Source organism: Pleurodeles waltl, chromosome 9, assembly GCF_031143425.1.
Source record: "Pleurodeles waltl isolate 20211129_DDA chromosome 9, aPleWal1.hap1.20221129, whole genome shotgun sequence".
NCBI lineage: Eukaryota > Metazoa > Chordata > Amphibia > Caudata > Salamandridae > Pleurodeles > Pleurodeles waltl.
The window spans coordinates 9,216,330-9,503,858 of NC_090448.1; the positions used below are offsets into that span (position 1 = coordinate 9,216,330).

General features: G+C 50.2%; 2 protein-coding genes across 2 annotated transcripts; one reads left to right on the forward strand and one right to left on the reverse strand.

Moving 5' to 3' along the window:
* Nucleotides 1–64,636: 64,636 nt before the first annotated feature.
* On the reverse strand, nucleotides 64,637–189,921 carry POC1A (POC1 centriolar protein A). The gene is made up of 11 exons (XM_069206099.1): nucleotides 189,655–189,921; nucleotides 183,868–183,952; nucleotides 175,207–175,378; nucleotides 153,654–153,833; nucleotides 144,950–145,057; nucleotides 126,843–126,958; nucleotides 117,353–117,486; nucleotides 103,261–103,329; nucleotides 101,838–101,990; nucleotides 89,614–89,805; nucleotides 64,637–66,966 (listed from the first exon to the last, which is right to left on the reverse strand). The coding sequence occupies exons 1-11, from the start codon at nucleotides 189,667–189,669 to the stop codon at nucleotides 66,850–66,852; spliced, it is 1,341 nt and encodes a 446-aa protein (XP_069062200.1). The 5' UTR covers nucleotides 189,670–189,921; the 3' UTR covers nucleotides 64,637–66,849.
* Nucleotides 189,922–221,845: 31,924 nt separating this feature from the next.
* Nucleotides 221,846–223,411, forward strand: LOC138258731 (uncharacterized). Its single transcript, XM_069206005.1, has one exon. The coding sequence runs from the start codon at nucleotides 221,846–221,848 to the stop codon at nucleotides 223,409–223,411; it is 1,566 nt and encodes a 521-aa protein (XP_069062106.1).
* The last annotated feature ends 64,118 nt before the right edge of the window (nucleotides 223,412–287,529 follow it).

Consider the following 287,529-nt stretch of genomic DNA (forward strand, 5'->3'; position numbering starts at 1 on the left):
TTGGCATGAAGGTGACATTTGACTCTCAGAAGGGCATTGACTTGAGTCAATGAAAATCCTTTCAGTCATTTCTAGAAATTAGAATTTAAAAAATTGTTTGGGTCTGCGAATGAAGCAGTTACATTATAGATTATATAATTAGTTGAGTTTAGTTTTCATAGGATTCATAAAGCGCATGGCTACCCGGAGGCCTCCCAGTGTTAGAGCGGGGAAACAACAGACTGTGTGGAAGGCCTAAGCTGTGAACAATAAGGTCTTCACTTTCCTACAGAAAGAGAGTTCTTGGTTAGCTTGACGGAGCTCCAAAGGTAGGGAGTTCCAGAGACTGGCCGCTCTATGTGCCAAGGATCTGCCACCCCATCTTGCTTTCTTGATCTGTGGGACATTAATTAGAGAGGACGTCAAGGATCTAAGTGACCTCGGAGGGATATAAGACATTACAATCTGCCTAAGAAAGGCCGGGCCCTTATTGTGCAGGACAATGTTCAAAGTGCACATGGCTTTCAAGTTGATTCGTTGTTCTACAGGAAGCCAGTGAAGAGAGACTAGGGCAGATTTTGTGGACAGGTGTTTCAGACTATTCATAAGTAGGCGTTCAACTGCATTTTGCACCACTTGCAGTCTCTTTAATACATATCGGGGTGAACTCAGGAAAAGAACATTCCCGTAGTCCAAGTGCGACATTATAAGAGCCTGGGTAATGAGTCTTTTGGCTGAAAATGGAAGTACCTTAAAAACTTTTCTAAGAAGTCTTAATAGACTGAAACAAGTGGTTGCCAGCTTTTTGGATTGGTAATACATAGTGAGACGAGAGTCCAACCAAAAAGCTAAACTCTTTGTGCTCTCTTTTGGCTGGGGTAGGTCCTCCAGTCCTTCCAGGACTAGAAGAGGAAGTCTAGGGAGTGCAGGGTTCCCTACAAGCATTACTTCTGTTTTATTTTTGTTTAGTTTAAGTTTGCGGTTGGCCATCCATCTGGCAACAGATTGGAGGTAGGATGTTAGGCTGGGCTGGTCAGAGTTAGTGTTAGTGGAGAATGAAAAAAAAACGGATTGTCGTCAGCATAGGACACCAGTGATAGACCATGGGGTTCTACAATCTCAGCTAATGGAGACATATAGATATTAAAAAGTGTGGGGCTCAGAGAAGAGCCCTGCGGAACCCCACAGCTGACAGAGAAGCTGTTGGAGAAAAAGGAACGATCAAGGACTTGAAAGGTCCTAGCCTTCAAAAAAGCGAGCCCCTTGATGCCTGCCTGGGAGATTCTTTCGAGCAGCGTGTTGTGATCTACGGTGTTGACTGCTGTGTTCAAATCCAATAGAATAATTGCTGCATACCCCCCTGAATCCAGCTGTCGTCATTTGTTGGACAGCCAGAAGGGCGGTCTCAGTGCCGTGTTGAGATCTAGAGCCCATTTGAGTGTGATGAAGAATCTTGTGGTCTTCGAGAAAGCCTGCCAAATGTGTTAACATGTTTTTTGATCAATTTGGATGCTATGGGGAGGAGAGAAATCGGCCTCTAATTGATCATTAGGGTTGCATCAAGATTAGGCTTTTTACGTAGAGGCTTGACAATCCCATGTTTCTAATGTGGAGGGATTTGGGCTGTTGTTAAGGATTTATTAAGGACATTAGTCAGGACAGGGGCCGTGATGTCTGAACCCAAAGCCAAAATGTAGGGAGGGGCAGGGTCCAGTGGTGATCCAGATTTTATGGTGCTTAAGAGGCTGCTTACTGAGTCCTCCGTAAGCAGTGGATAATCTGAGAATGAGGCTCTGGGACTATGGGCCTCAGCCTGACCAACAAAGTCGCCTTTCTGAACGGCCTGTCAGGAAAAGCTGAGTGAATATTCGGAATCTTCTTTTGGAAGCAGCAGGCAAAATTATTGCTGTGCTCCTTGAAGGCCTCCGTCAGATCAATATGGGATGGCGCCTGGATAATCTCTTTAATTATTGAGAACATTTATTTGGGGGAATTAGCGGACTGCTCTAGTTTGGATGCATAGTATGAAGCCTGCAAGGCTTTAATTTCCGCATGGAAAGTTCTAATAACTTTCCTATATTCAAGATTGGAAGAATCAACATACCGGCACACACCCAGATGTGGGGACCTCCAGGGACTAAAAAATGTGAAAAAGTTCAAATATGAAGGGTCGCTAGTTGGCAGTCGGTTTGCACCCTGTCCAAGTAGGGACCCTCACTCTAGTCAGGATAAGGGAGATACCCGCTCAGATAACCCTTGCTCACTCCCTTGGTAGCTTGGCACGAGCAGTCAGGCTTATCTCAGAAGCAATGTCTAAAGCATTTGCACATAACACACAGTAATACCTGAAAACACTACAAAAGAACACCAAACCAGTTTTAGAAAAATAGCCAATATTTATCTTTATAAAACAAGACCAAATATGATAAACATCCAACATACATTAATAAAAATATGAATTCTGCAAGATTTACTAAAAAATACAGAGCCATATGTACGAAAGCTTTTTCCCATAGACACAGAATGGGTAAAATCCTTTCGTACATCCGGCCCACAGTTCCTTGAAGTCGATAGCTCCACCTGGGGGCTATCACGGTGTTGTGATCAAGAAAACCAACAGTTCAGGATGGACGCAGCGCGGCGGGCCAGCTACGGTGTCAGGGAGACCCACAAACAGTACCTTTGGAATTGCAGGTCATCGTGATCCTCGAAGTGAGCTCCGGAGAGTGGCGTCGCGGTGACGGTTCCGGAGTCTTTGCGGGGGTTGTCGGACCTTTGAAGTCACACGCGTTGCAGATCAAACTCTGGGCTGATGAAGTCAGGAGCGCTGGAGTGGATGGCGTCGGTGCTGCGGTGCAAAGCGGGACCATGCGAAATGCGGTGCCCACAGGTCACGGTGCAGGCAGTGGCTAGGTGACGGCGTCCAGCGGCATCGGTGAAACCAGGGCTGCGGTGTGAAGCAGGGCGGTGCGATGTACGGTGTCGCCAGGTCGCAGTGCAGGCAGCAGCGTCATCGTTGCTGAAGCACTGTTGTCGGTAGGCCCATGCCGGCGGTGCGGGACAGTATGGTGCTTCGTGACCCTGACGAGCGGTGTCCACAGGCCATGGTGCAGGCAGGGTTGCCTGGTGACAACACTGGAGTCGATGGTGCTGGTGGACCGGGGCTGTGGTGCGTGACGGAACGGTTCTTTGTGCTCCTCACAAGCGGTGTCCACAGGCCATGGTGCAGGCAGCGGCGCCGGTGTCAGCAGGAGCGGTGTCATCGGGGCTCTACAGGCTGCGGTGTGAGCAGGTGATGCCAGAGTGCAGGGCCCACAGGTCGCGGTGCGAGCAGCGGCTCGGTGAAGTCATCCTATGATGGCATCGGGGAGACCAGGGTCGCGGTGCGAAGCGGGGCAGAGCGGCTCTGTGCGACGTTAGCAGGTAACGATGCAGGCCAGCGGCGTTGCTGATGGCCTCTCAGTGTTTTTTCTCCTAGAACAACACAAAACACACAGTTCCCAGGGCTGCAGGTCAAGGAAACTGACGTCCTTGGTGTCCCTAAGACTTCCAAGAGGAGGCCAGCTGTACTCCAAGCCCTTGGAGAACTTTCTCAAGCAGGACACACAGAAAAGTTCACCCTTTGCACTCTTTTCTGGCAGAAGCAGCAACTGCAGGTCAGCCCAGCAAAGCAACACAGCAAAGGGACAGGGCAGAGGTTCCTCTTGATTCCAGAAAGATTCTAAAAGTCTGGGGTTTTGGGTCTTCTTCTTATACTTCTTTCTGCCTTTGAAGTTGTCAAACTTCAAAGCAAAGTCACAAGTGTTTGCAAGATCCTTCCTTGTCCAGGCCAGGCCAGGCCAGGACTGTGCCTGCCCTGTGTGAGGGCAGGCACAGTCCTTTCAGGTGTAAGTGACCACTCCTCCCTGCACTCTAGCTTAGATGGCTCATCAAGATATGAAGACTACACCCCAGCTCCCTTTGTGTCACTGTCTAGAGGAGAGATGTGAACAGCCCAAACTGACCCTGATGGGGAATCCATAAACAGGCAGAGTCACAGAATGGTTTAAGCAAGAAAATGCCTACTTTCTAAAAGTGGTATTTTCAAACTCACAATCTAAAAACCAACTTCACTAGAAGATGTATTTTTAAACTGTGAGTTCAGAGACCCCCACCTCCATATTTCTATCTGCTCTCAAAGGGAATCTGCACTTTAAAGTTATTTAAAGGCAGCCCCCATGTAAACCTATGAGGGAGATAAGCCTTGCAACAGTGAAACCCGAATTTGGCAGTATTTCACAGTTAGGACATGTAAAACACACCAGTACATGTCTTACCTTTTAAATACACTGCACCCCGCCCATGGGGCTACCTAAGGCCTACCTTAGGGGTGCCTTACATGTACCAAAAGGGACGGTTTGGGCCTAGCAAGTGGGTACACATGAAAGGTCGAATTGGCAGTTTAAAACTGCACACACAGACACTGCAGTGGCAAGTCTGAGCCATGTTTACAGGGCTACTCATGTGGGTGGCACAACCAGTGCTGCAGGCCCACTCGTAGCATTGGATTTATAGGCCCGGGGCACCTCTAGTGCACTGTACTAGGGACTTACTAGTAAATCAAATATGCCAGCCAAACCTTTTTTGGGATTCACAAATCAACGCAAATTTGTATTTGTGTTGGTTTGTGTAGTAAAGTAACGCAAAGCAGCGCGAAACGCTGCTTTGCGTTGCTTTGTATCAAGGGGGGCATTACATGGGCACCACCCATGCTTCTTGATGCTAAACGCTATTCTGAAACATCAGAAGAAAGGGTTTAGCACCAAAACTTAACACTGCTGAAAAGCAGGCGCTAAACAGAGAAATGTTATTGCTCCCTGCTTTTGCGACTCTGTGTGTGTGCTGCACTGCACAGCGCACACACAAAGAAGGAAACACATTTTCACTGCTCTGGGCACAGTATTTTGCACAGGAACATACCTTCCAGTACAAAACCTATGCTAGACTCACTCTCACACACACACAAACACACCCTCGCACTATGGCACTGTGTGCGTGGCGTACGGCTGCTGAAATCAGCGCTGGAGTCAGGGATAACGGAGGAGAGTTCCGAATCTATGTGAATATGGCGCTCTCCTGCTCTCTCCTTGTCACGCAGCGATTGAGTGCATTGAGTGACAGCTTTCAAAATCTGGGCCCAAGTGCACACCACACAAAACAACCTCAGAATATTTATTCCAGCGACAACATCTAAAAGCTCGTGGTAACTAGTTAATATGACCTGTTAAAGCCACTAAGGAACACAACATTCTTAGGGGTTGACTGGACCTGATTTTACCGACTGGTGATTCTAGCTGGTATCTCCACAGGAGGCTTCGTGTAGCAATTACTTTATTGGTAAAATTAAGAATTGAGAAATAACAGCAAATACAGTGAATGCAAGTCCAGCTTATACGTATATAGAGAAATAAGCGTTAATTACTGTACATGCACTAATAGCAAACAATACTTACATATAATATTGAAGAGACACAGAGAAGAGAGTAGAGGAAAGGAGAGGAGAGGAGAACAAGAGGAGAGGAGAACAAGAGGAGAGGAGAGGAGAGGAGGAGGAGAGTAGAAGAAGAGAGAAAAGGAGAGGAGAGGAGAAGAAGAGAAGAGAGGAGAGGAGAGGAGAAGAAGAGAGGAAAGGAGAGGAGATGAGAGGAAAGGAGAGGAGATGAGAGGGGAGGAGAGGAAGGGAGGGGAGGAGAAGAAGAGGAGAGGAGAGGAGAGGAGAAGAGAAGAGAAGAGAAGAGAAGAGAAGAGAAGAGAAGAGAAGAGAAGAGAAGAGAAGAGAAGAGAAGAGAAGAGAAGAGAAGAGAAGAGGAAAGGAGAAGATGAGAGGAAAGGATAAGATGAGAGGAAAGGAGAAGATGAGAGAAGAGAAGAGAAGAGAAGAGGAGAGGAAAGGAGAAGAGGAGAGGAAAGGAGAAGATGAGAGGAAAGGAGAAGATGAGAGAAGAGAAGAGAAGAGGAGGAGAGGAAAGGAGAAGATGAGAGAAGAGAAAAGGAGGAGAGGAAAGGAGAAGATGAGAGAAGAGAAGAGAAGAGGAGGAGAGGAAAGGAGAAGATGAGAGAAGAGAAGATGAGAAGAGAAGAGAAGATGAGAAGAGGAGAGGGGAGGAGAAGAGAAGAGAAGATGAGAAGAGGAGAGGAGAGGGGAGGAGGAGAGGAGAGAAGAGGAGAAGAGAAGATGAGAAGAGGAGAGGAGAGAAGAGGAGAGAAGAGAAGAGAAGAGAAGAGAAGAGAAGAGGAGAGAAGAGAAGAGGAGAGGAAAGGAGAAGATGAGAGGAAAGGAGAAGATGAGAGAAGAGAAGAGAAGAGAAGAGAAGAGGAGAGGAAAGGAGAAGAGGAGAGGAAAGGAGAAGATGAGAGGAAAGGAGAAGATGAGAGAAGAGAAGAGAAGAGGAGGAGAGGAAAGGAGAAGATGAGAGAAGAGAAGAGAAGAGGAGGAGAGGAAAGGAGAAGATGAGAGAAGAGAAGATGAGAAGAGAAGAGAAGATGAGAAGAGGAGAGGGGAGGAGAAGAGAAGATGAGAAGAGGAGAGGAGAGGGGAGGAGGAGAGGAGAGAAGAGGAGAAGAGAAGATGAGAAGAGGAAAGAAGAGGAGAAGAGAAGAGAAGATGAGAAGAGGAGAGGGGAGGAGAAGAGAAGAGAAGGAGAGAAGAGGAGAGGAGAGGGGAGGAGAAGAGAAGAGGAGAGAAGAGGAGAGGAGAGGGGAGGAGAAGAGAAGAGAAGAAGATGAGCTACAGAAGGAATAAAGTAAAGAGGGTAAGGGAAGAAGCACAGAGAGAATAAGCAGGGAAGAAAGACGGAAAGCACAAAGCAGGGAAGAAAAAGAGGGGAGGGGGGTGAGTACAATGATGGTAACGAGTCTAGTTAACTACACCTAGTTAAACTACAAGAGGCTTCGGATGCATCAGCAGCCACACCGCCTTCTCTACTCCTCCCTGACCTCTGACAGGAGTACTCAGTGCTTCCCCTGCCAGGACTGATCATTCCTGCCCTTCCCCTGCTTCCTTACCCCAGCCCCCCCACCACACACACACACAGAAACCCCTACACACTCTCCCACCTGCTAAGACTGGTGGTAAATGTGTGCTTGGTGCTCCTCTGAAGAAGGAATCCCCTGCAGGACATGGCATGGCATTTCTGTGTTGTCATGGTTATTCCCCATTCTTGAAGGTTTAACTCGTAATGACGAGGCACTAGTGGGAGTACGACTGCCAAGTTTGCACCCGCCTGTGATCAGGGCCAAGGTCACCTATTTCATAGTTTTATGTGTCATTTGATTTGTCACCTCATCTGTAAGATTCTTGATCACATTTGTAATTGCATCGGTCACTTCAAGTGTGAGGATATGAGCATTAGATTAGGCGTGTGAGTTGTGGTTTTCATGGTTGTTGTGTGAGTACTCACTGCCTGGTGCACACTTAGTTAGCATCAGGGTGCCTTTATGCACAAAAGTGGCAGCTTGGACTTCATTAGCCCGTGATTCTTGAAGTGATGAGAACCATGAGTTCATGACTTGTAATAATCCCTAGTCAGAAGGGTACTAGGAGGAAGAACGACTACCATGGGCAGACCTAGTGCTGAAAGAGTCTCAGCTGAACAAAGAGTTGTCTGTGGTGAGTCAACTGAGCTAAGACTTCACCATCTGTTTTGTGCTCTAAAGTATGATACACAAACCAGTCTGCTGACTCCTTTGTTGACGTGTTGACTGATGTGGTCCATGGATCGCGTCATGAGTGACATCACATAAACCACATATGTTGTTGCTGTTCTTCATGATCCTCGCTTTCCTGACCACTGTGCCCATTGCCGCCGGCTGGTGGCCACAGGAGATGGTTCGCGCTGGTGTCCTGAGGTTTTGTCTTAGTACTCTAGCTCCAAACTCAGCCCACGGACACCCGTTCAGCTAGACCCTCAGGTTAGCGGTCTAGCAGCCCAAGGTTCACTCAGGCGGCGGTGTGGGATTAAAGATTTAGGGGCATATTTACAAGCCCCCTGCACCGCCAGTGCATCACTTTTTGTGGCATTCGGCGGCGCAGGCTGCAGACCAGTATCTACGAGGCCACGCAATCCCACTTTGCGTGAATTTTCATGGCCTTGTACATATGGAGTAAGGTAACGCAGAGCAAGTCACTGTTTTGCCGTACTCTGCATCACAGAAGCATTTCATGGGTGTTGCAGTGGTATTCCCACCCAACACCCATGGATTTTGATGGATTCCCAGATTTACAAGGGTTTGTAAACCTGGGAATACGTCAAAAGCCTACGCCTCCCCAGGGGAGAAGCAACGAGGAGAAATCACTTTATTTTGCCTCAATTTTTCCTATTTCTAGGAAAACGTCTCCATTGTTGGTTTTGTGCAGGAAGGTGCTCCTTCTTGAACTAAAGCAATCATTCCTGCAACGCAGACACCCTCGCGCAATGGTTTCCGCCGGTCAGCCTAGTGGGGAAGTCTTAATGGGGCCGGTGGCGACCACCCTGTCGGGATTTTGGTAGACGGGTGCTCCCGTCCGCCAAACTCATAACAGGGCCCTAAATCTGATTTCAAATGTTGCCACATCCCACCCATCAGGAATTGCTTATGCAATGTACGGGCAAAGGTTGGATGGAGCAGCTGGTAAGAATTGTGCCATCATGTCCCAATAAAGCATACAAAAACATGATGGGTGGAATGCTTGAGTTAATCTCAACCACTAATAACAACCTGAGACCATCAATATTTTGCCCACCCTGCCAACTCAGTTTGAACTCAGCCATATGCAAATCAGCCTTGACCCTGCTCCACAGAAACCAGGCCAGGGTGAACTGCCAGCCCAAGTCCTCTCCGAGCCGAAACATAAGCCACCCAGGAATGGTTTCATCCTTATTACGGTTCATCAGTGGGGTATAGCCTTGTTCCAATGGCACAGCATGCACAGGACCCCCTCCTGGGCATCCACATCCCACTTAGGGAGTCAGAGGGAAGTATACAAGAAATTGATGGATGGCATGCTTGAATTAATCCCAGCCACTCATAATTACTCAAGGGCAAGGCCGCATCCCAGCCTACACAACCCTGTTCCAGTGGGAACAGTCCAGCCCTTACTGCCAGACCAAGTCCTCTCCGAGCCAAAACATAAGCACCCCAGGACAGACTTGGCTCTTACTAGGGTTCATCCCAAAGGCCATGGGAGGAGAGGCTGAAGAGACAGCTGGCATTTACTGATCTTAGAGCTAGAATTCTGGAGGAAAAAAATGGTTTACCAAAAGTTTCCATTAGTTTGACTCAGATTCAGGTGAGGTGGTAGGGAAAGCACTGGGATCGAGTCTCCTGGTGGAGGCCTGCACCAGCAGTCACCTCACTGCCATTGGGTGATGAGTAAAGAAGGCAGGATCGCCGGGGTTTAAATCCTGTTGTTTTAGGGAGTGACATTTTTCCTTGTTCACTGGTAACATTTGAAAAGAGGCTGGTCTAAGAGCAAAGACAAGCTCTGGATCCGCATTTGAAGGAGCAAAAAGAACTTACATTAGTGCCTTGACACCCTCAAGAGTGATTTGCTGCGCTTTATAAATCTTGATTGATTAGCATGCACGAGTGGAGCTTACATGTGCAGAGCTGAACAGCGCCACCTGCTGGAGAGCAGGAGAACTGCTCTAAAAGTTTCCAAATAAGGTCTGATGCTTGGGGAGTATTCACAAATTGAGGAATTTGCGGGTAGAAGTATCCATCAGACCCAAGTTCAAAGACCTGAAGTCATGGTTACAAATCTCTCACTATCTCTCATAGACATGGAGGCCACGAGCTGCCACACTTTCAGTATCATGTGACAGCCAAGTGGTCTCTTAGGTTCCAGTCTCTTATGGAGTCGTTGGTGGCTAATACTATTCATTGCGGTATGTGCATTCCAGTGCTTGAGATCTCTCCTTCATCTTTCTCTTTTTCCCCACTACACTGCTTGTGGTATTTCCTTTGAGACCTATTGGCTTTGTCAGTGTTTTTTAGCCATGCTGCAGTGGAACCAAGCTGTACCTGGCTGATGAGCCCTAATAAAGGGCGTAACTGGTCCTGGGTGGCTTCTGTTCTGGTCCCGGGAGGACCTGGCTTGGAAGTTCACACTGGAATGTTACCACGGGGAGCAGGGTCAGCACTGATTTGCATATGGCTCAGACTCTGCTGATGCTGCCTGCTGGGGCAAGGCAGTCATCTGCATCTCCATCCTTTCCTGTAAATGCCTGTTAGTTGGGGGTTAAGGCAAACTTCTGTGCTGACTCTGAGGGGGTTAAGGGCCATACTTACAAGGAGCTTGTGCCCGCGCTGCGTCATTTTTTCTGAGGCAGTGGTGGTGTGTTCAGTGCTCCATATTTACAAAGTGATGCAGTAGGCAAAATGTGTCACTTTTCTCCTGTACATGATTTTTAAACAGAGCTACAACTCTCTGCGTCAGGTAAAGTTAATCTTATGCAAGGTAGGCATTCCCTCTTAAAATCCCAGGCAAAACTGACGCATCCATATTTACGGGGACCATGGCACCTATGATCACATCATCCTCTGCAGAAAGACTATATGACGTTGTGTATTGTTTGCAAGGGACAGGTCATGATTGTCACTTATCTATGGAGGAAGGGGTCACGAAGTCCAGGCCTGCGTACTCCGAAAGGACAACAGGCAAGTACCCACATAAGGTAGGTAATACATGTATTTCCACTTCACATTCCAACATATACTTGTGTTTACTCACATCACACTGTCACTCACTGTGTCACACATACCACATACTCAGGTCCCTACATACACATGAGTACACTATGGCCACTGTAATGTGACACACACACACACATAATGCATGCATACCCTCTTACATACAGGACCAATGTAAAGGTGTAGTGGTGATATTCTATAATTTTACAGTCTTTTACGTTGGTCCTAAAACATTAGGCTACTTCAGTGGTTTCCAACCTGTGGTCCGGGGGACCCCGGGGGGTCTCCAAAACCTCCTCAGGGGGGCAGCGACTGCTTAGAAAATTAAATAACATTATTAGATTAGGTCCCCAGCTTTCAGTAATGAGTTAGTTGGGGTCCCCGGGATTCAAATAATGATTCAGTGGGGGTCCCCCGGTTCCAGTAATAACAAAGTGGGGGTCCACAGAAGTCAAACGGTTGGGAACCACTGGGCTACTTGATTAATTTCAAACGAATGTAACACCTCTAAATGCTGACACATCGCTGAAGTTGCCTCAGTTCTGAGGCAACTTCAGCTTTGGACTGCATTTTGGAAGGAATTGTTATGTCGAAGTTCCCACAGATGCGCCACTTTTTTACTCACCCTAGGTCCTTGCTCCATGGTGCCCCATACTGTAAATATGGCGCATCCATGGCGTTGTAACGAATTCCTGCGCATCTCTACTGTTTTTGACACATTGCTGCTGCATCGTATTGATGCGTAATTTTTTGTATATATGGCCCCTCCTGTCAATGCCTGTATGGGTTAAACCTCCACTCCCTCCTGCTGATACCTGTAAGGGTTAAGCCTCCAGACCCTCCTGCTGATGCCTGTAAGGGGTTAAGCCTCCAGTCACTCCTGCTGATGCCTGTGAGGGGTTAAGCCTCCAGTCACTCCTGCTGATGCCTGTGAGGGGTTAAGCCTCCAGTCCCGCCTGTCGATGCCTGTAAGGGGTTAAGCCTACAGTCCCTCCTGTCGATGCCTGCAATGGGTTAAGCCTCCAGTCCCACCTGTCTATGCCTGTAAGGGGTTAAGCCTCCAGTCCCTCCTGTCGATGCCTGTGAGGGGTTAAGCCTCCAGTCCCTCCTGTCGATGCCTGTGAGGGGTTAAGCCTACAGTCCCGCCTGTCTATGCCTGTAAGGGGTTAAGCCTCCAGTCCCTCCTGCTGATGCCTGTAAGGGGTTAAGCCTCCAGTCCCTCCTGTCGATGCCTGTGAGGGGTTAAGCCTCCAGTCCCGCCTGTCGATGCCTGTAAGGGGTTAAGCCTACAGTCCCTCCTGTCGATGCCTGTAATGGGGTAAGCCTCCAGTCCCTCCTGTCTATGCCTGTAAGGGGTTAAGCCTCCAGTCCCTCCTGTCAATGCCTGTAAAGGGTTAAGCCTCCAGTCCCTCCTGTCAATGCTTGTAAGGGGTTACGCCTCCAGTCCCTCCTGTCGATGCCTGTGTGTAAGGGGTTAAGCCTCCAGTCCCTCCTGCTGATGCCTGTGAGGGGTTAAGCCTCCAGTCCCTCCTGTCGATGCCTGTGTGTAAGGCGTTAAGCCTCCAGTCCCTCCTGCTGATGCCTGTAAGGGGTTAAGCCTCCAGTCCCTCCTACTGACTGTAAGGGGTTTAGCCTCCAGTCCCTCCTGCTGACTGTAAGGGGTTAAGCCTCCAGTCCCTTCTATTGATGCCTGTAAGGGGTTAAGCCTCCAGTCACTCCTGTCGATGCCTGTGAGGGGTTAAGCCTCCAGCCCCTCCTGCTGACTGTAAAGCGTTAAGCCTCCAGTCCCTCCTGCTGATGCCTGTAAGGGGTTAAGCCTCCAGTCCCTCCTGTCGATGCCTGTGAGGGGTTAAGCCTCCAGTCCCTCCTGTCTATGCCTGTGAGGGGTTAAGCCTCCAGTCCCTCCTTCTGACTGTAAGGTGTTAAGCCTCCAGTCCCTCCTGCTGTTGCCTGTAAGGGGTTAAGCCTCCAGTCCCTCCTGTCGATGCCTGTGAGGGGTTAAGCCTCCAGTCCCTCCTGCCGACTGTAAGGCGTTAAGCCACCAGTCCCTCCTGCTGATGCCTGTAAGGGGTTAAGCCTTCAGTCCCTCCTGTCGATGCCTGTGAGGGGTTAAGCCTCCAGTCCCTCCTGCCTATGCCTGTAAGGGGTTAAGCCTACAGTCCCTCCTATTGATGCCTGTAAGGGGTTAAGCCTACAGTCCCTCCTATTGATGCCTGTGAGGGGTTAAGCCTCCAGCCCCTCCTGCTGATGCCTGTAAGGGGTTAAGCCTCCAGTCCCTTCTATTGATGCCTGTAAGGGGTTAAGCCTCCAGTCCCTCCTGTCGATGCCTGTGAGGGGTTAAGCCTCCAGTCCCTCCTGCTGATGCCTGTAAGGGGTTAAGCCTTCAGTCCCTGCTGCTGATGCCTGTAAGGGGTTAAGCCTACAGTCCCTCCTACTGATGCCTGTAAGGGGCTAAGCCTCCAGCCCCTCCTGTCGATGCCTGTGAGGGGTTAAGCCTTCAGTCCCTCCTACTGATGCCTGTAAAGGGTTAAGCCTCCAGTCACTCCTGCTGATGCCTATGAGGGGTTAAATCTCCAGCCCCTCCTGTTGATGCCTGTAAGGGGTTAAGCCTCCAGTCCCTCCTGCTGATGCCGGTAAGGGGTTAAGCCTCCAGTCCCTCCTGTTGATGCCTGTGAGGGGTTAGGCCTCCAGTCCCTCCTGCTGATGCCTGTAAGGGGTTAAGCCTTCAGTCCCTTCAACTGATACCTGTAAGGGGTTAAGCCTCCAGTCCCTCCTGTCGCTGCCTGTGAGGGGTTAAGCCTCCAATCCCTCCTGCTGATGCCTGTGAGGGGTTAAGCCTCCAGTCCCTCCTACTGATGCCTGTGAGGGGTTAAGCCTCCAGTCCCTCCTGTTGATGCCTGTGATGGGTTAAGCCTCCGGTCCCTCCTGTTGATGCCTGTAAGGGGTTAAGCTTACAGTCCCTCCTGCTGATGTCTGTAAGGGGTTACGCCTCCAGTCACTCCTGCTGATGCCTGTGAGGGGTTAAGCCTCCAGTCCCTCCAGCTGATGCCTGTAAGGGGTTAAGCCTCCAGTCCCTCCTGTCGCTGCCTGTGAGGGGTTAAGCCTCCAGTCCCTCCTGCTGATGCCTGTAAGGGGTTAAGCCTCCAGTCCCTCCTTTCGATGCTGTAAGGGGTTAAGCCTCCAGTCCCTCCTGTCAATGCCTGTAATGGGGTTAAGCCTCCAGTCGCTCCTGTCTAAGCCTGTGAGGGGTTAAGCCTCCAGTCCCTCCTGCTGACTGTAAGGCGTTAAGCCTCCAGTCCCTCCTGCTGATGCCTGTAATGGGTTAAGCCTCCAGTCCCTCCTACTGATGCCTGTAAGGGGCTAAGCCTCCAGCCCCTCCTGTCGATGCCTGTGAGGGGCTAAGCCTCCAGTCCCTCCTACTGATGCCTGTAAAGGGTTAAGCCTCCAGCCCCTCCTGTCGATGCCTGTAAGGGGTTAAGCCTCCAGTCCCTCCTGTCGATGCCTGTGAAGGGTTAAGCCTACAGTCCCTCCTGCTGATGCCTGTGGGGGTTAAGCCTTCAGTCCCTTCTATTGATACCTGTAAGGGGTTAAGCTTCCAGTCCCTCCTGTCGCTGTCTGTGAGGGGTTAAGCCTTCAGTCCCTCCTGCTGATGCCTGTAAGGGGATAAGCCTCCAGTCCCTCCTGTCGATGCCTGTGAGGGGTTAAGCCTCCAGTCCCTCCTACTGATGCCTGTAAGGGGCTAAGCCTCCAGCCCCGCCTGTCGATGCCTGTGAGGGGTTAAGCCTCCAGTCCCTCCTGCTGACTGTAAGGTGTTAAGCCTCCAGTCCCTCCTACTGATGCCTGTAAAGGGTTAAGCCTCCAGTCCCTCCTGTCGATGCCTGTAAGGGGTTAAGCCTCCAGCCCCTCCTGCTGATGCCTGTAACAGGTTAAGCCTCCAGTCCCTCCTGTTGATGTCTGTAAGGGTTAAGCCTCCTATGGATGCCTGTGAGGGGTTAAGCCTCGAGTCCATCCTGTTGATGCTTGCAAGGGGTTAAGCCTCCAGTCCCTCCTGTCGATGCTTGTAAGAGGTTAAGCCTCCAGTCCCTCCTGTCGATGCCTGTGACGAGTTAAGCCTCCAGTCCCTCCTGCTGATGCCTGTAAGGGGTTAAGCCTCCAGTCCCTCCTTTCGATTCTGTAAGGGTTTAAGCCTCCAGTCCCTCCTGTCAATGCCTGTAATGGGGTTAAGCCTCCAGTCCCTCCTGTCTGTGCCTGTGAGGGGTTAAGCCTCCAGTCCCTCCTGCTGACTGTAAGGCGTTAAGCCTCCAGTCCCTCCTGCTGATGCCTGTAATGGGTTAAGCCTCCAGTCCCTCCTACTGATGCTTGTAAGGGGCTAAGCCTCCAGCCCCTCCGGTCGATGCCTGTGAGGGGTTAAGCCTCCAGTCCCTCCTACTGATGAATGTAAAGGGTTAAGCCTCCAGTCACTCCTGCTGATGCCTGTGAGGGGTTAAGCCTCCAGCCCCTCCTGTCGATGCCTGTAAGGGGTTAAGCCTCCAGTCCCTCCTGTCGATGCCTGTGAGGGGTTAAGCCTCCAGTACCTCCTGCTGATGCCTGTAAGGGGTTAAGCCTCCAGTCCCTCCTGTCGATGCCTGTGAGGGGTTAAGCCTCCAGTCCCTCCTGCTGATGCCTGTAAGGGGTTAAGCCTTCAGTCCCTGCTGCTGATGCCTGTAAGGGGTTAAGCCTACAGTCCCTCCTACTGATGCCTGTAAGGGGCTAAGCCTCCAGCCCCTCCTGTCGATGCCTGTGAGGGGTTAAGCCTTCAGTCCCTCCTACTGATGCCTGTAAAGGGTTAAGCCTCCAGTCACTCCTGCTGATGCCTATGAGGGGTTAAATCTCCAGCCCCTCCTGTTGATGCCTGTAAGGGGTTAAGCCTCCAGTCCCTCCTGCTGATGCCGGTAAGGGGTTAAGCCTCCAGTCCCTCCTGTTGATGCCTGTGAGGGGTTAGGCCTCCAGTCCCTCCTGCTGATGCCTGTAAGGGGTTAAGCCTTCAGTCCCTTCAACTGATACCTGTAAGGGGTTAAGCCTCCAGTCCCTCCTGTCGCTGCCTGTGAGGGGTTAAGCCTCCAATCCCTCCTGCTGATGCCTGTGAGGGGTTAAGCCTCCATTCCCTCCTACTGATGCCTGTGAGGGGTTAAGCCTCCAGTCCCTCCTGTTGATGCCTGTGATGGGTTAAGCCTCCGGTCCCTCCTGTTGATGCCTGTAAGGGGTTAAGCTTACAGTCCCTCCTGCTGATGTCTGTAAGGGGTTACGCCTCCAGTCACTCCTGCTGATGCCTGTGAGGGGTTAAGCCTCCAGTCCCTCCAGCTGATGCCTGTAAGGGGTTAAGCCTCCAGTCCCTCCTGTCGCTGCCTGTGAGGGGTTAAGCCTCCAGTCCCTCCTGCTGATGCCTGTAAGGGGTTAAGCCTCCAGTCCCTCCTTTCGATGCTGTAAGGGGTTAAGCCTCCAGTCCCTCCTGTCAATGCCTGTAATGGGGTTAAGCCTCCAGTCGCTCCTGTCTAAGCCTGTGAGGGGTTAAGCCTCCAGTCCCTCCTGCTGACTGTAAGGCGTTAAGCCTCCAGTCCCTCCTGCTGATGCCTGTAATGGGTTAAGCCTCCAGTCCCTCCTACTGATGCCTGTAAGGGGCTAAGCCTCCAGCCCCTCCTGTCGATGCCTGTGAGGGGCTAAGCCTCCAGTCCCTCCTACTGATGCCTGTAAAGGGTTAAGCCTCCAGCCCCTCCTGTCGATGCCTGTAAGGGGTTAAGCCTCCAGTCCCTCCTGTCGATGCCTGTGAAGGGTTAAGCCTACAGTCCCTCCTGCTGATGCCTGTGGGGGTTAAGCCTTCAGTCCCTTCTATTGATACCTGTAAGGGGTTAAGCTTCCAGTCCCTCCTGTCGCTGCCTGTGAGGGGTTAAGCCTTCAGTCCCTCCTGCTGATGCCTGTAAGGGGATAAGCCTCCAGTCCCTCCTGTCGATGCCTGTGAGGGGTTAAGCCTCCAGTCCCTCCTACTGATGCCTGTAAGGGGCTAAGCCTCCAGCCCCTCCTGTCGATGCCTGTGAGGGGTTAAGCCTCCAGTCCCTCCTGCTGACTGTAAGGTGTTAAGCCTCCAGTCCCTCCTACTGATGCCTGTAAAGGGTTAAGCCTCCAGTCCCTCCTGTCGATGCCTGTAAGGGGTTAAGCCTCCAGCCCCTCCTGCTGATGCCTGTAACAGGTTAAGCCTCCAGTCCCTCCTGTTGATGTCTGTAAGGGTTAAGCCTCCTATGGATGCCTGTGAGGGGTTAAGCCTCTAGTCCATCCTGTTGATGCTTGCAAGGGGTTAAGCCTCCAGTCCCTCCTGTCGATGCTTGTAAGAGGTTAAGCCTCCAGTCCCTCCTGTCGATGCCTGTGACGAGTTAAGCCTCCAGTCCCTCCTGCTGATGCCTGTAAGGGGTTAAGCCTCCAGTCCCTCCTTTCGATTCTGTAAGGGTTTAAGCCTCCAGTCCCTCCTGTCAATGCCTGTAATGGGGTTAAGCCTCCAGTCCCTCCTGTCTGTGCCTGTGAGGGGTTAAGCCTCCAGTCCCTCCTGCTGACTGTAAGGCGTTAAGCCTCCAGTCCCTCCTGCTGATGCCTGTAATGGGTTAAGCCTCCAGTCCCTCCTACTGATGCTTGTAAGGGGCTAAGCCTCCAGCCCCTCCGGTCGATGCCTGTGAGGGGTTAAGCCTCCAGTCCCTCCTACTGATGAATGTAAAGGGTTAAGCCTCCAGTCACTCCTGCTGATGCCTGTGAGGGGTTAAGCCTCCAGCCCCTCCTGTCGATGCCTGTAAGGGGTTAAGCCTCCAGTCCCTCCTGTCGATGCCTGTGAGGGGTTAAGCCTCCAGTACCTCCTGCTGATGCCTGTAAGGGGTTAAGCCTTCAGTCCCTTCTATTGATACCTGTAAGGGGTTAAGCCTCCAGTCCCTCCTGTCGCTGCCTGTGAGGGGTTAAGCCTCCAGTCCCTCCTGCTGATGCCTGTAAGGGGCTAAGCCTCCAGTCCCTCCTTTCGATGCTGTAAGGGGTTAAGCCTCCAGTCCCTCCTGTCAATGCCTGTAAAGGAGTTAAGCCTCCAGTCCCTTCTATTGATGCCTGTAAGGGGATAAGCTTCCAGTCCCTCCTGTCGATGCCTGTAAGGGGTTAAGCCTCCAGTCCCTCCTGCTGATGCCTGTAAGGGGTTAAGCCTTCAGTCCCTCCTGCTGATGTCTGTAAGGGGATACGCCTACAGTCCCTCCTGTCGATGCCTGTGAGGGGTTAAGCCTCCAGTCCCTCCTACTGATGCCTGTAAGGGGCTAAGCCTCCAGCCCCTCCTGTCGATGCCTGTGAGGGGTTAAGCCTCCAGTCCCTCCTGCTGACTGTAAGGTATTAAGCCTCCAGTCCCTCCTACTGATGCCTGTAAAGGGTTAAGCCTCCAGTCCCTCCTGTCGATGCCTGTGAGGGGTTAAGTCTCCAGCTCCTCCTGTCGATGCCTGTAAGGGGTTAAGTCTCCAGTCCCTCCTGTCGATGCCTGTGAGAGGTTAAGCCTCCAGTCCCTCCTGTCGGTGCCTGTGAGGGGTTAAGTCTCCAGCTCCTATTGTCGATGCTTGTGAGGGGTTAAGTCTCCAGCTCTTCCTGTCGATGCCTGTAAGGGGTTAAGCCTCCAGATTCTCCTCCAGATGAGTGTGAGGGGTTAAGTCTCCAGATCCTCTTGTAGATGCCTGTGAGGAGTTAAGCCTCCAGTCCCTCCTGTTGATGCCTGTGAGGGGTTAAGTCTCCAGCTCCTTCTGTAGATGCCTGTGAGGGGTTAAGCCTCCAGTCCCTCCTGTTGATGCCTGTGAGGGGTTAAGTCTTCAGCTCCTCCTGTGAGGGGTTAAGTCTCCAGCTCCTCCTGTAGATGCCTGTGAGGGGTTAAGTCTCCAGCTCCTTCTGTAGATGCCGGTGAGGGGTTAAGCCTCCAGTCCCTCCTGTTGATGCCTGTAAAGGGTTAAGTCTCCAGCTCCTCCTGCAGATGCCAGTGAGGGGTTAAGTCTGCAGCTCCTCCTGTCGATGTCTGTGAGGGGTTAGGTCTCCAGCTCCTCCTGCAGATGCCGGTGAGGGGTTAAGTCTCCAGCTCCTCCTGCAGATGCTGGTGAGGGGTTAAGCCTCCAGTCCCTCCTGTTGATGCTTGTAATGGGTTAAGACTGCAGCTCCTCCTGTCGATGTCTGTGAGGCGTTAGGACTCCAGCTCCTCCTGCAGATGCCGGTGAGGGGTTAAGTCTCCAGCTCCTCCTGCAGATGCCTGTGAGGGGTTAAGTCTCCAGCTCCTCCTGTAGATGCCTGTGAGGGGTTAAGTCTCCAGCTCCTTCTGTAGATGCCAGTAAGGGGTTAAGCCTTCAGTCCCTCCTGTTGATGCCTGTATTGGGTTAAGTCTCCAGCTCCTCCTGCAGATGCCAGTGAGGGGTTAAGTCTCCAGCTCCTCCTGTCGATGTCTGTGAAGGGTTAAGCCTCCAGCTCCTCCTGTAGATGCCTGTGAGGGGTTAAGCCTCCAGTCCCTCCTGTCTATGCCTGTGAGGGGTTAAGCCTCCAGTCCCTCCTGCTGACTGTAAGGCGTTAAGCCTCCAGTCCCTCCTGCTGATGCCTGTAATGGGTTAAGCCTCCGTCCCTCCTACTGATGCCTGTAAGGGGCTAAGCCTCCAGCCCCTCCTGTCGATGCCTGTGAGGGGTTAAGCCTCCAGTCCCTCCTACTGATGCCTGTAAAGGGTTAAGCCTCCAGCCCCTCCTGTCGATGCCTGTGAGGGGTTAAGCCTCCAGTCCCTCCTGTCGATGCCTGTGAGGGGTTAAGCCTCCAGTCCCTCCTGCTGATGCCTGTAAGGGGTTAAACCTTCAGTCCCTTCTATTGATACCTGTAAGGGGATAAGCTTCCAGTCCCTCCTGTCGCTGCCTGTGAGGGGTTAAGCCTTCAGTCCCTCCTACTGATGCCTGTAAGGGGCTAAGCCTCCAGCCCCTTTTGTCGATGCCTGTGAGGGGTTAAGCCTCCAATCCCTCCTGCTGACTGTAAGGTGTTAAGCCTCCAGTCCCTCCTACTGATGCCTGTAAAGGGTTAAGCCTCCAGTCCCTCCTGTCAATGCCTGTAATGGGGTTAAGCCTCCAGTCCCTCCTGTCTATGCCTGTGAGGGGTTAAGCCTCCAGTCCCTCCTGCTGACTGTAAGGCGTTAAGCCTCCAGTCCCTCCTGCTGATGCCTGTAATGGGTTAAGCCTCCAGTACCTCCTACTGATGCTTGTAAGGGGCTAAGCCTCCAGCCCCTCCGGTCGATGCCTGTGAGGGGTTAAGCCTCCAGTCCCTCCTACTGATGAATGTAAAGGGTTAAGCCTCCAGTCACTCCTGCTGATGCCTGTAAGGGGTTAAGCCTTCAGTCCCACCTGCTGATGCCTGTAAGGGGATAAGCCTACAGTCCCTCCTGTCGATGCCTGTGAGGGGTTAAGCCTCCAGTCCCTCCTACTGATGCCTGTAAGGGGCTAAGCCTCCAGCCCCTCCTGTCGATGCCTGTGAGGGGTTAAGCCTCCAGTCCCTCCTGTCGCTGCCTGTGAGGGGTTAAGCCTCCAGTCCATCCTGCTGATGCCTGTAAGGGGCTAAGCCTCCAGTCCCTCCTTTCGATGCTGTAAGGGGTTAAGCCTCCAGTCCCTCCTGTCAATGCCTGTAAAGGGGTTAAGCCTCCAGTCCCTTCTATTGATGCCTGTAAGGGGATAAGCGTCCAGTCCCTCCTGTCGATGCCTGTAAGGGGTTAAGCCTCCAGTCCCTCCTGCTGATGCCTGTAAGGGGTTAAGCCTTCAGTCCCACCTGCTGATGCCTGTAAGGGGATAAGCCTACAGTCCCTCCTGTCGATGCCTGTGAGGGGTTAAGCCTCCAGTCCCTCCTACTGATGCCTGTAAGGGGCTAAGCCTCCAGCCCCTCCTGTCGATGCCTGTGAGGGGTTAAGCCTCCAGTCCCTCCTGCTGACTGTAAGGTATTAAGCCTGCAGTCCCTCCTACTGATGCCTGTAAAGGGTTAAGCCTCCAGTCCCTCCTGTCGATGCCTGTGAGGGATTAAGTCTCCAGCTCCTCCTGTCGATGCCTGTAAGGGGTTAAGTCTCCAGTCCCTCCTGTCGATGCCTGTGAGAGGTTAACCCTCCAGTCCCTCCTGTCGGTGCCTGTGAGGGGTTAAGTCTCCAGCTCCTATTGTCGATGCTTGTGAGGGGTTAAGTCTCCAGCTCTTCCTGTCGATGCCTGTAAGGGGTTAAGCCTCCAGATTCTCCTCTAGATGTGTGTGAGGGGTTAAGTCTCCAGATCCTCTTGTAGATGCCTGTGAGGGGTTAAGCCTCCAGTCCCTCCTGTTGATGCCTGTGAGGGGCTAAGTCTCCAGCTCCTCCTGTAGATGCCTGTGAGGGGATAAGCCTCCAGTCCCTCCTGTTGATGCCTGTGAGGGGTTAAGTCTTCAGCTCCTCCTGTGAGGGGTTAAGTCTCCAGCTCCTCCTGTAGATGCCTGTGAGGGGTTAAGTCTCCAGCTCCTTCTGTAGATGCCGGTGAGGGGTTAAGCCTCCAGTCCCTCCTGTTGATGCCTGTAAAGGGTTAAGTCTCCAGCTCCTCCTGCAGATGCCAGTGAGGGGTTAAGTCTGCAGCTCCTCCTGTCGATGTCTGTGAGGGGTTAGGTCTCCAGCTCCTCCTGCAGATGCCGGTGAGGGGTTAAGTCTCCAGCTCCTCCTGCAGATGCTGGTGAGGGGTTAAGCCTCCAGTCCCTCCTGTTGATGCTTGTAATGGGTTAAGACTGCAGCTCCTCCTGTCGATGTCTGTGAGGGGTTAGGACTCCAGCTCCTCCTGCAGATGCCGGTGAGGGGTTAAGTCTCCAGCTCCTCCTGCAGATGCCTGTGAGGGGTTAAGTCTCCAGCTCCTCCTGTAGATGCCTGTGAGGGGTTAAGTCTCCAGCTCCTTCTGTAGATGACAGTAAGGGGTTAAGCCTTCAGTCCCTCCTGTTGATGCCTGTAATGGGTTAAGTCTCCAGCTCCTCCTGCAGATGTCAGTGAGGGGTTAAGTCTCCAGCTCCTCCTGTCGATGTCTGTGAAGGGTTAAGCCTCCAGCTCCTCCTGTAGATGCCTGTGAGGGGTTAAGCCTCCAGTCCCTCCTGTCTATGCCTGTGAGGGGTTAAGCCTCCAGTCCCTCCTGCTGACTGTAAGGCGTTAAGCCTCCAGTCCCTCCTGCTGATGCCTGTAATGGGTTAAGCCTCCAGTCCCTCCTACTGATGCCTGTAAGGGGATAAGCCTCCAGCCCCTCCTGTCGATGCCTGTGAGGGGTTAAGCCTCCAGTCCCTCCTACTGATGCCTGTAAAGGGTTAAGCCTCCAGCCCCTCCTGTCGATGCCTGTGGCCCTCATTACAACTTTGACGGGCGGCGGATGCCGCCCGCCAAAGTTGCGCCGCAGGAATACCGCACCGCGGTCTGAAGACCGCGGCCGGCATTCTGAGTTTCCCGCTGGGCGGGCAGCCGCCTTAAGGCCGCCCGCCAGCCCAGCGGGAAACAACCTTCCCACGAGGACGCCGGCTCGGAATCGAGCCGGCGGAGTGGGAAGGTGCGACGGGTGCAGTGCCACCCGTCGCGTATTTCACTGTCTGCAATGCAGACAGTGAAATACAAAGTGGGGCCCTCTTACGGGGGCCCCTGCAGTGCCCATGCCATTGGCATGGGCACTGCAGGGGCCCCCAGGGGCCCCGCGACACCCCCTACCGCCATCCTGTTCCTGGCGGGCGAACCGCCAGGAACAGGATGGCGGTAGGGGGTGTCAGAATCCCCTCGGCGGCGCAGCGAGCTGCGCCGCCTTGGAGGATTCAAAGGGGCAGCGGGAAACTGGCGGGAGACCGCCAGTTTCCCCTTTCTGACCGCGGCCAAACCGCCGCAGTCAGAATGCCCTGCGGGGCACCGCCGGCCTGTCGGCGGTGCCTCCGCGTCCAGCTGCCCTGGCGGTTACAAACCGCCAGGGTCGTAATGAGGGCCTGTAAGGGGTTAAGCCTCCAGTCCCTCCTGTCGATGCCTGTGAGGGGTTAAGCCTCCAGTCCCTCCTGCTGATGCCTGTAAGGGGTTAAACCTTCAGTCCCTTCTATTGATACCTGTAAGGGGTTAAGCTTCCAGTCCCTCCTGTCGCTGCCTGTGAGGGGTTAAGCCTTCAGTCCCTCCTGCTGATGCCTGTAAGGGGATAAGCCTCCAGTCCCTCCTGTCGATGCCTGTGAGGGGTTAAGCCTCCAGTCCCTCCTACTGATGCCTGTAAGGGGCTAAGCCTCCAGCCCCTCCTGTCGATGCCTGTGAGGGGTTAAGCCTCCAGTCCCTCCTGCTGACTGTAAGGTGTTAAGCCTCCAGTCCCTCCTACTGATGCCTGTAAAGGGTTAAGCCTCCAGTCCCTCCTGTTGATGTCTGTAAGGGTTAAGCCTCCTATGGATGCCTGTGAGGGGTTAAGCCTCTAGTCCCTCCTGCTGATGCTTGTAAGGGGTTAAGCCTCCAGTCCCTCCTATCGATGCCTGTGAGGAGTTAAGCCTCCAGTCCCTCCTGTTGATGCCTGTAAGGGGTTAAGCCTCCAGTCCCTCCTTTCGATGCTGTAAGGGGTTAAGCCTCCAGTCCCTCCTGTCAATGCCTGTAATGGGGTTAAGCCTCCAGTCCCTCCTGTCTATGCCTGTGAGGGGTTAAGCCTCCAGTCCCTCCTGCTGACTGTAAGGCGTTAAGCCTCCAGTCCCTCCTGCTGATGCCTGTAATGGGTTAAGCCTCCAGTCCCTCCTACTGATGCTTGTAAGGGGCTAAGCCTCCAGCCCCTCCGGTCGATGCCTGTGAGGGGTTAAGCCTCCAGTCCCTCCTACTGATGAATGTAAAGGGTTAAGCCTCCAGTCACTCCTGCTGATGCCTGTGAGGGGTTAAGCCTCCAGCCCCTCCTGTCGATGCCTGTGAGGGGTTAAGCCTCCAGTCCCTCCTGCTGATGCCTGTAAGGGGTTAAGCCTTCAGTCCCTTCTATTGATAGCTGTAAGGGGTTAAGCCTCCAGTCCCTCCTGTCGCTGCCTGTGAGGGGTTAAGCCTCCAGTCCCTCCTGCTGATGCCTGTAAGGGGCTAAGCCTCCAGTCACTCCTTTCGATGCTGTAAGGGGTTAAGCCTCCAGTCCCTCCTGTCAATGCCTGTAAAGGGGTTAAGCCTCCAGTCCCTTCTATTGATGCCTGTAAGGGGATAAGCTTCCAGTCCCTCCTGTCGATGCCTGTAAGGGGTTAAGCCTCCAGTCCCTCCTGTCGATGCCTGTGAGGGGTTAAGCCTCCAGTCCCTCCTGCTGATGCCTGTAAGGGGTTAAACCTTCAGTCCCTTCTATTGATACCTGTAAGGGGTTAAGCTTCCAGTCCCTCCTGTCGCTGCCTGTGAGGGGTTAAGCCTTCAGTCCCTCCTGCTGATGCCTGTAAGGGGATAAGCCTCCAGTCCCTCCTGTCGATGCCTGTGAGGGGTTAAGCCTCCAGTCCCTCCTACTGATGCCTGTAAGGGGCTAAGCCTCCAGCCCCTCCTGTCGATGCCTGTGAGGGGTTAAGCCTCCAGTCCCTCCTGCTGACTGTAAGGTGTTAAGCCTCCAGTCCCTCCTACTGATGCCTGTAAAGGGTTAAGCCTCCAGTCCCTCCTGTTGATGTCTGTAAGGGTTAAGCCTCCTATGGATGCCTGTGAGGGGTTAAGCCTCTAGTCCCTCCTGCTGATGCTTGTAAGGGGTTAAGCCTCCAGTCCCTCCTATCGATGCCTGTGAGGAGTTAAGCCTCCAGTCCCTCCTGTTGATGCCTGTAAGGGGTTAAGCCTCCAGTCCCTCCTTTCGATGCTGTAAGGGGTTAAGCCTCCAGTCCCTCCTGTCAATGCCTGTAATGGGGTTAAGCCTCCAGTCCCTCCTGTCTATGCCTGTGAGGGGTTAAGCCTCCAGTCCCTCCTGCTGACTGTAAGGCGTTAAGCCTCCAGTCCCTCCTGCTGATGCCTGTAATGGGTTAAGCCTCCAGTCCCTCCTACTGATGCTTGTAAGGGGCTAAGCCTCCAGCCCCTCCGGTCGATGCCTGTGAGGGGTTAAGCCTCCAGTCCCTCCTACTGATGAATGTAAAGGGTTAAGCCTCCAGTCACTCCTGCTGATGCCTGTGAGGGGTTAAGCCTCCAGCCCCTCCTGTCGATGCCTGTGAGGGGTTAAGCCTCCAGTCCCTCCTGCTGATGCCTGTAAGGGGTTAAGCCTTCAGTCCCTTCTATTGATAGCTGTAAGGGGTTAAGCCTCCAGTCCCTCCTGTCGCTGCCTGTGAGGGGTTAAGCCTCCAGTCCCTCCTGCTGATGCCTGTAAGGGGCTAAGCCTCCAGTCACTCCTTTCGATGCTGTAAGGGGTTAAGCCTCCAGTCCCTCCTGTCAATGCCTGTAAAGGGGTTAAGCCTCCAGTCCCTTCTATTGATGCCTGTAAGGGGATAAGCTTCCAGTCCCTCCTGTCGATGCCTGTAAGGGGTTAAGCCTCCAGTCCCTCCTGCTGATGCCTGTAAGGGGTTAAGCCTTCAGTCCCTCCTGCTGATGCCTGTAAGTGGATAAGCCTACAGTCCCTCCTGTCGATGCCTGTGAGGTGTTAAGCCTCCAGTCCCTCCTACTGATGCCTGTAAGGGGCTAAGCCTCCAGCCCCTCCTGTCGATGCCTGTGAGGGGTTAAGCCTCCAGTCCCTCCTGCTGACTGTAAGGTATTAAGCCTCCAGTCCCTCCTACTGATGCCTGTAAAGGGTTAATCCTCCAGTCCCTCCTGTCGATGCCTGTGAGGGGTTAAGTCTCCAGCTCCTCCTGTCGATGCCTGTAAGGGGTTAAGTCTCCAGTCCCTCCTGTCGATGCCTGTGAGAGGTTAAGCCTCCAGTCCCTCCTGTCGGTGCCTGCGAGGGGTTAAGTCTCCAGCTCCTATTGTCGATGCTTGTGAGGGGTTAAGTCTCCAGCTCTTCCTGTCGATGCCTGTAAGGGGTTAAGCCTCCAGATTCTCCTCTAGATGTGTGTGAGGGGTTAAGTCTCCAGATCCTCTTGTAGATGCCTGTGAGGGGTTAAGCCTCCAGTCCCTCCTGTTGATGCCTGTGAGGGGTTAAGTCTCCAGCTCCTCCTGTAGATGCCTGTGAGGGGTTAAGCCTCCAGTCCCTCCTGTTGATGCCTGTGAGGGGTTAAGTCTTCAGCTCCTCCTGTGAGGGGTTAAGTCTCCAGCTCCTCCTGTAGATGCCTGTGAGGGGTTAAGTCTCCAGCTCCTTCTGTAGATGCCGGTGAGGGGTTAAGCCTCCAGTCCCTCCTGTTGATGCCTGTAAAGGGTTAAGTCTCCAAGTCCTCCTGCAGATGCCGGTGAGGGGTTAAGTCTGCAGCTCCTCCTGTCGATGTCTGTGAGGGGTTAGGACTCCAGCTCCTCCTGCAGATGCCGGTGAGGGGTTAAGTCTCCAGCTCCTCCTGCAGATGCCTGTGAGGGGTTAAGTCTCCAGCTCCTCCTGTAGATGCCTGTGAGGGGTTAAGTCTCCAGCTCCTTCTGTAGATGCCAGTAAGGGGTTAGGTCTCCAGCTCCTCCTGCAGATGCTGGTGAGGGGTTAAGCCTCCAGTCCCTTCTATTGATACCTGTAAGGGGTTAAGCCTCCAGTCCCTCCTGTCGCTGCCTGTGAGGGGTTAAGCCTCCAGTCCATCCTGCTGATGCCTGTAAGGGGCTAAGCCTCCAGTCCCTCCTTTCGATGCTGTAAGGGGTTAAGCCTCCAGTCCCTCCTGTCAATGCCTGTAAAGGGGTTAAGCCTCCAGTCCCTTCTATTGATGCCTGTAAGGGGATAAGCGTCCAGTCCCTCCTGTCGATGCCTGTAAGGGGTTAAGCCTCCAGTCCCTCCTGCTGATGCCTGTAAGGGGTTAAGCCTTCAGTCCCACCTGCTGATGCCTGTAAGGGGATAAGCCTACAGTCCCTCCTGTCGATGCCTGTGAGGGGTTAAGCCTCCAGTCCCTCCTACTGATGCCTGTAAGGGGCTAAGCCTCCAGCCCCTCCTGTCGATGCCTGTGAGGGGTTAAGCCTCCAGTCCCTCCTGCTGACTGTAAGGTATTAAGCCTGCAGTCCCTCCTACTGATGCCTGTAAAGGGTTAAGCCTCCAGTCCCTCCTGTCGATGCCTGTGAGGGTTTAAGTCTCCAGCTCCTCCTGTCGATGCCTGTAAGGGGTTAAGTCTCCAGTCCCTCCTGTCGATGCCTGTGAGAGGTTAACCCTCCAGTCCCTCCTGTCGGTGCCTGTGAGGGGTTAAGTCTCCAGCTCCTTCTGTAGATGCCAGTAAGGGGTTAGGTCTCCAGCTCCTCCTGCAGATGCTGGTGAGGGGTTAAGCCTCCAGTCCCTTCTATTGATACCTGTAAGGGGTTAAGCCTCCAGTCCCTCCTGTCGCTGCCTGTGAGGGGTTAAGCCTCCAGTCCATCCTGCTGATGCCTGTAAGGGGCTAAGCCTCCAGTCCCACCTTTCGATGCTGTAAGGGGTTAAGCCTCCAGTCCCTCCTGTCAATGCCTGTAAAGGGGTTAAGCCTCCAGTCCCTTCTATTGATGCCTGTAAGGGGATAAGCGTCCAGTCCCTCCTGTCGATGCCTGTAAGGGGTTAAGCCTCCAGTCCCTCCTGCTGATGCCTGTAAGGGGTTAAGCCTTCAGTCCCACCTGCTGATGCCTGTAAGGGGATAAGCCTACAGTCCCTCCTGTCGATGCCTGTGAGGGGTTAAGCCTCCAGTCCCTCCTACTGATGCCTGTAAGGGGCTAAGCCTCCAGCCCCTCCTGTCGATGCCTGTGAGGGGTTAAGCCTCCAGTCCCTCCTGCTGACTGTAAGGTATTAAGCCTGCAGTCCCTCCTACTGATGCCTGTAAAGGGTTAAGCCTCCAGTCCCTCCTGTCGATGCCTGTGAGGGTTTAAGTCTCCAGCTCCTCCTGTCGATGCCTGTAAGGGGTTAAGTCTCCAGTCCCTCCTGTCGATGCCTGTGAGAGGTTAACCCTCCAGTCCCTCCTGTCGGTGCCTGTGAGGGGTTAAGTCTCCAGCTCCTATTGTCGATGCTTGTGAGGGGTTAAGTCTCCAGCTCTTCCTGTCGATGCCTGTAAGGGGTTAAGCCTCCAGATTCTCCTCTAGATGTGTGTGAGGGGTTAAGTCTCCAGATCCTCTTGTAGATGCCTGTGAGGGGTTAAGCCTCCAGTCCCTCCTGTTGATGCCTGTGAGGGGCTAAGTCTCCAGCTCCTCCTGTAGATGCCTGTGAGGGGATAAGCCTCCAGTCCCTCCTGTTGATGCCTGTGAGGGGTTAAGTCTTCAGCTCCTCCTGTGAGGGGTTAAGTCTCCAGCTCCTCCTGTAGATGCCTGTGAGGGGTTAAGTCTCCAGCTCCTTCTGTAGATGCCGGTGAGGGGTTAAGCCTCCAGTCCCTCCTGTTGATGCCTGTAAAGGGTTAAGTCTCCAGCTCCTCCTGCAGATGCCAGTGAGGGGTTAAGTCTGCAGCTCCTCCTGTCGATGTCTGTGAGGGGTTAGGTTTCCAGCTCCTCCTGCAGATGCCGGTGAGGGGTTAAGTCTCCAGCTCCTCCTGCAGATGCTGGTGAGGGGTTAAGCCTCCAGTCCCTCCTGTTGATGCTTGTAATGGGTTAAGACTGCAGCTCCTCCTGTCGATGTCTGTGAGGGGTTAGGACTCCAGCTCCTCCTGCAGATGCCGGTGAGGGGTTAAGTCTCCAGCTCCTCCTGCAGATGCCTGTGAGGGGTTAAGTCTCCAGCTCCTCCTGTAGATGCCTGTGAGGGGTTAAGTCTCCAGCTCCTTCTGTAGATGACAGTAAGGGGTTAAGCCTTCAGTCCCTCCTGTTGATGCCTGTAATGGGTTAAGTCTCCAGCTCCTCCTGCAGATGTCAGTGAGGGGTTAAGTCTCCAGCTCCTCCTGTCGATGTCTGTGAAGGGTTAAGCCTCCAGCTCCTCCTGTAGATGCCTGTGAGGGGTTAAGCCTCCAGTCCCTCCTGTCTATGCCTGTGAGGGGTTAAGCCTCCAGTCCCTCCTGCTGACTGTAAGGCGTTAAGCCTCCAGTCCCTCCTGCTGATGCCTGTAATGGGTTAAGCCTCCAGTCCCTCCTACTGATGCCTGTAAGGTGATAAGCCTCCAGCCCCTCCTGTCGATGCCTGTGAGGGGTTAAGCCTCCAGTCCCTCCTACTGATGCCTGTAAAGGGTTAAGCCTCCAGCCCCTCCTGTCGATGCCTGTGGCCGTCATTACAACTTTGACGGGCGGCGGATGCCGCCCGCCAAAGTTGCGCCGCAGGAATACCGCACCGCGGTCTGAAGACCGCGGCCGGCATTCTGAGTTTCCCGCTGGGCGGGCAGCCGCCTTAAGGCCGCCCGCCAGCCCAGCGGGAAACAACCTTCCCACGAGGACGCCGGCTCGGAATCGAGCCGGCGGAGTGGGAAGGTGCGACGGGTGCAGTGCCACCCGTCGCGTATTTCACTGTCTGCAATGCAGACAGTGAAATACAAAGTGGGGCCCTCTTACGGGGGCCCCTGCAGTGCCCATGCCATTGGCATGGGCACTGCAGGGGCCCCCAGGGGCCCCGCGACACCCCCTACCGCCATCCTGTTCCTGGCGGGCGAACCGCCAGGAACAGGATGGCGGTAGGGGGTGTCAGAATCCCCTCGGCGGCGCAGCGAGCTGCGCCGCCTTGGAGGATTCAAAGGGGCAGCGGGAAACTGGCGGGAGACCGCCAGTTTCCCCTTTCTGACCGCGGCCAAACCGCCGCAGTCAGAATGCCCTGCGGGGCACCGCCGGCCTGTCGGCGGTGCCTCCGCGTCCAGCGGCCCTGGCGGTTACAAACCGCCAGGGTCGTAATGAGGGCCTGTAAGGGGTTAAGCCTCCAGTCCCTCCTGTCGATGCCTGTGAGGGGTTAAGCCTCCAGTCCCTCCTGCTGATGCCTGTAAGGGGTTAAACCTTCAGTCCCTTCTATTGATACCTGTAAGGGGTTAAGCTTCCAGTCCCTCCTGTCGCTGCCTGTGAGGGGTTAAGCCTTCAGTCCCTCCTGCTGATGCCTGTAAGGGGATAAGCCTCCAGTCCCTCCTGTCGATGCCTGTGAGGGGTTAAGCCTCCAGTCCCTCCTACTGATGCCTGTAAGGGGCTAAGCCTCCAGCCCCTCCTGTCGATGCCTGTGAGGGGTTAAGCCTCCAGTCCCTCCTGCTGACTGTAAGGTGTTAAGCCTCCAGTCCCTCCTACTGATGCCTGTAAAGGGTTAAGCCTCCAGTCCCTCCTGTTGATGTCTGTAAGGGTTAAGCCTCCTATGGATGCCTGTGAGGGGTTAAGCCTCTAGTCCCTCCTGCTGATGCTTGTAAGGGGTTAAGCCTCCAGTCCCTCCTATCGATGCCGGTGAGGAGTTAAGCCTCCAGTCCCTCCTGTTGATGCCTGTAAGGGGTTAAGCCTCCAGTCCCTCCTTTCGATGCTGTAAGGGGTTAAGCCTCCAGTCCCTCCTGTCAATGCCTGTAATGGGGTTAAGCCTCCAGTCCCTCCTGTCTATGCCTGTGAGGGGTTAAGCCTCCAGTCCCTCCTGCTGACTGTAAGGCGTTAAGCCTCCAGTCCCTCCTGCTGATGCCTGTAATGGGTTAAGCCTCCAGTCCCTCCTACTGATGCTTGTAAGGGGCTAAGCCTCCAGCCCCTCCGGTCGATGCCTGTGAGGGGTTAAGCCTCCAGTCCCTCCTACTGATGAATGTAAAGGGTTAAGCCTCCAGTCACTCCTGCTGATGCCTGTGAGGGGTTAAGCCTCCAGCCCCTCCTGTCGATGCCTGTGAGGGGTTAAGCCTCCAGTCCCTCCTGCTGATGCCTGTAAGGGGTTAAGCCTTCAGTCCCTTCTATTGATAGCTGTAAGGGGTTAAGCCTCCAGTCTCTCCTGTCGCTGCCTGTGAGGGGTTAAGCCTCCAGTCCCTCCTGCTGATGCCTGTAAGGGGTTAAGCCTTCAGTCCCTCCTGCTGATGCCTGTAAGTGGATAAGCCTACAGTCCCTCCTGTCGATGCCTGTGAGGTGTTAAGCCTCCAGTCCCTCCTACTGATGCCTGTAAGGGGCTAAGCCTCCAGCCCCTCCTGTCGATGCCTGTGAGGGGTTAAGCCTCCAGTCCCTCCTGTTGATGCCTGTAAGGGGTTAAGCCTTCAGTCCCTCCTGCTGATGCCTGTAAGTGGATAAGCCTACAGTCCCTCCTGTCGATGCCTGTGAGGTGTTAAGCCTCCAGTCCCTCCTACTGATGCCTGTAAGGGGCTAAGCCTCCAGCCCCTCCTGTCGATGCCTGTGAGGGGTTAAGCCTCCAGTCCCTCCTGCTGACTGTAAGGTATTAAGCCTCCAGTCCCTCCTACTGATGCCTGTAAAGGGTTAAGCCTCCAGTCCCTCCTGTCGATGCCTGTGAGGGGTTAAGTCTCCAGCTCCTCCTGTCGATGCCTGTAAGGGGTTAAGTCTCCAGTCCCTCCTGTCGATGCCTGTGAGAGGTTAAGCCTCCAGTACCTCCTGTCGGTGCCTGCGAGGGGTTAAGTCTCCAGCTCCTATTGTCGATGCTTGTGAGGGGTTAAGTCTCCAGCTCTTCCTGTCGATGCCTGTAAGGGGTTAAGCCTCCAGATTCTCCTCTAGATGTGTGTGAGGGGTTAAGTCTCCAGATCCTCTTGTAGATGCCTGTGAGGGGTAAGCCTCCAGTCCCTCCTGTTGATGCCTGTGAGGGGTTAAGTCTCCAGCTCCTCCTGTAGATGCCTGTGAGGGGTTAAGCCTCCAGTCCCTCCTGTTGATGCCTGTGAGGGGTTAAGTCTTCAGCTCCTCCTGTGAGGGGTTAAGTCTCCAGCTCCTCCTGTAGATGCCTGTGAGGGGTTAAGTCTCCAGCTCCTTCTGTAGATGCCGGTGAGGGGTTAAGCCTCCAGTCCCTCCTGTTGATGCCTGTAAAGGGTTAAGTCTCCAAGTCCTCCTGCAGATGCCGGTGAGGGGTTAAGTCTGCAGCTCCTCCTGTCGATGTCTGTGAGGGGTTAGGACTCCAGCTCCTCCTGCAGATGCCGGTGAGGGGTTAAGTCTCCAGCTCCTCCTGCAGATGCCTGTGAGGGGTTAAGTCTCCAGCTCCTCCTGTAGATGCCTGTGAGGGGTTAAGTCTCCAGCTCCTTCTGTAGATGCCAGTAAGGGGTTAGGTCTCCAGCTCCTCCTGCAGATGCTGGTGAGGGGTTAAGCCTCCAGTCCCTCCTGTGGATGCCTGTAATGGGTTAAGTCTGCAGCTCCTCCTGTCAATGTCTGTGAGGGGTTAGGACTCCAGCTCCTCCTGCAGATGCCGGTGAGGGGTTAAGTCTCCAGCTCCTCCTGCAGATGCCGGTGAGGGGTTAAGTCTCCAGCTCCTCCTGCAGATGCTGGTGAGGGGTTAAGCCTCCAGTCCCTCCTGTTGATGCCTGTAATGGGTTAAGTCTGCAGCTCCTCCTGTCGATGTCTGTGAGGGGTTAGGACTCCAGCTCCTCCTGCAGATCCCGGTGAGGGGTTAAGTCTCCAGCTCCTCCTGCAGATGCCTGTGAGGGGTTAAGTCTCCAGCTCCTCCTGTAGATGCCTGTGAGGGGTTAAGTCTCCAGCTCCTTCTGTAGATGCCAGTAAGGGGTTAAGTCTCCAGCTCCTCCTGTCGATGTCTGTGAAGGGTTAAGTCTCCAGCTCCTCCTGTAGATGCCTGTGAGGGGTTAAGTCTCCAGCTCCTCCTGTAGATGCTGTGAGGGGTTAATGATGTCGTCTGGCCTGCAGAAGGGCTGCATTGCTTCACTTCCTGTTCACCCTCCCTCAGAGCCCATACAGTTTGCTGATGTCTGGAAAGATCTCCAGGCTCCCTGCCCCCACCCAGGACCTGTGCAAACAGCACCTGCAGCCCCCACCGGGGTGTGCACAGTGCAATGCACACGCCCCCTCCTAGATTACATAACTAGATCCCTGCTGGCGCCTTTAAACATCGTGTGCTGTGAGGTATTCCTTCTGTAAACTCACATTCAAGTGAGGGAAAGTCTGCGTCACTGCACACACCAGGGAGCGTGCAGTAGTGTAATCCCTGGCCTTCAAGGCAAAACACGAATTACAGCTGTGTGCGAGTGTTTACACGGACTGTGGGTGTGCACAAATTACACGGTCTGTGGGTGTGCACAAATTACACGGTCTGTGGGTGTGCACGCTTACACGGTCTATGGGTGTGCACACTTACACGGTCTGTGGGTGTGCACCCTTACACGGTCTGTGGGTGTGCACCCTTACACGGTCTGTGGGTGTGCACCCTTACACAGTCTGTGGGTGTGCATGCTTACATGGTCTGTGGATGTGCACTATTACACGATCTGTGGATGTGTACACTACATGGTCTGTGGACGTGTACACTTACACAGTCACTGAATGTTTACACGTACAGTCACTGGATGCCCACATTTACACGGTCTGTAGATGTACACTCTTACATGGTCTCCCGATATGCACACATACATGGTCTGTGGATGTGCACCCTTACATGGTCTGTGGATGTGCACGCTTACACGGTCTGTGCATATGCACGCTTACACGGTCTGTGGATGTTTACGCTTACACAGCCTGTGCATGTGCACCCTTACACGGTCTTGTGGATGTGCACACTTACATGGTCTGTGGACGTGCATGCTTACCTGTCTGTGGGTGTGCACACTTACAAGTTCTGTGAATGGGCACAATTACACAGTCTGTGCATGTGCACCCCTACACGGTCTGTGGATGTGCACACTTACATGGTCTATCTATAAGTGTGCACATTTATTTATAATTGTGCACAGTTACACGGTCTGTAGATGTGCACTCTTGCACGGTCTGTGGATGTGCATACGTACCTGTCTGTGGGTGTGCAACTCACATGGTCTGTAGCTGTTCCCCCTTCCACGGTCTGTGGATATGTACACTTTCACAGTCTTTGCACGGTCTGTGAATGTGCACACTTACCTGTCTGTGGTGTACACACTTACACAGTCTGTGGAAGTGCACACTTACACGGTCTGTGGATATGTACACTACACGGTCTGTAGCCGTGTACACTTACACGGTCTCTGAATGTTCACACATACAGTCACTGGATGTCTACACTTGCCCGGTCCGTAGATGTACACCCTTACATGGTCTGTGGATATGCACATTTACACGGTCTGTAAATGTACACATGTGCTGTAATTGGATGTGCACACTTACACGGTCTGTGGATGTGCACTCTTACATGGTCTGCGGCTGTGCATGCTTACACGGTATGAATGTGGATGCTTAAACTGTCTGTAGATCTGCACACTTACACGTCTGTGGAGGTGTGTGCTTACACAAGTCACTGAATGTTCGCACCAACAGTCATTGGATGTCCACACTTACACGGTCTGTAGACATACACCCTTACATGGTCTGTGGATATGCACACTTACACTGTCTGTAAATTTGCACTTGTGCCATCATTGGATGTGCACACTTTCACGGTCTGTTGATGTGCACACTTACGTGGTCTGCGGGTGTGCATGCTTACACGGTCTGGATGTGCATGCTTAAACTGTCTGTGGATGTGCACACTTACACGTCTGTGAAGGTGTGTGCTCACAGTGTCTGGATGTGCATACTCGAATGTACACATTTACTATTTTTTGGGGCAATGCAGTAAGACAACTTGTTGTGCTGTATCAAATGGAGAGACCAGAAATGCGCCATATTGACTAATATATGGCGCATTCCTGTTCTCTTTCTCCGCTGGCGACCAGAGTGCAGCCCAGCGTCAATGCAGCCACCCTTGCACCATGGTGCATGGGTGCCTGCGTGACAGGCAGGATTGTTTTGGTGCATTTTCCACGTTCTACATGTGCTGCAGAATGTAGCACATGTGGAAAGAGGAAATAATGAGTGGAAATAAACATATTTCTATTTGTTACGCCTCTGTTGGGAAGGTGTAGCATTTTGACGCATTCCCAGGTTTACTAGTCTTAGGAAATCTGTGAATAAACCAAAAACCATTGTGGATGCGTGGCAACACACTCACCTCATCCATGGAACGCCTTCCATATGCAGAGTAATGCACAGGCAGCAACTTACACTGCCATGTGTCGCCCTGGATTTACAGACACATGCAGAATCATGCAAGGTGGCTTTGCACGACTTAGTAAATCCACTAAAAGGCTTGAGTTGCCTTTCACCGCCTTTTGTAAAGCAAGGGCAAAACAGGGGCTTAAATGTGGGCCTCAGTTTGCATCAAACTCCTTGACAGGGAAGCCGAGGCCACTGAGAGGGAAAACAATGTGTCCTCGACGCAAAACTTTCGGTCTCTATGGGTTGTTTTGGAATGATCTCCAGATGAGGTGTCCCTACCACCCACGGTCACTAAAGGTGGGTACTTCAATACTGCATCTGGTGCCGCTCCCTGTGCCTCGAGGGGTATACTCCATCATCCCCTCGCCTCCTTGCCCCCAGGTTGTACACCTCCAGCGCCTCTCACTGTCCCCCAGGGGTACACCCCCACCCTCTGCACCTCTCCTCATGTGTACTTTTCTCCAGCCCTAATGCCTCGCCCTGTGCCCTGATGGGTACATTCCACCACCACGCATCTCCTTGCCCTCAGGTGGTACACCTCCAGCCCCAGCGTCTCTCCCTGTCCCCCAGGAGAACACCTCCACTCTCTGCACCTCTCACTGTTCTCCAGGTGTACACCTCCACCCTTTGCGCCTCTCACTATCCCACAGATGTACACCTCCACCAGGGGTGTGGAATTTAGTAAAATATCTACTTGTCCCTGGGACAGGTTGTTTCACAAATCTGGTTGTCCTGGAAAAAAAATCCACTTGTCCCTTTGGTGCTATGTAGTGCAGCGACAAATCATGGCAGCAATCTCATTATATAAATGTTTTGATACTAGCCTCTCTGATTATGCCAGGGTTGACAACATAGTGGGGTTTGAATACTATCAATTCTCTTAGGGGCATATTTGTTTAGAAATCACACAGTACAGCAAGTCACTTTGCTGTGCTGCATGATAGGGAAAGGGCAGAAATGTGCCATATTTAAAACTGTACAGTGCATTCCTGTTTTTTCCATGCACTGACACACAATGTGCTGCCTATCACCAACACAGACACCCCTGCACCTTGGTACAAGAGTGCCTGCAGGGTAAGTAAGATTGTTTTTCTGTAGGAAGGGGCACCAACCTGCAAAAAAACAATCCTGAGAAGCATTTTCCTCTTTCTATGTGTGCTGCAAAATGCAGCACACATAGACATAGTAAGTAACGAGGGGAAATAAATATATTTCTCCTAGTTACGCCTCACCTGGAGGGATGTAGGATTTAGACACATTCTCATGTCTACCAGTAATGGTAAATTTGGGAATGCACCAAAATCCATGGGTGGAAACACCCACCCTCCACCCCTAGAACGCCTTTCCAGGGCAAAGTAACACAACGCTGCAATAAAGTTTTACAAAAACAATGTCAAAACAAGACACGCATTGACAAAACCAAAACGTTGACCACCAATATCAGACCTACTGGCTTTGCCAATGCTTGTTTATTTTCATGTTTCCCATAATCTAGTTGAAACTGGTTACAATGATTTTCCATTATGAATATTTTTGGGAAATATTAGCATGCATCAATAAAATTTACTAGAAATGGTATATAAAATTTCAAAGGAGTTTGGCTGGAAAACTTTTTTTCCTAGTTGCATTTTTTTGTGAACATTTTATTTTGAAAGCAAAGAATAATCAATCTTGCTTTCAAGTGGCTGCAAACATTTGCATCTATCAGAGATCATTTTGGGAGCATTATACGTAGCCTTCTGTTGTTAAACTTTGCAAATGTGTGCACATATTTTTATGCTGAAACCTCTGACAATAGGTCAGTGCAAGCTTACATTTTCTTATAGCACTCACCCTAATAATAAAGACTTTGCGTTAATGAACCATAAATACAAGTTAGAACAGCATTAACATGGACACAAATATTATCTAAACTGGAGTCAATTTCCTTACCTGATCTATAATGTAGTACTGTAAACTGGGCCCACTTGTTCCTAAGGACAAAATAACTTGCCCAGCTATAGGAATTCCACACCCCTGCCTCCACCCCACCAGTGCCCCAGGTGTACGCCTCCCACCTATCCCGCAGGTCCCCCCTTCACTGTCCCAGAGGGGGTACACCTCCACCCTCTGTGCATCACACCGTCACCTGGTGTATTCATCTCCAATGCCTCTCTCCTTGTCCCCAGGAGTACACCCACACCACCAGGTGATGCCTGCTGATTCAATGGGGCAGAATGTTTTTTGGAAATGCCTGTCTAGTGTGCACAGCTACAGCTTCCTGGTGTATGCAGGGGTCAGAGGGACACTCCCCTCCTTGTACTAAAGTCCACACACCTCTCACTTCTGCTGTCTGTTGAGGGGTGTCAGAGACCTCTGTGACCGTGTAAGAGTGCACATGTAAACAGACACCTGCCTTCACCCTACCACAATTACTCTAGTCAGTCTCCCCTCAGGCCTGAGCGGCTGTACATAGATATTGTGCTTTTGTTAGAAATAAAGGGGCATATTTATTAACAAGTTGCGGGGCCCTTGTGCCATGCAAGGGGGCGCACAGACGACGCACCTACTAAGTCAGATTTATCAAGCCACGCAAGGCCACCTTGCGTGGCCCTGCATGGCTTGGTAAATCTAGTGTAACGCAAAGCAGTGCAAATCACTGCGTTGCGTTACTCTGCCCGAGGGAGGCGTTACGTGGATGGAGCGTGGGTGTTCCCACACATCCACCCATGGATTTTGGTGCATTCCCAGGTTTACCATGACTAGTAGACCTGGGAATGTGTCCCCAGTTGAGGCGTATCGAGGAGAAATATCTTCATTTCAACTCGTTTCCCCTCTTTCTATGTGTGCTACATCCTGCAGCACACAGAGGAAAATGAAGCAGAGGGTTGTTTTTTGTGCAGGACAGTACCCCGTTTCTGCACAAAAACTATCCTGTTTTCAACCCAGGCCCGGCGCTAGGCAGCACATTGTCCGCCAGCTCACGGAAAGGAGGGGAAAGTGCCATATAATGTTAAATACAGCGCATTCCTGTCCTCTCGTGCAGCGTAGCAAGGTGGCCTGATGCGCTGCACTGCGTGAAAGTTTGATAAATATACCCCATAGATTATAATTATTTCACTTGCATATGGGCTCAAAGCCCAGCCAGCGGTTTGCCGGTTATTCAAGAATACACAGAAAATGGCGTTTCGCCTTCCTGCACTTCTGCCCATCTGGATGGAGGCTTCATCAGCACAGGTACCAATTCCACCTGAAACAGTCTCAGTGCAGGAGCCTTCTTCAGGGACTACCCCTAGTGCAATGAAAGGTATTAGAACCTGCGGTGTGTGTATTTCAGATCAGAACTAGAGCTGCATGGATCCTTTCTTGGCGCATATGAACACACAGATGTTAACAAGCCGATGTGGTACAGGCCTGTGTGTCATTGAAACCTCTGACTCAGTACGTATGAGCATTTTCAAAGACCTCTCTGGTGGCAGGTGGGATTAATGCGAAAACTTTATGCTACATGTAATGTGTAAAATGTCTGCAAAGTATTTCCACGAGGTATCTTCAATATTATATTCCAGCTTGTTCTAGTAAACCTTCCCATAGCCTTGTAAAGCACCCACTTGAGTTTATCACTTGGCATTTTCCAGGATGATCTATTGACCCTAGTAACCAAGCTGGTCCATTGTTTGTGTTTATTATCGGTACCATAGTGCATGGCAAGGGGTCGCACCCTCCCGCTACTGTCCTTACCACCGCACTGTGTAGCGCCAGCCAGACGTGCACTCACAGGCACATTCTGTCTTGTGGATTCAGGCAGGTTGGTGACTATTCCCACTGCAACATAAGCAACAGTAGGGAAAGTGTTGGGATTTGGAGGGGTCAAACTGACTATCTCCACTCCAGTGTAAGCAACAGTAGGGACTGACTATCTCCACTCCAGTGTAAGCAAAAGTAGGGACTATCTCCCTATCTCCACTCCAGTGTAAGCAACAGTAGGGACTGACTATTGCCACTCCAGTGTAAGCAACAGTAGGGACTGACTATTGCCACTCCAGTGTGAGCAACAGTAGAGATTGACTATCTCCACTCCAGTGTAATCAACAGTGGGGACTGACTATCTTCACTCCAGTGTAAGCAACAGTAGGGACTGACTATCTCCACTCCAGTGTAAGCAACAGTAGGGACTGACTATTGCCACTCCAGTGTGAGCAACAGTAGTGTAAGTAACAGTAGGGACTGACTATCTCCACTCCAGTGTAAGCAACAGTAGGGACTGACTATCTCCACTCCAGTTTAAGCAACAGTAGGGACTAACTATTGCCACTCCAGTGTAAGCAACAGTAGGGAAAGTGTTGGGATTTGGAGGGGTCAAACTGACTATCTCCACTCCAGTGTAAGCAACAGTAGGGACTGACTATCTCCACTCCAGTGTAAGCAACAGTCAACAGTAGGGACTGACTATCTCCACTCCAGTTTAAGCAACAGTACAGACTATCTCCTCTCCAGTGTAAGCAACAGTAGGGACTATCTCCACTCAAGTGTAACCAACAGTAGGGACTGACTATCTCCACTCCAGTGTAAGCAACAGTATGGACTATCTCCCTATCTCCACTCCAGTGTAAGCAACAGTAGGGACTGACTATCGCCACTCCAGTGTAAGCAACAGTAGGGACTGACTATCTCCACTCCAGTGTAAGCAACAGTAGGGACTGACTATCTCCACTCCAGTGTAAGCAACAGTATGGACTGACTATCACCACTCCAGTGTAAGCAACAGTAGGGACTAACTATTGCCACTCCAGTGTAAGCAACAGTAGGGACTGACTATTGCCACTCCAGTGTAAGCAACAGGACTATCTCCACTCCAGTGTAAGCAACAGTGGGGACTATCTCTCTATCTCCACTCCAGTGTAAGCAACAGTAGGGACTGACTATCTCCACTCCAGTGTAAGCAACAGTAGGGACTGACTATCTCCACTCCAGTGTAAGCAACAGGACTATCTCCACTCCAGTGTAAGCAACAGTAGGGACTATCTCTCTATCTCCACTCCAGTGTAAGCAACAGTAGGGACTGACTATCTCCACTCCAGTGTAAGCAACAGTAGGGACTGACTATTGCCACTCCAGTGTAAGCAACAGTAGTGTAAGTAACAGTAGGGACTGACTATCTCCACTCCAGTGTAAGCAACAGTAGGGACTATCTCCACTCCAGTGTAAGCACCAGTAGGGACTATCTCTCTATCTCCACTCCAGTGTAAGCAACAGTAGGGACTGACTATCTCCACTCCAGTGTAAGCCACAGGACTATCTCCACTCAAGTGTAACTAACAGTAGGGACTATCTCCACTCCAGTGTAAGCAACAGTAGGGACTGACTATCACCAGTCCAGTGTAAGCAACAGTAGGGACTATCTCCCTATCTCCACTCTAGTGTAAGCAACAGTAGGGACTGACTATCACCAGTCCAGTGTAAGCAACAGTAGGGACTATCTCCCCATCTCCATTCCAGTGTAAGCAACAGTAGGGACTGACTATCTCCACTCCAGTGTAAGCAACAGTAGGGACTGACTATCTCCACTCCAGTGTAAGCTACAGTAGGGATTGACTATCTCCACTCCAGTGTAAGCAACAGGACTATCGCCACTCAAGTGTAAGCAACAGTGGGGACTGACTATCTCCAGTCCAGTGTAAGCAGCAGTAGGGACCATCTCCACTCCAGTGTAAGGAACTGGACTATCTCCCTATCTCCACTCCAGTGTAATCAACAGTGGGGACTGACTATCTGCAGTCCAGTGTAAGCAGCAGTAGGGACTATCTCCTCTCCAGTGTAAGCAACAGTAGGGACTGACTATCTCCACTCCAGTTGAAGCAACAGTAGGGACTGACTATCTCCACTCCAGTGTAAGCAACAGTAGGGACTGACTATCTCCACTCCAGTGTAAGCAACAGTAGTGGAAGTAACAGTAGGGACGGACTATCTCCACTCCAGTGTAAGGAACTGGACTATCTCCACTCCAGTGTAAGCAACAGTAGGGACTGACTATCTCCACTCCAGTGTAAGGAACTGGACTATCTGCACTCCAGTGTAAGCAACAGTAGGGACTGACTATCGCCACTCCAGTGTAAGCAACAGTAGGGATTGACTATCGCCACTCCAGTGTAAGCAACAGTAGGGACTGACTATCGCCACTCCAGTGTAAGCAACAGTAGGGACTGACTATCTCCACTCCAGTGTAAGCAACAGTAGGGACTGACTATCACCACTCCAGTGTAAGCAACAGTAGGGACTGACTATTGCCACTCCAGTGTAAGCAACAGGACTATCTCCACTCCAGTGTAAGCAACAGTAGGGACTATCTCTCTATCTCCACTCCAGTGTAAGCAACAGTAGGGACTGACTATCTCCACTCCAGTGTAAGCAACAGTAGGGACTGACTATCTCCACTCCAGTGTAAGCAACAGGACTATCTCCACTCCAGTGTAAGCAACAGTAGGGACTATCTCTCTATCTCCACTCCAGTGTAAGCAACAGTAGGGACTGACTATCTCCACTCCAGTGTAAGCAACAGTAGGGACTGACTATTGCCACTCCAGTGTAAGCAACAGTAGTGTAAGTAACAGTAGGGACTGACTATCTCCACTCCAGTGTAAGCAACAGTAGGGACTATCTCCACTCCAGTGTAAGCAACAGTAGGGACTATCTCTCTATCTCCACTCCAGTGTAAGCAACAGTAGGGACTGACTATCTCCACTCCAGTGTAAGCCACAGGACTATCTCCACTCAAGTGTAACTAACAGTAGGGACTATCTCCACTCCAGTGTAAGCAACAGTAGGGACTGACTATCACCAGTCCAGTGTAAGCAACAGTAGGGACTATCTCCCTATCTCCACTCTAGTGTAAGCAACAGTAGGGACTGACTATCACCAGTCCAGTGTAAGCAACAGTAGGGACTATCTCCCCATCTCCATTCCAGTGTAAGCAACAGTAGGGACTGACTATCTCCACTCCAGTGTAAGCAACAGTAGGGACTGACTATCTCCACTCCAGTGTAAGCTACAGTAGGGATTGACTATCTCCACTCCAGTGTAAGCAACAGGACTATCGCCACTCAAGTGTAAGCAACAGTGGGGACTGACTATCTCCAGTCCAGTGTAAGCAGCAGTAGGGACCATCTCCACTCCAGTGTAAGGAACTGGACTATCTCCCTATCTCCACTCCAGTGTAATCAACAGTGGGGACTGACTATCTGCAGTCCAGTGTAAGCAGCAGTAGGGACTATCTCCTCTCCAGTGTAAGCAACAGTAGGGACTGACTATCTCCACTCCAGTTGAAGCAACAGTAGGGACTGACTATCTCCACTCCAGGGTAAGCAACAGTAGGGACTGACTATCTCCACTCCAGTGTAAGCAACAGTAGTGGAAGTAACAGTAGGGACGGACTATCTCCACTCCAGTGTAAGGAACTGGACTATCTCCACTCCAGTGTAAGCAACAGTAGGGACTGACTATCTCCACTCCAGTGTAAGGAACTGGACTATCTCCACTCCAGTGTAAGCAACAGTAGGGACTGACTATCTCCACTCCAGTGTAAGCAACAGTAGGGATTGACTATCGCCACTCCAGTGTAAGCAACAGTAGGGATTGACTATCTCCACTCCAGTGTAAGCAACAGTAGGGACTGACTATCTCCACTCCAGTGTAAGCAACAGGACTATCGCCACTCCAGTGTAACAACAACAAGGAAGGTGTTGGACTTTTTTTTATAATCAATTGCCAATTGAATACTCAGAAATAAATTATTTAATTAACATAGAAAATAAATGTGTAAAAGAACGAACAATATTATAATTTAAATAACTTTCCAGCATATTCCTCTACAAATCCAGCAACCCGGAACTAAAATATAAGTTAGTATTTAAAGTATGCAGAAATATTTGCAGAGATTTCTTAGGGTGCTCAAATTGCCTGGATAAGGTGAGTTGGCTGCCGGAAATGAAATGAACATGGAGCGAATTCGGCTCCCCCTGCTGATGGTCACTCTCGTCCCAGAGGAGTAGGACGGGCGCCTGGGGAATGAACTCCTGCTTGTCAAGCTGAGCCCTTGGTTTCCCTCCCGTGGATGTGGCCAGAGCTGCCCGTTCGTTCCCTCTTCCTGCAGGTTAGATGTGCTACTCCACCTGTAAACGCCTGCAGCACTGATGCTCGCCGAGGGCCTCGGTGATATCAGTCTAAACTGTGTCTGTCGGGTGAGGAAACCACTGAACACTCGTCTTCTGCCCCCGATATATGGAGCCAGGAGACAACGCATTACTCCGCTTTGTAAAATCCTGACTTGTGGCCGAGCTAATGCTGCCAGGATTTGCAAAAGTGATTCACCAACGCGGGCAGCAAGCGCCGTCCTCAATGCCCGGCGGCGGCCTGGTCCATCCCTGTCCAGCACTCGAGGCGCTCGGAGAGGCGCCCAGAGTCCGACTCTACTATTGCGAGCTTTCGCACATGGGCTATTGGCCTCGCCAAAAGCAAGAATGCTTCCCTATTTACATGGCCGAAGATTTAGCCTTTTTTTAATTGAAAATTTGATTGGATTTTAAATATTATAATGTAACGATATGTATTGTGTCCTATGGTCCCAATTTCCATGAGCTGTCTGTACCATGAATTACAGTCTCTTTCATCTAGTTGATCGGACATTCTCTGGTTCTATAAAGAGATGTTCCGTAAGCCCCATTATGGGCCTCATTGCTGCAGATTTCTAGGGCGGCTGCTATTATGAATTAGAGGAGCCATTAATAAAGCACATCGGTTGTATTACATTTCTATTTGATAAGATATATTCTGCATTGTGGTATTTGACATTTTATCTTTCTTTCTTAACTGTGTTCCTGGTTATTATTTTATGTTCTACTATGAGCCTTTATATTTCGATATGTCAATAAAGTTGAAACTACCTCCAATCACAAAAAACACCTTAATAATGAAAATAACAATAATTCCAAAAACAATTACACAATTAATAAATAATGATATATTTAACATATAAAGTAAATGAAAATAAAAACAACAATAATTTATACATTTAAATTATGTCCTTGCCGTTTCTCCCGCAAACCCAACAACCTGCTAGTTAATTCCATCAGCCCACAGGGTTGGTCATCAACAGCTGGTTGGGCATGTCACTCCCAGAGCCCATGGTCCTGGTTTAAGATGTCACCCTCAGAGCCCATGGTCCTGGTTTATAGATGTCACTCTCAGAGCCCATGATCCTGGTTTATAGATGTCACTCTCAGAGCCCACGGTCCCGGTTTGTAGATGTCACTCTCAGAGCCCATGGTCCTGGTTTATAGATGTCACTTTCAGAGCCTACGGTCCTGGTTTACAGATGTCTCTCTCAGAGCCCTTGGTCCTGGCTTATAGATGCCACTGTTAGAACCACCGGTCTTGGTTTATAGATGTCACTCCCAGAGCCCACGGTCCTGGTTTAAGATGTCACCCTCAGAGCCCATGGTCCTGGTTTATAGATGTCACTCTCAGAGCCCACGGTCCCGGTTTGTAGATGTCACTCTCAGAGCCCATGGTCCTGGTTTATAGATGTCACTTTCAGAGCCTACGGTCCTGGTTTACAGATGTCTCTCTCAGAGCCCTTGGTCCTGGCTTATAGATGCCACTGTTAGAACCACCGGTCTTGGTTTATAGATGTCACTCCCAGAGCCCACGGTCCCGGTTTAAGATGTCACCCTCAGAGCCCATGGTCCTGGTTTATACATGTCACTCTCAGAGCCCATGGTCCTGGTTTGTAGATGTCAATCTCTGGTTTACAGATGTCACTCTCAGAGCCCACGGTCCCGGTTTGTAGATGTTAGTCTCAGAGCCCGCGGTCCTGGTTTATAGATGTCACTCTCAGAGCCCATGGTCCTGGTTTATAGATGTCACTTTCAGAGCCTACGGTCCTGGTTTACAGATGTCTCTCTCAGAGCCCTTGGTCCTGGCTTATAGATGCCACTGTTAGAACCAGCGGTCTTGGTTTATAGATGTCACTCCCAGAGCCCACGGTCCTGGTTTAAGATGTCACCCTCAGAACCCATGGTCCTGGTTTGTAGATGTCACTCTCTCTGGTTTACAGATGTCACTCTCAGAGCGCACGGTCCCGGTTTGTAGATGTTCGTCTCAGAGCCCGCGGTCCTGGTTTACAGATGTCACTCTCAGAGCCCATGGTCCTGGCTTATAGATGACACTGTTAGAACCAGCGGTCCTGGTTTACAGATGTCACTCTCAGAGCCCATGGTCCTGGTTTGGAGATGTCACTCTCAGAGCCCATGGTCCTGGTTTGGAGATGTCGCTCTCAGAGCCCACAGTCCTGGTTTGTAGATGTCACTCTCTCTGGTTTACAGATGTCACTCTCAGAGCCCACGGTCCCGGTTTGTAGATGTTAGTCTCAGAGCCCTCGGTCCTGGTTTATAGATGTCACTCTCAGAGCCCATGGTCCTGGTTTGTAGATGTCACTCTCTCTGGTTTACAGATGTCACTCTCAGAGCCCACGGTCCCGGTTTGTAGATGTTAGTCTCAGAGCCCTCGGTCCTGGTTTATAGATGACACTCTCAGAGCCCATGGTCCTGGTTTGTAGATGTCACTCTCTCTGGTTTACAGATGTCACTCTCAGAGCCCACGGTCCCGGTTTGTAGATGTTAGTCTCAGAGCCCTCGGTCCTGGTTTATAGATGACACTCTCAGAGCCCATGGTCCTGGTTTGTAGATGTCACTCTCAGAGCCCACGGTCCCGGTTTGTAGATGTTAGTCTCAGAGCCCTCGGTCCTGGTTTATAGATGTCCCTCTCAGAGCCCATGGTCCTGGTTTGTAGATGTCACTCTCTCTGGTTTACAGATGTCACTCTCAGAGCCCACGGTCCCGGTTTGTAGATGTTAGTCTCAGAGCCCTCGGTCCTGGTTTATAGATGACACTCTCAGAGCCCATGGTCCTGGTTTGAGATGTCGCTCTCAGAGCCCATGGTCCTGGTTTGTAGATGTCACTCTCTCTGGTTTACAGATGTCACTCTCAGAGCGCACGGTCCCGGTTTGTAGATGTTAGTCTCAGAGCCCTCGGGCCTGGTTTACAGATGTCACTCTCAGAGCCCATGGTCCTGGCTTATAGATGACACTGTTAGAACCAGCGGTCCTGGTTTACAGATGTCACTCTCAGAGCCCATGGTCCTGGTTTGTAGATGTCACTCTCAGAGCCCATGGTCCTGGTTTGGAGATGTCGCTCTCAGAGCCCACAGTCCTGGTTTGTAGATGTCACTCTCTCTGGTTTACAGATGTCACTCTCAGAGCCCACGGTCCCGGTTTGTAGATGTTAGTCTCAGAGCCCTCGGGCCTGGTTTACAGATGTCACTCTCAGAGCCCATGGTCCTGGTTTATAGATGTGACACTCACTGTACACTACCTCGTTCGCTGATGCCACATTCCCTGCTTTCTTCACTCATGCCGCATTCTCTGATGTCACATTTCACTGCCTCATTCATTGGTTCCACACTCGCTGCCTCATTCACTGATATCTTCACTGTTCATTGCCTCGTTGACTGATGCCACATTCCTTGCTTATATTCACTGATCAATCATTGGTGCCTCATTCACTGATATATTCACTGCCTCGTTTAGTGATGACACATTCACTGTTCACTGCCTCGTTCACGGATACAACATTCACTGCTGTGTTCACTGATGCCACATTCACTGCTCACTGATGCCGTTGCCAGGTTGTTCACGCTCTGAGGACTGCGTGTCTTCACCCTGCACCAGAAGAACCTAAGGAATCTCCCATGGATCGACCGTGTCACTTCCCTGCTGCAGCAGGCACCTCTCTACCACGACGACCGGTACTCTGGGACTCCTCTCCTGTCGACGAGCTTGATCCCTGAAACACAGGGGGTGGACCGGTATGATCCTGACTGTCCAAAGGTCCAGCTGTCCAAATTTGGTGGAGGTGAGAGCTTTCCTCCCTGTGCATCACGTCCTCTGCAGCTCCTTAGGCTTCTGTGCACTTCTTCCAAAAGTCCTTCCTGCAGAGCATAGCCCACGTCCCCAGCACTCTATCCAGCGACGCTCAGCTCCCTGAGTTGTTCTCCGGCGTCATGGGATCCCTCTGTGTAGTGCTGCTACGACCGCACTTTGCATCTTCTTTTTCCCTGTGTCCTGCGACTCTCGTGGGTGCTGCCTGGTCTTCTGAGGGCTCTCTGAAGTGCTGAGAGCCCCCTCCGTCCCCCCAGGTCCCTCCTGGTTCCAGGCAGCTCCTCTTTGACGCAAAACACGTTCTTGCGTGAACCAAGGCTTGTTGGCAGAATCCAGCGACACAAACAGCCTGCATCCAACAACTCGACGTGGGACATCTCCTGCACCAAGCAGGAACCTGCAGCTATCTTCGTCTGTGTATTTCTGTACTTTTCTTCCAACCAGAGAATCCAGTTTTGCACTTTCTTCCAGGTGGAAAGGGGCTCCTGTTCTTCCTGGACTCTTCACCGTCTTCTGCACTTGGTTTCCTCTCTCCACAGGTCTTCAGGTCCAGGAATCCATCATTGGTGTCTTGCAGTCTTGCTTGGTTCTTGCATAATTCTTCATCACGACTTGTAGTGTGTTCTGAGGAAACTTGCTGTACTTTACTCCTGCTTTCTGGGCTCTGGGGTGGGGTACTTTACTTACCTTTGGTGTTTTCTTACACTCCCAGCGCCCCTCTACACAATACACTTGCCTGGGGGTAATCCGACCTTTGCATTCCACTATTTTAGTATATGGTTTGTGTTGCGCCTAGGCTCATTGCAATCTATAGTGTTTTTTTCTGTTTGCACTATTCTATGACTGTTTACTTACCTGATTTTGGTTACTAGTGTATATATTGTGTATCACACTTACCTCCAGAAGGAGTATTGCCTCTAAGATATTTTTGGACTTGTGTCACTAAAATAAAGTACCTTTATTTTTGGTAACACAGAGTATTGTCTTTTATTGTGCAAAAGTACTGTGACTACGGTTTGCATGTCTCCTAGTTCAGCCTAAGCTGCTCTGCTATAGCTCCCTCTATCAGCCTAAGCTGCTAGGACACTACTACATTCACTAATAAGGGATAACAGGACCTGGTGTAAGGTACCCACTACAAACCAGGCCATCTTCCTACATGGAGTGTCGGTGAGTAAGCTGTGGTGCTTTGCAGTGTCCTCTGCAGTGAGTGCGCTGTGCTGCAGCAGTGTCCTCTCGCTGCAGTGAGTGAGCTGTGGTGCTTTGCAGTGTCCTCTCGCTGCAGTGACTGAGCTGTGGTGCTTTGCAGTGTCCTCTGCTGTGAGTGAGCTGTGCTGCAGCACTGTCCCCTCTCTGCTGTGAGTGAGCTGTGGTGCTTTGCAGTGTCCTCTGCAGTGAGCGCGCTGTGCTGCAGCAGTGTCCCCTCTCTGCTGTGACTGAGCTGTGCTGCAGCAGTGTCCCCTCTCTGCTGTGACTGAGCTGTGCTGCAGCAGTGTCCTCTCGCTGCAGTGAGTGAGCTGTGGTGCTTTGCAGTGTCCTCTGCAGTGAGTGAGCTGTGCTGCAGCAGTGTCCCATCTCTGCTGTGAGTGAGCTGTGGTGCTTTGCAGTGTCCTCTGCAGTGGGTGAGTACTGCTGCTGTGCAGTGAGTGACTTTTGCTGCTGTGCAGTTTCCTCTCTCTCTGAAGATGAGGGTGCAGTGAGTGCACTGTCCTTTCCTCACAGTGAATGAGTGACTTATCCAGTGTCCTCTCCGTGCAGTAAGTGATCAGTGCAGTGCTGTGAATGACTTTTGCAGTGTACTCTCTGCTCTGCGGTGGGTGTGATCTGTGCTGTGGCTCCTCTCCGAAGTCAGTGCGAAGGGCTTGGTGACAGCTGTAGTGCTGAAGACCAACCAGTCCCTCCCTAGCAGTCTATGGCCTTGTCAGTCAATCCTCTTCAGTCTCTGGGCTCATCAGCCCCTCCCCAGCAGACTCAGGACTCATCACTCACTGCCTCCACACCATCAGTCCCTCCCCAGCAGTCTGTGGCCTCACCAGTTGTAAGGAAATGCCTCCTTGGCATGGTTACCTCCTGACTGTTTGCCTTTGCTGATGCCAAGTTATGATTTGAAAGTGTGCTGAGGCCTGCTAACCAGGCCCCAGCACCAATGTTCTTTCCCTAACCTGTACCTTTGTTTCCACAATTGGCACACCCTGGCATCCAGGTAAGTCCCTTGTAACTGGTACCCCTGGTACCAAGGGCCCTGATGCCAGGGAAGGTCTCTAAGGGCTGTAGCATGTCTTATGCCACCCTGGGGACCCCTCACTCAGCACAGACACACTGCTTGCCAGCTTGTGTGTGCTAGTGGGGATAAAATGACTAAGTCGACATGGCACTCCCCTCAGGGTGCCATGCCAACCTCACACTGCCTATGGCATAGATAAGTCACCCCTCTAGCAGGCCTTACAGCCCTAAGGCAGGGTGCACTATACCATAGGTGAGGGCATAGGTGCATGAGCATTATGCCCCTACAGTGTCTAAGCAAAACCTTAGACATTGTAAGTGCAGGGTAGCCATAATAGTATATGGTCTGGGAGTCTGTCAAACACAAACTCCACAGCACCATAATGGCTAAACTGAAAACTGGGAAGTTTGGTATCAAACTTCTCAGCACAATAAATGCACACTGATACCAGTGTACATTTTATTCTTATATATCTTAGAGATGCCCCCTGAAAACATTCCAGTGTGGGCTGACTAGTTTTACCAGCCTGCCACACACCACACATGTTGCTGGCCACATGGGGAGAGGGCCTTTGTCACTCTGTGGCCAGGAACAAAGCCTGTACTGGGTAGAGGTGCTTCTCACCTCCCCCTGCAGGAACTGTAACACCTGGTGGTTAGCCTCAAAGGCTCACCCCCTTTGTTACAGCACCACAGGGCATCCCAGCTAGTGGAGATGCCCGCCCCTCCGGCCACAGTCCCCACTTTTGGCGGCAAGGCCGGAGGAGATAATGAGAAAAACAAGGAGTCGTCACTGGCCAGTCAGGACAACCCCTAAGGTGTCCTGAGCTGAGGTGACTGACTTTTAGAAATCCTCCATCTTGCCGATGGAGAATTCCCCCAATAGGATTAGGGATGTAATCCCCTCCCCTCCGGGAGGAGGCAAAAAGAGGGTGTAGCCACCCTCAGGGCTAGTAGCCATTGGCTACTATCCTCCCGGACCTAAACACACCCCTAAATCAAGTATTTAGAGGCCCCCAGAACCTAGGAAGATAGATTCCTGCAACCTGAAGACGAAGAAGGACTGCTGACCAGAAGCCCTGCAGAGAAGACGGAGACACCAACTGCTTTGGCCCCAGCCCTACCGGCCTGTATCCACATTTTGAGAAAAACTGTAACAGCAACGCGTCCCCCAGGGTCCAGCGACCTCTGAAGCCTCAGAGGACTACCCTGCATCTAAAAGGACCAAGAGCTCCCGAGGACAGCAGCCCTATTCCAAAGAAACTCCAAACTTGCAACAAAGAAACAACTTTTAAAGACCACACGTTTCCCGCCGGAAGCGTGAGACTTTCCACTCTGCACCCGACGCCCCCGGCTTGACCTGTGGAAAACCAACACTACAGGGAGGACTCCCCAGCTACTGCGAGTCCGTGAGTAGCCAGAGTTGACCCCCCTGAGCCCCAACAGCAACGCCTGCAGAGGGAATCCAGAGGCTCCCCCTGACCGCGACTGCCTGCTTCAAAGAACCCGACGCCTGGGAAACACACTGCACTTGCAGCCCCCAGGACCTGAAGGATCCGACCTCCAGTGCAGGAGCGACCCCCAGGCGGCCCTCTTCCTATCCCAGGTGGTGGCTACCCCGAGGAGCACCCCCCCTTGCCTGCATCGCTGAAGAGGCCCCTGGGTCTCCCTATGAAACCTATTGTGAACCCAACGCCTGTTGGCACTCTGCACCCGGCCGCCCCTGTGCCGCTGAGGGTGTACTTTCTGTGCTGACTTGTGTCCCCCCCCCCCCCCCCCCCCCGGTGCCCTACAAAACCCCCCTGGTCTGCCCTCCGAAGTCGCGGGTACTTACCTGCTGGCATACTAGAACCGGGGCACCCCTATCTCCATTGAGGCTTATGCGTTTTGGGCACCACTTTTAAAACAGCTTATTGCCATTTTTGCCACAACTGTACATGCTATTGCGATGATTCAAAGTTCCTAAGATACCTGAGTGAAATACCTTTCATTTAAAGTATTGTTTGTAAATCTTGAACCTGTGGCTCTTAAAATAAACTAAGAAAATATATGTTTCTATATAAAAACCTATTGGCCTGGAATTGTCTTTGAGTGTGTGTTCCTCATTTATTGCCTGTGTGTGTACAACAAATGCTTAACACTACCCTCTGATAAGCCTACTGCTCGACCACACTACCACAAAATAGAGCATTAGCATTATCTCTTTTTGCCACTATCTTACCTCTAAGGGGAACCCTTGGACTCTGTGCATGCTATTTCTCACTTTGAAATAGTACATACAGAGCCAACTTCCTACACCAGTCCTCCCCCAAAAGTGTCAATATTCATCAGTCCCTCCCAGGAGCCTTAGGACTCATCAGCTTCGCAATCTCACATGCCTCCCCAGCAGCCTCAAAACTCAACAAGTCTGCAGGCTCCACAGCTTCACATGCCTCCCCTGCAGCTTCAGGGGGTCATCAGTCCCTCCCCAGTAGTTACTGGCCTCGTCAGATCCCTCCCCAGCAGCCTCAGGACTCATCAGCTTCTCGTCAGCAGCCTCTGGACTCATCAGCTGTGCAGCCTTTCGTAGCCCCACAGGCCTTCTCAGCAGCCTCAGGACTCATCAACCCGCTGCCTCCACAGCCTCAGATCCCTCCCCGTGCCTTCACCTCCACAGCTCGTTGGTCTAGGGGTATGATTCTTGCTTTGGGTGCGAGCGGTCCCAGGTTTAAATCCCGAACAAGCCCTCTCTTTCACTTTTGAACATTAGTATTTATAATTAAATGATATACTAAATAAATACAACAATTTAATTAAAAACAAAAATGATAAAAAAAGGTGCATTTTCAAAAAATAAAATACAATTGAAAAAACACACCTGGGTCTCGTCAGGGATTTTAACCCATGACCTCTCCCACCCTAAGCGAGAATCAAAGCCCTGGACCGAGGAGCCGCGGACGCAGGGGGCCGAGGGGGCTTTAAACCGGTGGAAGGTGTCCCTGCAGCAGGGGGCAGGACAGGCTCGATCTACTCGATCCCTGGTGATTGGGCCAGTGCACTCGACCCAGAGGGAGCTCACCTGGTCCGGACCCTGCGCGCCAGCTGATCGGGGGAATCGGTGCCTGGTGAGCTGCTCCCGATCCGCTGGGACCGAGTGATTTGTTCGGGGGATCCGAGTGTGTCCTTGTGATCAGCAGCAGTAATCCATTAACAAGCACAAGCAAATTCAACCATGGTGACATTCACAGTGGGGAGGGGGGGGAAGACTGGCGAGAGGTCAGGGACGCAAAACATTCTGCATCATCTGTGGCTTCCCTACAGGTAACATCATATACACAATATAATGCACACATCTTAGAAGAAAGTGCACAAGTACAGAGTCCAACGCACATAGCTTGGATGAAAAGTGCACAAGTTCACATAGAATCCAACGCACACAGCTTGGATGAAAAGTGCACAAGTTCACATAGAGTATAACGCACTAGCCTTAGACGAAAAGTGCACAAGTTCACATAGAGTCCAACGCACACAGCTTGGATGAAAAGTGCACAAGTTCACATAGAGTCCAACGCACACAGCTTGGATGAAAAGTGCACAAGTTCACATAGAGTCCAACGCACACAGCTTGGATGAAAAGTGCACAAGTTCACATAGAGTATAACGCACACAGCTTGGATGAAAAGTGCACAAGTTCACAGAGTACAACGCACACGCCTTAGACGAAAAGTGCACAAGTTCACATAGAGAATAACACACAAGCCTTGGATGAAAAGTGCACAAGTTCACATCACACACAGCTTAGATGAAAAGTGCACAAGTTCGCACGGAGTATAATGCACACACCTGGGATGAAAAGTGCACAAGTTCACAGAGTACAACGCACACGCCTTAGACGAAAAGTGCACAAGTTCACATAGAGAATAACACACAAGCCTTGGATGAAAAGTGCACAAGTTCACATCACACACAGCTTAGATGAAAAGTGCACAAGTTCGCACGGAGTATAATGCACACACCTGGGATGAAAAGTGCACAAGTTCACATATAGTACAATGCACACACCTTAGATGAGAAGTGTTTTTTTAACAAAAACTATGGAAACGCGGTAAAATTAAACAAGCATAGGCAGCCTCCTAGGCGCTTTACTAGATGTGAGCAATCCTGTGTCTTCTGTCATTTAAATCCATTTCTTAAACGAGGAAAAACTTACAAGGAACATTTGCCGAAGCAATACAGATCTGTTACTTGAATGTCAAAAGCGATATTAAAAACACCCGAAAGTTCCTCAAGAGAGTTCCCAAATCTCTTCTGATGGTGAATGCGAGCAGGACAGCTGCCTCATCCTGGATGGAGACTCCAATCAATCAATACATTTGTAGAGCGTGCTACTCTCCTGCGAGGGTCTCAAGGCGCTTGAGGGGGTGGGCGAGCTGCTACTGCTCGATCAGCCAGGTCTTGAGGTGTCTCCTGAAGGTCAGCAGGTCCTTGCTCTGCCGTAAGTGGATGGGGAGGGTGTTCCAGGTCTTGGCGGCGAGGTAGGAGAATGATCTGCCACGGGTTGTTGTCCTGTGGATGCATGGAACGGTGGCAAGGTCGGCGGAGCGGAGCTGTCGGTTCGGGGTTTAGAAGGTGAGTCGTTCATTGAGGTATGCTGGTCCGGCGTTGTGGAGTGCTTTGTGGGCATGAGTGAAAATCTTGAAGGTGATCCTCTTTTGACGGGGAGCCAGTGTAGGTCTCTCAGGTGGGCTGTGATGTGGCTGTGGTGGGATATGTCGAGGATGAGACATGCAGAGGCGTTCTGTATGCATTGCAGTCTTTTCTGGTTCCCGCGTAGAGCGCATTGCCGTAGTCCAGTCTGCTGCTGACGAGGGCCTGGGTGGCCGTCCTTCTGATTTCAGTGGGGATCCACTTGTGGAGCATGCGGCGAGTGCTGAAGCAGGAGGATGAGACGGCGCTGACTTGTTGGGTCATGGAGAGCGATGAGTCTAGGATGAAACCCAGGTTACGTGCGTGGTTGGTAGGCATTGGTGCGGCTTCCAGTGTGGTCGGCCACCAGGAGTCGTCCCAGGTGGGGATGGGGGAGATGGGACCGAGGATGAGGACCTCTGTCTTGTCCAAGTTCAGTGTTAGGTGACTGGTCTCCATCCAGTTGGCGACGGCCTTCATTCCTTCGTGGAGGTTGGTTTTGGCGGTGGCAAGGTCCTTGGTGAAGGAGAGGATCAGCTGGGTGTCGTCGGCGTAAGAGACGATGTTGAGGTTGTGAGATCGGACAATGTTGGCGAGCGGTGCCATGTAGACGTTGAAGAGGGTCGGGCTGAGGGAAGTTCCTTGGGGTACACACTGCAGATGGTCTTGGTGACTTTAGATCGGAAGGGAGGGAGGCTGACTCTCTGAGTTCTGCCGGTGAGGAAAGAGGTGATCCAGTCCAGGGTTTTGTCGCGGATCCCTGCATCGTGGAGGCGTGTGCGTAGGGTGTGGTGGCAGACGGTGTCAAAGGCAGCCGAGTGGTCCAGGAGGTTGAGGGCTGCGGTCTCGCCTTTGTCCAGCAGGGCCCTGATGTCGTTGGTGGTACCCATGAGGGCGGTCTTGGTGCTGTGGTTGCTGCAAAAACTTGATTGGGACGGGTCCAGAGTGTTGTTTTCCTCAAGGAGGTGGGTCAGTTGCCTGTTGACGATCTTCTCGATGACCTTCGCCAGGAATGGGAGCAGGGAGATGACCTGGTAGTTTTTGAGGTGCGTTGGGTCCGCCTTGGGTTTCTTGAGTAAGGCGTTGATCTCGGCGCGCTTCCAGCTTTCCAGGAAGGTGGCGGTCTCGAAGGATCCAGAATGCCTCCTGTTGAAGTAAATGTCGGGCTTACTACCCACCCCCACCTCGGTTCAATTATTTCCAAAGGTATCGTTTTGAGATTAAGTTGGTCCTTGTTAAAGAATCAACCCATTGTTGACTTGGTACAAGCTGCCCTGATGTTACTTTTATGTTCATTTAGATGTAATTTCAATTTCTGTTCTTTCCTCACCAAAATAATTCTCACAACAAGAACATTTTCAAAAATGCAGACACAAAAACTCATGTCACACACACAGAACTGGATATAGTCTCCCATATATGAACAAAGTGCTTTATTCCATTCAATGGCACCTTAAAATTAGTAAAACTCAGACAGGAGAAGGCACCTCTTGGGTTCAGTGTAATCAGAGTTTAATGGACATTACTTTTCCAGCCCAAAAAAAAATAATAAAAAAAAATAAACACGTGTTCATGTTTGCCTTCGGGAACATCGACCATACTATCAGCAGTCAGGATATTGGACGCTCTACTTTGGGAAATAGCTTTTGGATGAATTTTAAAGGTGTCCAGCAGACATTTAATAGGTCAGATTGTTTCATGAATATCTGAGATTTGTAGCCTCTTCTGGAAGCCCTAGATCCAGTCAGAGTTGCAGGAGAGACACTGCAGAAACTATTCTGGAGTTTTCGTCATCATGCAACTCTTGAGAACTGGATGGATGCAGTGTTTAGTCTTTCCTCTGGGATGTCACTGGTGCTATCCTTTCATCAAGTCCTCCAGGCAATCTTTGTATTCAGAATTTGTGATATAAAGATCTTGCTGGGATCCAATCGTGAGAAGGTTCAACGGGTCCTGTTAGCCAGAATCTTAGGGTCTTGAAACAACATGGTGCCCTTTTTTGTTCAAGGGTTTTACGGTGGATAAAGGTTATTGTGAAAGGAATCTGGAGATTGTGCGAACAATCAACTGGGATGGGGGTGGTCAGTAGAAAACATCTGATGATCAGTTCAAGAGCTGAGCCTTTAGAGTGAGTAGGACTTAGGCAGTGTTGGAGGACATTGTCATCACAAAGGAACACGGAGAAGACGTGTCGCTGGCATCCTCTAAATGCGGAATGGAATTACCAAGAACATGCTGGCCTCAGATATGATAAATTGGTCAATGGTTGGGCCTGGTCTTCTCTGCAGGGTCACCCCGGATTTCTGCCTTCTTTTCTGAACAGGTTTTTGTTGGTTTATAGGACTGTGCACTTTACTCCCGGCAATCAGTGGTAAAGTGCTCACGCTATCCTTTGAAAAATGGTAAAATTGGACTACACCAGATTGGTCCACTTAATTTACTTTTATGTACATAGCATATGGTAAGACATGTATCGAGGGCCTGTAAATTAAGTGCAGCTAGTGGGCAGCAGCACTCATTCTGCCAGCCACTAAAGTAGCACTTTAAAGCATGCCTCCGACCTGCCACAGCAAACTGTAGTGCAGTTTTAAATTGCCATTTCGATCTGCGAAAATAAACCTTTTGCCATGCCTAAAATTTCCTTGTTTATTCTTAAGTCAACCCTAAGTTTGGCTCCAACCACTATTAGGACAGGGAGCATGGTATTTAAAAAGCAGGACATGTGTACTTAGGGTTTACATGTCCCGACAGTGAAAAACTCCTAAACATATTGTTCACCAATGTGAAGCTCTCTGTCCCATAGACTATCATTGGGTCCCATTACTATTGTACAACTACGTGATAACTTCAGTTTAGGACCAGATAAAGAAATGCTGTTTCCACTCAAAATTGTAATTTAAGATTCTCTTTAAAGGTAAAGTCGGATTTTAAGTTACTCTTCTGAAAAGGACACTTTTAGAATGTTGACATTTTTCTGCATTAACCAAATGAGCCTTTCTGCAAGTATCCTGGGTCACAGGACTGTGAATGTCTCGACTGGTCCAGATTGTGAATTCTTTCCAGACACATGGAGAAAAAAAGGTCTGGGTGTGAGGCGAAATGGTGTTCCTGACAAGATGGCTGGGGAGCAGTTGTGCCCTGTCCTGATTACACTTTAAAGGACTCTGCCTGCAGCACACACAACAGAACATGACAAGGCCTGCCCTTGCCTTTGTCACCCTACCCAGATTTGGGTCAGGACCAGGGGAAGGGGAAGAACTGGCCAGAATACATTTTCAGGGGAGGCCAGGAAATTCACCCACACAAATTGTAATTGTAATAGTATTAATGTGGTGCTTACTACCCCTGACGAGGCGAAGCGCTTTTCAGCAAGTAGTATGCTACTCCGCAACCCGAGGGGAATTAGTGGAGTGTAGGGAAATATGAGTATTGTATTAAAATGCTGGCCTCAGGTATAAAAGAGCCACTTTCAGAACGACTCCGCAAAACACTCCTGGACGTTTGCGAGATTCAGAAGAAGGCCTGCCATGCTTTCTGAAGAAAGAAGACTGGACCTGCTTGCCTTGATTTCAGGCTCTCCAGAGTGACTCCCAGGGTCAGTTAGCTGACTTCCTGTTTGACCTACAGGGACACAATAATCTTCCAGAGGCCTGTCCTGCAAGTGCCCAGCACCAACTGGACCTGCCTGAGTCCTACTGCCGGCCTCTGCTGGGGTGAGCTTTCTGACACCACTCTCTAGAACTGCTCACTCGTTCTTTGGCATCTCTCCCTAAAAGCCCTCACTCGTTCTTCCTCATCACTTCTTGGAAGCCCTCACTTGTTCTTCCTCACCACTCCCTACCAACGCTCACTCATTCTCTGTCACCATTCCCTAGAAGCCCTCACTCGTTCTTCGTCACCACTTCCTACAAATGCTCATTTGTTCCGTCACATCACTCCCTAGAAGCCCTCAATCATTCCTTATCATCACTCCCTCTAAACCCTCACTCATACTTTGTTATCACTCCTGTGGGCCTTTTTTTCCTTTTGCAGAGGGTCATCTCCAGTCTTTTTGCCTCCTTCCTCCTATTTTTTCTGACCTGTTCTTGTTGGCTTTAGGACTCTGGGCAATATACCACTGCTAACCATTGCCTAAGTGCATAAGCTCTCTGTGTAAATTGTATAGTTGATTACCTTTTTATGATTGCCATATTTGATTTACTAGTAAGTCCCTAGTACAGTGCACTAGAGGTGCCCAGGGCCTGTAAATCAAATGCCACTAGTGGGCCTGCAGCACTGGTTGTGCCACCCACATTAGTAGCCCTGTAATCACGTCTCAGAGCTGCCACTGCAGTTCTAAACTGCCAATTCGACTTGGCAAGTTTACCCACTTGCCAGGCCTAAACCTTCCCTTTTTATACATGTAAGGCACCCCTAAGGTAGGCCCTAGGAAGCCCCATGGGCAGGGTGCAGTGTATGTTAAAGGTGGGATATGTACTTATGTGTTTTACATGTCCCGACAGTGAAATACTGCCCAATTCGTTTTTCACTGTTGCAAGGCCTGTCTCTGTCATAGGTTAGCATTGGGGCTGCCTTTAAATATTATTAAAGCGCAAATTCCCTTTGGGAGCAGATAGGCATGTGGAGTTTGGGGTCTCTGAACTCACAATTTAAAATACATCTTTTAGTGAAGTTGGTTCTTAGATTGTGTGTTTGAAAATACCACTTTTAGAAAGCAGGCAATTTATTGCTTAAACCATTCTGTGACTGCTTGTTTGTGGATTCCATGTCTGGGTCAGTTTGACAGTTGGGCTGTTTGCACCTCTCTCTAGACAGTGACACAAAGGGAGCTGGGGTGTAGCCTGCATATCCGGATGGGCCACCTGGCTGAGGGAGAAGTGGTCACTTACATCTGAAAGGGCTGTGCCTGCCCTCACACAATGCAGTCTCCAAACCCTCTAGTGTATGCCCGGGGCCTGGGCTGGGCAAGGCAGGATCTTGAAAACAACAGAGACATCTCTTTGAAGTAGGCCTACTTCAAAGGCACAAAGGGGTATAAGAAGAGCCCCCAAAACCGCTGAAAATCAGATCACTTCTGGATTCAAGAGGAACCTCTGCGGAGTAGAAGAGCTGAAGAGAAGTGCTGTCCCTGCCTGTGACTGTGTTTTGTTGGGCTATCCAGCAAAGGGGGCAAAGACTGGACTTTGCTGTGCATTCCTGCTTGAAGAAGACTCTCCAAGGGCTTGAACTCAGCTTGCCTACTGTTGCTGAAGTCTCAGGGCCATCAAAGACTTCTCCTGCCAGCACCTGGACTCTCTGCTGAGACTCCTGCCCTGCCAAGTGGTGCCCTATCCAGTCCCTGGGTCCTTGAGAGGTGAAGCTGGCAGCCAAGAACTGAAAATCCACACACAGATCGCCACGTCGGGAAATTTGACGCATCTTCTGTGCCGTGGCTGATAAACGATGTGCCACCAGCTTTGCGGCTGAAATCAACGCTCCACCTACATCGTGGCTGGAAGTACAATGCAACACGGCTGGAGAAAGGATGTGCAGCACCTGCTAACGAAGGCTGATAACGCAAACCCCACACAGTGCGGTTTTGTGATACTGTGCGACCAGATTTCGACGCACCATCACTGGGAGCGGAAAATCTATGCAAAGCCTGCCCGGACCAGACGTCCCCGTCTGGATCTACACATCGCTCTCTTGCAGGAGAGAAAAGACGCATGCTTACCCGACCGGAGGAGGAATGATGCACACTCTCACTTGAGAGTGAGAAATCAATGCATCGCTGGCCTTTTCTGCCACACACTCGCCAGTGCGGCTTAATTTTGGCGCTACCCAGGTACTTTTATGCGCTAACAGCGTTCTCGCTCTTTTCTAAAGAATTTAAGACTCTTGCTTTTTAAATTCATAATTTGACTTGTGTATATTGGATTTTTATAGTTTTGGTTTTGTTTATATAAATATTACCCAATTTCAAAACCTCTGTTGTGTCATTTTGTAGTGTTTTCACTAAGTTGCTGTGTGTGTTGGTACAAATACTTTACACATTGCTTCCGCAGTTAAGCCTGCCTGATTGTGCCAAGCTAGCAAGGGGGTGAGCGGGGGTTAACTGAGGGTGATTCACCTTTACCCTGACTAGAGTGAGGGTCCTTGCTTGGACAGGGGGGAACCTGACTGCCAACCAAAAACCCCATTTCTAACAACTCCCTAGAAGCCCTCGCTTGTTCTTTGTCATTGCTTTCTAGATGCCCTCACTCATCCTGTGTCGGCAGACCCTAGAAGACCTTGCTCATTCTTTGTAATTACTCCTCAGAAGCCCTCGTTCTTTCTTTGTCACCACTCCCTAGAAGTCCTCGCTTACACTTTGTCATTACTCCCTAGAAGCCCTTGCTAGTTCTTCATCATCACTCCCTAGAAGCCCTCACTCATTCTTTGTCATCACTCCTTAGAAACCCTCCCTCATTCTTTGTCATCATTCCCTAGAAGCCCTCACTCGTTATTTCTTATAACTCCCTAGAATCCCTCAGTCGTTCTTTGTCATCACTCCTTAGAAGCCCTTACTTGCTGTGTCAACACTCCATGGAAACCTTTGCTTATTCTTTGTCATCACTCCCTAGAAGCCCTCACTCATTCGTTGTCACCACTCCCTGGAAAGCCTCACTTATTCTTTGTCATTACTCCCTAGAAGCCCTCGCTCATTCTTTGTCATCACTCCTTAGAAACCTTCCCTCATTCCCTTGAATCCCTCACTCGTTCTTTGTCACTTCCCAGAAGCCCTCACCCATTCTCTGTTTCCATTCCGTAGCAGCCCTGACTCATTCTTTGTTACCATTCCCTAGAAGCCCTCACTCGTTATTTCTTTTAACTCCTTGAAGCCCTCACTCATTCTCTGATACCACTTCCAAGAAGCCCTTGCCTGCTTGATCACCATTAATCCAGTCCAGTAAGTGATGTAGGGATCAGCTCACTTGGGCCTGGCGTGCTAGGCTTGACCACGCCTGATGCGCGTGAGCATTAATGAGCTCCTCGGAGGCTTTTCTTTGCTGTGGTCCAGTGATGACCACTGATCTAGTGTGCCTTTTTAAGTGCATGCTTCCAGAGATTTGCCATTTCCACGTCCAGCAGTAAGTCCTCATTTCCTGAGTAGGCTCCAGATAGTCTTGTTTCCTGGTTTCTTGATGCAACGCTGTGGAGCAGTGTACTCCATCAAAAGCGATCAATGTTCATCACTGACTCTTCCTCCAAAAGCCACCACTGTTTACAGCACTCCAATGATTGGCCTTCCACTGCTGTCAGTGGATTTCAGCTTCTCAGCCCATGCTTCCTTGGTTCCAGCTTCCTACTCCTGGCCTATCCATGATGGGTATGAACTTGCCCACACTACGCTGCAACAGTTTTCCAAGTGCCTGTGTGATGGCCAGGATTCATGAGCAGAGCTGCCAGCCCAGGTTTTGAGTTCACTGTGACTACTGTCTTTGTTGTCTCGCATAACATTGCTGATATTAGCAGCCCCACAGGCCCTGCCCTTGAATGTATGTCCCATGTGGGGATATTCTGTAAAGAATGACTTTCAACACTGCTGATATTAGCAGCCCCCAGGGCCAGCCCTTAAATATATGCCCCGTATGTGGATATTCTGCTGACTCTGTCTTTCATAACATTGCTGGTGTTAGCAGCCCCACAGGCCCTGCCCTTGAATTTATGTCCCATGTGCAGATAATTTGTAGACTCTGGGCCAGCCCCAGAACATATGTTCTTATGTGGATATTCTGCTGACTCTCTCATAACATTGCTGATTTTAGAAGCCACACAGGGCCAGCCCTGGAATGTATGTTCTATATGTGGATATTCTGCTGACTCTCTCATAACATTGCTGATGTTAGCAGCCACACAGGGCCAGCCCTGGAAAGTATGTCCCAGATGTGGATATTCCGTACTCTTGAATGAATGTCCCAGATGTGGATATTCCGTAGACTCTTGAATGTATGTCCCAGATGTGGATATTCCGTACTCTTGAATGTATGTCCCAGATGTGGATATTCCGTACTCTTGAATGAATGTCCCAAATGTGGATATTCCGTACTCTTGAATGTACGTCCCAGATGTGGATATTCCGTAGACTCTTGAATGTACGTCCCAGATGTGGATATTCCGTCGACTCTTGAATGTACGTCCCAGATGTGGATATTCCGTAGACTCTTGAATGCATGTCCCAGATGTGGATGTTCCGTAGACTCTTGAATGCATGTCCCAGATGTGGATGTTCCGTAGACTCTTGAATGCATGTCCCAGATGTGGATGTTCCGTAGACTCTTGAATGCATGTCCCAGATGTGGATGTTCCGTAGACTCTTGAATGCATATCCCAGATGTGGATGTTCCGTAGACTCTTGAATGCATGTCCCAGATGTGGATGTTCCGTAGACTCTTGAATGTATGTCCCAGATGTGGATATTCCGTAGACTCTTGAATGTATGTCCCAGATGTGGATATTCCGTAGACTCTTGAATGTATGTCCCAGATGTGGATATTCTGTAGACTGCCTGTGGCAGCAGCTGTGATCAAGGACCCTCCTGTGTTCAGTTGGACAGTGTGGTGCTCCAGAGTGTTTAACCCCACATACGCTTCTGTTTCCTCTTCTAGTTGGCTTCGTTGCATGCCTTGCATGTTATCCTCTATGTTGAGTTGCCTCTCGCGCTGCTTTGGAGGAGCATTGACTTTGTTACCTTAACTTTTGTATTAGCCTCCTTTGGCACAGGCCCCTGAGAGACAAGATACCCATCACCAGTGGCATGTCGTGGGTTCTACAAGTCTCCCCTATGGCCTGCCCCCTCTCTGGACAGACTCCCAGAGCACAAAGTTGGTCTGAGTGGACCTCTTACATTCACCTATACAGACTCCGTCACCTTCCACTTCTGGGGCTTTTACGGGTCTCACTGACCTTCTGGTCAGGTAGAACTTCCCTCATCTGGGAACTACCAGGGTGCCTTTTCCCTTTCTCCTAATCTGCCTCACTAGAAGAGTCTCGCAATCCAGTTTTACTTCCAGCTGGTGCTTTGCTTAGGCCTGGGCTAAGCTTTACTTCTCAGGTGAGCTCCAGTGAGAAGAACACCCACCAAAAGCTGCTTTTACACACTGCAGGTGGGCTTGGGTGGCATGTGACCAATCCAAAAGATGTACCATCTTTGTGGAATCTGGAATATCTGCCATTAGTACATTTCACTAATCCAATCCTTAAACACTTATCAGCTACCAAAATACGGCGATTGTCACCCAGAATGGCTTCTCTTCAAATATGAACTCCTCCGAGATCCTCCACCCTCAGTTTATGATTATACAAGTCTAGAGGTGAGGACACAGGAGCCGTAGATCTCACTGAAAGACACTCCATTTAGAACCATTGCTCTCATCACGTCACACAAAATACGTTACTTGCATGTAGCTAATACCGAGGTATTTCCGCCCTCTTCAAGTCTGTCATTATCACATACCAGTCAAATACAAAAAAATGCTGGCAACTCTTAGCGTTGAACAATCAGGAACTTGTTCATTTTACCACTTCAGTGTATTTTTATTTATTTTTCTTCTTTTTTTTTTACAAAACTGCGTAACATACTCAATACACAATGACTACACTTGGTGGGTTGGTCTGAAGGCTAAGAATAGTGTATGTTCTAGGATTGGAGTGGGTCCTTCTTGACCCAACTTGGACAAGTCCTCATCACCACCAGCTGCCGGTACACACAAGGCGCTAGAGTGGAACACGCACAGTGCCAGGGTGGCATACGCACCGCGCCGGATTGGACCATGCACTGCGCCGGGGTGGCACCCGCTCTGCTCCAAGGTGGAACACGCACTGTGCTGCGCTGCCAAATGCAGTGCCCCAGGATGGCACACACACTGCTCCACGTTGGCAGTCACATCGCACCAGAGTAGCAGATTCACTCATCTGAGGTGGCACACGTACTGCACCGAGGATTCACATGCACTGTGTTAAGGTGGCACATGCACTGCACCGGGGACAACCACAAACTGCACCAGGAGGGCACAAGCAAAGAGCCAGGGTGGCACACGCACTGCGCCAGGGTGGCACACACTAACATGGTGGCACATGCACAGAGGCAGGGTGGCACATGCACAGAGGCAGGGTGGCACATGCACAGAGCCAGGGTGGCGCACACACACTGCACCAGGGTGGCACATGCACTGCAGAACGTGCACCGTCAAACACCATTTGATTTGTTAACTGACACTGACATTTATTTTATTTGATTTACATTAGAAATACAAACAAGAGTTCATCACAAAAACAAACACAAAAATATGTACATTTTTACAATAACACAAATGATCTAATTTTCATACTCCATGGGGCAGAGTACAAACTCAAGTTTTGCAGAGGAGTTCGTATAAAAGGCTTTCCTGTGTAAACAAAAACAAAAAAAGGTGTATTTTAAGGCAGAAAGGCACTTGTGTGTCGTGGAAGACATGGGATGCGAAGGGCTCGTTGTGGACTATTCACACAAGTGTAGCAGAGCAGCAGAGCAAGCAATCATGAGCCTGGGCCTTTCTAGACCCTGGATGTCATGTCAGAGGGGTAGCTGTGCAGTTCCAGCCTCCCAGCGACCTCACGAGTATAGAGTGATCTTAGGTAACCCACCTCCCTATCCCAGAGGCTGCAACACTCACAGGTCAGGACTGCGGTGGTGAATCAAACATCTTGTTCCTTCTCATTTCAGAGCCCCTCTGTGGCTGTAGGTGTGAAGAATCCAGCTTAAATCTCTTCATGTTGGTCACCTGTAGGTCTTGTACTTACTGTGCAAGGAGAAGTTCTTATACTAGTGTAACAGGTCTTCTGTGATTGGCTTCCCATTGGCTCCCAACTGTGCCTGTTCAGGAGAGTCCAGAGAGGTGCTCAGGCCTTCTCTATCCAAGCTGTGGGACTCTAGCACACACCGTGTGTGACATCCACACGCTTCTTTCGCCTCTGATTGGCCCTCAAACATGCCTGTTCCAGCAGCAGCATCTCTAACTTGTCGATAAAAGATGATATATCTACAATTTAGGAAGTTATTTTTTATTTTTAAGGGGGTCGCAGAGTTTTTTTTTTTTTTTTTTTAAAAGGGGGCCCCCCCATTACTTTCAGGTGTGAGTAGTAAAGTTATATCAGCTATCTTTAGCTGCTACAGAAATGAGACGCACGGCAAGCATCAATGCACACCATAGTAAATCTGAATTCTGAAATTTTCAAAGAATGGGTACATTTCGTTCGTAGGGACCGTGTCCTGTCCTGCTACTAAATACCAAACACACTCCATCCCACGGAGATGTTAAAAAAAAATCCTCTCATCCCAAAGTAATGTCCGTCATGCAGCAGTCAAAACAGAGACTCTTAAGAGACATCCATTAGGACTTCCATAGACCTCCAGATGAATGGAATGGTGGCCTGGTGCCTTGAGAAAGGTGGTGGTGGAAGGGCCGACTTCTCAAGACCACCACAACAGGTGGCGGCAGAAGGGCCGACTTCTCAAGACCACCACAGGTGGAGGCGTAAGGGGATGACTTCTGTAGAGCACCACTGGGACTCCACTGGCCTCCATAGACATCCACATGGATGGAATGGTGGCCTGTTGCTTTAGACTGGTAGCGGTGGAAGAGGCCAACTTCTGAAGACCACCACAGGTGGCAGCAGAAGGGGCCGACTTCTGAATGCCACCACTGGCCTCCACAGACCTCCACATGGATGAATGGTGGCCTCTTGCTTTAGACAGGTGGTGGTGGAAAGGGCTGACTTCTGAAGACCACCACATGTGGAGGCGTAAGGGGATGACTTCTGTAGAGCCCCACTGGGACTCCTCTGGCCTCCATAGACGTCCACATGGATAGAATGCTGGTCTGGTACCGTGAGACAGATGGCACTGGAAGGGACTGACTTCTGTAGACCACCACAGGTGGCAGCAGAAGGAGCTGACTTCTGAACACCACCACTGGCCTCCACAGACCTCCACATGGATGGAATGGTGGCCTCTTGCTTTAGACAGGTGGCGGTGGAAGGGGATGACTTCTGTAGAGCACCAGTGGGACTCCTCTAGGGTATCAATGCCCCTCACTAGTGCCTCAGTCACCAGACTCCAATGGTACAAAGAGCCATAAGGTGCATCATTAGGAGGGTAACAGCTTTGGGCAGCCAGCCCATCACCTGCACAGTCACAGATGGGAAACATCAGAGCTCCAGGGACCATCACCAGTGCGCACAGCAGTGAAGATCTGTACACATCTCAACAGCATGTCTTCCAACACGGGACGTGCAGGTCTAAGATATTTCTAAACATCTGCAGCGCCACGTAAAAGCTTTCAAAAGATGAATTTAGGATCTTGACCTAGGAATTCTATACTTAACTCAGCTCTGACACTTGGTGTTGAAAGAAGGTGATTTTTGCCATTTTTAGGTTCTGTTTTTCACACAAGGTTTTGTTTCTTACAGGTTCATTACTCAAAGGTGCTTCTACAACAACACGTCAGGCGGTGTTACCAATATGTCCTGAGGAAAGTACACATCCTTTCCTTCCCAAGGAACCCAACCCTATAAGGCACAAGTGAACATTGGAAGGTGCCGGTGAGATTAGAGATGGACCACAAGGAAAGCTCCCGTGACCTGCGCAGCGACGGTGGCCAGGCTGGTCACAGCCATCCCCTGCACTCAGAAGGAAGGCGCACCTCAGAGCCAAGCCCAGAGAACCCCCGCTACTTAATGGAGGCAATACTGGGTCAAGAGACAAAGGAAAGACACTGAGGTAGCAATGACGCAGCCTTTGAAAACAATCCTTTGGGGAAAATCAACATCAACAGAGTATTGGGTATTAGCATGCACAGCAAGGTTTCGGAATTATGTCACAGGACGTTTAAATATATAGAGGGTGTGTTATACAGACTGAGGAAGCCAAGGGCAGGCAGTCCATAGCATCATTCAGGCATCAAAGAGAAGCTGAACAAGAGCCATGAGGTGGAAGCAGAAACAAGAGAGGATGGAGATCTAAAAACACTCTTCCTTGAAGAAGATCCAGAAGGAACATCAAGCAGGTCCAGAAGGAACATCAAGCAGGGCCCCAGGATGTTTTAGTGAAAGTCACAGCACCATCAACCGCTTCATAAAAGGCACTTCACTGTCCAGCAGCCACAGGATTAAAAGATTACAGAAATAAAATTCACTGCATAAAATGCGAGTAGAAAAAAGTTCTTAGAAAAATATCATCAGATAGTCACAGAACAGAAGCCCCTCATTTCTCTTGGCCATCAGTTCGCCTTATTTGGAAAGTCATTCGCTGCTGATTGTCCAGGCACTCTCTCAGCTTGTCCTCAGTTAGGGTCAGTCTTTGCTCCAAGATGGCCACGGTCTGTAAAAAGAAAGAAAAGATTATGCATATCTATATCTATATCTCGCCTCGAGAATGGTAGCTGCATGTGATGAGATTATTGGGTCTTAGACAAACAGTAATGCCATTTCTTGTAGACTCTATATACCAGCAGATCCTACATCTTATGAATTTTCTCCAGGCGCCAGACTGGATCTGGAAACTTTAGAACAATTCCCTCACGCATCAGTAGGTGACACCGTGCAGCTCTGGGTCAGCTTAGTCCTGCCTCTAGTATAACATCGGGCCCCTATATATGAACCACCTCCCCGTGATCTGATGTCAGTTTCTTTCGAATCTACGTTTTTGCCATCAAACAAACCATGGAAATTAGATTGTGCAGTGTCCAGGACATTTATATTTGGCATCTTAAAAGTATTTGAGTCCATTCCACGGAACAGGGCGAAGGATGGATCGGTGAGGAATCTCCGGTTGGATGGAGTCTGTAAGGAAATGCCTCCTTGGCATGGAAAGTGTGCTGAGGTCTGCTAACCAGGCCCCAGCACCAGTGTTCTTTCCCTAACCTGTACCTTTGTCTCCACAATTGGCACACCCTGGCATCCAGGTAAAGTCTATTGTAACTGGTACCCCTGGTACCAAGGGCCCTGATGCCAGGGAAGGTCTCTAAGGGCTGCCGCATGTCTTATGCCACCCTAGGGACCCCTCACTCAGCACATACACACTGCTTGCCAGCTTGTGTGTGCTGGTGGGGAGAAAATGACTAAGTCAACATGGCACTCCCCTCAGGGTGCCATGCCAACCTCACACTGCCTATGGTATAGTTAAGTCACCCCTCTAGCAGGCCTTACAGCCCTAAGGCAGGGTGCACTATACCACAGGTGAGGGCATAGGTGCATGAGCACTATGCCCCTACAGTGTCTAAGCAAAACCTTAGACATTGTGAGTGCAGGGTAGCCATAAGAGTATATGATCTGGGAGTTTGTCATACACGAACTCCACAGCACCATAATGGCTACACTGAAAACTGGGAAGTTTGGTATCAAACTTTTCAGCACAATAAATGCACACTGATGCCAGTGTACATTTTATTGTGAAATACACCCAGAGGGAATCTTAGAGATGCCCCCTGAAAACATACCCGACTTCCAGTGTGGGCTGACTAGTTTTGCCAGCCTGCCACACACCAGACATGTTGCTGGCCACATGGGGAGAGTGCCTTTGTCACTCTGTGGCTAGTAACAAAGCCTGTACTGGGTGGAGGTGCTTCTCACCTCCCCTGCAGGAACTGTAACACCTGGCGGTGAGCCTTAAACGCTCACCCCCTTTGTTACAGCGCCACAGGGCATCCCAGCTAGTGGAGATGCCTGCCCCCTCTAGCCACGGGCCCACTTTTGGCGGCAAGGCTGGAGGAGATAATGAGAAAAACACGGAGGAGTCACTGGCCAGTCAGGACAACCCCTAAGGTGTATGGAGCTGGTATTGCAGATAGAGGATTCCCCCAATAGGATTAGGGATGTGCCCCCCTCCCCTCAGGGAGGAGGCGCAAAGAGGGTGTAGGCACCCTCAGGGCTAGTAGCCATGGCTACTAGCCCCCCAGGCCTAAACACCCTCCTAAATTGAGTATTTAGAGGCCACCCGAACCAAGAAAGATAGATTCCTGCAACCTGAAGACGAAGAAGGACTGCTGACCTGAATCCCTGCAGAGAAGACGGAGACACCAACTGCTTTGGCCCCAGCCCTACCGGCCTCTCTCCCCACTTCAAGAAAAACTGCAACAGTGACGCGTCCCCCAGGGTCCAGCGACCTCTGAAGCCTCAGAGGACTACCCTGCATCTAAAAGGCCCTAGAAACTCCTGAGGACAGCGGCCCTGTTCAACCAACTTGCAACTTTGCCACAAAGAAACAACTTTTAAAGACCACACGTTTCCCGCCGGAAGCGTGAGACTTTCCACTCTGCACCAGACAGCCCCGGCTCGACCTGCGTAAAACTAACTCTACAGGGAGGACTCCCCGGCGACTGCGAGCCCGTGAGTAGCCCGAGTTGACCCCCCTGATACCCCACAGCGATGCCTGCAGCGGGAATCCAGAGGCTCCCCCGACCGCGACTGCCTGCTTCAAGGAACCCGGCGCCTGGAAAACACACCGCACCCGCAGCCCCCAGGACCTGAAGGAACCGAACTCCAGTGCAGGAGCGACCCCCAGGCGGCCCTATTCCTAGCCCAGGTGGTGGCTACCCCGAAGAGCCCCCCCCCTTTACCTGCCTGCATCGTTGAAGAGACCCCCCGGGTCTCCCCATTGAGTCCTATTGCAAACCCAACACCTGTTTGCACTCTGCACCCGGCCGCCCCTGTGCCGCTGAGGGTGTACGTTCTGTGCCTGCTTGTGTCCCCCCCCCCCGGCCCCCCCGGTGCCCTACAAAACCCCCCAGGTCTGCCCTCTGAAGTCACGGGTACTTACCTGCTGGCAGACTGGAACCGGGGCACCCCTATTTCCATTTAAGCCTATGAGTTTTGGGCACCACTTTGACCTCTGCACCTGACCAGTCCTGAGCTGCTGGTGTGGTAACTTTGGGGTTGCCCTGAACCCCCAACGGTGGGCTACCTTGGACCCAACTTTGAACCCTGTAAGTGCTTTACTTACCTGAAAAACTAACAAATACTTACCTCCCCCAGGAACTGTCGAATTTTGCACCGTCTAGTTGTAAAATAGCTTATTGCCATTTTTGCCAAAACTGTACATGCTATTGTGATAATTCAAAGTTCCTAAGATACCTGAGTGAAATACCTTTCATTTAAAGTATTGTTTGTAAATCTTGAACCTGTGGTTCTTAAAATAAACTAAGAAAATATATTTTTCTATATAAAAACCTATTGGCCTGGAATTGTCTTTTGAGTGTGTGTTCCTCATTTATTGCCTGTGTGTGTACAACAAATGCTTAACACTACCCTCTGATACGCCTACTGCTCAACCACACTACCACAAAATAGAGCATTAGAAGTATCTCTTTTTGCCACTATCTTACCTCTAAGGGGAACCGTTGGACTCTGTGCATGCTATTTCTTACTTTGAAATAGTACATACAGAGCCAACTTCCTACAGAGTTTCTACTAGAAAAAGCATTAACAAAGGTAAGTTCTGATAAGGATTTCTAACCGCAGATTCCTCACATTGTGAATAGATACAAAAGCAGTACAACCCCTCTGTGGGTGGGTCTGTTGAACCGCTCAGACCTGGAAATCCTGCAGGACAGACTGAGTGCCCGCCCCACCGGTCCTGGATATCCAGGTAGTAATGCTTCATGAGGAGGGACGCCCATGTAGCAGCCTGGCAGATGTCTAAGGCAGGCACACTACGTACCGGTGCAGAGAGCGCAGTCTTCGCTCTGGTGTAATGCATGTGTATGACTTCTGCACAGTATAATCAGTCTGGAGATGGTTGGTCCACTTTTGCACTGCTTTGTCTTCGCCCCAGAGAAACCAACGAAAAGTTGGTTGACCCGTCCTAATCTCTGGTCCCGTCCACACAGATGCCAAGCGCCATTTAGGGTCAGGGCTAGTAAACCATTCTTCCTCCTTGGAGGGGTGGGCGGTGCACAGAAAGCCGGCAAGGTGATGAATTGGTCTGCGCGGAAGGGTGAGCTACCTTAGGTAGGAATGTTGCTTTTATCCAGAGGACTAATTTGTGCGGGCAGAAAAAAAGCATATGGCGGAACCACGCACAATGCCTGAAACTCGCTCACTCCTCTTGCAATGTCACGGTGATCAGGAATGCAGTCTTGATATTAAGGAGTCTAACAGAACAACCATGCATTGGTTCAAGGGGACTGCGCACAGCACATAGGTGAGTACCAAATTAAGGTCCCACACTGCAGTGTGACAAAAAAGTATAGGTGGGAACATTTGCACCCGCCCCTTCAAAAAAACACATAACAACAGATGACTTGAGGAGGGATGGCTGCTCAGGTAAAAGCAAAAAGCCAGAAAGGGCCAAAAGGTAACCTTTAAGGTTGCAATAGCATGGCCTTGCTGGGCCAATGACAAACCAAACAAGAGGACATCTGATTACTGTACATTCAGGGGTTGTAGGTGTCAGGAGGAATGGCAAGCAACAAACTTCACCCATTATCCTGCGAGATCAATTTGGTTGATAGACCCCTGGCTGCTAAGAGAACACAGATTATTTCGGAAGGAAGACTGAAAGCCATCACTGAGGCTGCGCAGTCTCCACGAATGGAGACAGAGTGCGCAGGCTCGATTGCAAGACTCGACTCCGCAACTGCGACAGGACGTTCTCCCAAAGGGTTAGCTGGATTGAAGAACATATGCTTACAGCCAGAAGCTCTGGATACCACACTCTCCTTGCCCAGTCTAACACCACTGGGGTTACTTGTGCCTGGTCTCTAAATCTTCTTGAGTATTACTAGCAGGAGAGGGAGTGGCAGGAAGATGTACAGGAGTCCCAACCCCTAATGTTGTAGAAAGGCACCCCTGAGGGAGTGCCGTTTTTGGAACTCAAATGTGCATAAGTTTCAACATTGTGCATTCTCTGCGGTGGTAAAGAGATCAAGCCAAGGTTCTTCGTATTGCTGGAAGATGTCCTGTGCCACGTCCGAGTGTAACCGCCATTCGTGAACCAGTAAGCAACACCGGCTGAGTTCGTCTGCCCTGGTGTTTAAAGATCCCCTACCAGGTGCTGGGCGATCAGGAAGATGCCCTAAGCGTTCAGCCACTTCCATAGGTGCAGAGTCTCCGGGACAAAATTCACAATCCAATGCTGCCCGCTTGTTGCAATACCACATGGTGGTTGTGCTGTCCATGAGTACCTGCACCCGTTCCCCTTTGATGATCAGGAGGAAGACGTTTAGTGTTGAGTCGCTCGCAACTCCACCATGTTATGTGAGACGAGACTCTGTGAAAGGCCAAAAGCCTTTGATCACCATCTCTCCCAGATGCCCCCTCTCCATTCCCCCCAACTCACAAGCTTTAGTTCTGGATGGAGTGGGAAAAGGGGTCTGCTGTTGATCCAATTGCGATTCAGCAGCCACCACTGCAGCTCTTTCATAGTCTCCTTCGACACTTGAATGGGGTCTGAGAGGTTGCCTTGGTGCTGAGCCCACGGAGACTTCAGATCCCACTGCAGAGCCTGCATGAGCCAACCGGCGTGGTCCACAATCAGGATGCAGGAGGCCAAGAGCCCCAGAAGCTTAAGAGCTGCTCTCACCGATACCCAGGTCAGAGCTTGAAAAACAGAGATTATAGCCCGAATGTCCTGGACCCCTTGAGGTGGAAGTATAGCTCGAACAGTTCCAATGAAGGGAAGTTTTGTGAAGGAGTCAGGTGGGATGTAGTTGATGGAGAGACCCAACGATGCCAGCAGGTCAGACGTTGTCTAGAGGTAGCTCACAACTGTGAGACAAGCTCGCTTTCTGTACCCAGTTATCAAGGTACGGAAAGTCTGGCATTCCCCCCCCCTCTGCAGATGAGCTGCAACCACCACCATCACTTTTGTGAACAGGAGAGAAACACTGGGAATGTCTAAGGGGAGCACAAAGAATTGAAAGTGCTCGTGGCCTACCTGCAACTGCATGTAATGTATGCGGGACTTCAGGACTGGTAATGGAAATAAACATCCTGCACGTCCGGTTCCACCATCGAGCCTCTTGGATCTAGGGCAGGCAGAACCTGGGCCTGGGTGGGCATTTTGAACTTGTTCTTCATGAAGAGGAGATTCAGAGGGTAAAGATCCAGAGATGGGATGAAGGCCTTGGGTCTTTGGCACCATAAAATAATGGGAGTAACAACCAGTCCTGAACTCTGCAGCCATCACAAGCGTCTCATGGAGAACTGACAAGCGGTCCTCCAGGAGGTTTTGTGGTATGGATGGCATGTCCCGGGAATAGGATAGGAAGGGTAAAGAATATACCCATTGACCCGACATGTTGTCATCCATCCGGGGAGGTTAAAGGTGACATGGCCTACTATCAGGTGACTGTGCGCCCCAAGGATGTTTTACAGTGGTTTTGTGCCTAAGGGCGGGAATGCGGTAGGGTGCCGCACCCGAGTCCCAAACGCTGTCTGCTAGCTTCCTGGCCTCACCCTCCATAGGCTTGGGAGCCCTGTTGCTGCTGAGGCCTGTATTAGCACTGCCTCTGCAAGTATTCGCTACTGAAGCCTAGAATGGGGCATACTTGTTGGAGGAGCTGCTGAACAGGCTGAGCTATGCCTAGAGAGCAAGCAGTAGCTTTGCTTTCTTTATAAATCTCAAAGGCCGAGTCAGCCTTTTTCTCCGAAACATTTAATTGCTGGACGTCCAATAATATTGTTGAGCAAACCAAACAGTGGCCCTTAACCATCACGCTGGTCTCAACTTCCGTAACCAAGCAGTCAGCTGTGTCAATGGAAGTGTTAATAAAACTACTGGACTTGAATCCACCATTGGTGCTGGTGTGGAGGTTCGGTCCTGTAATGTCAAACGTTGTGCTGGACTCATGAGTGGGGAGGAGAGGGTAAGAGGTAAGGTGGTGGAGTCAACCTTGGGTGGAGGACGAGTGGTACCGCTGGGGATGGATCTGCAACAGGCCTTGGGGCTCGAAGGAGCGCCTGAGGGTTTCGCTGTGGTAACAAAAATGATTGCTACGGCCTCCTTCAGGCATTGCATGTCTGCTGTGGTTGTTCGCTGAGGCAGGTCATGCGGAAGCACTTCTGGAGTTCGCTCCGAGGCGGAGAGGTACATGGGCCGTCGCACGACTCCAAACGAAGTGAGTGGCGGGACGTGGGTGACTCATGTTTGGATTCTTGCACAATTTACGTGAGTTATGTCATTTATTTGATCTTGAGGAGGATCCGTCCAGAGATCGGTCTCTGGATCGAGAGCACTCAATCTCGACCAGGACCGTGACCACTGCCACAAATTCTTCAGGAGTTCAGCAACAGGTTTAAATTAATTTCAAAATAATTTTTGCACAGTAACAGCATGACTGTGTTGCGTGAGGTTCAGAGATATCCGAGGCAGACGTCATGGGTGTCCATCACCAACATATGTTGGGGACACTCACGACACGCTTGAAACCTGCAGTTTTGTTTTCCAGACAAGTGTGGCTTTGGTCCATAGCTCTTCCACCCTGTAGCTGGTCAAATGACTAATGGAATTCACTGTCCCTTCCAAGGAATAATAAATACTCTTCACCTCCGCATACCTCACAATAGATCGCTTTCCATGTGGCAGAGCATGGAGGGTCTGGTCTTTTTGTTCCAGTAGCCGCATGGACCTACTAAGTTTTCACTTTACAGTGATAATAAAGATCCCTCGTTGCCACAAGAACCAAACAAACTTTCCCACATTCATTCATAACGCTATTTGCAAAGCAAGAGAATGGCAAGGAAATTGACCTCAGTTTGACGTGGGCATGTAAATAGCAATGTTTACACAGAGAGGTGCCCTCGGATGAGGCTGTTGCATAAGGGTATAAATGTAGACGCATCTTTTTCAGAACAAGAGCATAAGTTCTCAGAAGAGGCAACAGTATGATAGCTTGAGTTACCAGACTCATGTTTGGGAGAAGGTCCTGTAGCCAGAAAAACAAATCAAATATCCAAGTATCCAAACATACACCCACCAAAGACCATCTGAAAGTCCTTACAAGCCGGCAGAAACCAGTAGCATGACATTTGTTGCTACCACACGGCGGTAGCAATGCTGCGCTCTCCTCACTATTTGGTTCTTCCAAAGCGGTGCCAACACCTGTCCACTGAAGGGCAGTGTTCAATGCTGATAATGGAGAGAAACTCATTGAAAGCACAAGAAAGTAACAAAAAATTGTAAGAAATAATAGATATTATAGATATTGAAAAGGCAATTTTGGTCATGTGGTGGAAAATGGCAGTAAATTTCTGCCACCACCGGTGGCCCAAAGCGCTGACTGAGCACATTCTGAGGTCTGTGATCAGTTTTATGGATTTTGATGACGGGAAAGGAATACACTGATCTCTCTGGGCCCGCAAGTAGTAAGGATTTACCTTATTTAGCAGATCTATTACCATGTGAATATTGCTCAAACCAGAATGAGGGGACTGAAGAAGCAAACTAGCCATAATAATGATGTCACAAGTCAACATAGCACACTACGCCGGGGCAGGAATAATATTGGCTCAGTGGAGGCATGCTTTTACAAGTCGTGTGATGCTCTGCGCATTAGGTAATGCACTTTGTACGAGGGACGGAAGGACATTACCCAATGCCCAGTATATTTGTTTTTCCATAAACCCAGCTGGGAGGATTTATTTCATGCCATGTGTTTATGGGGCTGCCCTTGGTCTAGAGGCTATAAAAGGCCTTTTTATTTAAGTAATTGAGTGTGAGAGAAGTCTGCATGGAAACAGACGAGTCATCGGAAAAGACTCTAAAGTAATGTTGTGGTCCTAGGCCTCGGGCCAGGTCTGTGTAAGAGGCAAATGTGCAGGTAAGGAGGACTGTAGCCAGGTGTTGGAGGTGGGGCAGCTCCACATGCACCAGATTAAACTGCTGGTCTGAGGGTGTGAGAGGAAATGAACTTTTCTAAAGAAAATTATCAAATGCAAACCACCTTTTGATGGAGTTTACAGAGAATTACAAAACAGTGAGATGTGGTAATAATGTCTGAAGTATCAAGAGGAGAACAGCAGTAGGTCACAGGCCCTGAGCAATAACTAATAATGATAATCCCATATTTAGAGGTTAACTATTTCACTGACAGGGTGGTTATGCAGCTCCGTCTCAGAGCTTTGTTTTTTTAAACAAAATCAGCACTGGGTTGTTGCAACACGTACTTCTTTGGGGTCTCTGTGCACCACTACAAACTACTTTTATTCTGGCACATTCAGAGCTACGTATTACTGAAAAATCTGCATCAGTGACAAGCCCGCTTGAAGAGCTAGCGAAAAATGTGGAGATATGTTCATTATTTTAACAAATTTGCTCAATAATTATTTGTATCCCTCAAATGGACAAACAAATGCTGGAACGCTAAAAAAAAAAAAAATATTGGCCTGAATGTCTGGAGCCCAGCAACAGCAATCAAATGTGTAGCTTTTCTTAGGAAAAGTGGTCTGTGCAATCAATTATGTAATATTAGCAGTAATCACTAAATTGTTGCAGAATCAATGTTTATGGTGCGCTGTTCATCTGATGACAGATACCATACTCACACACACACATATATATATACACATATACATACATACATGAGTAAGGCTGTTGTCGAAACGCGTTGGATTTTGTGCTGAAATAAATAGAATTTTCATATTGGAGGTGTCCTGGCTCTCCTGGTATTTAAGGGAGTGTTTAAGGTTACATATATATATATATCTCTATATATACATACATATCTCTCTCTCTCTCTATCTATATCTATATATAGATATATAGAGATATATATATAGATATCTATACCTATATAGATAACAAAAGAAGAAAAAAAACTAATGGCGGTCGCCAGTTTTAGTTCTGCTGTTTCATAAAGCGACTTCTGCTCACTGAATACCTTTGTCCCCGTCTAAGAAATCTTCACAAAACCTTCAAAAAATAAATAAAATAAAAAAGTTCACCACCTCAGCTCCTTCCTGGAAAGTTTTGGGGTGATCCTTCAACCAGGGGCTCAGGAAAAAGGGGTGTCCCAAAGCGTAAAAACCCCATGCATTATCCATTAACTAAAGACGGGCTACAGCAAAAACGTCTTGATGGAATAACAAGAACATTCGGGAGAAAGCTAGACCTTGGTCCACAGATTGTGATTTTTGTGATTTGGTGTAAATCCGTTCAGTACTTTTTGCGAAATTAAGGGTCACAAAATTGTATATTTGGACGGTTGGGCTTGCAAGAGTCCGACGAGACTCCTGTGCGAGCACAAATTCTGGTTGGATGTGCATACGTCCTTTGTCTTATCTACATAATCAAAGACATCTACGCAAGTCCAAATCATGCTCCGATCTTCCTGCTGTTGAAGATGGGTTTCGAAAGAAAGATCTAACAATGACGGGTTCATTTAGATTAAAGTCAGCGGGAACCTTTGGAATGAATTCGGTTCGGGGACTTACCCTGTCCTCCGTGAACTGGACAAAAGGTTCCCTGATGGTGGATGCTTGAATCTCTCCCACTCTTATGGGGGACGTTAGCACTAGGAGAAGGGCTGTTTTGCAAAAAACAAATTTTAAAAGTCTGCTCTATGTATAGGCTCAAGAAGAGTCGACATGAGCTGCCTGAGGACTGGATTAAGCTGCCATGGAACCAGAGGATGTCGAAGAAGTGGAAATGCTCTAAAGAGCCCTTTCAAAAGCTGTTTAATGCTATGGGAAAACAGAGTCGATGCTGATGTATCGGTTCTTGTAAATCTCGAGACTGCAGCAAGATGGACCCGCACCAATGAACATTTGAGTCTATTTGGCTAACAAAATATGGAAGGATCTGAATAGGTTTTCACTAGAAGCGGATGAGGACCACTTCCTGCACCAGACAAACGCTTCCATTCAGCATTGTAAGTCTTACTAATCGCAGGTGCGCGAGCCTGCGCCGCGGTATGTTTACATTCTTGTGGTAGATCTAGATGGTCTAGTCCTAGGTGGTCAGGTACCATGCTGTCATCTTCGGCAACGGGTGCTCGTAGTGGACAATCTCTCCATGATGTCTGGAAAGTATTTTGGGGTGCACTGTCAGAGGAACGGATGGATGTGCAGATAACTGCAGCAGTTCGCTGTACTAACACACGTGAGGCCATACTGGTACAGCAAGTTGTGGGAGGCAATGAGAATCTAGTGCGATGGTCCATCTTCACCTTCAACAACCTGGGGATCGGGGGAAAAGGAAGAAAGGAATAGGAAAATATCTTCAACTAACTGATCGAAAGGGCATTGCCCAAAGTCCACAGATGCTAGAAACCTACGAAACAGGCATTTCTCCTTGTTCGGAGTAGCAAACAGATCGATTGGGGACTGACCACAGCGATTGAAAATGTAATCCATCTTGCTAGTTCACATTCATGACAATTCGACATTTGTCGATTGAGTGCATACGCCCGATCTTTTGGGCAGATGTTCCAAAGCAATGTATATCCAGTTCCACAGCATCTGATCCTCTTCTGAAAGGATCTTGGACCGTTGTCTGTTCTGACAAGGACTGGTTGACCTGCCAATCTGGAGAGGCATGCTTGTAAACCTAGTCATATGGTGCGGAGTTCCACACATTGATGGGGAGCCTCTTCTCTGCATCTGACCAGAGGCCAGTGGTTGAAAGTTCATGCGGGTAATCTCATTCATCCATGGACACATCCGTAGTGAGTATCAACCTTCTGTTATCAGCAGAAAAGAAAGACTAACATTTAGTTTTGCTTCAAGCTCCTTGTGACATGGACAGTATCTTCCATTGACCGTTCTGTTTCCATTCCAAATCAAGTCCTTGTTGGGCAGGTCTCATATGGAGCCTGCAAAACGGAATGAGGCCTGTTCATGATGCCATCAGGCCCAACAAGTACATGCATTGCCTCACTGAGATTGTTTTCCAAGAAAAGGCTTTGCCACTGTCTGCAACTTCCTCACCCTTTCCGCCGACTGAAAAGCTTTTCCCAACTGTGTGTTTCAACAACGATTTTTCTCTGTTCAAATTCTGGAAGAGAATGATGCAGGCATTCGAAGAAGCTTTTGCTCCTTCTCTGGATGGTGCTTTGAGTAGCCAATCGCCCAGGAAAGGGAACACCTGGTGACTTTCTCGCCTGAGAAAAGCAGCATCTGGGGCGAGACATTTGGTGAATATTCAAGGCGCTGATTTAAGTTCAAAAGGGAGCGCCTTGAACTGGTAGTGTGGCCCGCTATGGAGAATCAAAGGCACTTTCTTTGTTTTTCGATGAATGGGTATGTGGGATTATGCATCCCAAATGCCAAGGGAGGTCATAAAATCCCCTTTCTACATCATCAAAAGGATTTCTTGTAAAGTAATCATCTGGAATGACAGTTTCTTTAGAAACTAGTCCAGGTGTCTCTGATCCAGTACTGGTCTCCAGTGACCTGTGTTTTTCTTGATTAGGAAGAACCTGGAACAAAATCCTTGGTTCCTTTGTGATTTGGGGACAATTTCTATGGCTCCTTTGAAGAGAAGCACATGAACTTCCATTTGAAGCTCCTTCAAATGAAGATGATATTCCTTTCTTGATGGAGAAACTGGGGGTCTCTGGATGAACTCCAATGTATGCCCTGATTGAACATCTGATGTTATCTTATTCCATGCGGAAGCAAAATGTGAAATTCTCCCTGCCAGCTTTTGAGAACCATATGGAAAAGGGGGTCTAAGCTGCGAGTCAAGCTCTTTTCTGAATGTCCTTGTTTCGTGCTTAAGCACCTTTCTTTTTTCCTGAAGACCTCCCGTAACACGGTCTTTTGGTTTCGACTGAAGTAGTATCCTCAATTGTATCCAGACTGAGGATTATATTGATTATCCCTGACTTTCATATTGAATGAATCCTCCTCTGAAATTGTCATCTTCTTGAGTTATAAATACTAGACATCCCAAATCTTCGATACAATGCAAAAGCATTAGGATTTTTGCAGTAAGTTTTAAGACCTTGCAAGGCCTCATAAGCCTGCCAAAAAGAGTGAGGCCATGAACATGCACATCCAGAATCTTGGACTGGATGTCAGTACGGAAGGCTGCAGACTTTAATCAGCCTGGTCTTCTTAGTACTCCTGCCAGCTGGCAAAAACTTGTGCTCAAGACATCTATTACTGCCTCATTAATGAAGGGAGAAGTAAGCTCCTCTTCCTTTACAATAGCTCCTGCAGCTCCCCTCTGGTCTTCAGGAATAAGCTCCAGCGATGGAGCAATGTTATGCCACATCTGGCAATCATCACTCAGGATTGCCAGGGCATTGGCTGTCTTGAAGTTGCTGCCATAGGCTAAGTTCTTTGGCCCATATGATCAAAGTGTTTGCCATCCTTGTCTGGTGTACCAGAGGATGGAGTTAATGGGGTCTTGATTCTTCATTGAGCTGCTGAAGAACGACTGAATGCGGAGCCTTATACCTTTTTCTCCAGATGATGCATCACCGCTGGAACTTCCGACCAGATCTAATCGAGAAAGGGTATGGAGTTAACAGACTTCCGAGGTTGCTCTTTAAAGCCCTAAAGAAAACATGGCTGATCTACAGAGGTCATTGATAGGTTACATTTCTTGAAGTTTCCTTCTATTAATGAATGAAACTTGGAGTTATCATTTGAAGAATCCTGTGGCTTGGTCCATCACCTTCTCCACTACTGCAATTAATTATCCTCTGCTATAATCTTGTCCTCCATCGTTTTGTGGAGTTTACCCTCCTCTCAACCTATATCCGAATATACCGAACCATTGCAGCTAACAATCCACGTCCTCTGTGTGAGCAGATCTAGAAGATGGTTCCCTTGGCGGTGGAAGGGGAGGTAGTAGAAATGGTTCCTAAGGAAGTGAAACTGGCAAAGGAGCAGATAGAGGGGGTGCCAGAATGGGTGTAGGATTTTTGGATGGTTGCTGTGGTAAAAACGTAGAGAAAGTCTCCATCATCTGTTGCAACGCTGATAAAGAGGACATTGGCAGTTGAACCACATCTGTTTTTTTAAAGTATTCTGTCGGTTTCTTTCTGAGAATAATTCAAGTAGTTTGAGACTTACAATTGCTGATAAACAAATTTGTTGTCCCCTCCATTTCTTCTCCACAACCTAGGACATATTTTACATCTAATTGAGTTGAGCTGTAAGCAGTCATGGAGGCATAATCACCATCCTCCTCCTCTTAGTCTGATAGCATTATTTGAGCCAGAGATAAGCTTGACACCTTCAAAGGTGAAAAAACATCTCTTAAATTCACTGTTGACTGTAGTTGTCAAAGGTGATTTCGCTGTCAACAGTATGACAGTTGTCAATGACGGAAGAGTCATCGTTGACGGAACAGTTGCCATCGACGGAATGGTCACTGACGGTCTTGTTGATGAGGTACTCATCGTCGACGACAGTGTAGAAGTCGTCACTGACGGTCTTGTCATCAATAATGCATTTGAAGATAAATCTTTTGAAGATTTCTTCTTCACTACTGGGTGATCACCTCTATAGTGCCTTGAAGTATGGTTATCCTGGGAATTACCAGAAGAGGTGGCTGCAAGCGCTGTACCACATAAATCTCCTCTTGTGCGATGTCTTTGTGGAAGTGCTTTGAGGGGCACTTTTCAAACAATCCTGCCCAAAAGAGGGGGCATCTTCTTTAGAGGAGGAAAATTCTCGTGGTCCATAAAGAATAAAGGCAACCTACTTTCTCTGTTCTTAAGAGTTGTAGTTGAAAAAGTCTTGCACGTATCACAACCCTGACACCTTCTGAAGTGGGTAAATGCCATAAATACACTGAGAATGTGGATCATCTGTGTAAATCTTCTTGTTACCACAAGATAAACAAGGCTTACACAGAGACTTCTTTTCTCAGCCAGTCATGGTTACAGTTGCCCGTCAGGACAAAAGGTCTCTGGTCTAGGAATGAAAATGTCACTTACCCAGTGTACATCTGTTCGTGGCATCAGTCGCTGTAGATTCGCATGTTTTGCATAGCTCGCCATCTGGTGTTGGGTCGGAGTGTTACAAGTTGTTTTTCTTCGAAGAAGTCTTTCTAGTCACGGGACCGAGTGACTCCTCCTTTTGTCTCCATTGCGCATGGGCGTCGACTCCATCTTCGATTGTTTTTCCCCGCAGAGGGTGAGGTAGGAGTTGTATTGTAGTAATAGTGCCCATGCAATGGAGTGACTAAGTATGTACCTATTTAAGGTTAAAATAATATATACAAATAGTTGAAGGTACCTTCCGAACTGCTACAGGCTCCCGGGGAGGCGGGTGGGCACATGCGAATCTACAGCGACTGATGCCACGAACAGATGTACACTGGGTAAGTGACATTTTCAGTTCGATGGCATCTGTCGCTGTAGATACGCATGTTTTGCATAGACTAGTAAGCAGTTATCTCCCCAAAGCGGTGGCTCAGCCTGTAGGAGTGGGAGTAGTCTGAAACAATGTTCTTAATACGGCTTGACCTACTGTGGCTTGTTGTGCGGATAACACGTCTACACAGTAGTGCTTGGTGAATGTGTGAGGCGTAGACCATGTGGCTGCCTTACATATTTCTTGCATTGGGATGTTTCCTAGAAAGGCCATGGTAGCACCTTTCTTTCTGGTTGAGTGTGCCCTTGGTGTAATGGGCAGTTGTCGTTTAGCTTTAAGGTAGCAGATTTGGATGCATTTAACTATCCATCTGGCTATACCTTGTTTTGATATTGGGTTTCCTGCATGAGGTTTTTGGAATGCAATAAATAGCTGTTTAGTTTTCCTGATGCTCTTTGTTCTGTCAATGTAATACATTAATGCTCTTTTGACATCTAATGTATGTAGTGCCCTCTCAGCTACGGAATCTGGCTGTGGGAAGAACACTGGAAGTTCCACTGTTTGATTTAGATGGAACGGTGAAATAACTTTTGGTAGAAATTTAGGATTAGTCCTTAGGACGACCTTATTTTTGTGTAGTTGTATAAAAGGTTCTTGTATTGTAAACGCCTGAATCTCGCTTACTCTTCTTAGGGAAGTAATGGCGATGAGAAATGCAACCTTCCAGGTGAGGAACTGTATTTCGCAAGAGTGCATGGGTTCAAAAGGTGGACCCATAAGTCTAGTTAAGACAACATTTAGGTTCCATGAAGGAACAGGTGGTGTTCTTGGTGGAATAATTCTTTTAAGGCCCTCCATGAATGCTTTAATGACTGGTATCCTATATAGGGAAGTTGAATAGGTAGGCTGCAGGTATGCAGATATTGCTGCAAGGTGTATTTTAATGGAAGAGAAAGCTAGGTTAGATTTTTGTAAGTGAAGCAAGTAACCCACTACATGTTTTGGGGTTGCGTGTAATGGTTGGATTTGATTAATATGGCAGTAGCAAACAAACCTCTTCCATTTACTGGCATAGCAGTGCCTAGTGGACGGCCTTCTGGCTTGCTTTAGGACTTCCATACATTCTTGGGTAAGTTGTAAGTGTCCGAATTCTAGGATTTCAGGAGACAGATTGCTAGATTCAGCGATGCTGGATCTGGGTGTCTGATCGTTTGGTTGTGTTGTGTCAACAGATCCGGCCTGTTGGGCAGTTTGATGTGGGGTACTACTGATAGGTCTAGCAGCGTTGTGTACCAGGGTTGCCTTGCCCAAGTTGGTGCTATTAATATGAGTTTGAGTTTGTTTTGACTGAGTTTGTTTACCAGATAAGGAAGGAGAGGGAGAGGAGTAAAAGCGTAGGCAAATATCCCTGACCAGTTGATCCATAGGGCATAGCCGTGGGACTGCCTGTGTGGGTATCTGGATGCGAAGTTTTGGCATTTTGCGTTCTCTTTTGTCGCAAACAAGTCTATTTGAGGTGTTCCCCAGAGCGTGAAGTAAGTGTTCAGAATTTGGGGGTGAATTTCCCATTCGTGGACCTGTTGGTGATCTCTAGAGAGATTGTCTGCGAGTTGATTCTGAATTCCTGGGATAAATTGTGCTATTAGGCGAATTTGGTTGTGAATTGCCCAACGCCATATCTTTTGTGCCAGCAGGCTCAATTGCGTTGAGTGCGTCCCCCCTTGTTTGTTTAGATAATACATTGTTGTCATGTTGTCTGTTTTGACGAGAATGTATTTGTGAACTATTATTGGTTGAAAAGCCTTTAGTGCTTGAAAAACTGCTAGCAGTTCTAGGTGATTTATATGCAGTTTTGTTTGATGTACGTTCCATTGTCCTTGTATGCTGTGTTGATCGAGGTGTGCTCCCCACCCTGTCATGGAAGCATCTGTCGTTATTACGTATTGTGGCACTGGGTCTTGGAAAGGCCGCCCTTTGTTTAAATTTATATTGTTCCACCATAGAAGCGAGAGGTAAGTTTGGCGGTCTATTAACACCAGATCTGTAAGGTGACCCTGTGCTTGTGACCACTGTGATGCTAGGCACTGTTGTAAGGGCCTCATGTGCAGTCTTGCGTTTGGGACAATGGCTATGCATGAAGACATCACGCCTAGGAGTTGTAATATCATCTTTGCTTGTATTTTCTGTGTTGAATACATGCGTTGTATGATGTTGTTGAAATTTTGAATTCTTTGTGGACTTGGAGTGGCTACTCCTATTGTTGTGTTTATTATGGCTCCTAGGTATTGTTGTACCTTGCGCGGCAGAATGTTGGATTTTGCGAAGTTGACTGTGAACCCTAGTTTGTAGAGGGTTTGTATGATTTGATTTGTGTGGTGTGAGCAAGTTATTAACGAATGGGTCTTGATTAGCCAGTCGTCTAGATACGGGAATACATGTATTTGCTGCCTTCTGATGTGTGCAGCGACTACTGCTAGACATTTGGTAAAGACTCTTGGTGCGGTTGTTAAACCGAAAGGCAGTACCTTGAATTGGTAGTGTATTCCTTTGAATACAAACCTTAGGTATTTCCTGTGCGATGGATGTATTGGTATATGGAAATACGCGTCTTTGAGGTCTAATGTTGTCATGTAGTCGTGTAGTTTCAGCAATGGTAACACTTCTTGTAGTGTGACCATGTAAAAGTGGTCTGATTTGATGTATGTGTTTAGTATTCTTAGGTCTAGGATTGGTCTTAGCGTTTTGTCCTTCTTTGGTATTAAGAAGTACAGTGAATAAACTCCTGTGTTTATTTGTGTGTTTGGTTCTAACTCGATTGCGTTCTTTTGCAATAGTGCTTGAACTTCTATCTCCAGGAGCTCGGAATGATGTTTTGATAAATTTTGTGCTCTTGGTGGTATGTTTGGAGGGAATTGTAGAAATTCTATGCAATAACCATTTTGGATAATTGCTAGAACCCAAGTGTCTGTAGTGATTTCCTCCCATGCTTTGTAATAATGACCTATTCTTCCCCCCACTGGTGTTGTGTGGAGGGGGTGAGTGACATGTGAGTCACTGCTTAGTTGTAGGGTTTTTGGGGCTTTGAAATTTTCCCCTATTCCTAGGGAATTGCCCTCCTCTATATTGGCCCCGAAAGCCTCCCCTGTACTGTCCCTGGTAACTGGATGGTGTTGCCTGTGAGGTGCTGGCTTGTGTGGCCTGACCCTGAAACCCCCCTCTAAAGGGTGTTTTGCGGAAGGTGCTGTAATTTCCTCTGCTCTGCGGGGAGTAGAGTGCGCCCATGGCTTTAGCAGTGTCCGTGTCCTTTTTAAGTTTCTCAATCGGCGTGTCCACTTCTGGACCGAACAGTTCTTTTTCGTTGAATGGCATATTGAGAACTGCCTGCTGAATCTCTGGTTTAAACCCAGACGTTCGTAGCCATGCATGCCTTCTGATGGTCACAGATGTATTTATTGTTCTTGCAGCTGTGTCTGCTGCGTCCATGGAGGAGCGTATCTGGTTGTTTGAAATGTTTTGTCCTTCAACCACTTGCTTTGCCCTCTTTTGTACGTCTTTGGGTAGATGTTCAATGAGATGTTGCATCTCATCCCAATGGGCTCTGTCATAGCGCGCAAGAAGTGCCTGTGAGTTAGCGATGCGCCACTGGTTTGCAGCTTGTGCTGCGACTCTCTTTCCAGCTGCATCGAACTTGCGGCTTTCCTTATCTGGGGGTGGTGCGTCCCCAGATGTGTGGAAGTTGGCCCTTTTCCTAGCTGCTCCTACAACGACAGAATCTGGTGGCAGCTGCGAAGTTATGAAAATAGGGTCTGTAGGAGGCGCTTTATACTTTTTTTCCACCCTTGGTGTGAAAGCCCTACTTTTGACCGGCTCCTTAAAGATGTCTTTTGCGTGCCGAAGCATACCAGGGAGCATAGGCAGGCTTTGGTAGGAGCTGTGGGTGGCAGAGAGGGTGTTGAATAGAAAGTCATCCTCGACCTGTTCTGAGTGGAGGCTTACATTGTGGAATTGTGCTGCTCTAGCCACCACCTGAGAATATGCAGTACTGTCCTCTGGTGGTAATGGCTTTGTAGGGTATGCCTCCGGACTGTTATCTGACACAGGGGCGTCGTATAAGTCCCATGCGTCCTGATCCTGGTCACCTTGGCTCATGGTGGTGTGAGCCGGGGAATGTGATGGAGTTTGTGCTGGCGAGACGTGAATTATAGGTGGAGGAGAGGGTGGCGGAGTAACCCTTTTCACCATTTTTGTTTGTGGTGTTTGGTCAGTTTGAAATTCCAGTCTTCTCTTTCTCCTAATAGGGGGAAGGGTGCTTATCTTTCCTGTCCCCTGCTGTATAAAAATAAGTTTCGGCGTATGGTCTACATCGGTGGATTGCAGGTCTTCCTCAAACCTATGCTTTCGCATTTGGGAGGTCATTGATTGCTCTTCGGTATAAGAGCCTGAAACTGGGTCGGTTGCAGGTTGTTTCGGCACCGAAACCCTGTCTGCATCTTTTTTCGGCTCCGAGGTGGCTTTTTTCTTTTTCGGAGTCGAAACATCTCGGCGTCGATCTTCATCGGTGCCGCTGTCTCGGCATCGAGCCGTGTCTACACCGCTATCTCGGTGTCGATGTATGTCTCCAGCACTTTCTCGGTCCCGAGAAGGCTGCGTGCCGGTGTCTCGACCGGAGTCGGACGGTCTCGGCACTGATTGGGCCTTTTTCGGTGCCGACGGTTGGTCACCGAATTTATGGGTGGAGCCATGGCCTGGTGGCAGTGGCGTCCCCTGGGCCTTGACAATCTTCTTATGAGTGCTTTTCGACGTCTTACTCACGGTTCTTGGATCGTCGAGTTCCTCGGAGTCCGATTCGTGTATCGAAAAGGTTTCTTCCTCTTCCTGTACCTCGACCTCTCAGTGCGCTGTCGGCGTGGACGCCATTTGAAGTCTTCTTGCTCGACGGTCTCACAAGTGTCTTCACTGTGCTCAGGTGATAGGCACAGGTTACAGACCAAGTGTTGGTCTGAATAGGGGTATTTTTTGTGGCATTTGAGACAGAAACGAAACGGGGTCCGTTCCATCGGCGGTCTTCTACACGCGGTCGGGCCGAGCAGGCCCCGACGGGGATCGAAAACTACCCCGAAGGGCTCCGGAGCTCTTCGATCTTCGATGCGGTGTTGATTCTGACTACGCCGATCCCGAACGCAACAATACCGACGAAAATCTTCAGAAATTTAGCTGTTTTTCCGTTCCGAAACTCGGAGCGACAGGAACACGTCCGAACCCGATGGCGGAAAAAAAACAATCGAAGATGGAGTCGACGCCCATGCGCAATGGAGACAAAAGGAGGAGTCACTCGGTCCCGTGACTCGAAAGACTTCTTCGAAGAAAAACAACTTGTAACACTCCGACCCAACACCAGATGGCGAGCTATGCAAAACATGCGTATCTACAGCGACAGATGCCATCGAACACTGTATTTTTCCCTAAAAACGAGACACAGTACTTCAGCGATGAAGATAGGGCTAGTTCAAACCCACGGCACACCAAATAACAATTTCTGGTACAGTGAACAGTAAAAGCAGAGCTCCGCCAGAGGACTCCCTCACACATGACGTGCAGAAGAAACCTAGCTGTGGTGGCCTATAGGCAAGTAGGAGAGCTGAAGCTTCCATTCCACCTCGCTGGCAGAAGTTTGGGTTCTTTCAAATGAGTTGGATGTGCTACGAAAGATGCTATGTTGTTTCAGGCCTATGGACGTTTTGCATTGTACACTGTATGCCATAGATGTTTTACACCGTTTACTGCTTTATTATTGTAGCAGGGATCGTCAGCCAGACGACGGGGAATAATTCAAGCTTGAGACGATATAAAAGATCTAATGTTGGAGAAATTTAATTTATATATGTTTCCCACCAGAACCACCCCCTCTCCAGGATAGTGCCTTTTCTACATTGTTCCCGGTGGAGGATTTGGGGCAGGAGGGGAAAACTCATCCTGCCTCTTTGGAGGGAACAGTGAGCTTGCTGGGGGGAGCAGCCTTTACTACCACTCAAGGTAAGTAAAGGTAAGTATGTATATATACCGTACACAGTCTGGTTACCTCACTCGCCACACAACATTAACTATAAGTCGAGCCTTCTCTATGAACTGATTATACCCTTGCATATTACATAACTTATAGCATGTGAAATCCTAGCATCCATAACAGTTATGACATTTGAAACAGCATGTGTGAGAGCACATTGCACGGTAAACTGACAAGTTATAGTTAAATGTAGAGTGGCGAGGGAGATCACCAGAATGTGTACGGAGGTGTGCGACATAGTAATCTGAAGGCGGTGTGTAAATTATAAATGTAAGATACATATGTAATAAAGGCGCTGCCCTGGCAAACTCACTACCACCTCCAGAGCAAGAGGACGAGTTTGCTATCTGCTACCCACATCAACATCTCATCCATCAAATCAACACCTTCCCCGAAGACTGGAAGTGTGGTGCACAAAGACATGGACTCTTGGAGGAAGGAAAGAAAGTTGGAGACCAATGTATATTTCATCCCCAAATACCCAAGGATTTCTACCTCAATGAGCTGATGTAATGACATCCATCCTAATGACAACTCTATCAAGTTCTACACTGATGAAACAACTTCTTCAGAAAGGCAATTTCCTGCGCCTATCAAGTTCTGTTGCACGAAGGGAGGAAGACACCTCAAGGACGCTATCAGCGCTATTGGTGGCCCACTGCGCAGGGGAGATGCTACCACCGGTTTGTACGGCTGTTCAACGAAGAATCGCCACACACTGACACACAATTACTACACGGATGCTGCAGAAAAAACTGTGGTGGGAAAAGGGTCCTTCAACATCAATTTCTGTAAGGTGTGCCTGGTTTTAATTTTTCTCCCCATCCACTCTTTTGAGCATTAATCATTATTATTAAATGTGGAATAGCGATTGCTATTTTGACTCACGGGAACCTACTAAAGATCCATTACTGTGCCTGTAGTACAGTTCTCCAAGCACTGGTATCTTTCATGGATTTACAGGCAGCCTACCAGCCTCTCCAGGCTAATGGCCCCAGCCAATAATTGTTTTCACTTGTTGCTCTCTGCTACTAAAGTTGTATTCTTTGCAGACTTGCAGATTCACTTACATCTCATACTGGTTTCAAAGGGTTGTGGGTGAATGGGAAACATCAATGGTTACTCATCGTAACTCTGGGTCTACCTGAATGCACAAACACCAACCCTTTTTTTTTTTTTTTAAACACTTTTTAGAAGGGGCGCTCCTTAAGAAGTGTGTAGTGGTTATCCTAACTCATGTGATTTAGAGCCGGTATGGGGAATAACCTTCACATTGCAAACGCCGTCCTAGGACGATCCGTACACGGTACAGATCAGCAGTCCGTGACACGGGGCACAGCCTACGGTGCGACTATAACACACCAAAGAGAAGAGATGGGCGGACTTTAAAACTGCCTTTTGCATGTGGCAGTGGTGCCACCTCGTCCGGACTAACCTGTTCATCTTGGTACAAACACTTCCTTTTTCACACAACTCTTTGGAACCAGAGGATGTCACCAGGCAGCTTAACAGGTGAAGCTGCAAAGGTGGCTTCTGCATATGTGAGCAGCCATCTCCTGGTACACGTTTCATGACGGTAACGCAAAGTCCAGACGGCGGGCTTCGTATACCATGGACATAACCACCATCATGGACAATTGGGCCAAGGTATGGAAACAGATGTAAAGGGATCATCGGGAGTCACAGCGCACTCACCTGAGTCAGTACGTCGAGCTGCCCCACAATGTGCTCCAAGGTGTTGGTCAGCATCGGTGGGAGGCCGGGCTGTGCAGGGTGCTGCTGCGGAGCTTCAGGAGGCGCTGCGGACTGCGGCCACTGCACTTGCGTGGTCGGGGTTTTACTTTTATTCTCCATATCAACGGGGAGTTCAGCAAAATGAACCTCTGGCTGTGAAAGCACAAATGATTGGTTAGCCGCAGAGTACAAGTGGTGCAGGTGTTCAATGTACAAGTTTAATAGAAGTTGGCACTCAGCTGCTCTTTACCAGGAGCTTGCAGGAAAACACTACATTATACCCACAGTATACAGCCATCGAGCCAGTCTCTGTATGGAACAAATACCAGACGTAGATTGTGGACTCTGAAGAGCATCCTCAGAGTACCTTTCTAACAGTCTGGATTTCATTGCTGCTGCTCTCTTGTCCTGCACAGTTAATAATACAGAGGACCTTTGATTCTTTGCTCCGCCAAAAGTATACATGACACATTTCTGACACACAATAATATATCACAACATATGTTATCTCTTTTGGAGTAGTACATAATCCTAGAATATTAATCACAAAGCTGGAAGGCCAATACCATGTATTATACTAGTATAGATGCACTGCAGACAAGGGAGATGTAGACAGACATTTCAGTTTGTTTTGATTCCTGATGTTTTTGCGGTGCCCTACGGTAATGATATGTTGAGGACAGTGGACATTGCGACCTCACAAACTGTTGAAGACAATTTTGCTGGACACTTGTTGTCTTTGCCCAGGAGTATCCTGGCCTTTGTGGCCCACGAAGAACTAGGTCTTGGTTCTACTTCCAATTCAATCACACTACATCCCTTAATCAGATGGCTTTCGATATGGTCTAATGATGATCTTGTGTTAAACAAGGACATATTGGAGGATTGTCTGAATCGTGAAGGTGTATTTAGGATAAAAACGGTTGCATTATGTCAAGTCTACTTTTTAGGTTGTGTCTAGGCAGCGCGCATGCGCTGTCTTCAAGACCTGCTGTATTCAGTAAAAGGACTTTGATCCCGCCTGCTGCTTACAATAGGTTAACTCCAGTGTCGCTCTTCTTTGCTGCCTCCTAACTGGTTTGCGCAGCCAATGTCACTTCCCTACTTAGTGGAGGACCACTGGGGAAGTACTATATTTTTACACTTCAGGAGTTCTTTTCAGGGACTACTTTTTTTTCTTGGCTGCTCGCGTTACACTCTGGGTGAGTGTTCACAGACGCTAGTGATTTTTCTATTTTACTGTGTGGAAAGGAACTTTGTTTCTTTTCTTTTTTTTTTTTTTTTTTTAAAAACAACCAAAGCAGATCCCTCCCACGCCCAGTTGCGTCCACAGCCCACTTTAATCACTTAAAAATAATGCAGTGTGCGAGGAATACGAGGCTCTTAACAGAAGGTTGCTATTCCACCAGTTTTGTCCCACTGTGTGCACTTTTGTGTGTGTAAAAGGTCGCGTATAAAATATTTTTGTTGCTTAAAAAAAAGAATTGAAAAACATTCATACCCTCCGATTGAGTGCACAATGAACAGCCCCCGGGGCCAAAGCAGGCATCCACTTCTATGCTTCCACGTTGTTTCATCTTGCTGCTACTCTTATGGATCCCCGGCAGCGGTACGCTCATAACCTTTCATGCCGCTTTAATACACGCCCACATTGAATAGCGCCTGGGTTTTGTTCGCAAGTTCACATGTAATCACTTAAACTCTGGTCTTCTGCAAGAATTGCACTGGTTTCTCCATTTTTAAGTCGAGCGTGGAAGCGCTTCCGACCTGTGTATTATTGTGGGCTTTTAACCAGCCCACCTCATGCCCGTGACTTTCACTCATTCATGGGTTTGCCTTTCAATAATCCCTTGATATCATTGGTAAATGCTTTAGGTTCATGCTGCCTTGAGGCTGCTTTGTTACCGCCTTTGGGACTGACCAGGTCTTTTGACTGTCCTTCGTGCTCATGGCAGCCATAGCACTTTGAAGTTTCATGAAGCGCAAATAGCTACCCAGGCATGGAATTTCTATGGAAAGTATTAAATACAGAACTATAATCTGTCTCCAAACTTTTAAGTGTCAGTACATATGTGGCATAGCATACGTTTGTGTCTCGGAGCAAAGCATACTCTGTTGGCGTGAATGAAGAATGAATGAGCCTTGTAGCCCCACTTGCTGAAGGACTGAGAAGGATAGGTCAGTAGTATTCCACGTGCGGTGGGCAGTTTTGGGGTGGGAAATTTCAAATGCTGGGTACCTGCAGTCCCAGGGTCTGTCCTGCGGCACAGCGAGTTAGCAGCTGTTTAGGTTCGGCGTGGAGAGAACTGTCTAGCTGCGTAAATGTTGCCCTGGCAGACCAGAGGGCGAATTAGCCACAGGAGTTGCAAGAAATGGACCGATGCGGCTTTGCACCCCAGATGACACCTATTCATTCATTTCAGAAGGATGCTTGATTCTATACTTGGAAGTATAAGTGTATGGATTGTTACAATTGAGAAATTTTGATATTTTTCATGAAAAAGCCGTAACGGTAGTTTTTATATCTTGATAAGGTAGGTCATGCAATAACTTCAGCAGGCTCGGATCGCTTAAACCCAAAAAGAGTGAATCAAAAACCAGGCTGAAAGGTCAGCTGATGTGGCAGACCAGACCGTTCCAAAGGGGAAGTGATAACACAGTTTGCCCAGCCATCTTCACGCTAAGTCCCATCGTCATATGGAGTACCCCACCGCATCTAGAAACCCTCTTCCGTATGATCTGGTTCAGTTTGTATCTCCCCCACCTTGTGTTCCTTGAATGTAATTAGATTACCTGTGCCCAGATTGTGTTTTTCTTCTTATTTTAGTTCCAGAGAGAAGTTTTAACTTGATTCCAGAGTGTGAAAAACACAGCAATAGTGCAACACACCATTTCTGCGCATCATTTCTCTAGAATGTGAGCCTCTGTACTTCAAATGCTTCTACGCTTGGGCTCACCATGCAGGTGTTTCATATTTCAGGGCTGTACGTACACCTTCTGTTGATGAACAAGCCCACTGTTTGATTTTGGCTTCTATTGGTGGGTGCGGTGATTTTGAAAGGGCTCTTCACAATGTTAAAAGCTTCTCTGGCGCGACGCAAACGAGTTTTACAATGCTATTTATATCTGGAAAAGTAGGTATGTCCCAGTTTTTGGTCTGAATTTGCTACAGGGTAGGTTGTTTGGTCATGTTACCTGTGCTGCTGCTTCTTGGGATACATTTAAAGACACCTAGGACTCACTGTTTTATCTACAGTTCCCATCCCTAAAGGTAACCCTTGTTTCTATGCATCAGTTTGTTCATAGGAATTGAGATAAACTTTCTGATAGAAATACTTTACATAGTAACAAGTTGGAAGACAAGGTCAGTTTGTGTAGTGCTCTCCTGCCACGTGTACGGTCTCGTAGCACATATACTCAAGAAAAAGGCCTGCGACAAGTTGTTTTGCTTCAGATGTGTTGCTTGAATGCTAAACGCCAACGGATCCCTTGCGGACAATGGAAACCCATGCACAGTGCAACACTTGCAGCCTCCCCACAGTGCGCATGTTGACTACATGAACAATGGAATCCATGATGTCCTTGGGGATTGCTGTACACTGCGCCAGTGGTATCCCTATCCTCCAGGGGAATGCTGTGCCAGTTAAATACGCTGATGCTTGAGACGGCTTGGCACAGCCCTTTGATACATGTTCTGTTAGGAATGTCCAGAAATTCATACATACGTGATGGTTAACTTTTCAGTGATATTTTCTGAAACACTGTAACCATCACCCCTGTTCTCAGCTGTGGAGTAGACTTGTACAGCCAACAGTCCCCTGAATACCAATGAGAATAAGGGACGCATTCCTAATGTAACACTATCACCAGAAGGCCGGCTAAAAAAAAGTGTCAGTTCTTAATTTTGAGGAGGTTGATATAAATCACATTGTTCCATTGAACATCACCATGACTACTTGCAAGGTGCGCTCATAATGCTTCGTGTTAGCCAGCGTCTCTGATTGTGGGGGGTGAAAGTGGTATTCTAGTGGAATCAGCACGGCAGATTTAAATCAGGATGCTAAATGGCAACATTTTCATTTTTGGCTGCAGATAGAGGAAGAAGGAAAATGGAAGTGCCTTGGTTATATGCAGGGCCACTGGAATTATGTGGTAGGAATAGACCAAATTATGAGGCAGGGTTGACCAATTTATGTGGCAAGAAAAGTCCAGTTATGAAATTACAACGCCAATTCTCTTAACTCAAGCAAATGCGAGACCCGCTGCATTGCAGATGCTTGTTTAGTGTTCTTGTAATCACCAAGAACGACTTCAATCTCGAGATGCCTTTCCCGTTGTACCTCTGGTCAGTAAATAAACCTATTTAGTGATGGAGAGCACGGCAACGGCATGCACAGGATATTTAGTACCGCTTTGATAAACAACATGCAACGAAGGGCATCCGTGTTCTGCTCAGGCGTTCACATGGGATCATTCAGACTTAGGACTTCGGTAAAAATCACACTGGTTTCTACTTCTCGAGTTTGCATCTGGGAATTACGGCACTTTGCTGCGTGTTTTGAAACACAAAATCGAGTAACACTTTAATGAAGTCTGCGGATTTATACATGTAGTCTGTATGTTATTTGAATGAGATGGCGCAAATACTAGGCCGCGGCTCCATGCAAGACTCACTCTACTGTTATCTACCAGTGGTTTCAGACTTATGACTCTCTTGTAGGGGCCAAGGGAATGGAGTCTGCTCATCACCTGCACCTGCCTACAGGTTTATTTTATTTTTTAAAGTCAGTTTTTCCTGGATATGTGTCAAGGTCTTTCATGCACAAAAATATTGTAGTAACCCTGATTCTATCAGTAAAGCAGACATGAAGAGAGCTGAATGAATTGTTTTTCGTGCTTCGTAGGAACAGGCGTAAATCACTAGAACTGGTGAAGTCTTCTGCTAGGAATCACTTATGACAAAAAACACCCAGTGCATGAAACCCTATTTGACGTGGGTGAGAAAAGAAAATCACTGGTATCTCTTAACTAGGTTTAGGCTCAATCTTGCTCACTGCGTTTTAGCCGATCCAGCTGGCTGGAACCTGGTTAAAAACGTGGATCCCTCTGGATGTGCTGAAGACACAGTGCACTTTATCCAATTCTGTGAGTTTTATGCCCCATTGCATATTGTTTGTTCTTTCTGTGCTTAAGACTATGAATTGTGAGCAACCTCGGCCAGCTCTGTTATACTTGCAATCTCTACCTTCTGACCATGTCTGTTCTGCAAATGCCTCTTTTACGTGGGGCTTCTCAGGGGATGCGGAGGATGACATTTTACAGCCCTTTTATTATCTTCTATATGTTCTATTGGTATCACCTTGGTTTTTATCTTAAATATTTCAGAGGAATATCCAGACTGTTTAGGTTGTATAAATGTTTTTAGTGATGAGAGTGATCACCTGGAGCTCTTTGGAAGGGTCTTCAAGAAAAGTGGGGCTAGAAGGTTGAAAGCCTAGAATCTGAATGAGCGACAGTGGTGAGGAGATAGTTAGGGGGCGGCTGTCATGCAGTGTTGGGGGAGGGGCAGCTGGGAAACTTTCCATCTGTTCTGTTTGCCTCCTTTACTGATATGGGCTCTGTACTCCAATCACAGATAACTGCGCTAGGTGAACTCAAATTAGTCAAAACTCTAAAAATGCAAGCCCCAACAAAAGAGTCTGTCATGCCAACATACTTGTGCACTCGAGATGGGGATAAGGATATGATAAAAAGATAGAAGTTTGATTTGTCATAAAGGGGACACCTCCATCTATCTCCAAAAAACAAAGCAATTTGATCAGGACCTACTCCTTTTCACTTTCAAAGAGTGCACCAAACCCCATCCGTGTGCCAGTATCTACTCACCTTAACAGCTACATCCACACAATTTGCTTCACTTGAATGTGATGCAAGTTTGGGCCATAGGAGACAAGGATTAAATACTGAACTTCCAGGTCGCCGCATCAGCATGGAAGGCGACCATAAAGTCCACTAGATAGAACCTTGGTGGGCTAGTATTGCGCCGGTCACAATCTGAATCTATGCGTGGGGTCCAGTGATAATTCATGGGTACAGAATCAGGAATGACTTCTCTGTCATCCGGTTTGTGCTTCAAAAGAACAATCCAATTCAGGACAGCCTATTCCCCAAGGACACTGTTTGGAAGTAAGGGTGAATGTATAGAGGGCTTCTCCCTTGCACATTCCTTTTTGGGACCATTATTTTTTGCTAATTGCTCTCTGGGTCTCTTATGGTGATGTGTGAAAAGGATAATTATTTTTTTACTTGTCTGAATATTTTTGTTTCTTTTGGCTACACCAGCAGTTCTTAACCTGTGGTCAGGGGATCTCTGGCGGTCTGTTAACACCTACTCAGTGGGTCCGTGATTGCTTAAAAAATAATATTAATAGACTAATAACATGTATATGAATAAAGAACCAGGAAGTAAAAATAAAAAGTTGTAAACATTCTGTAAATGTGAAGGAATTTAAACTTGGAGGCTAAACTTTAGGGTGGTCTCCTCAGACTGATTAGTGGGAGCAGTGCAAGGGCATCAAACCGATTACAGAATGGGCAACGGGTGGTGTCCGTAGAATTTACAGAAGTGTCACCTTTCCCACAAAAATGTTTATAGTTGTTTTATATTCGTTTGTGAATTAAGTAAACTATTTTAACATTTGTGTATTTATTTGATGAATGCTTGTTTCTTTGTTTTTATGAATTGTTTTGTGGTTCAAATCATCGAATGTTCTCACGCCGGAGTCCCCGGATTCCAGTAATGACTCAGTGGGGTCCCCAGATTCCAGTAATGACACAGTGGGGTCCCCAGATTCCAGTAATGACACAGTGGGGTCCCCAGATTCCAGTAATGACACAGTGGGGTCCCCAGATTCCAGTAATGACACAGTGGGGTCCCCAGATTCCAGTAATGACACAGTGGGGTCCCCTGATTCCAGTAATGACACAGTGGGGTCCCCTGATTCCAGTAATGACACAGTGGGGTCCCCGGCTTCCAGTAATGACTCAGTGGGGTCCCCGGCTTCCAGTAATGACACAGTGGGGTCCCCGGCTTCCAGTAATGACACAGTGGGGTCCCCGGCTTCCAGTAATGACACAGTGGGGTCCCCGGATTCCAGTAATGACACAGTGGGGTCCCCGGATTCCAGTAATGACACAGTGGGGTCCCCGGATTCCAGTAATGACACAGTGGGGTCCCCGGATTCCAGTAATGACACAGTGGGGTCCCCGGATTCCAGTAACGAGACAGTGGGGTCCCCGGATTCCAGTAACGAGACAGTGGGGTCCCCGGATTCCAGTAACGAGACAGTGGGGTCCCCGGATTCCAGTAATGATTAAGGGGGAGCACAGAACCTAAAGGCTAAGAACCCCTGGGTTACCCCGAGTAGCACCCGACGGAGGAGCCAGGTCACCATTCTCTGAGCTCAGATAAGTATGAGCTCCTCTGCCGACGACTCAAAGGGCGCGAGTCCTTGTTTGAGGATTTACAGGAAGGTGAAGTCAATACAGTCCAGATGGACTTACAGGCAGAAAGCTACCGAGGCATCATGGAACAGCACTTGGAGTGTTCAATATTCAACTTAATGCAAAAACAATCGTGACAATGACGTTTAGAGATCGCCTGTTATTGGGGTCTCCGACTTGGTCCTGTCATGGGGAGAGGGAGGAGGGGGAAGTAGCCCCATTATCCCCGCTGGAAAAAAGGACATTTTAGAACAAGTTAGGTAACCTTGGTAAAAGTTTTCAGGTAGATCCTCAATTGAACTGCAGCTTCTTCACCTTGTGAATCTCCTCCAGATAGAATGATCCAGAAAACACTAAAGCAGTGCTACTGCGCGCCGGGAGGTGGTCCCCTGCGACTGTCGATGGCGTGGAAGATACGAACGGAGGACACGTATCGTGCCGACCATGTGCGCGGACATCGGTTCCTTTCTTTCTGCACCTTCAGACACGGATCTGGAGCTCTGATCCTTCTTTTCTCACCTAGAAAAGATTTTCTTCCACAATATCTTTCCACTGTGCAAGTGATGTCACCCTTTAAAATGACGGTATTCAAACCCTGTAGTGACTGGTGCACACAGATGTCCGTAACAGGCGCACGAGATGCGCCTCTGGTGCTTACGTTCTTCACATCATTCCAAGGCCTCAAATGAATGAGCCCAGATGAACCCTAAGGCCACCGGGAGCTTGAGGCGAAGCTCTACGTGGGGAAACGAGTGAAGGCTCTTGACTACTCAAGGTCCCTCAGGAAGTCTTATTTTGCTACAGTCCTCTGAACGGTAGCTAAGGACTTCACCTCCCGACTAGGGAGGGAAAAACAAATGTATTGACTGAGGTTCTTGAACCTGGCCAGGCACCGACTGAACCGCAGTTGCCTTGCAATGATGCTCTCATGGACATACTACTAGGCACTTCTGCTAAACCATGTTCTGGTCCCCCAGTCAACCAACAGGTCACCTGCCGCCACAGACCTGCTGCAGGAGGTCCTGATTTCCTAACAGCATCCAGCACCTGAAAGCGTGGTGGTACAGGTGTCGCCGGCAGAGATAACTCTAATGCCTTTCCAGCCGCGCCCATGACTGACTCAAAACGACGGGAAACTTCTGGAAAGGGAGTGTTTCCATCAGGCAGCCCTGCCTTCAGGTCTGCTGTAGTCATAAAAAGTAGCAATGATGTATAGAGTGCTTTCCCAGGCTCCCTGCTGGCAAGGGCAAATGCAGGCAGGCGAATGTTTTTGATGGTCAGAGAATTTATGGAATCCGGGTACCGCTATCAGAGCGTTCGACTACAGAGTACCGTCCAACAAATCAAATACAGGGGGCCGTGATTGTGAAAAAAGCATTCTGCTAATAACGGGGCTTTGTTTTAAGCTTAAAAAATGTGCAGCAGTAAACAGCTCAGTACTGGGACATCACTAACACGTGTTATTTATATTCAAGCTGGATGTGTGTGTCAAAAGGGACAGGACTCCAAGCACTCTTCAAAACCCCCACCTCCACTTCTAATACTCAGACTGTGGACACTTCTGCACATTAGTAAGGCCTGCCTGACCACAATAGTATGCTCCACATCATGTATTCGATTGTATTTTCAAAATAGTAACAGAACCTAACTGCAATGTTTAAGTAAGTGTAGACATTCTTAAACATTGTCAATTTATTAGAATAATTGTGAAAAATTAGGAAGTGGAGGTCAAAATTACTTTCTCACAGGGGGAGGGGGGCAACATTAAAAAAGTTTGAAGACCACTGCCCTAGGGTATGCTCAAGACAAGGTGAGGCAATCCATTCTGCACCACCTGGAGGCTTCTAAACCTGCTCTGCGGCAGGCCGAGATACAAGCAAATTTGAATAGTTCTACCTAAATGTTATCAACCCATTCGTTTCCCTAGAGGTAACAAGTCAGAAAATGTCCTAATTGACCAGAGCATGCCAAAAAAGGTGCTCGTCATGACAGAATTTGAGAGTGCAGGGATAACTTATCATCTACCATAACACATATGAGGGGAGGGAAATCCCCCTGGACAACTGTTTGTCCAATGACCTCTGATGTTCCTGAACACCAAGATCTCTATTTCATCAGCATTGCATTGTAGGTGACTCATGCATCAAATGCAAAACATCCTTCAGGTAAGCAAGAAAGGATGAAGCCTTATCTGTAGCCGAACTGAAAAAGGTGAGGAGCAGCTGAGTACCAGTAGCACATGAGAAGGTCACCAAATCATCCAATTCAATAGGTTTGGCCAAGGGGGCCATATAGAAATAAAATGAGGCTCAAAGGAGAGCCATGTGGCACTCCACATGCAAGCCTCTTCCTGGACGTGGAATGGGGTGAGAGGCGGATCTCGTTTACCTTATTCAAGAAAGGACTTAAACCAGCGCCAAGCAGAGCCACCAATACCCAGCTCACCCACCCGATGCAACAGGACAGAGTGGGGCATGGAATCGAAGGCTGCAGATAGATTTAGCAGACAGATTTATCTTCACCCAAAACAAATTTAAAAGGGCAGTTTTGGTGCTGTGCTGCGGGCGAAAGCCGACTGAGTACGGTGGGTGAAGGAGATTCTACCTTTTATGAATATCAGAGAGAATTCCTCGATGGACAGCCCAGGGGGCAGTTATCGCGAGCCATTCTCCTTCACGAACTCCACCGGCCTCCTTCTGGACCTCCGAGGGCCACGTTTACTCCAATATGGCCACACAATTATTCATGTGTGCCGAGACACTGTGTGCTCTTGTACTTGGAAACCAAAACCCTAATCAGTGAGTGCTCAGACCCTTCCACTGATGTACCTAGTGCAGGATCACCGCTCATCCAGTGCCTGGGGCAGTGTTATCCTGCTAGGAGAGCCCTTGCACATCCAACCATCATCTCACCTCTGTCTCAAAGCCTGGAACCTCTGCCGGGGTTAGATAGGAAGGGATTTCCATGAGACTACTGACGATATATCATCTGAAAAGATTTACATGTAATTTTACTTCCAAGCGTTTATTGACAGGAGTGGGTAGAGGGTAATGGTCCAGTTCAGGGGCCAAAGGGAGACAGTGCAGAGATCCTCACAAGAGGAAGCCTCCAGCACCAGAGTTTCATCCACACTGAACTGAAGCCTATTCCTTTCCATTCAATCCATAAACTCCAATATCCAGCACCAGTGGGGTGGGATCGAAGCCGCGTTTCATTGGAGAAACTGTAGAATTGGAAGATACTTGACCAGGTGAAGCACATAAGAAGCTCAAGGTGAAAGTTAAACAGATAATTGACACATGGAGTCCTGGAGAGCTCCACCGATGATGGTGGAAGTAAAGATGCAAGCATCACTCTTGGATGAGCCACGTGTCTGCCCAAGGTGTAACTCAAGAGGCAGTGGTCACCAGAAGCAGATGAGATGCCAGAAAAGCACATGGCACGGACACTGCTCCAGCCAGCATCCACTTGAAGGTCACCGACGGCTGCTGCCACCACCACCTCTGTGATACAAGGAAGCCACCCGGAGCCTCGTCACGAAAACTGTTGGGTTCGAGAAAGGAGCGGAGCTATAGAGCCGTACGATGCTCTAGAGGGCGAGACAGGCCTATACTGGAAGAGGGAGAAAGAATAAAGGACAATCTTATGCACTTGAATGATAGAACCCACACATAAGAACCCAACTTCCAATTGCATCTGGCTTTTCCTTCCACCGCTGCTGCCACCTAGATGAGACAGTGGTGATCTGTGCTCCCCACCATCATCAGCTCTAACTCCGCTCTATGCTGGTGTAGAGTAATGTCTCTTCGCAGAAAGGTCATCCCTGTGGCTGTGATGCTTCTTCTGGTCTAGTCGAGTTTCCTAGGTAAAATGTCCCAGATCCGATCATCTGGAGCTCGGCTAGCGTCCTCTGCGCAGAGACCAGCGCGGCTCCACGCTCCCAGGATCCAGCCAGCTGCGTACCCCTTCACTTCATTATTGACAATGGTGTGACAGCGTGGGTACCAATTAAGGGGAGGAGGCTTGGATGAAGACACTGTGCCAAGACACGGGTGTGTCAAGCAAAGTGGCAACATCAAAAGTGGAGTAAGGTTCTCGCCTGGACCGTTCCACTGGACCCAAGACTGAATCTTTGGCACATCACAGGCCCTTCTAGTCCTGGGACCAACTGTAGTAAAAAAAGATACAGTAAAGGCAGGAAGGGCGGATCGTGCCCCCTCCCTCGCAGTGTGGAAACAGGGATTGGACCATCACAGGGGCAAGAACCGGCAGTGTTTCAGCCAAGGGGATCCCCCCAGAATCACCCTAAAATCTGATAGAGGTGGGCAGACTATAGGGGCATCGCTTTAGAAACTGTCCGTACTCGCATTTCTTGTGTGGAAGATGAGGTTTGTGCTTATGGGACCTCCTGTCATTGATATACCGCAATCCTTATATTCTTTAGGACTGAGATTTCTGGAACTGGGCATTGGGCGGGGGTTGGAGGGTGGAGTTTCATATGCGTCTATTTTTTGTTCTTTTTATGCATTACGTCTTTGTCAGCCTTCCACTCATAGCCGTGTCATTTCTGCAAAACATAAATTGTGGTAAAAGAAAGCAAAAAAAACAAAAACAATTGCAGAGGGAAAAAGCAAACTGTAGCAATGCTTGTTGGATTCATGCCTCTTCACAATATTCCTTACCTCAACACCACGTCCTTTTGCCATACTATGCTGTGAAAGTCTTGCACGAGCATCCACAGTGGGCTCCAACCCACACACACTGGTAGATCTCTGCTGGGTCCTCAGCACCTCCCCGTAGTCGGTGGCATCGAAGTTAGTCTTCCAGACCATGACCTGTTGGATGACAGAGGCGCACGGTCACTCGTGCAGCAGACTCGATGCACTGCAGGCTAGGGTGATACATCTTGTGAAGATCTGACTGTTGGATAACACAGGTACATGGTGACTCGTGGAGCAGACCCAATGCACTAATGCTAGGGTGATACACCTTGAGAAGATCTGACTGTTGGATGACAGAGACACATGGTGACTCGTGGAGCAGTCCTAATGCACTGCATGCTAGGGTGACACACCTTGTGAAGATCTGATTGTTGGATAACACAGGTACATGGTCACTCGTGGAGCAGACCTAATGCACTGCATGCCAGGGTGAGACACCTTGTGAAGATCTGACTGTTGGATGACAGAGGCACATGGTCACTCGTGGAGCAGACCCAATGCACTGCAGGCTAGGGTGATACATCTTGTGAAGATCTGACTGTTGGATAACAGAGGCACATGGTCACTCATGGTGCAGACCCAATGCACTAATGCTAGGGTGATACACCTTGTGAAGATCTGACTGTTGGATAACACAGGTACATGGTCACTCGTGGAGCAGACCCAATGCACTGCAGGCTAGGGTGATACACCTTGTGAAGATCTGACTGTTGGATAAGAGAGGTACATGGTGACTCGTGGAGCAGACCCAATGCACTAATGCTAGGGTGACACACCTTGTGAAGACCTGACTGTTGGATAACACAGGTACATGGTCGCTCATGGAGCAGACCCAATGCACTGCATGCTAGGGTGATACACCTTGTGAAGATCAGACTGTTGGAAAACAGAAGTACATGGTCATTTGTGGAGCAGACCCAATGCACTAATGCTAGGGTGATACACCTTGTGAAGATCTGACTGTTGGATAACAGAGGTACATGGTCACTCGTGGAGCAGACCCAATGCACTGCAGGCTAGGGTGATACATCTTGTGAAGATCTGACTGTTGGATAAGAGAGGTACATGGTCACTCGTGGAGCAGACCCAATGCACTGCATGCTAGGGTGATACACCTTGTGAAGATCTGACTGTTGGATAACACAGGTACATGGTCACTCGTGGAGCAGACCCAATGCACTGCATGCTAGGGTGATACACCTTGTGAAGATCTGACTGTTGGATAACACAGGTACATGGTCACTCGTGGAGCAGACCCAATGCACTGCATGCTATGGTGATACACCTTGTGAAGATCTGACTGCCGCCTTCCCCACATCCTGAGTGCTGGTGGCTCCTGTGACACAGCTCTCTCACTTCCCTCCTTCAAGCAGAGCACACTCACCTGTTCATCAGAGCCACCAGAAGCAAAGAAATCCCCCGCTCTTGAGAAGGCAACGCAAGTGGCTGGTCCCTGCAACACACAAAGAGTTCAAAGTTTGTCAAGGCAGTATGTTCACCTACCTAGATTGATACATAATGTATTTTATACACAGTGTGTCACTGTCAGAGCAGCTTCTGCACATCATCAGACAACTTTCACTCATCACCAGCACACGCTCCCCTAAAATGTATGTTTACCCAGAGATTTATGCAAAGCACCACTCAGTCTTTCTTTAGATGTTACAGCCTCTTCTGATCTCCGCTGCTCTCAATCACCATCAGAGCAAGAAAAACAACCAGAAGTAGTTGCGGCTCACTCATTCCAAGCTGCGAGGAATTGTAATTCCTCATGTTTATTGCTGAATTACCACCCTGTATCCTTACAGGTTTTACTGGCAGGAACTTGCATCCTATTCAAACCAGAACTAGAAGCAGCAGGAGAATGACTGTGTAAGAGGACCTGGAATCTGGATTAGCACACAGCAAAGGGCCTGGAGATCCTAGTAGCAGCATAGCGGTCCACATTCAAGGCCAAAAGTTCATGATTGCCGGTCACTGGAGTGGCAAACGCACCAGGCACGTATGACCATCCCGTGTTACTTGGCATCGTGTGCCCATGGCCTGTGAGTGCCATGTTTCTTCTACTTGCCACCATACTGGCTTGATATTATCAGTGAAGTTACCAAAGATGTCCTGAGTGCCATAATTTGTGGGGTAATTAGCAGTGCATGGCAAGGGCACGAGTTATAGTTACCTTAGGGCAAGAGTTGTAGGTACTCGAGGGAACTCTATAACTGCTGAATCTTTATGGTTTTACCTAACTAGAACATCCCTGTAACATTTTTTTTTTTAAGGGAATTTCTATGTTTTTTTAAATTCTATTACCTAACTACAACGTCCCAGTCACCTTTGCTTTTTTTCAGTGAATTTCTAGGTTTTTTCTAATGTAAAGTCATTTTCATTACTATAAGTTAATCCAACCACCGCTGCGCTCGGGGCAGCGGTTGGCCGCAGGGCCCGACCAGTGGCCAGACCCTGCGGGTAAACCCCCTAACCATCCATCCCCACACTACGCATGCCCCTTTGGCCCTGCTCAGCAGGAGTTGGACGCAGCCTGTCTCTCTGGGTGTGACAACAGGTGTGAGAGGGTGTATCGAGGCTGAGAGTGGCTGTAAGAGTGTCTGCCTGGGTGTGAGAGTGCGTGCATCAATGCCTTAGTGGGTACGTCAGTTTCTGTGAGAAGGTGCATGAGTGTATGAGTGGGTGCATGCGGGTGTGAGTGGGTCTGTGAGTGGGTTTGTGAGGGTGCCTAAGGGTCTGAGTGTGAGAAAGATTGAAAAAGAGAAATTGAGAGAAAGTTAGAAGGAGAGAGAGAGAGAGAGATATTTTTTCGCATTTGGTGAATAATATACTTAGAATGAGATATTTCTAAACATATTGAAAATAAAAATGTATTTGTCAATTAAAGAGTGAGCTGGGGATTTGGGGGCACGGTTCCTGCTCAGTTTATAATTATAGCCCCAGGGAGTTGGTGGTCCCTGGGGATATGTGGGGAGGGGGGATGGGAGAGAGACTTGGCCCACTCCGAGGCTTGCGAATGATGCGCGCCTCCATAACCCCCCCAAATTCTGCAAGAGCAGCAGATCCCCTGCGACTCACTTTTTTTTTTTTTTTTAAATGCTTTTTTGCTCTGCTCAGTCCCAATGGCACCCCAGCACCAGAGCTAGGGGGTCAGGGTGTCCGTACCCTGGCCCCTTTTCTTTCTACCTTTTTTCTGGGACTCGGCTGAGTCCCAACATAGCTGCCAACACTTCCTTGTTGATGTGTTAGCAGTCAATCAGATCTCAGCACAGGATGGGAAGAGGTCGCCAATTTTTTGGGGTCCCTATATATTCAAGTTTGGACTTTAATCAATTTTTCAAAAACTTCTGAATGGATTTACACCAAATGACAAAGAGGCCTCTTTCCGGACCAAGAGCTACGTTTCTGCCAAACTTGGTGTAATTCCGCCTAGTGGTTGATGCTAACGCTGCTCAAAATCCCTATGGAAAAATGAATGCGGAAAATGCGTTTTGGGACCCCTCCATCCTTTTTTCCCCTCCGCCCCCACTCGACTGAGCACCCTAAACCTTTCCAGATAGCAGCTGAAGTGAGCACTGTTTTTTGGAAAATTTTGTGAGGATTCATCAAACGGTGACAAAGTTATTAGCAAAACAAAAATGCTTTTTCTATAGAAACCGGGTCCTAACTATCACATCAGTAGATGCTATGTGGGGCACAGTAATGCTTAGTGTTATGGGTAACACGCTACTCTGTGCATGGTTGGAAGGGTGTGGTCGGGGGGGTCATGCGTGCATGTGTAGTATTTCTATAGTGAGAACCTTAGAAAAAAGGCAGCTGACCAATGTACTTTGTCAAAAGACAACTGATGGATTATTTTTGTTGGAAAGGGAGCCTTGTGATGGATCAGTATTGGTTTTACTTAGATCATGCTGCTGCCTAAAGGGGTACACAAGTACTGATTTTGTTTCTGGTGGTGCTGCTGCCCAGAGGGGTACTGATTTTATTTCTGGGGGTGCTGCTGACTAGAGGGATACATGAGTACTGATTTTGTTTCTGGGCTATCCTGCACCATAAAGGGGTACAAGAGTACTGATTTTGTTTCTGGGGGTGCTGCTGCCTAGAGGGGTAGATGAGTATTTATTTTGTTTCTGGGGCTTTGTAGGAAGTTGGCTCTGTATATAATATTTCAAAGTAAGAAATAGTGTGCACAGAGTCCAAGGTTCCCCATAGAGGTATGATAGTGGCAAAAAGAGATAATTCTAATGCTCTATTTTGTGGTAGTGTGGTCGAGCAGTAGGCTTATCAGAGGTAGTGTTAAGCATTTGTTGTACACACACAGGCAATAAATGAGGAACACACACTCAAAGACAAATTCCTGGCCAATAGATTTTTATATAGAAAAATATATTTTCTTAGTTTATTTTAAGAACCACAGGTTCAAGATTTACAAACAATACTTTAAATGAAAGGTATTTCACACAGGTATTCTAGGAACTTTGAATTATCACAATAGCATGTACAGTTTTGACCAAAATGGCAATATTCTATTTTAAAAGTGGACACTGCAAAAATCAAGTTCCTGGGGGAGGTAAGTAATTGTTAAGTTCACAAGTAAAACACTTAGAGTTTAAAGTTGAGTCCAAGGTACCCCACCGTTGGGGGTTCAAGGCAACCCCAAAGTTACCACACCAGCAGCTCAGGGCCGGTCAGGTGCAGAGGTCAAAGTGGTGCCCAAACACATAGGCTTCAATAGAAATAGGGGTGCCTCGGTTCCAGTCTGCCAGCAGGTAAGTACCAGCGACTTCGGAGGGCAGACCAGGGGGGGTTTTGTAGGGCACTGGGGTCGGGGGGGAAGGGGGTGGGTGGAGGGGACAAGCAGGCACAGAAAGTACACCCTCCACGACACAGGGGCGGCCAGGTGCAGAGTGCAAACAGGCATCGGGTTTTCAATAGCAATCAATGGGGAGACCCAGGGGTCTCTTCAATGATGCAGGCAGGCACAGGGGGGGAGGGGGGCCTCGGGGTAGCCACCACCTGGGCTAGGCAGAGGGTCGCTCCTGCACTGGAGTTCGGTTCCTTCAGGTCCTGGGGGCTGCGGGTGCAGTATGGTTTCCAGGCGTCAGGTTCCTTGAAGCAGGCAGTCGCGGTCAGGGGGAGCCTCTGGATTTCCTCTGCAGGTATCGCTGTGGGGGCTCAGGGGGGTCAACTCTGGCTACTTACGGGCTCGCAGTCGCCGGGGAGTCCTCCCTGTAGTGTTTGTTTTCTGCAGGTCGAGCCGGGGGCGTTGGGTGCAGAGTGGAAAGTCTCACACTTCCAGCGGGAAACGTGTGGTCTTTAAAAGTTGCTTCTTTGTTTCAAGAAGTTGCAGTTTCTTGAACAGGGCCGCTGTTCTCAGGAGCTTCTTGGTCCTTTAGATGCAGGGTAGTCCTCGGAGGCTTCAGAGGTCGCTGGACCCTGTTGGATGCGTCGCTGTTGCAGTTTTCTTCGAAGTAGGGAGACAGGCCGGTGGGGCTGGGGCCAAATCAGTTGTCGTCTTAGTCTTCACTGCAGGGCTTCAGGTCAGCAGTCCTTCTTCTTCTTTAGGTTGCAGGAATCTATCTTCCTCGGTTCTGGGAGTCCCTAAATACTCAATTTAGGGGTGTGTTTAGGTCTGGAAGGGCAGTAGCCAATGGCTACTGGCCCTAAGGGTGGCTACACCCTCTTTGTGCCTCCTCCCTGTGGGGAGGGGGGCACATCCCTAATCCTATTGGGGGAATCTTCCATCTGCACGATGGAGGATTTCTAAAAGTAAGAGTCACCTCAGCTCAGGACACCTTAGGGGCTGTCCTGACTGGGGAGTGGTGCCTCCTTGTTTTCCCTCATTATCTCCTCCAGCCTTGCCACCAAAAGTGGGGGCAGTGGACAGAGGGGCGGGCATCTCCACTAGCTGAGATGCCCTGTGGCGCTGTGATAAAGGGGGTGAGCCTTTGAGGCTCGCCGCCAGGTTTTACAGTTCCTGCAGAGGGAGGGGAGAGGCACCTCCACTCAGTACAGGCTTTGTTCCTGGCCAGAGTGACAAAGGAACTCTCCCCATGTGGCCAGCAACATGTCTGGTGTGTGGCAGGCTGGCAAAAACTAGTCAGCCCACACTGGAAGTCGGGTATGTTTTCAGGGGGCATCTCTAAGATGCCCTCTGGATGTATTCCACAATAAAATGTACACTGGCATCAGTGTACATTTATTGTGCTGAGAAGTTTGATACCAAACTTCCCAGTTTTCAGTGTAGCCATTATGGTGCTGTGGAGTTCGTGTTTGACAGACTCCCAGACCATATACTATTATGGCTACCCTGCACTTACAATGTCTAAGGTTTTGCTTAGACACTGTAGGGGCATAGTGCTCATGCACCTATGCCCTCACCTGTGGTATAGTGCACCCTGCCTTAGGGCTGTAAGGCCTGCTAGAGGGGTGACTTATCTATGCCATAGGCAGTGTGAGGTTGGCATGGCACTCTGAGGGGAGTGCCATGTCGACTTAGTCATTTTCTCCCCACCAGCACACACAAGCTGGCAAGCAGTGTGTATGTGCTGAGTGAGGGGTCCACATGGTGGCATAAGACATGCTGCAGCCCTTAGAGACCTTCCCTGGCATCAGGGCCCTTGGTACCAAGGGTACCAGTTACAAAGGACTTACCTGGATGCCAGGGTGTGCCAATTGTGGAGACAAAGGTACCGTTTAGGGAAAGAACACTGGTGCTGGTGCCTGGTTAGCAGGCCTCAGCACACTTTCAAATCATAACTTGGCATCAGCAAAGGCAAAAAGTCAGGGGGTCACCATGCCAAGGACTCATTTCCTTACAGGCTTCCTGCAGCGTAGAGGGGTACAAGAGTATTGTTTTTGTTTACTGGGGGTACTGCAGCCAACAGGGGTACAAGAGCACTGATTTTGTTTCTGGGGCGTCCTGCAGCCTAGGGATGGAGGGTGCGGTACACAAGAGCTGATTTAGTTTCTGGGGTGTTGCTGCCTAAAGGGGTACACAAGTTCTGATTTTGTTTCTAAGGTGCTGCTGCCTAGAGCAGAGGTTCGCAGCCTTTTAACTTCAGTGGAACCCCCACTTTTTCATTACTGGAACCCGGGGACCTCCACAGAATCATTACTGGAATCCGGTGACCTCCTACCTAGTCATTACTGTAAGCTTGGGACCTAATCTGTTAATATTTCATTTTCTAAGCAGTCGCGGACCCCCTGAGGAGGATTTGCGGACCCCCAGGGGTCCCTGGACCACAGGTTGGGGACCACTGGCCTACACCTGTAGAAGATTACAGATTATATTTCTGGGGTGCTGATGCCTACAGGGGTAGAGGAGTATTGATTTTGTTTCTGGGGTGCTGTTGCCTAGGAGGATTTAAGAGTAGTGATTTTGTTTTGGGGTGCCTTGCTGCCCGGAGGGGCACATGAGTATTGATTTTGTTTCTGGGAGTGCAACTGCCTAGAGGGCTACATGAGTACTAATTTTGTTTCTGGGGGTGCTGCTGCTTAGATGCGTACATTAGTACTGGTTTTTCTTGGGGTGCTGCTCCTTAGAGGGGCACCTCCACGCCTTTCCTTCAGTCCTGTGGCTTTTACAGAGAGTGACAGGGCTCATTGGGCTCGAGAGACCCCCCAGGTCAAGGGGATTACACACATCTGTGCACACACTCCTCCCAGAGCAGAGCCACCGTCCATTCCCTCTTCTTACAGGAGAGGTGTGCTCACTCACTCCTCCTAGGTGACCTCCCAAGTCCATCCCGCAGCAGTACCTCTGGTCACTCACTCCTCCCAGAGCAGAGCCACCGTCCATTCCCTCTTCTTACAGGAGAAGTGTGCTCACTCACTCCTCCTAGGTGACCTCCCAAGTCCATCCCGCAGCAGTACCTCTGGTCACTCACTCCTCCCAGAGCAGAGCCACCGTCCATTCCCTCTTCTTACAGGAGAAGTGTGCTCACTCACTCCTAGGTGACCTCCACAGTCCATCCCGCAGCAGCACCTGTGATCACTCACTCCTACGGGAACTGATCCATCAACTCATTCCTCCTGCTGGAGCTCATACGCCCAAGCACTTCCCTTACTCAAGTAATACACTCAGCATAGTGAGCCTTCTCTGCCTCTCCACTCACTCCCAGTGCAGCTCCTCGGTCTACTCATTCACTCCCAGTGCAGCTCCTCTTTCCACTCCCTCATTCATTAATGAGATATCTGTGCGTGGAAGAGTAAAGCGCCCCTCGAGCCCACGTGCCAGAGTGCATGGGCACCGGGCACCCAGCAGTGATGCTCACCTGGCTCAGAGGACGTGACGGGACAGCGAGGCACCCCCAGAAGGAAGGGGCCACCTCCGCCGGCCGTGCGTCATGGCGCGCCGGGGTGGCCACTCCGTTCCAGGACACTGGACTCGAGCAATGTAAACTTGGCTCTACCTCTGGGGTGAGCTGAGGGCGTGTGCTGCAGGCCGCCACCAGGAGCATGAGGCCGTACCCCCTCCTCACCCCGGAAGCAGCCGCCCAGGAATCCCACAAAAACAAGCCCGCCAGGTGACGCATTCCGCAGGCTTGGCAGGACGCCAGCACATTCCTATTTTTTTTTTATTTTAACAATCTGAACAGTCAGTAAACTCGACCTGGTGCAAAGCAAGGAGCGTCTTGCTATGTCCTTGACTCGAGCCGGATAACCCTGCAGGCGACCTGGCACCCACCACTAGTCACGGCTGCAGTAACCACCCAGTTTCAAAGCCCTAGAATCGGCAACTGCCTCCTGCGGTCGGGACCTAGAGCCGGCACAGTCCTCGGGGGCCTTGTCCAAGCCTCAGCAACCCCTACCTCAGGGACAAGGGCCTCGTGCAACAAGAACTAGCACTCGCCCATTGAGGCCTTATCAGAGAAGCTGTCAGGCCTTAGCTCAGGACCAAGGGCCTTGCCAATAAGAACCAGCAACCTTCCACTGATGCAACCATTTCCCGTGGTCAAGACCTAGAAGCCCTAACCTCTTAGTAAGGCCTTCTCCGAACACCTGCAACCGCTAACTCGGGTCATGAGCTTGAACCAACAGCCTCCTAGTGAGCCCTGCTCAGGTCCCAGCAACCGCCTAGAGCGGCCTCATCATAGGACCAGTGAGACCTTGTCCAAGAAGTACCAACCGCCCATTCTGGTCATGACCTAGAAGTAGTAGGGCCTTGTCCAAATGCAACCCACCTCCTACTCAGGTCATGACCTAATATCGGCACCTTGCTAGTGAGGCCTTGTCTAGGAACCGGCAACTGCCTCCTCTGATCAGGGCCTAGACCAGCTATGGCCTCGAGGTCCCTTGTCTTAGAACCAGAGAGCCCTTCTCCAAGGAAATCTTCATCGCCATAAAAATACCCCTCTGCTCCTTCTGTCACCTCCAGCAACAACATCCGATCACAAGAGCTTTGCAAAAAGCTCTTAGAATTCTTCTGTAACAAAATCACCTCCATATACTGCAGCTTTGATCATCAACTGGACTGTCACCCTTGCAACTTCTCATCCCAGCTGAAAAGCAAACCCTGAAGTTGTGGCCCACTGTCACCACTGTGGAAATCACTGCTCCCATTATGAAAATCATCCACCCAGGGGTATCATCGGACCCTACCACACCTTCATCAAAGGACTTCTACCCATCAGCGAAGTGCTAACACCCATCTTCAACACCTCCATCCACTCAGCCACATTCCTGAACACCTGGAAACATGCCACATCATGCCCCTGCTCAAGAAACCATCCGCTAACCCAGCCAGGCTTTCCAACTACAGACTAATCTCTCTTCTACCAAACCCAGCAAAAATCTTAAACAAACTTATCAGACACCTCACTCATGGACTCAGCAACAACCAGCTCCTTGACGCCAAGCAGTCTGGATTCAGGCCTAACTACAGTACAAAAACAGCACTCATCGCCGCCACAAACATCCACATGATCCTTGACAAAAGAGACAGCAGCCATCATTCTCTGGGACTCTCTGCAACATTTCACATGGTCTCACACTCCCTCCTAATCAGGCGTCCGCATGAGACGAATATCAAAGGATCCACTTTCCGCTGGATCGGTTCCTTTCTAACAGATAGAACACAAGCTGTCAGCCTGGCACATGTTGTCTCGGACGTCCAAACTCATCTGCGGAGTTGCCTCCACGTCCAACGCTCAGCCCTACTTGCTTCAACGTATACATCGTCCCTCTGACCAACGTCATCAGAAAACCCTCCCCCACACCAACACACAACTCATACTTCCCTTTCGTACAAGACACCCTTCTGACACTGTAGCCACCAGCAAGTTTGTCTACAGGCACATCCTTAATGCTGGGCTCACCAAGCAACTCACTAGAAGAGTGCACACCATCCAGAACTCGACAAGCAGACTCATCCCCAACCTCCCACACAGAACTCACATCACACCTCAGAGACCTCCACTGGCTCCCGATACACAAGCACGCTCTCTTCAAACTCCTCTCACACTGCAAGCACTATGCAGCTTAGGCCCCACCCTCCTGAACAGTCGCATTTCCTTCCAGTAACCACGCAGACACTTCCGCTGTGCAGGACTCCTACTCACACATCCCACGCATAAACAACCAAGTAAGGAGGATGGACGTTTACTTAAATTGCTTCTAAAGTGTGGAACGGCCTCCAGTTCCACATCAGAGCCTCCTCTCCTCTTCTTGATTTCAACAACATACCTGGCTTTCCAAATAACTATCCTACCATAGGCAGGGCCAGGCGCACACACCTTCCTGGCACTAGCATATCCTCACGGATGATACTGCGCTCTACAAATAAACAGAACAAGAACCGGCATATCGCACTTTGGTTAATTATTTCGCCCACCATTAATAGATTGCATAGACCTCAGCCTTAAATTCAGTAACATTTTCTCAGTACTTCTATATACACAATTCACTCATGCAGACTTTCCAGTTTGTGGAAAACATGAGTAAATCGTGCACAGTTCTCAATTAAACAATTGTTCTCTCTCCAAAAAGAAAATATTTTCCCTGGAGGAAAAGGCCTTTCCCTACCCTTCCAATAGGTATAGGATTGTCCCATTCCCACCAGAAAGGAACTTACCTCTGTCTATCATTGAAGTAAATCTGGGATCATTTCCTGGGTGAAAACTGCCTGCAAGCAATACATAGACACGCATGTGCATATGTTTGAGGATATTCACCTATATGTACGGGTAGGCCACACTGAAATCTCACAAATCCTGCCTGTAACGTACATTTACAACATTGCAAAATCTGTCACCTGGACAGAAATTGCATCTATGCGCACTTTACCATTGGAAAACCCCATAAGTAATTCCCGATATTTATATTTAGAAATTACTATTGTTGCACACACCAAACCAACTGGTAGGACAAAAATATTTTTGAAGGTAGTGTGGAGCTCAGAAACCTGAAGGGGCAGCATGTGAACAGAAATGGCAGGGAGCAGAGAGGACTGTGTACTTTCAGAGGGAGCACTGTGTGATGAGTGAGGGCAGTGCGTGAAAAGAAGGGCAGAGAGTGTATGAACAGAGGAGGCACTGAGTGAACAGAAGAGGAAGGGAGAACAGACGACCCTGAGTTTTCAGAGGGGGCAGATCGTGGGCAGAGGGCACAATGAGCAGAAGGGCAGAGAATGAAGTGTATGAACAGAGGAGGCACTGAGTGAATAGAAGGGGAAGAGCGCAGAGATCAGAGGGTCAGTGTGGGAGCAGAGAGGGTAGGAAGCAGAGGATCAATGTCTGAGCAGAGGGGGTAGGGAGCATAGGGTCAGCGTGTGAGCTGAGGGGTGGAGTGAATCTTTGTGTGACGGGGTAAGGAGCATAGGGCCAGTGTGTGAGCAGAGGGGGCAGGAAGCAGTATGTCAGCGTGTGAGCAGAGTCAGTGGGAGCCGAGGGTCAGTGCGGGAGCAGAAGGCGGCAGAGGGTCAGTGCGGGAGCAGAAGGCAGCATGGTTTGAACAAAAAGGCAGAGAAGGAAGTATATGAACAGAGAAGGCATTGAGTGAATAGAAGGGGTACAGGGCAGGGATCAGAAGGATCAGAAGGAGCAGAGGGTCAGCATGGGAGCAGCGGGTCAGCAGAGGGTCAGCATGGGAGCAGAGGAGGCAGCATGGGAGCAGAGGAGGCAGCATGGGAGCAGAGGAGGCAGCATGGGAGCAGAGGAGGCAGCATGGGAGCAGAGGAGGCAGCATGGGAGCAGAGGAGGCAGCATGGGAGCAGAGGAGGCAGCATGGGAGCAGAGGAGGCAGCATGGGAGCAGAGGAGGCAGCATGGGAGCAGAGGAGGCAGCATGGGAGCAGAGGAGGCAGCATGGGAGCAGAGGAGGCAGCATGGGAGCAGAGGAGGCAGCATGGGAGCAGAGGAGGCAGCATGGGAGCAGAGGAGGCAGCATGGGAGCAGAGGAGGCAGCATGGGAGCAGAGGAGGCAGCATGGGAGCAGAGGAGGCAGCATGGGAGCAGAGGAGGCAGCATGTGAGCAGAGGAGGCAGCATGTGAGTAGAGGAGGCAGCATGTGAGTAGAGGAGGCAGGGAGCAGTGTGTTAGTGTGTGAACAAAAAGCACAAGGAGCAAAGAGTCAGTATGGGAACAGAGGGGGGCAAGAGAAGAGGGTCTGCGCGATGGGGGTAAGGAGCAGTGGGTCAGTGTGTGAGCAGAGAGGGGAGAAGATGGTCAGTGTGCGAAGGGGTACGGAACAGAGGGTCAGTGTGCGAAGGGGTACGGAACAGAGGGTCAGTGTGCAAGCAGTGAGTAAGAGGCAGGAGCAGAGAGAAGGGAGTGTTCATTGTTGCAGAGTGGGCAGGGAGGAGTGGTGTGTGAGGAGCAGAGAGTCCATGTGTGAACAGAGCAGACCTGGGTAGATGGTGGAAAAGGTTTGAAGACCACTGCCTTAGAGGACCAAAATCACGGTGCTAAGTACTACACCAATGAAGAAGTTAACTACTTTCAATAACTACCATTCTGCCAGATGCGCCATCTGCCTGCATAGTTCCCACCTCTTGACCACCCCCAGGTGCCAGACTGGATCTGGGAAAAATTGTAATAGGTCCCGGTGCGGTCTCGCCATCGGGTACCTCCCCAGACGTTACATTACTTCAGCCCAAAAAGTGCCACCTAATGACTTGACATCAGGTCCCCGTTTCCGCGCTTTCGATCCACATCCAGAGCAGCTCTCGGTGGAAATGTCTCACAGAAGTTTGCTTTTGGAAGTGCCATGCGAAATGTCTCCACCTAGAACGTCAGGCTTCAAGGTTCTGCCAGTGACAAATGTTGAATTTCGGACACTTGCAAGGTTGGTTTGTGGTGCGTGGGGCCTGAGCACTGACCGAGAAAGGTGCAGGTAGAAGTATCCACCAGAAGCTCGCATCTGCATCATATGCAGAGCGTCATCACACTATACGCTCTTCCGCTGCTGCACAAAGAAAGGACTACGACATCAGGTAAGGTACTGGACAAAATACAATCTACACGAGTGAAGCTACGCCCAAAACAGACTCCGATCAACACTAACATATGTATATGAATGACTACGACCTCTGCCACTCAATGATATTTAAACTGGGAGAGAGCAATGAAGACAGCAAAGTGAGATCAAAATGAATTGTCACAGAATGTGGCCCACTCATAAGACAACATACTTCACTAACACAAGTATTATTCTATGCTTAAGAAGTCTCATATAACACAGTTCAGACTGAAAATACCAAGCTCAGAAAACCGGAAGTAGTTCCAGAGAGAAGGCCACAGGCCTCACCTCTTGGATAACCCCCATAGTCATGACCATCAAACTGAAGCAAATAGAGGCAGTCAGGATCTGTGCTGATATGCGCTCGCCCAACTTGGCAATCAAGAGAGACTGTAACCTGACCCTGGCTGAATCTGGTAGTGGACCAAAGGCAGCCAGATGTGAAATGATGGGTATCATCAACTGCAAGAAGCCAGCAGGTGCATCACCACTGTCTCTATAACTGCCTAATTGCTGACACTTTTAGTTATTATCCCTTTTCCAATTGAACTTTGTTGGAATACTTGTAAACCATTCTTTTTGGTAGCAATATGTTTCTTCTGTTGATTTTTTATGAATTTTGAATGTGATGACTAGTAACCACCTAATGTCCTGTGAGGTTTATTTTCTTTTTATCATAACGTTTTGATACAAAGGAAACAAATGAAATATTCACTCAATGAATTATGTTCCTAAGACTACCACATGCTTAAGTATCTCCAACATTATATTATTTCAAATCATGATTTTTTTATTTTTTATAAAATATGTGGGTAGCTGGTTTATGATGGTTCTCTTCAGTTAAATAAATACCATGTTTAGAAGTCCAGGAAGACCTGCAATACAAAAAGACAAAATGGAAGATAGTTGTCTACCACCTAATTAGGGCAACCAGTGGTACGCCATCCTTATGGTGTGGTAAAGCCGGCTTACTTTTTGAAATAGATAAAATATTTAGAAACCAACAAAGAACATCAGGATAAACCAATCGAGCATGAGATAACACAAAGGACGCCATTCCAGGGCAGCGGCATGGGCTACCTCTAGTCTCCCATATGCGGTTGTGGAGACATGCGTTCCATTTTGTCCATTTCTGGACTGCAGACATTGAGTTGGAGAGTGAACAAGAGTGTGTACCTCTTCCCCTCATGTTTACAACTGCCAGTCTGTTCCTACTGGGTTAAAATCTTTCACAACCCCAGACACCAGTTGGGATGTCCTTCTGAAGTAAATCCTGAGGCACAACGAAGTAGGTCAGCTAAAGTTTGGTGATATAGCTTAAAAGGAGGCCAACCATGAAGTTGCAAGCACACACCCTGTCTTTTTTATAAGAATGAATATTTTAGCAAAATAAAAGAGGCCTTACATTCTCTTTTTAGGAACTGGTTTACATTTTGGAGCGCCCGAGTGAATAATAACTGAATTTGCTCCCTCTACAAGGTTAGAAAATAGTGGGAGTTAAAGTTCTTGCTATTTGGGGTTGTTGAAGCGTCCCTTTACCCCCGGGCATGCAGAGCTGCTTGCCTACCTTACTGATACAGAGGTAGATGTCCCCTTGTCAATTAATTTACGCTTTGAGGAGTAGTGAGTTTGTGTGGATTGGAACGAAGGGCCCATACTTTCTCATTTCTAGAGCACGTTTGTCTGACACCATCTTAGTTGCAGGGGACTGATCACTTTCAAGTAGGCCCTTGCATTTACAGACTGACAGCAAATGGAACAGAGTAATAGCTGCAAGGCTGCACTGATTTAGAGGGTGGGTTAAATGAACTCTGCTACCACTTGACAATACATCTCCTAGGACCTACTGGAAAAGATGATGGAAGAAGAAACAGGGATGCCAGCCATGTACCTGTTACCTTCTCGATAAAAGTGAAGGTTGAGAAGGAACCACAATAGTCAAGCAGATCTCCTTTGAGAAGACGCCACACAACAAACTAGTAGGCTGCAAAATAAACAAAACTTCATTCTATTCACCTGATGGCCATGAAGAGTGTACAGCAACCTTCCCTCCAATAAGTCCAGTATTTTCAGAGTTGAGTCATTGGAAGCAGTGATGAGGTAATTCCCAGAAGGATGGAAAGACAAGCCGTTCACTGCCGCACTGTGCACTAAAGAGAGGAAATGAATCTTTGTTAAACTTGTGTCAGCACGATCGCCTTCCATCAGTTTGTTCCGTTGGTCATTTGAAACCTCCAAGCATAGCTGGTCATCGACACACATAGGGAGGATTGCAAAGGAACCTGGAACTATGTGGTCTAAACATCTCATAGCTACACATCGCAGGAGGACACAAATGTCAACTGCTACTGGGTACATGGGCAGAGTTCCTAAAGCATGTGTCGCCTTGATTCAGTGTCTACTCAACGAGGAGGTACACTGTGGAAGGAGTAACCCAAACCCACCCAGAAAAAAACTGCAAAAAGAAAATGAAGGCACTCAAGAAAATTCTAATCAAGGGAATAAGCACATGAGTGTCTAGAGCAGGTGTCTCCAAATAGTCGACCGCGAGCTACCAGCAGCTCGTAGAAAGCTTCATAGAAGCTCACAACCTTGAGTTTGTTTTTAACTATGAACTGCAATAAATAAGTACAGTGTTTTAAAAAAGCTATGTTTATTTGGCATTATAATCAGGCTGCAGATAGCAGAGCCTAATAATGAGCAGTGCTTCTCTCGGATTTATGAGCCAGGCTGGGTAACAGAGGTTCAGAACTGAAACACTGAGGTATTTACCTCTAAACTAAAAGCTGCTGTCAAGTCAATATTGGAGCAGGAGAACAAAAAGATGTTTGGGAATGCTTTTAAATGACAGAAAATTAAAATAAAGAGTTAACTTAATCATTAAGTTAACTCTTTATTTTAATTTCCACTCTTTTTAAAGTGTCACACCTACAAACAGCAGGCCTCTCTCTCTCAGTGGCTGGTAGAAACAGTGCCATATTTATAACTGAAAAACATTGTCATTTTCTTTTAAGTGGAGAAATTTAAAGTAAAGAAAAATGTTTTTCTACACTCGTGGTGCAAATCCCGCAGAGAGCACAACAGACACGTTCATTTGGCAGACTCCTTAGAGAGCCGGAGTGACATGCTGATACTGCAGATTTCTTAGAATGCAGACATCTTAGCACCTATACAGCCAGGTCCTCTCACTGCTCTCTCCAACTACAACTTTACCCACTGTTCCCAAACCAAGTACAGTAGTAATGTAAATGACCAGTCTAGATGTGGGGTCACACTTATGTACTACTCCTACGGACAGTTCAATGGGCACCAATGTTCAATCCAGCTGGGTCGCCTGGGGGTGGGAGTAATGGGGGGGGGGGGTTCAGGGGGTGTCAGGCAGCAGCCACCAGCCCCTCATTACTCAGGTTTCTAGCTGGCATTTCGGCTTAACGTAGCCTTGTTTTTATTTGGCCTCCTTTCCATATGAACAACTGGGTCACTTCTCCATGCATAGCCAGGTTCACTCAGCAGGACATTTCTCATTCGGATCCAGCAGTCCTGTCCGACTCATTGGGCTGGACAATCTACCCAGGTGCACGTATTCTCGTGGTGGTGGTGGGTGTGTTTGGGGGTGGGGAGAGGAGAAAGCGGAGGGGGACTTGTCAGGGTTTGTACCAGATTGGCCAAATCAATGGCCTGGAAGAACCGACTTAAAATGACTAATTAAGCTTAGATTGAGAAAGTAAATATATTTCAGTCCATGTTCAAGAAGAACGAGTTACTTACCTTCGGTAACGACTTTTCTGGTGGATACATTAGCTACCTGTGGATTCCTCACCTAATGAATACTCCCATGGCGCCAGCATTCGACGGAAATCTTCTTACTAGTCTCTGCACGTCGACGAGGACGTCACTCTAGCCCACGCGACGCCGTCTGACGTCATACAGGCAATAAGAGGTCCTCGCCGACGTGCCGATGACAGTACCAACATTTTTTACGTGCATGAGAATAATAATAACCCAATGTAATGAAAGAGCAAAGCAACATCTCTTAATATTGTAAATCACACAACATTGCAATAAAATAGCTGTAGATTTAATATAACTTTTTTTTTTTTTTTTTTTTTAAACAAATAAATATATTTATACATACGAATCATGTATATACACAATATATATAGATTTATATATAAATATACACATATATACAAATATCATATATGCAAAATGTATTGCAACTTTGAAGACCAAAAGGAGCACACTCAAGGATTGCTTGGAGAGACCAAAAAGGCAACGGGGAGGCGGGTGGGACCGTGAGGAATCCACAGGTAGCTAATGTATCCACCAGAAAAGTCGTTACCGAAGGTAAGTAACTCGTTCTTCTGATGGATACAACTACCTGTGGATTCCTCACCTAATGAATAGAGTCCCAAAGCAGTACCACGCCCGGCGGTGGGTGCCTAAATGGTCAAACCAAGAAATCCTGCAGCACTGACCGTGCAAAATGACCGTCCCTTCTGACCTCAGAGTCCAAACAGTAATGTTTCACAAAAGTGTGAAGGGACGACAAAGTTGCGGCCTTGCAGATGTCGACCACAGGAACACCCCTGGCCAAGGCCGAAGAGGCAGACTTAGCTCTGGTGGAGTGAGCTCTAATGCCCTCAGGCGGATCCTTCTTTGCCAAAGAGTAACAGATTTTAATGCAAAGAACAACCCACCTGGAGAGTGTTCTCTTGTGGACTGCCTTTCCTCTCCTCTTGCCCACGTATCCGACAAACAGCTGATCCTCCAGCCTGATATCCTTCATTCTGTCGATATAGAAGCTCAACGCCCTTTTTGGGTCCAGGCGATGTAGTCTTTCCTCCTCCTTTGAAGGATGAGGCGGAGGATAAAACGTGGACAAAGTGATTGTCTGAGCCAAATGGAAGGGTGAAACAACCTTCGGAAGGAAAGCAGCCTTGGTCCTCAACACCACCTTATCCCCATAAAACGTTATATAAGGGGGTTTAACCGATAAGGCCTGCAACTCACTCACTCTCCTTGCAGATGTTATAGCTACCAGGAATACTGTTTTAATAACCAAATACCTTAAGGGGCAAGAATGCATAGGCTCAAAAGGGGACCCCATAAGGAAAGTCAGGACCAAGGACAAATCCCATTGAGGCATAACGAATGGTTTTGGAGGATATTGATTCAGAAGACCTTTCAAGAATCTGAGAATAGGGGATTTAAATAACGATGGTTGGTCTGGAAGACAAATGAAGGCTGACAAGGCCGACAAATAACCCTTAATGGTAGCCACTGCACAACCTTTCTGCGCTAGAGAGTGCAAAAGACAAAACATGTGACAGATGAGCATGTAAGGGATCAATCTGTCTCTCTCCACACCACATAACAAATTTAGACCACCTATTAGCGTAGATAGATTTAGTGGAGTGTCGCCTGGCCGCTAAGATAACATCCACTACATCAGGCGGGAGAGAGAAGGAACTCAGGTTGCCCCGTTCAATCTCCAAGCATGTAGGTGCAGACTCTGGAGGTTGGGGTGTAAAACCTGCCCCTGCGACTGCGAGAGGAGGTCTGCCCTGAGAGGGAGACGGAGCGGAGGGCACAGTGAGAGTTGGAGAAGGTCGGAGTACCATACCCTCCTTGGCCAATCCGGAGCTATTAAGATGACTTGGGCCCGGTCTTGGCGAATTTTCCTCAACACTCGAGGAATCAAGGGTATGGGGGGAAACGCGTAAAGCAACTGGTCGCACCAGGTTATCTGAAACGCGTCCCCCAACGCTCCCTGCATCGGATACTGGAGGCTGCAGAATAACGTGCAATGCGCGTTCTCCCGAGTGGCAAACAGATCTATCCGAGGAAACCCCCACATCTGGAAGATTAAACAGACTTGATCTGGATGGAGACGCCACTCGTGGTCTGCCGAGAATTGGCGACTGAGACTGTCCGCACGTACATTCAAGACCCCGGCCAGATGATTTGCCACCAAGCAAATCTGATGGTCCTTTGCCCAGGACCATAGCCGAAGAGCTTCTCTGCAGAGAAGGTACGACCCTACTCCTCCCTGTTTGTTTATGTACCACATCGTGGTAGAATTGTCCGTCAGGACCTGTACAGACTGACCACGAAGGGATGGGAGGAAGGCCTTGAGAGCCAGACGTACAGCCCGTAACTCCAACAGATTGATATGAAACACCTGTTCCTCTGGAGACCAAAGGCCTTTGATCTCCAGATCCCCCAGATGAGCTCCCCATCCTAGGGTGGAAGCATCCGTTATGACCGTGGCCACTGGTGGCGACTGCGCGAACGGCTTTCCCTGTGAAAGATAGTTGCCCGCAATCCACCACTTCAATTCCACAGCAGCATCTCTGGAGATCTTGAACGTACCTTCTAAATCTCCCTTGTGTTGAGACCACTGCCTTCGGAGGCACCACTGAAGAGCCCTCATGTGCCAGCGAGCATGCGTGACCAACAGAATGCAGGAGGCGAACAGACCGAGCAGACGAAGGACCTTGAGGACTGGAACTACCGCTCCATTTCGAAACATTGGAACCAATTCCTGAATATCTTGAATCCGCTGAGGCGGAGGAAAGGCTCGACTCAATGTTGTATCCAGTACTGCCCCTATGAACAGGAGGTGCTGAGAGGGCTCCAGGTGAGATTTGGGCACGTTCACCGAAAAGCCCAGGTCGAACAACAACTGGGTTGTTGACTGCAGATGATGCGACACAAGCTCCGGGGACTTGGCTTTGATCAACCAGTCGTCCAAGTAAGGGAATACTGCTATCCCCTTCCTTCTGAGCTCCGCCGCAACCACGGACATCACCTTTGTGAAGACTCGAGGTGCTGAAGTAAGACCAAACGGGAGGACCGCAAACTGATAGTGCTGCGACCCTACCACAAACCGGAGATACTTCCTGTGCGACTTGAGTATCGGGATATGAAAGTAAGCATCCTGCAAGTCGACAGACACCATCCAATCTTCCTTGTTCAACGCCAAAAGCACCTGTGCTAGGGTCAGCATCTTGAACTTTTCCTGTTTGAGGAACCAATTCAAGATCCTCAGATCCAGGATTGGTCTCAACTGACCATCCTTTTTGGGAATCAGGAAGTATCTTGAGTAACAACCTCGACCCTTTTCCTGCTCTGGGACCAACTCTACCGCGCCCTTTGAAAGGAGGACTTGAACCTCCTGTTCTAGCAACAGGAGGTGTTCTTCTGAACAATAAGATGGGCGGGGCGGGATGAGGGGCGGGAACTCCCGAAAGGGAAGGGCGTAGCCTTTCCCCACAATGCCGAGAACCCAAGTGTCCGTTGTGATAGACTTCCACTTGTGGAGAAAATGCTGTAATCTTCCCCCTACAGGAGAGGAGTGAGTGGGAAACGGTGGAAGCCTAAGGCTGCTTCCCCTGCTGCACCCCTCCAGAGGACGAGGAAGAGGCAGAGTGCTGTTGAGAGGCTCCTCTGGTACGGGCCCCACCCCTCCCCCTCCCTCTAAATGACCTATAGGGGAGGGAAGAGGCGGGTTGCTGGAACCTCCCCCGAAAGGAAGAGGAAGAAGAGCCACGCCCAAATCCCCGAAACCTCCTGAAAAATCTAGAAGAGGCAGAGGAAGAAGGAGCTTGCAGTCCTAACGATTTGGCTGTGGCTCTGCTCTCCTTAAATCGTTCCAAGGCCGAATCTGCCTTGGCTCCAAACAGTCTGTCCCCATCAAACGGGAGGTCCAGCAGGGTCGACTGCACATCCGCAGAAAACCCTGAGTTTCGGAGCCAGGCCTGTCTTCTTGCCACCACAGCCGTGCCCATCGCCCTGGCCACAGAGTCGGTCGTGTCCAGCCCAGACTGGATAATCTGGGTCGCGGCAGCCTGGGCGTCCGAGACCACATCCAAGAGACCCTGGGGGAGCTCCGTAAATGAAGATGAAATATCATCCATCAGAGCATGGATGTACCTCCCCAGAATGCACGTTGCGTTGGTGGCCTTCAACGCCAAACTGCATGACGAAAATATTTTCTTGGACTGCGCATCCAGTTTCTTGGAGTCTCTGTCTCCAGGCACCGTCGGGAAGGAACCAGGCGCTGACTTTGAGGAACAGGAGGCTTGCACCACCAAGCTTTCCGGCGTAGGGTGTCTAGAGAGAAAGCCAGGGTCAGATGGTGCAGCTCGATACCTCCTGGCCACAGCCCTATGAACGGCCGAGGAAGACACCGGCTTCTTCCACACCTCCAACACCGGATCCAGCAAAGCCTCATTAAATGGCAAGAGAGGCTCAGCTGCAGCAGAGGCCGGATGCAATACGTCTGTCAGCAAATTCTGCTTCGCCTCTGCCACCGGCAAAGGCAGGTCCAAAAAGCTTGCTGCCTTCCTCACCACAGCATGAAAGGAAGCAGCCTCCTCCGTATATTCCCCTGGAGATGAAAGGTCCCACTCAGGGGAAGTGTCCAGCCCACTGGCTGTATCCAGACCATGTAGTCCGTCTCCAGAGTCCTCAATCTCTCCCTCCTCTAAGACTCGCTGGTACTCCTGCTCTTCTAAAAGACGGAGAGCACGCCTCCTCGAATGAAGTCTCTCCTCGATACGCGGAGTCGACATGGCCTCCGCCGACGTCGAAGAACGGCACCGATCTCCAGAAGCATCTGACGCCACGTCCGGCGCCACAGGCAGCTTCGGCGCCGAGGCAGGAGCCGGAGGACGAGGTCTTGGAGCCGATGGACCAACCGGAGTCACAGGGCAAAATCCTGACTTCGATGGAAGGGCAACCTCCGGGGCCGAAACATCCGAAGCAGCAACCGACGCCGGCACCGGCGCCGAGCCCACATTCCCAAAAGGGAGAAAGGGCATAAAGGGTGCCGGCCGAAGAGGCGCAGGATCACCCAACGAAAAGGCCAAGGGCCCCGAAGGACCAGCCGGAGCAGCTCCTGGAGCCATCTGCTGAAAGATGGTATATATCGCATTAAGAAACGCGGTACTATCGGCTCCAGGAGTGGGAAAAGCCGGATACTGGGGTGCCTGGATCGAGGGCGACCCCGACGCCGGCCTCGACGTCTGCGACGCCGGAGAAAACACAAGAGGCTGCACCACCTCAATCACCGACGCCTGACCAGGCGAAGTCGGTGACGCCGGAGAGGGCAACGGCGTCGATGGATGCGGCGTGACCGTGGGGCTGACCTCCCAAGTCCTCCGACGCCGAGCCGAAGGTGACCTCGAACGAGACTCCTTGCTGGAATGACGTCGTGAGTCTCTACGGCGCCGGGAGTCTCGATGACGCCGGTGAGACCTTGGCGAAGAAGACTTCTTATGATGTTTCTCCTTCTTCTTTGACTTTGCCATGAATAACTTGGCCTCACGCTCTTTCAGGGCCTTCGGATTCATGTGTTGACATGAATCGCAAGTCGAGACGTCGTGGTCGGAGCTCAAACACCATAGACAGTCGGAGTGAGGATCTGTAACTGACATCTTGCCCCCACACTCTCGACAGGGCTTGAAACACGACTTCCTCTGAGACATTATTACCGCAGAGAAGACTACGCAGCAGACAATACACTGTAACCACGAAGGTAACAGTAGCTCCCTCGAAGATAACCGTTTCGAATGCACGGAAAAAAGGGAACTGTCATCGGCACGTCGGCGAGGACCTCTTATTGCCTGTATGACGTCAGACGGCGTCGCGTGGGCTAGAGTGACGTCCTCGTCGACGTGCAGAGACTAGTAAGAAGATTTCCGTCGAATGCTGGCGCCATGGGAGTATTCATTAGGTGAGGAATCCACAGGTAGTTGTATCCATCAGAAGTTTCCTTTTAGCAGCCTCAAACATTTAACACTTGTGCTAGACTAGCCGCATGTCGTCTGGGAAAAGCTCAATCCTGTGCACTCATATTGCAGCTCATTTCAAGTTTGTGCCACGTGTGGTATTGAGTCTCTAAAGTAAAAAATTCTGGTGACCACAGCTCATGGGGAACTGGAATGGGAAGGAGTGCGGGGCATACCAGGTCTAGATGGAAGCACCGGAGCCTTGTGTGGTCTCTCAGTCAGGTCTACTTTCATGGCTTCCAGAGCCACGGTTTCAAGAACAGTTTCATAAGCGGTGGCCCACCCAGATAGTCCCAAAAAACGCCCATACCTCACCCACAACTCCACGGCTTGGGTAGCCTCTTTCAGTTTAATGGGGGCAGTACAATTTCTGTCACTTCCGCTGTCCTCTCGTGCCACCTTCCTTTGGTCTCCGGTCAGAGTCATTTCAACTGTCAACAAGTCCACTTTGTCTTCTAGAGCAGCTGGCTTTCAAGACGTGGCAGCGATGGAGAGGTTCCTTAGCCCTGTTAGTCCCAGGACATACGGGAGTGATCTACGGCTCTTTCTGCTGTTCCTACAGAGTCTTGTGGAATCTTATTTGCCTGCATTGGCGGGGTGGCTCAACTTTCACCATATTCTGACTGTCACCATATTCTCACAGGTGCCTGGTGGTTGGTAGGTCAGTTTTGCATATAGTGATGACCCAGGTACCTCCAGGTATAACATCCACCGCTGAGTTCAGCCCCCTTGTGGGACAGTCCCCTCTGCGCCACTTGCAGTCACCTTGAGAGCTTCCAGACCTACCTACAGGAGCCTCAGACAATTCCCACTATGCACAGACCTCAATGCCAACAGTCTCCAGTACGCCACAAAAACGTCCTCAAGTGCCACCATAGATAGTCAAGGTAGAAACCTGTGAACTACAACTCTGTACTTACGCAGTGAGCAAGATCTCCCGTTTGGGCTGGAAGAACAGAACAACTATTCTGAAGCTCTATGGTGAGAAGAAGACCAGGTCTACTGCTGAAAAAACACTCCTTAGATGAGGACATCAGGAGACAGAATGTTGCTTCTAGTCGAACAGTCAAATCAGTGCTTCGTAGTCACTCCAGTCACATAGCAAGGCTAACCAAGGGACAACAAAGACCACTTCTTCTCGTCCACCCCCTAATACACAGAACTGATGCAAGCCAGGTTCATAAGCATTTGTTTTAGAACTCAGGCTTTTAGTGTTTCAAATGTCTGTAGCATCCTCTCAGCCAACCACCATCGATACGCATCAGGAAATTACATTTCCGTTCCACCATTTCTAGCAAACAAGCCACTAGTAGCAAATGTCTGTGTAAACTGGCACTGCTCAAGTGAAATATTCATTGACTCTAGCCCAAGAGGAGTGATAGGACTAGAATGCAAGTAGAGCTAAAGGTTTGTTGAAATAACACTTAAGTGTGATGCAAAAACTGCCCTCAGTGATGGCTTTCATGCTCCATGGAACACATTTCGTAGAAACATTTGCGCTAGAGAAACCTTGGACAATTGATTTTACCCTTTGCTGCACATGCAGGTGCTGTTCATTAATACAGAACACACCTCAGTAGCACAGGACTTTTACTTAAACAGAACCACTATGTATGCTCGGTGTCTAATGTCAACACAATTTAGATTTGCAAGATGAAAATAATGTGCACCCGTTTGCGGAGGGTATAGAGACAGGATTTGCATCTCACCTTGATAATGCTGAAGCAGTTTGTTCATTCGGACATCCCACACCTTGACCGTATTGTCCGTGCCTGCGGAGGCGATGCAGGTCCCACTCGGGTGGAAATCCACATAATTTACAAATCTAAAAATATAACAAGATATAAATGAAAACAGTTATTGTCTCACTCTTTTAGAAGGTGTGCTGCTTTTCCATTATCATTCGGATTGAAAAAAAGAGTGAAGAGAGAGGAGTTTCAGTCCCGAACAGGGCGTGGGTCTTTATGTTACATCCACGTTTGTTATGGTGTGAGGAGGATTTACATTTTCTGGGGTTGTCTACTTTGTAAATCTCTGTGGTTTTCTTTTCCGCGCTGGACTCAAATTCACAGGCAAATTAATTAGGTAACTGTCAGCAGGCATGTATTCTTTTTCATAAGTCCTGTGCACATAGTCAAGTGAAAAATTGACAAGCTTTCCCTTAAAGAGTGTAATATAATAAGTTGGCAAACCCTTCGAGCCACCATGTACCAATGGAATGGTGGCCTTCCAGATTCCACACCGTTACCCCTTAGGGGTATCCTGTAGGAGGCAGCATGTCTCTTCCAGGGCCTGAAGAAATATGATCACAACACCCTTATCTAGAGGCAAATCCATTGGCTCCTCTTACCAGCCCAAACCATCTTCAAAACCAGGAGCATCATTTACAAAGCTATCACGACCAGCACTCCCGCTTATATTCTAGACAAGCATGTCATCTCTGGTTCTCGGCAAACACGCAACCAGAACACCATCAGACTAGGAAGTGTAAAAAAGAAAAAAAAACAAAGGAGCAGGCCATTTCCATCTATGCACCCAGGATCCCTGCATCCCTCAGGACAGCCCAAGCACTGGTCCAATGTGAGAAAGAGTTGAAGACGGACTCTTTAAAGGACACTACATCACAATGCATTAACAGTTCACAAACCACGTAACTCTCCGACCACTCGTTGACTTTATGATTGTCTTTGACCACGTACAGTGCTCTGCTGCCCTTTGGCTAGGTGCCCGGTATAGAAACATCATATACATACATTTGTACATAGATACAGGCATATAACAAACACTGCAGCAGAATAGCTGTGAGGATAGATTATTTTACTCTACATCACAAAAACACACTCAGAAAAGGTGGCATATTCTGGCTTCATATAAAACCAAATCTAAATCCCAAATGAGAAGGGAGAGGTTTGAGAGAGGCAACAGAAAGGACAGTAGAAACAAATAAAAGAAGCTACGGGAATCCTTGCGCCCGAAACATTTGAGTGAGAGGAAGGGGTCTTTATACATAAACTATGAACCACAGCTAGTGTGAGCCATACACTTAGCGTTAAGTGTGGGTTGAACTTCAGTCAACAGGAAGCATTTCCACAAGTAAGCAGAGCATTTATGAAAACCCAAGAAGAAGAATGGTGGTGTGGTTTGTAAAGGAAAGGATGAGAAAGGTAGACCCTCTGACCCGGGTACAAACAGTGCAGACGTCAGCAAAATGACAACGGTAGAACATTTAGGAGCAGCGACCACAGCACGATTACATTCAGAATACACATAAAGACCGAAAGGAATGTTGGTAGGTAAAGAAGGGAACATAAATAAATATGGCACGGAAAGAGGCTTTTTAAATATAAATATTTAGATACAAAACATGATGCATCGAAAATTGCTGAAGAGAATTTACCCTAAGGAGATGCAAGAGATTTCTGAATGACCAAACATTCAGATGCAGTGGATTCAGAGGCAGGAGCACTTAAGTGCAGATTAAACTGAAAGAGTCAGGCAATGCAGTTGTTTTTGGGACTAACAGACTAAAGGCAGAGATTTCTAACTCTAGGGATGAAGAATAATGGTTTTCTTACTTGTTGAACTGAGGCAGATTTGACTTTTTGAAATCTGAGCTCGTAAAACGCCTTTATTTCTCCCAGTGATTACCTGGTGCAGTAAATTCTGCGCCTGTTGTAATTACAATCAGTGCGTAAAGAGGTGTTTCTGTATGGCTCATGACACACCAGGGCACACCTAATCAGGCCTAGTATAGTAATGTTATAATAAAAAGATGGCACAGTGCTCCAAAGGTCCTTCCTCTTTGGGGGTCTAGGGAAGTTGTATGGATGCTCGAAATGGGTTATGACCCCAGTAACGCGTACAATCCTCCAAGGAGGGCGAGTTAGGCCGCTGAGGACCTCACTGTTAGAGGTTCTTCATCATTTGTTCTGCTTGCTCAAGGTCTGCTAGGGTGCTGCTATGAGCAATATCCTAGCAGGAGCGGATTGTTGGGGAACCCCGTCCCCAAGACCTCACTCATGTAAAACAGAAGTGAGAAATTGGGAATAATAATAATAATGTGATGAAATGCCTCCTCAGCATGGTTACCCCCTGACTTTTCGCCTTTGCTGATGCTAAGTTTTGATTTGAAAGTGCGCTGGGACCCTGCTAACCAGGCCCCAGCACCAGTGTTCTTTCCCTAACCTGTACTTTTGTTTCCACAATTGGCACCCAGGTAAGTCCCTTGTAACTGGTACCCCTGGTACCAAGGGCCCTGATGCCAGGGAAGGTCTCTAAGGGCTGCAGCATGTCTTATGCCACCCTGGGGATCCCTCACTCAGCACAGACACACTGCTTGCCAGCTTGTGTGTGCTAGTGGGGAAAAAAATGACTAAGTCGACATGGCACTCCCTTCAGGGTGCCATGCCAACCTCACACTGCCTATGCAGTATAGATAAGTCACCCCTCTAGCAGGCCTTACAGCACTATGCCCCTACAGTGTCTAAGCAAAACCTTAGACATTGTAAGTGCAGGGTAACCATAAAGAGTATATGGTCTGGGAGTCTGTCATACACGAACTCCACAGCACCATAATGGCTACACTGAAAACTGGGATGTTTGGTATCAACCTTCTCAGCACAATAAATGGACACTGATGCCAGTGTACATTTTATTGTGAAATACACCCAGAGGGCATCTTAGAGATGCCCCCTGAAAACATACCTGACTTCCAGTGTGGGCTGACTAGTTTTGCTAGCCTGCCACACACCAGACATGTTGCTGGCCACATGGGGAGAGTGCCTTTGTCACTCTGTGGCTAGCAACAAAGCCTGTACTGGGCGGAGGTGCTTCTCACCTGCCCCTGCAGGAACTGTAACACCTGGCGGTGAGCCTCAAAGGCTCACCCCCTTTGTTACAGCGCCACAGGGCATCCCAGCTAGTGGAGATGCCCGCCCCCTCTGGCCACGGCCCCACTTTTGGCAGCAAGGCCGGAGGAGATAATGAGAAAAACCAGGAGGAGTCCCTGGACAGTCAGGACAACCCCTAAGGTGTCCTGAGCTGAGGTGACTCTGACTTTTAGAAATACTCCATCTTGCAGATGGAGGATTCCCCCAATAGGATTAGGGATGTGCCCCCCTCCCCTCAGGGAGGAGGCACAAAGAGGGTGTAGCCACCCTCAGGGCTAGTAGCCATTGGCTACTAACCCCACAGACCTAAATACCCCCCTAAATTGAGTATTTAGGGGCTCCCAGAACCTAGGAAGATAGATTCTTGCAACCTGAAGACGAAGGACTGCTGACCTGAAGCCCTGCAGAGAAGACGGCAACGTTAATAGTCATGAAAACCTTGCAGGATCTTCCCTTGCAGGATCTTTCCTGGCAACTGCTTTGTCCCCAGCCCTACCGGCTGGTCTCGCCACTTCAAGAAAAACTGCAACAGCGACGCGTCCCCCAGGGTCCAGCGACCTCTGAAGCCTCAGAGGACTACCCTGCATCTAAAAGGACCAAGAACTCCAGAGGACAGCTGCCCTGCTCCAAAGAAACTGCAACTTTGCAACAAAGAAGCAACTTTTAAAGACCACACATTTCCCGCCGGAAGCGTGAGACTTACCACTCTGCACCAGACGCCCCCGGCTCAACCTGCGGAAAACCAACACTACAGGGGGGACTCCCCGGTGACTGCGAGCCCATGAGTAGCCAGAGTTGACCCTTCTGAGCCCCAACAGCGACGCCTGCAGAGAGAACCCAGAGGCTCCCCCTGACCGTGACTGCCTGCTTCAAAGAACCCGACGCCTGGTAAACCCACTGCACCCGCAGCCCCCAGGACCTGAAGGATCCGACCTCCAGTGTAGGAGCGACCCCCAGGCGGCCCTCTTCCTAACCCAGGTGGTGGCTACCCCGAGGAGCCCACCCTTGCCTGCATCGCTGAAGAGACCCCTGGGTCTCTCATTGAAACCTATTGCAAACCCGATGCCTGTTTGCACTCTGCAATCGGCCACCCATGTGCCGCTGAGGGTCTACTTTCTGTGCTAACTTGTGTCCCCCCCCGGGTGCCCTACAAAACCCCCCTGGTCTGCCCTCCGAAGTCGCAGGTACTTAGCTGCTGGCAGACAGGAACCGGGGCACCCCTATTTCCATTGAAGCCTATGCGTTTTGGGCACCACTTTGACCTCTGCACCTGACCGGCCCTGAGCTGCTAGTGTGGTAACTTTGGGGTTGCCCTGAACCCCCAACGGTGGGCTACCTTGGACCCAACTTTGAACCCCGTAAGTGCTTTACTTACCTGTAGGAAGTTGGCTCTGTATGTGCTATTTCAAAGTAAGGAATAGCATGCACAGAGTCCAAGGGTTCCCCTTAGAGGTAAAATAGTGGTAAAAATAGATAATACTAATGCTCTATTTTGTGGTAGTGTGGTCGAGCAGTAGGCTTATCCAAGGAGTAGTGTTAAGCATTTGTTGTACATACACATAGACAATAAATGAGGTACACACACTCAGAGACAAATCCAGCCAATAGGTTTTGTTATAGAAAAATATCTTTTCTTAGTTTATTTTAAGAACCACAGGTTCAAATTTAACATGTAATATCTTGTTTGAAAGGTATTGCAGGTAAGTACATTAGGAACTTTGAATCATTTCAATTGCATGTATACTTTTCAAGTTATTCACAAATAGCTATTTCAAAAGTGGACACAGTGCAATTTTCACAGTTCCTGGGGGAGGTAAGTTTTTGTTAGTTTTACCAGGTAAGTAAGACACTTACAGGGTTCAGTTCTTGGTCCAAGGTAGCCCACCGTTGGGGGTTCAGAGCAACCCCAAAGTCACCACACCAGCAGCTCAGGGCCGGTCAGGTGCAGAGTTCAAAGTGGTGCCCAAAACGCATAGGCTAGAATGGAGAGAAGGGGGTGCCCCGGTTCCGGTCTGCTTGCAGGTAAGTACCCGCGTCTTCGGAGGGCAGACCAGGGGGGTTTTGTAGGGCACCGGGGGGGACACAAGCCCACACAGAAATTTCACCCTCAGCAGCGCGGGGGCGGCCGGGTGCAGTGTAGAAACAAGCGTCGGGTTCGCAATGTTAGTCTATGGGAGATCAACGGATCTCTTCAGCGCTGCAGGCAGGCAAGGGGGGGCTTCCTCGGGGAAACCTCCACTTGGGCAAGGGAGAGGGACTCCTGGGGGTCACTTCTCCAGTGAAAGTCCGGTCCTTCAGTTCCTGGGGGCTGCGGGTGCAGGGTCCTTTCCAGGCGTCGGGACTTAGGTTTCAGAGATTCGCGGTCAGGGGAAGCCTCGGCGCTGTGGGGGCTCAGGGGGGACAGGTTTTGGTACTCACAGTCGGAGAGTAGTCCGGGGGTCCTCCCTGAGGTGTAGGTTCTCCACCAGCCGAGTCGGGGTCGCCGGGTGCAGTGTTGCAAGTCTCACGCTTCTTGCGGGGAGATTGCAGGGTCTTTAAAGCTGCTCCTCGAAACAAAGTTGCAGTCTTTTTGGAGCAGGTCCGCTGTCCTCGGGAGTTTCTTGTCTTTTTCGAAGCAGGGCAGTCCTCAGAGGATTCAGATGTCGCTGGTCCCTTGGAAGGCGTCGCTGGGGCAGAGTTCTTTGGAAGGCAGGAGACAGGCCGGTGAGTTTCTGGAGCCAAGGCAGTTGTCGTCTTCTGGTCTTCCTCTGCAGGGGTTTTCAGCTAGGCAGTCCTTCTTCTTGTAGTTTGCAGGAATCTAATTTTCTAGGGTTCAGGGTAGCCCTTAAATACTAAATTTAAGGGCGTGTTTAGGTCTGGGGGGTTAGTAGCCAATGGCTACTAGCCCTGAGGGTGGGTACACCCTCTTTGTGCCTCCTCCCAAGGGGAGGGGGTCACGATCCTAACCCTATTGGGGGAATCCTCCATCTGCAAGATGGAGGATTTCTAAAAGTTAGAGTCACCTCAGCTCAGGACACCTTAGGGGCTGTCCTGACTGGCCAGTGACTCCTCCTTGTTATTCTCATTATTTTCTCCGGCCTTGCCGCCAAAAGTGGGGGGCCGGGCCGGAGGGGGCGGGCAACTCCACTAGCTGGAGTGTCCTGCGGTGCTGTGACAAAGGGGTGAGCCTTTGAGGCTCACCGCCAGGTGTTACAGCTCCTGCCTGGGGGAGGTGTTAGCATCTCCACCCAGTGCAGGCTTTGTTACTGGCCTCAGAGTGACAAAGGCACTCTCCCCATGGGGCCAGCAACATGTCTCTAGTGTGGCAGGCTGCTGGAACCAGTCAGCCTACACAGATAGTTGGTTAAGTTTCAGGGGGCACCTCTAAGGTGCCCTCTGTGGTGTATTTTACAATAAAATGTACACTGGCATCAGTGTGCATTTATTGTGCTGAGAAGTTTGATACCAAACTTCCCAGTTTTCAGTGTAGCCATTATGGTGCTGTGGAGTTCGTGTAAAACAGACTCCCAGACCATATACTCTTATGGCTACCCTGCACTTACAATGTCTAAGGTTTTGCTTAGACATTGTAGGGGCACAGTGCTCATGCACTGGTACCCTCACCTATGGTATAGTGCACCCTGCCTTAGGGCTGTAAGGCCTGCTAGAGGGGTGTCTTACCTATACTGCATAGGCAGTGAGAGGCTGGCATGGCACCCTGAGGGGAGTGCCATGTCGACTTACTTATTTTGTTCTCACTAGCACACACAGGCTTGTAAGCAGTGTGTCTGTGCTGAGTGAGGGGTCTCTAGGGTGGCATAATACATGCTGCAGCCCTTAGAGACCTTCCCTGGCATCAGGGCCCTTGGTTCCAGAGGTACCAGTTACAAGGGACTTATCTGGATGCCAGGGTGTGCCAATTGTGGGATCAATGGTACATTTTAGGTGAAAGAACACTGGTGCTGGGGCCTGGTTAGCAGGGTCCCAGCACACTTCTCAGTCAAGTCAGCATCAGTATCAGGCAAAAAGTGGGGGGGTAACTGCAACAGGGAGCCATTTCTTTACATTACCTGTGAAACTAACAAATACTTACCACAGGAACTGTTGAATTTTGCACTAAGTGTCCGATTTTAAAATAGCTTATTGCCATTTTTGCCAAAACTGTACATGTTATTGTGAGGATTCAAAGTTCCTAAGATACCCGAGTGAAATACCTTTCATTTAAAGTATTGTTTGTAAATCTTGAACCTGTAGTTCTTAAAATAAAATATATTTTTCTATACAAAAACCTATTGGCCTGGAATTGTCTCTGAGTGTGTGTTCCTCATTTATTGCCTGTGTGTGTACAACAAATGCTTAACACTACCCTCTGATAAGCCTACTGCTCGACCACACTACCACAAAATAGAGCATTAGTATTATCTCTTTTTGCCACTATCTTACCTCTAAGGGGAACCCTTGGACTCTGTGCATTCTATTTCTTAGTTTGAAATAGTGCATACAGAGCCAACATAATAATAATAATAATAATAATAATAATAATAATAATAATAATAATAATAATAATAATAATAATAATAATAATAATAATAATAATAATAATAATAATAATAATAATAATAATAATAAGCTACTTGACCGTCTTCATCCGCCAGAGCAAGTTGTTAAACTGGACACATCCCATTTGCAGGGTAAACCCATGGTAGTCACCCAACGTACAGGGTGTTGGTGAAAGTGATCTGGCCTTCTGCTGGGTATCTCTTCCACACAGCAATCGGACAAGGACCACAACTATAAAAACACTACGGCCTTATGTAGAGCAAAGTTTGCCACCAGAAATAAGGAGACCTTAGATTCAGTGTGGTTGGAGTATGCTGCCCACATGAGAAGAACAGATTCTTCCAGAGTCTTCCTCAGAGCTTCAGCAAGCAGATATTAACAGTGTCTTAACCAGTCTGCACGACAGATATTAAGTGTCTTAACCAGTCTGCACGACAGATATTAAGTGTCTTAACCAGTCTGTAGAACAGATATTAATATTATCTTAACCAGTCTGCAGGACAGATATTAACAGTGTCTTAACCAGTCTGCACGACAGATATTAACAGTGTCTTAACCAGTCTGCACAACAGATATTAACAGTGTCTTAACCAGCCTGCACAACAGATATGAACAGTGTCTTCACCAGCCTGCACATCAGATATGAACAGTGTCTTCACCAGTCTGCACGACAGATATGAACAGTGTCTTCACCAGTCTGCACGACATATATGAACAGTGTCTTCACCAGTCTGCACGACATATATGAACAGTGTCTTCACCAGTCTGCACGACAGATATGAACAGTGTCTTCACCAGTCTGCACGACAGATATGAACAGTGTCTTCACCAGTCTGCACGACAGATATGAACAGTGTCTTCACCAGTCTGCACGACAGATATGAACAGTGTCTTCACCAGTCTGCACGACAGATATGAACAGTGTCTTCACCAGTCTGCACGACAGATATGAACAGTGTCTTCACCAGTCTGCACGACAGATATGAACAGTGTCTTCACCAGTCTGCACGACAGATATGAACAGTGTCTTCACCAGTCTGCACGACAGATATGAACAGTGTCTTCACCAGTCTGCACGACAGATATTAACAGTGTCTTCACCAGTCTGCACGACAGATATTAACAGTGTCTTCACCAGTCTGCACGACAGATATTAACAGTCTTCACCAGTCTGCACGACAGATATTAACAGTGTCTTCACCAGTCTGCACAACAGCAATGGTTCTATACACTTCACTACTGTTTTGAAAAACACCTTTCCCTTGAGATAAAGTGATGAGCGGTGGGAGATGCACTGAGCGCTTAAAGAGAACAAAGTGATGATAATGATAGATGTAGATCCTTTGTACAGGACTACTGTGTGTTGGTTTTATTGTACGCTACTAGTACTGTATGTTATAATAACTTTGATGGAATCTAAAGAATTGCATCTTGATACTGATGGATGCACACCTAGTGTATTGGGACTATTGTCTGTTGTCTTTATTGTACGTGATTGGTATTGTATCTTACATGTGTAATAGGGTTGCCGTAATGTTCACGTGATATTGTTAAACTAAGTAAAACACAATCACTGGATAAGGAAAAAGGTACTGAGGCTGTAACCATCTGTAGCTTGTAATGCTGTAGATTTACATGCTCTGCATACTCCTGCCATCTAGTGTCCAGCAGGGGCACTTGCAAGTTCTCTTTGGTCTCAAGATATCTTGTGACTCCTCCCTAATCCCACAATGCACCACAAGAAAGACTCCGCCTCAGATTGTTTCTCCCCAGCATGTGAGCAGTCCAGAGTGTGTTGCAGGGAAGCAAGAAAACATGTCTACAGTGCACTGCAACCTAAAAAGGTAATAAACATCTCAGATTGCTGCTCGCTTCTGGGGAGGAGGGAGGTACACGTGGAGCTACAGTAGTACAAGCCACAAACAGATAGTTATGTGCTTGTTGTTTCACCACTGGAAAGTAAACTTCATTCTGGGCACTATCCATACTAAATCCCACCACTGACCCTCTGCTAGTGGCCACTAGCTCACTATACTACTGGAGTCGATGCATGTTCAACCTTGCGTGTGGCACCATGGCTGTGCACAAGCCATCATCCCCAGCAGTTTCATTACCTTCTGCACCATAAGGGGACACAGGATCTGAGGAAAAGATGGCGAAGGCACATTTTCTGACAGACTACTCAGCCTTTGATGTGGGTGCAATGATCTTGGTCTGAGCGGGGAGCCCAATTTCCATCAAGTCCATGATCCTAAACCCTCAGGGTAGATTTGTCTAGGGGTAGGAGTTTACTGGGTGGAATTCCCCTAGTTTTGGGCAGTATATATAACCAAAACTCTGACCAACCTGCATTCTAGTCTCAGCTATCGGGTTTCTTTGCTACGTAGGCCCACCTCAGCTCGGAGTTTGGTGGAGACTCTTATGCGGTATTAGACACAATCTCTGGAAAGATCTTATTCCCCATTACCATATGGACCCGCATCTGGCAATGCCAGATTCCAACTAAACTGGCTCCCAGACTGGTCCCTAGTAAATGTTTGGAGACTACGCAACCCAGAGCTTTGACTATATTGCTATTTTTTGCCCCCGACATAACTGACCACACCCCTCCAGTGAGGTAGGGCGGTCCCTCCGATTCTCATTTGGCACATTCAGGGCACATAATGCTCCACCTAGGAGATCTGTCACGTCCTGCATCCTCGATTATTCTGAAGTTAATGAGAAATCTACCTCATCGCGCTCCACAGAACGGAACACTCTCAAGTGGTCGTTTGAGGTCACTGTATACCAGAGGCAGCACGCTTCACCAAGACAATTGAGTACTGGTCTGGAGTGGTGGAAGCTCTCAGCGATATAGAACAACAGATCGACGAGGATCCTGGTCTGCGAGATACTATGCACGCCGCCCACAACTGTGGGCCCACCCACTTCAGAATCTTGGGAGTCTGGAATATTTTAAGTACATTTTCAGCACATATGAAGGAAGTGAACAAGTGGGTATGGTACTGGCTGGGATGACCTCCAGAGATATGTCGGAAGTCCCAATTACCGAGCTTTTAAACCAAGCTGATACTCTGGTGTACATGCAGGGGAAGATCCTGCAAGGTTTTCATGACTATTACCGTTGTCTTTACCAAGAATGAACCAGTGAGCCCCTCACCCAAAATAACGGAGCTCCTTAGGCACCTCCCCTTGCCCTAGGTTCTCCCCCAGGACAGGGAAGAAATTGATGCAGTAATTAGGCCCCAAGAGATTAAAGCAGCCATTTGTGGTGTCATCGCTGCAAAGATGCCAAAGTCTTCCCCTGGACTTTTATCAAGCATACCTAGACCATCCCCGCCCGGGTGGCCAAAAATTACAGGAAGCCATTGCAAGATGGTGTTCTGCAGTTGCTTAGAGATGCGCGCCTGGACCCCTTTCTTATACCGGGGTGTTCTCTCAGCGACCCGGGCTCTTATAGAGCAACTGCCATTCTTAACTCGGACTATAAGATCTTGGGAAAGTACCTGACCTCCCGTATCCTTGCCAAGCTACATCTCCCAGCTGAGGCGGGTGGTCTGGGAGCCCCCTCGGTTATATTAACTTGCTGCCTCATCACAAATGGTTGAGCCCATGGCTTGCAGGAATCTCACTCAATAAGACATACCTAGAAACTCACTCTCTGCAAAAGGATGAGTCAAATCTCCTGGCAGCTAAAACCCGCCGTCTCCGTTCTCATCCTCAACTCCTTTGAGTCGCACTATGGAGGTACTATTGCGCAGGTCGCCTTACCAAATGGGTGATTCCATAAGCCCCAGCCATTTCCCTTGTGGACCCTGGGGACCACATAGACCCCCTCTGGCAGGTTACTGGTGTGCCTCAAATCTCACAACACAGGGGTTTTAAGAGCACAAGCTCCTCTCACTTGAGAAGTAACAGAATTAGCCAGCAGCAGCTCTGGTCCACAGTCACCAGCGAGCCAGAGACATTCTTTTATTCAAGCCTCTATACAATGGGGCTGGGTCATAGGCACATCACCTGTCACACACTTCACTTTTGGCATCACTGCTGCAAACCAATGGGAGGCAGCGGGATTCTCAAGAAGGAACGCTCAGAAGCCTCTGCTGTAACCATCAATGCCAAATTCAAACTGGGCTAATACTTTACATTGCATGAGGCTCATCTCTTGCCCGCTTTTGTCAATGATTAGCAGAAACCGCAGATTGCGTGGGTTCTGGGCATGAACTTCCCTAGCAGTTTTCTGGACCAAAATAAAAGACCTAATGTACACTATCAGTGAAAACTCTCCCTCTCGGCTGGGTTTGAGTAGCTCCCAGAATTTACAAGCACCAAAAACAAACTAAGTGGCATCTCGGTTTACAAATCTCACCCTTGGTATTGCAAAATGTACCATTACACACTGGAAGGCCAAGCCCCTCCCTCCCTGAAGGGAAGTGCAAGGCTCTATTGAAGTGGGCGGCAGCTGAAAGTAACGCACTGCACAGGGAGGAGGCCAGAGGTCTCTGCAGACCTCCCTACACCAAGGACTTGGGAAAATATCCTGGAGAACGTGAAAAGGACGCTGGCCGAGACTTCCGCCCCCCAATAGTTTCCGCTCATTTAGATCACTCTATAAAATAGGTGTTCCATTTTAATTAATTGTGTTCCATTTTAGGAGATCCCTCCCTGACTGATGCAAGTTAACACCAAAACATCAAACTATATAATGCCCTCATGATATTCTCCTCAGGTACCTACTCCACCAGCAATCCTAAAACTTCCAGCTCATCTGTTTGAGCGAAGTCCAAAGGCTGGAACCCTCCTCACTGGAACCCTTAGTGTTACGAGCCTGTTACTACCCGACGTCAGATTGGCGTGAGAACCGATGAGAATTTGTCGTTGGATGATGCTTGCAATATTGCAAGCCCAGGGTAAGCTTAAAATCCGGCCATTGCTCTCCAATGAGAAGAAATGTATATTTTGTCCTAGAACCACACTCTGGCACATTGATAATCTCATCCGTGAAGTAAAAGAACGTATACTGTCATCTGCCAATCAACAATGTTATGTCATAGGAAAAATTCAAAAATGCCAATAAAGTTTGCATTAAAAAGGGACACCGTATTTGGTCAAAAAAAATACAGGCGGCAGGGTTCGGGATGCCATTACCCTCTCTGGGATGAGGTAGGCATTTCCTGTGACCGAGTGTAAAACAGTTCCCCAGAAAGAGTTGGACCCACTGTTGCTTGAGACGCAACATGTTTTGCATAGACGACAAATTCTAGTGTGTGTAACAAAGACCCTACACTCTAGTGTGTGATGGGGCTGGTTGTTGCCTGCTGCTCTTTCAACCACTTGCCCAGATACAGGAAGACATGCCGGGCACTTTTCCACAGATGTGCGGCTACAACCTTCAGATATTTGGTGAACGCCCTCAGGATGCTGTAACCTCAAGAGAAGGTGAAATTGGTAAAGTTGTCCACTTATTACAAAAGCGGGCAGCACTGATGTGCAGGGTGTATAGCGATGTGGAAATAGGCCCCTCTGATGTGGACAGTCGCCATGTGGTCTCTTGGGCAGAGCAGCGGGATGAAGGTCTGAGGGTTGGCACTTTTAAAAGCTCAAACAAGGTGCTGCGATTAAGCGGCCAAAGGTGAATGATGGGCTGTTCCATAAGATGAGGAGTAGGTGGGAACTCTGGGTAACAGTAAGACATCATCTGATGCAACTTACTGCTTAGATTCGCCAGGACCTTCATCACAGGCTAGTTGCCAACCTGCGCCTCCTCACAATTATCTCATGAGCGGTTATAACAAGAATGACCATATCCGCACGGTGATTCACCCTTATAATACCTTCTAGTTGTCATTCTTGAAGCACTTTTTGCCCATATTGTGCCTTCTCCTCCTCATCCGTCCTCCTGGCATTCCACATGGCACCTAATTTGGCTAACAGAGGCTCAAACAGACCCTCGTCCTGCAAATCCTCTTCCAAATCAAAACATTTCTTTGGTGAAGATGTCAAAACCTTGTTCTGAGATGTAAGGTTCTAAGCACATATGTTCCTGAGCAGATATGAACTGGGGCTTCCTTTCACACGCCCTGGGCTTGAAAAACCGAGGTATCGTGGCCTTCGGGGAAAGGCAACCCGAGTGCCTTCACCTAGCTTGGAATGGTTTACACGGATGTGAAAGGCTTACTTCAACAAATGTACTTCTAAGGAAACTTGGCCTTATTGATATAATTACGTCTCCAAACCACACCATTTCAGCTTCAAGAATCCAGGTCTGATTTAAAAAGAACGGGCAGCACAACTAGACTCCAAAGCAATTACATTTATTTCATAACCTTCTCCAGTGCAAGAACACCACGAGTGGCGACATGTTTCGGCCGGAGCCTTGAACTGGCTATATATTTGCAGTTTTATATAGTGCGAACTCAACCCGAAGGTACTGAAGCGCTTTACATGAGTACCAGTTACGTTACACAAGGACACGTACATTTTTGGTAGCACGGAGAGATGAAGTAATTTGCCCAGAATCACAGGATGCTGAGACTCCGAGGTCTACAACAGAAAAAGATTCAAGCATGTGGATCTACAAAAGATTGGCGAGTCAGTCTGTTGCTGTGTTTGGATAATGAGAGGCAGCAGATTTGATACAAATTAATCATCATAGAAACACCCAAAGGCCAGTTAAGAACTGCAACTGCTTTAGGAAGCATTTCATGGTCTGTTAACAAATTGAGGGCTTGATTTAGGTTCTGACACACAGTGAACTCTGTGGCAAAGGCAACAGGGTTCCCTCTCCCCCAAACTGAATTTCTGCCTGCCTCATTTAGAATCAGGCAGAACCGAACTATGTCACTGTTGGAGACTACTATGTCTCTGCTGATGACAAACAACTCCAACGGACAACCAGACAGAGTAAGTGTTCTGGGAGGTTTGGCCATTTGACCACCTGCCCAATTTAGAGTGGGCAGTCAAATGCCCAGTTTTCACTCTCCAAATGGGAGGGGCAATAAACACTTGCAAATTACTCCCCCAAATGATGGGAGAAATCTCCCATGCTGAGGGGGTTATTGCTTTTATTTTCAAAGCGAATCTCCTGCAATGGGAGTTTCTCTTTGAAAATACTCAATGTTTGCCATATGGATCCGTCATGGAGACGGAGCCGTACGTCAAACTTTCAATGCACTGACACAAACCACCATGAAGGTGGTTTCTGCCAATCCAAGCAATGTCCATTGGGCCTGTGGACATCTCAAATTTCGGTGGGCAGTGTGAGGAAATACCTTTTTTGTATGGTCACCCCCATGTTTTTTTAATTATGCTGCTGGTTTTTCAACTCTAATAGTGCACTGAGATCTGCTAATCAGACCTAAGAGCCACAGCCCCGACCCTATATATGATGTAAAATTGTCTATGTCCAATTAGAAATGGCTAACTTACCTTTAGGTCCCTAGTAAATGGTACCTTCGTACCCAGGGCATGTAAGTGGGAGGGGTACCAGAGGGCTTGCAGCACTGACTGTGCCACCCTGGAGGCACCCCAACTAAAACAAGTTCCCCAGTGCACCATGGCAGACTGTCAGTGCAGTCGTGCACTGCTAGGCTGGCATTGAAGGCAAAGTGACCACTTCCCTTGGACATGTGTGTAAGTCACCCTTCTGGCAGGCCTACCAAGCCCAAAAGCCAGGGTGCAGCATATGACACAGGAAGGACATGCACTTTACATGCCCTGACAGTAAAACACACAAAACAATCTTTTTTACTGTGGAAAGACCTGGTCACCCGATTGGCGGGTACAGGGTTACACGCCGAACCCCTCAGCTGTGCTAACTCTGGAAAGGCGCAATCAAAGTGGGTACTCCAAGTCAACAAACAACTTGTTACATTAAGCCTGACTTGTATCTATAGTAGAATTAATATAACTAGTTGCACAGTGCAGCTTCAGCAAAGCTACCACTTTGTTGCCTTTAAAACTCCGGTGCCTTCCTGGGCACACACGGAGCCTGCCCCACACGACAGCGTTCTGCTTCTTGGAGACGTGCCAATGACTCTCACAAAGGAGAGCAACGAGGAATTGCAGGCCAGGGAGGCATCCCCTCTCTCCCACAGGAAACCACTGGGGAGTTAGCCCCAGAAGGCAGGTTTCAAAGGTGAAGTCATCTTTGAAGGGCAGTTGTGTGGCATGATGTGCCAGGGCTGCCCCACTGCTGAGGTAGCCAGGCTGGCATTGGAGACAGAGTGGAAACCCATTGCCAAAACTATGTCCCCTGGGGTGTGTAGCCCTGAGGGAGCCACACCCCAGGGGTGGGCTAGGGAGGTCTGAAGCCTGAGAGAGGGGTCTCGCCATCTAGAGAGTGGGCAGAATGGTGCCCCCTGGGATAGCCAGATGCCACACTCCCCAGGAAGTGGTAATTAGGTGGGACCACCAACCGCATCCTGCCCAGAGGACACTTGCAGAGTTTAAAGAGGGGACCCCTGGCACCCAGAACTCAGATCTTGGCCGACCTAGAAGAAGGAGCAAAGACTGACTGCCTCGCTGCACTGAGGGACCAGCAAAGAGAGGCTGCACTGTCGAAGACTGCACCTGGGGGCCAGCGAAGAGAGGGACTGTGCCCACCATGTCCTGTTCACGAAGACATGGTCTCCAGAGCCCAGCCAAGCGAGCCCAGCTGACTGGCTTCCTGTTTACAGCCCAGGGACACAACACCTGAAGAAGCATGCTGGGGCAAGTTGGTGGACGAAAGACTAAGCCACTACCAGCGCCGCTGTGCAGCATTGAGGACCAAGATCCGATGCACAGAGCTGCACCTGAGTTTAATGAGCCCGGCAGTGCTTTCGGAGAGTTGCTGGGACCCTCAGAAGGACAATTATTGACTCAAGATGGATTGGCCAGTTACTGTGACAACGGGTAACTGGTAGTCCAGTGGTGAGAGGATTTCAGTCAGCCCACAGAGGACTTCATGGGACGTTGACCCTGAAGCAGGACCCCCTCAACATATTCCTGCCCTGAAGAATCCCGGCAGAAAGACTGCATCACATCCACAGCATCCCTGGAGCATCTCCAGCATTATTTTATGCCTTGCATCAGGACCACCCCATAGGAATACACTGCAACATGGACAAAGTGCCCACAACTGCTTCTTCTGAGAAGGTAACTGTTCTTGAAGACTTTGCTGGTCCCCCCGGACTAGCTTCCTGCTGGAGTTGGCCACCTCAACTGCTTGTAAATGACCACATTGACACTCACGTAAGTTTCCACTGAAAAAGTGTCTAAGTATCCAATTCGTTGACTTTGCCAAGGCTTGTTCATGGTTGAATGAAATTGCTTCCATTTATTTTTGCTTGCAAAATAAACATCTCTGGACCCCTCAGTAGACCTTTTCCATTCTAGTGACTAAGTTCCTATAAAAATACAGTGTATTTTTTATAAAACGTTGTCAGATTTCTTGAGTGTTGATTTCTTCTTCAATTGGTTTGGTGCGGCTTAAAGGATTTCACTTGCTTCTCTGTGAAAATCTTGCTTCCCAGTACCACAGCTAGCCAGGGTTGAGGTGAGGGTTTTCCAGATGAAACCTACTGAACCTAAAAGGGTTAGTAAGTGTATTACACGATGAAGTCCCACAACCACGCCATATAATACACCCAGTTTCCTCACACACAGTAACTCCCACAGGGCAAGAGAGTACTTGTTCTTGTTGCCTTGACAGAGCAATTCCCATCCGCAAACTCAAAATCGCACCCTTAGGGAAGAACCGCACAGAAGTCAGAGCTACGAGTTAGGGCGACTTAGAGACCGTACGCTTTTAGGAAAGTTAAGCCAAAATAATACTACACGAAATAATTCAAATATTATATAACTGCACTATGCTGATTTATGAACAAGGCACCACACACAATGCAGAATTATTATCTGTAGCTCGCGGAGGTCATTTAATTATATATGTTTGAAATGCCACCGAGGCGTAAAGCGCTTCACAAACGTGCACGCATCTGGCTACATTTTCTGGCCTCCATCTCAGCATGCTGTGAACCGACATCAGTTTGCGGTATTTCAGGACTATCTCCAGTGCTTCGAGGCGCTAGAGGGCATCTGCTCTGGAGCACATCGGAGGACGGCTGCTCGGAAGAGATGCTGGGACAGGCGAGGTGGGTTTACAACAGGGAGGGCCCTGAGCTCCGGAATGTTAGATTTACTCAAATAAATGCAAGTTGTGATGTTGGCGCTCTGTGAGTAACCAGGCGCACGTTAACACGGATCACAAAAAGCTACAGATAAATGTTAACTTTTTCATATTGCAAACTTTTCATGGAAAAATCCCATCCTAGGGTTCTGTCTCAATGTCGGGGGGAACATTTTCTGAACATTCACTCGGACTAAAAACACAACACTGGTTCACTTACCCTCCGTGTTCGCAAAATGTATGGATGCACTCCCTGCTCGTTTTGTCCCACAGCTTGATGGTTTTATCATCACTGGCAGACACGATTAACCTTCCATCGGGAGAGAATCTGCAAGAGAAGTTTCATTATTCATACAAGTAAGTACAGTCTATGCCAACGCGCTACAGACGTGACCGTAGGATTTGAGTAATTAGAGCGCAGGATTCCTGTTCCCATGTGCGCCTCTCAAGACATCTTGGGCGACCTCCTAAAATTATATCGGGGGTTAAACTTGTGGTCAAACTCTCTCTCTTCAAACTGAGTCTATTCAAGCCAATTCTCTAACCCTGGTCTGCCACCGTCCGTTCAGTAACTGAGTTATTTGGTGAATTCTAGGCTTCAGCAGGGAAACTCGCTGCACGCAGACTTCGTGATCTGTTTTTCCTTATTTGAAAAGACTGAAATCCTACTTTGCCTGCCACGGCACGTAAAAAATAAGAAACATATGATCTAATTAACGCTGTACCCCCTCCCCCCCAGGTCTCCAGCAAGACCCGGGAAACGTTTGAAAGTGCCTGGAGCCATTGTGAATACGGTGGGCAGTCAGTCTTTGTGCGAGCTCAGTCAAAGCCTCGGCCTCTTCTGACAAGCAGGACCGTCCACCATACTTCGAGATCATCGCTAGGCTCAGGCATGATTTAAATTACGCAGGCGTAATTTCGTATTATGCAAGATTCCAGATATTACGTCTGGTTGCGTAATTACTGTAGTTTGCAGCACAATGAAAGCACATGACCACCACCAATGACCAGAACGAAGCAGGCAGCTGTTCAGAGCATTTGTGCTGGAAATGCATCCGCATGTCGCACTAAACTATGCCTGTAAATGCTAGATTTGCATTTTATGTCATTTCAGTGGGTTTCCTAACAGTGCGTAATTATGCAAGAACAACCCCCATCCCTCAGCCGCTTGGCAGGGTCTCAGTGCTCCAAATGCAGCACTGAATGCTAGGCGGGTACCAAGGGTATTGGGCACAGTCGCATTCTTTTTTTGACCTGCTGAAACAAATGTACGAGGGTTCCTCTCTGTACGTCGTTGGCATGGCTTATTTTTCATGTTTAGGTCCCACCAGGGCAAACAATGCCAGCTGTGGTCACCTCACCAGGGCCACCTCCGCCGTGGCCAGATGTTCCAGCTGTGGACAGGCCCAGCAGTCCTCACCTCTACACGAGAATGAAGAACCACAGGTTGGCTGGGGTGAGAGAGCCCACAACGTGGCCTCCATTTCATGCATGAAGCCTTAAACCATTAACTATCGCACAATAGATTCCCTTTCACAACCTTTACTTTTGTGCTGGAAATCTGCCAAGACCCAGAGCAGTGAACCTGCAGAGGAAGATGCCTGCACATCTGTGTGACGTGGCTGCACTTGCAGGGCTCGGGTATTAAACTCGGATCTCCAGGTCCTGAAAGCACCGAGCACGGTGATGCCCTCTGACTGTCCTTGTGCTCATACCCGGGAAGACGCTTGTGGATCGCCCTGTGCGCGGAGCGGTGAAGGGCCTCTTAGGCTGCACTGTGGCAAGGGCAGAGAAGAGACTTCTGGGACCACTGAGTTCAGGGCAAAGAGGGGTCTGACCTGCACTGAGCCCAGGGCGGCGAGGGGCCTTCCGGCCTGCGTGTGTTTCAGGGCAGTGGAGGGGCTTCAGGCTCGCCTTGGGCACAGGGCAGTGGAGGGGCTTCAGGCTCGCCTTGGGCACAGGGCAGTGGAGGGGCTTCAGGCTCGCCTTTGGGCACAGGGCAGTGGAGGGGCTTCAGGCTCGCCTTTGGGCACAGGGCAGTAGAGGGGCTTCTGGCTCGCCTTTGGGCACAGGGCAGTAGAGGGGCTTCTGGCTCGCCTTTGGGCACAGGGCAGTAGAGGGGCTTCTGGCTCGCCTTTGGGCACAGGGCAGTAGAGGGGCTTCTGGCTCGCCTTTGGGCACAGGGCAGTAGAGGGGCTTCTGGCTCGCCTTTGGGCACAGGGCAGTAGAGGGGCTTCTGGCTCGCCTTTGGGCACAGGGCAGTAGAGGGGCTTCTGGCTCGCCTTTGGGCACAGGGCAGTAGAGGGGCTTCTGACTCGCCTTTGGGCACAGGGCAGTAGAGGGGCTTCTGGTGTGCACTGCCGTTGGGCACAGGGCAGTGGAGGGGCTTCAGGCTCGCCTGGTGCTGTAGCAGGGAGGGGCTTCTGGTGTGCACTGCCTTTGGGCACAGGGCAGTGGAGGGGCTTCTGGCTTGCCTGGTGCTGGAGCAGGGAGAGGCCTTCTGGTGTGCACTGCCTTTGGGCACAGGGCAGTGGAGGGGCTTCTGGCTCACCTTGGGCACAGGGTAGTGGAGGGGCTTCAGGCTCGCCTTGGGCACAGGGCAGTGGAGGGTATTCTGTCTCGCCTGGTGCTGGAGCAGGGGGAGGCCTTCTGGTGTGCACTGCCCTGGGGCACAGGGTAGTGGAGGGGCTTCTGGCGCGCCTTGGGCACAGGGCAGTGGAGGGGATTCTGTCTCGCCTGGTGCTGGAGCAGGGGGAGGCCTTCTGGTGTGCACTGCCCTGGGGCACAGGGCAGTGGAGGGGCTTCTGGCTCGCCTTGGGCACAGGGCAGTGGAGGGGCTTCTGGCTCGCCTTTGGGCACTGGGCAGTAGAGGGGCTTCTGGCTCGCCTTTGGGCACTGGGCAGTAGAGGGGCTTCTGGCTCGCCTTTGGGCACAGGGCAGTAGAGGGGCTTCTGGTGTGCACTGCCGTTGGGCACAGGGCAGTGGAGGGGCTTCAGGCTCGCCTGGTGCTGTAGCAGGGAGGGGCTTCTGGTGTGCACTGCCTTTGGGCACAGGGCAGTGGAGGGGCTGCTGGCTTGCCTGGTGCTGGAGCAGGGAGAGGCCTTCTGGTGTGCACTGCCTTTGGGCACAGGGCAGTGGAGGGGCTTCTGGCTCACCTTGGGCACAGGGCAGTGGAGGGGCTTCAGGCTCGCCTTGGGCACAGGGCAGTGGAGGGGCTGCTGGCTCGCCTTGGGCACAGGGCAGTGGAGGGGCTGCTGGCTCGCCTTGGGCACAGGGCAGTGGAGGGGCTGCTGGCTCGCCTTGGGCACAGGGCAGTGGAGGGGCTGCTGGCTCGCCTTGGGCACAGGGCAGTGGAGGGGCTGCTGGCTCGCCTTGGGCACAGGGCAGTGGAGGGGCTGCTGGCTCGCCTTGGGCACAGGGCAGTGGAGGGGCTGCTGGCTCGCCTTGGGCACAGGGCAGTGGAGGGGCTGCTGGCTCGCCTTGGGCACAGGGCAGTGGAGGGGCTGCTGGCTCGCCTTGGGCACAGGGCAGTGGAGGGGCTGCTGGCTCGCCTGGTGCTGGAGCAGGGGGAGGCCTTCTGGTGTGCACTGCCCTGGGGCACAGGGTAGTGGAGGGGCTTCTGGCGCGCCTTGGGCACAGGGCAGTGGAGGGGCTTCAGGCTCGCCTGGTGCTGGAGCAGGGGGAGGCCTTCTGGTGTGCACTGCCCTGGGGCACAGGGTAGTGGAGGGGCTTCTGGCGCGCCTTGGGCACAGGGCAGTGGAGGGGATTCTGTCTCGCCTTGGGCACAGGGCAGTGGAGGGTATTCTGTCTCGCCTGGTGCTGGAGCAGGGGGAGGCCTTCTGGTGTGCACTGCCCTAGGGCACAGGGCAGTGGAGGGGCTTCTGGCTCGCCTTGGGCACAGGGCAGTGGAGGGGCTTCTGGCGCGCCTTGGGCACAGGGCAGTGGAGGGGCTTCTGTCTCGCCTTGTGCTGGAGCAGGGGGAGGCCTTCTGGTGTGCACTGCCCTGGGGCACAGGGTAGTGGAGGGGCTTCTGGCGCGCCTTGGGCACAGGGCAGTGGAGGGGATTCTGTCTCGCCTGGTGCTGGAGCAGGGGGAGGCCTTCTGGTGTGCACTGCCTTTGGGCTGGGTTTGCACTGTGCAAGTACCACAAAGGTACAACAGTGTTAGAGTTGGTCAGTGCTAACAAATCGGTAAGTCAAGCACAATACATTCAAGATTTGGCAGAGGGGTTTGCTTTAGTTTCATAACTTTTGGGGAGGGGGTAGTCCAAGTGTGGACCCCCCCACCCGAGCTATTAGATTCAGAGAAAAGTACAATCTCACAACAAGACACGAGGTGTTGGAGAAACAGAAGGTGCTGCAGCCGCTCCCACTGTGAAGGTTTCTTCCTCGGGGAGTCTGCTCCAGGTCTGGGAAACTTGACTTTTGTCTGATGCATCTATTTATGTTGAGTGCACGACGCAGATTTCATGGGCGACCTCATGGATTTCTTCAACTGCATCACATTAGGTTTCCAACAAGTGACAATCCTGGTGTCTGAGCTGCTCCGGTGGAGTAACCTAGTCACCAGAAAAGGTCAAGTTAGAGGTGATCTTCTCTTCTTAAACCATCACTCTAAAGTTGCGCCCCCTAATCTGGGTAGAGAATCAAGACCTCTGGCTTCTCTAGATACTTGTGGGGTGACTCCGAAAAGAATAAGGAAGCAATCCACAGCACATGAGCTGCTGTTCCCCAGTCACTGCCCACGTCTTCTGTAACACGCAACCCGAGATCCTTTCCTCATCCTGCGTGGAGGGGTTACCGCCCCGCAGCCTAGGGACGGAATATAAACTTAACGGGGGTTGTGGCAAGAGAGCTCACCCAAGAGCATCTTAGAATTGTTAATGTCACCCAACAGGGCTTCATGTCCACAATTATACGAGACTCAAGAGCTCTTCACCGCCATCCCAGGACAAGGCACCTAAATGAAATGGAACCGTTCGGAAAACGCTCCTACACAACCAAGGCTCTGAGCCCACATCCCTCTGAGAAGGTTCCCTTCCATCAAGGGGAGAAGTGGGCACGTTACAGGAAGCAGGTAAGGGCACCCACCTGCCCTAGGCCTGGGAGAAGGTTCCCTACCGTCAAGGGGAGAAGTGGGCACGTTACAGGAAGCAGGTAAGGGCACCCACCTGCCCTAGGCCTTGGAGAAGGTTCCCTTCCGTCAAGGGGAGAAGTGGGCACGTTACAGGAAGCAGGTAAGGGCACCCACCTGCCCTAGGCCTGGGAGAAGGTTCCCTTCCGTCAAGGGGAGAAGTGGGCACGTTACAGGAAGCAGGTAAGGGCACCCACCTGCCCTAGGCCTGGGAGAAGGTTCCCTTCCGTCAAGGGGAGAAGTGGGCACGTTACAGGAAGCAGGTAAGGGCACCCACCTGCCCTAGGCCTGGGAGAAGGTTCCCTTCCGTCAAGGGGAGAAGTGGGCACGTTACAGGAAGCAGGTAAGGGCACCCACCTGCCCTAGGCCTGGGAGAAGGTTCCCTTCCGTCAAAGGGAGAAGTGGGCACGTTACAGGAAGGAGGTAAGGGCACCCACCTGCCCTAGGTCTGGGAGAAGGTTCCCTTCCGTCAAAGGGAGAAGTGGGCACGTTACAGGAAGCAGGTAAGGGCACCCACCTGCCCTAGGCCTTGGAGAAGGTTCCCTTCCGTCAAGGGGAGAAGTGGGCACGTTACAGGAAGCAGGTAAGGGCACCCACCTGCCCTAGGTCTGGGAGAAGGTTCCCTTCCGTCAAAGGGAGAAGTGGGCACGTTACAGGAAGCAGGTAAGGGCACCCACCTGCCCTAGGCCTTGGAGAAGGTTCCCTTCCGTCAAGGGGAGAAGTGGGCACGTTACAAGAAGCAGGTAAGGGCACCCACGTGCCCTAGGAGAAGGTTCCCTTCCATGAAGGGGAGAAGTGGGCACGTTACAGGAAGCAGGTAAGGGCACCCACCTGCCCTAGGTCTGGGAGAAGGTTCCCTTCCGTCAAGGGGAGAAGTGGGCACGTTACAGGAAGGAGGTAAGGGCACCCACCTGCCCTAGGTCTGGGAGAAGGTTCCCTTCCGTCAAAGGGAGAAGTGGGCACGTTACAGGAAGCAGGTAAGGGCACCCACCTGCCCTAGGCCTTGGAGAAGGTTCCCTTCCGTCAAGGGGAGAAGTGGGCACGTTACAGGAAGCAGGTAAGGGCACCCACCTGCCCTAGGTCTGGGAGAAGGTTCCCTTCCATGAAGGGGAGAAGTGGGCACGTTATAGGAAGGAGGTAAGGGCAACCACCTGTCCTAGGTCTGGGAGAAGGTTCCCTTCCATCAAGGGGAGAAGTGGGCACGTTACAAGAAGCAGGTAAGGGCACCCACGAGATCACGAAAGGGAAACTCATGCTCTCCTTTAGTGCCATCTATGGACAGCCGTCGAGAAGCTCCCCCACACCTCCACCTTTCTACTGAAGGTAAAGACCTTGGAAGATTAATTCAGCACATTAGGCTGCAATGAACTCCAGACTGGATGATGGAATGCGCTGGGGACTGGAGTGTTTGCCCAACATTCAGACTGTGGCAATTCACCTTGAAACTGGCCTTTGGCCTGGTTTGTTGTGGAGGTGAAGATACAATTCAAGGTCGACTGACAGTTTTCATTGTTTGGAGAGAGATAGAATAGCCATCTGTTGTTAGGCCTGCCTACTTCTAGTAGCCCGAAGTCGCTTCCGTCGCTCTTCTTTTGAGGCTGAAGGCAGCCACTGAGGAGTGAAACAATGAATCGCCTCCCAGCAGACAATCAAAACAAGTTAGAGAAACTCGAGGACTGACATCCCAACTGTCCCGTTTCAGTTCTAGCACCACAGCTCCCTGAGGCTTCTCGGATGACCAGGGCCTACAGGGTAGAGTTCTGTGCACTTCACAGATGTCCTTGTCGATGGCGTTTATTTACTGGCTGCCTGGCCCATCTAACAAGGTCCCCAAGGTCTAGCTCGGCGTCTGCACGGATGGGCAGCGTGGTTTCCGCTCAAAGAGGACAACTTGAAATGATTGTGGGAGAACAGACAACTAGGGGCGGGGGAAGGGGACAGTGAATCAGGCAATGTTCCTCGAGTACTTGCATATTGCAGTGGTTATTATGAAACCAGCTGTAAAGTATCTGGAACAAACGCTTTGCCATGAAGTGTTTTACGTGGATCTAGATGTACTAACCTCGCTTGGTGGCTGCCTCGGATTGTGGGGAGTAATCCGAGCACGACAAACAAGTGAAACATTGCATCTGTGGCAATACCATACCACGTTGCCCTGGCTGTGGTCTTTATATGTGTTGAAAGGCAGAAGAGACCAGAATGGCCACATATCTGAGGCTGCGTCAAGCACTGGTCGGGTCACAACGCAAGACCACCTTGGGAGTTAAGCTTAGATGAGAAGGACGACTTCAACAGGCGCTTTCCCAAATCACTACTGTAAAAATAGTTTCTATTTAGACATTTAACCTTACACTTTGACACACTGCCCCCCCTGAGAGACCGAGATATGTCAATCAACAGAACAGGAACCAAACCCTTGAAGACCAGTGCACTTTACAAGAAAGCCACGGGCCCCGGAGGGAGCAGAGAACAGAGGCCCCTGCAGCCCTACCAGGTGTGCAAGGCCTGTCACCGTCTCTCGAGGCCCTCGGATTAGCTGACAAACGCTGTGCTGTGTTTCATCACAGGGACTGAGGGCAAGCATGGACTGTTGCCATCAGTTATCCACTCTCCTGTGAGGTTTTTTTTTTTTAAAGATGTCTGTTGTATTTTTCAGCTCATACAAAACTATGTATCTTCTATCTTCTGCCAGTGAACAGTGTTTAGAGGGTTCTGGAGTTTCATGTTTTGAGAATTTACAATATTCTTTAGTCTGTTGCTTGTTGGCGTGTTCAACTTCTGTTGGCGTATGTTTCAAGCAGCAGTAAAACCACATGAGCACAATACTGCCAAAAAGAAATAATACAGAGATCCATTTGTGAATGGTTTTGGGGCCTTTTTAGAAGTCGGATTAGTGTTTAAGGAAAGAGCTGCGTTTCACATTTTCAGAGCCTGTGTGAACCGCTGCCTTGTGCTGAGGTCTGATGGAGATGGGTGGGTTTTTGCTTATTTCTGGACGGTTCTATTTGATGAGCGCCTGCTGCCACCTGTTAAGAGGAGGTGAAGGGAGGCGCTGCGAGGCAGACATTTAACTGCTTTTTCTTCAAAGGGACCAGCTGGATTTGTGAAAGTTGGGAAGTAAATACCATTAGGACCAGCTCTACTCGGAGAAGTGACCACTGAGTAAGTGATGGATGTTTAGGGCCTGAAGATAATTCAGCAGCTAGTGGGCTTGGTTGTGGGTTTATATTTGCACCAGCCGTGAGCGTTCTGGTGGGTCGAGGTGTCTAATCGGGTAAGAGTGATCTTCCCCCGCCCCAGGATGTGCAGATAATCGGTGGCGCTCTAGAAGTCGGGTACAACGCTTACCATTACTTGGGTCACCTTTACATCGTAAGCTTGACGTATGTGGCACACGTTGGAGGGTAAGCGGTGACTTGTCTGCAGCAGCAACCCTTGTGGTCGGCATGGATGCATCGCTCAGCAGAGTACTAATGAGTATGAAGGGTTCCAGTGAGTGATGCTCAGGGGATCGCTGAGGACTGAGGCCTGCCCGGAGAGGGGATACACCGCTAGCACTGTGGGGGGTTAAGCGACTAGGATTAGGGCAGGCAGAGGTGGCAGACAGTGGTAAGGTGCAGTGGGCACTGCTGGGGATGTGTAGTTTAATACCGAGTCAGTGTGTCTGTGTGTACAACCTCAGGCTCTGTGGCACCCATGTCTTCTTGAGGAATCTCTCAGCTCCGGGGTGTTACTCACGCATGCTGGCACTACAGGTTTCGGTAAAGGCTGCAGATCTAAACTCTACTCACTTGGCACATCGCACCCAGTTTATGTGCTGGCTCAGGGAGAAGAGGAACTTCTGCCGGTGGACGGCCCACACTTTGATTGTCTTGTCATCAGAGGCTGTGACCAAGGACTGGCCATCGCCGGAGAAGCACACACTCCGGACTGTCCCTGTGTGCGCCTTGAAGACGGTGGACTCCCCCTTCCTGCAACGACATGGTCAACACATCAGCGAAGCACACAGTGCCCTGAAACTCTTTACACACAATCCAGATCTCAGGACACCCCCAGCACGTCCTCCTGACAGACATGTTTATGGTGAAGTCATTGCTTTAGGAAACATTCTGGTAAAACCCTGGCTTTGCAGCAAGGACTCTGTACACACAACGCAGTGCAGAGCGGAAAAATACCACCCGCTTGTTTAAAATCTATTTTTACAATATGCTATTCACTGTCATTGCTTGGCAGTACGGTTGCTATAGAAACAACCTCAAAGTCGTACACAGTGTAATCTAGCTGTTCCTGTGTGTAATGTGCCTATTAGCACTGAAGTAGTTTACAGGAAGGACTTCACTGGTCCGCAGGCTCCAGGTCTCCAAGTCTCCAAAACCCCGGCCTTGCACCCACTCTCCGCTCTCCTCATATTGTAAGAAACGGAGACTGATCAATTATCTTGACTGAGCTTCTGATCTTTACTTCAATCTGTGCAGTAAGAAGGAACCATGTCCCTGGCCCCCTTAGAATATGTCCCAACCCCAGCAAACCCTTCAAAAGGGAATGTTGCACCTGCCCGGTGCCCAGGCACCCTCTACATCAGCACACGATACCCTACACCGATCGGACACTCAGTCCTTCACTGGAAGACAAACTCAGAGATGTTTCTCCAAACTTAGTACGTGAGACGCATCAGTGACTACACCCTTTGTCCCCCAGTGGTGGTCAGTTTAGCCTTCACCGAAGCAAGGGGGTCTTGCAGTGGAACCAGAACTCCCGGGCATGACAGACAACCCTACAAAGGGGAGGAAATCGGCGCAGGAAACTGAAAGGTTAGAGACAACTTAAACATTATGAAACCACAATTTGGATCACAATGTAATTTATTAAGTTTAATTACGCAAAGCTGTCCATTACAAATAAATGTAATATATAAAAAACCGAAAAAAAAAAAAAAAAACGTATTGAGCAAATTCACAAAGAGTTTTGAGAGTGCATGTTCAACATAGAGTCGCAAATGGTTTGATTGACAGGTGCATGGAATTCACACAAAGTGGCACTACAGTCCTAAGTTAATTAACTCCTGGCGAGTATTATCCAAGCATGGTGTCAATATTAAGGGTGAATAAATCCGCCACAGGGGGATGGGGGGGATCTTCTGAGGTAAGGAAACCCTGGAATGTATGAGGACCCAAAAAAAACTTGAGGACTTGCAGGAACTTACAAGGTTTACAACCCACTCCCACGCTGCCAAACCTCTAGATTTGATGCCCCAGTCAACAGCAGCTCCGGGCTGCCGTTTACTTGACTCGGCACCAACATTTAAAAAGATACTAAAACAGGAAAACTTATACTGAAGTAAAGGGAAACTAGAAAATAAGGCGTCTTCCACCAAGTAACTTCAGAAGCATCTCCATCTGAAAGACACCTTGCAAGAAACGTGTAAATATATGGTCAAGTCTTTTCAAAATTCAAAAAGTACATTTCATTATTGTGCGGAAGCATTTCACGTTAGTACATCAGAATAGTCATGCGTTTTGAGGTCATATTATATTTGATAATAAAGTAAAGGAGGTGAAGAGAAATAAAATAGTTGCCTAGGATCACACTGTTTGCTCAAGTGGGGAAGCCGGGATTGATCCCAGGTTTTCTGGTTTCACATTATTCAATTCAGCCACTAGATGTATGCGCTTTGCTTCCCCTACGCCCACCTTACACCCAGCCCAGACCACCACCATGCGGCCCGCAGGTACAACCCAGACCATACTTCTTGACTTCTGTGGAGATGTTGGGGAGTCCCATGACTGAGACTGTTGGCTTGCTGTGTGTGCTGCATCCTTCATACTCCTGCAGCAATGCACTGGACTGGCGGCTGTGGAGCACCAGCCACCCCCCCCCCCCGGATGGATTCTACTGCTCTCCCATAGACTCAATGCCTTCAAAATGTTGCAGATCTATGGCCCTTCACCGCTCTATGGCCACAACCTGCTTGGCTCGTGGCCTATCAAACAAATTTCTTAACTGCACTACTCACCCGGTAGGGTCTCAAGGCGCTCGGGTGGGGGGAGGGAGTTAAGGGGAGTTTTTGCTCGAAGAGCCATGTTTTGAGGTGCTTTCTGAAGCTTAGGAGGCCCTGGGTCTTGCGTAGGTTGGTGGGGAGGGAGTTCCAGGTCTTGGCGGCGAGGTGGGAGAAGGATCTGCTGCCGGGAGTGGTGCGTTGGATGCGGGGGACTTTTGCGATGGCGAGGTCGGCGGAGCAGAGCTGTCGAGTTGGTTTGTGGAAGTTGATTCGTTCGTTGAGGTAGGCATCTGGGACCGTGGAGGGCTTTGTGAGTGTGGGCAAGGATTTTGAAAATGATCCTTTTGTTGATGGGCAGCCAGTGTAGGGATCTGAGGTGGGTGGAGATTTGTTTGTGGCGAGGGCGGTTGAGGATGAGAATTGCGGCTGCGTTCTGGATGCGCTGGAGTTCTCTGAAGCTTGACTGTGGTCCCTGCGTAGAGGGCGTTGCTGTAGTCCAGTCTGCTGCTTAGGAGGGCGTGGGTGACCGTCGTTCTTGTTTCTAAAGGAATCCATTTGAAAGTCTTGCGTAGCATGCAAAGGGTGTTGAAGCAGGAGGATGATATGGCGTTGATTGGCTGAGTCATGGAGAGAGAGGAGCTCAGTATGATGCAGAGATTGCGTGCATGGGTGGTGGATGTAGGGGGTGGTCCAAGGGTGGAGTGTTCTTCCACTGGTAGAGTACTGACAGTGAAGAGACGGTGACCCGGGTGTGCAGTGTTCTTCCAGTGGTAGAGTACTGACCGTGAAGAATTGGTGACCCGGGTGTGCTGTGTTCTTCCACTGGTAGAGTACTGACAGCGAAGAGATGGTGATCCGGGTGTGCAATGTTCTACCAGTGGTAGAGTACTGACCGTGAAGAGATGGTGACCCGGGTGTGCAGTGTTCTTCCAGTGGTAGAGTACTGACCGTGAAGAGATGGTGACCCGGGTGTGCAGTGTTCTTCCAGTGGTAGAGTACTGACAACGAAGAGACGGTGACCCGGGTGTGCAGTGTTCTTCCACTGGTAGAGTACTGACAACGGAGAGATGGTGATCCGGGTGTGCAGTGTTCTTCCTCTGGTAGAGTACTGACAGCGGAGAGATGGTGATCCGGGTGTGCAGTGTTCTTTCACTAGTAGAGTACTGACAGCAAAGAGATGGTGATCCGGGTGTGCAGTGTTCTTCCACTGGTAGAGTACTGACAGCGAAGAGATGGTGATCCGGGTGTGCAGTGATCTTCCACTGGTAGAGTACTGACAGCGAAGAGACGGTGACCCGGGTGTGCAGTGTTCTTCCACTGGTAGAGTACTGACCGTGAAGAGATGGTGATCCGGGTGTGAAGTGTTCTTCCAGTGGTAGAGTATTGACAGTGAAGAGACGGTGATCCAGGTGTGTAGTGTTCTTCCAGTGGTAGAGTACTGACAGCGAAGAGACGGTGATCCGGGTGTGCAGTGTTCTTCCTCTGGTAGAGTACTGACAGCGGAGAGACGGTGATCCGGGTGTGCAGTGTTCTTCCTCTGGTAGAGTACTGACAGCGGAGAGACGGTGATCCGGGTGTGCAGTGATCTTCCACTGGTAGAGTACTGACAGCGGAGAGACGGTGATCCGGGTGTGTAGTGTTCTTCCTCTGGTAGAGTACTGACAGCGAAGAGATGGTGGCCCGGGTGTGCAGTGTTCTTCCACTGGTAGAGTACTGACCGTGAAGAGATGGTGACCCGGGTGTGCAGTGTTCTTCGACTGGTAGAGTACTGACCGTGAAGAGATGGTGACCCGGGTGTGCTGTGTTCTTCCACTGGTAGAGTACTGACCGTGAAGAGATGGTGACCCGGGTGTGCTGTGTTCTTCCACTGGTAGAGTACTGACAGCGAAGAGATGGTGATCCGGGTGTGCAATGTTCTACCAGTGGTAGAGTACTGACCGTGAAGAGATGGTGACCCGGGTGTGCAGTGTTCTTCCAGTGGTAGAGTACTGACCGTGAAGAGATGGTGACCCGGGTGTGCAGTGTTCTTCCAGTGGTAGAGTACTGACAGCGAAGAGACGGTGACCCGGGTGTGCAGTGTTCTTCCACTGGTAGAGTACTGACAACGGAGAGATGGTGATCCGGGTGTGCAGTGTTCTTCCTCTGGTAGAGTACTGACAGCGGAGAGATGGTGATCCGGGTGTGCAGTGTTCTTCCACTAGTAGAGTACTGACAGCGAAGAGATGGTGATCCGGGTGTACAGTGTTCTTCCTCTGGTAGAGTACTGACAGCGGAGAGATGGTGATCCGGGTGTGCAGTGTTCTTCCACTGGTAGAGTACTGACAGCAAAGAGATGGTGATCCGGGTGTGCAGTGTTCTTCCACTGGTAGAGTACTGACAGCGAAGAGATGGTGATCCGGGTGTGCAGTGATCTTCCACTGGTAGAGTACTGACAGCGAAGAGACGGTGACCCGGGTGTGCAGTGTTCTTCCACTGGTAGAGTACTGACCGTGAAGAGATGGTGATCCGGGTGTGAAGTGTTCTTCCAGTGGTAGAGTATTGACAGTGAAGAGACGGTGATCCAGGTGTGTAGTGTTCTTCCAGTGGTAGAGTACTGACAGCGAAGAGACGGTGATCCGGGTGTGCAGTGTTCTTCCTCTGGTAGAGTACTGACAGCGGAGAGACGGTGATCCGGGTGTGCAGTGTTCTTCCTCTGGTAGAGTACTGACAGCGGAGAGACGGTGATCCGGGTGTGCAGTGATCTTCCACTGGTAGAGTACTGACAGCGGAGAGACGGTGATCCGGGTGTGCAGTGTTCTTCCTCTGGTAGAGTACTGACAGCGAAGAGATGGTGGCCCGGGTGTGCAGTGTTCTTCCACTGGTATAGTACGGACCGTGAAGAGATGGTGACCCGGGTGTGCAGTGTTCTTCGACTGGTAGAGTACTGACCGTGAAGAGATGGTGATCCGGGTGTGAAGTGTTCTTCCAGTGGTAGAGTATTGACAGTGAAGAGATGGTGATCCAGGTGTGCAGTGTTCTTCCAGTGGTAGAGTACTGACAGCAAAGAGATGGTGATCCGGGTGTGCAGTGTTCTTCCACTGGTAGAGTACTGACAGCGAAGAGATGGTGATCCGGGTGTGCAGTGATCTTCCACTGGTAGAGTACTGACAGCGAAGAGACGGTGACCCGGGTGTGCAGTGTTCTTCCACTGGTAGAGTACTGACAACGGAGAGATGGTGATCCGGGTGTGCAGTGTTCTTCCTCTGGTAGAGTACTGACCGTGAAGAGATGGTGATCCGGGTGTGCAGTGTTCTTCCAGTAGTAGAGTATTGACAGTGAAGAGATGGTGATCCGGGTGTGCAGTGTTCTTCCACTGGTAGAGTACTGACAACGGAGAGATGGTGATCCGGGTGTGCAGTGTTCTTCCTCTGGTAGAGTACTGACCGTGAAGAGATGGTGATCCGGGTGTGCAGTGTTCTTCCACTGGTAGAGTTTAAGAGTTGGTGATTTCCCTCCTTCACAAAGTTTTCTGGAGATTGAAATAGTGCATACAGAGCCAACTTCCTACACTTACAAAGTAAGAAATAGCATGCACAGAGTCCAAGGGTTCCCCTTAGAGGTAAGATAGTGGCAAAAAGAGATAATTCTAATGCTCTATTTTATGGTAGTGTGGTCGAGCAGTAGGCTTATCAAAGGAGTAGTGTGAAGCATTTGTTGTACATACACAGGCAATAAATGAGGAACACACACTCAAAGACAATTCCAGGCCAATAGGTTTTTATATAGAAAAATATATTTTCTTAGTTTATTTTAAGAACCACAGGTTCAAGATTTACAAACAATACTTTACATGATAGGTATTTCACTTAGGAATTTTAGGAACTTTGAATTAGCAAAATAGCATATACAGTTTTCACACAAATGGCAATAAGCTATTTTAAAACTGGACACTGCAATTTTCAACAGTTCCTGGGGGAGGTAATTATTTGTTAGTTTTGCAGGTAAGTAAACCACCTACAGGGTTCAAAGTTGGGTCCAAGGTAGCCACCCGTTGGGGGTTCAGAGCAACCCCAAAGTTACCACACAAGCAGCTAAGGGCCGGTCAGGTGCAGAGGTCAAAGTGGTGACCAAAACACATAGGCTTCAATGGAGAAGGGGGTGCCCCGGTTCCAGTCTGCCAGCAGGTAAGTACCCGTGACTTCGGAGGGCAGACCAGGGGGGTTTTGTAGGGCACCGGGGGGGGGGGGGGGGGGGGGGGGGGACACAAGTCAGCACAAAAAGTACACCCTCAGTGGCACGGGGGCGGCCGGGTGCAGAGTGCAAACAGGCGTCGGGTTTGCAATGAAGTTCAATGGGAGACCCAGGGGTCTCTTCAGCGAAGCTGGCAGGCAAGGGGGGGGGGCTCGGGGTAGCCACCACCTGGGCAAGGGAGAGGGCCACCTGGGGGGTCGCTTCTGCACTGGAGGTCGGATCCTTCAGGTCCTGGAGGCTGCGGGTGCAGTGTCCTTACTAGGCGTCCGGTTCTTAGAAGCAGGCAGTCGCGGACAGGGGGAGCCTCTGGATTCCCTCTGCAGGCATCGCTGTGGGGGCTCAGGGGGGCCAACTCTGGCTACTCACGGCTCGCAGTCGCTGGGGAGTCCTCCCTGTAGTGTTGTTTCTCCACAAGTCGAGCCGGGGGCGTCGGGTGCAGAGTGCAAAGTCTCATGCTTCCGTCGGGAAACGTGTTGTCTTTAAAAGTTGCTTCTTTGTTGTAAAGAGGTTTCTTCTTTGGAGCAGAGCCGCTGTCCTCGGGAGTTCTTGGTCCTTTCCGACCCTGTGGAACGAGTCGCTGTTGCAGTTTTTCTTGATGTGGGGAGACAGGCCGGTAGAGCTGGGGCCAAAGCAGTTGGTGTTTCAGTCTTCTCTGCAGGGCTTTCAGGTCAGCAGTCCTTCGTCTTAGGTTGCAGGAATCTATCTTGCTAGGTTCTAGGAGCCCCTAAATACTCAATTTAGGGGTGTGTTTAGGTGTGGGGGGTTAGTAGCCAATGGCTACTAGCCCGGAGGGTGGCTACACCCTCTTTGTGCCTCCTCTCTGAGGGGAGGGGGGCACATCCCTAATCCTATTGGGGGAATCCTCCATCTGCAAGATGGAGGATTTCTAAAAGTCAGAGTCACCTCAGTTAAGGACACCTTAGGGGCTGTCCTGACTGGCCAGTGACTCCTCCTTGTTTTTCTCATTATCTCCTCTGGCCTTGCCGCCAAAAGTGGGGCCGTGGCCGGAGGGGGCAGGCTACTCCACTAGCTGGATTGCCCTGGGGTGCTGTAACAAAGGGGGTGAGCCTTTGAGGCTCACCGCCAGGTGTTACAGTTCCTGCAGGGGGAGGTGTGAAGCACCTCCACCCAGTACAGGCTTTGTTACTAGCCACAGAGTGACAAAGGCACTCTCCCCATGTGGCCAGCAACATGTCTGGTGTGTGGCAGGCTGCTAAAACTAGTCAGCCTACACTGGAAGTCGGGTATGGTTTCAGGGGGCATCTCTAAGATGCCCTCTGGGGTGTATTTTACAATAATATGTACACTGTCATCAGTGTGCATTTATTGTGCTGAGAAGTTTGATACCAAACTTCCCAGTTTTCAGTGTAGCCATTATGGTGCTGTGGAGTTCGTGCATGACAGACTCCCAGACCATATACTCTTATGGCTACCCTGCACTTACAATGTCTAAGGTTTTGCTTAGACACTGTAGGGGCATAGTGTTCATGCACTTATGCCCTCACCTATGGTATAGTGCTCCCTGCCTTAGGGCTGTAAGGCCTGCTAGAGGGGTGACTTATCTATGCCATGGGCAGTGTGAGGTTGGCATGGCACCCTGAGGGGAGTGCCATGTCAACTTAGTCGTTTTATCCCCACTAGCACACACAAGCTGGCAAGCAGTGTGTCTGTGCTGAGTGAGGGGTCCCCAGGGTGGCATAAGACACGTTGCAGCCCTTAGAGACCTTCCCTGGCATCAGGGCCCTTGGTACCAGGGGTACCAGTTACAAGGGACTTACCTGGATGCCAGGGTGTGCCAATTGTGGAAACAAAAGTACAGGTTAGGGAAAGAACACTGGTGCTGGGGCCTGGTTAGCAGGGTCCCAGCACACTTTCAAATCATAACTTGGCATCAGCAAAGGCAAAAAGTCAGGGGGTGACCATGCCAAGGAGGCATTTTCTTACAGTAAGACTGAGACGGAGAACGTATGCAGACGTTTTTCTAAAAACTTGACATTTTTTAGTTTTCTATGACCTTTGATATGCATACAAAAGAATTCTTTGTAAGTTTAACTTTTGAAAATAAATTGTCACGTGTCCTGATTTTCAAGTAAACGTGAAAAAGCAAAAAAAAAAAAAAACACAAACACAACAACCTTTGAAACCTTCTGCAAGTTACCAGGATTTGCAGAGAAGCTGACAGATACCCACTTCAGTATGGCATGATCATTATGACTTTTCAAATTATTCCCCTTCTCGACTGACATGTGAATATGTGCGAGTTAAGAATGCACATTTAGTTTGGTATTTCTGTGAGTAACATGATCGTCACGTTTGCAGATATTTTCCAAAAGCTGACTGTTCTAGGTCAATGACTATTGGTTTGTGAAGTTTAATAACTACCCGTCTCGGTGTTCAAAGGAACGGTCTCCCAGGATGGAAAGCAGCGAGGGCGCTTCAGGCCACTGTCGGTTGTGTATTCTGAGAGTTTTGATAATAATGAAATAATAATGTTTAAAAGCGGACTACATGAAGTGAGAGGTTAGAGAAGGCGTCAGGCCGCACACAAGTAATCACTCCTTCTTACTGAAGGCTCCCGGGGAGGGAGTGCTCGGCGTTCACCTGAGGAGTGAATGGCAGGCTCTGATCCCACCGGACCCGCGCCTCATCCTCAGACAGGTGCAGGTGGGAACCAGTTTTCAAACTCAGATGAGGCTCCCGAATTTCTGCTGCACTCCAATGAGCTTTGTGCCAAGAAATAGCAAAATGAAGATGGATGCTATAAAAACCTACAGCAATCATATTGGAGTTTTTCTGGGTATTTAAACTTTTGCTAAAGTTGCTGCTGCCAGTGTTTGTTTTTGCTGCTACAATGTATCCCTCGTTTCCTAGGAATTTTCGAGTAGATCCTCCCTGGATGATCGTTTCCACCAACTAGCCCAGAAAGGTCTCTGACTGGATTGTTACCTGAAATACATCTCACTGAAGTACTGCTCAGCGAGTTGTGGGGTGGTTGCAGTTCAGTTGGCTTTCAGTCTTGGGCCTGCCCATTGACTGAGTCCTGGCGTCAAGGGGTCGTGAAAAGTGAACGGCGCGTTCTAGAGGCCGAATCATGTGGCACCGGCCACAGCGCACACATGTCCCACCTCTTGGAATAATTTGACACTTAAGAAACTGAAGGGAGGTCTGTGCGAGAAGAACACAGCAGGCCAGGCGAGCTCTAAAGGCTTCTCAGGGAGGGTTTGGGAGGATGGGATAAGAGCTTGGAAGTGAAGAACCAGCCAAGAGGCACAATGACATTGCCAGCACAGTGCACATCTTTTAGACACAAAAAAACGTACATTCACCTCACAGCGAAACAAAATAGTAACCAGGCCAACGAGACTTAAGATGCAGGAGTGTAAGGTCATCTGCACCCCCTCCGGTGGCCTCTGCTTGCTGTAGGCGGGTGCTGATGTCTCCGGTCCCTGGTGTATGGACGGGGCACGGGCAGTAGTTAGGCGCAGGGCTGGGTCTTTCTGGATTACCCAAGGGCTGGGCATGCTTCGTTTATAGCCAGGCCTCGCTTCTACCCGCTGGTGGAGCTGTGGCACCGGGGCCACTGGCAGGGCGGCTGGTGGAGCTGTGGCGCGGGTGCCACTGGCAGGAGGCGGCTGGTGGAGCTGTGGCACCGGGGCCACTGGCAGGAGGCGGCTGGTGGAGCTGTGGCACCGGGGCCACTGGCAGGAGGCGGCTGGTGGAGCTGTGGCACCGGGGCCACTGGCAGGAGGCGGCTGGTGGAGCTGTGGCACCGGGGCCACTGGCAGGAGGCGGCTGGTGGAGCTGTGGCGCGGGTGCCACTGGCAGGAGGCGGCTGGTGGAGCTGTGGCGCGGGTGCCACTGGCAGGAGGCGGCTGGTGGAGCTGTGGCGCGGGTGCCACTGGCAGGAGGCGGCTGGTGGAGCTGTGGCGCGGGTGCCACTGGCAGGAGGCGGCTGGTGGAGCTGTGGCGCGGGTGCCACTGGCAGGAGGCGGCTGGTGGAGCTGTGGCGCGGGTGCCACTGGCAGGAGGCGGCTGGTGGAGCTGTGGCCCGGGTGCCACTGGCAGGGCGGCTGGGGGAGCTGTGACGCAGGGTGCCACTGGCAGGGCGGCTGGGGGAGCTGTGACGCCGGGTGCCACTGGCAGGGCGGCTGGGGGAGCTGTGACGCCGGGTGCCACTGGCAGGGCGGCTGGCGGAGCTGTGGCGCGGGTGCCACTGGCAGGGCGGCTGGCGGAGCTGTGGCGCGGGTGCCACTGGCAGGGCGGCTGGCGGAGCTGTGGCGCGGGTGCCACTGGCAGGGCGGCTGGCGGAGCTGTGGCGCGGGTGCCACTGGCAGGGCGGCTGGTGGAGCTGTGGCGCGGGTGCCACTGGCAGGCGCCCTCCGCGTACTCACTCCTGCTACAGCAGCAGCGCTCTCAGTGTACACACTGGTCGGTGGGTTAGAGGGGCAGGTCTGCAAGGTTTGCGCTGGTTTTGGTCACTGCGGCCTCCCGTGCCAAATGAAGACAGGCGCTCAGGCACTGCAGCATGGTTCACCAGCGGGCGCAGATCCTTGGCAGCGGGCGCAGATCCTTGGCAGCGGGCGCAGATCCCTGGCAGCGGGCGCAGATCCCTGGCAGCTGCAGACCGGCCCTGATAACAGCTTCCGCAGCAACAAGGGATCTTCAGCTCCGACGCTGGGAGGCGGCAGCACCAGTTTCTCAGATGCACCACAGGATGGCAGAATGCACGAGGATGGGGCTTTGAAAGTCGAGAGACTGGGAGACCTTCCACAGCACAGATCACTCCTGGCTTTGTTCCCTCTCTGTCAGCTTCGTCTGGGTTTTTGCTGTGGCAGGAGTAAGGCATGCAGCCCTTCCAGCAATAAGTGCAGACATCAGGTGATGCTCTCTGCCACGCAGACACCAGCCCTGGTCACACAGCAGTCCCTAGAGTTCTCTGCAGGGCACTGGCTTCCCTGGTCATGAAGAATATGGAACTAGAACACACTGGAGCTCTTTGGATCCCACATTCATATCATTTTTCAAACAGGAGATGCAGATCTGCTATCTAAGGTTTTAGAACCGTTCTGAGTCTCTTTCTTTTCTAATGTAATTTTCTGACTGCAGCGCAGACACAGCCTTGTTGAAGGTGATCAGTCCAGCAGGACAACTCAAAACAAGGGCCCACTGAGGTGTCAGACCTCTGCCCCTGGCTGGCGACTGCCTTTCTGAAACAGTAATTCGGACAGGACCGATCTAGAGCCTTCCAGAGGCCACCCCGCGCCCCCTACCACGACGCAGTGTTCAGGAAGAACTAATCAGGGGCCCTCTGCTAACAAGGACCTGAATAAATATCTAAGAGTTACCCTACAGCCAATCTCGCCACATCAGTGTCTGGGGGTTCACCCCCCAGCCATAAGCAAGCAGTCAATACACTCTCGCTGTCCAGGGGAACTGCACCCGCCCCCCAGCTTGTGCAAGGCTAAACCAGGGTCCATCCAAAATAAATACCAGTGGTCTCAGTACTGACACACAAGTGCAACACAACCACTGCACATACACGCGCTTAATACACACTCTGAAGGCCTGAAAGGATCGGAGGCTCAGGAAAAAACAGGACTTCACAGAAGAGAAGTCACTAGACCACAGTCGTCTTTTACACAGAAAAAAAGTTTTGATTATAGTAATAACTCTCAAAACGGTGTATGGGACCACCCTAAAACATGGATAGCTGTCTCACGCTGTCCATGAGGGCTCCCCTGGTGTGCTCCCTCTAGGTACCTGACTTCACTTTAAAATCACAGAGTGAGACGACAAGGGCAAAACACAACATGACATCCCATGTAAATATAAAACAATATTGCACAATGAATGCGACAACTGTAAGTGGTAATGACCTTAGAAATTACCAAAAGACATCCCTAGAAAAGGAAGCCTCGCCCACCCTTGTGGCATGCTTCACTGTCAGTGGCCTTACCCATTCCTTGTACATAGGCTACCAGGATGTGCTGAACCTCTTTCTGTGGGAGTTCTTTGTAAGAAGCTACTGGATTATGGGAAGGGATCCAGGGTACTAAGATTACCTCAAGGTAGAGCCAAATACATTTATTTTTATTTAGTGTACCACAAGTAAGTTAAAAAAATGACAAAAGGGGTGAGTGACGAGTGCTTATGACTGATACATCCATGAAGGTGCAAACATGTTTCAGCCTGTGATAATGTCCAGACAGGACAAAGGCCTTCACCAGGGACAATCAAGATCTCCATCTAATTACTACATGTATGCACTCATACGTATCGATTCTAAAGGAAAGGCGGATTAATACCTTATTAAGTCGAATGGAAAACCAGAGCGGGTGCATAAAACGCGTTAGAAATAGGACATTGTGGTAGAATGTCAACAATAGAGTGTGAGGGATTTCTGGACCTCATTTCTAGTACTGATGTCATCTTTGACATCAGAGTAGAGTGTTGGGGCAGAGGATTCAGAGGGAGCTGTTGAATAGCTGGCTGTCCTGTGTTGTCTCCTTTTCCTGTGGATAAGATACTCCTATTAAAGAACCTACATCTTGAAACATCGCATCTATCGTCATTATTACAAGTGGCAACGAGACACAGGAGATGAAGGGGCAGATTTAAATGAGTTCGAGATATGTTTGAAAAAAATGGACCTACATTTTTTACCTAAAGTTGGTACTATTTTAGAACGGTACCATTTTGGTATGAGAACAACAACAACCTGGGGAAAGTATTGAAGACTATATTACAGCTTTGAGAAAGTTAGCATCTACATGTAAATTTGGAGTCACCATTGAGGAACGAATCAGAGACCAATTCATGTTAAGATGTTCAAGTGATAAAATTCGTCAGGAATTATGGAGCAAAGATGATCCTTCTTTACATGAAGTAATAGTGTTAGCTAAGGGAGTGGAACACACTTTAGCCTGTGTGGAAGAGTTAGAAAGAGGAAATCACTTTTCAGTCAACAAAGTCGTTAAAAAAAAAAAGAAGACCTAAGTAAAGAAGGTTCTAGTGTGAAGGAAGAAGATAAAGTGACTCAAGGACAGTGGTTTAAATCGAAGGACTTAAAGTGTTTCCAATGTGGGAATGTTGGTCATTTTGCTTCATATAAGAAATGTCCAGCGGCCAATATCATCTGCAGGTTGTGCAATAAAAGGGGTTACTTTGCCAAATGTTGTAAGGCAAGTAAAAGTCAAGCGTCTGTGAACGTGGTGGAGGATTGTATTTTGACAATCTCAGCAAACACTCAGAAAAGGAGTCATCCAAGAGACATTGTTTCCATTTTAAACAAAGACACAGAAGTGTTATTTGACTCTGGAGCATGGCTGACGTTATCTAATGAGTTTTTTGACAAGCATTTGAGTGACAAAGTTCATTTAAAGGATCCAGATGTTATTCCGGGAGCATATGGTGGTCAAACTATTCAGCTAAGGGGATATTTTGAGTCGGAAATTTCATTTAGGAAGAACACTATTTTTGGGAAAATGTAAGTGCCGGTCAAAGGAGATAGTGTTTTGAGTTGGCCACACCAACGGGATTTGAATGTCATTCTGGATCCCAACTCTGCTACACCCGTAATGATTAGAGAAGAATTTATTGAGAACGTGCAAAATGTGTCTGAGTTCTCTGTGCAAGGAATCAATGAAGATACCTTACCAAGTTTTGTCAATGATTATGAGGATGTATTCAGCAACAAACTGGGTTGTCTTAAGAAGTACGTTCATCGTATAAGAGTTAAAAAAGGATCGGTTCCGGTAGTATCTAAGGTGCGTCCCATTCCTATTGCAATGAAAGATGACGTGGAGAAAGAAATACAGAGACTATGCAAGGATGGAATAATCGAGCCAGTGGAATCGTCGGAATGGGTGTCACCAATAGAAGTCGCATGTAAACAGTCTGGCGACATTAGACTGTGTGTGGATTTGAGGAATCTTAACAAATGTGTAGTGAGTGATCAATTTCCGGTACCCAACATAACGGAAATGGTCACACTGCTACATGGGTCCAAGTATTTCAGCAAATTGGACCTAACATCAGCATATCATCAGGTCATTTTACCTGAAGATTCAAGGGACTACACCACGTTCATAACACCTTTTGGAACTTTCAGGTTCAGAAGGATGCCTTTTGGCCTAGTGTCTGCAGCAGCTGTGTTTCAGCGTTTAATGTACAATTTGTTTGGCTCAGAACCAGGGGTCAAATGCTTCCAAGACGCCATCCTAATTCACGCACAGACTGAAGAGGAGCATGATACAAGAGTCAGGAGGGTGTTAGCAATTTTAAGAGAGCATGGGTTGACTCTTAAAATTAAAAAATGTTTTTTCTGTAGGTCTGAGGTAGAGTATTTAGGTCATAGGATAACTTCAAAAGGGGTGTGTCCTAAGGAGGATCTTGTGATGAACATTTTAAGGTTACGTGAACCAGAGAAGAGGGAGGAATCGTTATCCTTTTTGGGAATGGTTGAGTTTCATGCTAAATGTTTGCCAAATTTAGCATCGAAAACGACCAATATGCGAGAACTGTTGAAGAAAGGGAGAGAATTTGTGTGGGATGATGAGTGCAAAAAATAATTTGAAAGTATAAAGAGAGAATTGACATCAGTTGGAAGTTTAAGTTCATTTGATCCCAGTAAGGTGTGTGTAATTATGACTGATGCCAGTGTAAAGGGACTTGGGGCAGTACGTTTACAGGATGTAGGTGAGCACAATCTGAAACCAGTTGTGTACTGCTCTAGGACTTTGCGAGGAGCGGAGGCAAATTACTCTACGATTGAGAAGGAAGCCTTGAGTGTGTTTTGGGCGGTTAATAAATTGAAAAATTTTGTGTGGGGAAAAGAATTTCAAATTTTCACTGACCACAAACCTCTAGTGGAAGTTTTTATGAAAAAAGGACTGGATTTGATCTCTGGAAGGATTAGTAGGTGGATAGTGGGATTACAAGATTTTGCATTCAAAATGCTTTATGTTCCAGGTCCTAGTAATAAGGTTGCGGATTGCTTGTCAGACTGAGTACGGAAGTAGAGAGTAGTTCGGGAGAGAACCAAGAGGATGTTATTAGTGTTTGTAATGTGACAAGAGGTATTGTCGAACAAGATGAGTGGTTGAGAGCATTTTTGGAGGATGCTGTGTTACGACGAGTATGTAAAGAACACAGCAGTGGATGGAATTCATATGTGAAGGGGGATGAAGAGCTGGGAGGATTTTGGAAGGTGAGAGATGAATTGTCTGTAGAGAATGGAATTTTGTTGCGTGGGTTCAGATTAGTTGTCCCAGTTTCTTTGAGAGGATCATTGAATTAGGACATGAAGGACATCAATGCATGAGCAAAACAAAAGCAAGGATTTGCCTTAACTATTGGTGGCCAGGCATGGATCTTATGATTGAAAGAAAAGTGAGAGATTGTCATGATTGCTGCAATAGCGATAACGTATACAAAACAAGAATACCACCAATGTGCACTCGAGAAGTTTCTATCAAACCATGGGATGTTGTGGCAGTTGATGTGGTAGGACCAATCTATGGGAAAGGAGTAGGTAACTATGTTTTAGTTCTGGTGGACCAGTTTTCGAGATGGGCCGAGATAACCATCAGTGGTAGTATGGAAGCCAAGAAAGTGATTGATTTCTTTAATGAGATTTTTAGTCGTGAGGGTTTACCCAATACTATTCTTACTGACAATGGACCCCAGTTTGTGTCAAATGAAATGGAAGAGTATTTCAAGTCCAGAGGTATTACACACAGAAAGTGTTCTTTGTATCATCCCGAAGGCAATGGTACAGTGGAAAGGTTTAATAAATGCATAAAGGAGTGTATACAATTGGAGGTTGCTGCTGGCAGGAATTGGAGGGATGGTCTTAAGAATTTTCTTCATGCATACAGACTATCACCTCACACCACAACGGGTAAAGTGCAGTTTGAAGTCTTCAGGGGCCGGAAGGCTAACACACGTCTGGCTCCAGGTTGGGTGTGTTGGGGCAAGAATGAGTGTGTAACATGGTGTGACAAGAGTAAGGAAGAAAAAAGAAAAGGAAGAAAATGCTTGGAAAAAAGGAGGGAAAGCTATGATAAGAGAAAGAATGCATGCAAAATTGAGGTAAAGGTTGGGGACAAGGTTCTAATTAGGAATCCTAGGTTAGGTAGGTATGTAAGTAAGTTTAAGGGTCCATTTGAGGTTATCAAGCTTTTCAGAAATGCGGTGAAAATTAAAGATGGAAGGGTGTGAAATCTCAACCGTGTGGTCATCTCAAAGAAAGTGTACATTTCTCAAATATTTGTGGGTGGTATAAGGATTTTCATGTTAGTGAATTTTCTTCTGTATATAGTTTCATTATTGTTTTTTTATGTATTTGTATTTTCGTTTTTTTTTTTTTTTTTTTAATTGGTTCATTTTTTTTTAATGCCTTTTGTCACAGGGGTTGTAATTGTTTAGAAGGGGAAGGTGTGTGGTAGAATGTCAAAAATAGAGTGTGAGGGATTTCTGGACCTCATTTCTAGTACTGATGTCATCTTTGACATCAGAGTAGAGTGTTGGGGCAGAGGATTCCGAGGGACCTGTTGAAGAGCTGGCTGTCCTGTGTCGTCTCCTTTTCCTGTGGATAAGATACTCCTATTAAAGAACCTACATCTTGAAACATCGCATCTATCGTCATTATTACAGACATCTTACTTTTACACACACACACACACAACTTGCATACTGGTAAAAACAAAGTGAAACGAGGGTACGAACTGAAAATCAACAGCACACGTGGCTTGGGTGGGCCAGACGTACTCATTTGTTGTCAACTTTCCTTAACTAAGAGATATCACAACCACATGGATGTGACAGGGAAAGACACCCTCGGGCAGTCGTGCGTGCGTGCGCACACACACACACACACACACACACACACACACACACACGGGATAGAAACAGCATTGATCTGTTCTGCATCAGAGACTTTAATCACAATGTCAGGTCATGTCAGCATTGCCATTACACAGTGGACAGGCACACACGCCAGATGAGCACGATTGCAAGAGCAAACATAGTGCGGATACCAGTCACACATGCAGTCGGGCACACAGGGGTGGATGCACCCCTGCTTACCATGCAGAGGCACCACAGCTGGGTTTGCTCATCTTCTGCACCCCTAGTTAGGGGTTCAGGACCCAGGGCATGCATTGGAGCGTGGAGATCAGGGTAAAAGAACTGCTGTGTTTAATGTGCACGTTGTGACACCGACCTCAACGGAGGATGAAACACCCAAGGCCTAGTCCACCTGGAATGGGAGAGGCTGGAAGAGGAGCCCATGCAGGGAAGCAGAGCCCAGGGCCTGGTTTGTAAGTCTAATAAGGAAAGGAAGAGCCAAGGTTGACACCTGTACAGCGCAGGTAGATGATGAACCCACCTCACTGGAGACAGGAATCTGCTGCCATGGTGATGGCTCAAAGTCTGTGGAGGACACATTCAACTTAGGGTAGTGGCTGGAACAACAGACTGCAGCTTGGTGAATACACAACCATTATCTGCCTTTAATTAGAAGCTGCAACACCAATACCGTTCGCAAGAAGAAAAAGTGGCTTACCCGAAACACCAGATCCCTACAAGGTTACCTACATTAAATCCACAAAACACTGGATATGTTCGCCCACATGCAGGACCCCAAAACACAAATGAGAAAAAAACGTCCTAAGTGAAATAAAATAATAAGCCCATTAAACAATTCTGATTCTGTTATTTGTAATCTTTTAAAAGGTAAAAAATAACAAATCACACTATGTAGTAAAACCTGGCAGAAAAATGCAGCAGCGAGGTAGTTTCAAAAACGTCATTCTTTTTTTGTATACATTCTCTGTGCAAAGCGTGCGTTTCAGTCTTAAGGGGAAGCTGCAACAATCCTGTGGAGAGGTGAGACCTCCTGTGGTTAACCGCAGATTTACAGCCTGTTGAACCAGAACACCAAGGCTCAAGGTAGTGCTTTGAAAATAAACTTACTCTCTTGTACCTTAGTTGTATACAGTAAAAGACGGCTACACTTGGGATGCTGTGGGCCTTTGACCCCCTGGACCTTGGTACATCTCCATCTGCTCCTCTGAGGAACCTATGCATCTCTTCATAGGCTGAAATGATGCTGGTAATGCAATGTATCCTGGACACGGAAACACAGATGGACTCATCCTCCTCTCCGCAGCATTTGACACCGTGTCCCACGCCACCCTCTTCTCCAGACGCCGGCACCCGCGATGAAGCAGTGGAATGGATCAGTTCCTTCCTCACCAGGACACGGAGTGTCAGACAACCACAGTTCACACTGGAACCCAAAGAAACCTGCTGCAGAGTATCCCAAGGATCCCCACTCAGCCCGACGATCTTCAACATTTACATGGCCCCGCTCACCAAAATCAAACAGGACCTAAACATCGTCTCCTATTCCGACAACACCCGACTGATCCCCTCCCTGACCAGCGACCCAGCAAAAGCCAAGAGAAATTTTCACAACTGAATGAGAGCAGTCACCGGCTAGATGGAAGCCAGCTCCCTCAAACTCAACTCAGACAAGACAAGGATGCTTGTAATGGGCTCCACCCCCTATGCTTGGAATGACTCATGGTGGCCATCTGCCCAGGGAAACACCCCCCACTCCCACCAACCACGCACGCAATCTGGGCATCACCCTGGACTCATCTCTGACCATGACCCGCCAAATCAAAGCGGTCATGCTTCTACACCCATTGACTTCTTTCAAAGATCTTCAAGTGGATCCCCACCAACAACACACTCTGTGCCGGAATCATAAAGAAACTGCAATCAAGACTACTAAGAATCCAGAATGCAGCAGCCAGGCTCATTCTGGACATCCCCCGACTCAGCCACATCTCCTCCCACCTCAAAGACCTACACTGGCTCACGGTTAACAAACGCATCACATACAAGCTTCTGACACACACCTACAAGGCACTGTACAACACAGGACCAGCCTACCTCAACCACTGCCTGACCTTGTACACACCCAGACAACTCCACTTCCCAGCTTGTCCTCGCAGCCATTCCCAGAATCCGAAAAACCACAGCAAGGGGAAGATCCTTCTACCTCGCAGCCCAGAAACAGAACACACTACCTCTCAAACTCAGACAGACCGCATCACTGAAACAGTTCAGGAAGGACCTCAAGATCTGACTATTCGATTGAGCAGCACGCTCACAATAGTGCCTTGAGCCCCCGCAGGTGTAAGCCGCGCTACAGAAGTACAGATTAATTGATCTTGTGCTCCCAGAGACCTACACGGGAATTGTTTTTCACCAGTCCAGAGCTACGTCAGTGATAATGCTGAAGCCCAGACAATGGAGCATGCAGGGGACAAGAATGCATACTATGTGATAAGTACATCAGGATACGCTGTGAACCACAGGTGGACACAAGTCCTTTGAATACCCCAGCCAGACACACACACAGCCTTCAGCCTGTCCATGGACAGCATGAACCCAAGATGTAAAATGCTGGTTACTGATGTGTGGAGTCATTGCACACATGTGTTCTGGCTTCATATTCTTCTGCAAAACAGAAACTATAATGTGATTTCTCTGCTCCTGTAGGCCGTTAACACTACTAGACGTCTGTGTGTACGTATGTATGAGTGTGTGTTTTGTAAAGCTCTTGACACTGCAAGAATGACTCGATCAAGGCTGTAAACACCTCCTTGTGCAGCCCGTAGAGTGGAACAAGTGGGGGGCGACAGGCTCTAAGGTGACTCCACCTGTGTGTTGGTCTTCAGTGGACGATGCAAACACATCGAACACTTTCTTCTACTGTGTGGTTCTGCTCCACAGCTCAGTCTCTGGAGCACTTGCTTCACGTAGTACAAACATGAAACGAGTAATGCTAATAAAGCTCATCCGCGTGCTCGTGCAAAGACCTGCACTCTCTGAAGGAGACCTGGCCACCAAGGAGCCAAATGCAGCGGAGAGGTTGATAAAGCTTGAAGTGCAGAGCTACTGGTCCACCATGGGATGGAGACTCCTGCGAGGAGATCGCTGCAGTCGCTGTGCTCTGCTGAGGCCACATGGACTAAGGCATGGGAGGCTGATGCCTTCTGCTAGGTATGAGGACTCAGCTAAAGGAGACACTGGGAGATAGCCAGGGATGTCCAGGACAGCCATCTTTAAAGGAGTGAAACCAGGCTTCCATGGGTGCAGGGTGCCCTCAAGCTACCATGGACCCTTCAACTCGGTCACTATGGCAGCCATCTTCAAGGGAGTGAGACCCAGATCCATAGGTGCAGGGTGCCTACAAAAGCAAGCACGAGTTATGGTGCGGGTCTGACTTAATAGTCTGGGGTTTTACCTGGGCGAACAGTAGAGTGAGGTGGGCGGCAGGTCACTTGAGTGAAAAATCCAAGTGCCCCCAAATGATCCGCTGCTTCCTCAGGGCGGAGTCTGTAACCTACTCTGGGCACTCGCTTTAATCCACAAAGTGTAGCTATAGCTTTACAAAATCAAGGGTACACACCACATCTTTATAACATAACATACCATGAGCCGTAGACACAAACACTTATCAGGACGGTCTTATCCCAGCTCAACTCCCCAAAACCACCCAAAAAAAAAAAACATTTTGGACAGCATAAAACAAAGTACTATTGGCGCAAAAGGGCATTTATACGAGGAAGAGTCTAACAAGCCATGAAGGATGAACACACGTAGTAACTTAAGATAACGGGACACAACACTTTTGAAAACAAATGTTTCCCAGACCTCCAGGGACGTGGGTGAGGTCAAGAGTACAGATTTGCCAGTACGACACTGGGTAATGCCCAAATATTGCCAGCAAATCAATAGCTAAATATTTTTAAATTCCCTCGGGAGGAGGCTTCCAAAGATGAACATCAACACGAAGAGTGGATGTAGAAAGAGAGATTCTGTTTATTTAAAGCTTCTGAAGAGCCCAATATCAATAAAGTATTAGTTCGGCCCCCATGGCAACCACTGCAGCTACTTTTAGGGGTTAGAGCTTTGAGCCAAATCTTCCCCATTGCTCATCTCTCTCGAAGGAACCTCCTTTCAAACACTGAGAAGAGATGTTACAGCACAGTGGGCGGTTCGACATCTGTTGTAAGGCTTTTTCGGTCCATACTTACACGCTTGGCACCCACAAACGGACAGTTTTATCTCTAGATGCAGAAGCCACCAGGTGACCAGATGGTGAAAACTGGACGGATAGAATGGCATCTTTGTGACCCACAAAGCGATAGCCCCTCATCTGTGGTTTCATATTCCAGATCATCAAGCAGGAGTCCATGGAGCCACTGGCTGAAGGAAAGAAAAACAGAGTTCAGGGCTCAGGAGGCCTTTCCAGAGTGAGACAGTTAAGCAAAGGAGTAGATGTTTGGGAGAACCTAGAGCAGGAACTTACAGAATCTAAAAATAATTGAGAAAAGCACAAATCTGCCATCCTGGATGCAAAATAAAAAAAATATATAAAAAAATATATAATAATAATAATAATAATAATAATAATAATAATAATAATAATAATAATAATAATAATAATAATAATAATAATAATAATAATAATAATAATAATAATAATAATAATAATAATAATAATAATAATAATAATAATAATAATAATAATAATAATAATAATAATAATAATAATAATAATAATAATAATAATAATAAAAACGATTCTTTAACCAAGATCAGAAAGCCTGCTGACACTGAGGAAATTATTCAGGATTTGAAGGACTGCCGCTGACCAGTTACTGTGAGTGAACACTCGAGGAGGGAGAACAAAATGGTGTGAGAAACACTAGTGTTTCTTTGGAAAGAAAACTATCAATCTGAGAGAAATACTTCACACAAATAACCTAGCAGTTCTTCTGAAAGGCAACAAAAAGCCACGGTTAGCAGTAACCTGGTTACTGAAGTCGCTGAAGGCCAAGGTGATGTCTGCCTTTCAAAGGCGGTTTAACAACATTTCTACATCTCTGACCCTGTCTTGGTGGAGACAGTCTTTGTTACACAGGAGAATATGGGGCACCATCAGAATACCAAAGATAATGTTGATTCAGATGAGAGAAAGCGCTATGGCCCAGTCTTGAGGGATCAGGAGAAAGGCGTCAGCAAATCAGTTACAGAAGCGCCCAGAAAGTGACAACGTCTTGAAAAAGTGGCAGTCAGGATTTTGCCTCAACTTGGCAGCTAAAAATGGCATTCCATATCTGTAAACAAATGTTTTTGATAATCGGGATGCAGTAAATTCCACAGCTAGGATGTTACTAAAGCTGATGGCCCAAACACACACCCATGATGACTTAATCCTACCTGACGCCTCCTCTCATGGGGTGTCCGGTAGAAGGGGCGTTGAGTACACAGGGTCAGTCACTGTCCCTCACAGGAGGTCCTTTCATGGGGTGTCAGGTAGAAGGGGCGCTGAGCACACAGGGTCACTCACTGTCCCTCACAGGAGGTCCTTTCATGGGGTGTCAGGTAGAAGGGGCGCTGAGCACACAGGGTCACTCACTGTCCCTCACAGGAGGTCCTTTCATGGGGTGTCAGGTAGAAGGGGCGCTGAGCACACAGGGTCACTCACTGTCCCTCACAGGAGGTCCTTTCATGGGGTGTCAGGTAGAAGGGGCGTTGAGTACACAGGGACAGTCAATGTCCCTCACAGGGGGTCTTTTCATAACTATGTTGACGACACCCGAGCAACATTCTCGACTATCCAGAGAATGTATCAATAACCAAGACCACAGAGAGGAGTTTGTGCTCCGATCTAATCCTGGATGGGGTCTAAGTGACTCAGCCTCCATGAGGCAAGAAACTACTTTCATGTATCAGGAACAACTCACCCCATAAAAAACATAATAAAAGTAACTACCCTATTTCGGGATTGACAAAAATTATGCTGAAGGAGAAAGTGAAAACCCCAGTTTTCACATTCGAACAGATAACTCTAACATCACAATATCTCCCTCTGATTAACACCGGAAATTACCAAGATTAAATAAACTATTCGAGGAAGCTGAAAGCGTAACAAGAGCTAAGTCTGACTGCGAAAAACCACTCGCGACTACAACCAAGCTAGGGGCCCTGTAAAATGCAGCAACATTGGTGGTTACAGAAACATCAGCGAAAATAAAACACCGGTTATTTTAGTGCCAGGACACCCACAGATGAGTGTGAACTTTACAAATATATGTTGTTATGTAAATATGATACAACTCCAATCCTAGAGACATGCCATGGCTTCAAGGTAGGACAAGAACCAAGGTAAACACATTAACACTGGATCACAGATCTATTTTTATTAACACACGAGGCTGCCCCACTACAAGGGACCTGGGCTAAGATCTGTGGAGCTTCTGAAACAGAAGCTTATTATCCGCCTGCGAGAACAGGGGGTCTCCAGACTCAAACGCGCCTCCCCTGGGTGGGACACCAGAGAGTGAGCTACCTGAGAAACACCTACAAAGGCCCCTTGCTTGAATCCAAAGAGTCTTGCTGGCTTCTGATCTCAGCAGCCTTAGGATGCACTGGGCCTGGGAGCTGCCTTCTCAAACAGTTTTATTCAGAGAGAGAGAATCCCCCACAATTCCCTTTCCCCACCCACCTCCCAGTCTCTCTGCTCAAACTATTTAAACACTGAATTCACATCCAATTACAATGTCCGGTCCTGATAGTGAATGGAGCATCACCAAACCAATGGAGAAGTTTAGCCCCAGTAAGTGCCCACAACAGGAGCAAGAACAGGGACTTGGCACTAGCTTTCTCGTCCGAAGATGCTGATAATTCAGGCAGCTGCTCCACATAGGACCAGAAGGTGAAAGCTGTACGCACTTCTTGGGTTGGCACGCCTAAGGGCAGGACGGAGAAGCTGAGGCGGCAATAACTCATAAATGGCTCCTTACGCTGCACTGCCCACCTGGATATCAGTGCTAGTAAAACTTTCAGAATCAAGGACCCCAAAGGCTACATCTCCTGGAGAAGACATTTTCTAATTGATAAATACCCTCTTCTAAAACCGCTCCACAAGGACATCTTTCCTCCCGAATTCCAATAAATAAGAGTCAAGTCGTGCAACAGAGGGAGGTTTCCCAAGTGCGATAGTAAAGTTGGTTTTCCAGGGGAAAGACACAAGACTATGTGGGAAACCAAGTGAATATCTGTGTGGAGGGAAAGGACAACCTACAAATACCGTAAAGGCCCCTAGCTCCTGCCCCCGCCTAGATAGAGAATTTAGCTTGGGAATAACAAGGATTTCAACAGCCTCCTGGAAGTAGATGGCCCCAAAGGAGCAAGGCTGGAGATGCAAGAACATGCCATGCACATTCACCAGTGGGGACCACCACATTTATGTCCAGGTACAGGGACCACAGGGGATCTCCAAGGGAGCAAGGCTGGAGATACAAGAACATGCCATGCACGTTCACATGGACCACAGGGTCTCCAGGGAAGCAAGGCTGGAGATACATGAACATGCCATGCACATTCAGTGACCACAGGGTCTCCAGGGAAGCAAGGCTGGAGACACAAGAGCATGCCATGCACGTTCACAGGGACCACCCATGGTCTCCAGGGAAGCAAGGGGGAGATACAAGAACATGACATGCACGTTCACCAGCGAGGACCTCCACATTCATGTCCAGGGATCCCAGGGGGTCTCCAAGGGAGCAAGGCTGGAGATGAAAGACCATGCCATGCACATTCACCAGCGAGGACTTCCACATTCATGTCTGGGGACAACAAGGGGTCTCTCCAAGGAAGCACGTCTGGAGACACAAGAACATGCCATGCACATTCACCAGTGAGGACTTCCACATTCATATCCAGGTACAGGGACCACAGGGGGTCTCCAGGGAAGCAAGGCTGGTGATACAAGAACATGCCATGCACATTCACAGGGACCACATAGGGTCTCTAGGGAAGCAAGGCTGGAGATACAAGAACATGCCATGCACATTCACCAGCAAGGACTTCTACATTCATGTCCGGGGACAACAAGGGGTCTCTCCAAGGAAGCACATCTGGAGACACAAGAACATGCCGTGCACGTACACAGGGTCTCCAGGGAAGCAAGGCTGGAGATACAAGAACATGCCATGCACATTCACCAGTGAGGACTCCCACATTCATATTTAGATACAGGGACCACAGGGGGTCTCAAAGAGAGCAAGGCTGGTGATGTAAGAACACGCCGTGCACGTTCACAGGGACCACAGGGTCTCAAGGGAAGCAAGGCTGGCGATACAAGAACATGCCATGCACGTTCACAGGGACCACACAGGGTCTCCAGGGAAGCAAGGCTGGAGATGCAAGAACATGCCATGCACGTTCACAGGGACCACACAGGGTCTCCAGGGAAGCAAGGCTGGAGATGCAAGAACATGCCATGCACGTTCACAGGGACCACACAGGGTCTCCAGGGAAGCAAGGCTGGAGATGCAAGAACATGCCATGCACGTTCACAGGGACCACACAGGGTCTCCAGGGAAGCAAGGCTGGAGATGCAAGAACATGCCATGCACATTCACCAGTGAGGACTTCCACATTCATGTCCAGGTACAGGGACCACAGGGGGGTCTCCAAGGGAGCAAGGCTGGAGATGCAAGAACATGCCGTGCACGTTCACCAGTGAGGACTTCCACATTCATATCCAGGTACAGGGACAACAAGGGGTCTCCTGGGAAGCAAGGCTGGAGATGCAGTAACATGCCATGCACATTCACAGGGACCACACAGGTTCTCCAGGGAAGCAACGCTGGAGATACAAGAACATGCCATGCACATTCACCAGCGAGGACTTCCACATTCATGTCCAGGGACAACAGGGGTTCTCCAAGGAAGCAAGGCTAGAGATACAATAGCATGCCATGCACAATCACCAGTGAGGACTTCCACATTCATGCCCAAGGACAACAGGGAGTCTACAAGGGAGCAAGGCTGGAGATACAAGAACACACCATGCACATTCACCAGTAAAGACTTCCACAATGGTGAAGTCCAGGAACAGGGACCACACAAGTGCATAGTGCTCTGATGCTGGTGGCTGTGAAAGTGGCACATTTGTTTCTTAAGGGTTAGTCTAGGCAGGCTGTTGGTGACATATAGGGCATGTCTGCAGTGGGGTAACAGACTGCTTTACTTCAGGGGAGGGTTGGCAGATCATTCAAGAGTACACATCGGGTAAGAACTGTATTAATTTGTAACCCAAACTGCACTAGGTCTTCTACTGAATGTTTTTCGCTTTAAAGGCAAACAGATGTGCAGAGAGCAGCTGCCAGACTGTGGCCACAGGTGCTGTGGGAGACACAGCCAGTACTGGGCCTGAAGTCAAAGCTGGCAATAACAACGCTGAAAATAAACAACTGTCATTTTTATTTTTTCAACAGAAATCTAAAATAACTACCAGTTAGCCTACCTACAGGCAGTCAAGTACAAACAAAATATCTTGTCAAATTCAAGATTTGCTGTATGGTCCGTCATTGAAGAGGATTTGATGATCTCCTCGCACAAGTGTTTACCAGCCATCTGGGTGACCAGGCATCAAAATATGACCGGAAGTTGTTGTTCTGGGTAAAGCAGTAAATTTTTATGTGCCTCAAATAGCAAACGTGCTTCTGTAATATTTGTCTAACATATGTCTAATAGCAAAACTACTGACTAAAATAAGTACAGCTCCATTGCATGTTTTCAGCTCCCTCACTATCATATCCCCATTAGTAACCTGGTTTTACTCAAAGCACTGGGACACCATACTGTTTTACATAAAGCACAAAATGTTTGAGATGCTCCTGCTGACATAAAAACGTTATTCAAAGCACACTGCTACTGTTTGTCAATACAGCAAGTACATGTAGGAAAGTACAATCTTCCTAGCATTGTTACCCCCACTTTTTGCCTGATGTCAATGTGTTTAGACTGTCGTTCACTGGGATCCTGCTAACCAGGACCCTGCGGCTGTGCTCTGGCCTCTAAGTTTCGTTGCTGGTAAAGGTTTTATACCCACAATCTGCATCTTTGTGCGCCTATGTAAGTCCCTGCTATATGGTACTTAGGTACCCAGGGCATTGTTTCCCCCCCTCCATGAACTGCAGCATGTACTGTGCCCCCCCAGGAGAGCCCTTTGCAAACTGTGTCTGCAGGCCTGCGTGAATCGGTGCATGCATTCCTTAAGGCTTGCCTTTCATACTGGTCACTGCACTTAGACACTATAAGTCACCTCTCTGGTGGGCCCTTCATCCTGAGGGCAGGGTGCATGTCCCCAGGTGTGAGGGTACCCTTGCATGAGCAGGGTACCCTTTCAAACCCCAGACTCCACTACCTGGGCTTTGTAAGAGCGGGGAAGCCATCTTAAGGAATGTAGTGGACACTGGTAGACACAGTGGCCCAACAACATTATGGCTTCTCCGAGCCTAGGCATGTTTGGTATCAAACATGCTGGAATCATGCAACTACACCAATTCTAGTGCTAGTTGCAAGATCCCCTATACTCTGGGGGTTCCTTAAGAGGATCCCCTAGTTCTGCCTATGCGGCCTTATTGGGTCTGGCTGCCAGCCCACGCTGCTGCCAACCCCATACCCCACTGTTCTACCCTCATGCTGAGGAGTCTGGCTCAGGCAGAACAAAGGATTTCCTCCAGGGGAGGGGTGTGACCACCTCTCCCTGTGTATTAGGTGTTTAAGGGCTGGGGTGGGGTGGGGTGGCCTCTGAGCGCCATCAAACTGCTTTGAATAGCACATTTCGTGCCCTCCTTGCATAATCCAGTTTGCACCAGTTCAGAAACCCCTGGTTCCCGCTCTGGGGTGAAACTGCACAAAGGACAGGGGAGTGACCAGCCCAGTGTCCAGCTCCTCCCTTTGGGAGGTGCACAGAGCTCTGGCAGGTGGCCACTTGATTCTGCCATCTTGGAAATTAGATGGGCAGAGGCTCCTGACTGGTTAGGGCAGGTAGAGGATGTCCCTGACACCACTGATAGGTGGGTCACTTCAGAGAGTAACCAACCCACTTTTAGGGTTAAGTGCTCCCCCGAGGGTGGGTTCCCCAGATTTGTCGAGCATGACTCTACAAGGAACTCTCTGCCAGAGATCTTCTGCTCCTGGCCTCTGCAACCGCTGCTGGTTTGCTCTGGAACCGAACAAGGCTGCTTCTGGTGAGAAGGTTGTCATTGCAACATTGCTTTTCTGGATCCTGCAAGAATTCTGAAACATCCAAGGCTGTGCATCCTTCATGGTCTCAAAGACTGCATCTGGAAGCACGAAGGAATCTCCCTTGGAGTGAAGGAGTCCCTCCCCTGCATTCACAGGCACCTCAAAACAATGTTGACCGCTTGGTGGGGTCTGCTGTCCCACGGACATCGAAAGGCTCTGCATCACAGGTGGTGGGTCTGTGGTTTCCTCTGGGTCCTGTGTGTCTTCTAACCAACTGTGGAGACTGTGGGTCCATGCTCCTGTCACCGGACTGGAACCCCTGTGCACTGCGACTGTTGCTCTTGCAAAGGCTTGTTTACTCTTCCTCTGGATCATATTCAGGCGCCAAGAGGCCCTGGTCTCCAGCACTCTGCAACTCCCAGATCAACCCCTTTGACGTTGGACTTCTGTTTTGTTGTGCTGTTGAGGCCCCCTTGTGACTCCCTGTGTCCATCACCTGCGGGGGCTCCAATGGCTTCTCCTGGCCTTCCTCTGTCCTGAGGGCCAGCCCTGACACTCCCTCTAGGGTAGAGTCTCCCTGCTTGCGTTTGCCAGTGCTTGTTGGTGACCACGCTGGTCACCAACCCTCCTGCAATCTAGCGACCATCAAAGGACTGCTCGTAGGCAACTCCTAGGATCTTCTGCAGCCCATGGACCCCGCAGCTGGAATTCTTCCTCCACCGGCTTGCAGGAACTTCATGTCTGAGAGGGTGGGCATTGCAACCTGCACCACCTGGGCACCTCAGATGGTGCTGGATGCTGTCCCCTTCCTTTTCAGGTCCTCCACGTCCGGAATCCGTCCCTGGGTTCCATCGGCCTGGTGCACGGGTCATGACAGCAGCTAGACAATCTGATGCTTCCACTGACTTCAGAGAGTCCCTTCTCCCCTCTGCATCCGGGGCCCCTAATCTAGGTACTACTGTCTTCTGGGGTGTGGGCACTCTCCAACCTTCCACTTGTCTGCTGGCTTCCCCGAGGTCCGCTGGGAAGGGTCCTGAGACACACAAACTCCAACCACTACTCCCCTGTGTTAGCCTATGGGACGACTGGGTGAGTAACCCTCTGCACCTGGGCACGCCTGCTGTACTTACTCTGGTGTTTTCATCTTTCCCCAGTTCCTAGCTAACTACCATACTCACCTTGGTTGGGTTCACTATTTCCCATTCCACTTACTTTGTATATGGTTTGCCCCCCCACCCAGGGCCCTGTATATTTTATGCTTGTTATTTTGTGTTTATATTGTGTGCAGATACACCAATGCTAGTCTAGTAGTAGTGCTGTAAAAAAGAATCCTTTATTTTTACAACACTTGAGTGGTTCTTTCTCGTGAGTGAGTTATTGTCTGACTGCTGTGGTATTGCAAGTGCTTTACATTCCTTCTGGACAAGCTTCAGCTGTTCGACTCAGCTACCCCTAGAGAGCTTCAGCTATCTGGACACCTATTTCTGTCACTAAGGGTTGACTTGACTCAGTATAGGGTGCCACACCATAGGTGTACACCAGACACTGGGCCAGCCTCCTACAGGGCCCACATCACAGGTGTACACCAGACAGTGAGCCAGCCTCCTACAGTACAGAGAATTACAATAAAAGATGGACTACTTTACCCAGCTGTTTCATGTTGGGATTGAAATCCACACTAGTGACGGTGTCGCGATGGCCTTTAAAATGTCGCTCCAATGAAGGGTCTTCCTGTAAATAGAAGCAGAATGGATATACAGTAAGCTCAGTACATCAAGGTCTCACCTAGTTTATAAACCACCCAAGTGAGTCACATCACACCAACAGCAAGTAATATAGAAGAACCTGGGGGTCACAGGGTCCGACCAATGCCCTCCACAGGCCCAAGGAAGCCAGTCACTGAATGCAGGTGTTGCCTACCTCACACCTCCCCAACCGAACCTCAGTTTACTGCCAGTTCTGTGTCTGGTGCCTCTGTTAACAAACTCATCCATTCTTAATGTCCATGCAGAAGCCTGTCTACCAGACAGGAGAGCTTCTTCCCTCCTCTTTCAGGAGGTGAATGAATGAAACCAGCTTACAGAGACTGCAGCACCCTCAAAAAGTATTTAGGCACTTGGGGGGGTGGGGTGGGGGGAATATAACCAGAGAGGGGTTTGAACAGAGGGAGTAAATAGTTATGTTTTTCTTGATTTACATAAGGTTTGGATGATTAGACAGATAGAAAGGATCCAAAAGTACGATTCACAGCTCAATACTAACAAGAACTGCCACCGGCCTGGTTCTGTGCCCCCTGGGACAGCTGGTAGATCGGACTGAGAAGAGCACAGCCCCGTGGGAGCGGAGGGGACCGGAAGTGTGGAAGCATGGGACAGACATTTTGTTACATCCTATGAATAGAGGCCTATGAATGACCCCCCCGTGTACCAGAAGCCGGTGTCCTATGACGAATAAAGGCCTATGAATGACCCCCCCTGTGTACCGCAAGCCAGTGTCCTATGACGGATAGAGGCCAATGAATGACCCCCCCCTGTGTACCCGAAGCCAGTGTCCTATGACGAAGAGAGGCCTATGAATGAACCCCCTTGTGTACCGGAAGCCAGTGTCCTATGACAGATAGAGGCCAATGAATGACCCCCCCTGTGTACCGGAAGCCAGTGTCCTATGACGAATAGAGGCCTATGAATGACCCCCCCCCCCCCCCCTTGTGTACCGGAGGCCAGTGTCCTATGACGAATAGAGGCCAATGAATGACCCCCCTGTGCACCGGAAGCCAGTGTCGTATGACGAATAGAGGCCTATGACTGACCCCTCCTGTGTACCGGAAGCCAGTGTCCTATGATGAATAGAGGCCAATGAATGACCCCCCCTGTGTACCGGAAGCCAGTGTCCTATGACGAATAGAGGCCTATGAATGACCCCCCCCCTTGTGTACCGGAAGCCAGTGTCCTATGACGAATAGAGGCCTATGAATGACCCCCCCCCCCTTGTGTACCGGAGGCCAGTGTCCTATGACGAATAGAGGCCTATGAATGACCCCCCCTGTGTACCGCAAGCCAGTGTCCTATGACGGATAGAGGCCAATGAATGACCCCCCTGTGTACCGGAAACCAGTGTCCTATGACGAATAGAGGCCTATGAATGACCCCCCCTTGTGCACCAGAAACCAGTGTCCTATGACGAATAGAGGCCTATGACTGACCCCTCCTGTGTACCGGAAGCCAGTGTCCTATGACGAATAGAGGCCTATGACTGACCCCTCCTGTGTACCGGAAGCCGGTATCCTATGACGAATAGAGGCCTATGAATGACCCCCCCTGTGTACCGCAAGCCAGTGTCCTATGACGAATAGAGGCCTATGAATGACCCCCCCCTTGTGTACCGGAGGCCAGTGTCCTATGACGAATAGAGGCCTATGAATGACCCCCCCTGTGTACCGCAAGCCAGTGTCCTATGACGGATAGAGGTCAATGAATGACACCCCTGTGTACCGGAAGCCAGTGTCCTATGACGAATAGAGGCCTATGAATGACCCCCCCCTTTGTGCACCAGAAACCAGTGTCCTATGACGAATAGAGGCCTATGACTGACCCCTCCTGTGTACCGGAAGCCAGTGTCCTATGACGAATAGAGGCCTATGACTGACCCCTCCTGTGTACCGGAAGCCGGTATCCTATGACGAATAGAGGCCTATGAATGACCCCCCCTGTGTACCGGAAGCCAGTGTCCTATGACGAATAGAGGCCAATGAATGACCCCCCCCCCTTGTGTACCGGAAGCCAGTGTCCTATGACGAATAGAGGCCAATGAATGACCCCCCTGTGTACCGGAAGCCAGTGTCCTATGACGAATAGAGGCCAATGAATGACCCCCCCCCCCTTGTGTACAGGAAGCCAGTGTCCTATGACGAATAGAGGCCAATGACTGACCCCTCCTGTGTACCGGAAGCCAGTGTCCTATGACGAATAGAGGCCTATGACTGACCCCTCCTGTGTACCGGAAGCCAGTGTCCTATGACGAATAGAGGCCTGTGAATGACCCCCGCCTTGTGCACCAGAAAACAGTGTCCTATGACGAATAGAAGCCTGTGAATGACCCCCCCCTTGTGCACCAGAAACCAGTGTCCTATGACGAATAGAGGCCTATGACTGACCCCCCTGTGTACCGGAAGCCAGTGTCCTATGACGAATAGAGGCCAATGAATGACCCCCCCCCTTGTGTACCGGAAGCCAGTGTCCTATGACGAATAGAGGCCAATGAATGACCCCCCTGTGTACCGGAAGCCAGTGTCCTATGACGAATAGAGGCCAATGAATGACCCCCCCCCCCCCCTTGTGTACAGGAAGCCAGTGTCCTATGACGAATAGAGGCCAATGACTGACCCCTCCTGTGTACCGGAAGCCAGTGTCCTATGACGAATAGAGGCCTATGACTGACCCCTCCTGTGTACCGGAAGCCAGTGTCCTATGACGAATAGAGGCCTGTGAATGACCCCCGCCTTGTGCACCAGAAACCAGTGTCCTATGACGAATAGAAGCCTGTGAATGACCCCCCCCTTGTGCACCAGAAACCAGTGTCCTATGACGAATAGAGGCCTATGACTGACCCCCCTGTGCACCGGAAGCCAATAGAGGCCTATGACTGAACCCTCCTGTGTACCGGAAGCCAGTGTAAAAAGAGGTCAGATCATCAGAATTGTAAGCTCTGCAAGAAAGGCCGGAAACAAAAGTTGTTAGGCTGAACACGGTAGGTTGTGTAGACATATTTGGATCTTGAGACAGTAACTTCTTGGGCGACTACCTTCCTGCATCTAAGGCAAGTAATGGAAATATCGTTTGTAGTCACTCCTAGTGGGAAACCAAGAGGCCTCTTCCTTCGTGAGTTCGAGCAGCGACATTAATGTCCAGCTCAGTACACTATATAACCTTCCTTTTCAGAGACTTTCTGTGAACTTGCAGACTCACAGGCCCACGCCCCTCCATCGAAGGGTGCAGCCCTAAGCAACACATTCTTAGTGACTCCCCAGTAGTTTAGTCCGCTGGTGACCTGGTTGATGATGTTCTGTTAGTGCTCCCGGACTTTAGGGTTTCCTTTCTGAACTTAGTGGGCACCAGGCGACATGCAGCCTTACAAATAACTTCATGAACAAAGAAATATCTAAAATTCAACAAGTAGAGCCCAGCACAGCACGCAGAACCTCCTCCTGCCGTTCCTTCACTTGTTCTCACAAACCACCCTTTGAGCAAATGTCAGTCTCGACCCCAGGGTGAGGGGGGGGGGGCGGCACAGGTCCCCGGGGTGAGGGGGGGGGGGCGGCACAGGTCCCCGGGGTGAGGGGGGGGGGGCGGCACAGGTCCCCGGGGTGAGGGGGGGGGGGCGGCACAGGTCCCCGGGGTGAGGGGGGGGGGGCGGCACAGGTCCCCGGGGTGAGGGGGGGGGGGCGGCACAGGTCCCCGGGGTGAGGGGGGGGGGGGCGGCACAGGTCCCCGGGGTGAGGGGGGGGGGGGGCGGCACAGGTCCCCGGGGTGAGGGGGGGGGGGGGCGGCACAGGTCCCCGGGGTGAGGGGGGGGGGCGGCACAGGTCCCCGGGGTGAGGGGGGGGGGCGGCACAGGTCCCCGGGGTGAGGGGGGGGGGCGGCACAGGTCCCCGGGGTGAGGGGGGGGGGCGGCACAGGTCCCCGGGGTGAGGGGGGGGGGCGGCACAGGTCCCCGGGGTGAGGGGGGGGGGGCACAGGTCCCCGGGGTGAGGGGGGGGGGCACAGGTCCCCGGGGTGAGGGGGGGGGGCACAGGTCCCCGGGGTGAGGGGGGGGGGCACAGGTCCCCAGGGTGAGGGGGGGGGGCGGCACAGGTCCCCAGGGTGAGGGGGGGGGGCGGCACAGGTCCCATGGTGAGGGGGGGGCGCACAGGTCCCATGGTGAGGGGGGGGCGCACAGGTCCCAGGGGTGAGGGGGGGGCACAGGTCCCAGGGTGAGGGGGGGCACAGGTCCCAGGGTGAGGGGGGGCACAGGTCCCCAGGGTGAGGGGGGGGGGGCGGCACAGGTCCCCAGGGTGAGGGGGGGGGGGCGGCACAGGTCCCCGGGGTGAGGGGGGGGGGGGGCGGCACAGGTCCCCGGGGTGAGGGGGGGGGGGCGGCACAGGTCCCCGGGGTGAGGGGGGGGGGGCGGCACAGGTCCCCGGGGTGAGGGGGGGGGGGCGGCACAGGTCCCCGGGGTGAGGGGGGGGGGCGGCACAGGTCCCCGGGGTGAGGGGGGGGGGCGGCACAGGTCCCCGGGGTGAGGGGGGGGGGCGGCACAGGTCCCCGGGGTGAGGGGGGGGGGCGGCACAGGTCCCCGGGGTGAGGGGGGGGGGGCACAGGTCCCCGGGGTGAGGGGGGGGGGGCACAGGTCCCCGGGGTGAGGGGGGGGGGGCACAGGTCCCCGGGGTGAGGGGGGGGGGCGGCACAGGTCCCCAGGGTGAGGGGGGGGGGCGGCACAGGTCCCCAGGGTGAGGGGGGGGGGCGGCACAGGTCCCCAGGGTGAGGGGGGGGGCGGCACAGGTCCCATGGTGAGGGGGGGGCGCACAGGTCCCAGGGGTGAGGGGGGGGCGCACAGGTCCCAGGGGTGAGGGGGGGGGGCGGCACAGGTCCCCAGGGTGAGGGGGGGGGGCGGCACAGGTCCCATGGTGAGGGGGGGGGGCGCACAGGTCCCAGGGGTGAGGGGGGGCACAGGTCCCAGGGTGAGGGGGGGCACAGGTCCCAGGGTGAGGGGGGGCACAGGTCCCAGGGTGAGGGGGGCACAGGTCCCCGGGGTGAGGGGGGGCACAGGTCCCCGGGGTGAAGGGGGGGGCACAGGTTCCATGGTGGGGCGGCAGGCGGCACAGGTCCCCAGGGTGAGGGGGGGGGGGCGGCACAGGTCCCCAGGGTGAGGGGGGGGGGGCGGCACAGGTCCCCAGGGTGAGGGGGGGGGGGCGGCACAGGTCCCCAGGGTGAGGGGGGGGGCACAGGTCCCATGGTGAGGGGGGGGGGGGGGGCACAGGTCCCCAGGGTGAGGGGGGGGGGGGCGGCACAGGTCCCCAGGGTGAGGGGGGGGCACAGGTCCCATGGTGAGGGGGGGGGGGCACAGGTCCCCAGGGTGAGCGGGGGGGGGCACAGGTCCCAGGGGTGAGGGGGGGGGGCACAGGTCCCATGGTGGGGGGGGGGGGGGCACAGGTCCCAGGGTGAGGGGGGGGGGGGCACAGGTCCCAGGGTGAGGGGGGGGGGGGGGGGCACAGGTCCCCAGGGTGAGGGGGGGGGGGGGCACAGGTCCCCGGGGTGAGGGGGGGGGGGACACAGGTCCCCGGGGTGAGGGGGGGGGGGGGACACAGGTCCCCGGGGTGAGGGGGGGGGGGCACAGGTCCCAGGGGTGAGGGGGGGGGCACAGGTTCCATGGTGGGGGGGGGGGGGGGGTGAACCTACCAGCAGGGAGGCCATGGTGGGGGCAGCACCCCCGGTCTGCAGCAGCGGTCCCGGGGTCTCCTGGTCTGGGGGTGCAACCGTGATCCGGGGGGGCCTTCTCGCCTCTTCCGGGGGCTGCTGTCACTCCGCTCCCGGGCTCCCCGCTCCGCTCCCGGCTCCGTCCCCTCCGCTCCCGGGCTCCCCGTCCTCCAGCGCCGCTTCCAACTTCAAGTTTCCGCGCTTCGCGGGGCCCTAGCAACGGCTTCAGGGAGGGGCGGGGCCGGAAGCGGGGACCGGAAGAGGCGGAGCCTCGCGGTGTCAGCGAGAGGAGGGAGCGGGAGGAGGCCCCCGGGGCGAGAAGAGCCGAGTCCGAGCCGCCCGACACCGCAGCGGCCGCTCACACTTCTAAACAGCCATACGCCTCATTTACTGCGGGAACAGAAAAAAAGTGCAACGTTAACACAGTAATTGTGGCTGCAGGTGACTGTTCATCTGTTAAATGTTCTAGACTGAGATCACTGACTGCGGTGCGCGGCTCGCCCTCCCCGGGGTAGCGCCTCGTGAAACGGCCCCGAACTGCAGCTTCTCCAAGGTGGCGCCTGCGCCGCAAACTTCCAAACCGTCATCGTGTCCGTCTTCTCTTTTCATTCTCTCCCGTCCCTCTATGTGATGCGCGAATCTGAAACTGAAACGCGGCCTCTGATGGCGGCCATCTTGGGTCAGTCAAGCAGCAATGGAGAGACACACACTCTGAGGATGAAAACAGCCATAACTAACGCACAATTCGTTCTTTATATGAGAAAACAGAATAAAATATACTACTACACAAAGCTTAGGGTTATCCTCAAAATCATGGCAAAAAATGGGCTTAGTGTACACCTTTTCTTTTCACAGAAATCATGAGTGTACCCTCCTGTGGGGAGGAGAGCAGTGTACATAGGAGAGCAGTGTAAGATGCAGAGCAGTATATGTAGGAGTGCAGTGTACACAGGAGAGCAGTGTATGCAGGAGAACAATGTACGCAGTAGAGCACTGTACATTGGAGAGCAGCATACGAAGGAGAGCCGTGTACACAGGAGAACAGTTTAAGCAGGAGAGAAGTGTACGTGTCAGGCGCAATACACGCATATTGGTGGGGGGCCCCTTTAAGCTGGAGTGCGTAGCCTTCAAGTCTACGAGCTGCACCATGATGACTGCTCGTCATCAGCTCCCCCCGTATTTACCTGTGTTCAGGCTCCATCCTCCTCTCTTTGCGTTTCTTCCCTAGGTCTTACCGTCTCCTCTTCCCGTCTGGTCACCGGGTCCCCTGCTTCAGCTCACCGTCTAGGGCTCAGCGTCTCCGTGCAGCGGTTCCTCTTCCCGTCTGGTCTCCGGGTTCCCTGCTTCAGCTCACTGTCTAGGGCTCAGCGTCTTCGTGTGGCGGTTCAGCTCACTGTCTAGGGCTCAGCGTCTTCGTGTGGCGGTTCCTCTTCCCGTCTGGTTGCTGGGTCCCCTGCTTCAGCTCACTGTCTAGGGCTCAGCGTCTTCGTGTGGCGGTTCCTCTTTCCGTCTGGTGGCCGGGTTCCCTGCTTCAGCTCACTGTCTAGGGCTCAGCGTCTTCGTGTGGCGGTTCAGCTCACTGTCTAGGGCTCAGCGTCTTCGTGTGGCGGTTCCTCTTCCCGTCTGGTCGCTGGGTTCCCTGCTTCAGCTCACCGTCTAGGGCTCAGCGTCTTCGTGTGGCGGTTCCTCTTTCCGTCTGGTTGCTGGGTTCCCTGCTTCAGCTCACCGTCTAGGGCTCAGCGTCTTCGTGTGGCAGTTCCTCTTTCCGTCTGGTTGCTGGGTTCCCTGCTTCAGCTCACTGTCTAGGGCTCAGCGTCTTCGTGTGGCGGTTCAGCTCACTGTCTAGGGCTTAGCGTCTTCGTGTGGCGGTTCCTCTTCCCGTCTGGTTGCTGGGTCCCCTGCTTCAGCTCACTGTCTAGGGCTCAGCGTCTTCGTGTGGTGGTTCCTCTTTCCGTCTGGTGGCCGGGTTCCCTGCTTCAGCTCACTGTCTAGGGCTCAGCGTCTTCGTGTGGCGGTTCAGCTCACTGTCTAGGGCTCAGCGTCTTCGTGTGGCGGTTCCTCTTTCCGTCTGGTTGCTGGGTTCCCTGCTTCAGCTCACCGTCTAGGGCTCAGCGTCTTCGTGTGGCGGTTCCTCTTTCCGTCTGGTGGCCGGGTTCCCTGCTTCAGCTCACTGTCTAGGGCTCAGCGTCTTCGTGTGGCGGTTCAGCTCACTGTCTAGGGCTCAGCGTCTTCGTGTGGCGGTTCCTCTTTCCGTCTGCTTGCTGGGTTCCCTGCTTCAGCTCGCTGTCTAGGGCTCAGCGTCTTCGTGTGGCGGTTCCTCTTTCCGTCTGGTTGCTGGGTTCCCTGCTTCAGCTCACCGTCTAGGGCTCAGCGTCTTCGTGTGGCGGTTCCTCTTTCCGTCTGGTTGCTGGGTTCCCTGCTTCCGTTCACTGTCTAGGGCTCAGCGTCTTCATGTGGCGGTTCCTCTTCCCATCTGGTGGCCGGGTTCCCTGCTTCAGCTCACTGTCTAGGGCTCAGCGTCTTCGTGTGGCAGTTCCTCTTCCCGTCTGGTCACCGGGTCCCCTGCTTCAGCTCACCGTCTAGGGCTCAGCGTCTTCGTGTGGCGGTTCCTCTTCCCGTCTGGTTGCTGGGTTCCCTGCTTCAGCTCACTGTCTAGGGCTCAGCGTCTTCGTGTGGCGGTTCAGCTCACTGTCTAGGGCTCAGCGTCTTCGTGTGGCGGTTCCTCTTTCCGTCTGGTTGCTGGGTTCCCTGCTTCAGCTCACTGTCTAGGGCTCAGCGTCTTCGTGTGGCGGTTCCTCTTCCCGTCTGGTCACCGGGTCCCCTGCTTCAGCTCACCGTCTAGGGCTCAGCGTCTTCGTGTGGCGGTTCCTCTTCCCATCTGGTGGCCGGGTTCCCTGCTTCAGCTCACTGTCTAGGGCTCAGCGTCTTCGTGTGGCGGTTCCTCTTCCCGTCTGGTCACCGGGTCCCCTGCTTCAGCTCACCGTCTAGGGCTCAGCATCTTCGTGTGGCGGTTCCTCTTCCCGTCTGGTTGCTGGGTTCCCTGCTTCAGCTCACTGTCTAGGGCTCAGCGTCTTCGTGTGGCGGTTCCTCTTCCCATCTGGTCGCTGGGTTCCCTGCTTCAGCTCACTGTCTAGGGCTCAGCGTCTTCGTGTGGCGGTTCGTCTTGCCGTCTGGTTGCTGGGTTCCCTGCTTCAGCTCACTGTCTAGGGCTCAACGTCTTCGTGTGGCGGTTCCTCTTTCCGTCTGGTTGCTGGGTTCCCTGCTTCAGCTCACTGTCTAGGGCTCAGCGTCTCCGTGCAGCGGTCCCTCTTCCCATCTGGTGGCCGGGTTCCCTGCTTCCGTTCATCTAGGGCTCAGCGTCTTCGTGTGGCGGTTCCTCTTTCCGTCTGGTGGCCGGGTTCCCTGCTTCAGCTCACTGTCTAGGGCTCAGCGTCTTCGTGTGGCGGTTCCTCTTCCCGTCTGGTCACCGGGTCCCCTGCTTCAGCTCACCATCTAGAGCTCAGCATCTTCGTGTGGCGGTTCCTCTTCCCGTCTGGTTGCTGGGTTCCCTGCTTCAGCTCACTGTCTAGGGCTCAGCGTCTTCGTGTGGCGGTTCAGCTCACTGTCTAGGGCTCAGCGTCTTCGTGTGGCGGTTCCTCTTTCCGTCTGGTTGCTGGGTTCCCTGCTTCAGCTCACTGTCTAGGACTCAGCGTCTTCGTGTGGCGTTTCCTCTTCCCGTCTGGTCACCGGGTCCCCTGCTTCAGCTCACCGTCTAGGGCTCAGCGTCTTCGTGTGGCGGTTCCTCTTCCCATCTGGTGGCCGGGTTCCCTGCTTCAGCTCACTGTCTAGGGCTCAGCGTCTTCGTGTGGCGGTTCCTCTTCCCGTCTGGTCACCGGGTCCCCTGCTTCAGCTCACCGTCTAGGGCTCAGCGTCTTCGTGTGGCGGTTCCTCTTCCCGTCTGGTTGCTGGGTTCCCTGCTTCAGCTCACTGTCTAGGGCTCAGCGTCTTCGTGTGGCGGTTCCTCTTCCCATCTGGTCGCTGGGTTCCCTGCTTCAGCTCACTGTCTAGGGCTCAGCGTCTTCGTGTGGCGGTTCCTCTTGCCGTCTGGTTGCTGGGTTCCCTGCTTCAGCTCACTGTCTAGGGCTCAGCGTCTTCGTGTGGCGGTTCCTCTTTCAGTCTGGTTGCTGGGTTCCCTGCTTCAGCTCACTGTCTAGGGCTCAGCGTCTCCGTGCAGCGGTCCCTCTTCCCATCTGGTGGCCGGGTTCCCTGCTTCCGTTCATCTAGGGCTCAGCGTCTTCGTGTGGCGGTTCCTCTTTCCGTCTGGTGGCCGGGTTCCCTGCTTCAGCTCACTGTCTAGGGCTCAGCGTCTTCGTGTGGCGGTTCAGCTCACTGTCTAGGGCTCAGCGTCTTCGTGTGGCGGTTCAGCTCACTGTCTAGGGCTCAGCGTCTTCGTGTGGCGGTTCCTCTTCCCGTCTGGTCACCGGGCTCCCTGCTTCAGCTCACCGTCTAGGGCTCAGCATCTTCGTGTGGCGGTTCCTCTTCCCGTCTGGTTGCTGGGTTCCCTGCTTCAGCTCACTGTCTAGGGCTCAGCGTCTTCGTGTGGCGGTTCCTCTTCCCATCTGGTCGCTGGGTTCCCTGCTTCAGCTCACTGTCTAGGGCTCAGCGTCTTCGTGTGGCGGTTCCTCTTCCCATCTGGTCGCTGGGTTCCCTGCTTCAGCTCACTGTCTAGGGCTCAGCGTCTTCGTGTGGCGGTTCCTCTTCCCGTCTGGTCACCGGGTCCCCTGCTTCAGCTCACCGTCTAGGGCTCAGCGTCTTCGTGTGGCGGTTCCTCTTCCCGTCTGGTTGCTGGGTTCCCTGCTTCAGCTCACTGTCTAGGGCTCAGCGTCTTCGTGTGGCGGTTCCTCTTCCCATCTGGTCGCTGGGTTCCCTGCTTCAGCTCACTATCTAGGGCTCAGCGTCTTCGTGTGGCGGTTCCTCTTGCCGTCTGGTTGCTGGGTTCCCTGCTTCAGCTCACTGTCTAGGGCTCAGCGTCTTCGTGTGGCGGTTCCTCTTTCAGTCTGGTTGCTGGGTTCCCTGCTTCAGCTTACTGTCTAGGGCTCAGCGTCTCCGTGCAGCGGTCCCTCTTCCCATCTGGTGGCCGGGTTCCCTGCTTCCGTTCATCTAGGGCTCAGCGTCTTCGTGTGGCGGTTCCTCTTTCCGTCTGGTGGCCGGGTTCCCTGCTTCAGCTCACTGTCTAGGGCTCAGCGTCTTCGTGTGGCGGTTCAGCTCACTGTCTAGGGCTCAGCGTCTTCGTGTGGCGGTTCAGCTCACTGTCTAGGGCTCAGCGTCTTCGTGTGGCGGTTCCTCTTCCCGTCTGGTCACCGGGCTCCCTGCTTCAGCTCACCGTCTAGGGCTCAGCATCTTCGTGTGGCGGTTCCTCTTCTCGTCTGGTTGCTGGGTTCCCTGCTTCAGCTCACTGTCTAGGGCTCAGCGTCTTCGTGTGGCGGTTCCTCTTCCCATCTGGTCGCTGGGTTCCCTGCTTCAGCTCACTGTCTAGGGCTCAGCGTCTTCGTGTGGCGGTTCCTCTTCCCATCTGGTCGCTGGGTTCCCTGCTTCAGCTCACTGTCTAGGGCTCAGCGTCTTCGTGTGGCGGTTCCTCTTCCCGTCTGGTCACCGGGTTCCCTGCTTCAGCTCACTGTCTAGGGCTCAGCGTCTTCGTGTGGCGGTTCCTCTTCCCGTCTGGTTGCTGGGTTCCCTGCTTCAGCTCACTGTCTAGGGCTCAGCGTCTTCGTGTGGCGGTTCCTCTTCCCGTCTGGTCACTGGGTTCCTGCTTCAGCTCACTGTCTAGGGCTCAGCGTCTTCGTGTGGCGGTTCCTCTTCCCGTCTGGTCACCGGGTCCCCTGCTTCAGCTCACCATCTAGAGCTCAGCATCTTCGTGTGGCGGTTCCTCTTCCCGTCTGGTTGCTGGGTTCCCTGCTTCAGCTCACTGTCTAGGGCTCAGCGTCTTCGTGTGGCGGTTCAGCTCACTGTATAGGGCTCAGCGTCTTCGTGTGGCGGTTCCTCTTTCCGTCTGGTTGCTGGGTTCCCTGCTTCAGCTCACTGTCTAGGGCTCAGCGTCTTCGTGTGGCGGTTCCTCTTCCCGTCTGGTCACCGGGTCCCCTGCTTCAGCTCACCGTCTAGGGCTCAGCGTCTTCGTGTGGCGGTTCCTCGTCCCATCTGGTGGCCGGGTTCCCTGCTTCAGCTCACTGTCTAGGGCTCAGCGTCTTCGTGTGGCGGTTCCTCTTCCCGTCTGGTCACCGGGTCCCCTGCTTCAGCTCACCGTCTAGGGCTCAGCGTCTTCGTGTGGCGGTTCCTCTTCCCGTCTGGTTGCTGGGTTCCCTGCTTCAGCTCACTGTCTAGGGCTCAGCGTCTTCGTGTGGCGGTTCCTCTTCCCATCTGGTCGCTGGGTTCCCTGCTTCAGCTCACTGTCTAGGGCTCAGCGTCTTCGTGTGGCGGTTCCTCTTGCCGTCTGGTTGCTGGGTTCCCTGCTTCAGCTCACTGTCTAGGGCTCAGCGTCTTCGTGTGGCGGTTCCTCTTTCAGTCTGGTTGCTGGGTTCCCTGCTTCAGCTCACTGTCTAGGGCTCAGCGTCTCCGTGCAGCGGTCCCTCTTCCCATCTGGTGGCCGGGTTCCCTGCTTCCGTTCATCTAGGGCTCAGCGTCTTCGTGTGGCGGTTCCTCTTTCCGTCTGGTGGCCGGGTTCCCTGCTTCAGCTCACTGTCTAGGGCTCAGCGTCTTCGTGTGGCGGTTCAGCTCACTGTCTAGGGCTCAGCGTCTTCGTGTGGCGGTTCAGCTCACTGTCTAGGGCTCAGCGTCTTCGTGTGGCGGTTCCTCTTCCCGTCTGGTCACCGGGCTCCCTGCTTCAGCTCACCGTCTAGGGCTCAGCGTCTTCGTGTGGCGGTTCCTCTTCCCGTCTGGTTGCTGGGTTCCCTGCTTCAGCTCACTGTCTAGGGCTCAGCGTCTTCGTGTGGCGGTTCCTCTTCCCGTCTGGTCACCGGGTTCCCTGCTTCAGCTCACCATCTAGAGCTCAGCATCTTCGTGTGGTGGTTCCTCTTTCCGTCTGGTTGCTGGGTTCCCTGCTTCAGCTCACTGTCTAGGGCTCAGCGTCTTCGTGTGGCGGTTCCTCTTCCCGTCTGGTCACCGGGTCCCCTGCTTCAGCTCACCGTCTAGGGCTCAGCGTCTTCGTGTGGCGGTTCCTCTTCCCATCTGGTGGCCGGGTTCCCTGCTTCAGCTCACTGTCTAGGGCTCAGCGTCTTCGTGTGGCGGTTCCTCTTCCCGTCTGGTCACCGGGTCCCCTGCTTCAGCTCACCGTCTAGGGCTCAGCGTCTTCGTGTGGCGGTTCCTCTTCCCATCTGGTGGCCGGGTTCCCTGCTTCAGCTCACTGTCTAGGGCTCAGCATCTTCGTGTGGCGGTTCCTCTTCCCGTCTGGTCACTGGGTTCCTGCTTCAGGTCACCATCTAGGGCTCAGTATCTTCGTGCAGCGGTTTCTCTTCCCGTCTGGTCACCGGGTTCCCTGCTTCCGTTCACCATCTAGAGCTCAGCATCTTCGTGTGGTGGTTCCTCTTTCCGTCTGGTCTCCGGGTTCCCTGCTTCAGCTCACTGTCTAGGGCTCAGCGTCTTCGTGTGGCGGTTCCTCTTTCCGTCTGGTTGCTGGGTTCCCTGCTTCAGCTCGCCGTCTAGGGCTCAGCGTCTTCGTGTGGCGGTTCCTCTTCCCGTCTGGTCACCGGGTCCCCTGCTTCAGCTCACCGTCTAGGGCTCAGCGTCTTCGTGTGGCGGTTCCTCTTCCCGTCTGGTTGCTGGGTTCCCTGCTTCAGCTCACTGTCTAGGGCTCAGCGTCTTCGTGTGGCGGTTCCTCTTCCCATCTGGTCGCTGGGTTCCCTGCTTCAGCTCACTGTCTAGGGCTCAGCGTCTTCGTGTGGCGGTTCCTCTTGCCGTCTGGTTGCTGGGTTCCCTGCTTCAGCTCACTGTCTAGGGCTCAGCGTCTTCGTGTGGCGGTTCCTCTTTCAGTCTGGTTGCTGGGTTCCCTGCTTCAGCTCACTGTCTAGGGCTCAGCGTCTCCGTGCAGCGGTCCCTCTTCCCATCTGGTGGCCGGGTTCCCTGCTTCCGTTCATCTAGGGCTCAGCGTCTTCGTGTGGCGGTTCCTCTTTCCGTCTGGTGGCCGGGTTCCCTGCTTCAGCTCACTGTCTAGGGCTCAGCGTCTTCGTGTGGCGGTTCAGCTCACTGTCTAGGGCTCAGCGTATTCGTGTGGCGGTTCAGCTCACTGTCTAGGGCTCAGCGTCTTCGTGTGGCGGTTCCTCTTCCCGTCTGGTCACCGGGCTCCCTGCTTCAGCTCACCGTCTAGGGCTCAGCGTCTTCGTGTGGCGGTTCCTCTTCCCGTCTGGTTGCTGGGTTCCCTGCTTCAGCTCACTGTCTAGGGCTCAGCGTCTTCGTGTGGCGGTTCCTCTTCCCGTCTGGTCACCGGGTTCCCTGCTTCAGCTCACCATCTAGAGCTCAGCATCTTCGTGTGGTGGTTCCTCTTTCAGTCTGGTTGCTGGGTTCCCTGCTTCAGCTCACTGTCTAGGGCTCAGCGTCTTCGTGTGGCGGTTCCTCTTCCCGTCTGGTCACCGGGTCCCCTGCTTCAGCTCACCGTCTAGGGCTCAGCGTCTTCGTGTGGCGGTTCCTCTTCCCATCTGGTGGCCGGGTTCCCTGCTTCAGCTCACTGTCTAGGGCTCAGCGTCTTCGTGTGGCGGTTCCTCTTGCCGTCTGGTTGCTGGGTTCCCTGCTTCAGCTCACTGTCTAGGGCTCAGCGTCTTCGTGTGGCGGTTCAGCTCACTGTCTAGGGCTCAGCGTCTTCGTGTGGCGGTTCAGCTCACTGTCTAGGGCTCAGCGTCTTCGTGTGGCGGTTCCTCTTCCCGTCTGGTCACCGGGCTCCCTGCTTCAGCTCACCGTCTAGGGCTCAGCGTCTTCGTGTGGTGGTTCCTCTTCCCGTCTGGTTGCTGGGTTCCCTGCTTCAGCTCACTGTCTAGGGCTCAGCGTCTTCGTGTGGCGGTTCCTCTTCCCGTCTGGTCACCGGGTTCCCTGCTTCAGCTCACCATCTAGAGCTCAGCATCTTCGTGTGGTGGTTCCTCTTTCCGTCTGGTTGCTGGGTTCCCTGCTTCAGCTCACTGTCTAGGGCTCAGCGTCTTCGTGTGGCGGTTCCTCTTCCCGTCTGGTCACCGGGTCCCCTGCTTCAGCTCACCGTCTAGGGCTCAGCGTCTTCGTGTGGCGGTTCCTCTTCCCATCTGGTGGCCGGGTTCCCTGCTTCAGCTCACTGTCTAGGGCTCAGCATCTTCGTGTGGCGGTTCCTCTTTCCGTCTGGTCACCGGGTTCCCTGCTTCCGTTCACCATCTAGGGCTCAGTATCTTCGTGCAGCGGTTTCTCTTCCCGTCTGGTCACCGGGTTCCCTGCTTCCGTTCACCATCTAGAGCTCAGCATCTTCGTGTGGTGGTTCCTCTTTCCGTCTGTTCTCCGGGTTCCCTGCTTCAGCTCACTGTCTAGGGCTCAGCGTCTTCGTGTGGCGGTTCCTCTTCCCGTCTGGTCACCGGGCTCCCTGCTTCAGCTCACCGTCTAGGGCTCAGCGTCTTCGTGTGGCGGTTCCTCTTCCCGTCTGGTTGCTGGGTTCCCTGCTTCAGCTCACTGTCTAGGGCTCAGCGTCTTCGTGTGGCGGTTCCTCTTCCCGTCTAGTCACCGGGTTCCCTGCTTCAGCTCACCATCTAGAGCTCAGCATCTTCGTGTGGTGGTTCCTCTTTCCGTCTGGTTGCTGGGTTCCCTGCTTCAGCTCACTGTCTAGGGCTCAGCGTCTTCGTGTGGCGGTTCCTCTTCCCGTCTGGTCACCGGGTCCCCTGCTTCAGCTCACCGTCTAGGGCTCAGCGTCTTCGTGTGGCGGTTCCTCTTCCCATCTGGTGGCCGGGTTCCCTGCTTCCGTTCACCATCTAGGGCTCAGTATCTTCGTGCAGCGGTTTCTCTTCCCGTCTGGTCACCGGGTTCCCTGCTTCCGTTCACCATCTAGAGCTCAGCATCTTCGTGTGGTGGTTCCTCTTTCCGTCTGTTCTCCGGGTTCCCTGCTTCAGCTCACTGTCTAGGGCTCAGCGTCTTCGTGTGGCGGTTCCTCTTTCCGTCTGGTTGCTGGGTTCCCTGCTTCAGCTCGCCGTCTAGGGCTCAGCGTCTTCGTGTGGCGGTTCCTCTTCCCGTCTGGTCACCGGGTCCCCTGCTTCAGCTCACCGTCTAGGGCTCAGCGTCTTCGTGTGGCGGTTCCTCTTCCCGTCTGGTTGCTGGGTTCCCTGCTTCAGCTCACTGTCTAGGGCTCAGCGTCTTCGTGTGACGGTTCCTCTTCCCATCTGGTCGCTGGGTTCCCTGCTTCAGCTCACTGTCTAGGGCTCAGCGTCTTCGTGTGGCGGTTCAGCTCACTGTCTAGGGCTCAGCGTCTTCGTGTGGCGGTTCCTCTTCCCATCTGGTCGCTGGGTTCCCTGCTTCAGCTCGCCGTCTAGGGCTCAGCGTCTTCGTGTGGCAGTTCCTCTTCCTGTCTGGTAACCGGGTTCCCTGCTTCAGCTCACCATCTGAGTTACCCCCAAGTGTGGCAGATGTTCCCTTTCGTGGGTTTCCTAGCTTGCTGAAACATATCAAGTCTTATTTGTGTTGCTCTACAGAGGGGATGTGTCCAGCAGTTTGATCTTGACAATTGCTTTTATGGTCGGGTTAGGACAGATTTGTGTTTGGTTGTTCCCCATTTTGTAAAGACAGTGCTAAACATAAATTTGGACTGACTTGTGGTCTAGAATAATTTAGTGGAGGTAAAACCAAGCATCCCACCGATCACTTTTAAGGTTTGACTTCTAATGGCCATTGTACCGTTCATGGCAAACATATTGTATTCTGTACATACTCTAAGACGCTTTGGTTCCATCTCCTTCAGCCTTTGGCTTCTTTGGCTCACGAACCTTCAGCAATTTGCTTGAGAGATTGTCAGTCACATCTTGGATTAGTCAAAATGAAGTATTTTAGTCACACCCTCTTTTTATTAGTGTTTTACCTAATTGTTTACCTCTGTTGTAATGCATGAGGGGTCATTTTACAAATTAATAATACACATTTATTTATTTTTTCTCATCCATGCATCGTATACACCAAGCAATCATGTTTCTATTTGTTTTATACTGCAGTAGGCATTCGTTATTGGTCTTTTCAGTGCTCAAATGCAAGCATCAAATGTGATGGTTTTCCCTATGCTTATTTCTTTGTGCACTCAAAGTAAGACAAGGTTTCTAACCAAGTGGCTTTTTGACCAAAGACTCAAGCTCTGTGGCAATCCGCTTCAAATTAGAAAGAATCTAGTTGGCCAGTGGCAGGCAGATTGGAATGGAGCACCCCGCAGAAGAAAATAAATATACATCATATATACAGATAGTCATGAAATTATTGCTGACAAACACTTTCGCAGATTCTATAGAAGACAAGACCGGAAAAAGAGAGTGACCGGATTATTTTGAGGCGTGGATGGGAGCTGAGAGGCTCCAAACCGATGCTGCTGAAGAACAACTAAATACAGTCTTTTCTAAATTAGAAATCTTCCCCTAACTTAGAGGAAGTGTATCTTGGTGCTTGCCCCTTTCCCAGGCTTTGCAGGCTGACTAGCAGAAGTGAAGCCTGTCAGAAGATGCTATGAGATTCTAGCACATAGTCTAAGCTAAGTTTTCTTAGTTGCTAGGCAATCTCGGTACAATAGAAGAAAATGTAGTAAGTTAGGCTTCGGTGAGGTGGAGGGAAACCTGCTTATCTGAGCAGAAATGGTGATTCCCTCACAGGCCTACCACCAGTTACAGTTTTGGGTGGAGATCCACAGAACAAAGTACTTTCAGATTTTGTTGTCTGTAGATCCTGGAGACAACCTGGAGTGGAACCAGCCGTTTTGGGCAGACACCCAAACACCACCCTCTCGCATATTGTTTCCCAGCCTCGCACATGGCTGGTTGATGACACTCCACACGCAACATTCAATGATCGCGTACGGAAAGAGCCCCAGCTATCCAAGACTACTTGCATTTAACACTGGAGAAAGAAAACAAGTTCTCTCCCTCACAGGGGTTCAGATACGAAGACCTGCGCCAGTGACTATATTGGCCACCACCAACCTCCAGTCACTTCGTAGACCTGTATTACTGGTGGGGAAAGAGGCCACCCTGGACTATGGGTGTGGGAGGAACACTTTGGTTGCATTCCTCAATCTTTTACAGCACAAGCTCTACCACTGGATATCATAGAATATCGAGTATTTGCCAGTTGGAAGTCCAATGTGAGGTAAACAATGCATGTCACAGCAAGCATTGGCAAATACACTAGGTATCGTATTTCAATGGTATTACCAATGATTTCTCCCAATGCTGTTCGACAACAGCAAAAATAAAAAATATTTGCAGATGTGAAGCCGTATCGTAAAGAAAACCTGCCATACCGTGATGACACATACACATGCTTGCACCATCACACATGCACAAGCATATAACATGACGCTGTAACATGTGTATGTTACATTCATGATGTATGTAACATAACATCACATAACTTTTAAATTACCATTCTAGGATGCCTGATCTTGAAGTGGTAAATTAAGAGAAAAACATTAATTGAAGTGCATTTAAGAGAGAGGAGTGGTATGGTAATTATTTGCAGCTGCCAGGCCCCCAAAGAAGAAATAAAAATTATTAGAAAAGATGACAGAAGTGGAGGAGCGTAGAAGGAGGGCATGAGACACCAGGGTGCTCTGAGTAGAGTGAGGAGAGACTACAGAGCAGTAGTGGAATTTGGGAGCTTGAAAAGAGATGTAAAAATAAAGCTGAGCCTTGGACCGAGAGGGGTGTGAAAAGCAATAAGCAAGCTGGTGCAGGGCAGGCAAAACGGAGCGTGCTGAGTTGGCACTCGTATTTGAGGGCATAAGTAGCACGTGGTGGCGGGAGCAAGAGTACACAGGCTCTTCCGTGGATCACTGAGAGTAGGGGAAAAAGTAGTTCCCAGACCGTAAGAGTCAAAGGAGTGAAAGGATAGAAGTCATCCAATCAAAAGGATGGTACACAAGATTGACACGCCATTGGACGTATTGGCATCGGGTACAATGGGGTAACCGATGTCGGTAAGAAGTGTGACTAGGTCATGGAGACACTGCTTTCCCAAGCCGTCCCTAGATTTTGGTCATAGAGTTTGAAACTCTACGTGCACTTGATAGAGATAATTAGAACTCACTCGTGCCATTCAATGACGGGACGTTGGTCATGAAACTACGCACATATTTGCAGAAGAGACATTATAAATAGATGTTACTGATGGTTGTGGCACAAAAAAATAAAGCGTGCTAGACCTTTACTAGGATTCTTACAAAAATCAATTCAGCTATGTTGCCCCATTTTCACTGTGCTCCTGGGAAGTGCATAGATGGTCTGAGATGGATATTTTGATGTTTGTTTGGTTTCTATTTCTGAGATAACATTTTCAAGTTGCTGTGACTTGCCTCAATCACCCACAAAAGGCACTGCCAACAAAGTGATGTATCATGTCATGATTCCAATCCTTGACTGGTAAAATCCTGATCTTCTGTTAGAAGGATGCAAGATACACTTGATGAGGAAAGCTCCTGGTAATAAAAAGAAAGACTTTGCATCTCTGTGGTCCTCAGAGATCTATTAAAAAGAAACCCTGTTGCCACATTTTCACTATCAATCATACCAATGAATGCTGTATAGATCAATAAAGAACATCTTTTGAAAAGTTAACACTGGTCTTAAGGAATTCTTCTTTATAGCATCGGACCTATTGCAGCCCGTTACATCTGATGTGTAAGAAAACTACAACTGATAATAGTTGCATAGTCAGCAGCTCAAGAGAAAGGACCATTTGTTATCAGGTTCAAGTTTATTTAATGATTTGGAACTCTGAAGAGGTCCACCTTATAAATTTAAACATAAAATATACAAAAGCATCAAATTTCATGAAATATTTACATGCGTAATACAATTTAAAAATGCTACAATAGATCATTTAAATAAATTAATATAAATGTTTTAAAAAGGCTTTAAAAAAGTTAAAAATCAGATAGCTGAACATTCCATTAGGGAGGTTATTTGCTAAATGAATCACCTCCCCTGATGTTTTTGCATTACATTTCAGAAAGAGTTGTTTTAGCCATTTTTTACAGAGTAGCAGCAGATCTGCTGGACAAACAAGTAAAACATGTTTTACATCTTGAATATCTAATTGACAAAAGCCGCACACATTTGTGGTGCTGTACAATTATGAGGTAAAAATCTTTAATAGAAGAATATCTAATCTTAATAGTAAAAAAAGACGCCTCACCCCGTGAGGCAAGTCCCACCCTAAATAAGGTGGCGCTTTTTTAATCTCAGCAGAGTTGATCAACACTTCATATCTTCTCTTTTGATTGCATAGATTTAAGTCCAACTGATAACTTTTGCTTGTGGAAACCTGTTTTAAACACATTCCCAACTGTGCGGGTGATAAAGAATATATTACACTTAAGCCCAACTCCAGGTACTTTAAAGCAGATTTCAGGTTTCTAAAAAACAGTGATTTCGCTCTCATCGTTATAAAACCTCTTTATACATAAGATGCCTTGATAAAGATTCCCCACTGTGGGTCAAACAGTGGGCCCATCTGATAACCCCATCCGGACCCTGTACAAAGGAGTTCTTAATCTCAAATTCAAACCATAGGGCAGCAATTGGTGCTAAGGTGTTACAAGAGGTCAGACTTGAAATTTGCACATCGGTTTTATCCAGGAAACCCCAGGCTGCTATATCTGTCAGTTCTACTGCATATAACAATGAAGCAGGAATCTTGGCTTGAAAGACTGCCACAAGACGACAGAAATGCCGCCCACCTATTGCCTTGTAGAAGGCACTAGCCCACATGCTTGGGATAGAGCCGTCCCTACATTATTTGAAATATGTTCTGAATCACTGAGGGAGCTAGACATGATTTCCCCCCAAAAACCGTAAGATTTAACTCGCTCTAATTTCTGTGCTCCCTAGTGCCACAAATAATTAACCTTCTTGTAAACTTTTTTTACCCAAAAAACAAAGTACTTGGAATTTAGAAGAATTGATCTTCAAAGAATGTTAATCGGCGTAGTCTAGAAGGGACGCTAAACGATTATTTAGACCTTATGGGGTCAAATTGAGAATTACTATATCATCTGCATAAAGTAGACATACCAGAGGGCACCCCCCGATACTGTGTGCAAAACCATGACTCTTAGATAAGGCTTCAGGAAGATCATGGATATATAGCAAGAACAATAGAGGAGCCAATAAACAGCCTTGCTTCAAACTGTTTTTAATAGGGAATTCTGCCAATAAGCCGTGGTCACCACCCATCAAAACTTTGCACCAGGTTGAAGTATGCAGTGCTTTTAAATGCAGAAGATTAGCCTGAACCCCAGGCTTGGCTAACCTCTTCCACAGGGTGGAGCGGTCAATCTTATCAAAGGCTGTGGAGAAATCTATGAAAGATGCATAGACCGGAGCACCCCTTCTTGTTACATATCTTTTGGTTATTAGCTGTGATGCTTCCAAAATGGAAATACTCACATGTGGCGACTGGAAAAATTATGACCCTCTGTGCGCCTGGCCTGACGATCTTGGACCACCTCCTCAAGTATCCAATGGAGTTAAAAGCCTTGGAATCACCATGGATTCCAAGCTAACTATGAATGCCCAAGTAGACAAATTAGCACGCACAAGCTTCATCACCTTGAAGACTCTACGACGCATCTTCCCGCACCTCGGATTTCCACACAAGGTGCAAGCTACTATCTCACTTGTATTATCCAAACTAGATTATGACAATGGCCTCTACCATGGATCATCTCTATTATGAAAAAACTACAATGTATTCAGAATTCTGCTGCCAGGCGACTATTACATGTAAAGCCCACATCTCCCCTGCCTTGAGAGCACTACACTGGTTACCCGTTGCCAGAAGATGCACCCTCAAGTTCCTTTGTATCACCCACAAAGCTACACATGGAACAGGACCGCTTTTCATCAGAAACAAAATAACCAAATACATTCAACAAAGAAACCTCCGCTCAAGCTTGGCACCCGCCTTAGAACACCACCATACAAGAAAAAGACAATAGGTGGTACATCCTTCTCCATTCAAGCAGCCAAACTATGGAATTCATTACCCCCAAATATAAGATCCATGGTTGACTATCTTGCCTTCAGAAGACTACTGAAGAGTTGCCTCTTTCCTTCATAACCACATATTCAAACAGCAATGGACTGCATATGATGATGGTGTTGATAAAGATTTTTAATCTGAATATGTGTATATTCTAGATATGTATATTTCTTTAAGAACTATGCATAGTTACTGTTTCATAATAATAAATTATACACATACTCTTTAAGCTTGTGTGTAAATATATATATATAATAAATAAAAATAACATCAATTTACTCTCTTGTAAGCTTTACGCTCTCTCCCCATCACCCTATGTCTCGATCAATCTATCCTCCATCCCCCGTCTGACTCATCCCAAGCCCATTCTACTACTTTCATCTCCAAAATAACCTGCCTGAGCTCTTCCCTACTCTACCGCTCCTCGCTCACCCCACACGCTCCTCGCTCTCCCCACACCTCAATTTACTACTGTGATCGCCCAAACAACCCGACTTTACTCTCCCTCATTTATCTCACCCTTGACTCATCCAAAACTGCTCCTGCTACTACGATCTCCCTAACCCTTTCCACAGACTCTTCCCTCCTCCATCCCTCCTTTACTCACCCCAAGCCTCATCCGATTACTATAAACCCCTAATTAACACTTCTGGATTCTACCCTCCTCTGTCCCGCCATTACTCCATGAACCCAGCTAACAAACTCACAAATCCGCGGCTCAAATTAACTCATAATAATACTAATAATGAACTCATATTTCCCTATACTAATCCACCACTAATTCCTCTTGGGTTCCAGAGCAACGTGCTAGTCGTCGAAAAGAGCTTTGACGCCTCGTCAGGGGTAGTAAGCGCTATATAAATACAATTACAATTTCGGTTGTGGCTGACTTCATGCCACTTAATAAATCAGTGCTTAATTTGTAAAAGAATAGGGGTCTGATGTAGATATTGGTGGACGGGTTACTTTGTCACAACGGTGATGGGTATCCATCCTTCTAAATCTACATTCCGTTATACCCTATGGGGTTTAGATTTCAGTGGATGGGCTATCAGTCACCGTTGACAGAGTACCCCGTCCTCCGAAATCTAAATCAGGCCCTAAGTGTTGCTCAGAAGCCCGTGGCCTGCGCTATCGAAGGTCAAGGTGCTGAATACCAAGCTGCCTAGTCTTCAATCCACCTCAAGCCGCTTTAATCAACCACAGACACTCCCTGCCCCTTTATCTCACTGTCGAAGGTTCCTGCTTTCGCCTTTAATCACAGTTTTTCTGTATTTCTCTTACTCAATCTTTCCCCTTTCTGTGTTTGTCTCTCTCTCTTCCTCTGCATCAAAGTCTCTGGAGACAAAAAACTGCTGGTACCCAAAAATGGGTACGGATGGGACCGACCTACAAACACTAGTTCAAATTAAGCGCTGGGTACTATGAGGCGCTGTACCCCTTCAGTCACAAGCTATGGAGTGTCCTCAGATGCTTCCTGGCTGGTATTGCATTTTTCAAGTATCTAAGCTACAGTTTGTGACTTGGCCACAAGGTGGTGCAAGGCTCCTACACAGTGACTCCATACAGAGACTGTAAAAAGTAACTATATTTATCTGGATTTTTTTCAATCAGGTCTGATCCCAACCAGACAAATATAAAGGCCAATATTTATAATTTTTGATGTAAAACTGCGCAAACGCAGTTTTGCGTCAAATAGTATAGCTCCGGCTTGCGTCATTCCAGAGCGCCACCTGGGTGCCATATTTATGGAATCCTGCAAGCCTGCGCAAAGGGTGGGCTAATGTCTGGGAAAGTGGTGGCGGTATTGGGAAAGGGGGTTTTACACCAAAAAATGACATTAGGCTGGTTAGAGGCTAGAAAATGCCTCTAACCAGCCTAGCATAATTTCCTGATGCAACAACATCCATACCACATGACTCCTGTCTTGTAAAAAACAGGAGTCATGCCCACCACACCAGTGGCCAGCACAAGGGGCAAGGGTCCCCTGGGCCTGACCATTGCACCAAGTGCCATGTAGAAGGGGCCATTTTAGGGCCCCCAGTAGCACTTAAAATGTTTGTTTTAATACTTACCTATACTTATCCTACTTACCTGGGATGGGGGTCCCCCATCCTGTGGTGTCCCTCTGGTGTGGGTATTCCTGGGACTTGGGGTGGGCAATACATGGTGTTTGACCATGGAAATGGGCCCACAGGTCCCCTAACGCCTGCCCTGACCCAGGTATTAAATAATGGCGCTTAGCACCATTATTAGGCCCGCCTATCCCCCTGTGCACCTTTTTTGCACTGGAAGATAACTAAGGCGCTAGAGTCATTGTTTGGACGGGAACGCCAATCTTGCATTGCATTGACTGAAGGTGGTTTCACACATCCAAAAAATGACTTTAACTCCAACATTTTGGCGCTAGACAGGTCTAGGGTCAAAATATTAGTATTGAGTTAAGTTTGCGCTCAATTAGCATTAATAAAAAGATGCTAATTCAGTGTAAACAGAGTATAAATATGGGCCAAAGTGTCTGAGAACCTTACAATAAATGCAGTGCGGGTGGCGCTCAGCACCCGCGCAAGTAAGTTCTAGGGTCCCTGATAAAGTGATCTGTCTTTCACAGCTGTCTTTTTCTGTATCTGAGCCTCTCTTCCCTCTCACCACTCCCTGGCTCTCTCTCCCCCTCTCACCACTCCCTGCCTCTCTCTCACCCTCCCACCACTCTCTGCCTCTCTCCCCGTCTCACCACTCCCTGCCTCTCTCCCCCCTCACCACTCCCTGCCTCTCTCCCCCTCTCACCACTCCCTGCCTCTCTCCCCCTCTCACCACTCCCTGCCTCTCTCTCCCCCTCTCACCACTCCCTGCCTCTCTCTCACCCTCCCACCACTCTCTGCCTCTCTCCCCCTCTCACCACTCCCTGCCTCTCTCCCCCCTCACCACTCCCTGCCTCTCTCCCCCTCTCACCACTCCCTGCCTCTCTCTCCCCCTCCCACCACTCTCTGCCTCTCTACCCCTCTCACCACTCCCTGCCTCTCTCCCCCCTCACCACTCCCTGCCTCTCTCCCCCTCTCACCACTCCCTGCCTCTCTCCCCCTCTCCCACCACTCCCTGCCTCTCTCTCCCCCTCCCACCACTCTCTGCCTCTCTCCCCCTCTCACCACTCCCTGCCTCTCTCCCCCCTCACCACTCCCTGCTTCTCTCTCTCCCCTCTTACCACTCCCTGCCTCTCTCCCCCTCTCACCACTCCCTGCCTCTCTCTCCCCCTCCCACCACTCCCTGCCTCTCACTCCCCCTCTCACCACTCCCTGTCTCACCTCTCTCTGCCTCATCTCCTCCTACCTTACTGTCTCCCACCTCTGACGTAATCTCTAGCTCCCCCTCTTTCGGCACCCGTGTGCTTCTCCTTCACCTCTTGTCTCGCTTCTCCCTTCTCCCCGGGTGCGCCCTCTCTCTACCTCACTAGTCTCTGCACCTGACCTGTCTGCAGTTCTCACCTCTCTTCTCCCCTCATCTCACTGCCTTTACCAGCTTACCCCACAGATATCTGCCCTTCCTGGTGACCCCATCCTCTCCCTCCGTCTATCTTCAGCTGTGACCCCTCTCTCTGCCGTGCCTTGCTGTCTCTGGTGTGGTGTCCACTGGACATAGTCTGGTGTTTGCCACACAGCCACCCCCTGAGGGCAGCACCCTGTACCCACCCCACCGAGGCACCGCCGGTCAGGTGACCCTGCTAACAAAAGAGCCCGAGTGCACGTGCCCGAGGCCAGCTGACGAACCTAATAAGTGTCAGTGTCGTCTCTATGACAGTATGTGTGCCTGGGCCCGTGACACAACACTGGCGACGAGGGGTCCGACCCACGCTTTGCCACCTAGGAGGTGACCTCCCACGATGAAGGGGGTGACCTCCCATGATGACGGAGGTGACCTCCCATGATGAAGGGGGTGACCTCACATGATGAAGGAGGTGACCTCCAATGATGAGGGGGGTGACCTCCCATGATGACCCATGATGAAGGGGGTCACGACCCATGATGAAGGGGGTGACCTCCCATGAAGGGGGTGACACCTCCCATGATGAAGGGGGTGACCTCCAATGATGAGGGGGGTGACCTCCCATGATGACCCATGATGAAGGGGGTGACCTCCCATGATGAAGGGGGTGACACCTGCCATGATGAAGGGGGTGACCTCACATGATGAAGGAGGTGACCTCCAACGATGAGGGGGGTGACCTCCCATGATGACCCATGATGAAGGGGGTGACACCTCCCATGATGAAGGGGGTGACCTCCGATGATGAAGGGGTGACACCTCCCATGACGAAGGGGGTGACCTGATGAAGGAGGTGACCTCCCATGATGAAGGGGGTGACCTCCCATGATGAAGGAGGTGGCCTCAGGGGGTGACCTCCCATGATGAAGGGGGTGACTTCAGGGGCTGACCTCCCATGATGAAGGAGGTGACCTCCTAAGATGAAGGGGGTGACCTCCCATGATGAAGGGGGTGACCTCCCATGATGAAGGATGTGACCTCCCATGATGAAGGATGTGACCTCCCACGATGAAGGAGGCGACCTCCCACGATGAAGGAGGTGACCTCCCACGATGAAGGAGGTGACCTCCCATGATGAGGGGGGTGACCTCCCATGATGAAGGGGGTGACCTCCCATGAGGAAGGAGGTGACCTCCCATGATGAGGGGGGTGACCTCCCATGATGAAGGGGGTGACCTCCCATGATGAAGGAGGTGACCTCCCATGATGAAGGAAGTGACCTCCCATGATGAGGGGGGTGACCTCCCATGATGAAGGGGGTTACCTCCCATGATGAAGGATGTGACCTCCCATGATGAAGGAGGCGACCTCCCACGATGAAGGAGGTGACCTCCCATGATGAAGGAGGTGACCTCAGGAGGTGACCTCCCATGATGAAGGGGGTGACCTCCAATTATGAAGGGGGTGACCTCCCATGATGAAGGGGGTGACCTCCCATGATGAAGGGGGTGACCTCCCATGAGGAAGGAGGTGGCCTCCCATGATGTAGGGGGTGATCGGGGGCTGTGTTGCTGCCACAGCCCCACCTGAGCAGACAGGGACCCTCGACACTGCCAGAAAGAAGAGAGGACGCACACCATCCGTCTCCAACGCGCTGCTGTGTCCCTGTGATGTGAGAGTGAGGCGGGCAGCGCAGAGAAGCAGAGAGCAGCGCTACTGGCGCGCACCAGGTGAGGACGCGCGCCCAGGTATGGCAGCGATGAAGTCAGCCAAGCATCACTGAAAACATTCCCCCCGCACCTGACTCCCCGGCGCTGGTGTCCCGCAGCATCCCGCAGCATCCCACAGCATCCCACAGCTGCCGCGGCCTCGGTAAGTGACCGCAGCTCCGCTTGGCAGGTGCTCGCTTCATGGCACTACCAACCAGACCACTGCAACCAGAGTCCGTGCTCATGAGGAGCCCCTGAGAGCCCGGAGCAGTGAAGCGAGACCAGCCCGCACCAGCCCGCTGCCCACAGCCGGGGCCCCCTCATCCTGTGGTCATGAACCTGAGAAGGGCCCCCCTGAGAGCTGCGTGCACTCACAAGAGGAGCTGAGCCTTTGCACTGCTGGCCAGCAGGGCCGTCTGTTCCCAGAGCGCCAGAGCCAACAAGATGGCCTGAAAGCAGAAGTCAGTGCTCGCATCCCTGAAGAACCCGCTGCAATACTAGCAAACGCAGCCGGAGGGCACCAGATCCACATGCATCACAGCACCACCCCAGCACATCAAACCAAATAAAGCAACCCTTGGCAATACCTGCATAATGGGGGAGGGCAGGGGCACATGCCCAGTGCAGAGAGCAAACCACAGCCCCAAGAGCAAGCAAGCGAGCCACAAAGAAGAGCACCAGCTCCCTAACCTCCATGCAACGGAGGACCCCGCAAAGGACACCCTGAGCACAAGGTGCAGCCCACCCGGCACCCCTCAAGAGAGACTCATGCTGCAGACCACTATGGTTATGCTGCCAGGGTGCCAAGTGACACTGTATGGTTGCACGAGAGAGGCCTATCAGTCGGCCACCGCAGCACCTGATGGCCACCATTGGCCCGCAGAGAATGTCAAATGTAGTAGCCAACCCTGCACGAACCGAAGCAGGACTAGCGGCGCAGCGGCACTACCCGGAGGCGCAAGCACCACCCCCTCAGTCGAAGAGAAGCGGAAAAGGAGGGACCCGCCATCGCTGCCTCGCAGTGGGCCAGAGACTGTTCAAGGAGTGTCCTCCCTCAGACCGCCTCAAGGTGCACTCGACAGTGACTCACAGCAGGCGAGAGGAGAGTCGCACACCCTAAGTGGCAAGCCTCCACCACTGCACCATGGAGAACTCATCTAGTCCTCGGACACGACTGCACCTGCGAGAGGCTTGCGCAGAAGGAAGACATGTGGCTGGACGCAGCATCATGGCAAACAGGATGAGAGAGTCGTATGATGTCATGCCATGACAAAGGATTGGAAGCTAAGAGAGAACATCATGTGACTGACCTGTCACACTGGAAGACCTGGTGACCACGGACGCACAGGACCCAAAGATCCCAGAGTGGCGAGATGGAGGACTCGTGCCAAAACTGGAGAGTTCACCTACAGACAAGCCAGCCACGGGGTGCACTGACGTCACTGGAGACAGCTCAATGGGAGTACTGACCGTAAGCTGCCTGCATGCACGAACCGTGTACTGGCCCCACGATTCACAGTGCAACCGTCTAGCCACCGGTCACCGGCCGGCATCACTGCTGGCATCTGCACATAAGAAAAAGAAAGACTGCGCTAGCCATACTGAAGTCCCTCCAGGCACTGTCACTACAGCAACATTAACACCTGTCGTCCAGGTCACGTACCAGCAAACACTGGCCATGTGCATCACTTCATCCAACAAAGGAGCATCATAACATCAGAGTGGAATCGTAATTCTGCAAAATATCAAAAGACCAATGAGGCACTCCTGGTTACGTGTGAGACCAAATGCCCAGAGACTATCTGAGAGCCCACCTGCACTTGGGCCCTGTTGGTAAGCGCCTTGACCGCATGTCATCCACCCTTGTGGTTGCGAGAGTGATTTGGCCGCAGCTCCTGTCAGTGAACCTGCAGCGGCCCGCAGATGGCCCAGACGCAGCTCAGCACAGTCCGTGCAGTCCCAGGGTGACCCATCAAAAGGGCCTCAAGGAATTTCCTGAGAGAGGAATCTGTAAACAAGAGGTGGTCTGCAAGCTGCTCCACAGGACATGCCAGGGCTTCAGAGGAGGACTTCACATCACCGCAGACACCTTCCTAGTCTAAAAGGGATTGGCCGTCATGAAGTCAGGATGTCTCATGAAGTATCTTTGCAGTGGACTCCACCAACGCTCCTGATGCACCAAGTTTGAACAAGCTTGAACTGTTCACACAAACAGCCTCACCACGAGTGCCCACAGGACTGATGCCCAGTGCGTGAGTGGAATCTGAACCAACCAACTGGCTGTCACCGAGTCTGAACTCCGTCCACGCAGTGTTCGTGCCCAGCAGTAGCTGGGTAAACCATGGACTTGTGCACAGATGTCCGGGCGCTCCCAGCTGCTCCTGACCACTGTTATCCAGCGTCTGACTCTCAAGGCCGAGAGACTGATGTTGGTGTTTTAGTTATTTTGTTTTTTTACAGGTTGGACTTGTTTTTTTGTTTTTTAATAAAATTTGGGAGGGATGTAGTGTCCTGCTGGACACAGTCTAGTGTTTTGCTACACAACCACTCCCTGAGGGCTGAACATTGTACCCACCCCATACAGGCGTCACTGGTCAGGTGTGCCTGCTAATAAAAAAGCCCGAGTGCACGTGCTTGAGGCCAGTTGATGAACCTAAAAGGTAGTGTCTGTGTTGTTCTTTATGACAGCATGTGGGCCTAGGGCCCATGACATAACATGTGTCACCCCACTGTGTACCCCAATCTCTCTACATTTCATCCTCCTACCTGTAGGCAATGGCACTGGAATTATGGTGCAAAGGAACACCAAATTATGCAGCAGAGTGGATGAAATCGTTGCAAGAAAAGGCAAATTATGTGGCATAATGGGGCACATTTTGTGATAGTATTATTCCACTGTTCTGTTGTTTTTACACAGGCTAACACTGTCTGGGCAAAGGTTTCAACTCATTAATAGGACAGTGTGGAATTTGAGTAATTTGGTTTCATGTAATTATGTGTAATTCGACAAAATAAAAGAATGTCATTCTGTGCTTGAAAGTACTGCAAAAACAAAAGCACAGCAAAAACAGCCTCTTACATTCTATTGTTCGTGTTCATTAATGATGAATTTAGAGGCACTAGAAGTATGGGTGTGAGGGCTGTAGGGGTACTGCAGCACCCCTAAAATAACCATGCTGGATTTCAGAAGGTTAATAAGCATTAAAGATGCCTTTACATGTTGGGTAATGCTGCCACATTTCTGTGCTTCAAAAACAAATCAAATCAAATCATTAACATTTATAAAGCGCGCTACTCACCCGTGCGGGTCTCAAGGCGCTTGGGGGGAAAGGGGGGGTTATCGCTGCTCGAACAGCCAAGTCTTTAGGAGTCTCCGGAAAGCGGAGTGGTCCTGGGTGGTCCTGAGGCTGGTGGGGAGGGAGTTCCAGGTCTTGGCCGCCAGGAAGGAGAAAGATCTCCCACCCGCCGTGGAGCGGCGGGTGCGAGGGACGTCAGCAAGTGCGAGGCCAGCGGAGCGGAGGGGGCGGGTGGGGACGTAGAAGCTGAGGCGTCTGTTGAGGTATTCCGGTCCCTTGTTGTGGAGGGCTTTGTGTGCGTGGGTGAGAAGACGGAAGGTGATCCTTTTGCTGACTGGGAGCCAATGCAGGTGTCTCAGGTGTGCGGAGATGGGGCTGTTGCGGGGTACGTCGAGGATGAGGCGGGCCGAGGCGTTTTGGATGCGTTGCAGGCGGTTTTGGAGTTTGGCGGTGGTCCCGGCGTAGAGGGTGTTGCCGTAGTCCAGGCGACTCGTGACAAGGGCGTGGGTCACGGTTTTTCTGGTGTCGGCGGGGATCCAGCGGAAGATCTTGCGGAGCATGCGGAGAGTGAGGAAGCAGGCGGAGGACACGGCGTTGACTTGCTTGGTCATGGTGAGAAGAGGGTCCAAGATGAAGCCGAGGTTGCGGGCGTGGTCTGCGGGGGTCGGTGCGGTGCCGAGGGCCGTGGGCCACCAGGAGTCGTCCCAGGCGGACGGGGTGTTGCCGAGGATGAGGACTTCCGTTTTTTCAGAGTTCAGCTTTAGGCGGCTGAGCCTCATCCAATCTGCGACGTCCTTCATACCCTCTTGTAGGTTGGTCTTGGTGCTGGCGGGGTCCTTGGTGAGGGAGAGTACAAGTTGGGTGTCGTCGGCGTAGGAGGTGATGATGATGTCGTGCTTGCGTACGATGTCGGCGAGGGGGCTCATGTAGACATTGAAGAGTGTCGGGCTGAGCGATGAGCCTTGAGGTACGCCGCAGATGATCTTGGTGGGTTCTGAGCGAAACGGAGGGAGGTAAACTCTTTGGGAGCGGTTAGCGAGGAAGGAGGCGATCCAGTCCAGGGCCTGGCCTTGGATCCCGGTGGAGCGTAGGCGGGTGATTAGGGTGCGGTGACAGACGGTGTCAAAGGCAGCCGAGAGGTAGAGGAGAATGAGGGCGACTGTTTCACCGTTGTCCATCAGGGTTCTGATGTCGTCTGTGACTGAGATGAGGGCGGTTTCCGTGCTGTGGTTGGTTCGGAATCCGGTTTGTGAAGGGTCGAGCAGGTTGTTGTCTTCCAGGAAGGTGGTCAGCTGTTTGTTGACGGTCTTTTCTATTACCTTGGCTGGGAAAGGTAGAAGAGAGATGGGGCGGAAGTTTTTCAGGTCGCTTGGGTCAGCCGTAGGTTTCTTTAGTAGGGCGTTGACTTCAGCGTGCTTCCAGCATTCGGGGAAGGTAGCAGAAGAAAAAGAAGAGTTGATGACGGTCTGGAGGTGCGGGGCGATGATGTCGTCGGCTTTGTTAAAGATGAAGTGCGGGCAGGGGTCCGAAGGGGCGCCGGAGTGGATAGAGTTCATGATGGATTTGGTTTCTTCCGTGTTGATGTGGGTCCAGTTGTTGAGGGTGATGTCCGGGGAAGCGGGTTCAGTGGTGTATGGTTGGGTCTGGTGTCCGAAGCTGTCGTGGAGGTCGCTGATCTTGCGATGGAAGAAAGTGGCGAGGGATTCACACAAATCCTGTGAGGGCGTGACGGCGTTGGCGCTGGCGCTGGGGTTGGAGAACTCTTTGACGATGCTGAAGAGTTCTCTGCTGTTGTGGCTGTTTTTGTCTAGTCTGTCGGTGAAAAAGTTCCTTTTGGCAGTGCGGATCAGGTGGTGGTGTTCGCGTGTAGCGTTCTTGAGGGCGGTCATGTTGTCAGCGGTGTGGTCCTTGCGCCAGGCCTTCTCAAGGGCACGACAAGTTTTCTTTGATTCTTTGAGGGTGTCAGAGAACCAGAGAGGTTTTTTGGTGTTGATCTGTCGATGCGTGCGTTTGAGGGGAGCAAGGTTGTCAGCGCAGTTGGAGATCCAGTTTGTGAGGTTGAGAGCTGCGTCGTTGGGGTCGGTGGTGAGGGTGGGTTGGTTGGCGGCGAGAGCGGAGAAGAGTTGCTCTTCAGGGATCTTGTTCCACTGTCGACGAGGGATGGGTTGAGTGCGGAGGTGGGAGGTCTCGCGTCGGAATGTGAAGTGGACGCAGCTGTGGTCGGTCCAGTGTAGGGCAGAGGTGTGGCTGAAGAAGACGTGTTTGCTGGCGGAGAAGATAGGGTCGAGCGTGTGTCCGGCGATGTGGGTGGCGGTGTTCACCAGTTGTTTGAGGCCGAGGTTGGCGAGGTTGTCGAGCAGGGTGGTGGTGTTGGGGTCGTTGTTTTGTTCCAGATGGAAGTTGAGGTCGCCTAGGAGTATGTAGTCCGGTGAGGCGAGGGCGTGCGGGGAGATGAAGTCGGCGATGGCGTCGCTGAAAGAGGCGCGAGGTCCGGGAGGACGGTAGACGAGGGATCCTCTGAGGGTGGTCCTTGGGTCGGTGCGAATCTGAAAATGCAGGTGTTCAGCGGCGAGGGGGGGGTCTTCGGTGGAGGTGGTGACGCTGATGGAGTCTTTGAAGATGACTCCTCTTCTGACAAATTCCTGCGTTTAAAGCGAATTATGTGACAATCTTGCTGGGGCACAGGGAGTGTCAAAGGAAAGGCTGTAAGATGTCACACAACAATATTTAAATACCTGTACATGAACTGTACAAATATTTTAGAATATATCAGCAGTTAGGAAAGCACAATTGGAACACATTTTTTGTAAATTTGATGATCGAAGCAAAGATTTTTATAAGATTTAAAACAAATCCAGAGATTATACTTGGCAATGCACAAATGATGAATAGTCACTGAAACCTAATTTTCAGACATTATAGTTTGTGGTATATTTTGTTTTATCAGTAAAACTGTATAACTGTGCAAATTTAGAGGCCATTTCAATGGAAAATGTGCTCTCTGTAAATGACAGTGTCCTGCCACACTACGCTTAAGTAATATATTTACGACAGTGTGCTCCAAAATACACCACCAGGTACATACTACACCATAGCCACTGCCATACTGAATATAATTGATACACTTGTTCTTTGTGTGATGCTTCAATATTTCACAATCACTATGACGTTAGTGATATTATGTGGTTGGCAGCACTGTTTTTGGCAACACTGGGTATTTTTTTTATCACAATGGTGCATTTGCAGTCAATTTTTACCTCAAATGGCATGTAATAACATGATGTGGCATAAGTGTGTCAGTCTGGAAATTGTACTAGCATAATTCAAATTTCATCCAGGCCCACTAACCAGCAGGTGTGGGTAAAGCTTGCGGAATTTCACTTTGCAGAATTCTGCAGAGTTACGTAAACACTGTGCAAGATTCTGCTGAGTTCAAATAATGGGCAGAAAATGTGCATATCATGCTGTTCGTGCTGCAATATAGCTTGAGCAGCACTGAAAGATCAGCGTGACTGGCCCGATGACATCCGCAAGTGCCTATACCCATTCGAGTTGAATTTGTTGCTTCTTAGGTAGAAAATCTATTCAAGTGGCAGTAAATCTACTCGAGAGGCAGCCCCCTGACCACGACCGCGTGTATTAACAATTCACAGTAGGCGATGGCAACACTCAACAAATTTCTGGAGTTTTGCAGGAAAAATGTTCTGCCATGTGGCGGCTGGCGGAATTAGGCCCAAACGCGGTGTTACTAGAGTAGCGCAGAGTCCCCAAATTCTGCCACTTCCATGGGAGGAATGAACGTTCCGCCCACCCCTACTAACTAGAACCAATTCACCTCCCAAATACAGCAACTGAAAGGTGATCAGTCAACCTTTGCGATGGGCCTTCAACTTCACGCAACACGTTGTGGGTTTTTAGTCACTTTTTATCCTTTGAGGTAGAAACAATTCTTTTTCTTAAAACCTGCAGACTATGCAGCAAATCAGGCAAATCCATAATGATGTGGCTACTGGGGCCATGGCAGAATCCCTTCATTCCAGTGGCTCTGTTTATGGCTCTCTGTGCTCACTCCTAGTGCTCTAACTCTCTTTCCTCAAGCTCTTCCTCTTTCTTCTGGATGCTCCCTCTCTCTTCCTTTGCATTATCTCTCCTCCTCCCCATCTCTCGACCACAGACACTGATTACACTTCCCTTCGGAAAGAGGACCTCTGCACCGCATCTGCCTGTGGGCGTCTCGTGAGCTTCCTCTCTGATCCTCTAGGTTTATAAATAAAGACTTTCAGCCCAGCAGGAGGGAGGGTAAACTTACACCTTCCTTACTTCAGAACCATGCACCTGTAGTGTGAAGCTGCTGGTCCCCTGTGCACGCGCACAGGGTCGGAGGTCAGCGTGGTTCTGTCACGTGCACTTCTCTTTTGAATTGCTATTGTATTTTTATAGCGCTCCCTTCCGCCGACGAGGCGCTGGAGTACATGTATCACAGGTAGGTGCTCCATGAGATGGTTGTGCATGGGAGAGTTTGTGTTTGTAAGGCTGCCCATGTTTGAGTATATCTCTACTGGGGCCCTGAACTCTGTGCTCACTGCAGAGTTTACAGTGTTAATTGTCCTGCACCCAGTGCTTTAAATGGGCCGGTACTCACCGGTACTGAGTACCGGCACTTTTTTTTTTCCTCCCAAGAGTACCGGAACTTCTCCGTTACAAAGGAGAGTACCGGTACTCACTGTAACAGGCCCGCATTTAAAGGGACAAATAGTCATCATGTGAGAATGCACCACATTTCTACAATGCGGCGCATGCTCTCATGATGGCCATTTCACATTGGTGGTGACGAGTCACGGCAGAGCAGCGTGTGACGTCACCCGCCAGGTAGCTGTGTGGCGGGAAGAAAAGAAAGCCCTTTAAAAAGCGCAATTTTCGCTGGCTTTCACTTTCTTCTTTGCCAGCACAGGAACAGCAGACGGAAAAAGCCATCATCAGACAAGGGGCAGAGGAGAGCAGCTACAAGCAGGTTTGCTGCCAGATTGAGGACCCAGCCAGGAGTCGTCAAGCAGGACAGGACTCTGTGCGATTATCGAGCGACATCGAGTTTCAGCAACTGGACCCTCGTGCCATCCAGAAACAGATTGCTGCAATGAAAATTCTTGAGGTCTTTTAATGTTTGTCAGTAGCCCGCCCCAAGCCCCGCCTCTAGCCCCACCTCCTTGCCACGCCCCCAACCAAAGCTCAATATGATGAGTACCTGCACTTTTTTTTTTCCATTTAAAGCACTGCCTGCACCAATGCACTCACAAATGCAGACTCCAAGGGAAGCCACTGGACTCATTAGAGATAATTATAATGTTCCAAACCAGAGCCCCCACTTTCAAGATTTCAAGAGTGGCCTTCGCGTGCGTAAGGGCAGTCAGACTGTCCATCCCCATGGGTAGTTAGGGAGAGAACTGACCAGGCCAGAGCCCCAAAGAGGAGCCGTGCATTGCATGAGCATTTTCAAGGACTTTACAGAGAGTGTGCATAAGTGAAACTGAGTGCAAGGGAGTGAGTCAGGGAGTGCGAGAGTGTTAGAACCAGTGATTGATTAGAGGTTCTGCCAGGGAGTGAGTCAGGGAGTGCGAGAGTGTTAGAACCAGTGATTGATTAGAGGTTCTGCGAGGGAGTGAGTCAGGGAGTGCGAGAGTGTTAGAACCAGTGATTGATTAGAGGTTCTGCGAGGGAGTGAGTCAGGGAGTGCAAGAGTGTTAGAACCAGTGATTGATTAGAGGTTCTGCGAGGGAGTGAGTCAGGGATTGCGAGAGTTTTAGAACAAGTGATTGATTAGAGGTTGTGCCAGGGAGTGAGTCAGGGAGTGTGAGAGTGTTAGAACCAGTGATTGATTAGAGGTTGTGCCGGTGAGTGGAGATGAGCCAGGAGTGTAGCTACCAATGGTGCAGCATGTTTAGTTGCACCAAGGCCCAGAATCCGTGAGTGTGCGTAAGTGTGTCAGTCAATAATAATGAGAACCAGTGAGCGTTAGAACTTTTGTGTGTAACAGTGATTCGGAGCGAGTATGAGTGAGACTGTGACAGTATAAGTGAGGGAAGAGTGAGTAAATGTTTGAGGGAGTGAGTATGAGTGAGGCATTTAAAAAAAAAATATGGGGTGAACTCCTGGCCAATATTACGTCCCAACACTTTCAAAGATCACCAGCCACCACTATTCTTCACATCTTTCACTCTGCCGTTCTCATCACCACTCTGTCCATTACCTATCTCCAGCCCTCACTCTTTTCTCTTACTCTGCGGAGCCCGTGGTCACAGAGCCCGTGGTCACAGAGCAAGTGGTCACAGAGCCAGTGGTCACAGAGCCAGTGGCCACGGAGGGAGCCCGTGGTCACAGAGCTAGTGGTCACAGAGCCCGTGGTCACAGAGCCCGTGGTCACGGAGCCAGTGGTCACAGAGCCCGTGGTTACAGAGCCCGTGGTTACAGAGCCCGTGGTTACAGAGCCCCTGGTTACAGAGCCCGTGGTCACAGAGCCAGTGGTCACAGAGCCCATGGTCACCAGAGCTCGTGGTCACAGAGCCCGTGGTCACAGAGCCCGTGGTCACCAGAGCCCGTGGTCACCAGAGCCCGTGGTCACCAGAGCCAGTGGTCACAGAGCCCGTGGTCACCAGAGCCCGTGGTCACCAGAGCCCGTGGTCACGGAGCCCGTAGTCACCAGAGCCCGTAGTCACCAGAGCCCGTAGTCACAGAGCCAGTGGTCACAGAGCCCGTGGTCACCAGAGCCCGTGGTCACAGAGCCAGTGGTTACAGAGCCAGTGATTACAGAGCCTGTGGTCACAGAGCCGGTAGTCACAGAGTCCGTGGTCACAGAGCCAGTGGTCACAGAGCCCATGGTCACCAGAGCTCGTGGTCACAGAGCCCGTGGTCACAGAGCCCATGGTCACCAGAGTCGGTGGTCACAGAGCCCGTGGTCACAGAGCCAGTGGTCACAGAGCCAGTGGTTGCAGAGCCCGTGGTCATAGAGCCTGTGGTCACAGGGCCGGTGGTCACAGAGGTGGTGGTTACAGAGCCCGTGGTCATAGAGCCTGTGGTCACAGAGCCAGTGGTTACAGAGCCCGTGGTCACCAGAGCCCGTGGTCACGGAGCCCATAGTCACCAGAGCCCGTAGTCACAGAGCCCGTAGTCACAGAGCCAGTGGTCGCAGAGCCCGTGGTCATAGAGCCTGTGGTCACAGAGCCAGTGGTCACAGAGGTGGTGGTTACAGAGCCCGTGGTCATAGAGCCTGTGGTCACAGAGCCAGTGGTTACAGAGCCCGTGGTCACAGAGCCCGTGGTCACAGAGCTGGTAGTCACGGAGCCTGTGGTCACGGAGCCAGTGGTTACAGAGCCAGTGGTTACAGAGCCCGTGGTCATAGAGCCAGTGGTCACAGAGGTGGTGGTTACAGAGCCCGTGGTCATAGAGCCTGTGGTCATAGAGCCTGTGGTCACAGAGCCAGTGGTTACAGAGCCCATGGTCACAGAGCCCGTGGTCACAGAGCCTGTGGTCACAGAGCCTGTGGTCACGGAGCCAGTTGTCACAGAGCCAGTGGTTACAGAGCCAGTGGTTACAGAGTCCGTGGTCATAGAGCCTGTGGTCACAGAGGTGGTGGTTACAGAGCCCGTGGTCATAGAGCCTGTGGTCACAGAGCCAGTGGTTACAAAGCCAGTGGTTACAGAGCCCGTGGTCACAGAGGCCGTGGTCACAGAGCCGGTAGTCACGGAGCCTGTGGTCACGGAGCCAGTGGTCACGGAGCCTGTGGTCACAGAGCCCGTGGTCACAGAGCCCGTGGTCACAGAGCCGGTAGTCACAGAGCCTGTGGTCACGGAGCCAGTTGTCACAGAGCCAGTGGTTACAGAGCCCGTGGTCATAGAGCCTGTGGTCATAGAGCCTGTGGTTACAGAGCCAGTGGTCACAGAGGTGGTGGTTACAGAGCCCGTGGTCATAGAGCCCGTGGTCACGGAGCCAGTGGTTACAGAGCCAGTGGTCACAGAGCCCGTGGTCATAGAGCCCGTGGTCATAGAGCCTGTGGTCACAGAGCCAGTGGTCACAGAGGTGGTGGTTACAGAGCCCGTGGTCATAGAGCCCGTGGTCACAGAGCCAGTGGTTACAGAGCCCGTGGTCATAGGGCCCGTGGTCACAGAGCCGGTAGTCACGGAGCCTGTGGTCACGGAGCCAGTGGTTACAGAGCCAGTGGTTACAGAGCCCGTGGTCATAGAGCCTGTGGTCACAGAGCCAGTGGTCACAGAGGTGGTGGTTACAGAGCCCGTGGTCATAGAGCCTGTGGTCACAGAGCCAATGGTTACAGAGCCCGTGGTCACAGAGCCCGTGGTCACAGAGCTGGTAGTCACGGAGCCTGTGGTCACGGAGCCAGTGGTTACAGAGCCAGTGGTTACAGAGGCCGTGGTCATAGAGCCAGTGGTCACAGAGGTGGTGGTTACAGAGCCTGTGGTCACAGAGCCAGTGGTTACAGAGCCCGTGGTCACAGAGCCCGTGGTCACAGAGCCTGTGGTCACAGAGCCTGTGGTCACGGAGCCAGTTGTCACAGAGCCAGTGGTTACAGAGCCAGTGGTTACAGAGTCCGTGGTCATAGAGCCTGTGGTCACAGAGGTGGTGGTTACAGAGTCCGTGGTCATAGAGCCTGTGGTCACAGAGCCAGTGGTCACAGAGGTGGTGGTTACAGAGCCTGTGGTCACAGAGCCAGTGGTTACAGAGCCAGTGGTTACAGAGCCAGTGGTTACAGAGCCAGTGGTCACAGAGCCCGTGGTCACTGTCTACGGACAGATGTATGCACGGAGCGCAAGGAGAGACGAGACAAGGCAGAGAAGACAATCGAGGACAGAAATCACTATTCACTGGTCCCAACCCCCCCCACTCCTGCATCGCTCTTGCCTTCTCCTTGCTTTTCCTTCATTTTCACTGCTTTCTCCTTGCTTTTCCTTTGCCACTCCTGAACGCCGCCTGTTATTTCCCGCCTCCCACCCACCTAGCCCCGCCCACCGTCTCCCACAACCCCCCCTCCTTCTGGGACCTACTTAACTGAGGCTGCAGCACAACCCAAGGAGCAGGTCCCAGCCACCTCTCCCCGTTGCTGCATCGCTCTCGCTCATGTCTTCTCCCTGCTCTTCAGTGCCCTGAGATCCTCACCGCTGATTTGTTGCACTTTCCGTGATTGAGTGTAGTCCACTGTGATGGGTTCTTTATCCCGGGTTGAAGGGATATTGGATTAAGGCGACAGACGCGTACTCAAGGGTTTAAGGAGTTTATTTCGGTCCGGGTCTAGGGTGAATTCATCATCTTCACCAAATGACAGGGTTGATATAGTCTTTCAACAAAATTTAATAAGAGTCCCCTTTTTGTTTTATCTTCTCTTTTAGGCTTCTGATAAGGTTCGGGTGGTGTCTGGTCCAGCTTTAAGGAGTTCCGATCTTCCCGTATGTCAGCGGCCCAGGCTCCCCAAAATAAAGAAGAAAAGAATACAGGTAAGTGGAGATTAAATATTTGTAAAGGGTTGTTTAGGTTTAGTAGGTTGGTGAGGGTCGGCGGGAGTGTAGGAGTGAGGGGTCTACTTTATTCGTGCCTTCTCTATTGCGAGGTACGCTTGTGAAGTCCCTTTTCCTCTACCTGTCAGCGGTAATTAGGTATGGGGTTCGGTGCTGTTAGAGGTTGTATTATCTCCCGTTTTACACTATTTCCCCTCCCTTAGGGGAAATGAGCCCTTTTCCCTTATTTCCCCAAAACCCCAAGAACCACCCGGCACCCCTCTCCCATTTACGGGGTGATCGTACCTCGGGAGGCCACGCCCCTCCTGGGACGCGGCCGGCTTCCTGGTAGTCTCCCGACTTTGCTGGATCAGGGGCGGGAGGCTCCCTCAGTGTCTCTCTTCGTCGGCGGGGCTCGCCCGTTTGTTGAGAACGTGCTTCGTTCGGGTACGCGTCTTCCCGTTCGTCTCCTTCCCGTGAGGTGTTCCCCAGGATTCTCTCCGTCGCGTCTCTCGCGCCTCGGTCGGCGTTTCTGTCGGCGTCCTCCTTGGCGTTTTTTTCTCTCTCCCTGTGGGCGGTTTTTCTTCCGGTTTCCTCTCTGACGTACATGACGTTTGACGTCATAACGTCCAGAGATCCTCGGGCGGCCCCGGGGTATTCCTTGTCAGTTTCCGCGTCTTCCTGAAAACCGGCGTCGGGAGACGACCGGTTACACATCCCCTCACTTGAATGGGGCTGGTCGAGTCCCACAGGTCCCGGGAATCGCGATAAATAGTCGGCTTGACCCATAAGATCACCAGGGAGGTGGCAAACCTGAAAGGAGAAAGGTTGAAGCTCGATAAACCATCTCAGAATACGATTGTTGGTGTTTTTATACCTCGAGAGCCAGGTAAGGGGAGCATGATCCGTATACAGTAGGAAGGACCTTCCCAGAAGGTAATATTGTAGGCTCTCGATTGCCCATTTAATGGCAAGACACTCACGCTCGACAATGGGATATCGCTGTTCTCTGGGAAACAATTTACGGCTAATAAAGACCACGGGATGATTTACTTCGGCTTCATCTTTCTGAAAAAGTACGGCCCCCAATCCTACGTCGGAGGCATCCGTTTGAAGATGGAAGGGTTTATTGAACTCAGGACATTTCAAGATTGGTTGAGTAGTGAGGCATCTCTGTAGGGTTCGATAACTATGATATTGCCCCGGGGTTAGTCTAGTAATGGTTTTGGGTTGTCCTTTTCTCAGAAGGTCGGTCAGGGGGGCGGCCAAGGTGGAATAATGGGGTATAAACCGTCGGTAGTATCCTACCAGGCCTAAAAAGGAACGGACCTCCTTTTTCGAGGTGGGAGCATTGATGCGTAGAATGGCTTCAATTTTATTCATTTGGGGCCTTAGTACACCTTTCCCTATGTGATAGCCCAGGTAAGAAATATCATTAAAGGCCAGTCGACTCTTAGATGGATTGGCTGTCAGACCAGTCTTTCGTAATACGGTAAAGATTCTACCTATGTGTGTTAAATGGTCTTCCCATGTCTCACTAAATATGACGATGTCATCCAGATATGCGGCAGCATAACTGGTATGAGGTCGTAGAATTGTGTCAATTAGGCGTTGGAAGGTGGCGGGTGCCCCATGCAACCCAAAAGGGAGAACATTAAAATGATACAGTCCGGAGGGGGTAACAAAGGCCGTTTTTTCTCTATCTTCTGGGGCGAGGGGGATCTGCCAGTAGCCTTTTGTTAAATCGAGAGTAGACATGTATTTGGCCTTCCCCAATTTCTCTAAAAGTTCGTCTACTCTTGGAAGCGGATATGTATCAAACTGGGAGATGGAATTGACTTGTCTAAAGTCAATACAAAAACGTATAGACCCATCCGGTTTGGGCACCAATACCACAGGTGAACACCAGGGGCTTTGAGAGGGTTCTATAATATCTAGGTCTAGCATTTTCTTTATTTCACTTTCTACTAGGGTCTTCCTAGCTTCGGGGATACGATAAGGTCGTAACCGCACTATTTTGCCCGGAGGGGTTATGATCTGATGGTGTACCAGCTTGGTTCTTCCGGGTACCAGAGAGAATATCTGTGAATGTTCATAGAGGAGTTTGTTTAACTGCTCATGCTGTTGAACCAAGAGGTCTGTATTGATGACCGGTACCTCGTGCCCGCTAGGAATGTCAGTCGGACACCACCCTATTTCCAATTCCTTGACGGTGTTGACCAGACATCCTGGGACTGGGTCAGCCACCGGTTCTTCCCATTTTTTTAAAAGATTAATGTGAAAAATCTGTGACCTAGTGGGGCCACCGGTGAGCTGGAGTTTATAGGTCACTGGTGTTATTATTCCTGTCACTCTATATGGCCCCTGCCACTTTGCTAACAGCTTGTTGTCCGAACTGGGGAGAAGTACTAAGACTTTATCCCCTATGGAAAAAGACCTCAACTGGGCATTTCTATCATAATACCTTTTCTGTTTTTCTTGAGCTTCCTCCATGTTTCTTCTCACGTTTTCCCACACCGTGTGTAGGTGGTTTTTTAATTCTTGGGTATATTTCAGAAGGGGTTTTTCCCCATCCTCCTCCTCCCATAACTCCGCCGCCATGTCTAACAAGGTCCGGGGTTGTCGCCCGAATAACAGTTCAAACGGACTGTGGCCCGTAGACGCTTGTTCATGGGTTCTGACCGCGTACAATACTAAGGGGAGTTTCCTGTCCCAGTCCCTCCCTGTCTCAGAGATAGATTTTTTTAGAAGATTTTTCAGTGTTCGGTTGTACCTTTCCACCAGGCCATCAGTCTGTGGATGATAAACCGACGTTCGCAATTGTTTGATCCCCAAAAGTTGACATATTTGGGTCATCAAAGAGGACATGAATTGGGTGCCTTGGTCCGTTAAGATTTCCCGGGGAAACCCGACTCGGGAGAAGAACCCTATCATGGCGTGGGCAACACTCTTGGTGTTAATACTACTAAGAGGGATGGCCTCGGGGTACCTAGTAGCGTAATCTACCAACACTAATATGTAACGGTACCCTCGGGAAGAGGGTAGGAGAGGACCAACAATGTCCATTCCTATTCGTGAGAAGGGAATATCTATGATAGGAAGTGGTTGCAACGGGGCTCTTCTTCTTGTACCAGGATCAATCATTTGGCATTTGGGACATTGTTGACAGAATTTCCTAATTTGAGAAAAGACACCCGGCCAATAGAACCTCCTCAACAGATATTCTTCCGTCTTTTCCCTCCCATAGTGACCACCCCCTGGCTGACTGTGAGCTAAGTGTAGAACTTGTTGTCTATAGGGTTCGGGGACTAATAATTGTCTCTTCTCTTCTCGGTCATTGCTAGTGACTCGATATAATAGGTTTTTGACTATTGTGAACGATGGCGCTTTATCTTGGCGGGTCCGGGGCCTTGCATTTTTCCAGGCATGAGTCAAACTTGGATCCTCTCTTTGGCAATTCCGAAAAGGGGGTAGGTTAGTAAGGGTAAGAACCGGTGAAATTACCTTCCCGGGACTCGTGTTTTCCTTTGCGTATGCCTTTCTGGTTGCTCTTTTTTCGCTTCGGGAGGGTTTGTACCGGTCCAATGGAGAAGGTATAGGTATATCATAGAAGGGAGCACTTTTCCACCAGGTATTACATTTTTCAAAATGTCGGGTACTATCCAGGAGCTCCGAAAATTTTGAGAAATCCGTTCCAATTATAGCTTCTTCCACTAGCTGTTCCACTACCCCCATCCTTATGGGATTTTCCTTTCCTTCCCACGATAGAGTCGTCCATCTTAGAGGATATTCCTTGGTTTCGCCATGAATACAGCAGATGGACACCATAAGACCTGTAGGAAAGGTAAGGTTGTCAAGTAAGTCAGCCCGGATTACGGACTGACTACATCCTGAATCAATGAGGGCTAGGGTGGGCCTTCCATTAATAACAAGTTTCTTTTTATAGGGGGTGTCCCTTCCCCCGGTATAAAAGACTCTTCCCCTAGTAATTCCTATCTCCATTGGTTCGGGTTTATCTGTTTTTAAGGGACAAACCCGGGCTATGTGTCCCCATTCACCACAACTAAAACACTGTGGTTGTTGAACATATGGCTTCTCCAATCCTCGCATCTTCCCCACATCATCGTTGGACCTTCGACCCACCGATAAGGATGAACCGGGACTCGGACGAACGGGGCTAGGCGTTGACCTAGGGGGGGGGGGTTTGAACTCGAGGGAGCGGTGAAAGGCACAGGCTAGCTCGATGGTGGTGTTAGTGTCTGGATTTGGATGTTGTTTGATCCAGTGACGTGTGTTGGGGGGTAGGGCGTCCAGGTATTGTTCCAAAAGGACGACCTCAATGATGTCTTCCCTATTGCTTCCAATGGGACCTAACCATTTGAGGCCCAAATCTTTGATCCGGAAGTATAGGGCTCGGGGGTTCTCGGAAGGCCCCCACTTGGCTTTTCTAAACCGAACTCTGTAATGTTCTGAATCAAACCCCACCCGTTCTAGGATGCTCTTTTTAATGTCCGGATAGGGAGTGATTCCGCCGGGGTTCACGGCTTGATAAGCCGCTTGTAGGGTTCCTGTTAATAATGGGGTAACATATTGACCCCATCGTTCTTGGGGCCAGGTAGCGGAAGTGGCAACTCGCTCGAAATTGGTGAAGAAGGCATCCGGGTCTTCACCTTCCTGGTACCGTTGTAAGACCGAACTGGGCACGTTCGGATGTACCCGGGTAGCAGCAATGGTATCCGTGAGGTTTTTGATGGCAGTCTCATGAACCAATTGATTGTTGGCCATGATAGTGGCCTGACTTTTGAGCGCGCTTTGTAGGGCCTCCCTCTCTACCTTAGCCTCCTTCTGGTGCCTCTGCCCCTCGGCCAGCTGCTGCATCATATCCGATATCGTGGGTTTCTCCTCCATGGTCGTGGACTGTCTGTCGCCTGGCCCAATATCCCACTTCTGACACCACTGTGATGGGTTCTTTATCCCGGGTTGAAGGGATATTGGATTAAGGCGACAGACGCGTACTCAAGGGTTTAAGGAGTTTATTTCGGTCCGGGTCTAGGGTGAATTCATCATCTTCACCAAATGACAGGGTTGATATAGTCTTTCAACAAAATTTAATAAGAGTCCCCTTTTTGTTTTATCTTCTCTTTTAGGCTTCTGATAAGGTTCGGGTGGTGTCTGGTCCAGCTTTAAGGAGTTCCGATCTTCCCGTATGTCAGCGGCCCAGGCTCCCCAAAATAAAGAAGAAAAGAATACAGGTAAGTGGAGATTAAATATTTGTAAAGGGTTGTTTAGGTTTAGTAGGTTGGTGAGGGTCGGCGGGAGTGTAGGAGTGAGGGGTCTACTTTATTCGTGCCTTCTCTATAGCGAGGTACGCTTGTGAAGTCCCTTTTCCTCTACCTGTCAGCGGTAATTAGGTATGGGGTTCGGTGCTGTTAGAGGTTGTATTATCTCCCGTTTTACACTATTTCCCCTCCCTTAGGGGAAATGAGCCCTTTTCCCTTATTTCCCCAAAACCCCAAGAACCACCCGGCACCCCTCTCCCATTTACGGGGGGTGATCGTACCTCGGGAGGCCACGCCCCTCCTGGGACGCGGCCGGCTTCCTGGTAGTCTCCCGACTTTGCTGGATCAGGGGCGGGAGGCTCCCTCAGTGTCTCTCTTCGTCGGCGGGGCTCGCCCGTTTGTTGGGAACGTGCTTCGTTCGGGTACGCGTCTTCCCGTTCGTCTCCTTCCCGTGAGGTGTTCCCCAGGATTCTCTCCGTCGCGTCTCTCGCGCCTCGGTCGGCGTTTCTGTCGGCGTCCTCCTTGGCGTTTTTTTCTCTCTCCCTGTGGGCGGTTTTTCTTCCGGTTTCCTCTCTGACGTACATGACGTTTGACGTCATGACGTCCAGAGATCCTCGGGCGGCCCCGGGGTATTCCTTGTCAGTTTCCGCGTCTTCCTGAAAACCGGCGTCGGGAGACGACCGGTTACATCCACCCAATGAGTGGAAACATCCCAGAGCAGGGCCTTGATTTTTACTGCTGCAGTGAGGATGCAGACAGTGATGGGCAATGCATTTGTAATTATGAACTTTTGGTAACTGAAGCTACAATTTAGGGCTATTTATATGTCTTATGTCCATATTATGCACTGTTCCACTAAAGATCCACCAGCCCCCCTACCGTGTCCTTCCACAGAGGGAGGAGCAGGCTGGATTCAGGACAGAAACATCTACATGCCAGTTCGCAAAAGAGCTGAGTGTATCAATGTTTGGTAATGCAGTCTCTTTGTGCTACGTGGGTGCTGGAAGAGGGCATATCCAATGTTCTGAATGTTCAACATATAGGCCCTCATTCTGACCTTGGCGGGCGGCGGAGGCCGCCCGCCAAAGTCCCGCCGTCAGGTTACCGTTCCGCGGTCGAAAGACCGCGGCGGTAATTCTGACTTTCCCGCTGGGCTGGCGGGCGGTCTCCTTCAGACCGCCAGCCAGCCCAGCGGGAAAGAGGCTTCCACGATGAAGCCGGCTCGGAATCGAGCCGGCGGAGTGGAAGCTGTGCGACGGGTGCAGTTGCACCCGTCGCGTATTTCACTGTCTGCGCAGCAGACAGTGAAATACATTTAGGGGACCTCTTACGGGGGCCCCTGCAATGCCCATGCCAGTGGCATGGGCACTGCAGGGGCCCCCAGGGGCCCCGCGACCCCCCCTACCGCCATCCGGATCTCGGCGGTCCGACCGCCGGGATCTGGATGGCGGTAGGGGGGGTCAGAATCCCCGCGGCGGTGCAGCAAGCTGCGCCGCCGCGGAGGATTCAATGGGGCCGCGGTACACTGGCGGGACCCCGCCAGTGGTGCCGGTCCGACCGCGGCTTTACCGCCGCGGTCGGAATCCCCATTGAAGCACCGCCGGCTTGTCGGCGGTGCTCCCGCGGTCCTCCGCCCTGGCGGTCAAAGACCGCCAGGGTCAGAATGAGGGCCATAATTCTTTAACATCACGAGACCATGATTCAGTTGAAAGTTGGCAAAAATTCACAGTTGTTCTGAGGAGAGGGCCCAAAAACTCCAATATAATGGCACTGCCGGTAGTTTTACAAAGAGAGAAGAACATTGTTTCTGTGATGGGCACCAGCCAGTGGCATAACAAAACTTGAGGGGGCCCCCTGCAAAGTACATAGAGAAGACCCCCCTTCCCGGGACCCAGTCAGGGGTTCTAAGGCCAGAGGCCAGACCCAGTCGTGTACTGTGCTGAGCGGGCCCCTGGAACCCCCCCCCACACTGCAGGGGGGTGCACAGGCTAATGTTATGCCACTTCCACCAGTATTTACAGATATTTAGGGGCATATTTATCAAAGGTTTTGTGCCACCCTTGCTCCACTCAAGTAGGCACAAGGGTGACGCAAAACCTAGGTCAGATTTATCAGGCCACGCAAGGCCACGTTGCATGGCTTGCGGCTTGATGAATCTGGAGTAATGCAACACAGCACAAATCACTGCATTGCGTTACTCTGCCTGGGGAAGAGTTCTATGGGAGGAGCGTGGGCATTCTCACGCATGCACTCATGCATTTACCAATACTGGAAGACCTGGGAATGCATCAAAATCCTACGCCTCCCAGGTGAGGCCTAAAAAAGAGAAATATCTTTACTTCTCCTCATTCTTTCCTCTTTTTATCTGTGCTGCTTTTTGTGCATGAAGGTGTCCCTTACTCCGCAGCACAGAAAAACAAGCCTTTCTGCAACTTAGGCACCCGTGCACCACAGCACAACAGTGCCTGTATTGGCGCATGGCAGCTCATTCTGCGCAGTTACCTGAAAGGACATGCGCAGTGTGGTGTGCAGTATAGCGCATTCCTGCCCTTTACACTTCAAGGAGTGCTGCAAGGTGGCTTGCTGTGCCGTGCTGTGCTACGTGAAATATTGATAAATCTGTCCCTCATTGTTATCTCTTTTTATGGGTCCTGCATTCTGCAGCACACATAGGAAGAGAAAAATGCCTCAGAGGCTTGTTTTTATGCAGGAAGGTGCCTTTTCCAGCGCAACAAAAAGCGTGCCTGCACCTCAGGCACCCTCGCACCAAGGCACACGCGGCCTGCGTTGGCCCAAGACAGCACATTGTGCGCCAGCGCAAAGAAAGGTCAGGAATGCGCAGTATGATGTGAATTAGGGCGCATTCCTGCCCTTTCCGCTTCAGGGAGTGCACAAGGTAGCTTGCTCTGCTGTGGGAAATGTTTATGAATCTGCCCCTTACTGCCTCTTTCTGCAGATTTGCAAATATGTGCAAAAAGGACCTTTGCACATCTGTGTTCATAGTCTCTTGTGAAAACTACAATGTGTGCATTATTTACTAACCAAGGCGAGTGTATTCTGCATTCCTCTTAATTGAGACAATTATAGTGCCTGGAAACCACAGATCTGTTCATGCAGCACTGCCGTGTGTCCCAGAGGTACCGTATAAATGTGATTTAAGAAACGCTGGCTCAGTCTGGAGCGCCCTAATGTATTCACATGCCAGAGGTGCAGGAAGAACCGGTTGTGCTGGGTGCTGTGTTTGCAGAAATCAGATCTCAAGGAAGTAGGCACACTGTAATTCATTGGTGCTGTGGCGTGCACGCCTTACATTGTACACACTATACAGCGCATATCATCTCGGCTGGACACAGGGCTGCTGGGGAACAGTTACCAAATGGAGAGGTTAAAAAGGGAACCCATTGGACCCCGGTCACGTGACACGCAGACTGTCAGATTCACTCATTTTTCTCCAAGAGATTCCACTGACTTGGCTCATCCGTGAGGCTGGGAACGCTGACGTTCTTTTCACCCTCTAAGGGTCCTGATATGTTGTGTGGATAAAATTCCTTTATGTCCATCGCTGTGATCCAGGCGATGCCGGAACCTTCCACCCCACCCAGTGCTTAATTTGCAAAAAGGTTAGTGCCAGGTCCTCCTCAGGAGGCCACTGCAGTTTGCACCACTCATTGCCCCGCCACCGCTGCCAACGTCAGCACCAACACAACATATAACCGCCACCCTCCTACAAGTGTCACAATGCAGAATATTGCAGGCCCCTCCAGCTATGAGAGTAGCATAGTGGAAGGCATTAGTCATTTTTAATGTATATTAAATGAATAAACAACTTTTGTTGTGCTCATCTTTAAATTAGACAGACAGCGCCACCATGTGGCAGACTGACATTAGTGCTGGTGTTTACGCGATTTGCTAGTGTGACGAGCACCGGAAACCACCCCATCAAATTAAGCACTGACCGCACCTGAAGCCAGGGGCAATGATGAGTTCTGGCTCATCTTTTCCTTTGTACGTATGATGCCTCCTCTGGCGGTGTAGGGTGTCCTACCTCCCTGGCTCTAGGTCGGAGCACGGACATAAGTAAAAATGGTGAGTGGACACTGATGACCACTGGGTACAACGCCTCGAACCTAGATCACTGTTGAAAGGCCAACACTCATTGGTTGTGCAACACTCTGAAGAAAGCATTGGCTCTGTCCTAGGTCAGGGCTAGGATTGTCTTTCATCCTCTCAGCTTTATGCAACTTTTCAGGGGCTGCAGGGACAGAGGCTTCGAAGAGCTTGAGTTGTCTCCCTCCTGTGTGCTAATGACCACCTCATGGATGAGGAGACATCCTCATTAATTCAAGGATTAAATCCATCACTTTCGTGTATTTTCATAGTTCCCCCAACCCAACCTGTTTTTGTGCCAGTAATGAGGTCCTGTCTGAGTTTGTTCCAGTAAATCTACCCCTGTGTGATTTTTACCAGTAATTCAACCTCGTCTGATTCCAGTTATCTCTGTGTTCATCAGTGTGTATCTGCTTATAAAGAGACACCCCAAAGAGGTTTCATCATTATTAGGGTAACATACTTTGGCCCTCATTCAGACCTTGGCGGGCGGCGGAGGCCGCCCGCCAAAGTCCCGCCGTCAGGTTACCGTTCCGCGGTCGAAAGACCGCAGCGGTAATTCTGACTTTCCCGCTGGGCTGGCGGGCGGTCTCCTTCAGACCGCCAGCCAGCCCAGCGGGAAAGAGGCTTCCACGATGAAGCCGGCTCGGAATCGAGCCGGCGGAGTGGAAGCTGTGCGACGGGTGCAGTTGCACCCGTCGCGTATTTCACTGTCTGCGCAGCAGACAGTGAAATACATTTAGGGGCCCTCTTACGGGGGCCCCTGCAATGCCCATGCCAGTGGCATGGGCACTGCAGGGGCCCCCAGGGGCCCCGCGACCCCCCCTACCGCCATCCGGATCTCGGCGGTCCGACCGCCGGGATCTGGATGGCGGTAGGGGGGGTCAGAATCCCCGCGGCGGTGCAGCAAGCTGCGCCGCCGCGGAGGATTCAATGGGGCCGCGGTACACTGGCGGGACCCCGCCAGTGGTGCCGGTCCGACCGCGGCTTTACCGCCGCGGTCGGAATCCCCATTGAAGCACCGCCGGCTTGTCGGCGGTGCTCCCGCGGTCCTCCGCCCTGGCGGTCAAAGACCGCCAGGGTCAGAATGAGGGCCTTTGTCTTTTGCAACTTTTAGGAGTGAAAACAAACTCTTAAAGAGTTTGTCGATCTCTATTTCGATAGAAAAAATAAAACAGTGGTTAATAATTATTTCAGAACTACAAACTGAATATGAAGAACATACCCTGAAAAGTTTAAAGTAAACATTTATAAAACTGTATTAATGTTTGTAAATAAAGAAACACTCCCTGCACATCTCATTGTGCATCTAGGAGTGGGTGCCCTACCAGCCGCGTGGTGGCGCTCTGGCACCTCTCAGAGGCAGGAAGTCACACCTGCAGCTACATCACATGACAGCGGTGTGCAGCTGGCCCCAAGCGCGCCCTGACTCAGAGTGGGCGGCTTCAGGGCACTGGAATGTACCAAGCGTCTGTGTCACTGCTGAGCTCTGAGAGTTACCAGCAGATGAGATAAAACAGGGCTGAGACCTGTCCCCGTGCCAGGCCTCATCTGCAGGAAGTGAGCTTTTCTAAGAAACATGATTATATTTTAAATGCATTATATTTCTAAGAGCCCTTCCGGCCTGGAAGGACTCGGCCGTGGACTGTATGTCTTGTAAAATCATTTCAAATGTGGGGCGTCTCATTGTTTGTTTATGTGCTGCAGAGATGCCGCGTAGGGTCATTCCTTCCACCTAATATGCCGTGGGTGGCTTTCCATTACTCCCCAGGGGTCTAGAAAGACTGTTGGGGCTTCAGGAGGGGGCCCGAGGTCAGGATAGCCGTGTCCTGGCATCCAGTGGGCTTGCTACCACCCTGGGGGCAGATTAGTGGCAAACTCCCCCTTTCTCCCTCAGGGAGGCAGGAAGGCTGCGTTGCATCTTTTTTTTTTTGGGGGGGGGGCATAACCCATTGCCTTGGTGGGGTGCCCCCACCCCTCTTTTTTTGCTCCACTGTAAAAATCCCTTGTGTCTAATGGGCTTTCTAGACCCCTTCCCCCCCCCCCCCCAAAGGTCAGATTACAGGTGAACCCCCAATCTGAGCAAATGTCCCAACTGCCTCGGAAGGCAGAAGCCCTCTGTTGCCCCTTCTGAGGCAGGTGGGGTATCTCCCAATACCTGGGTGGGCCGCCCACATCATGTTCTCTGGAGCTATTTCGAATTATCTGGTGACTTGTAGACGTTATACACCTCGAGGGTCTGATTACGGGTGAACCCTTAATCGGGGCAAATTTCCTATCTGCCCCCAGGGGTCGGATATACTCTGTTGCACCTTCAGGGATGGGAGTGTGGCCCATCGCCAGGGTGGGTCGCCCCCTTGGTGTGTAGGAGCGTTCGGCGCTATTGGGGGGCAAACCTACACCTGGCCCAGCATCGGGGGCAGAAATACTGTTGTGCCACCTTGGTAAGGGGATATGTCCCAATGCCCGTGTGACACGGTCCCATCCCATTTTTTCAAGAAATCCCTGGTGTTTAGTTGACTTTCCAAACCGGCCCACCCTCCCTCGGGGATGGTTGCAGCTTGGGAGCTTATCGCCCGACTTGCCTCCTTGGGGGGGGGGGGGTGCATTGCTGCCTTTGATGTGGGGGCACAGCTATATGCCAGGATGCGCTGCCACAATCCTTTCTGTTTTTTAATTCTCTGATGTCTAATGGGCTTGTTTAGCGGCAAACCCCCCAATGTGCCTCAAGTGGGCACAGAAAAACTGTGATGTCCACTCTGGGGTCCTCTTTTAAAAATGTCGTTTATAATTCCATGGTGTCCAGTGGACGTTCTAACGGGGATGTTCGAAATTCATCTAATTTATTTTTGCGTAGTTACCCAAAAGACTGTATTGGTTTCTTTTGGCTGGGGGAATGGCCCTATGTCAAGGCAGCATTAAAATCCAGGTGTCCAGTGGGCTTTCCAGCCCCGCCCAACGGGAGGGTGGGCAGATATTGTGTACAAACCCCAGGTGCACCCTTGTAGAGGGCAGAGAGGCTACACTGCTCCCTCTGGGGTGGCGGCTTGCCCTTATGCCAGGGTAAGCAACCCAACTTTGTTTTGTTGAAATAATTTTGGGGTGTTAAGTGGGCTTTGTATACCCCACCCCAACCCCACCCCACCCCTGGGTCATAATGGGGCAACCCTGCCAACTTGTCCACCGAGGGGGGGCAGAAAGATGGTATTGCCCCCTTTGGGTTGGCCGTATGCCATCGCCCCACCGTTTTTGTTTTTCAATACCTGGAGTCTGCTGGGCACCAAATGTTGATCGATGCAGGAAAGTATTTTATGAGTACATTTGATATGCAGGACAGAGAAACACGAACCAGGGCCTACAGCTTTCCGGGGCTTGTACAGGACGCACCGGCTCCATCATTTGAAGCGACATTAACAACGGAGTCCCTTTCCTGGAGGCAGAAGGCATGATCTGCAGCCTGGGAGGAGAGAGCCTGGGGGGGAGGAGGGGGGGCGGTGCTGATCTCAGAACCCATCACTGGAGCAGATTACTGTTTACAAAAAAGGAGGATCCATGAGGTGCCCAGTCTGTGCAGGATGGGCACCTCAGGGACTTTGGCACAGAGGGCCATGGCTCAGCAGCTCTCCATCAGAGACAATGTGTGAAACCAGTGGAAACAAGAAGGTGCTCACATCTAGAACCAAGTGTCCTCGTGGGGGGGATATAGGGGTCAAAGAGGGCCTGTAACTTGCTCACCTACACCTGATCCAAAGCAGTGACCCCCGATGTGGCAGCCTCAATCAAGGACCGAGCCGGAGGGTCCATCAAGTATATGAAGCTATGATTGTGGTTATGAGGAGTTGTTGCTTCAAATATTCATTGTCATGAGACATGTGGGACCGTGCGTTTTTACTAGCTTAATGAACGTTAATGTTGCCTCTACCTAGAGAAGTGAGCAGTGAAGGTGGGTGATGGATACTTATATACAATCAGAATCAGAGCTGAAACATAACTAGAGGAGCCACAGCGGGGGTCGCATGCAGAGCTGGGACGTAGGCAGAGCTGGGACGTACGCAGAGCTGGGTCGTACGCAGAGCTGGGTCGTGCACATAGCTGGGTCGTACGCAGAGCTGGGTCGTACGCAGAGCTGGGTCATGCATATAGCTGGGTCGTACGCAGAGCTGGGACGTACGCAGAGCTGGGTCGTACGCAGAGCTGGGACGTACGCAGAGCTGGGTCGTACGCAGAGCTGGGTCGTGCACGAAGCTGGGTCGTACGCAGAGCTGGGTCGTACGCAGAGCTGGGTCATGCATATAGCTGGGTCGTACGCAGAGCTGGGACTTGCGCAGAGCTGGGTCGTACGCAGAGCTGGGACGTACGCAGAGCTGGGTCGTACGCAGAGCTGGGACGTACGCAGAGCTGGGACGTACGCAGAGCTGGGTCGTACGCAGAGCTGGGTCGTACGCAGAGCTGGGTCATGCACATAGCTGGGTCGTACGCAGAGCTGGGTCGTACGCAGAGCTGGGTCATGCATAGAGCTGGGTCATGCACATAGCTGGGACGTACGCAGAGCTGGGACGTACGCAGAGCTGGGTCGTACGCAGAGCTGGGTCATGCACATAGCTGGGTCATGCATAGAGCTGGGTCGTACGCAGAGCTGGGTCATGCATATAGCTGGGTCGTACGCAGAGCTGGGTCGTACGCAGAGCTGGGTCATGCATAGAGCTGGGTCATGCACATAGCTGGGTCGTACGCAGAGCTGGGTCGTACGCAGAGCTGGGTCATGCATATAGCTGGGTCGTACGCAGAGCTGGGTCGTACGCATAGCTGGGTCATGCATAGAGCTGGGTCGCATTCAGAGCGGGGTCATACATAGTGCTGGGTCATACGCATAGCTGGGTCATATGCACCGTACACCAAAACACACACTAGTTTTATAGAAATTCCTGTTACAGTAACAGGTCAGGGGGCACCAGCAAACCGCTAGTGCAAGGACCATACATAACATTTTTAAATTGGAGCAAACAAGGGGAGAGAAGTTGTAAACCACACGCACCATGATGATTCCATGCAGTGCTTTGGTGTGTGTGTGGATTGAATCTAAATGTTGCTCGAATGCGGATTCACCTTAACAAAATGAAAGGCAAGATACGTACGGCAAAACGGGAACAGTTGGCTTAATTACACGCAGTGGCTGGCAGTACATTGTTTGGGTCCAATAACTGTCTCTCAAAGTTACAGGGTTCTGAGTGCTATTATATACAATTCTCGAAAGGTCATTAAACAATTCTATACATTCTCTGCAGAAAGGAATCTGGGCCTAGTCACTGAGTCATAAATCTGACCATCTGATAAAGTGCACAGGTGGGTCTTGGCCTTGCATGGTCACAATGTGGGCCATTGGGTAACATGTCCAGATATCCAGCATGGGGAGGCGTGATCACTGCATGTTGTGTGTGGGTTGTGTTCTGATTGGCTGAGTGTTGCCAACTTCATGTGGCATCTAACTTTTATGTTTTTTTCAGAGTGTGCGAACGTCCAGCCAAATGTATTTTATTGGGGGGCCAGTCTCCTAGAACCCTTGTGGTGTCGCTGCCTGTCTGTGGGATCAATCAGGGTTTTACCTGTTTGTGTATTTGTCTACGGGCTACAGGTTCCCCACCTGTGATGTGTCAATCAGTTGCTCCAGGCCTAGGTTGCAGGGCTTGTCTGACCACGTATTTCTGAGTCTGAGTTGATGAGGAGGTTACACCGGGTGGAATTGACAACAGTGATGCGAGCTCGTTGTTATGTGCACTCATATCATGGCATACATTGGCATTGTTTTTATCAATATTAACATAAAGAAGGTGAAACCAAAATCCTCCTAAAGCTGTCTGTAGCAAGACCACGAAAAAGAAACCAGCTGCTGTTGACCAATGAGAAGAAAAGAAATGAGACAGACGATGAAGCCAACCAATGAAAAGTAATGGGTGTGCTCAAAGCCCTTAGAATTTTAGTTAACAAAAGATCTCCCAAGCAGCAGTGCATGTGCTGTCTCAGGTGAGAGCTAAAGATGACTGCAGCAGCTGGTCATGCCTGGGAAACGCGGTAGCTATAAGACGTGGGCAATGCTTGTAGAGAAGAGAACTACAACAAAATATATAGAGTACAATAAACATGGGAGGAAGTAGAACTACAAAGCTGAAGAACAGCAGACAAGCTCCCATAAATGAGAGTTTGTATGATATATGGGGTCCGTTGTGTCTATGACAGCAAAGGCCCCACAGTAAAGCGCATCTCTTGTTTTCCAGGTCCATCCATGGGCAGCTCATCCAGTCCAGGTTTTTGCTTCTCATTTTGAAACTTGTAATCCTCGTTTTATAAAGGAATAAACAGAACTACAAGTCCCAGAATGAAAGGCAAACACTTCTTTTGGACAACATCCTTATACGTGGACCTGGGAACTGCACATCCTGCACGGAGCAGTTATTGTCACAAAAGTCTTAGTAGACACTTCACTTCCTCTGATGGAAGAAAAGCCCTCGGTGAGTCTCAGTGCACGAGACACGAAGACTCAGAATTTACTTCCCCCTCCTGATAATAATGAAATAATAACACAAATACAAGATAGGAGGGGAAAGGGCCAAGAAACAGGAACAGAATTCAGAAGCAGGGTTTAGGAAAAGCAGGACTGGAGTCTAGAGCCATTGACTGGTTAGAGGGAACGATACAGAAAGAATCATTCAGGAGAAGCAAGCCCAGACTCCAAGAAACGTGGAACCATGATATGGCCATCGCAGAGTAGGCGTGCCAGTGAAGACATACAGGGCGTAGAACGACCAGTTCCAAAGAAAGAGTATAGAAAGACCAGAGAGACCAGCTGACTGAGGAACAGAAAGGAATCTAGCTAATGCAGGTGTAAACAGACAGGATGGTGGCATGTGAACAGTACAAGGAATCCACAATACACACGAGAGCATCCCTGGGTGTGGACAGGCAGACAAGGGTGTAGGAAAGTACCATCTTGCCTGGCATGTTACCCCCATTTTTCACTGTATATATGTTGTTTTAGTTGTATGTGTCACTGGGACCCTGGTAACCCAGGGCCCCAGTGCTCATAAGTGTGCCTGAATGTGTTACCTGTGTAGTGACTAACTGTCTCACTGAGGCTCTGCTAATCAGAACCTCAGTGGTTATGCTCTCTCATTTCTTTCCAAATTGTCACTAACAGGCTAGTGACCATTTTTACCAATTTACATTGGCTTACTGGAGCACCCTTATAATTCCCTAGTATATGGTACTGAGGTACCCAGGGTATTGGGGTTCCAGGAGATCCCTATGGGCTGCAGCATTTCTTTTGCCACCCATAGGGAGCTCTGACAATTCTTACACAGGCCTGCCACTGCAGCCTGAGTGAAATAACGTCCACGTTATTTCACAGCCATTTTACACTGCACTTAAGTAACTTATAAGTCACCTATATGTCGAACCTTTACCTGGTAAAGGTTAGGTGCAAAGTTACTTAGTGTGAGGGCACCCTGGCACTAGCCAAGGTGCCCCCACATTGTTCAGAGCCAATTCCCTGAACTTTGTGAGTGCGGGGACACCATTACACGCGTGCACTACATATAGGTCACTACCTATATGTAGCTTCACAATGGTAACTCCGAATATGGCCATGTAACATGTCTATGATCATGGAATTGCCCCCTCTATGCCATTCTGGCATAGTTGGCACAATCCCATGATCCCAGTGGTCTGTAGCACAGACCCTGGTACTGCCAAACTGCCCTTCCTGGGGTTTCACTGCAGCTGCTGCTGCTGTCAACCCCTCAGACAGGCATCTGCCCTCCTGGGGTCCAGCCAGGCCTGGCCCAGGATGGCAGAACAAAGAACGTCCTCTGAGAGAGGGTGTTACACCCTCTCCCTTTGGAAAATGGTGTGAAGGCAGTGGAGGAGTAGCCTCCCCCAGCCTCTGGAAATGCTTTGTTGGGCACAGATGTGCCCAATTCTGCATAAGCCAGTCTACACCGGTTCAGGGGACCCCTTAGCCCTGCTCTGGCGCGAAACTGGACAAAGGAAAGGGGAGTGACCACTCCCCTGACCTGCACCTCCCCTGGGAGGTGTCCAGAGCTCCTCCAGTGTGCTCCAGACCTCTGCCATCTTGGAAACAGAGGTGCTGCTGGCACACTGGACTGCTCTGAGTGGCCAGTGCCACCAGGTGACGTCAGAGACTCCTCCTGATAGGCTCCTTCAGGTGTTAGTAGCCTATCCTCTCTCCTAAGTAGCCAAACCCTCTTTTCTGGCTATTTAGGGTCTCTGTCTCTGGGGAAACTTTAGATAACGAATGCAAGAGCTCATCCGAGTTCCTCTGCATCTCTCTCTTCACCTTCTGATAAGGAATCGACTGCTGACCGCGCTGGAAGCCTGCAAACCTGCAACATAGTAGCAAAGACGACTACTGCAAATCTGTAACGCTGATCCTGCCGCCTTCTCGACTGTTTTCCTGCTTGTGCATGCTGTGGGGGTAGTCTGCCTCCTCTCTGCACCAGAAGCTCCGAAGAAATCTCCTGTGGGTCGACGGAATCTTCCCCCTGCAACCGCAGGCACCAAAAAGCTGCATTACCGGTCCCTTGGGTCTCCTCTCAGCACGACGAGCGAGGTCCCTTGAATCCAGCAACTCTGTCCAAGAGACTGCCACAGTCCAGTGACTCTTCAGTCCAAGTTTGGTGGAGGTAAGTCCTTGCCTCCCCACTCCAGACTGCATTGTTGGTAACCGCGACTTTTGCAACTTCTCCGGCCCCTGTGCACTTCCGGCGGAAATCCTTTGTGCACAGCCAAGCCTGGGTCCACGGCACTCTAACCTGCATTGCACGACTTTCTAAGTTGGTCTCCGGCGACGTGGGACTCCTTTGTGCAACTTCGGCGAGCACCGTTTCACGCATCCTTGTAGTGCCTGTTTCTGGCACTTCTCCGGGTGCTACCGGCTTCAGAGAGGGCTCTTTGTCTTGCTCGATGTCCCATCTCTCTGCTGGTCCAATTTGCGACCTCCTGGTCCCTCCTGGGCCTCAGCAGCATCCAAAAACGCCAACCGCACAATTTGCAGCTAGCAAGGCTTGTTGGCGTTCTTTCGGCGGGAAAACACTTCTGCACGACTCTCCACGGCGGGAGGGATCCGTCCTCCAAAGGGGAAGTCTCTAGCCCTTTTCGTTCCTGCAGAAACCTCAGCTTCTTCTGTCCAATAGAAGCTTCTTTGCACCCGCAGCTGGCATTTCCTGGGCATCTGCCCATCTCCGACTTGCTTGTGACTTTTGGACTTGGTCCCCTTGTTCCACAGGTACCCTAGATTGGAAATCCACAGTTGTTGCCTTGTTGGTTTGTGTCTTTCCTGCATTATTCCTCTAACACGACTTCTTTGTCCTTAGGGGAACTTTAGTGCACTTTGCACTCACTTTTCAGGGTCTTGGGGAGGGTTATTTCTCTAACTCTCACTATTTTCTAATAGTCCCAGCGACCCTCTACAAGGTCACATAGGTTTGGGGTCCATTCGTGGTTCGCATTCCACTTTTGGAGTATATGGTTTGTGTTGCCCCTATCCCTATGTTTCCCCATTGCATCCTATTGTAACTATACATTGTTTGCACTGTTTTCTAAGACTATACTGCATATTTTTGCTATTGCGTATATATATCTTGTGTATATTTCCTATCCTCTCACTGAGGGTACACTCTAAGATACTTTGGCATATTGTCATAAAAATAAAGTACCTTTATTTTTAGTATAACTGTGTATTGTGTTTTCTTATGATATTGTGCATATGACACTAAGTGGTACTGTAGTAGCTTCACACGTCTCCTAGTTCAGCCTAACCTGCTCTGCTAAGCTACCATTATCTATCAGCCTAAGCTGCTAGACACCCTATACACTAATAAGGGATAACTGGGCCTGGTGCAAGGTGCAAGTACCCCTTGGTACTCACTACAAGCCAGTCCAGCCTCCTACATTGGTTGTGCAGCGGTGGGATAAGTGCTTTGAGACTACTTACCACTCTTGTCATTGTACTTTTCATAAGAGAAAAATATACAAAACAAGGTCAGTGTATATACACATAGCCAAAAAGTTTTGCATTTCCTCTTTTCACTCTTTTCTAAGTGCTGAAAAGTACTTCTAACTTTCTAAAAAGTTCTAAAAAGTTTTAAAAGTTTTTTTTCTCTGTCTTTCTAAAAGCTCTGACAAACTTTTTATCTTTTACTATCACTTTAACTCTCTCTAAAAATGTCTGGCACAGGCCAAAATGTTGATCTGTCCAAACTTGCATATGATCACCTTAGCTGGAAAGGAGCAAGGAGTCTCTGCATAGAGAGAGGTTTGAGTGTAGGGAAGAATCCTTCCTTAGAACTGTTAATTAACATGCTTAGAGTACAGGATAAGGCCATAAGTGCCCCATCTGTTGAAAAAGTAGCTAATGGTTCTCAATCTGATCCAGGGACTCCCCCAGGAAAAGATTCAGAAAAGAAACTTCCTAGCCTGCCCATTACTAGACAGTCTAGCATAGTTGGTAATGATGATGAGCCACACCATATAAATAGTGTTGTCTCACATCATAGCAAAAGCATTTATTCTCACCATACTGGTAGTGATGTTTCTGTTAGCCAAGCTGTTAGGGTGGCTTCTGTAAGGGACAGGTCTCCTTCTGTCCATTCTCACCATACTTCTGTTTCAAAGCATGTCCCTCCCACCCACCCTGATGACAGATTGTTAGAAAGGGAGCTCAATAGATTGAGAGTGGAACAAACCAGACTGAAGCTCAAGAAGCAACAGCTGGATTTGGATAGACAGACTTTAGAAGTAGAGAAGGAGAGACAGAAACTGGGTTTAGAAACCCATGGTGGCAGCAGCAGTATTCCCCATAGTCATCCTGCAAAAGAGCATGATTCCAGGAATCTGCATAAGATAGTTCCCCCTTATAAGGAGGGGGATGACATTAACAAGTGGTTTGCTGCACTTGAGAGGGCCTGTGTTGTACAGGATGTCCCTCAAAGGCAGTGGGCTGCTATCCTATGGCTATCATTTAGTGGAAAAGGTAGGGATAGGCTCCTTACTGTGAAAGAAAATGATGCTAATAATTTCCAAGTTCTTAAGAATGCACTCCTGGTTGGTTATGGCTTAACCACTGAACAGTACAGGATAAAGTTCAGAGAGACCAAAAAGGAGTCTTCACAAGACTGGGTTGATTTCATTGACCATTCAGTGAAGGCCTTGGAGGGGTGGTTACATGGCAGTAAAGTTACTGATTATGACAGCCTGTATAACTTGATCCTGAGAGAGCATATTCTTAATAATTGTGTGTCTGATTTGTTGCACCAGTACTTGGTGGACTCTGATCTGACCTCTCCCCAAGAATTGGGAAAGAAGGCAGACAAATGGGTCAGAACAAGGGTGAACAGAAAAGTTCATACAGGGGGTGACAAAGATGGCAACAAAAAGAAGGATGGTAAGTCTTCTGACAAGGGTGGGGACAAATCTAAAAATGAGTCTTCATCAGGCCCACAAAAACACTCTGGTGGGGGTGGTGGGCCCAAATCCTCTTTTAATCAGAACAAGGAAAAGAAACCATGGTGCTATTTATGTAAAATAAAAGGCCTTTGGACAACAGATCCCAGTTGTCCAAAGAAAGGCACCAAGCCTCCTACCACTACAACCCCTACTGCTACACCTAGTGTCCCTACTAATAGCAGTGGTGGTGGGAGCAAACCTACTAATAGCCAATCCAAGGGAGTAGCTGGGCTCACTATTGGTAACTTAGTTGGGGTTGGCCTTGTTAGGGAGGCCACAGAGGCTGTGTTAGTCTCTGAGGGGGCTATTGATCTAGCCACCTTAGTTGCTTGTCCCCTTAATATGGATAAGTACAAGCAGCTACCCCTAATAAATGGTGTTGAGGTTCAGGCCTACAGGGACACTGGTGCCAGTGTGACTATGGTCATAGAGAAACTGGTCCACCCTGAACAACACCTACTTGGTCACCAGTACCAAGTAACCGATGCTCACAACAACACACTTAGCCACCCCATGGCTGTTGTAAATCTCAACTGGGGGGGGGTTACTGGTCCAAAGAAAGTTGTGGTAGCTTCAGATTTACCTGTAGACTGTCTATTAGGGAATGATTTGGAGACATCAGCTTGGTCAGATGTGGAGTTGGAGGCCCATGCAGCAATGCTGGGCATCCCAGGGCATATTTTTGCTTTGACAAGGGCTCAGGCCAAAAAGCAAAAAGGACAGGGAAGCTTGGATCCTGGAACAATGGACCAAGTGCTCCCTAAAGCTAGGGCTAGTAGAAGCAAACCACTTCCTACTATCCCTCCCTCTACAGTGGATTCAACTTCTGAGGAAGAAGAATTCCCTCCCTGTGTAGAACCTACACCAGAGGAGCTGGAAGCAGACACTGCTGAGCTTTTGGGTGAAGGGGGGCCTGCCAGAGAGGAGCTGAGTGTGGCACAGCAAACCTGTCCCACATTAGAGGGTCTCAGACAGCAAGCTGTCAAACAGGCTAATGGGGATGTCAGTGACTCTCACAGAGTTTACTGGGAGGACAACCTCTTGTACACTGAGCATAGGGATCCTAAACCTGGAGCTGCCAGGAGATTAGTGATTCCTCAGGAGTACAGAAAGTTCCTCCTAACCCTGGCACATGACATTCCCCTAGCTGGACACCTGGGCCAAATGAAAACTTGGGACAGATTGGTTCCATTGTTTCATTGGCCTAGGATGTCTGAGGACACAAAGGAATTTTGTAAGTCCTGTGAAACCTGTCAAGCCAGTGGCAAGACAGGTGGCACCCCAAAGGCACCCCTTATTCCACTGCCTGTGGTTGGGGTTCCCTTTGAAAGGGTAGGGGTTGACATAGTTGGCCCCCTTGACCCTCCTACTGCTTCAGGCAATAGATTTATCTTGGTGGTAGTGGACCATGCCACAAGATATCCTGAAGCTATTCCTTTAAGGACCACTACAGCACATGCAGTGGCAAAGGCCCTCCTGGGAATATTTTCCAGGGTGGGCTTCCCAAAGGAAGTGGTATCAGACAGGGGAAGCAATTTCATGTCTGCATACTTAAAGGCCATGTGGAAGGAGTGTGGTGTAACGTACAAGTTCACAACACCCTATCATCCACAAACAAATGGACTGGTGGAGAGATTTAATAAAACTCTCAAAGGCATGATTATGGGTCTCCCTGAAAAACTCCGCAGGAGATGGGATATCCTTCTACCATGCCTCCTTTTTGCCTACAGGGAGGTACCCCAGAAAGGAGTGGGCTTCAGCCCCTTTGAACTTCTTTTTGGACACCCTGTTAGGGGTCCACTCACACTTGTAAAGGAGGGTTGGGAACAACCTTTAAAAGCTCCTAAGCAGGATATTGTGGATTATGTACTTGGCCTCAGATCAAGGATGGCTGAGTACATGAAAAAGGCCAGTAAAAACCTTCAGGCCAGCCAAGAGCTCCAGAAGCAATGGCATGATCAGAAGGCTGTTTTGGTTCAGTACCAACCAGGGCAGAAAGTGTGGGTCTTGGAGCCTGTGGCCCCAAGAGCACTCCAAGATAAATGGAGTGGTCCCCACACAATTGTTGAAAAGAAGGGAGAAGTCACCTATTTAGTTGACTTAGGCACTGCCAGGAGTCCCCTTAGGGTGCTCCATGTCAACCGCCTGAAACCCTACTATGACAGGGCTGATCTCACCCTGCTCATGGCAACAGATGAGGGACAGGAAGAGGACAGTGATCCTCTACCTGATCTCTTCTCTTCCACAGAACAAGATGCTCTTGTGGAAGGTGTAGTTTTGGCTGATTGTCTTACTGCTGAGCAGAAAGACAATTGCATAAACCTCCTAGATCAATTCTCTGAACTCTTCTCTACTGTGCCAGGTACCACTTCTTGGTGTGAGCACACTATAGATACTGGAGACAGTTTACCTGTCAAAAGTAAGATCTATAGGCAGCCTGACCATGTCAGGGACTGCATAAAGCAAGAGGTCCAGAAAATGTTAGAACTAGGAGTGGTTGAGCACTCTGACAGTCCATGGGCTTCTCCTGTGGTACTGGTACCAAAACCCCATTCCAAAGATGGAAAGAAAGAAATGAGGTTTTGTGTAGACTATAGAGGTCTCAACTTGGTAACCAAAACTGATGCTCACCCTATACCCAGGGCAGATGAGCTCATAGATACACTGGCATCTGCCAAGTATCTAAGCACTTTTGATTTGACTGCAGGGTATTGGCAGATCAAATTGTCAGAAGATGCTAAACCTAAGACTGCATTTTCTACCATTGGAGGACATTACCAGTTTACTGTAATGCCTTTTGGTTTGAAAAATGCACATGCCACTTTTCAGAGGTTGGTGAACACAGTCCTGCAAGGGCTGGAAGCTTTCAGTGCAGCATATTTGGACGATATAGCTGTCTTTAGCTCCAGCTGGGATGATCACCTGGTCCACCTATGGAAAGTTTTGGAGGCCCTGCAAAAGGCAGGCCTCACTATCAAGGCTTCAAAGTGCCAGATAGGGCAGGGTAAGGTGGTTTCTCTGGGACACCTTGTTGGTGGGGAACAGATTGCACCACTTCAGGGGAAAATCCAAACAATTATTGATTGGGTTCCCCCTACCACTCAGACTCAGGTGAGAGCCTTCCTAGGCCTCACTGGGTATTAAAGGAGGTTCATTAAGAACTATGGCTCCATTGCAGCCCCTCTTAATGACCTCACATCCAAGAAAATGCCTAAAAAGGTATTATGGACAGCAAACTGTCAGAAAGCTTTTGAGGAGCTGAAGCAGGCCATGTGCTCTGCACCTGTCCTGAAAAGCCCTTGTTACTCTAAAAAATTCTATGTCCAAACTGATGCATCTGAATTAGGAGTAGGGGCAGTCCTATCACAACTTAATTCTGAGGGCCAGGATCAACCTGTTGCTTTTATTAGTAGGAGGTTGACCCCTAGAGAAAAGCGTTGGTCTGCCATTGAGAGGGAGGCCTTTGCTGTGGTCTGGGCACTGAAGAAGTTGAGGCCATACCTGTTTGGCACTCACTTCATTGTTCAGACAGACCACAAACCTCTACTTTGGCTAAAACAAATGAAAGGTGAAAATCCTAAATTGTTGAGGTGGTCCATATCCCTACAGGGAATGGACTATACAGTGGAACATAGACCTGGGAGTAGCCACTCCAATGCAGATGGACTCTCCAGATATTTCCACTTAGACAATGAAGACTCATCAGGTCATGGCTAGTCTTATTGTCCTTCGTTTGGGGGGGGGTTGTGTAGGAAAGTACCATATTGCCTGGCATGTTACCCCCATTTTTCACTGTATATATGTTGTTTTAGTTGTATGTGTCACTGGGACCCTGGTAACCCAGGGCCCCAGTGCTCATAAGTGTGCCTGAATGTGTTACCTGTGTAGTGACTAACTGTCTCACTGAGGCTCTGCTAATCAGAATCTCAGTGGTTATGCTCTCTCATTTCTTTCCAAATTGTCACTAACAGGCTAGTGACAATTTTTACCAATTTACATTGGCTTACTGGAGCACCCTTATAATTCCCTAGTATATGGTACTGAGGTACCCAGGGCATTGGGGTTCCAGGAGATCCCTATGGGCTGCAGCATTTCTTTTGCCACCCATAGGGAGCTCTGACAATTCTTACACAGGCCTGGCACTGCAGCCTGAGTGAAATAACGTCCACGTTATTTCACAGCCATTTTACACTCCACTTAAGTAACTTATAAGTCACCTATATGTCTAACCTTTACCTGGTAAAGGTTAGGTGCAAAGTTACTTAGTGTGAGGGCACCCTGGCACTAGCCAAGGTGCCCCCACATTGTTCAGAGCCAATTCCCTGAACTTTGTGAGTGCGGGGACACCATTACACGCGTGCACTACATATAGGTCACTACCTATATGTAGCTTCACAATGGTAACTCCGAATATGGCCATGTAACATGTCTATGATCATGGAATTGCCCCCTCTATGCCATCCTGGCATAGTTGGCACAATCCCATGATCCCAGTGGTCTGTAGCACAGACCCTGGTACTGCCAAACTGCCCTTCCTGGGGTTTCACTGCAGCTGCTGCTGCTGCCAACCCCTCAGACAGGCATCTGCCCTCCTGGGGTCCAGCCAGGCCTGGCCCAGGATGGCAGAACAAAGAACTTCCTCTGAGAGAGGGTGTTACACCCTCTCCCTTTGGAAAATGGTGTGAAGGCAGGGGAGGAGTAGCCTCCCCCAGCCTCTGGAAATGCTTTGTTGGGCACAGATGTGCCCAATTCTGCATAAGCCAGTCTACACCGGTTCAGGGGACCCCTTAGCCCTGCTCTGGCGCGAAACTGGACAAAGGAAAGGGGAGTGACCACTTCCCTGACCTGCACCTCCCCTGGGAGGTGTCCAGAGCTCCTCCAGTGTGCTCCAGACCTCGGCCATCTTGGAAACAGAGGTGCTGCTGGCACACTGGACTGCTCTGAGAGGCCAGTGCCACCAGGTGACGTCAGAGACTCCTTCTGATAGGCTCCTTCAGGTGTTAGTAGCCTATCCTCTCTCCTAAGTAGCCAAACCCTCTTTTCTGGCTATTTAGGGTCTCTGTCTCTGGGGAAACTTTAGATAACGAATGCAAGAGCTCATCTGAGTTCCTCTGCATCTCTCTCTTCACCTTCTGATAAGGAATCGACTGCTGACCGCGCTGGAAGCCTGCAAACCTGCAACATAGTAGCAAAGACGACTACTGCAACTCTGTAACGCTGATCCTGCCGCCTTCTCGACTGTTTTCCTGCTTGTGCATGCTGTGGGGGTAGTCTGCCTCCTCTCTGCACCAGAAGCTCCGAAGAAATCTCCCGTGGGTCGACGGAATCTTCCCCCTGCAACCGCAGGCACCAAAAAGCTGCATTACCGGTCCCTTGGGTCTCCTCTCAGCACGACGAGCGAGGTCCCTTGAATCCAGCAACTCTGTCCAAGAGACTGCCACAGTCCAGTGACTCTTCAGTCCAAGTTTGGTGGAGGTAAGTCCTTGCCTCCCCACTCCAGACTGCATTGTTGGTAACCGCGACTTTTGCAACTTCTCCGGCCCCTGTGCACTTCCGGCGGAAATCCTTTGTGCACAGCCAAGCCTGGGTCCACGGCACTCTAACCTGCATTGCATGACTTTCTAAGTTGGTCTCCAGCGACGTGGGACTCCTTTGTGCAACTTCGGCGAGCACCGTTTCACGCATCCTTGTAGTGCCTGTTTCTGGCACTTCTCCCGTGCTACCGGCTTCAGATAGGGCTCCTTGTCTTGCTCGACGTCCCATCTCTCTGCTGGTCCAATTTGCGACCTCCTGGTCCCTCCTGGGCCTCAGCAGCGTCCAAAAACACTAACCGCACGATTTGCAGCTAGCAAGGCTTTTTGGCATTCTTTCGGCGGGAAAACACTTCTGCACGACTCTCCTTGGTGGGTTGGATCCTTCCACCAAAGGGGAAGTGTCTAGCCCTTTTCGTTCCTGCAGAAACCTCAGCTTCTTCTGTCCAGTAGAAGCTTCTTTGCACCCGCAGCTGGCATTTCCTGGGCATCTGCCCATCTCCGACTTGCTTGTGACTTTTGGACTTGGTCCCCTTGTTCCACAGGTACCCTAGATTGGAAATCCACAGTTGTTGCCTTGTTGGTTTGTGTCTTTCCTGCATTATTCCTCTAACACGACTTCTTTGTCCTTAGGGGAACTTTAGTGCACTTTGCACTCACTTTTCAGGGTCTTGGGGAGGGTTATTTCTCTAACTCTCACTATTTTCTAATAGTCCCAGCGACCCTCTACAAGGTCACATAGGTTTGGGGTCCATTCGTGGTTCGCATTCCACTTTTGGAGTATATAGTTTGTGTTGCCCCTATCCCTATGTTTCCCCATTGCATCCTATTGTAACTATACATTGTTTGCACTGTTTTCTAAGACTATACTGCATATTTTTGCTATTGTGTATATATATCTTGTGTATATTTCCTATCCTCTCACTGAGGGTACACTCTAAGATACTTTGGCATATTGTCATAAAAATAAAGTACCTTTATTTTTAGTATAACTGTGTATTGTGTTTTCTTATGATATTGTGCATATGACACTAAGTGGTACTGTAGTAGCTTCACACGTCTCCTAGTTCAGCCTAAGCTGCTCTGCTAAGCTACCATTATCTATCAGCCTAAGCTGCTAGACACCCTATACACTAATAAGGGATAACTGGGCCTGGTGCAAGGTGCAAGTACCCCTTGGTACTCACTACAAGCCAGTCCAGCCTCCTACAAAGGGCCCCTGGAGTGAAGGACAAGTCTGCATACAAACAAGATTAAGAATGGAAGTATACAGACAGCAAGGGCAGAGCTCTCCCTTTCCTAGGTTCCAAGCATGTGTAGGTCACCCAGTCCAGGGGTCTTTGCATTCTGGGACTTGTAGTCCCCATTGAGATAAACAAGATAATAAGACCCAGAATGCAATGTCAAGAGCCTTGAATGGATAAGCTGCTTGCATGTGGACCTGAGACATTGGACTATAGAACAAAAATCAGCGTACAAAGAAGAACTGACCTGAGGTACCCACAGAACCAAAGTAGCAGGAAGGAGAAACTAGAGAAGCGAGACAGGTGCTGAGAAATCAAGCTACACTTAGGGGTGTGTGAAATCCGTGCAATTTGCTTTTGCATAATTATGTGAAATTTCAGCAAAATTACGAGAAACTACATGCAATTATGTGAAATACATACTGCCAGCTGGTGCCGTGTTTTAGCACATTATGCGCCGTCACATCCACTTTGGCCGCAAAGATGCATTTTGCGTTACAAAAAAGTACAAAAGCATCTCTCAGAACAGCCACTTGCTCCTCGTCGCTGACGTTGTTCCAGTGCATTTATTGCACATTTTTACTGTGAATGGCGCATTCGTGGCAAATGTTTCCCGCAAATGGTGCGTAATTACATAATCAGGTGCAATAGTGAAAATTGGGGAATTTCCTGTGAAAAGTAGCATGAAATTTCAGAAAAATGCGAATTACACCGCAAAACACACATTTCACCCTGATCTCACTACAATGAAAGTTTAAAGCATTTACAAAGACCAGCAGAAACCCTCGAGCAGTGGAGCGAGGCACACCAGGAGTGTGAGGTCCAGGGAGTGAGGCGGTTACAAGAACTCTGAAAACTGAGGTCACAAGGAAAACCTAGCTGGAGCTCAGGAGAGGACCAGGGAGTCAGGTGTGACTAATCCATCAGGTACCTGGAGTCACAGCTCCACCAACTGAATGAAGTCTGCGCTGAAGGCTTCTGACGGGAAGACTATAAATAGATCAGTGTTTCCCAAACTGTGGATCACACCTCACCTGTGGGTCACAAGCCAATATTTGGAAGGTCGGGAAAGTCCTTTAAATTGAAAGTCCAAGCAATAAATAAAGAGAACTTGAAATTCAGTTTTTATCTTGTCACATTTGCTGAGCTTCAAATACAGAGGTCAAATGTCAGGTTATGTCTTCTGAAATAATTGCTGCTCATGTTTTTTAGATGGTGATTGGGGTTAACAACCTTCTCTCATTTTGCAGTCAGAGAAAGTGAGGTGAATTGTGGACAATGTCTGTGGGGTACAGGGAATGTGAAAGGACGGATTGTAGTATATCATTGTTTACAACGCACAACACGTAAATACCTGTAAATGAACTATACACATTCAGCAGTTAGGAAAGCAAAAAGAAGCACTTTATTTTGGTAATTCTGAAATGTGATGGAAACACCCATTTAATAGGATCAAAACAAATCAAGAAGGCACAAAGGATAAACAAAGGATAAACATTTGCTGAAATCAGATTTCCGCACATTATCATTTGTGTGCAAAGTAGTTGTACCAGTAAAACTGTAGGTCTGTGCAAACTTAGTGGCCATTTCAATAGAAACCCTGCTGCCTGTAAATGAGAGTGGCCACCACACGAAGTATTAGTTACATTTTTTTAAAATGCCTGCCCCATCTCCAGTAAAGCTAGGTGGAATGTGAAAATCTGTCTTTTTTAAAAATTAGGTTCTAAAAAGTTTGGGAAGCACTACTGTAGATGCAGGAAGCCTCAAGAAGGGAAACCGAGAAACCAGAAATGAGGTGTGGACCAATGCTGAGCTAGAAGAGGGTCCAGTGGGAAACCAGAGAGAAAGCTGGGCATCCCTGGCCCATAGGGTGCCACGAGGTGGCAGGATGGCAGAATCTTGACTCTACGGAACCCAAAGCATCATAAACGCATCCTTCACTTTGGGTATAATTTGAGCCGCTTCTTGGAAGGGCAATACACCAGGCACATCTCTCTCTCGCTGAGGGCACATTGGTTGATTGGTTCCCACAGTTTCAGTGCCAGAGCCCCCACCAGCACCCCTACTCGCCTGCTGCCCGGGCATTGTGCACATTCCCACACAGAGAGAAACACTCCAACTGCTTCCAACCATTGTGTGACCTCAAGAGGGTCCTGAGCCGATGAACCGGAGTACTGGTGTGCCCAGGCTCAAGGGCCCACAGGATGTCACATGTACCTCCTCCTCAGTCTGTGCTGTTCCCTCCATCCCTCTTTTGTGTTCCTTTATTCACTTCCTTCTATTTCTCCTACTCAGGCTCCAGTTTCTTCAACCCTTCCCTCATTGTTCCTCCCCTACCTCTGTCCTGACCCCTCCGTCTTTAGCAAGGTGCTTTCTCTGGGCAGTGCACAGTGTATGTTTTAGGAAGAGAGAATGAGGCAGAGAGCAAGAACTGGAATGCGGAGGCCAAAAGAGTGGTGTGTGTGAAGGGCTACGGGGGGATAGATAGAAGTGATAAACAGGTCAGGTGAGCACTGTCTCTCTGTCCCTCATATTTGTAATTTTCCCTTTTTGAGTGCCCCTCAATCACCTTGGTGTGGTCTCCCCTAACTCTTTGCCTCTGTTTCCCAGGTTGTTGATGTGTGCTGGACTCTGTTTTTGCTGTTTTTGTTACTCTGGGCACTTTACCGCTGCTCACCAGTGCTAAAGTACAACTGCTCCCCATGTAAAATGTACGTGTAATTGGCTTATCCGTGATTGGCATAGTTGATTAACTAGTAAGTCCCTAGTGAAGTGCACTAGAGGTGCCCAGGGCCTGCTACTAGTGGGCCTGCAGCACTGGTTGTGCCACCCACATGAGTAGCCCTGTAAACATGGCTTAGACTTACCCCTGCAGTGTCTGTGTTTGCAGTTTTAAACTGCCAATTTGACTTGGCAAGTGTACCCACTTGCCAGGCCTAAGCCTTCACTTTTTATACATATAAGGCAACCCTAAGGTAGGCCCTAGGTAACTCCATGGGCTGGGTGCAGTGTACGTTAAAGGTGGTACATGTACCTATGTGTTTTACATGTCAACAGTGAAATACTGCCAAATTCAATTGTCACTGTTGCAAGCCCTATCTCCCTCATAGGTTAACATTGGGGCTGCCTTTAAATATGATTAAAGTGTAGACTCCCTTTCGGAGGAGGTATACTTGGAGTTTGGTGTCTCTGAACTCACAATTTAAAAATACATCTTTTAGTAAAGTTGATTTTAATACTGTGTGTTTGAAAATGCCACTTTTAGAAAGTAGGCATTTTCTTGTTTAAACCATTCTGTGACTCTGCCTGTTTGTGGATTCCCTGTCTAGGGCAGTTTGACAGTTGGGCTGTTTGCACCTCACACTAGACAGTGACACAAAGGGGGCTGGGGTGTAGCCTGCATATCCTGATGAGCCATCTGTGCTAGGAGGGAGGGGAGGAGTGGTCACTTACACCTGAAAGGGCTGTGCCTAACCTCACACAATGCCGTCTCCAACCCCCTGGTGTGTGTCTGGGGCCTGGCCCTGGGCAAGGCACGAACTTGAAAACAACAGAGACGTCTCTTTGAAGTAGGCCTACTTCAAAGGCACAAAGGGGTATAAGAAGGGCACCCAAAACCCCTGAAGATCAGGTCCCTTCTGGAATCAAGAAGAACCTCTACCAAGGAGAAGAGCTGAAGAGCTGAGGAGAAGTGCTGCCCCTGCCTGTGACTGCGCTTTGTTGGGCTATCCTGCAATTACTGCTTCCGCCTGTGAAAGGGGACAAAGAGTGGACTTTGTGCATTCCTGCTTGAGAAGAATCTCCAAGGACTTGGACTGAGTTTGCCTCCTGTTTTTGAAGTCTCAGGGACATCAAAGGCTTCCCCTGCCAGCACCTGGACTTTTTGCTTAGAGTCCTGCCTGCCAAGTGGTGCCCTAGCCTATCTCTGGGCCCTTGAAATGTGCAGCTGGTGAAAAAGTACAGAGATCCACGCAAAGACTACCGTGCGGGGAAACTTTTGATGCACCTCCCACCTCACGGTTGATAAACAATGTGCCGCCGGCCTCACGGCTAAAATCAATGCTCCACCTGCATCACGGCTGGGAGATCAACGCAACGTGGCTGTAAGAACGACGCGCAACACCTGAAACGGCTGCTGTTAACGATGCAAGCCCCCATGCACCGTGGTGTTTTGACACTGCGCGACCGGATTTCAACACACCATCGCTGGGCGCAGAAAATCAATGCAAAGCCTACCCGGACCCAAGGTGCCCATCCGGATCGACGCATCGCTCTCTTGCGGGAGAGAAGAAACTACACACGTTGACCAGACCGAAGGAAGAACGATGCACGTTCTCGCTTGTGGGTGAGAAATCGATGCATCAGTGGCCTTTATCGATGTACGCTCGCCTGTGCGGCTTTATTTTGAAGCAACCGAGGTACTTTTGAACGTCAACAGCGTTCTCACTGTTTTCTAAAGGATTTAAGACTCTTTTTCCCTTTAAGTTCATAACTTGACTTGTGTATGTCAGATTTTTATCGTTTTGGTCTTGTTTTGTTTAGAAAAATATTACCTATTTTTCTAAACCTGTGTTGTGTCATTTTGGAGTGTTTTCACTGGGTTACTGTGTGTGTTGGTACAAATACTTTACTAATTGCTTCTGAAGGTAAGCCTGCCTGCTCATGACAAGCTACCAAGGGGGTGAGTGGGGGTTAACTGAGGGTGATTCTCCTTTACCCTGGCTAGAGTGAGGGTCCTTGCTTGGACAGGGGGTAACCTGACTGCCAACCAAGGACCCCAATTCTAACATCCTGCTTTCTTAATGTCATCTCTCCAAGTTATACCTCATTCTTGATTTATCCACCCCCCTCCCACACTGCCCAGGTGTGTGCTTTAATTTAATCTATCACACAGGAGAGAATGCGGGGGGCCATGAGGGCAAGCCCATCACAAGGACGGGCAGAAGCACACTGGTAGAGAAAGAGCAACACAAGCGCAGCAGGAAGGAGGAAGTCCACGAGGGAGACAGCAGGAAAACACATGCACTTTAGTGGTATGCTTAAACAAAAAGAAAACAGTGGTGACTGAAATAAACACACAAGGAGAAAGTAAAGCCCCAGAAGCCAACACTTCAAAAGCAAAGAAATGAGAGTGATGATGAAGACAACCAAAGGGAAGCACAGGGACGTAACAAAGGCCCCGCAGCCCCTGTGGTGCGGGGGGCACGAGCTCCAGGAGGCTCCCTCAGCACAGCACCCGGACTGTGTCAGTCCAGAGCGGGGCTCCTCCATGTTCTGTGCAGGGGAGCCCCTTCCAGTTTCGATACGCCACTGGGTAAGCAATGGATTGATTTGAAGTCCCCCGTAAGCTGACAATATGTCTTGCAACAAACCGCACATGTGCTGCCTGGTGGGCGAGAACTAAAAAGGATGGTGTTGAGGCTGAAAAGCACCTTGCACACCTCACTACACAACTTAAAAACCCCCTCTGTACCTACCTACCTGCCAGAAAAAGTAACCATTTCCGGGTACCCCAAAAATAACAAGGCGCCATGACATGGCCAGACTCGAAACCAAGAACTGCAAAAAGGGAAAGACCACAAGACTGGCCCTTGTGAGCCAGGGCCTGGAGTAAGAACCATCACACAGGGTCTGTGCCATGGTGCTGAGTCAGTGGTATCCTGGAAGGTGGAGCGCAGCAGCTGGATGCCACCACCACGGGTGTGGCAAGGAGTTGCTTTAACTGAACCTTTCACGGACTGTGCTATTTTCAGCTGATGATCAGGATTTGTTGGATGTTTTAAAGGAGGAGCACAACACAACAGAAGGAAACACAACACAATCACTAACTGAAACAACAAGACAGTAAACACATAAAAGGTCACAAAAGCAAATAATACCAGCAACAGAACACACTGGGCCAATGAAATACGACAAAAACATGTTACGACAATACAATACCTCAATGAAGTACAAAACAGGACACTACAGTACTAAGCCTATCAACATAACAATACATCACAATATCGACACAGTCAAATAATACAACATAACATAGAACACAAAACAACAAAGCAGAACAAAACAGTTACATTGTTGTGTTATTGTTTTGTTGCGTTGTCTTATGTTGTGTTGTTATTTATATTTAGGCCCATATTTATACTTTTTGACGCAAACCAGCGCCGGCGCTGGTTTGAGTCAAAAAAGTTTACCGCCGGCTAACGCCCTTCCTACGCGCCATGCGGGCGCCTTATTTAAGGAATGACGTTAGCTGGCGCTGCGGACTGGTCAGAATAAAAAAAAAAATGACTTAAACCAGGCAGCACCGGCGTAGGGGAAGATGGGGATTGTGCGTCAAAAAATGTTGCAAGTCAGGTTTGAGGCAAAAATCATGCCTCAAACCGGACTTGCACCATTTTTTGACGCACAAACCCCATTGAAATGACTCCTGTCTCAGCAAAGACAGGAGTCATGCCCCCTTGCCCAATGGCCATGCCCAGGCGACTTCTGTCCCCTGGGCATGGTCACTGGGCACAGTGGCATGTAGGGGGGCCCAAATTAGGCCCCCCTATGCCACATTAAAAAACAAATGCTTACCTTAACTTACCTGTACTTACCTGGGATGGGTGCCCCCATCCATGGGTGTCCTCCAGGGGTGGACGAGGGTGGGAGGGGGTGTTCCTAGGGGCAGGGAAGGGCACCTCTGGACTCCTTCCATGGTCAGAGACCATGGAAGAGAGCCCACTGGTCCCTTAATGCCTGCCCTGATCCAGGCGTTAAAAAACGGCGCACATCAAGCTGTGTGCTGTTTTTTAAGGCCCGCCCCCTCCTCTGCGTCAAAATGACGCTGGAGTATAAATAAGGCGCACAGGCCTTAAAGTCATTTTTTGGGCAGGAATGCCTACCTTACATGTCATTAATGCAAGGCAGTTTCCCACATACAAAAAATGACGCACACAGAGGAATTTTGAGGTCCGCGGGCTCGGGCGTCAAAGTTTAAATATGGGCACAGTTTGCGCTGAATGTGCGTCAAAACTTTTGACGCACATTCGGCACAGACAGAGTATAAATATGCCCCTTAGTGTATTATTGTGATGTGTGGGTAGGTTGTTGGTTCACTGTGTTATTAGTTGTTTTACTGAGTTTGTATGATATTGTGTTGTGTGCAGTTGCTGTGCAGTGTTATTGAACTGTGTTTGTTGTTGTGTTGGTATCTTGTGTTACATTCATGTGTTTTGCTCTTTTGTTGTTATTATACTGTGGTGTATTTTGACATGCTTTATGTTGTTGCATTTTGTGATTTTATTGTTTCTTGTGTTATGTGAGTGTGCTGTTGTGTTATATTCCTGTTCTGGCTTTCTGACGTATTGTTATAATGTTTTGTTGTGTTATGATAATGCACTGTTGTGTTACTGTTGTACCTCAGCTGCAGCCTGACTTCCTAAACATCACAACCTCTGTGACACACTGGTAAAAGTTGTAAGTACCACACACTGCATCAAGTGTTTGATATTCTAAACCGTGATGCCTCCTAGTCAGAGGTAACAAAGGGGGTATTTGTTGGAAATGGAATGTTACACTGGGTGCTCGTGTGGGGCTTATTCGACCCTAAGGTATGGTGGCCAAGCTTCCCGGGTTTGCCAGGACAGTCCCTGTTTTTCAGCAGCTGTCCCGGTAGATTTGTGAAATGTGCCTCATGTCCCGGTTTTAGAGAGGGTCGCCTGGAAATGGTGGGAGGTGAATTTGTTTGTTTTTCAAAGCAGAGTCTCAGCTTGTGTCAAACTGCGGCAACATTACCACAGATACGCGGCTCTGGGCACCAACAAGTATTGTTTAGGGCAACCTTCACGCTGGCCTTCTTTGGGGTATGAGATCAGAAGACCGTTGCAGCAGCCAAAGGTGATCCTGGGAACAGGTGCCTGCAAGAGGAGGACATCCACCTGGGCAGCGGACATATGACAATCCGCTTGCGGAGGTCAAAAACAGACCAGTTGGAAAGGGGGAAATATTCAAGGTTGGACTGCATAGACGATGATACGCTTGGTCCAGTGTGTAGCATGCAAACATACGTGTCGACGGGGGTCCAGAAGGGGGCACAGCTGATCTGTCTCAAGGATGGGTCCTATCTCAGTCGATTCCAGTTCATAGCAGTCCTGAAAATGGCCCTGGCCAAGGCCGGGCTTCCCCCCACCAGGTTTGGGTCTCATTCTTTCAGGATCGGGGCAGCCACGACTGCAGAATTAAGCGGGCTACGGAAAAAGCACATTAAGGACATTGTGCGCTGGTCATCTAATGCCTGTGAACACTACATCCGGTCCTCAGGCCCTTAAGGCTTCTTGTTCTCTTCCATTAGCAGGAAGTGCCCTGACGCGCAAGGGTCCGGCGGGTGGCCGTGCCTACACCAGAAGAGCTCAGCAGCGGGCTGAGGCCGCAAGGACATCAGAGGACTCTGGCTCAAGAACGTGCCCGTGACCTGGCTGGCATGGCTGGCACGGCTGGCATGAGGTGCGCGCAACCGCTCCTGATGGAGAGCGAGCTCTGGGGTGCAAAGGAAAACCACAGCTGTGGTAATACACCTGGGCCATGACTTGGCCTGGTTCGGTAGGAAGGATTTTCTGTCGGGACTTCCAGCAGAGGTCCTACGGTCCGAGATCATAGCAGGGGCAGGATGGGAAGGGGCCAGAGACCAAGGAGCACTGGAGACATCTAGAAGAAAGCTAAACATGTCCGTGGCGAGGATATTCAGGGCGAACGCCTGGGGTTTTGTGAGGCATGGGCTTATCAGTCTCAGAACACCAGGATTCCGCAGGTCGGATGGCGTGCACCTATCAGGGGTAGGCATGGGCATGTTTTCATTAACCATTGTCGGTGCCTTGGAGCAGCTGAGCTTCTCTTGAGTCGAAGGGGACCTGCATGCGGTCGCTAAATCTCACACAGTGTGGCCGGACTAGGATGGCCAGAAGCATGAAAGCCTGACAGAGGCCTGCTCCAACAGGGTCCTTGGGATGCCTTACAGCAGGGGCATGAAGCGAGCAGGCAATGGGGATCCGCAAAAGGGTCAGCGGTGGGCGGCCACGCCACTTGCAGCCCGGGGGACAAGGGGCAGCCGAACAGTCGCACAGGGGAGGAGCCTGGTAGCCATGAAACGCTGGAGTAGCTGGTCAGAAGGCCAGTTTTGGAGAAATGGCAGCGCTCGATCAATGGCCATGAGCAGGTTGGGTTAACGGAGAAGAACAACAAATCTAAGTATAGACAGGATGCATTCATGGAACATGTTTATGACCACGACATGCGACGTTGATGTACCATGTAATGTCACTTTACAGTTGTAAAAGAATCACCAATCCCAGTGAAGGTTCCCTCATATTTTTAAGATTGGGGGTGGCATCGCAGGGATACCAAGCCCATCAGGAAGGGTGCTGGGTAAGAACCACATGGCTGAGCTCAGAGACCCTCGCTCCTATGGGAGGGGTTGGACAGAAGAATCATAAATGGTAAAAAGAGATCAGAACTTTAGGGGGTCTGTGGGGGTCCAGGCTGTGGACTGCAGAGGGTCTGCCAGGGACTTCATTAATGATTCATGACAATAGACCCGATTCTGGCAGGAGATCCCTCGTTTTTTAAACCAAGGGTGGCTTTATTTCGGGTGCCTCCTGCTTCAAATTGCCTTTGCTTGAACAGAAGTCAGTGAGGGAAACACATTTCCTCATTTGATTTTAAAATCTTCCTCTTTCCTGGTCTAAATGGTGGCCAAGTAGTGGATGCAACGGGTGTCGTGGGCTGCTGACCCCACAGTCGCCCCGCCCTCCTTAGAGGGAGAGACGCGGGGTGTCAGCTGCCTCTGCCACTGGAGACCTTTGACCTGATGGCCCATAGGGGCTGGGTGGCCTGTCACAGTGATGCTTGCCCTGTGCTCTAGCCACTGTATTGCCCTGAAAGTGTTGTCCTGAGGGACAGGGAGTCTGTAGACAGAACCAGGGACCCTTTAAAGCGCCCTGAGGGCGGCCCCCGAGCTAGGGCCGCAGACAGACCCCCGAGCCTCCCTCTGGCCCAAGGTCACATGTTGCCACTCCTGTTCAGGGCAGACACACACAGTGATGTGTGGGTCACGTGGTGCAGTTTCTGATTTGTTTGTCTCGGGTGCAGCTTCTGAGAATGGCTTTCATTAAAGCGCCTTGACCCATTTCCCGCCCGTTTCACCAGAGCCACAGGGACCTCTCAGGGCGCTACCTTTGTTCAACTCTGAAAGGCCCCGTGGGAGCCCGGGCGGCTCAATAATCTCTCCTTTATCCTCCCTCGATGAAAGGAGTCATTAAATGGGCTGAAGGACTGAACACAACCCGAGGAGACAGGATGTTTCAGCCTTTGTGTCCATCCCAGGCTGGAGCTTTGGAAAACAAGATTTTAGCAGCTTAAGAACACCTGGTTCCACCAGCAGCAGGGTAATTACACCCCAGGAGCAGCAAAACACCTCTGATTACAGCCCTGCAAGGGGGAGGCAGCCAGTGCCTGAACCACAGCACGTGACGTCATAGCTGTACACGTGACGCAATGACAAAAGAGTATTATCTTGTGTGCTGCTTCGAACCTCGTAACTGGTATAATATCAAGGGTAGCTATTACCCAGTTTAATGCTACTCAGTAACCGCAGAAAAGATGTACGTGAGAGGTGTGATTAGCACACCACGTGTCAGCAGTGAGTGTTTAACTAATTGAGCCACCATGCTGATCCCATGCAGAAGAATGAAGGAGAGATCGATGGAAGAGGAGAGGCCTTAAGTTCAAGAAGAGGAGGAGCTATGTACACAGGAAGAGGAGGGGCTCTATGTTCAAGAAGAGGTAGGGCTATGTGCACAGGAAGAGGAGGGGCTCTATGTTCAAGAAGAGGAGGAGCTATGTGCACAGGAAGAGGAGGGGCTCTGAGTTCAAGAAGAGGAGGGGCTATGTGCACATGAAGAGGAGGGGCTATATGCACAGGAAGAGTAGGGGCTCTAAGTTCAAGGAGAGGAGGGGCTATGTGCACAGAAACAGGAGGGGCTCCATGTTCAAGAAGAGGAGGGGCTATGTGCACATGAAGAAGAGGGGCTATGTGCACAGGAAGAGTCGGGGCTCTAAGTTTAAGAAGAGGAGGGGCTATGTGCACAGGAAGAGGAGGGGCTCTAAGTTCAAGAAGAGGATGGGCTATGTGCACATGAAGAGGAGGGGCTATATGCACAGGAAGAGGAGGGGCTCTAAGTTCAAGGAGAGGAGGGGCTATGTGCACAGGAAGAGGAGGGGCTCTATGTTCAAGAAGAGGAGGGGCTATGTGCACAGGAAGAGGAGTGGCTCTAAGTTCAAGAAGAGGAGGGGCTATGTGCACAGGAAGAGGAGGGGCTCTGAGTTCAAGAAGAGGAGGGGCTATGTGCACATGAAGAGGAGGGGCTATATGCACAGGAAGAGGAGTGGCTCTAAGTTCAAGAAGAGGAGGGGCTATGTGCACAGGAAGAGGAGGGCCTCTATGTTCAAGAAGAGGAGGAGCTATGTGCACATGAAGAGGAGGGGCTATGTGCACAGGAAGAGGAGGGTCTCTAACTTCAAGAAGAGGAGGGGCTATGCGCACAGGAAGAGGAGGGCCTCTATGTTTAAGAAGAGGAGGCGCTATGTGCACAGGAAGAGGAGGGGCTCTATGTTCAAGAAGAGGAGGGGCTATGTGCACATGAAGAGGAGGGGCTATGTGCACAGGAAGAGGAGGGGCTCTAACTTCAAGAAGAGGAGGGGCTATGCGCACAGGAAGAGGAGGGCCTCTATGTTTAAGAAGAGGAGGCGCTATATGCACAGGAAGAGGAGGGGCTCTGAGTTCAAGAAGAGGAGGGGCTATGTGCACATGAAGAGGAGGGGCTATATGCACAGGAAGAGGAGGGGCTCTAAGTTCAAGGAGAGGATGTGCTATGCGCACAGGAAGAGGAGGGGCTCTATGTTCAAGAAGAGGAGGGGCTATGTGCACAGGAAGAGGAGGGGCTCTATGTTCAAGAAGAGGAGGGGCTCTAAGTTCAAGAAGAGGTGGGGCTATGTGCACAGTAAGAAGAAGGGCTATATGTTCAAGAAGAGGAGGGACTCTGTGCACAGGAAGAGGAGGGGCTATGTGCACAGAAAGAGGAGGGGCTATGTGCTCAGGAAGAAGAGGGGCTCTGTGCACAGGAAGTGAAGGAACTATGTGCACAGGAAGAGGAGGGACTATGTACACAGGAAAGGGAGGTGTTATGTGCACAGAAAGAGGAGGGGCTATGTGCAGAGGAAGAGGAGGAACTATGTCCACAGGAAAAGGAAGGGCTATATGTAGGAGGCCGGCCTGGTTTGTAGTGGTTACCTAAAGTACTTACACCTTATTCCAGGTCCAGTTATCCCTTATTAGTGAAATGCAGGCAGTGTCTAGAAGCCAGGCTCTCTAGAGGTAACTGTAGGCAGAGCAGCCAAGGATGAACTAAGAGACATGCAAAGCTCTTGCAATACCACTGTAGTCACATAGTACTGACACACAAGAAAGACAATACTCAGTGTTACCAGAAATACTTTAATTTAGTGACACAAGGCCAAAAATCTATTAGAGGCTATACTCCCTTAGGAGGTAAGTATTATACATAAAATATACACTAGTAACAAAAATCAGGTAAGTAAACAGTCATAAAATAGTGCAAATAGTGAAAATCACCTTAGGTTACAATGGGCCTAGGGGAACACAAACCATATACTAAAATAGTGGAATGTGAATGTTGGTTTCCCCGTAGGCAAGTGTAGTGTGTAGAGGGGCGCTGGGGGTGTAGGAAAACACCAAAGGTAAGTAAAGTACCCCACCCCAGAGCCCAGGAAAACAGGAGTAAAGTACAGCAAGTTTCCTCAGACCACAATAGAAGTCGTGATAAAGAATTATGCAAAAAAACAAGCCAGACTGCAAGACACCAACGATGGATTCCTGGACCTCTAGACCTGTGGAGAGAGGAGACCAAGTCCAAGAGCTTCTGAAGAGTCCAGTGGTACCGGGAGCCCCTACTAACCCGGATTAAGGTGCAAACGTGGATTCTTCAGTTAGAAGAAAAAGTCAGAGATGCACCAAAGAAGACAGCTGCGGATTCCTGCTCGGTGCAAGAGATGTACCACGTCGAATGGATGGATGCAGGCTGGCTTTTGTCATTGGATTCCACCAACAAGCCTTGGCTCACGCAAAAGACGCATTTGGTGGGAAAAGGCACTACCTGAACCCAGGAGGGACCTGGGAGTCTCAACTTGGAATAAGGAGTCAGAGGGAGCCCTCAGAACACCAGGCAGCACCCACAGGAATCCCAGGACACGGGGACAAAGGAGTTGCAAATTGCGGTTGTTGTAGCACTACGCAAAGGGATCCCACGCCTCCGGAGAACAACTCAAAGAGCTGAGCATCACAGGATAGAGTGCTGGGAACCTGGGATACGCTGTGCATGAAGGATTCCTTGAAGAAGCGCACAGAAGCCCTAGGAGCTGCAAAACACACAGTGCACAGGGATACTGTCTGGCTCCGGGAGGCAAGCTCTTACCTCCACCAAATTTGGACAGTTGGACCTTTGGACAGTCAGAGTCACTTCAGCCTACCACCTGTGTTCCAGGATCCATGCTCGTCGTTAGGAGAGGGGACCCAGAGTACCGGTCGCCGCTGCAGAGAGTTGCCTGCTGAAGAAGGGAATTGACTCCGTCACTCTCTGGAGATTCCTTCAGTCTTTCTGGTGCAGGATGAAGACAGGCAGTCCTTGGAGTATGCACGACCTGGAAACTGTTGCAGTTGCTGGCAGGAGCTGAAGTTACAGAGTTGCAGTAGCCTTCTTGGATACCTTGTTGCAGTTGTAGAGTTCCTGGAGCAGTTCTGTGGTTGATCCAATGGTAGACAGTGAAGCAAAGGTTGCAGAGGAGTCCTGCTAGAGTCTTGCAAACCGAATCTGAGGAAACACCCAGGTGAGAGACACTAAATAGCCTTGAGAGGGGGATTGGTCACCTACCCAGGTAAGCACCTATTAGGAGGAGGTCTCTGACGTCACCTGCTGGCACTGGCCACTCAGATGCTCCCAGAGTTCCCTGATCATCCTGAAAACAAGATGGCAGAACCAGGGACTCTCTGGAGGAGCTCTGGGCACCACCCTGGGGTGGTAATAGAGAGGGGAGTTGTCAATCCCCTTTCCTTTGCCCAGTTTTGCACCAAAGCAGGGATTAGGGGTCCCTGAACCGGTGTAGACTGGATTATGCAAGGAGGGCACCACCTGTGCCCTTCAAAACATTTCCAGAGGCTGTGGGAGGCTACCCCTCCCCAGCCTGTAACACCTATTTCCAAAGGGAGAGTGTGAGAAAGTAGCCTCTTTCTAGCCTTGTTACCCCCACTTTTGGCCTGTTTGTGAGTGTATGTCAGGGTGTTTTCACTGTCTCACTGGGATCCTGCTAGCCAGGGCCCAGTGCTCATAGTGAAAACCCTATGTTTTCAGTATGTTTGTTATGTGTCACTGGGACCCTGCTAGTCAGGACCCCAGTGCTCATAAGTTTGTGGCCTATATGTATGTGTTCCCTGTGTGGTGCCTAACTGTCTCACTGAGGCTCTGCTAACCAGAACCTCAGTGGTTATGCTCTCTCATTTCTTTCAAATTGTCACTAACAGGCTAGTGACCAATTTTACCAATTTACATTGGCTTACTGGAACACCCTTATAATTCCCTAGTATATGGTACTGAGGTACCCAGGGTATTGGGGTTCCAGGAGATCCCTATGGGCTGCAGCATTTCTTTTGCCACCCATAGGGAGCTCTGACAATTCTTACACAGGCCTGCCACTGCAGCCTGAGTGAAATAACATCCACGTTATTTCACAGCCATTTTACACTGCACTTAAGTAACTTATAAGTCACCTATATGTCTAACCTTTACCTGGTAAAGGTTAGGTGCAAAGTTACTTAGTGTGAGGGCACCCTGGCACTAGCCAAGGTGCCCCCACATTGTTCAGGGCCAATTCCCCGGACTTTGTGAGTGCGGGGACACCATTACACGCGTGCACTACATATAGGTCACTACCTATATGTAGCTTCACAATGGTAACTCCGAATATGGCCATGTAACATGTCTATGATCATGGAATTGCCCCCTCTATACCATCCTGGCATAGTTGGCACAATCTCATGATCCCAGTGGTCTGTAGCACAGACCCTGGTACTGCCAAACTGCCTCTCCTGGGGTTTCACTGCAGCTGCTGCTGCTGCCAACCCCTCAGACAGGTTTCTGCCCTCCTGGGGTCAAGCCAGGCTTGTCCCAGGATGGCAGAACAAAGGACTTCCTCTGAGAGAGGGTGTTACACCCTCTCCCTTTGGAAAATGGTGTGAAGGCAGGGGAGGAGTAGCCTCCCCAGCCTCTGGAAATGCTTTCTTGGGCACAGATGTGCCCAATTCTGCATAAGCCAGTCTACACCGGTTCAGGGGACCCCTTAGCCCTGCTCTGGCACGAAACTGGACAAAGGAAAGGGGAGTGACCACTCCCCTGACCTGCACCTCCCCTGGGAGGTGTCCAGAGCTCCTCCAGTGTGCTCCAGACCTCTGCCATCTTGGAAACAGAGGTGCTGCTGGCACACTGGACTGCTCTGAGTGGCCAGTGCCACCAGGTGACGTCAGAGACTCCATCTGATAGGCTCCTTCAGGTGTTGCTAGCCTATCCTCTCTCCTAGGTAGCCAAACCCTCTTTTCTGGCTATTTACGGTCTCTGTCTCTGGGGAAACTTTAGATAACGAATGCAAGAGCTCATCCGAGTTCCTCTGCATCTCTCTATTCACCTTCTGCCAAGGAATCGACTGCTGACCGCGCTGGAAGCCTGCAAAACTGCAACATAGTAGCAAAGACGACTACTGCAACTCTGTAACGCTGATCCTGCCGCCTTCTCGACTGTTTTCCTGGTGGTGCATGCTGTGGGGGTAGTCTGCCTCCTCTCTGCACTAGAAGCTCTGAAGAAATCTCCCGTGGGTCGACGGAATCTTCCCCCTGCTACCGCAGGCACCAAAAAGCTGCATTACCGGTCCCTTGGGTCTCCTCTCAGCATGACGAGCGAGGTCCCTCGAATTCAGCAACTATGTCCAAGTGACCCCCACAGTCCAGTGACTCTTCAGTCCAAGTTTGGTGGAGGTAAGTCCTTGCCTCCCCACGCCAGACTGCATTGCTGGGAACCGCGACTTTTGCAGCTACTCCGGCCCCTGTGCACTTCCAGCGGAAATCCTTTATGCAGAGCCAAGCCTGGGTCCACGGCAATCTAACCTGCATTGCACGACTTTCTAAGTTGTCCTCCGACGGCGTGGGACTCCTTTGTGCAACATCGGGTGAGCACAGTTTCACTCCTCTTTGTAGTGCCTGTTCCGGCACTTCTGCGGGTGCTGCCTGCTTCTGAGAGGGCTCCTCGTCTTGCTCGATGCCCCCTCTGTCCCCAGACGCAATTGGCGACATCCTGGTCCCTCCTGGGCCACAGCAGCATCCAAAAACCCTAACCGCACGATTTGCAGCTAGCAAGGCTTGTTGGCGGTCTTTCTTCAGGAAAATACTTCTGCGCGACTCTCCATGGCGTGGGGGATCCATCCTACAAAGGGGAAGTTTCTAGCCCTTGTCGTTCCTGCAGAATCCTCAGCTTCTACTGTCCAGTAGAAGCTTCTTTGCACCCACAGCTGGCATTTCCTGGGCATCTGCCCATCTCCGACTTGCTGTGACTTTTGGACTTGGTCCCCTTGTTCCACAGGTACCCTCGACTTGAAATCCATTGTTGTTGCATTGCTGGTTTGTGTCTTTCCTGCAGAATTCCCCTACCACGACTTCTATGTCCTTTGGGGAACTTTAGTGCACTTTGCACTCACTTTTCAGGGTCTTGGGGTGGGCTATTTTTCTAACCCTTACTATTTTCTAATAGTCCCAGCGACCCTCTACAAGGTCACATAGGTTTTGGGTCCATTCGTGGTTTGCATTCTACTTTTGGAGTATATGGTTTGTGTTACCCCTATCCCTATGTGCTCCCTTTGCATCCTATTGTAACTATACATGGTTTGCACTGTTTTCTAAGACTATACTGCATATTTTTGGTATTGTGTACATATATCTTGTGTATATTTGCTATCCTCATACTGAGGGTACTCACTGAGATACTTTGCATATTGTCATAAAAATAAAGTACCTTTATTTTTAGTATATCTGTGTATTGTGTTTTCTTATGATATTGTGCAAGTGACACTAGTGGTACTGTAGGAGCTTCACTCGTCTCCTAGTTCAGCCTAAGCTGCTCTGCTAAGCTTCCATTATCTATCAGCATAAGCTGCTAGGCACCCTATACACTAATAAGGGATAACTGGGCCTGGTGCAAGGTGTAAGTACCCCTTGGTACTCACTACAAGCCAGTCCAGCCTCCTACATTGGTTGTGCAGCGGTGGGATAAGTGCTTTGTAACTACTTACCACTTTTGTCATTGTACTTTTCATAAGAGAAAAATATACAAAACAAGTTCAGTGTATGTTGACCTAACCAAAAAGTTTTGCATTTCCTCTTTTCACTCTTTTCTAAGTGCTGAAAAGTACCTCTAAACTTTCTAAAAGTTCTTAAAAAGTTTTAAAAGTTTTTTTCTGTCTTTTCAAAAGTTCTGAAAAACTTTTTCTTCACTTTTTCTATCACTTAAACTCTTCCTAAAATGTCTGGCACAGGCCAAACTGTTGATCTGTCCAAACTTGCTTATGATAACCTTAGCTGGAAAGAAGCAAGGAGTCTCTGCATAGATAGAGGTTTAAGTGTAAGGAAGAATCCTTCTAGAGAACTGTTGGTTAACATGCTTAAAGAACAAGATAAGGCCAGAGGTGCCCCATCTGTTGAAAAAGTAGCTAATGGTTCCCAATCTGATCCAGGGACTCCCCTAGAAAAAGATTCAGGAAAGAAACTTCCTAGCCTGCCCATTACTAGACAGCCTAGCATAGTTGGTACTGATGTAGATTCACACCATACTGATAGTGTTGTCTCACATCATAGCAAGAGTATTCCTTCACATCATAGTAGAAGTGATGTTTCTGTTAACCACGCTGTTAGGGTGCCTTCTGTTAGGGCCAGGTCTCCTTCTGTCCATTCTCACCATACTTCTGTTTCTAGGCATATCCCTCCCACCCACCCTGATGACAGAGTGTTAGAAAGGGAGCTCAATAGATTGAGAGTGGAGGAATCCAGGCTGAAGCTCAAAAAGCAATAGCTGGATTTAGATAGGCAGTCCTTAGAAATTGAAAGAGAAAGACAGAAAATTGGGTTTGAAACCCATGGTGGCAGCAGCAGTATTCCCCATAGTCATCCTGCAAGAGAGCATGATTCTAGGAATCTGCACTAGATAGTTCCCCATTACAAGGAGAGGGATGACATTAACAAGTGGTTTGCTGCACTTGAGAGGGCCTGTGTTGTACAGGATGTTCCTCAAAGGCAGTGGGCTGCTATCCTATGGCTATCATTTAGTGGAAAGGGTAGGGATAGGCTCCTTACTGTGAAAGAAAGTGATGCCAATAATTTTACAGTTCTTAAGAATGCACTCCTGTATGGTTATGGCTTAACCACTGAACAGTACAGGATGAAGTTCAGAGAGACCAAAAAGGAGTCTTCACAAGACTGGGTTGATTTTATTGACCATTCAGTGAAGGCCTTGGAGGGGTGGTTACATGACAGTAAAGTTACTGATTATGAAAGCCTGTATAACTTGATCCTGAGAGAGCATATTCTTAATAATTGTGTGTCTGATTTGTTGCACCAGTACTTGGTGGACTCTGATCTGACCTCTCCCCAAGAATTGGAAAAGAAGGCAGACAAATGGGTCAGAACAAGGGTGAACAGAAAAGTTCATACAGGGGGTGACACAGATGGCAATAAGAAGAAGGATGGTAAGTCTTCTGACAAGGGTGGGGACAAATCTAAAAATGAGTCTTCATCAGGTCCACAAAAACACTCTGGTGGCGGTGGTGGACCCAAATCCTCTTCTAATCAAAACAAAGAAAAGAAACCATGGTGCTATTTATGTAAAATAAAAGGCCATTGAACAACAGATCCCAGTTGTCCAAAGAAAAGCACCAAGCCTCCTACCACTACAACCCCTACTGCTACACCTAGTGTCCCTACTAATAGCAGTGGTGGTGGGAGCAAACCTACTAATAGCCAATCTAAGGGAGTAGCTGGTCTCACCTTTGGTAACTTAGTTGGGGTTGGTCTGATTAGGGAGACCACAGAGGCTGTGTTAGTCTCTGAGGGGGCTATTGATTTAGCCACCTTGGTTGCTTGTCCCCTTAACATGGATAAGTACAAGAAACTACCCCTAATAAATGGTGTTGAGGTTCAGGCCTACAGGGACACTGGTGCCAGTGTTACAATGGTAATAGAGAAACTGGTCCACCCTGAACAACACCTACTTGGTCACCAGTACCAAGTAACCGATGCTCATAACAACACCCTTAGCCACCCCATGGCTGTTGTGAATCTCAACTGGGGGGGGGGGGTTACTGGCCCAAAGAAAGTTGTGGTTGCCTCAGATTTACCTGTAGACTGTCTATTAGGGAATGATTTGGAGACATCAGCTTGGGCAGACGTGGAGTTGGAGGCTCATGCAGCAATGCTGGGCATTCCAGGGCATATTTTTGCTTTGACCAGGGCTCAGGCCAGGGTGACTTGGATCCTGGAACAATGGACCAAGTGCTCCCTAAAGCTAGAGCTAGTAGAAGTAAAGCACTACCTACTATCCCTCCCTCTACAGTGGATTCTTCTTCTGAGGAAGAAGAATTTCCACCCTGTGCAGAACCTACACCAGAGGAGCTGGAAGCAGACACTGCTGAGCTTTTGGGCGAAGGGGGGCCTGCCAGGGAGGAGCTGAGTGTGGCACAGCAGACCTGTCCCACACTAGAGGGTCTAAGACAGCAAGCTGTCAAACAAGCAAATGGGGATGTCAGTGACTCTCACAGAGTTTACTGGGAGGACAACCTCTTGTACACTGAAGCAAGGGATCCAAAACCTGGAGCTGCCAGGAGATTGGTGATTCCTCAGGAGTACAGAAAGTTCCTCCTAACTCTTGCTCACGACATTCCCCTAGCTGGACATTTGGGGCAAATGAAAACTTGGGACAGGCTTGTTCCCTTGTTTCATTGGCCTAGAATGTCAGAGGACACAAAAGATTTTTGAAAGTCCTGTGAAACCTGTCAAGCCAGTGGCAAGACAGGTGGCACACCAAAGGCACCCCTTATTCCACTGCCTGTGGTTGGGGTTCCCTTTGAAAGGGTAGGGGTTGACATAGTTGGCCCCCTTGACCCTCCTACTGCTTCAGGCAATAGGTTTATCTTGGTGGTAGTGGACCATGCCACCAGATATCCTGAAGCAATTCCTCTAAGGACCACTACAGCTCCTGCAGTGGCAAAGGCCCTCCTGGGAATCTTTTCCAGGGTGGGCTTCCCAAAAGAGGTGGTATCAGACAGGGGAAGCAATTTCATGTCTGCTTACTTAAAGGCCATGTGGAAGGAGTGTGGGGTGACATACAAGTTCACCACACCCTATCATCCACAAACAAATGGACTGGTGGAGAGATTTATTAAAACTCTCAAAGGCATGATTATGGGACTCCCTGAAAAACTCCCCAGGAGATGGGATATCCTTTTACCATGCCTCATTTTTGCTTACAGGGAGGTACCCCAGAAAGGAGTGGGCTTCAGCCCCTTTGAACTTCTTTTTGGACACCTTGTGAGAGGTCCCCTAACACTTGTTAAGGAGGGTTGGGAACAACCTTTAAAAGCTCCAAAGCAAGACATAGTGGACTATGTACTTGGCCTCAGATCAAGGATGGCTGAGCACATGAAGAAGGCCAGTAAAAACCTTCAGGCCAGCCAAGAGCTCCAAAAGCAATGGCATGACCAGAAGGCTGTTTTGGTTCAGTACCAACCAGGGCAGAAAGTGTGGGTCTTGGAGTCTGTGGCCCCAAGAGCACTCCAAGATAAATGGAGTGGACCCCACACAATTGTTGAGAAAAAGGGTGAAGTCACCTACTTAGTTGACTTAGGCACTGCCAGGAGTCCCCTTAGGGTGCTCCATGTCAATCGCCTAAAACCCTACTATGACAGGGCTGATCTCACCCTGCTCATGGCAACTGATGAGGGACAGGAAGAAGACAGTGATCCTCTCCCTGATCTCTTCTCTTCCACAGAACAAGATGCTCTAGTGGAAGGTGTTGTACTGGCAGATTGTCTTACTGCTGAGCAGAAAGACCACTGCATAAATCTCCTGGGTCAGTTTTCTGAACTCTTCTCTACTGTGCCAGGTACCACTTCTTGGTGTGAGCACACTATAGATACTGGAGACAGCTTGCCTGTCAAAAGCAAGATCTATAGGCAGCCTGACCATGTCAGAGACAGCATAAAGCAAGAGGTGCAGAAAATGTTAGAACTAGGAGTGGTTGAGCACTCTGAAAGTCCATGGGCTTCTCCTGTGGTACTTGTACCAAAACCTCATTCCAAAGATGGAAAGAAGGAAATGCGGTTTTGTGTAGACTACAGAGGTCTCAACCAGGTAACCAAAACTGACGCTCACCCTATACCCAGGGAAAATGAGCTCATAGATACACTGGCATCTGCCAAGTATCTAAGCACTTTTGATTTGACTGCAGGGTATTGGCAGATCAAATTATCAGAAGATGCTAAAACTAAAACTGCATTTTCAACCATTGGAGGCTATTACCAATTCACAGTAATGCCTTTTGGATTGAAAAATGCACCTGCCACTTTTCAGAGGTTGGTGAACACAGACCTGCAAGGGCTGGAAGCTTTTAGTGCAGCATATCTGGATGATATAGCTGTCTTTAGCTCCAGTTGGGATGATCACCTGGTCCACCTATGGAAAGTTTTGGAGGCCCTGCAAAAGGCAGGCCTCACTATCAAGGCTTCAAAGTGCTAGATAGGGCAGGGGAAGGTGGTTTATCTGGGACACCTGGTTGGTGGAGAACAGATTGCACCACTTCAGGGGAATATCCAAACAATTATAGATTGGGTTCCCCCTACTACTCAGACTTAGGTGAGAGCCTTTTTAGGCCTCACTAGGTACTATAGGAGGTTCATAAAGAACTATGGCTCCATTGCAGCCCCTCTTAATGACCTCACTTCAAAGAAAATGCCTAAGAAGGTATTATGGACAGCAAACTGTCAGAAAGCTTTTGAGGAGCTGAAGCAGGCCATGTGCTCTGCACCTGTCCTGAAAAGCCCTTGTTACTCTAAGAAATTCTATGTCCAAACTGATGCATCTGAATTAGGAGTAGGGGCAGTCCTATCACAACTTAATTCTGAGGGCCAGGATCAACCTATTGCTTTTATTAGTAGGAGGTTGACCCATAGAGAAAAGCGTTGGTCTGCCATAGAGAGGGAGGCCTTTGCTGTGGTCTGGGCACTGAAGAAGTTGAGGCCATACCTGTTTGGCACTCACTTCATTGTTCAGACAGACCACAAACCTCTACTTTGGCTAAAACAAATGAAAGGTGAAAATCCTAAATTGTTGAGGTGGTCCATATCCCTACAGGGAATGGACTATACAGTGGAACATAGACCTGGGACTACCCACTCCAATGCAGATGGACTCTCCAGATATTTCCACTTAGACAATGAAGACCCATCAGGGAATGACTAGTCTTATTGTCCTTCGTTTGGGGGGGGGGTTGTGTAGGAAAGTACCATATTGCCTGGCATGTTACCCCCATTTTTCACTGTATATATGTTGTTTTAGTTGTATGTGTCACTGGGACCCTGCCAGCCAGGACCCCAGTGCTCATAAGTGTGCCTGAATGTGTTACCTGTGTTATGACTAACTGTCTCACTGAGGCTCTGCTATCAAGAACCTCAATGGTTATGCTCTCTCATTTCTTTCCAAATTGCTACTAACAGGCTAGTGACCAATTTCACCAATTCACATTGGCATACTGGAACACCCTTATAATTCCCTAGTATATGGTACTGAGGTACTCAGGGTATTGGGGTTCCAGGAGATCCCTATGGGCTGCAGCATTTATTTTGCCACCCATAGGGAGCTCTGACAATTCTTACACAGGCCTGCCACTGCAGCCTGAGTGAAATAACGTCCACGTTATTTCACAGCCATTCACCACTGCACTTAAGTAACTTATAAGTCACCTATATGTCTATCCTTTACCTGGTAAAGGTTAGGTGGAAAGTTACTTAGTGTGGGGGCACCCTGGCACTAGCCAAGGTGCCCCCACATTGTTCAGGGCAAATTCCCCGGACTTTGTGAGTGAGGGGACACCATTACACGTGTGCACTACACATAGGTCACTACCTATGTGTAGCTTCACAATGGTAACTCTGAATATGGCCATGTAGCATGTCTAAGATCATGGAATTGCCCCCTCTATGCCATCCTGGCATTGTTGGCACAATCCCATGATCCCACGGGTCTGTAGCTCAGACCCGGGTATTGCCAAACTGCCTTTTCAGGGGTTTCACTGCAGCTGCTGCCAACCCCTCAGACAGGTTTCTGCCCTCCTGGGGTCCAGCCAGGCTTGGCCCAGGATGGCAGAACAAAGGACTTCCTCAGAGAGAGGGTGTTACACCCTCTCCCTTTGGAAAAAGGTGTTAAGGCAGGGGAGGAGTAGCCTCCCCCAGCCTCTGGAAATGCTTTCATGGGCACAGATGGTGCCCATTTCTGCATAAGCCAGTCTACATCGGTTCAGGGACCCCTCAGCCCTGCTCTGGCGGGAAACTGGACAAAGGAAAGGGGAGTGACCACTCCCCTGACCTGCACCTCCCCTGGGAGGTGCCCAGAGCTCCTCCAGTGTGCTCCAGACCTCGGCCATCTTGGAAACAGAGGTGCTGCTGGCACACTGGACTGCTCTGAGTGGCCAGGGCCAGCAGGTGACGTCAGAGACTCCTTCTGATAGGCTCCTTCAGGTGTTGCTAGCCTATCCTCTCTCCTAAGTAGCCAAACCCTCTTTTCTGGCTATTTAGGGTCTCTGCTTTGGGGATTTCTTTAGATAACGAATGCAAGAGCTCATCAGAGTTCCTCTGCATCTCTCTCTTCACCTTCTGCCAAGGAATCGACTGCTGACCGCGCTGGAAGCCTGCAAAACTGCAACAAAGTAGCGAAGATGACTACTGCAACTCTGTAACGCTGATCCTGCCGCCTTCTCAACTGTTTTCCTGGTGGTGCATGCTGTGGGGGTAGTCTGCCTCCTCTCTGCACTAGAAGCTCCGAAGAAATCTCCCGTGGGTCGACGGAATCTTCCCCCTGCTACCGCAGGCACCAAAGAACTGCATCACCGGTCCCCTGGGTCTCCTCTCAGCATGACGAGCGTGGTTCCTTGAATCCAGCAACTGTGTCCAAGTGACTCCCACAGTCCAGTGACTCTTCATTCCAAGTTTGGTGGAGGTAAGTCCTTGCCTCCCCACGCCAGACTGCATTGCTGGGAACCACGACTTTTGCAGCTACTCCGGCCTCTGTGCACTTCCGGCGGAAATCCTTTGTGCACAGCCAAGCCTGGGTCCACGGCACTCTAACCTGCATTGCACGACTTTCTAAGTTGTCCTCCGACGGCGTGGGACTCCTTTGTGCAACTTCGGGTGAGCACTGTTTCACTCCTCTTCGTAGTGCCTGTTCCGGCACTTCTGCGGGTGCTTCCTGCTTCTGAGAGGGCTCCTTGTCTTGCTCGATGCCCCCTCTGTCCCCAGACGCAATTGGCGACATCCTGGTCCCTCCTGGGCCACAGCAGCATCCAAAAACCCTAACCGCACGATTTGCAGCTAGCAAGGCTTGTTGGCGGTCTTTCTTCAGGAAAACACTTCTGCACAACTCTCCACGGCGTGCGGGATCCATCCTCCAAAGGGGAAGTTTCTAGCCCTTGTTGTTCCTGCAGAATCCTCAGCTTCTACTGTCCAGTAGCAGCTTCTTTGCACCCACAGCTGGCATTTCCTGCGCATCTGCCCATCTCCGACTTACTGTGACTTTTGGACTTTGTCCCCTTGTTCCACAGGTACCCTCGACTGGAAATCCATCGTTGTTGCATTGCTGGTTTGTGTCTTTCCTGCAGAATTCCCCTATCACGACTTCTATGTCCTTTGGGGAACTTTAGTGCACTTTGCACTCACTTTTCAGGGTCTTGGGATGGGCTATTTTTCTGACCCTTACTATTTTCTAATAGTCCCAGCGACCCTCTACAAGGTCACATAGGTTTGGGGTCCATTCGTGGTTCGCATTCCACTTTTGGAGTATATGGTTTGTGTTGCCCCTATCCCTATGTGCTCCCATTGCATCCTATTGTAACTATACATGGTTTGCACTGTTTTCTATGACTATACTGCATATTTTGGTATTGTGTACATATATCTTGTGTATATTTGCTATCCTCATACTGAGGGTACTCACTGAGATACTTTGGCATATTGTCATAAAAATAAAGTACCTTTATTTTTAGTATATCTGTGTATTGTGTTTTCTTATGATATTGTGCAAGTGACACTAGTGGTACTGTAGGAGCTTCACTCGTCTCCTAGTTCAGCCTAAGCTGCTCTGCTAAACTATCATTATCTATCAGCCTAAGCTGCTATACACCCTATACACTATTAAGGGATAACTGGGCCTGGTGCAAGGTGCAAGTACCCCTTGGTACTCACTACAAGCCAGTCCAGCCTCCTACAGTGTACAATTCATAATCACATTATTGAACATATGTCCGTTCATATATCATACCCTCTCAATGATGATTTACTACATGAATGAACATTTTCTGGGGGGGAATGCTTAGAGTAATTGGGTGGGGTAATCCTCACCTCTGTGTCCTTAATTGAACTGAAAATTCTCTGGATAGGAGGCTTCGGATTATGCTTGTTCAAAGCTGTTGTAACACAATAGAAGCTAAATCCAAAATTGGTTTATAGTAAAATGTATAAAATGTAGAGTCTGCTGACTGGCCTGTTGCTCTAATTATGTCTTGTAATTGCGACCCTAGACAAATGTTCTTGATGCATTGGCACCTCATATAGAGTGAGCTCCAAATATTGAAGTATCAGTTCCTACTGCAGCTAGAATCTATCTCACCAAGCATGCTAGGGTAGCCGAAGATAATGGATGAAAAGGCTTCTGAAGAGAAATCAGGAGTTGACCCCCGGGAGACTGTCGATGCTCCCTGGTGCGATCTTCGTATTCCCTTAAGCATTGTACAACGCATAGTTTATAATCTTCTAGAAAACTAGGACAAGTTAATTGCCGGTAAAATGTTTTGGTTCTTCTAGAGATGGAAAAAGTAACCCCACCTGGGGAATAGACTCAATTGGAAATATCCAGAACTCTAACGTCTGAAACCCTTCTACATGATATCAGGAACAGTAATATGGTCAGTTAGGCTGATAGTTGCTTTCAAGACAAATCTGATGATGTTAATGTCCCATAAATGTGCATAATTTGGTTGGGATTAGCCAATCGGCTACTTAGTAAAGGGTGTTCCCCTACTGGTTTCCAATTAATGGACATGTGTCCTGCTGAGATGGCTGATCGGTAATTATTGACTGAGAAGTAGCTTAAGCCTTTGGATGCCATCTCTGCCAAAAAAATAATTAGAGAAGTAATGGGGGCCCCCAAGGGATCTAGACCCCATGTGTTGCACCAATACAACCATCTACGCCAGGCCGAAGCGTAGCGTTTATGAGTGGAATTTTACCAGGATGGTCCAGCAGGTACCAAAGTTGCCGGAAATGTGGCAGGCCATGAGCTGCAGTTTGTTCTGACTGAGAAGGGGATGGGACAGACCCACTGGATTTAACAAGAGCTCTGGGATCAAAGGGATCTGAACCAGAGGATCTCTGGACATTTCCAATAGAACTGGAAGCCAAGGTTGCGTTCTCCAAAGAGGAGTGAGCAAGATCAGTTCTCCTTCTTGTTGCAGAGTTTTAGTTGCTACTCTTGGTATCATTATGAATGGGGGGAAGGCATACGGAAGAGGCTCTCTTCACTGTTGAAGGAATGCATCTGTGGCCATGGAATCTGGTCTCCAAGAAAAGAAGCAGTGCAGTTGATGTGAGAGACAGGATGCAAATAGGTCTATGTGACATTGGCCCCATTTCATTTATACTGCCTGGAATACTGACTGGTGGAGCCTACATTCACTGGGATCTCTGAGATACCTGGAGTTCCAGTCTGCCGTTGTATTAAGTTGGCCCGGGAGGTATTCTACTGTCACTTCAATCTGATTCTGGAGGCAGTAAGGCCAGAAGATCTTTACTATCTCTGCTAGAACTTGTGATCTTGTCCAGCCTAGTTTGTTGACATAACGGACCACAGAGATGCTGTCCATGTGCAGTAAAACACAACAGTGGGAGCCTGGGGCTAGTTTCTTTATCGCGAAGGAGCCTGCTTACAGCTCAAAGAAGTTCATGTGAAGATGAGATTCTTTGCGAGACCAGCGGCCGCCTGTGGAGAAGGTGCCACACCTGGTCCCCAACCCCACCTGCTGGCGTCTGATTCTAGAACGGCATCCGTCTGGGAGCCGAAGGTGGCTCTGCCATTCCATGCTGACATGTGGTCCAGCCACCACTGGAGTTCGCTGCGAGGCTCTGGGGTGAGGTCTATAAGCTCTGCATGTGTCAGGCCTGTCTGGAGATGATGGATCTGTATGTGCTGGAGCGCCCTGTAACATAGAGGGGCTGGAAAGATGGCTTGCATGGAGGACGCTAAGAAGCCTACTATTGTGGCTAATATCTTTGAGGAAATCTTGTCCTTGCGAAGGGTGGATCTGAGCTCCATCTGGATTGAGTGTAATTTCTGGGCTGGAAGAGATATAATAGAAGTAGAAGAGTTGATCCGGAAACCCAGAAAGTCCATCTGACGAGAAGGTGTCAGATTGGATTTCTTTGCATTGACCAGAAAGCCCAGATCCTGGAGTAAGTGAATGGTCTATTCTAAATGTTGCGTGAGTGACTGGACATCTTGGACCATGAGGAGTATGTTCTCTAAGTAGACGATCATTCAAATCCCTCTGGGACAAAGCTTCTCTGTCACTGTACACATAACCTTGGTGAAGCACCAAGGGGCGGAAGAGAGTCCGAATGGGAGAACCTTGGAGTGGAACTATTGAGTGTCCCATCTGAATTGAAGGAACTTCCTGTAAGGGGGAAATATCGGGATCGAGAGATAGGCATCCTTCAGGTCTAAGCAAACCATCCATTCCCCTTCCCTGACAATGTCTGAGACGATGGATCCCCTTCATCTTGTAGTGACGATAAAGGATCCAATTGCTGAATTCTTTCAAGTTGATTACTAGACGTGATCCCCCTCCTTTCTTGTTTACAACAAATAAATTGCTGCAAAACCCCGAGGGGGTCTTCCTGGCGCGGGGAAATTGCCTCTTTGGTCAACAACTGGTGTATCTCTTGTTGAATAAATAAACAATCTAGTAGGGAAAAAAGGATTGGTTTTGGTAGGCTCATCTGTTGGGAGTTCCCAAAAAACTACCACTGTCTCCAGGACCCATTGATCTAATGTTACAAAGAACCAATTATGTAGGAAGATCAAGGGTGAGCTCAAGCCTACCTTGGGAGTTGGAGCCAGAGTTGTAGTTGCCCCGGAAGCCATCTTGGTTGAAACGGGCACGTCCTGCCCGTGCTCTGGCGGGATAGAGGGTGTCTCTGGCTTAGACATTTATCCCCTGCCTGTAGGGCTGCATGCGATGGAGCGGCTGGACAGACACCCTCTATTTCTGCTCGCCCTGGCAAAAATGCGTTGTTGAAACACTTAGTTGAATGATGTCTGGGCCTTGTCAAGGGCCGTGAATGTGTGGACAAACTTGAACCAAGTCCTTTACAAATGTGTCCCCTGACAGGAGGCCATTAGCCAGGGGACCTGGCTCAGCATTGGCTAGATCCGCTAGTTTGGGATTGATGCATAGTAAAATCAATCATCTCCTTTCTATGAAGATAGCGCAATTTGCATTGCCCAGGATGCACAATGCGTGCTGTGCCCACCCTGCTAGAGTATCAGGGTCTATCAGGGAATCAGATTCTTTTGTGGCTACTGCCAGGTCCAAAATTTTACACCAGTGGCCTACGAGGTCAAAGACTTTGTTCTGGCAGGACTTTCATGATCTATCTATACCCTTTTTAGAGTCTTTGGAGGAGTGTTTGATAAAGGTTGCTAGATTCTGGTCTAGTTCGGGAGTCAGGGCTACCTTGCTGGGAATGTCAGGGCGAGGGCATTCAGAACATAGTCGGTTCCTGACGTCCTTGTCTAAGGCCTGTCTAAGTCTTGATTCGGCGTGGTCCACAACTGTGGGCAGGGTAGTCTGGTCAGATGACCTGGGGTGAAGGATCGCATCCGGATCATAGGTGAGAGCAGATGTGGGATCTAGACCTTCAGCGGAAGGGGTGGCTGTTTGGTGGTCATCAGAGGTGTGTCATCATCGTTTCTGGGGATGCGAGGAGTTGTCTGAATTGGACTGGAGGGAGTGTGAGTCATCAGAGACATCATCTGGAGGAGGGGAAGAGAGAGCTTGGGTGCTGGTGGATGTTTGCTCCGAGTATTGGTGGTCTAAGGCTGTAATCTGCGACAGACGGGCCATCGGGCTGCGTGGGACCATTCAGGGGCAGGAGGGGATCATTCCTCTTTGCAGGAAGTGAGAGGCAAGGGGTTGGGTTGGCCGGAGGAGGGACTGTCAGGGCATACCTCTTCAGTTGAGGGGCAATTGGTTGCAGCGCTACTGCAAGGGCCCTATTAACTGATTGTGCCACTAGAGGCACTGAGGGCATGCACAATGTCCTCTGCAAGGAATAGGTCTCCCTGCTCCTGGTAATATGCAACATCGTCTGGGTTCTGCCTGTCTATCATGGTTCTTTTTTGAGAGAGAAAAAAATAGTCACAGGCCCATGTATTGACAAAGCGAAAACAAGAAGGCCTTGTGAAGTGACTATTATGGGGGAAGGGAGTCCCAAGAACTTTCAGGACATATAAGGAGGCACTATCCACTTCTTATACAACTTGACAAGAAGTTTTCTTACTTTAAATCTGTCTCGCCCTCAGGAATGAAACCTGTGTTAGCCTTGTTACTGCCCAGGCACACAGGCGTGAAGGGAACGCGACGCTCTTTCACCTGAATCACCTCGGGAGCCGACTCTAAACATGCTGAGGCGTGGGCTCGCTGTCCAGATTCAAACTGGAAACAGACTTGCGGTGCAAAGAGCGTGCACGGGCAGCAAGCAAGAAAGAGGGCTAAGGTCCTTGCACAATGCGCTTCATTACCCTGTCTCCTCACACCCCGCCGGGTGCAACAGTAACTTGTGGCCTGTCTCCTGACATCCGAGTTTAGTGCAGGGACCATGCGCAGCCGAGAATCGGGCAGTTCGGGGCAACGGAGTTTGACATAAAATTGCATGCGATTTGGTACCTTTGCGCACTGCCAAAACAAAGTAATAGCTCATCAGTTCAAGGGCATCAAATACAACTAGTAAATATATAGGCAAAATGGAATGGATAAAATAAAAGGGGTTATTACAACTTTGGAGGAGGTGTTAATCCGTCCCAAAAGTGACGATAAAGTGACGGATATACCACCAGCCGTATTACGAGTCCATTATGTCCTATGGAACTCGTAATACGGCTGGTGGTATATCCGTCACATTTGGGACGGATTAACACCTCCTCCAAAGTTGTAGTAACCCCCAAAGTAGGAAAGAAATAGGAAGATTTATGGGTCTTCACAAGTATATATTACATGATGTACTATGATTAGTACTGATACTGTGATGTCATATCTTATGAGTAATGTAGTCTTTTGAAAAGCCACATTTTATTGGCTGCTATGTTTTGTACGTTAATAAACAGCAAAGAAGGAGAAGCATAATCCGATCCTCAGGTCCTGACATAGAATTACACCTGTATTGTCTACCTTCAACCATGTGCAACTTCCATGTAACAAAATATGTCTTCTCTAAGGCGCTGTGGCACCTTTGTGTAATGCCTGCGCTATGCAATTATGCATAAATAAAGAAATATGTACACAGGAACAACAGCGGCCCTGAGCACAAGAAGAGGAGGGATGTGCTCGACAAGGGAGGGATGTGCGCACAGGGAGAGGAGAGGGTCTGTGGTCGACAAGGGAGGGCTGTGTGCACAGGGAGAGGAGAGGGTCTGTGCTCGACAAGGGAAAGCTGTGTGCACAGGGAGAGGAGCGGGTCTGTGCTCAACAAGGGAGGGTTATGTGCACAGGGAGAGGAGAGGGTCTGTGCTCGAGACGGGACGTTATGTGCACAGGGAGAGGAGAGGGTCTGTGCTCGACAAGGGAAGGCTGTGTGCACAGGAAGAGGAGAGGGTCTGTGCTCAACAAGGGAGGGTTATGTGCACAAGAAGAGGAGAGGGTCTGTGCTCGACAAAGGAGGGATATGTGCACAGGGAGAGGAGAGGGTCTGTGCTCTACAAGGGAGTGTTATGTGCACAGGGAGAGGAGAGGGTCTGTGCTCTACAAGGGAGGGTTATGTGCACAAGAAGAGGAGAGGGTCTGTGCTCGAGACGGGAGGGTTATGTGCACAAGGAGAGGAGCGGGTCTGTGCTGAACAAGGGAGGGTTATGTGCACAAGGAGAGGAGAGGGTCTGTGCTCAACAAGGGAGGGTTATGTGCACAAGAAGAGGAGAGGGTCTGTGCTTAAGACGGGAGGGTTATGTGCACAGGGAGAGGAGAGGGTCTGTGCTCGACAAGGGGGGGCTGGATGCACAGGGAGAGGAGAGGGTCCGTGCTCGAGACGGGAAGGTTATGTGCACAAGGAGAGGAGCGGGTCTGTGCTCAACAAGGGAGGGTTATGTGCACAAGGAGAGGAGAGGGTCTGTGCTCGAGACGGGAGGGCTGTGTGCACAGGGAGAGGAGAGGGTCTGTACTCGAGACGGGAGGGTTATGTGCGCTGTGTGCACAGGGAGAGGAGAGGGTCTGTACTCGAGACGGGAGGGTTATGTGCACAGGGAGAGGAGAGGGTCTGTGCTCGAGAAGGGAGGGTTATGTGCACAGGGAGAGGAGAGGGTCTGTGCTCGAGAAGGGAGGATTATGTGCACAAGAAGAGGAGAGGGTCTGTGCTCGAGACGGGAGGGTTATGTGCACAAGAAGAGGAGAGGGTCTGTGCTCGAGACGGGAGGGTTATGTGCACAAGGAGAGGAGCGGGTCTGTGCTCGAGAAGGGAGGGCTGTGTGCACAGGGAGAGGAGAGGGTCTGTGCTCGACAAGGGAAGGCTGTGTGCACAGGGAGAGGAGCGGGTCTGTGCTCAACAAGGGAGGGTTGTGTGCACAGGGAGAGGAGAGGGTCTGTGCTCGACAAGGGAGGGCTGTGTGCACAGGGAGAGGAGAGGGTCTGTGCTCAACAAGGGAGGGTTGTGTGCACAGGAAGAGGAGAGGGTCTGTGCTCGACAAGGGAGGGCTGTGTGCACAGGGAGAAGAGAGGGTCTGGGCTCAACAAGGGAGGGCTGTGTGTACAGGGAGAGGAGAGGGTCTGGGCTCAACAAGGGAGGGTTATGTGCACGGGGAGAGGAGAGGGTCTGTGCTCTGGAGGGTTATGTGCACAGGAAGAGGAGAGGGTCTGTGCTCGACAAGGGAGGGTTATGTGCACAAGAAGAGGAGAGGGTCTGTGCTCTACAAGGGAGTGTTATGTGCACAGGGAGAGGAGAGGGTCTGTGCTCTACAAGGGAGTGTTATGTGCACAGGGAGAGGAGAGGGTCTGTGCTCTACAAGGGAGGGTTATGTGCACAAGAAGAGGAGAGGGTCTGTGCTCGAGACGGGAGGGTTATGTGCACAAGGAGAGGAGCGGGTCTGTGCTGAACAAGGGAGGGTTATGTGCACAAGGAGAGGAGAGGGTCTGTGCTCAACAAGGGAGGGTTATGTGCACAAGAAGAGGAGAGGGTCTGTGCTTAAGACGGGAGGGTTATGTGCACAGGGAGAGGAGAGGGTCTGTGCTCGACAAGGGAGGGCTGGATGCACAGGGAGAGGAGAGGGTCTGTACTCGAGACGGGAGGGTTATGTGCGCTGTGTGCACAGGGAGAGGAGAGGGTCTGTACTCGAGACGGGAGGGTTATGTGCACAGGGAGAGGAGAGGGTCTGTGCTCGAGAAGGGAGGGTTATGTGCACAGGGAGAGGAGAGGGTCTGTGCTCGAGAAGGGAGGATTATGTGCACAAGAAGAGGAGAGGGTCTGTGCTCGAGACGGGAGGGTTATGTGCACAAGAAGAGGAGAGGGTCTGTGCTCGAGACGGGAGGGTTATGTGCACAAGGAGAGGAGCGGGTCTGTGCTCGAGAAGGGAGGGCTGTGTGCACAGGGAGAGGAGAGGGTCTGTGCTCGACAAGGGAAGGCTGTGTGCACAGGGAGAGGAGCGGGTCTGTGCTCAACAAGGGAGGGTTGTGTGCACAGGGAGAGGAGAGGGTCTGTGCTCGACAAGGGAGGGCTGTGTGCACAGGGAGAGGAGAGGGTCTGTGCTCAACAAGGGAGGGTTGTGTGCACAGGAAGAGGAGAGGGTCTGTGCTCGACAAGGGAGGGCTGTGTGCACAGGGAGAAGAGAGGGTCTGGGCTCAACAAGGGAGGGCTGTGTGTACAGGGAGAGGAGAGGGTCTGGGCTCAACAAGGGAGGGTTATGTGCACGGGGAGAGGAGAGGGTCTGTGCTCTGGAGGGTTATGTGCACAGGAAGAGGAGAGGGTCTGTGCTCGACAAGGGAGGGTTATGTGCACAAGAAGAGGAGAGGGTCTGTGCTCTACAAGGGAGTGTTATGTGCACAGGGAGAGGAGAGGGTCTGTGCTCTACAAGGGAGTGTTATGTGCACAGGGAGAGGAGAGGGTCTGTGCTCTACAAGGGAGGGTTATGTGCACAAGAAGAGGAGAGGGTCTGTGCTCGAGACGGGAGGGTTATGTGCACAAGGAGAGGAGCGGGTCTGTGCTGAACAAGGGAGGGTTATGTGCACAAGGAGAGGAGAGGGTCTGTGCTCAACAAGGGAGGGTTATGTGCACAAGAAGAGGAGAGGGTCTGTGCTTAAGACGGGAGGGTTATGTGCACAGGGAGAGGAGAGGGTCTGTGCTCGACAAGGGAGGGCTGGATGCACAGGGAGAGGAGAGGGTCCGTGCTCGAGACGGGAAGGTTATGTGCACAAGGAGAGGAACGGGTCTGTGCTCAACAAGGGAGGGTTATGTGCACAAGGAGAGGAGAGGGTCTGTGCTCGAGACGGGAGGGCTGTGTGCACAGGGAGAGGAGAGGGTCTGTACTCGAGACGGGAGGGTTATGTGCGCTGTGTGCACAGGGAGAGGAGAGGGTCTGTACTCGAGACGGGAGGGTTATGTGCACAGGGAGAGGAGAGGGTCTGTGGTCGAGAAGGGAGGGTTATGTGCACAGGGAGAGGAGAGGGTCTGTGCTCGAGAAGGGAGGATTATGTGCACAAGAAGAGGAGAGGGTCTGTGCTCGAGACGGGAGGGTTATGTGCACAAGAAGAGGAGAGGGTCTGTGCTCGAGACGGGAGGGTTATGTGCACAAGGAGAGGAGCGGGTCTGTGCTCGAGAAGGGAGGGCTGTGTGCACAGGGAGAGGAGAGGGTCTGTGCTCGACAAGGGAAGGCTGTGTGCACAGGGAGAGGAGAGGGTCTGTGCTCAACAAGGGAGGGTTGTGTGCACAGGAAGAGGAGAGGGTCTGTGCTCGACAAGGGAGGGCTGTGTGCACAGGGAGAGGAGAGGGTCTGGGCTCAACAAGGGAGGGCTGTGTGTACAGGGAGAGGAGAGGGTCTGGGCTCAACAAGGGAGGGTTATGTGCACGGGGAGAGGAGAGGGTCTGTGCTCTGGAGGGTTATGTGCACAGGAAGAGGAGAGGGTCTGTGCTCGACAAGGGAGGGTTATGTGCACAAGAAGAGGAGAGGGTCTGTGCTCTACAAGGGAGTGTTATGTGCACAGGGAGAGGAGAGGGTCTGTGCTCTACAAGGGAGTGTTATGTGCACAGGGAGAGGAGAGGGTCTGTGCTCTACAAGGGAGGGTTATGTGCACAAGAAGAGGAGAGGGTCTGTGCTCGAGACGGGAGGGTTATGTGCACAAGGAGAGGAGCGGGTCTGTGCTGAACAAGGGAGGGTTATGTGCACAAGGAGAGGAGAGGGTCTGTGCTCAACAAGGGAGGGTTATGTGCACAAGAAGAGGAGAGGGTCTGTGCTTAAGACGGGAGGGTTATGTGCACAGGGAGAGGAGAGGGTCTGTGCTCGACAAGGGAGGGCTGGATGCACAGGGAGAGGAGAGGGTCCGTGCTCGAGACGGGAGGGTTATGTGCACAAGGAGAGGAGCGGGTCTGTGCTCAACAAGGGAGGGTTATGTGCACAAGGAGAGGAGAGGGTCTGTGCTCGAGACGGGAGGGCTGTGTGCACAGGGAGAGGAGAGGGTCTGTACTCGAGACGGGAGGGTTATGTGCGCTGTGTGCACAGGGAGAGGAGAGGGTCTGTACTCGAGACGGGAGGGTTATGTGCACAGGGAGAGGAGAGGGTCTGTGCTCGAGAAGGGAGGGTTATGTGCACAGGGAGAGGAGAGGGTCTGTGCTCGAGAAGGGAGGATTATGTGCACAAGAAGAGGAGAGGGTCTGTGCTCGAGACGGGAGGGTTATGTGCACAAGAAGAGGAGAGGGTCTGTGCTCGAGACGGGAGGGTTATGTGCACAAGGAGAGGAGCGGGTCTGTGCTCGAGAAGGGAGGGTTATGTGCACAAGAAGAGGAGAGGGTCTGTGATCGAAACAGGAGGTTTATGTGCACATGGAGAGGAGCGGGTCTGTGCTGGAGACGGGAGGGTTATGTGCACAGGGAGAGGATAGGGTCTGTGCTCGACAAGGGAGGGCTGTGTGCACAGGGAGAGGAGAGAGTCTGTGCTCGAGACAGGAGAGTTATGTGCACAAGGAGAGGAGAGGGTCTGTGCTCAACAAGGGAGGGTTATGTGCACAAGAAGAGGAGAGGGTCTGTGCTCAAGAAGGGAGGGTTATGTGCACAAGAAGAGGAGAGGGT

What these genes read in the sequence shown, in the direction of transcription:
- POC1A (XM_069206099.1), bottom strand. An exon ending in ACATTTTGCGAACACGGAGG is followed by an intron (nt 126,959 to 144,949) that starts GTAAGTGAACCA and finishes TTATATTTTTAG; the next exon opens with ATTTGTAAATTATGTGGATT. An exon ending in AGCTCGACGTACTGACTCAG is followed by an intron (nt 66,967 to 89,613) that starts GTGAGTGCGCTG and finishes TTCTTTTTACAG; the next exon opens with ACCGTGGCCATCTTGGAGCA.
- LOC138258731 (XM_069206005.1), top strand. Translation starts at nt 221,846, where the DNA reads ATGGTCACAGAGCCCGTGGTCACAGAGCCTGTGGTCACAGAGCCTGTG.